At 42.6% G+C, this 288,358-nt stretch overlaps 8 protein-coding genes across 8 annotated transcripts; 6 read left to right on the forward strand and 2 right to left on the reverse strand.

Annotated features, from left to right (window-relative positions):
- Window positions 1–21,443: 21,443 nt before the first annotated feature.
- Window positions 21,444–30,762, forward strand: pdk2a (pyruvate dehydrogenase kinase 2a). The gene is made up of 11 exons (XM_071910061.2): window positions 21,444–21,626; window positions 22,531–22,672; window positions 23,328–23,399; window positions 24,050–24,234; window positions 25,183–25,272; window positions 25,594–25,671; window positions 26,099–26,175; window positions 26,309–26,407; window positions 27,777–27,887; window positions 28,307–28,420; window positions 28,638–30,762. Exons 1-11 carry the CDS (start codon window positions 21,509–21,511, stop codon window positions 28,779–28,781), a joined length of 1,230 nt encoding a protein of 409 aa, XP_071766162.1. The 5' UTR covers window positions 21,444–21,508; the 3' UTR covers window positions 28,782–30,762.
- Window positions 30,763–33,363: 2,601 nt separating this feature from the next.
- Window positions 33,364–37,534, forward strand: LOC139920139 (uncharacterized). Its single transcript, XM_071910070.2, has 10 exons — window positions 33,364–33,430; window positions 33,591–33,655; window positions 34,033–34,107; window positions 34,360–34,425; window positions 34,807–34,869; window positions 34,966–35,008; window positions 35,182–35,361; window positions 35,488–35,757; window positions 36,357–36,449; window positions 36,814–37,534. Exons 3-10 carry the CDS (start codon window positions 34,033–34,035, stop codon window positions 37,218–37,220), a joined length of 1,197 nt encoding a protein of 398 aa, XP_071766171.2. The 5' UTR covers window positions 33,364–33,430; window positions 33,591–33,655; the 3' UTR covers window positions 37,221–37,534.
- Window positions 37,535–38,477: 943 nt separating this feature from the next.
- myo1d (myosin 1D) lies at window positions 38,478–124,049 on the forward strand. The gene is made up of 22 exons (XM_071910064.1): window positions 38,478–38,913; window positions 55,911–56,119; window positions 56,929–57,022; window positions 59,269–59,434; window positions 59,815–59,868; window positions 60,848–60,943; window positions 62,053–62,169; window positions 62,579–62,782; window positions 63,851–63,996; window positions 64,282–64,396; window positions 64,732–64,902; window positions 77,406–77,476; window positions 78,928–79,002; window positions 79,723–79,855; window positions 80,465–80,631; window positions 83,890–84,097; window positions 95,421–95,644; window positions 96,515–96,653; window positions 97,030–97,134; window positions 97,345–97,458; window positions 103,876–104,030; window positions 122,779–124,049. The coding sequence occupies exons 1-22, from the start codon at window positions 38,819–38,821 to the stop codon at window positions 122,933–122,935; spliced, it is 3,015 nt and encodes a 1,004-aa protein (XP_071766165.1). The 5' UTR covers window positions 38,478–38,818; the 3' UTR covers window positions 122,936–124,049.
- Window positions 124,050–131,474: 7,425 nt separating this feature from the next.
- On the reverse strand, window positions 131,475–132,383 carry cdk5r1b (cyclin dependent kinase 5, regulatory subunit 1b (p35)). Its single transcript, XM_071910067.1, has one exon. The coding sequence runs from the start codon at window positions 132,381–132,383 to the stop codon at window positions 131,475–131,477; it is 909 nt and encodes a 302-aa protein (XP_071766168.1).
- Window positions 132,384–135,339: 2,956 nt separating this feature from the next.
- On the forward strand, window positions 135,340–144,702 carry psmd11b (proteasome 26S subunit, non-ATPase 11b). The gene is made up of 13 exons (XM_071910060.2): window positions 135,340–135,438; window positions 136,466–136,567; window positions 136,803–136,999; window positions 137,705–137,762; window positions 138,245–138,439; window positions 139,402–139,546; window positions 139,857–139,917; window positions 140,453–140,515; window positions 140,786–140,911; window positions 142,169–142,204; window positions 142,319–142,370; window positions 142,508–142,650; window positions 143,296–144,702. The coding sequence occupies exons 1-12, from the start codon at window positions 135,348–135,350 to the stop codon at window positions 142,648–142,650; spliced, it is 1,269 nt and encodes a 422-aa protein (XP_071766161.1). The 5' UTR covers window positions 135,340–135,347; the 3' UTR covers window positions 143,296–144,702.
- A 1,267-nt stretch (window positions 144,703–145,969) lies between these two features.
- LOC139920130 (vesicle-fusing ATPase-like) lies at window positions 145,970–174,991 on the forward strand. The gene is made up of 22 exons (XM_071910059.2): window positions 145,970–146,065; window positions 149,881–149,966; window positions 151,044–151,140; window positions 152,199–152,238; window positions 154,989–155,155; window positions 155,296–155,400; window positions 155,970–156,045; window positions 156,948–157,103; window positions 159,798–159,997; window positions 162,143–162,308; window positions 162,476–162,550; window positions 163,201–163,388; window positions 164,429–164,524; window positions 165,010–165,166; window positions 165,275–165,408; window positions 165,892–165,958; window positions 166,203–166,282; window positions 167,495–167,629; window positions 168,137–168,250; window positions 172,438–172,493; window positions 172,742–172,810; window positions 174,172–174,991. Exons 1-21 carry the CDS (start codon window positions 146,054–146,056, stop codon window positions 172,770–172,772), a joined length of 2,238 nt encoding a protein of 745 aa, XP_071766160.1. The 5' UTR covers window positions 145,970–146,053; the 3' UTR covers window positions 172,773–172,810; window positions 174,172–174,991.
- Window positions 174,992–179,307: 4,316 nt separating this feature from the next.
- On the reverse strand, window positions 179,308–197,786 carry wnt3 (wingless-type MMTV integration site family, member 3). Its single transcript, XM_071910063.2, has 4 exons — window positions 197,707–197,786; window positions 184,852–185,093; window positions 181,697–181,962; window positions 179,308–179,787 (listed from the first exon to the last, which is right to left on the reverse strand). The coding sequence occupies exons 1-4, from the start codon at window positions 197,784–197,786 to the stop codon at window positions 179,308–179,310; spliced, it is 1,068 nt and encodes a 355-aa protein (XP_071766164.1).
- Window positions 197,787–207,731: 9,945 nt separating this feature from the next.
- On the forward strand, window positions 207,732–213,850 carry LOC139920138 (ORM1-like protein 3). The gene is made up of 4 exons (XM_071910069.2): window positions 207,732–207,962; window positions 208,735–208,943; window positions 209,842–209,993; window positions 211,257–213,850. The coding sequence occupies exons 2-4, from the start codon at window positions 208,770–208,772 to the stop codon at window positions 211,390–211,392; spliced, it is 462 nt and encodes a 153-aa protein (XP_071766170.1). The 5' UTR covers window positions 207,732–207,962; window positions 208,735–208,769; the 3' UTR covers window positions 211,393–213,850.
- The last annotated feature ends 74,508 nt before the right edge of the window (window positions 213,851–288,358 follow it).

Here is a 288,358-nt window from a genome sequence, read left to right on the forward strand (position 1 = left end):
GCCACACAAGACATCTTTGTCCAGATGGTCCGCTTGTCAGGCAGCTCACAATTCTGACATTAAAAGAATTCACAAGTTCTTTTTCCCACTCCATGAAGCCACTGTGTGTGTGTGTGTGTGTGTGTGTATCTGTGTCTGTGTTTTTATCCTGGGGCATAAATATGTGAGAGCAGCAGAAATCACGCCAGCCGGGTCAAGGCGAGGTTTTCCAGTAGCAACAGAACCAGGATCAAAGAGGAAACTGGCGAGTCTCCCCCAGAGTGTGATTTTAATGTGCTTGTTCGAAGTCGGACCTTGTACGAAGGAGATGCAACCACTTTACTCCTTTCTGTCTCTCTCCCCCCTCCCCTCCTCCCTCTGGCTGTCTCTCTCTCTGTATTCCACTCTCACTCAATCACTCAACCCCATTTCTCTCTCTCTTCCTCCCACTCTCTCTCTCTACTCTGCTCCCTCTTTCCCACCCAGCCTCTTTCTCTGAATCTCACTCTCACTGTGTTGTCTCCGTACCTGAGCCTCACCCCTCTCTTTTCATCCCACCCTTTTTCTTTCCCCCCCTCCCTCCCTCCTCCATTTTTCTCTCTCTCTCCTCTCTCTCTGGCAGTGTGACACAGTCCAGCTCCTCTCAGTGCCACTCTGTGATCCCGGCAGGCCAGACGTTTGGCACCTCTGACTCAGACAGTATGTCTGGGTGAATGGCGAGTCCGGTGCACAGAGGCAGTGTGCCGTTCTGCCCCATGCCCATCCGCCAAATGCTCCCATAATGCCTAGCTGCGGTCTGCTGCACCTGTTCCCTCTGTTAAAGTGTCCTTTCACAGTGAACAAGGCCAGAGCTGGACTGTACAACACACACTGAGAAGCTATTAACATGCCAGTAGGGTGTGTGTGTGCGTGCGTGTGCGGGCGTGCATGCATATCAGTGTGTCTGAGTGTATATAAATGTATGCAAGGAGAGTGTGAGTACAAGTGTGTCTGTGTGTATATGTGTGCCAGTACAAGGAAAAAGCAGCAGTACTGTAGGCAGCCGTGTGTGTCTGTGTGTGTGTGTGTGTGTGTGTGTGTGTGTGTGTGTATAAGTGAGACAGAAAGGAGACAGGTAAAGATTAGAGCTCCCATGTCACTATGGCCATATGCTGACAGTATAACCCACTTAGCTGTCCATCATTGTCGATGAGACTCTCCTTGGGATATAGTGTTGGAGTGGGTAAGTGATATTACTGATGCCTCTCATACTTGGGTCAAATGATAATAATAGTTTGTTTTAACCTACTTGAAGTACCAGACGGGCGGGGGTTGCTACATAAGACGATACAATTTTATTTGAACTCTGGTGCGTTGACTCCTTTGGTTTGTCTGGGCAGGTGAGAAAAATGCCATTCAAACTCAGGTGTGCATCAAATAACTGCACTGACACCGCCAGAAAAAAGTCTCACTCCTCCTCCAAGCGAACTGTGGTACGGACTGCTTGGAGTGAGAACGCAATCCTAACCAGCTACAAAATACAAGGTTTTGTGGGTATAAGGAGGAGGATTCTGACATCTGATTGCCAGCAGTTCCTCATGCTTGGAAAGCCAAGTATAACAAAATGAACCTTGGGCAAACTCTCAGTCTGGAATGATGCTTGTTTCTCACTCTATAGGTCACGGGGTAGCTCCGTGACAATGCTCATATTCAGCTATTTCTTCTTGTGTTCTTAACTGGTATGAAGACCAGAGATGGTAAATTATGACAAGGAGTGCAGACAAGTACATCAAGCATGGGTAGAGTTATAGGAACTGGAATTGGATTTGCTTGGAGTCCCTCGGCCGCCAAAAATCTCTAACCTCTAAACTCTGTCTAATAAACAAGCTACTTGTGAGTCCACATGACTTCTGTTTACAAGCCCCGGTTTGCTTGCAATTGGGCAGTGTGAACCTACAGTAAATGAACCAAATACAAAATTGCACAAAAATAAACTTTTCCTTATGGTTCAGACAAAAGAAAGTGAACTGTAGGTGTAATCACACCCACTGAGTGGTAGAAAGTTTAGACAATCACAGAAAGCCAATTCTGGCATTCTTTTTTTGGAACTTACAACTTTCTTGAACTTTCTAAATTAGCCTGATGCAATAAACCCCAACCGTCTGGTACTGATTCGCTGGTTAAATCAAATGCTATGAATTACATGCAAATACTGTGTGACTCAGGTATCCTGTGAGAGTGTCATTGTATGCCTACACGAGTCAAATATATTGAGTACAATCCCTGTTATCAATGTGCCCTGCAGCCATTTTTGTTGGCTATTATCAGAGATACACCACATTAATGTTGTTTATCACACCAGTAACAGCTCAAGTATCCCATATAAATCCCCATCCCAATAAATGACTAAAATACCTATGACCACAACAATCGGAATACTTAACACCACTCACCCAGAAGAACTTGGTTTTGTTTTGTTTTTCTCCTCATTAAAATCCATTGAAGGTATTTATAATGGTAAGGAGCTAAAATGAGCAGCGTTACAAGGTTTTGCAGACTGTTGACAGTGGCGACTGCACAAAAAATACATGGCTAAAAATATATGGCTTGACATGGATGAGAATCTACAAGTGGAGGCTTTACTGTACATACTTTTCCTGCTTAGCCCTGCCTCCTTACACCAAAGGACAGCATGTACAAATTAAATGACTATGTTTCATCACCTATAGTCTTTGTGCCCATTCTATTCTGTTTAATGAAGTTGCTGTGTGTGATTCTACAGGCTGGTTAGCTAGGAGAGACCGGGCTTCAGTGCTGTCGACTCATAATACACACATGTATACTCTCCGCACAGCACAGCACTGGGCCCACGTCACTATTGCACATATCCACAATATAAACACACACACACACACACACACACACACAGTACAAAGCACTTCAGCATGTCAGTGCAATACAGAACACAGCCTCTAACAAATGCCATGTTGTGCCGTGCCATACCGTGCCATGATTCATTCCTCCGCAGCAGTGTAGGCAGCCGGGCAGAGCGCTGTGCTGTATGTGTGTGTGTGTGTGAGTATGCAAGTGTGTGAGAAGGGGCGGCTGCCACTTGGGAGATTGATGGCAGGGGCAGGATGGAGACAATGAGCTGCGTTGCTGTATTTTTCTCTCAGCTCTCTGTTTTCTGCTTTTCTGTTTTTCAGCTCTTCTGTCTGTCTGCTTCATCTCTCTCTCTCCTTAACTCCCATCATCTTTCTTTCTGCTGGAGCAGTGGGGGGGGACCTTCCATTTTTTCTCCTCATTTTCCCGACCACCCCTTCTTCTCCCTCCCTCTCTCTCTCTCTCTCTCTCTCTGTCTCTCTTCCTCTCTTATTCATCCATCTTGGTATTCAGCAGCAAAGTTCACCAGCCCCCCTGAGCAGAGGAAAAAACTCTCAGCGTTAACTTTGAATGAGAACTTTCCCCACAAAAGACATTAATCTCTTCATTAATAGTACAACCAATCCAATACTTGGATCCCCTCCCTCTGAAATCTGAATCAAAGTCAGCTAAGCTGCAGCCCATAAGCAAGGGACAGAGAGACAGAGAGAGAGAGACAGAGAGAGCAAGATAAGAATGGCTTCAACAGTCGTTTTCCTAATGCAATTAAAGCCCACCCTCCTCCACCCACTTGCTTAGCCACCTCAATGAATCATGGCCACACACACACACTCTCACACATATACACACACACACGCACACATACATGCTTACACACAAAGACAGGAAAAGGAAAACAGGGAGAGAGAAAGAGGGAGTTAGATGACTCACAACCACTATTGTGTTTCCCAGTGAAACAAAGCCCATAATTTGGTCTCAGCTGTTACAAAGCACAGCAAGAAAACGAGCACAATGCTTACTCTCCGTGCACAGGAGGCACGCCGGCAGGCTGGAGTGAAAGATTGCTGCTCAGGATAGATGAGATGCAGAGAGCGGTGACAAGAGGGAGCGAGAGAGAGAGAGAGAGAGAGAGAGAGAGAGAGAGAGAGAGAAAGGGAACCAAAGATGATAGTCAGAGAGAGCAAGAGAGGAGACAGAGAGAGAGTGACTGAAAAAAAAAAGCAGAAAATGAGGGAAAAAAGGAAAAAAAATGGGAGAGGGAGGATCAGGTGATGAGGAAGAGGTTGTAATGCAGAACAGTAGAGTCTCGACGTCACAGCCTGACACAGGAAAGCGATATCAGTCAGAACGCCGCCCCCCCCTTCCCCTCCCCTCCCCTCCCTCCCCTCCCCCCACCCCCCACCCCGACTCTGTGAGCCTCTGCCTCATGGTAAATTCATACATTAACGCCAGCCAGAGACCTTGACAGCTGGAGCAACTAGAATCATTCCACCGCCAATGGCCCTGACACGTACTTGGCTCTCACTCTTGTCTTGTTCCCCCGGCAAGACATCTAAAGGCTTGTGTGCTTCACAGAACATCACATCCTCTTCCAATGTGTCTGTTCTGCTGTCATGCGCTGACTAAAAGATGCAGACAGAGAGACGGATAGACAGATCGACAGTCAGACACACACACATGCACGCACGCACACACAGCCTGCACGCGCACATACACACACACGCGCTAAAAATGCACCGAAATGAAAAAGGGAAATGAAAGTATGACATGTAGGAAAACTTCTTATGCTAAAATGTTAGATTTCAGCCACATTCAATTCAACTTAATTGTCCTCGTGGAAATTTCTTTGGCATGGAAAATGTACAAAACACCCAAAGATCACATAATGCATCATAAATAAAATATTTTTTCACACAGACATCCCAGTTTTCTATCCTAAAGTTGAGATATTTTTATGGAGATCTGCATTAATATAACAAATTCTAATCCAAGCCTATTTTGCAAAACTACTGCAGAAAAGCATTCCTTAGGCTGAAATAAGAATAATGCTAATAATTCAATAGAGTCTAATGGCTTAAAACCGAGTCTTAATTCCTACACTCATCTGAGCTCCATAATGTGGAGAAATAAAGATATATGAGAGCCTGTTTATCAGAGAAAATATAACCAAGTGTTAAATTGGCTTTCAGTGCTAATATGACAATCTGTAACTGCTGATTAATTAATAGTGCATGCTGCTGCTTGTTGGCTGAATCCAGACACAAGATGATGTGTGTGGGAATAGAACGCGCTGGCTTGGATCAGAAAGAATATTTGATAAACATGAGCAATGCATGGTGGGAGGGGAGGGTGTGTGCACATGTCTGTGTGTGTGCGTGACACCATCTATACGCAAAAGCCCTGTGCTTATCCAAGTGTCAGAAAAAAAACAACTCCATGTGTGTGTGCACGTGCTTCTGCATGGGTTGTGTACGTGTGTGTGTGTGTGTGTGTCTGCATGTATGCTTATCTGTACGCCTCCAAGTTGCATGTGTGCCTCTTTGCCGAGGCGTGAGTCCATTACTTTAATGAAAGCCCTCTACTGTCCTTGGCAAAGGACATTAACTGCTCAGCTACTGAAGGCCCCCCTCCTACTCCCTACTCCTGCACACACACACAGACACACACACACACACACACCAGCCCCTCCAACCCCTCCTACCCTCCGCCCTCGGCTGCCCTGCGATGCTCAGCTCATCTTCTCACAGAGACTGGAGGGAGAGAGGGATGAAGAAGAGTGTGTGTGTGTGTGTGTGTGTGTGTGGGGGGGGGGGCAATCAAAAGACAGTGAGGGGGTGGAGGGAGGGGTATGGGGCATAGGAAATGAGGTTGGAAGAGCAGGGCACAGTCGCTCTGGGAGGGAGACTGGGGTGAGTCTGAATGTCACATCGGCACAGTGGTGCGTCTGACAGCTATTAAGAGACAGACTCTCATATACATAACGCACACAAAAATAATGCACACATGGACTCTCGTCCGCCCACACACACACACACACACAAATAAACACTGAGACAGTGGTGCGCCGAAAAGCGTATTAAGACATAAAGACATCCCACATGCACATATGCACACACGTTCACATGCACAAACACATGCACACACATTGACACGGTGCCAAGCTCAAATGCAGACAAGCTTATACCCACACACACACAGAGACACACACACACACACACACACACACACACACACACAGTAGTTAATGTAAGAGGGAGGCATGCACCAGCAGACACCACACACTATGTTTCTATTTGCTCAGAACAGGGATATGCAGCTGCCAACTGACAGAGTGACAGAAGGAGAGAGAGAGAGAGAGAGAGAGAGAGAGAGAGAGAGAAAGAGAGAGAGAGGGGGACCTAAGGGAGTTGGGGACACGCAACACTTGCAGAGGATAAAAAAAGACAAACTACAGTACAGTACAGTACAGCTGGCACCATAAACGGAGAAAGAGCAGGAAAAGGAGGGAAGAATGAGGGAATGAGAGTGAACAAGAGATGAATGGAAGCCGACTAAAGAGGTTTGCAGGCCGCGCTGCGCTTCCTCGCCTCCTGTTTAGAGAGACAGGTAGATGGGCCGTGTACGACCGCCAATTATTACACACAGACACAGAAACAAACACAGGCTTGTTAGGGCATTGAGCCCATATGTTCCAGTTCACTTCCCTCCGCACACTGTGCACACACACAGACCCACTCTGCCCGCACTCAGAACGGCACACTTATCGCTAATTGAAGAAGCACCACTTCCATGTACTCTTGCTCCCATACAGAGAAAGGGTCTGGTTCTAGCTCGTCGTGCGTCTGTATCAAATAAGCTCCTGCACACACTCCTAACACCTCTGCATCTTTTATTGTCTGGCTTGATAATAAACGATGCAGAGGAAGGTCTTGAGAAAGGTCTTTGACTGAAACATCAACCACACAGTGAAAAGAAGGTGATAAACGAGTGCAGGAATCTTCTTTTTTTAATACAGATCGGGGTCTGATTCCCTTTGCCCTGACGGATAACAAGGCCCTGTGTGAGCTATTCTTCTCATTTCAGCTCATTCTCCCTCTTCTCATTTCTAACCTGCATGGTTAGCAATATATTATAGTATCTACTATCCTGCTACAGTACAAGCCATGGGGCTGTGAACTGAAAAAAAATGGAGAGAAAACATTGTTTGTGGAGGAGTGTTATGCAAGACATTATATTCCAGTGCAGGCAAATGATGAGGAGAATATGGAGACAGATCCTCTTGACTCATCGGTATCATCATATAGATTCACGCTAGGAAGCTTACATTCATTGTCTCGCTCCTTTGTGTGCGGTTATTGGCTTTCAGCACCATGGACAGCAGCCCACACAAGCAGCAGCACTAGCGAGGCCCTTTCCAACCCCTCTCCTCCCTCTGGAAACACAAGAGTGCTTGTAAGACTTCTTGGCCCTTGACAAGATGTGATGCCGGGTAGATAAGACCAAAAGAAAAGTCTATTAAGGGCTCCCAGGTGAATTATCATCACCTGCCCTCCACAAGCAACACCTATAAAAAACAAAACTGAATCTGGTGCTAGCCTAACTTCAAGCCTATTGTGGTTCAGCCACCAAAACAGACCAAGGACTAAGCGGTTATAAATACAAAGCAGCTGGGTCCTCTCTTACAAAGTCACAGAGGCCTACATAAAGGCTGCCCCCTCTGTTCTGCAAAACAAAATGATGCAACAAATAGAGTTCAAAGAGACACTGAGTGTTCCCTCTCAATCTGGACTCCTGCTGCTCAGTAGCTCGCATGTCACTCTCTCTGATGCCAGCTCCACTTCAGACGAGTATTTATAGGAAATCTATGGACTCTGCCCCAGCCCTGTTGTGACCACAAAGATTATCTTGCAGATGAAATTCTTCTGCGGCTCCTTTTTTAGTCAATTTGACGACGGTTTGTTAGTTAGGTCTAATTCCACAGCGAGGCAGGCTTCTTTGTTCTGGGGAATTTGACAGTGTTGTCAAACTGTCTGTGTCTTTCTTCATGTGTTTATTTCGTCTAAGAGCAGAGGAATAATGCCGCCGTGGCAGCAGAATTAAAACGGCTAGCAATTTCAGAGACGTCAACAGCTGCGAGACGATTTCTTACAAAACACTGCTGGGGCATTCTCAGAGCATTAGTTGATATTTTTAGGGGCACCTCGGGGAATTTAGGCAGTCCGGCAGCGAGTGACAAGCAAGTGGGTAACCTGGTTTTTCTGAGACACAAAAAGAACCATGTGAATCCCCAGTGTGGATGAAGACTCCAGGCCTAAAACTGACTCTCTCTCTCTCTCTCTCTCTCTCTTTCTCACACCAGGACATCTCTAGTGTGTGTCTCTCTCTCCTTCTCCCTCTCTCTCTCTCACACACACACTAGGCTCTTTCTAGTGTCTCTGTCTATTTCTCTCTCTCTTTCTACTGTAAGTCTCTCTGCAGGCTCTTTAGAACCTCTCTCTCTCTCTCTCTCTCTCTCTCACACACACACTTTCAGCTACTCTGCCCGCAGCCTGTTCACACACACACACACACACACACACACTGCTCCACTCTCCTTTTCTATTGCCTCGTGCAGATTACAGTACATTATGCCTCCGCGGTCGGCACAGTGCCTTGAGTGGGTAGAAAGAGTCAGCCGTCACATTACAGCGCAGTTACATCACATTCCCACAGTCTCCCAAGCAACCAGGTGTCCTCCAACAACAAAAGCAACACAACTGTGACCCTGATCTGTCATCCCCCGGTTGTCACACAATGTCCCAGGTACCATAACAAACAAAACTGCATTTCACGTTACCGCAAGCCGCCCAGGACGCTGTGTACAAGCTAAAGTGCGGTGTAGTCAGCGGGGTTTGCTGTTGGACAATGAAAGCAGCTCGGACAGGGCAGTGGGCGGTGTGAGTTTACTGTTCCTGAGAGCAGCAAAACACAGTTTGGAAAGAGGTGAGGCCTTTCTTCCCTGAAGGAATAAGACAAAGTGACTCATCTGATGCCAGAACTCTGATAGAGGAGAGTCTGCAGCATGTTGTCCATTGCTGCAGGTGGGCCGGCCGCGGCTTGTTCAGAGCCGGCGGAAAATTGGTAATCAGGGGTCACTGCCTTGGCCTACAGATATTATACCACTCTTATGTAAAAGAAAAGAGTTGAGAAAAGGTAAAGTGGAGAGGCAGGGGAAGCAGAGGCAAGCACAGATAATGATACTGAAGTGGGTGATTTGGGATTTAAACTATAAGAGAAGGAAGAGTGAGGATGAAAGCGGAGGATGTTGCTACTCAGATGATAGTCTGTATCTCTAAAGATAAAGTTTTTTAGGATGTAAGTAAAACAGCTTTATTTTCAGATTGACACCCGTGGATTCTGAAAAATTTCGCAGTGGTTTTTGATCAGGTTTCCTGGGGTTATGAAACTTTCACATAAAGCTTCAGTTCAACCAAAACTCCCCAAAACTGGAGCTACGGGGTTCACACTGAATGACAGCAACATCACAGAGTATGAAGATATGGTAAGAACAAGGAAGAGTAGAAAGAGAGTGAAGGGAGGAGGCAGTGTGTGATGTGCAAGGTGTGTGTGTGTGTGTGTGTGTGTGTGTGTGTGTGTTTGTGTGTGTGTGTGTGTGTGTTTGTGTGTGTGTTCTTCAGCCTCCAGGCTTTTGGACCTTGTTATCTCCTGAAGGTAATGGAAGAGGATCCCTCGGGGGCTTTGTTCCATGAAATTATCAAAGCTTTGAATTGACACAGAAATGTCCTCCAGGTGTAACCGATAGCGTAGCATTTTGCACTGTGCCATAAAGCTGATTAGTGAAATCTGGCTAGTGCTGGCTAGACAACCCCTAAGGCTCATGGGAGCTGACTGTCTATCACTGGCTGGACATTGGCTGCTGTTTGCTTTTCCCAGATTAAATATGAAAGGAGCCTGACACACTGTGTGCTCTGGAGCCAAATACTCTTATCAGTCGTACTTCAAAAAGAGCACCTCATTTCCATTTTATGCCGGTGCACCTGAGGACATATTATGGTTAATTGGATTTCGGTACTTGTTTTATGGGGAATGACTGACGTTTAGCCAATAGACGTGCTAGAAGGCAGGTTTAGACTGGTTAGCATCCTCTGGAAGTGGAGACAGACTAGTGATTGTGTTTGCAAAATTCTCATTTTGCAGACAACGTGAGAGAGAACGCCTCTGACATGACACAGAAAACTGCTGCATTTCTCAACATTTGATGTTTAAGACTTGTTATGAAACAAAACATCTGACACAATCTAGCGTTGCACTTTTTTTGACTTATGCAAGAGCCTGAAAACTCCCCAGACCTGGAGCAGATCAAACAAACTGCGTAACTGCAGCTGCTTGGTCAACATATGTTGAATTTAAAAGCTATAAAAAACAGTCTAAGCCTTAAATAGAGAAATCTGATGTACAATACATTTGAAAGAAGGGGAAAACAGCAGTACATCATTCCTTCTTTTTTCTCTCTGTCGATCTCTCTCATGCCTGCCTTCACCCCTTGTAACCTTAAAAGCTGCCTATGAATATTCCATCAAGCAGCACGGCCTCTGCTCTCTCTCTTCATTTACTAATTCTGTCAGTCTGTAAGTAGCTTACATAAACGTTCACATTTATGTATATGAACATAATTGTGCTGAAAGTGTCTTAGACTCTCACAGAAATCAAACCCAAATGGCAGGAAAAGCAGAAAATGAGTAAGAAGTAGAAACAAAGGCATCGGAGGAATAATTTTTGTGTACATCTGCTAGCCGTGAGTTATATTAGCACTGTTTCTAGGCAGGAATCTCCCTTAATGTGCGTGGGTATTTGGTCTGATGTATGCTGCTCACCGGTGATGACACCGCAGAGTGAGATAAATGACCTCAATATTCTCGTGTGTGTGTGTGTGTGGGGGGTATTAATGCAGCCTCAGGGTGCATCATTTATATAACATTACCCTTATCCTTGTTGTGACACGATTACATCAGGGATATATATATTTTTGGAAAATATAATTACTTTGATCTGGCCCCTTTGGACTGTATTGGTGAGCAGCGCTCCCTGCAAACTGAGAGGTATGTAGCTCTGCAAAGAGGTAATTGATGAAATTTTGATCAGAATCGATTGACATGATGGCAAAAACTAAAAAATAACTGGAATTATCTTTTAGGTGTTCACTAGGCTCACAAACTATTCCTTTAATCTCTACTTGCAGGCCTCTCAACTCCGGCATATTCCCCTTTTAGATCAATTTCACTGAAATATTCTGACTTTATAGGGAATCTAATACTGAATCTAATACAGATCTTTTCCATTGACACTGAAGAGTATAGGGAAGACCTCGTGATGCACGTGATGAAGATCATTACCAACAAAGAAGAAGCCACCAGAGCATCTGATCCAGACTTTGCAACCATCATGATCAAGGGAACAGAGGTCCTGGAGGGGGTTGATGTGCCTTGCTAATGGGCCTGATACACAGTATGCTCTCAGTCTGAGCTACTCCAAGGAACTGAAGCATAATCATTTGAGGTATTAAAGTTATTCCTTGAGCGGGATGGTCTGAAAGCCATGCATGTCTCTTAAACACAAGGTGCTCTCCACTCAGATCAGAGGTGTGAAACTGCAGCTGAAAATCCAAGGCAGTTTTGCTGCTTATTTAGTTCCAATGGAATTTAGTGGCATATTTGCCTTAGTTGAACATTATGCTCTTGCAGACCCTGAGTAATGCACTCCATATTAAGCAATGCACTTGTGTTTCTCTTTCCCAAGCTATTTTTAGTGGAGACAAACATTCCCAACTTATTCATTTTGGTGCAATACTTACATTCTATGCTTTATCTTGTTCACACAACAGTTATTTGTGGACCAAAGTTTGTTCAGTGTGCTAATGTGCCCTCACTGGTGCAGTCCTCATTGACATTATTGGCATCTTTCTCGCGATTCTTTATAAGGCTGGGGATGTGAAAATATTTGAGTATAATACTGTGCTAGAGCCACTTCTAAAAGACGTGCATGAGAGCTAAGAAGAGGAAGGCGTTCCTAGGCAAACAAATCAAAGGCGCTGTGTTTAGTGTTGCTGCATCGTGTTGTTCTCAATTTGTTGAGTGCTTCTCCAGGTCTCAAGTCTGCAGGTTCTGTCTTGCAGAACAGTCAGTTCGAGGTGAGGAAAGTTAGAACAGAGGATGAAACAACAGCGTGGAGTGCATGTCCAGACTGTAGAGGAGAATACAAGTTTGACTCATAGCTATGGAGAGCCGACCTTACAGACTGTCATCTGTCCTGAGATATGACAGGTTGGACAGATAACAGTCTATAGCCTGCTTTGACACCGTTTTACACCCTCCAAAACACTCAGCCTTGTGCACAACAAAGGGGTTTGGGGTTTTCCTGAAAGTCTTAATAGTCCAAAACTGTCTTGAGGCCAGTAATAATTGATTGTATAAAGATGAAAATGTGTGACCTGCACCCTGAGGTTTTATGTAAGGCCGTTATTCCACAACTCAGCGAGTGATTTTCAGACACATTGAGTAGTATTATCCAGAACATTGAACGACAAGTCATGCTTACAGCAGCTGATTCAAGCGTTCTCCCAATTTGCTTCAGCAGGCAGAGAAAAACACTTCCTCTGTTCAGCAACTCTAAGGTGCCAATGTGATCTCACTCTATAATCTGTTTCCGTCAGTAACCCCCCCAACCCCCCACCCCAAACACACACGCACGCACACCCACAAGCACATACACACAAACCACTTTATCCACCACAATCTCATTTTGCACATTGCAGGAGTCCCTCAGACTAAAACAGCCCCCTGAAGGTCAGCTGGCACAATGCAGCTCCAAAAAACACTTCTAATTAACTCCACAGGATGAATCAACCACTTTATGGGTGTGCCTCTCATTATGAATCATGATTGACAAGGACCTGGACTGAACCTGTTGAACTGTGTTACATGCTCTGGTAGTGTGTCCTGATGAACATACTGTAGGTCAAACCAAATAACATCCATCTATGGCAAGAAGTAGTCATTGGTAATGTATGTCGGTATTGGATCAGGACACTGCTGCCCTTTTTGGGATAAAGTTTGCAGGTTGTGGTAGAAATTTAGTTATTTCCCAAATGAGAACAGAGTATACACACAGACTCAACTATTTCCTCTGGAGAGTGAAATCATTGGCATACTCTAACCTCACTTCACTGTGCATGTTGAACAGCATCAACAACACTCATCAGCACATAACACAGTGTTTTATACAAGCACTTCAAGCATGGGGGCTAGCTTGCTACGATCCAATTTAGAAGTGTGAAAACACAAAAAAACAACATTGTTAACGAGGGTGGAAAAACAAGCCCAGACCCATGAGAGACTATACAGACGCACAGTGGCTATATGATTGGTGATTAGCAGGTAGGCTAATGCCATGATTCACTCCCTTAAATTAGCTCCCTCAGACAGGCCCCAGTGGGCATTGACAAGAAGGATGGGCTGAATACTTCAAATGAAGTGGATGGTAATCAACTCAGGTCTGAAACCGGCAATAAGAGCAGGGCCTGCAAATGAAACAGAAATGGACAGACAGACGGATGGACAGATGGAGGGATAGAGGGATGGAGGGATGGATGGACGGGGATGAAAGGGCATGAGGAAGGAAGAACGTGCGTTGCCCAGTGCAGCCTGCTGACCCCCGGTGTCACGGGCGATCAGGTTGAGTCGCTTCACTTCACTAGAATGTGATCATCCATTGCAGAGACACTGACAGTGGCTGGCAGGTTGGCATGGAGGGAATTATCAGACCTGTCTAAACGTATGAGATGCTGACTGTGACTTGGATCAGAGTACTTTCACTTTTAACCATTTACATCTGTGGAGGGATACAGTTTACTAATGCCAGCCAAAATTAAATTGTGTGAAGAAGCGGCTTTTTTAGTGTGACAGCTGTAAACTATTCAAGATTTGTTCCATTATTCATGATAGAGTGGGTGCTCCTCTTTCATTCAGCCTTGCTCTCTAGTTAAAAGGTTAAAAACTAGTATTAAAAGCTAAGTAAGATACCTCAAACCCTAATCTAACCTCCATCTACAGTCAGTCAGGATAAACCCTATAGGGTTTCAGCACATTGTCCAATTTCAGCTGCTTTTCAGCACCACATCGCTGTCCACTCTTAAATCCACTCCAGTCATTCCTACAGGATAATCTGTGGTCCCCTGAAAGCCTCGCTTCATACAAAACTGCATGTGTGTTTACCAAGGAAGGTGCTTCCAGACTACCTCAATGACTTACTGCTGCCATAACCTAATCAAAGCATTTCTGAAAGATATGACAAGACATGACACTGCTACATACATAACACAAGCATTTCCAATATTCGGGAAAAGGGCAAACGATGTCTTACATTCTCATCTCGTCCAGGCTGATGTGTGCTGTGTTGTGTTTGACTATATTTCCAAGCCATGAATAGGCAACAAAATGTTCCAAAAGGCTCTATGAGCTCCCCCCTCCCCTTATACTATCCTTGTTTTCATAAGAGCAGAGAAGAGAAATAGTCGATGTTCGTCTCTTTTTTTGTGCGCAAACTAACGTTAATTGATCACTATCTAACGAAAGAACATTATAGGGCTAAAAAATTCCAATATTCCTATAGGGACTTATAGTATGTCTGTGGTATACTCAATAGTGAGTTTTCAGTGACCTTATCATACTTTTGCTGCTTTTGTATCTGCTATGGTATCACTGAAACATTCATATAATATTCCTATGGGATACAGTTCATAGCTTAGCTGTGATATTTTTTATAGTATTCTACAACGTGTTGTAGGATTCGAGCTGTTTTTCGTAAGGGCTGTTTCGGATAACTGACTTGTATACATTGCCTGTCTAATATGACCAGTGATCAAGCAGGCCTGCGTCGACTCACTGTCAGAAAATAATTACCCAGTAGATGTAGGCTACTTTTACTGGCTAAAGAACGAGGGCTTTTCCAGCCAGCACTGGGCAGAAGTTGAATCTTTCCTGTGGTCAGGATAACGCACTGTGCGATGTGATGCTGATGTTGCCACACGCGTCTCCTTTAAGGAGATGTAGCCTATGCATCAGCTGTGTTCACTGCAAATAAATTGCGCGTACAACAAATAAACACAACAGATGATTTCTAACATTTTATTCTCGTGTGACTCGTTCGGCCCATTTCGCAATGTAGCTGTCATTTGTAGCGCGATGACTACAACATGGCTGTGATGCGCTATAGCCTCCTGCTGCCACATCCAGTTTGCTCTGTCTCTTCAACACGCTTTGTAGGTTTATCCTGCTCTCGCTTACGATGAACTTGAAAGACATTGCATGGATTGAATAAATAAGAGGATAACTCACGCGCTCCCTTTGATCGATCCATAGATGCCATCGCTCGGGAGGGAGGGAGGGGGGGCACAGCACCCCAAAAGCGCTCTCTTTCACGGTGTGTCCAATGCCCGGTAATAGTGGCCGCTGCTCCGTTCCTCTGTTCCTAGCAGGGACCAGCACGCCTCCTGCAGCTGCTACTGTGTACGACTGAGCATCACATCACACACTGTGGAGCTCCGCTGGTGTGGGGTGATGTTGTCGCGGGAATAGGAGCGTCACTCTCTCCTTAACGTGAACATCTACAGCACGTCTCCTGCCTGAGTCACCCTATAATAGAAGGATAGGCTACTATACAAAATCAGAGCAAAACTGAAAGTCTATGTTATTAGGAATATTATAGTGATACCATAGGAAATAAAACAAAATATTATGAAGTAAGGCAATGTCACTGTAAAATCACTACTGAGTACCACAGACACTATAAGTACCTATAGGAGTATTATAAGAATATTATAGTGTTTTTGCCTCAGGTGCAGAGCGCGCAAACATCACATTCTCCGAGGGCGCCCTCTGAGTACTTCATCAAATAAATAACATACTTGTGGGTGTTTCTTATATAACAAGCTAAACAGACATAGGCTATATGTTCAAAATAAAAAGAAAATACATTGATTCATTCATTTTATTCACCCTATTCTATCCCAGCATACATTGGGCGAAAAAAAACAACTGCTTTTGGATCTACATTTATGTAATTTAGCAAAGAACCAGCCAATCAATAAAGGACATCATTCAACAAGTGACAACAAGCTACTGGTCACATGCTTGCCAGCTGTGAGCGCTTTGTCAAATGAAAAATCGAATTAAATCACCAATAATAGCTCAGTACTGTAACTTCAATCCTCAACAAAGAATTAAACCCGTTTATAAAGAAGTCTAACAAACAATGTCCACCTACATATCCCTTATTTCATTCAAAGGTCAGTGAAACATAATTAAATGATAGAGGATTTAATTTGGAGAAAAAAAAGCATTGACATTTCTATCATGTATAGCTAAAAAAAACTTAGCATATGCAAGCAAAATGGTGCAATTAATTACATTTGTGTCTGTAACAAAGGTAATTTGTACTGGTAATTATCATGCTACACTGTAATACCTCAAAAGCTAATGTCTGAGAGTAACCTAAGTATATAAACCAATATCTCTTTTCAGCTTTTCAACCTGTTTTCCAATAATACATGGACAATCTGTCCACTGACAACAAATGAAAAAATATGAACAACAAATACTACTATTCAGGAATGCATAACCCTGAATAGTACATTTGTTTAGGTCAGCACAAAAATATTTCAATCACATTGTTAACAATTGACATTGTTGACATTATTGACATTATTGACATGGTTGGCGAGTTCACCTCAGCTGACTGTCTGAGAAACAAGACAGTCCAGATAGATCACAGATACAACACAAGTTGCAGTGGCAACTTTGAAAAGAAAAACTCATTTTGGCCAGTTGAAATGATTGTTATCAGAAAAGTCTAACAGGTTTCTGAGGACTTACACTCTAGCTGCCTACCGCTCTAGGAATACAATCTCAGTCTCTAATTCTGGCTATTACTTTCACTGGCACTGGGATATACAGTATCTTTTCTAGCTGATATCTGCAGAACACAAGACAAACCAGTGGCTAAATATATATGTTTATACAGTGAAAACAAGTTTCAAATTTCATGTAAGCATAACCTGAAGGTGATCCGCTTGCAGATGTGTGTCTGTTTGCTTTACATTGCCACAGGAGGAAAAAAAATTAGGTTACTAGCACAAGCATTTCAGACATGTGCACGTCAACAAGGACCTCTGAAAAAGTAGTACTTGACATCAGCACACGTGCAAGTTCAAGTTTGTTTATTTATATAGCGCTTTATCACATGCATGTCTCAAAGGACTGTACAGAGAATGAGCCTAACTAGATCTAACTGATCAACAATCAACAATAGAACAGAATGATATATGACAAACAACAGGAAAAGCACAAGACACACAAAAGCAGATTTTAGCCAGACATAATAGCATCTATTAACATAACATCTATTCTACATAGCCTAGATGCTTATCCTTATTCACACAGCAAATAAGCCAAATAAAAAATCATCTCTGCTCTCTGCATGCTTTCAGATGTTCTTTTACCTTTGACAAATTATTGATCATAAAGCTCAACATCATTAATCATCTAACTCAGAAGCAGAGGCTGGGCAGTTGACTAATGGCATGAATAAAACTACATCAAAACAAGGGTTCTAGGCTACATAATGTGTGAAAGATTTTCCCCAAATTGTTCTGTTCGTTTTAGGCCTCTTCTAAAGTTTGATCTCTTTCTCCATGTTTTACCTCGCCCTGCACTTTTAGACATTATTCACTGCCATTCTTTTCAAAAGCCGTGAATACGTAATGATTATCGTGACTATGGTTATGATTAATTAATTCCCTTATTCAGATGCTTGATTAGTGGAACTTCTTCTCTAATCTGTATTCACGTAACACTTGCCATTATCTGTTGTTTCATGAATAGGAACAAAATACAATGTGAATGTTGTAATGATTACTCTGGCCAGAGCAATCATAAAAATGAAATGGAGCCTGATTGATGATTAAGTGTTTTTGTCCTTTTGGAGCAGAGGGAGAGGTGCGGGGTTAGGTTCAGTTCAATCAATTCAGGAAGTGGACTTTCTTCAAAATTTAAACAATGAAAAACTTTTGGTATGAAGAAGTTATCACATGCAGCCTACCAAGAAATTACTGACAGTGAAAGCGCTATCACTGTCATTTAATTGTAGTCTCTATTTACAACTGACTGAATTGGAAGTGAACTGACCCTAACAGGCCACCAACAGCTCCCACTGGCCTGCAGGGAGAGGAATTTTCCACTGGACTTGTTGTTCAGTTAATGTCCACTGTTCAATCACTAAGCACAGACAGAATGCCCCAGCATTTATACTTGATACTGCCCGGCTGTTTGTTGACAGTGGGCAATGGGAGCTGGCTAGTGGCTGGAATGTAGGCTGGTGGAGAATGGAAAAGTACTGGGGACAGCCACTACCCCCCCCAAACACACCCAACCCACCCAACTCCTGACCCCCTCCCCCCTCCCCTGACCCCCCACCAGTCAGTCAGGAGCTCTCTCTACTGGATGTGTCTCCAGAGCCAGTTTTAGACTCAGGACTGTCTGCTGTGGTAGAGCAGAATAGAACATTGTTAGACTAGAACAGAACTGTAGCCTTTATAGTCTTGTTAATGTTGTTATGTAACAATCTGTTATATCAGTCAGCGATAGATTGATATAACACACCAATGATTCAACCCATATCCAGTGCATGAAAGCTCTTACATTTGCTACATTTGCTGTTCTAAACAGTCGGTGCTGGGTAGATCTTTCCTGGGAAAAAATCCCCTGCTGCACAGGGAGTGATGCGTTGTACGTTTCTGGCAGAACCAACAGCGGTTTCTTTGGAATAAATAGAAGAAGAACTGGGTAGTTGGCATGAGCTGCGATAGCCACCATGGCTGATCAGACAAAGAAAAGAGCGCCACCTACAGAAACTAAAAAAAAAAAAAATACGTCACAGAACTGAACACACTGTTTGATTGACAGGTCATCTCTGGGAAGTGGGGTGCAAGGACTTTGGAGAAATGTGTGCTCCAAATGACACATAATAAGGATGTAATAAGGATGATATAATGTTGCTTATAAACATTAGTTGACTAACATTCAGTCATTGGAAATCCTGCTTGCTTTGCTTGCTGCTTGTTGATGCACTGTTGCTCCCCAAGAGGAACTGTTTGGAAAAATAAAGCTTTACTGATGCAAAGTAGTTGCAGGCTGGCAGGATTTCTACAATGACTACCACAGTCTTTTTATTTCAGCCCTGACTGAGGAACAATTCCCCTGGCAGATTATGATAAATAAGGTGATTTTTAGATTATAGGACCTAGACATTCATCAGTATATCAGCTACTTCTACTCAAAGATGCTAAATAAGTATTGAGCTGCAGTGGTTTGACGGAGGAGGGTGGCATTCCGCTGACCTTGTTAGCAATTGTGAAATGAATTGCCCTCAATAACTATAAATTTAAAGTTAGAAAACCCATGATTTTTTTTACTGCCCTCCATTCCCCTTGTTAAATGTGAATAAATCACCATGGGTATAGTACATCTACTGCTACAGAGTCCAAGTTGCCTTAGACCTTTTTAAGCCCAGAAACTTTTACCAGTAGGAGCTCCTTTGGGTGACTGGTAGCCTAGATTTTTATCTTCTCTCTAATAGGGTATTTCTACACATCTATGTACCTAGGTGAGGAACAATGCATTTTGTTGCCTCTACCACATTGTGTGAAAGATGATAATTCTTTATAGGACTTACATGAGAGACCGCTACACGAGAGACTGCAAAACATAAAAACACCTAGTTTGGATAAAAAGATGGTTAGTGCCAGTATGTCATTGGGATTATCAAGATCAGGTGATTTGTTGAATTAAGCCCACAACACCTTGAGGAGCACATGATGTAGCTGTGTAGCACAACTGCATGATTGCCACTTGAAAACAATGTAACTCATAGATATTGTTTTGATAATATCTTTCAGCTTATTGTCATCCGCTGTGAACCAGAAAGCAGCTGCTGAAATGAATGCTGTGATTTTCTTCGGTGTAGATTTCTGGCAAGTGTTTATGTTTTCCAGATAAAGATCTCATTTTAATATTACTTTCACACTTTTTAATTCCCATGCAGAGATGCCTGACTTGTTTTCCTTTATTACTTGTTACATCACTTATTGCTTGCTACTTCAAAATGTATGAACTGATATGCTGATGAAGAGGCAGGGACTGGTTCTGTAAGGACAACCCGCTCTTACTGACACAGCCACCGGTTATGCAATGGAACATTTGACCAGGACACAGTGTTCCCTGACAAAGGCATTTCTATTCAGAACCATGGGTGGCCCGTTTCCAACACATCATGCATGGAGGGAGAACCTCTGTCCATTAGCAAAAGAGGAGAAAACAAGCAGCAGAGGGTGTCTGACTGGGTTATTATTGGTGTTGCAAAGTGATGATTTGGGACAGAAGAGGAGGAGGATGGAGGTGGATGGCATTCTCCTAAGAAACTGTGAAATGCATCATTCTCTTTAACTACAATTTTTTGAGAAAAAATAGATTTTCCTTACTGTCCTTCCTTACTATAATGTTGGAGTACAGCTCTGCCCAAGGCCTTATGAACCCAGATGCCTTCCTTGTCCATTAGGAGCTCCTTTGGTTGACTGGTGGCCTGGATTGGCTTCCTGCATGCATTTTACTAGGTTAATAATATAATAATATATAATATCATGCTTTATATTATAACTTGTTTTGTGCTTTTCTACACATCTATGTATCCGCTACAGGACAACACATTATGTTACGACTAACACATCTTTCACAATCTTTAACTTTAACTTTATGAATGGAAAAATATGACAAACCAGGGATTGAAGCCAGGCTTTTGTACAAACAATAGAAAAAAAAAAAAGAAAACATTGTGAGAGATGACAGGTAAGTATGTCCTATGTCTTGAAAAAGTTGGCATACTGATATACAAACATATCAGGGAGACGGATGATGAAAACAAATCACTGTAGTGGTTCAGAAGTGGTTTCGAAGGTCAAAAGATCAAAAATATATGCTTTTCTCATTACATAATTAATTGATTACATAATTATAATTTTTCATACTGTTTTGATAGTTGTTTGATGATGATCACTGGAGGTCAAACTTTACTCACCTTTTTATTTACCAGCCCATCACTGGTCATACCTAGCTTGGTTTTTACAAACTCAGAGATTAGAGGCAGACATCTCATTGTCTGAGACACATAAACAACTCCAGAAAATAAAGCTATTAATGTTCTGTATTGTTTTCTCCTGATGAGGATTATAAATGTGCCTTGTCAGTGTTATGAACATCACCACTGGATCCTGCTTCTGAGGGAGATTCCTGCCTTCTCTGTAACTGAATACATTCCTGCCGCAGCCAAACGCCTGGTCTAATAGTCCCTCCCCCAACAATTTCTATTGGCTAAAAATGGTTGTAAATCAACAATCTCGTCTTTCTATTGGCTACACCACGCAAGTTTCCCTCTGCTGGCTGACTCTCCCCTCCGGTCACTCTCCAACATGATAACAGGTTCAAGAGTCTAGCCTTGCAGTCGGACGTTGCTGTAAAAACATTTGAGAATACTAAACCCGCCACGACCCAGAACAGCAACAATGAAGTTCGTAAGATTCATCATGAAAAACGCCTCTTTGGCCAGTGTGCCTAAACACATCGAACATTTTTCTAAATTTTCGCCTTCTCCACTCTCTATGAAACAATTTCTCGATTTTGGTGAGTAGCATTGATCTCCTTTTAGAGAGATGTGGGCAGTTTGAAATGTCACAAACGTGCAAAAATGGCTTGTCTCGTCTAAAACTGGTCAGAATTGTGCAGCAATTCATTGACCAAATATTTGATTGTAATGCATATTGATTATCCTTGTTTGATAAAATGTGTAGAATGTCATTAGCGTGCTACATTAACATGTATTGGAGGGGGAGTTTTGTTATGAGAGAAGTCCTCGCCTCAGTGTCTGTCCTGTCAGTCTGTAGCCACAGTACTTCATAGTGCGGGATATTGCGTCAGATCTGTAGCAAGCTCACGCGCGATGCAAATGAAGCTGCAAGAGAAACAGCTGAGGCTGTGCATCCACTGCCCCGTGGATCTGTGGGGATTTAACAAAACAGACACACTGTATGACTGCAGGGCTTCTAATGTATAGCAATAATAAGAAAAGTCGTTCAGCAATCTGTACAGTATCTTTACATACATGGGACATTATGCAGGCTATTCCAGTGAAAGTAAACAGTAGTAAACAGTGATAGTGAACGGTTTGGTTGCAAGGGTTGTAACTATATTCAAATGGTTGAAAAAGATGTTTCATTCCAAAATGAGATATTTACCATTTGAGAAAAAAACAACACCTTACAAAATGATAGCTGGCATGAAATTAAAGCACATTTTTAGTTATAAAGTAGCTGTGTTTTCGAGAATAGAATCATCCGGGCATTTGAAATATTGACTGAGTTGAATGTTTACTCAATTTCAGTTAATAAAACTTTTCCAGAACGAATATATGACATTTTGGATTGTAACCCTTCATAAATAATATTGCCTTTTTATCAGTAGGCCTACATACCACTTCACAAACAATACAAAGATCCAATTAATTTAATTATTTTTTGTGTTGTTTCAGGTTCCATCAATGCATGTGAGAAGACGTCCTTTGTCTTTTTGAGGCAGGAGCTCCCTGTGAGACTGTCAAACATTATGAAGGAAATTAACCTCCTGCCTGACAAACTGCTCACAACCCCGTCTGTGCAAATAGTACAGAGCTGGTAAGCCAAACCGTATAATTCATTAGAGCCTTCAGGACAAAACTGATTGATTTGTTTATTATTACGACCCATGGTACAGGACAAACAAACAAAAACAAAAGAAAGAAAGGTGAGAGTGAATTTGTATCTACTCTGGCTGTATCTATTCATTATACTGTAATTACAACTCTATTCAGTGCCAGAATTCACCCCCTTCCTCCTGAAAAGTGAGCAGTCACAGCTGTTGACTTGTTTATTGCCATGCAGTAGGCCAGACAGACGTTGTTTATTTCTCACAGGCAGAACCTCACATTCAGAATCCAAATGAACACCCTTTGACCAACTTGTACTCTGTCCAAATAGCAGTGTGCAGGGGGAGGGGCTCTCAGCTGTGAACTTCACCCTAGTTTCTCATCACATGACCTTGTTTTCACGGTGGACTTCTCTTTCTGTTGTGGGGAATCATGCGTCTCTTCAAATGCAGAAATTTGTTTTGACCAACATGTCCTTGCCAGGAATTAAAAGACTTCACCTTTTGATATCATGTATTCTATCAAAGGCTTAGTTCATAAACAGGATTATTACAGGGTGTGCTTTCAACAGTCTGTCTTGCATGTAACAACATGCATGTGTGTGTGTGTGTGTGTGTGTCTGCGTGTGTGATTGTTTGTCTCAGGTACATCCAGAGTTTAATGGAGATCCTTGAGTTCCTAGACAAGAATCCTGATGATCACAAAGTCCTGGGAGAGTAAGTTCCTAATCATCCTGTTCATTCTTCTGTTCATTCATGCAATTGACTGACGGAGTTTGTCATTCTAGTCCTTTCACAAACATACACAAAAACAAATGGCACAGCAGTCATTGATTAGGTTTAAATCATGCCAGATGAAGCTAGCTGCTAGACAACATCTCACACCTTGACAAAATATGTGTTATCCCAACTTTACTGTGTCCATTTGAAGTTAAAATATTTCAATTCAGTTCAAAAACTTTATTGCCAGTCATCAATCAAGAGCAATAATGTAATACTTTTGTCTATCTTTAATGTTTGTTTATGTTTAAGCACAGTCTCAAGGTGCAGCTGAATTCACACAGCCACCAGTGTGGTTGAAAATCACTGTTGTAGACTTTGTGTTTAAGCTGGTGTTTTGGAAAGAGGAGGAGTGCTACTCTAGTTTGACTTGGATATTTATGGAAATTATTATTTCTGTTTTGGCTTTGGTGTAGGTCCCAGACATGAAATGCTCTTGCTTTTTTGGACACACTACTCTTGTTCATGATTTCCTGCTCATTTCCCTCTTTACTGTGTTGTCCTGATAATCCCTAATTATCCCATTGACAGTGATATCACCCCAGTCCTGTTAGTTAGACGTCTGTCTTTCTTTCTTCCCTCCCTAGGTTTGTTGATGCCTTAGTGACCATCAGGAACAGGCATAACGACGTGGTGCCGACCATGGCCCAGGGCATCATAGAGTACAAAGAGGTTTTCCCCCAGGACCCAGTAACCAACCAGAACATCCAGTACTTTCTGGACCGCTTCTACATGAGCCGCATATCTATCCGCATGCTCATCAACCAGCACAGTGAGTTCCACTCGGCATGAGAGTCATCTTCAGTCATTGAAGAGTATATGAAAAGTTCTATTTCACAACTCAATATGCACAATAAGTCTTTACCGATGTTCATCATTGCCCCTCTCTTTTACATTGTTCCTGGTGTCTGTACACAATCAGCATAGTTGGAGATATTAGGGCTTGTTTTCCTCCCTTCAAAGTTTCTGTTTTATTGTTATTTCATTTTGCCCCAGTTGAGTGTTTTCATATCACTGCTGCATTACATTACACTCTGCTTACTGTCAATCACCTGACACCCACAGGAAGAAATTGAAATGGAAATAATCCCTCAAAACCTGCATATCCATATCTTGTCATTTAGGGCATCTTTGTTAACTGGGACAGCAGTTAAAGGACTACACCGAGTTTTTGGGAGTTTGGATTTTGGAACAAAACTCTTCACATACTGTTGATGGATTATTGTCATTGATTTTCTTTATTGCCTATAGTGTTTCAAAGACTAGTGCTGAATAGAATAAAAGACTTGAACAGGGTCATCTTCCTGGCTCTAGGCTCATCTTGTGCCATTCAGTTCCCATATGTTATTGACAACTTGTCAAGGTAGTAACATGGAACAAAGATTGTGAGTGTATAGCACTGAAGAGGTACTTCAGAGAGTGCTGCTGCATGGAGGAAAATGTTTAACCTGAAGGTGAATAATGACAGTCAGCTTCCTCATAGCAGCAGCATTCTGCATCTCAGTCTTATCTTCCCCCACAGACTGCAAACTCGTCTCTACAGGCTACAGCTCACCTCCTCCCTCCTACCTTCCTCCTCTACTTGCACCAAAGCTTTCACCAATACACTCTATATTTTCACTCCCAGCACATCTTTCTTATTACTTTACTTGATGTGTTGATGATCCACTAATTGCAGATAACGCACTATTAGCTTGACAGATTATTTATTTCTCTGCAGCTCTCATTTTTGATGGAGCAACCAACCCAGTTCATCCCAACACCATCGGGAGCATCGACCCTCACTGTCAAGTCACTGAGGTGGTCCAAGGTAAATATGGATCCTGTCTTAAGTTACAGGGGTTAGACGGATTATGTTTCATCAAAGCTGGATTCCGATGGTGTGGACCACAATAGTTTTGATGACATGTTTTGTAACTTTGGAAGGATTTTCTCTCCTTTCAAAATCCTTGCATTTAATTTAAAGTTCTTATTGTCTTACTCCTTGCATTCACCAAAAGCTGCTCTCATTAATTCCTGTTGCAAAACCAACACTGTACAGTACTTTGGCCTACTCATGTTATCATGTGTTGATAAAAGCAATTCTGTTCTTTCTGCATTATAATAACATTAATATTATTATTTTTGTCAGATGCCTTCCACAGTGCCAAGATGCTGTGCGACCAGTACTATCTCAGCTCCCCTGATCTGCTTCTGCAAGAGATGAACAGTAAGATTGCCTTCATTTAATCTGGCAGATTAAATACAAACACATATTTACTCTTAATGCCGAAATGCCAAAGGGCCAAAGTCCTCTTGGAGGTTTAAAGAGATTAAAATAATGGACAAATAGAGCAGAGCCCTCTGTGTGTGTGTGTGTGTGTGTGTGTGTATGTAGATTGTCGCTCAGCCAGATGGACCTGAGGGGCTTCTAATTATAGCATTGAAGCTGAAGTAATGGCTAAGTGGGGCCGGCTGACTGCATCAGACAATATTGACACACATACTCGTTCCTCTCCATTCCCCCAAACGATATAACCAGAGCAGGACAGAATAATTGCCATTGATGGAAAATGTCCATGAGTGCCGACGGTAATGAATTTTGAATGAGGTGGATGGAACTGTGAAACACACTTTTTTTTCTTCCCCCCATGCAGGCAATAAGAAGAACCTGCCCATAAGCATTGTGTATGTGCCCTCTCATCTTTATCACATGCTGTTTGAGCTCTTCAAGGTATGGCTCAACCTATAGTTTGTTATAATATACTAATGAATGATAATTACTATACACCCTATTACACTCATATAGATTCATAGACTTTTAAAATAGGTTTTATCAATATATTTTGTCTTTTTCATCCTTGCAGAATGCTATGAGGGCCACCATTGAGCAACATGACAGCAGCAACAACCTCCCACCCATTCAAGTCATGGTATCTCTTGGAGGAGAGGACATGTCAATTAAGGTAGGTTGCAAACTAGGGCAATTATTTTGGTAAATACTGAAATTGCAGTGGGTGGCTCAGTAGTTAGCACTGGCACCTCACAGCAAGGTCTCCTGGGTTTGATTCCTGGCCGCAGTCCTTTCTGTGTGGAGTTTGCATGTTCTCCCTGTGTTTGTGTGGGTTTCCTCTGGGTGCTCCGGTTTCATCCCATGCCCAAAGACATGCAAGTCAGGTGGATTGGAGACTCTAAATTGCCCATAGGTATGAATGGGAGTGTGAGTGTGTTTGTCTGTCTATCTGTGTTAGCCCTATGATGGATTGCCGACCTGTCCAGGGTGTCTCCCTGCCTTCCACCCTGTGCATGCTGGGATAGGCTCCAGCCCTTGTGACCCTGAGAGTCGAAACCTCATATTTCCTCATGACAAGGGCAGAGAGCTTCAGTGATGAACGGCGGTACTGTAAATCTATACCTGCCAACATTAACTTCTGAATGTAAGAAAGATTTTCTCACACAGTAGTGAGCCCTAAATCCACACAAGTATGCCGGCATGTACATGTATCCACATACCAACTCGGTATAGCCATTGGCTTTCTGAATATCTGCTCTCCAGCGGACATGCATCTGTTTGCTGAGTTTAATGATGCCTGTAAAAGACTGTTGAAAAAAGAAAGAAAGAAAATTGTTTTTAATAAATCACATCATCCTCTGCGGTGTAGATATCGCATCTGTTCCAATCAGTTTCAATTTTAAATCAATTAATTATGCAGCCTTATTGCAAACTAGATTTTGCATGTCTGTGCTTTCAGAGCTAAAAATACCCCTGTCATTCACCACTGAATATTGCATAAACAAACACTGAGAAACACAAAAACGCTGTCATGATGAATTGTTTCTTTCCCATCCCCACCCAAATCCTTCCTCAAACCTGTTATGTAATGACTTGCCCCTCATTACGTCAGTGCTTAATGGTAAGCAAAGCCACTAAGCTCAGATAAGATTAACCAGACGGGTTGTGTGCCAATCTCCATATTCAAGAGCCTGTTAACCTCGTCTCACTGTAACTTGATCACCGAGACTCCTTGTTCTCGCTGTGCTCTAAGCATTACACCTGGCCGCCGGTTACATAACACATGACACGGAGAGAATTCACTGGTCCTGCTGCGCCATTACCATGACGATATGCAAAACAGACAAACGGAGCCACTTGGCTTCTACCCTTGAGTGGAGCCCAAGTGTTCATGACATGCACCCACTTGTCTGCCTGGCACCGTCTGCACCTTTCTACGGCTGAGCGCTGTTCCAGCTCCTCACTTCATTGTCTCTCACTCTCTCTCTCTCCCACGTTTCTCCCTGCACTGTCCAACCACTCTGTTTCTGTCCCTGTCCCAGGTGAGTGACAAGGGTGGCGGTGTCCCCTTCCGCAGGATCGAGAACCTCTTCAGCTACATGTTCTCCACAGCCCCTGCTCCACAGATAGGAGATCACGCACGGACTCCACTGGTGAGTAGAGATGCACACAGTGGGGTGGCAGGATTTACAAAACCACACTCGTGTGAAAGCTACATTTCTTACCCCAGTTGCACTCCTAGCCGGTTCGCATATTTTTAGATTGTTGATGCACCTAAAATAAGCATTCTTGTTCTTTTTGCCTGCTGTCTGTATTACTAGCAGGCATAAAGACACAGTAAATTGTACCACATGCCATTCATCTGGTGTAGCCCACAAGTTTCTATGTCCTCAGTTAGCCTTTGCTATTTAAAGATTTAAAAAAAATGGTATCCCTTTTTCTCAATAAGAACAGCCTAAAATACACAAAGCAGACTTGACAAAAGCTCTGTTTGCCCCATGGAAGAGCACCGCTACTTCCTATGCAGCAGAGAACAAAGCCTCAGTAAAGCCTTGATCTCCTCTCTGTGCAGGCGGGCTTTGGCTACGGTCTGCCCATCTCTCGTCTCTACGCCAAGTACTTCCAGGGGGACATGCAGCTCTACTCCATGGAGGGCTATGGCACAGACGCCGTCCTCTACTTGAAGGTGAGCCAGACACAGTGATCATACATGAGAGTGTGACAAGAGGCCAAGCATTTCAAAGTCAGTACAGCACATGACAAGAGCGATTAAATTCTCTAATGACATGTTGCGGGTGAACACAAGCCTGTTTCAGAAAGGTGCTGCGATGTACTGCAGAGCTGTGGAGCCAGTGAAAACAACGCTGGTCCATTATAATTACATGTCTGACTCTGTCCTCCAGGCGCTGTCTACAGACTCCATAGAGAGGCTGCCGGTGTACAACAAGACGGCTCTGAAGAACTACAAAGTGAGCCAGGAGGCCGACGACTGGTGTGTACCCAGTAAAGAACCACTGGACCTTGCTAACTTTAAGATGGCCAAGTGAAGATGCCCTGCTGGCCTGGTGCTTCAGGCCGATATCCCATGAAGCCTCCATGCCTGCCTGTCAGTCTATCTGTCTTCATATTCCCAGACGCACCTAACCTCTTTCTACTGAGAGGGTCATCTCCAGACTAGAGGGGACAAAGTGTTTTTATATTTCATTCTGGTTTTAGCAGTAGCATGTTCATGTTGTTTGCAATGCCTCTGTTCAACGCCTGTTGTCCTTTTGGGTTCTTCATGAGAAAATAGACAAATAGAAAATGGGTACTAACAGAGAATACCTGCAAGTTTGACTGAAGACTTATTTTTGTTACTTTGTTACTTTGTCTTCTTCTTGTCAGCTTCAGTGTTGTAGAAATACACCCAGCATCAGCAGGGAGTGTGCAGACAGGCAGCCCAGAGTCATGGCTCTCTTGTGAGATGGGAGAGTAGGTGGGGAGACACAGAGGTGACGCCCAGCATGTAACAGAGATGGGTGTAGTGGTGTGTGACTGAATAAGTGCCAGTAGGAATATGAGCGGACCAACGGAGAATACAGAGGAAGGTCTAAGTATTCCAGTTCAAGACACTTTACATACAGTAAAGTAAACAACAGCTTTTTAGGGAGGGGCATAGGAATGTATTCGATTCAGTTTAACAGGGGAATCTGTTGCTGAATAATTGAAAGTCATGACAAGCAGATCCTATCTTCTTTGAGACAGAAAATATCACCCCTGCCTTAAAGTAGCAAGACACCCAAAGGGCCATTTAATTGAATTACTTGAACTATTTAAAATACTATTGATGGTGCAAACCTTGTTAGATTTAAGTACTGTAACACTGTGGGGTCTGATGGTTCGAGCAAATGTATGGCTTTGCGGTTGAGTGGTGCTGTCTGCATGAATATTTGTTCAGACCATGGACATTTCAGCCTTTAAAGTTTAATCACATTATTCACACCGACTGGTAAGATACTGTGTTCTCTTACGTCAGTTCCATGGACCAGGTTCAACTTGATCCACTCGTTTTTATGTATTATCATGATAGTATTATATGGTTGAAACTACCACAGATCCCTAAGTTCTCTCTGATACCATATTGTATAGCTAGCCTTGGTCTGGAACTGCACCGGAACATTTCACTGCCTCTCAGTTGGAGGTTTTAATGCTTGTAGCAGAGTTCAGTGGAAGTTTGTGTTATTACTACAGATCCCAGAAGGCAGTGCATGTCATGTTTATGTTCTCTAGCAGTCTGTGATCCCATAAGGCAAGGCCAGTCTCAGACAATGCGTCGCACTGTGCCATATGAGGAAAAAAAAAAAGATGCCCTGGGTCCATATGTGTTGGAATGAACAGTTTGCTTTTGTATTAAATTTATCTTAATCATATTTGAAAAGTTATTTTTATAGCTAAATTTTATGCCACGAAATGTTAATGTTAATTGTAAATACTGTAAATAGAATCCCATCAATAAAACACCCATAAAACAATTTCAGTGCAAAATGCCTGCCTTGTCTTATTTTATACTACATACTGTGTTTTGGGAATACAGTTGGTTTAGGTGCACAGAGATGATGGAGTACATTCATATCAGTCAGTAAATATATGAAGGTGAGTTTACACAGACAGACAGACGGGTCCCTGTGCTGCAGCCCTTTCTGTACTTTCAATGTGTATTGCGGTGTGGGAAGTAAAGGGAAATGATGAGAGGGAGAGACAATGAAGCATGAAGAGGTTTGCCCTGCTGCTATAGGATCTATTCTAAGGCTAGTGATGAGATCAAGTTTAGCAACTCTACCCTGCAGCCATCGCAGCACCAGACCCTCAGGCACATTAAGTCCTACTGGGCACGTGGGCCTGTCAGTAGAAGTTCCCAATCCCGATCCGCCTCTGGGTATAAAGAGTGACACCGTTTTTAGCTTTAAAGAGTGAATGACAACGATGATAGAACTTGCCCAGTCTGGCCCAGTGCCAAGTGAGGCAGAGGTCACTAGGGGGGAATAGAAGTTACTGTCATGAGGTTTGTTTGGGTTCAGGGGGATATGAGAGTTTGGCAGTGAAAGAGGAAGAGCCTGAAGGGAGAACTAATAATAGATGGCTTCTGTTGGCTTTTTTGTGTCACATATTTGCCCTGTGTGAAATTCATTCCCTTAGAGAAGCAGCAGTGGTGATCTGTTTCCCTCTCCTGTGTCTCTTATACTGCTGGTCTGTTAAACACAGTACATCAAATTTCAAAAATGTCAAATTTCTGCTGCATGTAAATACAATAAATTTGATTTTCATTCTGATGTGTGGGCATAGTATTTATCAACTGATGACTACTTGAAGCATACATGCTTTGCATTTCAGTCAGTATTGGTATGATTGTGTACTGTGGACTGAAACAGGTCCATGGTGGAAAGCAATACATCTAAATGATCAACAAAATAGCTTTAAAGAGTATATTGCTTTACATTTGTGGCAGCAGGGTGGTGTAGTGAATAGGGAGACATCTGCACTTTCCTGTCTCTTTTCTACCGTCTCCCTCTACTTTCCCACTGTGTAACAAAAAAAGTAGAAATACTAAATTAAGTAGACTGCCCTCTCTTCTTTAAAATATAGAGAATTTTATATTTTAGTCATTTTTTCATCAGTACGTGCAGGTTTTATCTTTACATGCAAGTTATTCTTTCCGGGGATGCCCTTCTATTTTTGCTGGTGAGTGAAAGATCCTGAAGGTGGCATATGTCAAGCGAGGCTCACTTTACAGTCAGTGTCATGTTCATATGGCTCTATGGCTCATAGGCCAACGGCAGCAGATCCATATAAGGCCAGCCAGCCAGAGTGTTCACCCCCAGTGGGCAATGTGGACCAACACAGTTATGATGAGAGGTGGAAGGAATCCCATAGTGCCCTCTTCCTTATCTCAGATAAACAACAGGCTGATAAACTATCCATAGCAATGAGAACAACTGCTACAGTACAGTGACATACACACCATGTCCAATGGTCTGTGTGTTAGAATGTATCAGGATTGACACCATTGTCAAGGTACCACACATTGGGAAAAAAAAAAAAAAAAAAAAAGAATGTATCAGGATTCAGACAAATTAGTACAACCTCTTTGTTAGAGGAAGAATAAGAATGGAACAAAAGGAAGCCAGGTTTAAATCCAGTCATTTGGATGTATTTAAATATCCTACACACAAGATAATCAAATATGCACGTACATTTGTGTTTATCCATCAGATCTCTTTTGCATTAGCCCAAACAGGCTCAACAGAGTCAAATCCCACACTGACGTAGCTATTGATACCGAGCATCACATCACCACTGCAAATGGCCAAGCCTGTGTGTGATAGTGGCCTGTCAACACAGTAGCTGCCAACAGAGACCGCGCTGCCATGCCAAGTGTTTTTCATGAAGGGATGGTTGTCATTTCAGCAAAGCAGCCAGAGCGCTCTGGCAGCTTAGTGTTGTCGAGTCTTTTTCTGTGAGTGCCATCATGTGCAGCAAGTGCCTGAGTTGGAGCACATGTGCTGTCGCAATTTCCCTCTACTCTATTTCCTGTCAATCATCCTGTCATGAAAACCACTGCATCACTGGAGCACTACCCACTTTCTTTTCAAGTCAAAAATACTGGGACGTTGGGGGACTGCTGCCAGATGCTGTAGTCAAGTGGAATAGCTGCTGCTGCCCCCTACTGGTCTGTGTGGGAGAAGCATCCACTTATAATGGGTGGATTGGTTCACATAGTGTTATCATTCAAATCCTCAAATGAACAGAATTTGCTGTATATGATTCGTTTTGGTTCATATGACCAAAAAGAAAGAGCAAAGAAAAAAAAGAGTAGGCTATTTGCATTCATAATATACAGTATGTTGCTGCTCTTATTGTGTGCTGATAAAAGAAATTTGGCCTTCACCATGCATTTGGCCTATAATATCTCTATCTATATTGTGTTATACATTCTGATCTCTGAGTTCCCAGAACAGCTCATTAAAGCAAAATGTCTCAAACATTAATGATCAAATATGGATTCTATTCCTAAATGAATGATGAGTTTTAATGTGAATTATTTGCCCTTATTTAACTTGGTACGTGCAAGGCCATGTTGTGGTGGCTTCATCACCTGCCTCCAACTTGATCATTTGTAATGTTCCAGATCCCAATTCCACTCCAATCTTCAAGGATAAGGCTGTCTCAGTGTGTATACATGTTCTTATCCATAGCAGTGGAGGTTAATAATAAGGACACAGTAAAAAAGATGTAGAAAAAAAATCTTAATCAGCTGAATCAGCTTAAACTTGAACTGATTTACTCAACTAGCTGACAGTGTTATTTTGATAAGTGATTCTGTTTCAGACAAGTTTTAGCCCTGAATTGAACTCTGGTTTGGCCATTTTCATGCTATTCATCCATCAGACTATGTACAGTAGCTTACTGAGAAAAGAGCAACTTTTACCCTGGACTCTGCTGACCATACTGACTTAAAAACTGCCAACACTGTAATTATTTCATGCCTACGTCTGCATCTAGTCTGTGAAAAGTAACACCTTAAATGAGTGGGAAAGATGCTGTTAAACTGAAGTCCATAACTTCCCCTTAGCTTTTGCGTTACTGTGTCACCTATTGATGAGTATATAAGGTCATCTTCTGACAGCGGTTGAGCTTCTCATCATGCGTACATGAAGAGGTAGGGGAAACTTTGAAATACTTTGACATACTTTTATGTGAAATATACTTACACTTTTTATACATCCTAACACATTTGAAAGAGCTTCATTATCTGAAAAGGCTGGTGCAGGCATGTTAACTGTGTTTCAAGATGCTTATGATATATTATTCTGTTTCAGCATTCACATGGCCTCTCTCTGGTGAACTGCTCTGTAACAGCAAGCTGGTGATTGCATAGTTCAAGGTACATTTACTTTTAGCACATACTTTATCTCCATAACACAGCCAGGTATTGTCTGTTTCCAGCAAAAAATAATGTACCATGCCTTAATTCTCACCATAATTATCATCTAAAATTGTTCTCCATATCTGTAAAATGTTTCATTCCTGAGAGACAGTGAATATATGAAAATGTTTCATTTTTTACTTTTTACCACGGGAATTCAAATCATATGCTCTATAATGGTAAAATGGCATTAATAATTCCAAGGCATCTGGAAATAAATTATGTTTCTCCAAAAAAATACACAAATGCAAACATACATTTGATTAATATTAGGGTTATCAGAGAAGCCATATAAATGTCCTCTTACATAACGGTTGTGCAACTGTTGTCCCCAGATGGTCGTCTTAGCTGTCGCTGTGTTTGTGATGTTGTCATCTTGTGCATTTGGCTGTTCTGGGAACACAAATTCTGTGAGTATCAGCTTCGCTTATTGATGTTGAAAAGCTAGAAGGCAGATGGAACATAACATAAAACTCATACATTATGCATCAAAAATATTCTTGTTTTCCCAGATGTTTTTAACGCGAAAAGACAGCACTGTGCGTGCTGAACTTTTGTCACACTAAACTTATAAAGAGAATAGAACATTACATTATATTAAGCACGAGAAAGTTGTGTGATAAACTCAAGTTTTGTCTGACATATAGTTCATTTTTTCCTAGTCTGAGCTGAAGCTTTGGAACATAGACGATCAACCTTTGGCTGTGCAACTTGCTGCTGTGTATAAGGTGATATAATATACAGCATACATTACATGTAAAATTGAATGTTGAATATATAGTCTATTATAGAATCAATGAAAGTACAGTCTATTGTCTATCATATGCTTTACAATATCCTGGTGCACTTATTTGGGGGTTATGCTGGATTTATAGAGGATTTTGTGGATTTCTGAACTTATCTGCAAATTGCCACATTTAATCAGAGACCTCAGACCTTAGCAGCACCTCTGTCTGTTTTAGATATGAAATGAAATATCAGAATAAGATATCAGATACCTCAAGTATCATAAATGTACAGGGACTTGCTTGGTTGGTTGGTTGATTTTTACATAGTCGACCATGTATCAGTCTGTAATCAAAAAATACTCAGCATGCTGTCATTTGCAGGAGCTGGAGAGTCTAAGGTGTGAACAAACAACAGCTCAGCAGCAGCAGAATGCTCTGAATCAGGTAGCATCTATACAGCTTTCCTAGAATTAAATAGCTCCTGTAGACAGTTCTCTCCATATATCAACCGCTGAATATGCAACATTTCTTTATGCACAGATGCTGATAACAAGCCACGAGAAGAAAATGACGAAGGAAGTAGGTTGGTAGATAAAATATGAGCAACTTTCTTTACATCAAATAGAATGATTTACATGAGTTCATTCTCAATGCTCTATGTGCCACGCTCCGCTGTACCCTATAGAGCCAATTCTGACATACAGTCAGACCTCACTGAAATCTGAACTCAGAGGTGGAAATTCACTTGCCTTGCAGAAACCACTATGCTTGACTACCGTACAAATCACGAGGAGGAACACAACCTGTGGTCCTCTGAGGAAGACTCCAAGCCACTTGTCGACCCCTGCTACCACTACACAGTCCTGGACCAAGCCTGGCGCGCCACCAACACCACCACCAAGTACAAGATGTGTGACCGCCATGCCAAATGGAAAGGTAACTTAACAACCTTAAGGAAACCTAAAGAGAACCTAAAATAAACTGAAAATCTAAAGAAACCTTGAGAAACCTAAAGAAAGTGCTATGATGATGATAATGATGATGATGGTGATTTTACCAAAGGCTGGTACCGCCTCTTCTACAACGGCAAGAGTCTGCAGATGCCTGAGAGGTGTGTGGCTGTGAACAAATGTGGCACCCACGCCCCGCTGTGGCTGGCGGGGCCGCACCCTAAGAGGAGGCAAGGCGTTGTCACCCGCAGGGTGTGCGGCCACTGGAAGAAGAACTGCTGTGCCTTCAAATCCACCCCCATCAAGGTCAAGAAGTGTCGTGGCAACTATTTTGTCTACAAGTTCGCCAAGCCCACATCCTGCTATTTGGCTTACTGCGCAGGTATTAAATAAATACTCTGTATGTCCTTAGTGGAAAATATACCTGAAATTCATCAGCCAGTATTTCAAAAACATGATTGATGGTGATTCTATCCTCAAGAGCATTAGCTCTTAAGATGGTTCATAACTTTAATAGTAACCCATAATGCTTTATTTTCATGAAAGCAATCTTTTATAAGAGCAGGTGTCATTTTTTCAAATGGTTGAGACCTTATTTTGGGAATGGGATGAAATTTATAATATTTTGGGATGAAATTCTGCTTATGATTATGGCAGATATTATGGGGGGACAGGAGCTCAAAAAAAAAAACAATAAGAAAGAAAATGACACTCCTTCACCTACAATTGATTTAATTGCACTAACTTTGGGGGAGAGACAGATGTGGACATGCTGTTACCAAACTATTTATTTAAAAATACAGAAAGGAGAGCACTTGCAGGTCAGGAACTTGAGCCCCACTGGACCGCATGTCTGAATTGCAGTGCTTCTGTAGAGATCTTGATGCTTTAGTCTGGAAGCTTCAAGTATTGCTTTTCTTCATGCAGGTTTAGTATGATCTGTAGGTGCAGCACTGTATGACACCGTATGTCTATTCTCAGATATCAACACCCTTGTATGTGGGAGGTGCAGAAGAAATCAGTCCTGTGTGAGCAGAGACAAGATTAATTGGAGGTGTAAGAGGAAGAGAAGACGTAAGTCCCTGTCATCATGTTATTGGTTAGAATTGTGATTATTACTTAGTTTTTGTAATGTCCAACCTGGCATTGGTTTTTCCTCTAAACCCTGGTTTCTTAAACTAGTAGTTGGGACTCCAGACGGGTCTTGGGCCTGTTGCCCCTCACCTCACCTCTCCATAGTGAGAGATTACGTTTCTGATTAGAGTCTTAAACACTCATCGTTACTTTGAAAACATAAAGGCACAAAGATATTCTTAATGTTAAGTTTCTTTTGGTGAAATCTGCTCCCTTGCTTTCTGTGAAATCAAATGATGATGATGATGATTACTACAACTACTACTACTGATAATAATAATAATAACATCTCACCTTCTTTCAGTTCTATCCAGAAAGATCCACTTCTTTGCCTCCTACCCTGGCAAACTCTCAGGCAAGGTGAACAAGATCAGGTACAGCAAGGTGCTGGTGAACGTGGGCCGAGCGTTCAACAGGAGAACCGGGGTGTTCAAGGCTCCGGTCAAAGGAGTCTACCAGTTCTTCTTCTCCACCCAAACGGGTCAGAACGGTCGTAAGACAGATCTGTGGCTGGTGATCAACGGTTACTGGGTCGCTGTCTCTCACACCCACGTCTCCAGTCCCTCCACTGTCGGCAGCCTGTCGACCTACATGACCTTCCTGCGCAGAGGGGCTTTAGTGTTCGTCACCCACAACTGCGGCAGCTCTTGGGCCAACGCAGCTTCCATGACCATTACATTTGGGGGCTCACTGCTTGCACAGTGGAAATAATGCAGCTATAAAAAAAAATATGATATTGTAAAACATTTAAATACAGTATATTTTGATTTTTAACTTGCGTATAATCTAGATGTTGCCTTGAATAGAATGTATTGGAATGTGTATTTCTCTGAAGGATGTGTCTAGAAAAAGTCTCTATTGGTTTTGTTGGACTAAAACATGCTTTCATTCAAGTTGTTTCCCACGAGTTTTTGTTGCTTGTAATGTTACTGATACAGGAATTGAAGCTTATTCTAGCACTCACTGTCTGTTGCTCTGGATAAGTCTGTCAGCTAAATGCCTAAAATGTAAATGTTATCATTATAAAAAAACCTAAGTATGTTTGTCATTTCTAATTCCATTATGACTGTAATGAGGTGTTCTGATAAATTGTATTTAAGGGGGTGAATTGATTCAATAATTTACTTTTAGGCTATTGATATTAAATGTATTTGTTTATTAGTATTGGTGTCTAATCTTGGCCAGCAGTTGTCTATCAATAGAATATAGTGTAATAGAATAGAATAGAATAGAATAGAATAGAATATCAATACATGCATTTACCTTTGTCTTACACAAGGTGGCACACTAGCATCGATGCAACCATGGTGAAGTGATGTCTGGTAGCAGCCTGTTCCTGGTTTTCAGTAACAACCTCCGAGCAGAGGAGTCTTCTGCTGTAGCACACAGGAGGGAGCAGTCCGCTCCAACAAGGCTGAGCACAAGCACTGATGTATATTCAGACTTGTACAGTTAATATTCAACTTAACAATAGCTCAAATCCAGTACATTTATTAGAGAATGCCATAGCCTCTGCTTAATGTTTCTCAACATTTTTGAATCCCCTAAATATAGCTCAAATCAAATCCCATACTTCAAATCCCATTGACCAAATGCTGATGAGCTCTAATTTTCCCTTATATGGTAATAGAGGGCATCATAAGAGTGAAGGCCAAACATTATGGTTTCCTCCGAGTGTTTTACAGCTTAGAGGTGACCCGTCATCACTGAAATATGTATAAGGAACAGTAGAACAGTGGTCTGCAGAAATATTTGTAATAGTTTTGAAGTTACACACAGGCCAGTTCTGACCAACACCTCAACAGGGCGGAGGGCGGGGCTTGGAAGAGGCGGCTGGAATCCTATTGGTCGGCAGACAGCCGGGACGAGACGAGAGAAACTCAAGGAAAAAGAAGCCGTGTAAGGAGGGTTGGCTCCTGGTGTAACGGGACAAGGATACATTTCGGCGAAAAGCAGCAGCAACTTTGTATGGATATGAAGATATTTTGGGATAGTTTGCCATTTCTAACTAAAACGCTGGAACTTTGACAAAAAGATAGCGATTGCCAGACAAAATTACACAAAATTTGCTTTCACTGTATATTTTTTGTACCGTTTTGCAACCTTAATGTAAAATGAGTGAAAATACAATTTGACTTCTACTACTACTACATGAGTAAAAAATGCGATTCGACCATACATCTCGCAACTGAGAAGGTGCTCAGTGCGGCTCGCCATTGTTTACCTTTGCTGTCGTGGGCACTTCAAAGCAGTAACAAGTTGTTGGAGAACATATTTTCCTCGAGCTCGAATAAGAAGAAGATACAAGTATGGCAGAACACGAGAGTCTGGAGTTTGGGAAAGCTGACTTTGTGCTTTTGGACAACGTGTCTTTGGAAGAATTCATGGCTAACCTAAAACTCAGGTAAGCAGCGACTGCGGTCGTTCACCTTTGCGGTTCAATGGGATGCCAAAGCTACTACAGCTACTCGCCTAGGAGGAGAGACAATGTGCTGTCTCAGGTCTAGGGAATCAATTTGCTTACTTTCTTTCAACACTGTAGTTTGAATTAGAATAGTTACAACAGTTCATCCTGATATGCAGCTACTGCACCACAACAGGTGCTACACTCACACAGACTGGAATTGTTACACTGAATACCATCAATGAAGGTGTGTCAAAATGTTGCTTCCTGCTATACTGTTCACTATTGTCATCATTGAAAAATAGACATGAATGAACAGAACGGGCCAAACAGCTCAACATGGTCTTGTGTTTATTTTGTCACTGCCACCTGACTGGGGAGTTTGAATTTTGAGTTGGCTCACTCTCACATGTGAAATCCCTGTTTTGTTTGAGTAGCTCTTGTGGTTATTACATATTTGCAAAGTTATGCAGTGACAACAATAGCCATTTATCTTTTACTGGAGTGAGCCACTGACTGGTGACATTCCTTATGATGCTGTCTTTCCGTCAGACCGGTAGTTCACTGTGAAATAGACTGTGTTTGAACCAGACTCCACCCAAGGAATCACAGACTCCCACATACTGCACCATTTGAACAAACAGATTCTCACGCAGGCTGGTTTGCATCAGCTGTGTTTTCAGTGGCTCAGTGTCAAGCATGATGTCAAGCATGCCATGCTTGTGAATGAAGGGAGTGGAGGTAAGTGGAGTGGGCTTTGGCTAGGAATCAGCTTCCCCATCTCCTTTCCTCACCTCAGCCATCAGTGGGGAGAGTGCAAACTGATGCCAGAACAGCGTGAGTGTGGGATGGTGTTTAGTGCTCAGCAGCATGTGCCCAAACTTTTGCACAGTCTCACTTGATATCAAAGGCACATCATCAATGCAGATTTCTCCTAATGCAGCGAGGTGTGACATTTCCACCACAAGGGCTTTTTAAAGGCTTGTGTCTGAACCGCTGTCACAAACGATTGAACTCTTTCTGTGTTTACCTTAGATGCTCTTTTTCATTTCACTAGTCCCTGATTTTATCTGACATGAGCATGACATGAAGAAGTTGCCTTTCCAGCGGGTCTTCGGCAACACAATGGCAATTGATGGAACAGTTAGCATCATTTTCTTAATGCTGTACGCCGCTGGCACTGTAGCCTCAGTGCTTGAGTTATTTCCCGAGATTTATAGGCTGATCCATCCAATCTAGACACCCCAGGTAACTAATATTTACATTCACAGCAATGGCTCGTAAATATTTGGATGATCTTAAGGATGCAGTTTTGATGGCTCAGTCTCCTGTAGATCAGTAGTCTGGTTTCCCCTACATGGCCAAACAGAGCTAGCTAGAACTTTCTTGTTATAGCACAGAATGTCCTATAAACCAAAGCATTTGTGATTTTTGTTGCATTTTTTGCCCACACAGATTTGCCAGCTGGCCTATAAATAGAGAAAATCAGCCTGATGTTATAAACAAGTGTAATGCGCCCTGGTATTTTGAAGAGCCACTTACTCCTACTGTGCAAGAGTAGCTGTTGATACCAAAAGGTCTTTTCTAGAAGTAGTCTAGTGGTTTTCTAGTGTCTTGCTTCTGCCTCTACAATGTTTGTTTCAGCATCAGCAAACATTAATTTCAAGCATGTCTGTCATGATCTGTTTACTAATGTTTTGAGGTTTAATCTGCGTTTGGAAATGTAAAACATTCTGTTATGGCGTGCATGTATAAACATATACACATCTTGAAGAGGCTCATAATGATCATCATAATATATCATAATGATCATCATAATATGTGCTTCTGTCAACCCATCCTGAAACAGGAAAACAATACTGTAAAGTCAGCTGTTAGGAGTTTGAATCTTGAGTTATCATAACTATTAGTGCTTTGTCTAGTGTTATTCTTGTACTTCACAATCCCTGGATATTCATCAAATTGGTGTGCAGCACCTTTCACAAACAGTTTCAAAGTTTTCCTTCCAGTTTTCCTGAGTAGGGAAAGTGAGTGATGCTTTCCCCTTCCTAAACGAAGGCTGCGTTGCCCTTGAGCAAAGTGCTTAACCCCCAGCTGCTCCAGAGGAGCGGCTCAGCAATCAGCAGTAGATGACTTGGTTTTAGTGGGCAACTCTGCGGTGTACATCTGTGTAACTGTATGAGTGTGAAGCAGGGTGGTGCTGAAAAAAAAGTGCAAGTGCTCAGCTAATCTTCCCTGGGTAAATAAAGGTTGGTCGTTTCATCATGGACATGACAGCGCGGATGAACAGTATTTTTATAGCCTTAGCTCTTAAATGTGATAAGCTGTGGTGTGTACAGTAGCCTTGGCAGCCAAGCAAGAGGACCTGAGAGCACCAGGCTTCGTTTTCCCGGCTCTCCCCCTTTTTCTGTCTGTTTGTTTTCCCTCCAGCTGGACAGCTCGGTCCGGAGATGGCGTGTGCAGATTGTTATTTGCAGAGGGTGTGACCAGCCAGGAGCACTTCCTCTTTACTCCTTTCCCCTCAGTCTCCGGGTGTGTTTCCGTGTGTGTGTGTGCATACATCCACACACACATGCATGCCTGAGTGTGTCCATGTCTCCAGCAGTCAAGCAGGAGTAGGAGTGGGAGCGGAACCACTTGAGGAAGGGATACCGAGGACATGAGGCGACTAATGGCCTCTTTGTGTCCTGGTGTAGTTACCAACAGAAGTACGGTTGGTACACATCTCCACATCTCTCCTGGGCGCAGTTCACCCGGTACGTGGGAACCGAGCCTCGGAGTTAACTGCCTGCCATGTTGCATTGGTAATCAAGTCCCCCAGTGACTGCATGTGAAGAGCAATTTGGAGAAGATTGTTCGTTTCCCCTCCATTTAGCCAGACTCGCTTGTCCAAGTTGACATTTACTTTGTTTGACTTGAGGTTGAACAGTCTGGCCTGTTGGAGAGTGTTGTTCCACAGAGCCTCCCTAAATAGAACACAGCAGATGCCCAGTCTTTTTGTGGAGACGTTTGGTAGGAAAACAGTCAGGCTACATTCTTGTAGAGGTCTTGGGAATTCTGCCTGAATTGACCAGTCAGCAGATAAGGCTTCTTTGATCAAACTTGTGTGGCGCAGCCCATTGGGCCACAGTGAGTACAGAGGCTGTCCGATAATTGGAAGGTCACAGGTTCAGTCCCCAAAACAGCCAGTGTGTGTTTATGTCCAATGGAAAACCAATTGATATGGCCTTACGTGTGACTCCTGGCAGGAGGATAATGGGTTAGAGTGAGGGGAATTACAGTGTCACAAGTTTCCATTTTCATACTGCAATCCCTCTATGTCCAGAAACTCTCTAAACTCACTCTAAATTGATATTTTATTGAGTCCAATAGGGAGATAGTCTTTTTGCTTGCCGCCTCCCCAGGCAGGTCAGAGGGGTTCAGTGACTTGCTCAAGGACACTTCAGCAGGGTGGATGCTTGAATGCTGCCCTCTACTCCCACCCTGTCTAAATACAGATAAAATACAGACAAAAGAAGGTAAGACTGCTTGAAGCCAGGAAGCTTTTCCAAACTAACAATAGTGAGTAAAGGTCCTCTGCATAAATCTGACTATCCTGCAAGCTTATCTATACATGTACGTATGTATACGACTTGTCTTTGTAGCCCACTAGCCTGGCACAATGTTATCGCTGCTAAGTGCTTGTCTTTATAAGGCAGTGTTGTTTTGTCTGTCCCTTGGAGTCCAGGAAAGGTTTCTGGCAACCCGCCATGTGTTTCCAAAACAATTATGGTAGCATTTTTTAAATTCTTCTTCCAAATGGGTGTCTGATATTCAGATGAAATAGCTAACAAGCAGTACACCATGTAAGCTGTTAGGCTTGTTTTGCTGACAGTGATGCCCCAGTCTACATTTCTTTATGAATGACTTTTTTATTTTATCCATTTTTGAGCAGATGAGTGAAAAACAGTTGAGAGGGACTTGACAGGCTCTCAGCCTACCAGACCTGGGTCAAAAAGTATTTTCAAATAATTCTTAGTGTTTGTTTTAACCTGGTTGGAGTACATGAAGGGTAGAGCTTATCACATAGCACAACACAATGAGTGCCAGAATATTTAAACTATTTGCAAGTCAGTTTAGTATCTGACACTATCTGAATTGCTCTGATGTGGTAAGCCCCAACATCTGGTTCGACATATTAAACCAGAGGCTAAGATTTATTTGTAACTACTGTTTACCCAAGACTGCAGCTTACTTGCATTTTTCTCGTGGGTTAGAGATGGTTAGCATGCTAAATGATATTACGAGATTCAACTAATCATTACACCAATGGAATATTGTGCGAAAATGATTCTCAAAACTCCCGTTTGTCTGACTGTGTGTGAGTTGCTCCAAGTGATTTGACCTTTGAACCCATCTATGGGGAGTTAGACAAGATTTGAACCGGAAGGCTCCAATAATATGGAGGAGGGTAAGGAAGCAGGAAAGCTGGCCTCCTCTTCCCATTGGCATTTCCTTGCCTTTGGTCCTCACATTTCATTATTTCCTGTAGCTCCTGTTCCAGCTTAGCTGGGAATCTTATGTGCAGACAGGCTAAATCGTGGCGATGCTATTCTTAGTAAACATAAGCACATGTTTGTAGAATTACACAATTCACAATTCTAGCTTTTCCATATTGAAGTGACTCTGTTTCCGGTGTGTCTTGGATTTGATCATAAAAGTACTTGGCAAATTACTTTCATCTGCTGTCAAAGGAACAATGGCTCTCCTGTTTCAAGTGTTTAAATGCTTATTTATTGCTCTAACTGCAGATAGCCTGGAAGAGGTGCGGTGCAGAACACGGCAACCCGACTCTCTCCCTCTGTCTTTTCCCCTGCAGAATAAACACAGGGATCAAAGTACCCTCATGGCTCAGGTGGAAAAACCCACGCCAGTGAAAGAAACCCAAGGGTCAAGGGTCACGCTTTGTATTTCCTCTTCCCGTGAGACATGGTCCAGTAAATAATTGCCTGTATCGCTTTTCGTTTACAGCACAGGTGATACTGAAAAGTTTTTATGAACCAGACAGTGTTTGTTTTTATTTATGCTTCATTGGAATTAATGCACTGGAGTTTTTTTGCCCAGCGTCTTTTCCTGTTCGCTTTGTTATGCCTTAGTTCGTCCTTCTATGATAAAATACAGTCCATGTGCAGAACACACAGTCCTGACAGACGGCTCTGAACCCTGCAGCAAAGATGAAAGAGGACGATAACACGCCACAGACTTCTCTAAGAATATTTAATCCCAACCCGCCTATTAAATTTTTTTTCTTCTTAGCGGTGGTCAGTAACTGGAAGAGAAATATTTATAGATCAACTCGGATAGAGACTGTTCTCCTGTTTTGCTTTCTTCTTCTCATTTTGCCCAATAGCTCTTTCCCCTGCCAAGACTAGCAGGGAGGGAGAGCAGATGTTAATTTTTCTGATAGGCTTAAAGGTATCTGATGCAGATGATAGACCCATAGGAAGCAATGTGCTGATAAACGTAATTTAATAAAATGTCTGTCTTTTTGCATGTAGTAGTCAAAATTCATGCTACTCCCTTTGTAAGGAAACTTTCTCCACCCTGTGGCCTTAAGTGTTGCTTCAGTGCCTCAGGCTTGGCTTCAGCCTGGCACAAGCCTGCAGCCTTGCCAGGAGATTTCTTCCTAATGATGAGGAAAGTCTCCCCAGGAACGGTCGACTCATAGATGGCTTTTTGAGAAACGCCTCGTAGGCCCTCTCTCCCGCTCTCCTGCTCTCCAGCAATGAAAAGTCCAGTCTCGCCACAAGAATTTCCATACAACCCTCTGTAATCTGAAACACATTACCATCCTTACATAAACAGGGGCTGTGCTTGTGGAGCTTTATTCCCTCCTAAAATAAGTTCACCAGCTCTCACAGACGTCTCATTTGTGGACTGCCTGCGTTGGCAGGCGGGGTCGGCAGCAGGCCGTTCAGCACAAGTTTACTCTCCTCCCAAAGCCTGTTTCTCTCTGTCTCTCTTGCTCTCTTTCAGCGTCTTTCGGTCATACTTTCTTTCTTGCTGTTTTATCTGACCACTAACTAAATCTTTAACCGTTTTCCCTTTGTTACTTTTATACTGTGTGTGTCTACAGTATATTGCAGCATTTTGTAGTAAGAATGAAATGTGTGGTTTGCTCGTGCAGAGGTCTGAGGTGGCTTCTGTAATGCTCTCTCTCTCTCTCTCTCTTTCTCTCTCTCTCTTTCTCTCTCTCTATGAGAAAAACATTCATTCATCATTCAAGTATAATCTTGCAGTAGCCTACACTGAAAAACACTGACCGTGGACAGAATAATTTGCAACCTTGCCATTGCAACTGGTCTTGATAGAGGTTTGATGTTGTTAGGCTTCCCATTAAAGTCGTCTGGCTCATGATTTAACAAGCATCTGCATCCTCTGTCTGCAACATTACCTTCAGACACAACCTCCCAGAAGGCCTGTTCTCTCACTTACAGACATGAGACATGATGCATTCATGCGAGACTCTTATCTACTATCTGAGCCTCATTTACTGAATTAATGAGGGTGCTTAGTTTTTCAGGAATCAGCTTGCGTGGCATGTGCGGGAATCCCAAATGATGCGTGTGAGTCAGATGGCTAATGTACAGTATGTGTGTTTGTGGGTATGTGCATGTTGGTGTTTTCTTTGTGTGTGTGTGTGTGTGTGTGTGTGTGTGTCAGGCTGTGATGTCATTCTCCGGTTCCCTCTGTGTTGTATTGTTCTCTTGTCCACCTGTTGGAGCCATGCCCTGAGGCTCGGTGGGGGTAGAACGGCTTACTCACTTTCACAGCCAGGGCCTCACATCACTTCACATCCTCTGTGTGAGACACACATACACACACACACACACACACATACATACACACCAACACAACTCCTGCCACTAGTCCCTATCACTGCTGGATTATTCACTGCCACCTTTCATATATTCACATTATTTTCTCTTTTACGATCTTGAGAGCCTGTGCCCTTTACAATAAATGATCCCATTTTAACTATGCCCATCCTTTTCTCCCTCTCCCCTCCCATCCTCATGCTGTTCCTCTTTGTCCATCTGTCTGTTTTTGTGCTCTTCCCTGCCCTCCTTTTAGCCCTGACCGAAATCAGAGTGCTTTCCTGAAATAGCATGTTGAGTAATGTCTGGTTCCCTTGGATAGCCTCCTCTCTCTTTTTTAAGGTCTCTTTTTCTGCCATCATCCAGTCATCCCATTTATTAACTGAGCCCACTGTGACTTTACATCAGCCACTGCTGGCCACTGTGTTAAAGTGCAAACGGGTTCTGCATCAGGCCAGCAGCCAGGTCCAAAATCCCCTACCCCTCCCTCCCTTTCTCCTGCTTTCACCAGTAGGCACTGTTATTGAATTTGGGAAATTTAATCTGAGTGAAATGCTACTTTCTTCTTATTCTCCAACTATGTGTTTCAGTTACAGCTCAGGTCTTGGGGGCGGTTGAGTGGTGGTGTGTGTGTGATGGTAGCTCTGATCTCAGCCAGACAATAAAAGAGGGCCTGGGCTCAGAAGAATAACTGTCAGCCATCCAATCCTTAGCCAGGCTGTTTACACCTGGCTCCCATTTCCCTAAGTATTCAGACCTGCCAGCCCCATGGGAACAGACTGTAGTGTGGATGGGAGGAACACATGCTAGGTTAATGTTCAAGCATGACGACTTGGAGTGATGTCTGCCTTATTGCATTGTCTTTGTGTATACTTGTTGCACTGTTGCTCCACCCCCAGAGGGATTTTTGGGGGAAATCCTGCAGCATTAATGCAGAATAGTTGCAGGTGGCGGAGGAATGGGAAGACTTCCACAATGTTTGCCGTTGTAGGCTAATGCTTAAGCATGATATTCCTGTTCATTGCTATGATTACTGAGATATTGCATTACTCCCTTTGTGTGTTTGTGTGGTGAGGAGGGGTAACATGGAGCTGTGTACTGAGGTAGTAGGAGTTGCCTAGATGGACAATGCTGACGATGCCCTCCTCTTTCTGTCTCTGTCTCTCTCTCTCTCGCTCTCTCTCACTCACCCCTCTGGGTGTGTCTGTATCATGTCCTGCACATCCTCATGTGTCCAATCATTGTGATGATAGATTAGAGGTCTGTTGTAGTCTCTCTCTCTTGCTCTCATTTGATCATTTCTGTTTCATTCACCAGCAGACAGACATGCCGTCATAAGAGGGGGAAACACAGGACTTCGTTAATGTGTTTGAACCATAGCCACAGATAAGACAGAGGATTTAGCCAAAACTGGGGCACACAAACTCAGGACAAATATTCAGGTTGCCGTCATTGTCATGTAATAAATTCTGACATGATTTATGTTCACATAAATCATGTGAACATAAAAATGTGAAATGGGATCCATGAAAAATATTTAATATTTCAAAAAGTACAGAATATATTGTAGGTCATTCCATCCCTAGGGTGCAACACTTTTTTAAATTGATCAAAATCTTGTTTTGGAGCAAAACACTTTAAACGCACAGTTTATGATTTTAGACCTCGGGTGTGAACATTGCACTCTGTCTGCCAAAGTCTTATATAATCTCTGTCTCTGCTCCAACCCTGATGCGGGCCAGCTGCGCTCCAGTAGAAGGGAAACTACCTCTACTGTCTTTAGTAGAAGATTGATTCGTCTGTAGGCCAAGGGGGTGGGTGGGAGTGTTAAGTGTTGAAGGGTCGCGTCTTCTACAGACAGTCTGGGAGCTGCTGTTTAGCACTAAGCAGGCTTTACAAAGCAGCGGAAAATCCCCTAATGCAGAGCCCAGATGTCTGATGGCTGCAGACTGTGAAAGAGGCCTGTGTCACACTGTGTGTAAGAGAGTAGAGTAGAATAGAGTGCAGTGAGGTGGGGTTTTGACTTGGGGTCGGGACCCCAAATAAAAAGTTTACTGATATTGGTTAGACCAGGACCCAGGGTGATGCTAAATTGACTCAGTTTAGGACCCTGGCTGAAAAAGCCCAACTGTAAAGTAGAGCAGAGTAGATAATTAATAGCCAATAAGGGGCAATATGTCTCATAGACAATTGAGAAAAAGACAGCTACATCATACAATACACAATGACATAGCTTATGTGATTTAATTTACATGACACACATGGTTTATGTCATTGTATCAAAATAAATAGTAAAAGATAGTACTGAATATATGGTTTTCCCAGTAGTTGCAGTAGTTACAGTTCAACAGTATTGAATCAGCCCACATTTATCAACTACTGTATAGACTAATAGATGGTTAACATCCATTCCCTTGCCACTGCAGCAATGATATGATATGATGTAGGTCTGAGGTATTTAATAACCACCTCAGAGAGGGCATAATGATATAACATCAGTTTTGCCTGTCAGGCCACAATGAATGATATGATTATGGGGATTGTCAGTGATCCTAGATCAGTGTTGTTGTTTTCCTCTTGTTTTCCCATTCAGAGCCTAATCCTATAGATTATAACTCTTAAACTCTCCTTAGTTTTCTTTGCTGTCTGTGACCATGGCCCCTTTTGACCTCTTGACCTTTTTCTAGAATAGAGGGCGAAGAGTATTTCAATTACTCTCCAGACAGGACAGTCAAAACAAATGAAACAATTGTGAAAGAATTGTGACAGCATGGTATGAGCCAGCTTTGAACCTATATAATCATATAGTCTTCATAGAAAGAGTTTTAATGCATGCCCAGCATGCAACAGTGAATTATTGCTGCTAATTTAAAGGACACAGGTTTTGTACTACATTATGTGCTAAATCTGTCATGTGCTCTACATCAACACTTGAGAAAGAATAGACTCCAGCCATTGCAGTGCTGATGTAGGCAAGATGAATGATGGCAGTGGCTGCCTGCCACTCTAGTTTTTCAGAGACGAGGTGGTCTCTATCATGCAGCCATGGAGTTAAGCTCTAAACCATACTGCTGTCACTCTAAACAAGAACAGTGGTGGCAATAAACTCAGCCTCGGAGATAAAAGTGGAACGGCTACAGATTATCTCTGACCCTTCATAATTCCTAGAATGAGTCACACAGATAATGACGACAACACGTGTCGGCTTGGCTCAGGCCAAAATAGGACACAGTACAGTATACCAATGTAGGACACAATACAGACATGCTCCTGGGTATCAGATTCCTTCGGCACGGATTAAAACAGTCTTTCAATCTAACAAGAAGGCTTCAACTTTTATGATATAATGTTCACATAAAACTAAACATACAGGTTTATCCAAGTCTGGAAGAATCTCGGACATGAGAATGGCAAATCTACTTGACCCTCCAAATGCGTTTTAGGACACATTTGCACCTGCTTGAGCTGAAATTTATTAGCACAAGCTAATAGGGTGATAAAATTTCGCTCTCCGGATCCTAAAATGCCTTTCATTTTGAATTGCTAGGAGTATGTGCCTATATATCTTTTGCTGTGGCTCATATTGGATCTTGCTAGAAGATAGTGATTTTGTGACAGGCTGTTATTTGAGTGTTGAGTAGAGATAGACACTTGTCTGAAATGTCATTACGCCAGTGTGTCCAGCCAAATGGTTGGATGCTAAAGGGCAATGTCACATTCTCAAACATGCGTCATTATTATAGTCACATTAGGCTCTCTATTCTTTTCTGAAGTTTTTTTTTTTTTAGTTTAGTGAGAAAAAGTCATAAATTGCTCGCTCCCCTCCCTAGTTAACCACTGACAAAATGACCATAAAAAGACCCGCCCAAACAAGATTGGAGACAGCGGTTGTGCTCAGTTTTGCTCTGTAATTCACATCTGAAGGGAGTGTGTCTGTGTGTGGGTGCGTGCGTATGTGTATATATGCGTTTGTGTATCGGTGTGTGTGTGGCATTGGGGTTCCTCTGGTATTTTTGGGGCAGATGACGTTACTTGGTAGACAAATGGACAAAACATTGGTCAGTGGTGTAGCTCAAATGTAGCGGTTCTTTCCTGTTTGTATAAGAATGAGCCTTTGAAATACTGAAATCAAGTGATGTTGTGGTGAAGTCACTTCTTAACAACTTCACACAGTTGTGTGTATGTGTGTTTGTGTATGTGTGAGTGAGCTATGGTGAAAGGTATATATAATAGCTACTTGCAATTAATGCTCTCTCTTTCTCCCTGTCTTTCACTTCCAGTGTTGATTACACCCCCTGCCTGGTCTCTCTTTTCTGTGTCTCCTCTCTCTCTCCCTTCTCTGTATCTCTCTCCCTCTGTCCTTTTCCTGGCAGCTTTAGGGAGGGGTCCTGTTGGAATGAGATCAAGGCAGTGGGTCAGACCAGTTAGACACATTTCCCCTCACAGCTGGACAGAGAGGAAGATGGAGAGAGAAAAGTAAAGGGAGGGGGGGGGGAAAGAAGAAGGCGTGGTAGAGGGAGTCGCACTATTAAATCTACTACCTAGACTTTTTCATGTACCATAAACCCTCCCTTCCAGCTTTACTAGCACACTTTTACTACCAGATACCCAGACCCACATCTCAGCCTGTCTTTAACCTCTGGTTTCTATGGGCAGGGACCCAAGTGGGTCACTGTTACTGGTGGGTAAGGACGAGAACAGTAATCTGCAACATTTTCAGGTAAATAAATGTCAGGTTTGCCGCAACACAATAATGATTGAACTTGTACCCAGTTCATGAAAACTTTTGCCGCTCTAAATAGTCGGTGTCACGTAGGTCTTTCTTGGGAATAATCCACTGCCGCACATGAAGTGATGAGTTTTATGTTTCCATCAGCAGCAACAGTAGTTGTGTTGGATAAATAGAAGAACTGGGTAGTTAGCATGAGCAGCGATAGCCACCGTGGCTGAAAAGACAAAGAAAAGAACGTCACCTGTAGAAACTCAAACTGCATTAACAGAAAATTCAAGGAAAAAGACGTAGTAGAAGTATTGACCAAACTATTTGATTATGAAGCGATCACTGGGAAATGCAGTGCAAAAACACCACAGCAATGAGTGCTTAGCCCCAAACATGTTGCCAAAATTGAAAATCAAAACACGGATCTTGCGGCTTACCACTTTAATTGACCTAGGTACTGAGGGTGAACATTTAAATCTGATTTGGTTCCTGATCTGAAACAGTGTTAGAACTGCTGCACCTATGAATAGCATTTCTGGGAGAGTGATATTCTCTAATCTCCTCTCTGTGTGTCATTCAAATCCCCCTAAATGAGAGTGGAACAGATGGATGAGTCAACACAGTGTGTCATTGACACGCTCCGACTGATTGGTTTCTCTTCTCTTCTCTTCTCTTCTCTTCTCTTCTCTTCTCTTCTCTTCTCTTCTCTTCTCTTCTCTTCTCTTCTCTTCTCTTCTCTTCTCTTCTCTTCTCTTCTCTTCTCTCCTCTCCTCTCCTCTCTATTTGAACCCATTCCCCATGGAGAGATGATGGACATAGACATGAATCATAGATCTATTTATAAACCCAAGGGTGGGGGAAAACACCAGGGCACCTCTGGGTCTTTCACTGTTTAGACACTGTCTGTATTGTTCCAAACTGTGCGGCTTCACAAAGAAGCACAATGATGTTGGATGGTCTGGGTTTACAATGATGCGGTTTCCTTGTCCAGCATTTGGTGTTTTGGCATTGCTTGTATCATAGTGTGTATGGGGTTGAGTGGGGAAATCCACAATGAAAACCACAATGCCAAAATGACACTCCCAATATAATATTTACATAAATATCCCCATACTTATTTGCGAATGAAGTAATAGTTCTGTCTGGATCTCATTATTCAACTCTACTGTATTACAGACCACGGCAAAATTGTTGTCAAATGCATTTCTACAGTTTGAACAGGAGCTAGTCATTCAGCTCATCTTACAACTAAGTTATATCTCTGTAATAGAGTTGAAAAAGTCAGTCAAACTCAATTCCTCCCCATATAAGCCTCTACCCTATTGCCTTATTCATCAGTGTGTTTTGAATTAGCTCCAGTGGTGACGGGCCGTCACTTTGACAGGCAGAGGTCTCATGGGTTCAAGACTGAGCTGTGTTTATTGCTACTGTATGACTGCATGAATGACACCTGTAACCTTTTGCGGCTGTTCAGATATCAGTCAAGTTAGGCGTTCACCTAAATTGAGTCAGATATTTATAAAACCATTTAAAATTTTTACCCATTGTCTTTTTTAACAGTATGTTAATGGTTCATCAGACAGTATGCAGTGGAGAGGGACAGGAAAATGGGAAAGGGAGGGAAAAGCATGCAGCAGACATTGTAAGCAAGATTGTGAGTACTTGGTATACTCCTTTGCCTGTTGAGCCACCACAGATGCTTTTGCCTAGGTCTGCTGTATGTGGCCAACTTAACCTTCTTTATTTTTTTACAAGGACAGATACAACTACGGTGGCAGACTATTACCTAGTGTGCAGTACCCACCTTTAAATCAGGCGGGTACCATAGACCGTAATGGGGGATTGGTGTTCTTGCTCAGGGGAACTTGAGCAGTATTGGACCGTGTCCATCGGGGGGTTTGAACCAGCAAACCTCCAACAACAAGATGGCTTTCCTAACCAACCTGCCAACCTGCAACTTTCTGTTACTTAGGTGGCAGGGTGGTGTGGAGAGACAGATCATCCCATAAACAAAATGGTACAGGTTCAAATCCTGGAACAGCCAGTGCATCCATCAATAATCATCTGTCCTTGAGAAAGACACTGAATCCCAACTTGTAAATCACTCCTGATAAGAGAATCAGCTTAATGCCTAATCTGTAAAATGCTTCTTCTCATGTCAGATGGCAGATCTCGACCCCTTCTTCCCATACATCATCTCAGACTCAGCTGAGATCTCAGAGACAGATACACCCCTCCCATCTTGTAAGGCATTGTTGACATTCCCCCCAGAAGCCATGGTACACATGCATTAAGTGGGCAGCTCGCTGTGTCGGCCCATGTACGGGAGAAGGAGGGCCAGGCTCAGACAAAGACCCCCGATTGACGTCTGAACAATGGAGCGGGCACACAGCAGCCTCCTGACTGTGAGGGGAGGGAGGGCACAATGCGTCTTTCTCTAGCACCAGAGGGTTAAGAGGCAGCATGTTGGTCTATCAGTGCCACCGCCACTGAGAGAAGTGATGCCAGCCAGCCTGCTTATTTTGCATTAGCTTGCAAGGTGTGCCCAACATGACAGATGGTTCACATAATGTTTTCATGTTCATGTTTTCGTTTTGGATTTGCTCTCATATACTCAACCTGGTTAAAAATGTAATTCATGCACATTGTTGAGAATGTACTTTGTAAAAGGAGCAGGGATGCAACTTAAGGACTTGGAACACCAGCTTGGCGAAGCTATTTGGCTTCTATCTTAATCCTTCAATCTTCATTAATCGCTGTTTAAATTCTGGCAAGTTAGGATGATTTTCCCCTAGGTCACTCTAAAAAATACTGGCCACCAGCTATCAGACTAGTATGATTTCCCTCCATGAATAGAAGTTATCCCATCCTGTCTAAGGCACATATGCGTCCCATGTCTGTATCACCCATTGGTGCCCGCTAGAGCATGGCGTGACATATGAACACTCACACACAAGGCTGAACACACAAGGATGAGCTCATCCTTGCATGTGCTGTTTTGTTAAGTAATAAGCATAGTGGATGCAGTTGTGGTAGAGATTTGTTGTTTCTACTCACTGTACAAATAACCTGTTGTATAGTGTATGTGACCATTGTACTGTGGTTTGCTAGCGTTACTCACTATTCACTCACTCACACCCTCATCTTTATTCTTATCTGACTCTCTCTCTCTCTTTCCCTCTCTCACACATGCACGTACACACCATGGATGTATGGTACACACACACACACACACTCCCCCTCTCAATTAGCTGTTTACCAAGGCCTACGCTGCCCTTTCGCTCCTTGTTTGTCTGTGGGTGTGGAGAAATGACCATACATCATTATTCAAGTCTTATTGCCATGTGAAGGTGAACCCAACTGTCCCTGAGCCAACACTGTATGTGGTTTCTGTAAATGGTTTCCCTCAACTGTTTTGACAATTTCATCTAGTCTAATGTCTAATTATACCATTTTCTCTGTACTTTACTTTGTAACATTTATTTTATCACCAGTATGAACCCAAATGCATTACCTCAATCCTCTCTGAAAGATCATTTCACAGGTTAGAGAAGATTAGTAGGATTAGAAAGGCCAAGGCCCACATCCATTTAAAATTTCAAGGTCTCAGGGCATAATGATAATCGACAAAGATGTGACAGGGTTAGTTTTTCATGGGCAGCTGTCAACAGCCTCATCCTTAATGTTTTGGTAGAGTCTCCTCCACCCCAGGTTGAGGCCCAAGACCCTGTGGGCTGACACATGGTTTATTTTCATTGCACCAACATCGGAGCATAGAGGACTGTGCAACTATCTTTCCTCAGTTTTTTATTTGTACTTTTACAAGCGAGTCAGCACCTCATAAACCTCTCATTGATGTGTCTGCAGAGTGTTACTATCGTCTACACTCAGCCAGACCTTTGGAGCATAGTGCCACTAGAGTTCAGGGGTCAATCCCAGGCAAGAGACTTGGGTAAAAAACGATAGCTCAATATCAGGTATTTGAACAATACAAGTGCTTGATTGAGCTTATCTAAGTGCTGCTTCCATTTTTTGGACTGTTCACATGCCAGATGTGAAAATCCGAGCTCTCAATCACAAATAATTCACATAGGCCTATTCAGAACCGTTTTGGAATAATATGCCTTTGGCCAAGCCAGGGCAGCAGCAGCGGTTTGGCAGCTGTGAAGAAAGAGACCATTCTTCTGTGAAGAGAAACGGGGATCCTGGTCCTCTGTGGAGAGGAAGGAAGTCAGGCAGGCAGCCTGGGGCAGAGAGAGACATGGAGAGGGAGAGATGGAGGGATAGACACAGAGAGAGAGAGAGAGAGGGTATATGTTTGTGTGTGTAAGGGAGAGAGGAAGAAAACAAGAGACAAAGTGTTTGTATGAGAGAGAGACACGGACAGACAGAGATAGACAGACTGTGTTTCTGAGAAACAGAGAAGGTGAGAGTGAGAGAAAGCGTGACAGAGTGTGTGAGAGAAAGCAAGAGACACTGTGTGTGTGAAAGAGTGACATTGAGAGAGGGAGACTGTGTGTGTGAGGCAGAGACTTGGAGAGAGACCTGTTTTGGGTCAGGAGGCCTTCAGAGGGGTTTCCAGTACCATGGCAGAAACGCTACCACCCATTACTCATACCTTCTTGGGGAGAAACGGATCTGATACAGACATGTGTCATGAGCGTACACACACACACACACACACACACACACACACATTGGACCAGACCGATGCCCGTGAAAGGCGCCAGTGTTGACACGGTCCAAATACTGAGGAGAGGAGCTGAAGTGGGATGTAACCCTGGATGCATTAATTGTGTCCCATAGTGACCGCTTTGTTTATTGTGTTAATTAATCTGACATAGAGAGGGCAAGGCTGAGTTTCTATAGGATTGTAACATGCAAAATTGTGCAACTCTGGACAGATGGGCAGTCTGGATTAGATGCCATAATGTTTGTCATATATACATGACAGGAATTCAGCTGACACTCTTATCCAGAACGACAGATAGCTTGTCATAAAGTACAATCAGGGGTTGTGATGAAAACGGAAACATTCCTTCGTTATCAAAACATGCGCTCACTTTTGCTTTTTTCTGAGTACAAATTAACATTTTATGCTGGTTAATATTTACTTTATGCTTGCAAATCAAGTACATTTTCATAATTTACCATTTCCTGCATGTCGAATGTCCCTGAATGATCCACAGAATATTGCTTTGCATCCAGGCACACATACACCTGCAATTTTGGGGTTTGTGAGAGCTTCCAAATGCTTTAAAGACTACAGTACTTTTTTTTTAGTGATAAATAACAATGTGAGATTGGTGCCCTCAAAAGACACAGACTTTGTTTTTTTTATTTGTCTAATCTATCTTGATAACATAATTTAGTTTGACTGATCATAGTCCTAAATGCCCATTTTGCTTGTGTGTGTTCAGGTTTGAGAAGGGGAGGATCTACACCTACATCGGAGAGGTGGTGGTGTCTGTCAACCCTTACCGTGCCATGAACATCTACGGCCGTGACACCATAGAGCAATACAAGGGCCGCGAGCTGTACGAGAGGCCGCCCCACCTCTTCGCCATCGCTGACGCTGCCTACAAAGCCATGAAGAGGAGGAACAAAGACACTTGTATCGTCATCTCAGGTGACACAGGACGCCCCCCTGCACGAGCCAGACCAAAATACCCCACAGCTGTTTTACTCGACGTATAATTTACATGTAACCACAAGTTGAATTGTGCTCATATTTTGTCTGTGCACCTTTTTTTATTTTGATTGAATGAAAATGTCCTGTTGTAATGTTATTCCAGCGTTTCACTCATACCCAGATGTTTTCTGTCTGGAGGGATGTGAGATTTGTAATTTTGGGGGAAAAGGCTTCTGGGGGAAAATTGATATAACCTCTATTCAGTTGAAAATAAGCGAACCAATTTCACCTCCTCTTTTTCTAAGAAAACATCAGAAGTGGCCACAAGCTGTGTGACAGCATGGAGAAACTATGTGGTTGATGAAGCACCACTCAGTGGTCAGAGGGGGAACTGAGCCCCTCTGAACCCTGATGACAATGCCAGAAATCCATACCAAGGCAGACAAATACTGCAGCACTTTACTCAAAAGATTATTGGTATGATGAACTGAAGTATTTTGGTGTTGACAACGTAGTATGGATTTCAAATTAAAATGATTATGACACAGCAGAACAGTCAATCAGGCTTTGATTACAGGTGTTGACCCACATTAGACGATCTTCAAACAATGACAAGAGCATGAAAAAGACCAACTTCACCTCATTATCCCAATTTTTACAATTTTGACTGCAGTTGAAAAAAGTATTTTAACCACTAGAGGTTTGCATGTTTTAATTAGTGAGACAAGTAAACAGCCCCAGAATTAGAGACATCAAAATATTCATTGTTGTTCTTAAATGCTCCTTACACTGTGTTTTTGTTGCAGGGGAAAGCGGAGCAGGAAAGACAGAAGCCAGCAAGTATATAATGCAATATATTGCTGCTATCACCAATCCTAATCAGAGGGCTGAGGTCGAAAGGTGAGCTGCTCTTATTGCCACCATTAGTTACATGAACATGAATCTGTACACACTGTAGAGGTAGGGGTACATCAGATTTGGTAACTGAAAGGGCAAATAGTTACATATAGTAAGCGTTTTCTGTGTGCGTGATTTTGATATCATTCTGTGAATTGTATCTTTCCACCCATGGTAGAAAATTCAGTGAAAATTTTGTCACAAAAATACACCATAGAAACTACAGTGGCTCAAAATATTATACTCTTTTCCAAATCAGAAATTAAGTTTCTTGTCCTGAGAACCAAGCTCATATAAAACAGGACCCACAGTAAAGAAAGAGCAACTCGTTTTGGTGCCTGACCCAGTTTAATAAATCCAGGTTTAGATGACTCATTCTTGAGTGGGAGTATTAGATTTAATATCAAACAATGCAGTGAACGTTTACTAATTTCCACATGGCAATGACTGCAGTATCAGGACTGACACAGTGCTAAAACAGGCACATACTGGAACAAACTCATTCACTTGTAGAGTATTATAGGTCACTGTTACTATCTTATCATAGCTGGTTAAAAGTAAACCACTGTCATAATTCATGACCTAATACTGCCAGTAGACAATGGCTCTTACATGCTAGTCAGATATGGTTACAGGTCAGCCAGGTTTTAGTCAGTATCACTGGTATCACTGGGTGTGACCTTGTTAGATAGAGGGGAAATTGCACCATAATATTACAGACTGGTTCTATTTCGAGTCACTCTTGCTTAGGAATGTGTTGAGCGTGATTAGATAAATATTGAATGAGAATGACTTGTGCTAACGGCAGAAAGTGAGAAAATGGCTTTGATGTAGGCGAAATGTAGGGCAGAGATAGATGTAGAGAGTTAGTGCAGGGAAAAGGTCTAAAGGTTCAACTTTACAGATTAAATGGTGGTAAAGTACAAAGTGCTGACGGTACATTTGACCATATAGAATGCACTGCCGCAGGAAATCACCCCATTACTGCCTACTGCCACTGTGAAGCCCTTATCTGCAAAGGTACACACACTCAACACAAATATTACACAGGAGAGGATAGAATAGGGTACGATATGGTTTCATAAAATATGGGTCATGGCTCAAAAAGAATAGCTTTATTTTATTTTTTTTTTTTTGGGGGGGGGGGCAAGAGACCGGAGTCAGGTGCAATCATGTTACTAACCTCATCCAGGTGTTTCTTATTAGGCAAAATCAAATTTAGAAACCCAACAGCTGTCTCTTAAACATCTGCCCAAGCAATACTAGTATGTTGCCTTGCTGCACCTTGGAGTTATGCTGTTGTAAGGCATTCACAATACTCAAGGTTCAGTTTGGAAAGCTGCAGTGGAGGATGGCAAAAAGTTGAAATGTTTGGTTTGAACTTTTACCCCAGCTCTTTCTGCCATTGCAGTCAGCCTTAGCAGACTCAGATTTCACTGCCATATCTCTATGAAAAGGAAGGATATTCTGCTTCGGTTTGAAAGCAGCTTAAGGCTCCACATTTCATGACCTTGCACACAGCCATGTGCTGTCAGAATGTGCTGTTGGTCGTTTCTAACCCCTTATGGGTTCAGAGAGCCAGAACAGCAATGGAGTCCATAAAGACATTGAATAGCACAGTGAGTGAGGCAGACCAATGCCAGTCCTTCCAACTCAATACTGCAGTGATATCCAGTCCTTTCAGCTTCCAGCATTGTTGGTTATCTCTCTCTCTGTCAATGGGCATCAGGGGAGCGGTTAGTAGCAACAGTTAATGCAAACCATGCTGCTGAACTCCAACTGTTTAACTGTCTGGGCAGGATTTGTATATCTGATCATTTATTCTGTCCCTGGTACTTTGTATCTACTCATTTGTTAGATTTATAAAATGATGGCTGCCAGCCAGGGAAAAACTCAAACGGATCAGCAACCTTGCAGCTTTTAGTCATTTTCTTTTTTCATTTGTTAATTCTCAAGACCATAATGCCTTCCCTCAGGATGAAAAAACATTCTCAACAGACCATAGGTGTGACTTTTTGGCTTCTTGCCACATTTTCTTCTCTTGTATAAAAAACTGAGATGGCAGGAAGTATGTATGGGATAGGAAGCAAGGCTGTAGATGACAGAATTTGATCTTAGTCCAGTACAGGTGTAAGTGGATCCAGAGATGGGGGGGGGGGGGCTCCTTCACCACCACTTCATCATATAACTCACTCTGTTAACCTGGGTGCAGTAGTCGGCTGCTTTAATACCATCCTGCCTTCCCACAGGGTGAAAAACATGCTGCTGAAATCCAACTGTGTCCTGGAGGCCTTTGGGAACGCCAAGACCAACCGCAACGACAACTCCAGCCGATTTGGAAAGTACATGGACATTAACTTTGACTTCAAGGGAGACCCCATCGGGGGCCACATCAACAACTACCTGCTGGAGAAGGTAGGGGGCAGCAGACTGACTCAGCTGGCATCGGAGGTGAAGAGGCAGGGCATTCATCACAGGAACCAGGCGATGGAGTATAACATCCAGACATGGCTTTTCTCACTCATTTAGTACAAGAAGCATTGACCAGACTGTTAAATTCTAAATGTATTCAAGTATGTATTGTACCTGTATTATACCTCCAATCAATTGGTTGTAATACAACCGTTGTATCCCGATATACACAGAATACTGTGATGTCAACCAACTTTCTTTTGCTCAGAGAGGTGGCCCAAAGACAGCTGCTAAATTATACTGTACATGTGTGTGTAATTGTGTCTACATGAGTTACTTTAAATTCCAATTCTGTCTTAAATGTTGCTTTTTTTTTCCATCAGTCCAGGGTCATTTTCCAACAGGAAGGGGAGAGGAGTTTTCACTCGTTCTACCAGGTCAGTGTGTGTGCGCGTACATGTGTGTGCGTATGTGTGTCTGAGTGCGTGCTATTGTTTGTTTTTGTTTGTTAAGTGTGCAAACACCCCCAGACTGAACTTGCCAGTAGGAATATGAATCAATGTTCAGTACTTTTGAGTCATCAACAGATCTTTTGTTCCAACATGTAGGAGTATAGCGGGTAGGAAAATGAGTTAACAATATGAACAATATTAGGTGGTCCACTCTTAAAGATCCAGTGCAATGATTTGAACGATGATTTAAACAGTGATTAAAAGTTTGATGTTGATTTCTAACACAAGCATCATTTTTTCTCAGTTTTTGATGGTTAGATGGTACAAAGCTTGTAGGACTGAGTGAGAGCCAAACCTTCTCTATGATTGTGCCTCCACTGCATGCCAGTTTTTCTATCTTTGGGGATCAAATATCCAGTGTTGCAACTTCGGCACCCAGCAACAATGCAGGCACAGAGATTTTGGCTAGTTAGCAAGTAGCTGGCTGGCTGTTGTCTGACAGACTATGGGACACCTGATTAACTACAGTATGTATAGTATGATTTTATTGACAACCAGAGGGAGAGTTTTTCAAAAGGTTGTTTGTTGGTCAGATTTCCACAGTGCTGACAGTTATAATAACTTGGGTAACTTTACATTATAAGGTCCTTTGTTAAATTATATTAATTTAATTATATTATTAAATGCAATTCTCATTGCACTGGACCTTTAAGAGCGGGGAGGTCTTGAATAATCGTCAAAATGTTTGCATTCCATAGATGGTAACATGTGTGGGCATGCTGGTGGCTCAGGCTACAGTACAGTATGTACAGTATATATGATGCAAATTGTCAAAAATTGCAATTATGAAATTTGACAGAAGCAACATGAATAGTGTACTATAAGAGCCTAACTGTCTAATAAAGAAAAGTACTGTAAAGCTGTATAAAGTGTTAAAAGTAATATGTGGTTGTTCCTCCACCAGCTGCTCAGAGGAGGGCCTGAGTCCCTGCTACGCTCTCTTCACATCCAGAAGGACCCAACAGTCTACAACTACATCAAAGTGGGAGGCCAAGTCAAGGTAGTCTATAGCTCACAAATTCACTTACTTAAAAAAACAACATTGTGGTTGTTCTGTGCTCAGATGCGAAGCCGTATGCACAATTCATTCACAAAAAAATAGTGAAATTGTTTATTGCAGTGGCAGAGCATGAAAAGTCAAATCAAGCCTTAGGTTCTTGTGAATGTCTGAAAGAGTGTCATTGTGACATTAAGTTTGTTTGCAGGGGGATAAACACAAGCAAACACATGCTTTACAGATGTGTTTTGTTTGTTTGATTGTCACCTCACCACAGTTTACAACTGACTGCTTTCTGTAACTAGTAACATAACACACATGACATTATTTGGGCCAAGCGTCTACAGTACAGCGTTGTGTAAGAAAATATCAGTAGGACGAAAACTTGATAGTTTCAAAGATCACCATCTTTGAGTTACATAAGAGGGCTCCAGCTTTGGAGAGGTGGTTTAATCTCAGCCACTACATCCCCTGTCAAATTAAGGCATCTGCTGCTGCTGTGTGCTGCAGTCTCTGCATGGGAGCTTAATGAGTAGGAACCAAACCACTTTACAGCAACAAACAACGTGACGTCATGGAACACAATGCAACCAAACAGCTGAGGTGGCGGTTTGTACATTGTGTGCCACAGCGGCTCCCGTTTTTATAGGCAGACGCCTCAGTTCAACCCCAGTCTGTTATTTAATAAACTGTGGGAATTTGATATTCCAGCTGTATGAATTGGAAAAGAAAGGGAGGAAGAAAGTGTGAGGAATATGTTGTCAGTGTCTTGCAGAAACCTTGTAATTTTGTTCTTTTTTTTTGTAATTGCCAGCTGAAGTTGTCCCGAATTAGGAAAATGTTTCAAAAATCAGAAGCACTTTTGTCATCAAGTACAATAAATGTATGTTTTTCTTGGTGAAATTGGTGATATTGGACATATTGACAACTGACAGTCCATATACAATACATAGACAAGCACAACAGGACCTCACATGCAGTGCAACATGCTGTGACAACATGCATGTTCTTCTGAATTTTTGAAAAGTTGATTACACTCTGTGTGTCTCCCTCTCTCCCGCTCGCTCTCTCTCTCTCTCTCTCTCTCTCTCTCTCTCTCTCCGTCTCTCTAGTCTTGCATTAATGATGGTGCTGATTTCAAAGCCGTGGCCGATGCCATGAAAGTGATCGGTTTCACAGGGGACGAGATTCAGACTGTTTACAAGATCCTGGCCACCATCCTACATCTGGTAATACCCGATAATACCAACTCCCAGCTCTGTGCCAGTTGCCAATTCTATACAAGGATTGAATTAGTGCCATAACATCAAAGTGGACCAGTTGTCTTCGCCTGGGAAACTGTCCATGTACTGTGACTCTACGGATTTGAAACTTCGCTCAGGCTCATATTTAGTCTGAAAATAAGTAAAAAGCATGCAGAGGATGAACTGCTCTCCTGATATCCTGGTTGCTCAGTGGCTTTGTTTCTTATCCCATCACCCCTGCCACGTTTCATCTCCTCTTTCGCTCTCTCCCACCTTTCATGTCTTTTTTCTTTTCACTATATGCTATCCAATGCAAAAACGCCCCACAAATAGTCTGGAAGAAAAACAAATCTTTCAGTATGCATTAAGCCATCTTCTCTGGCCTCTCTCCCAGGGAAACCTGACATTTGGGGTGGACGGTGACGTGATCCTGATAGAGAACTCCAAGGTGGTGTCTGTGATCGGAGACCTGCTGTCCACCAAGGAGGAGAACGTGGAGAAGGCCCTGCTGTACCGCACCGTGGCCACGGGGCGGGACGTCATCGACAAACAGCACACAGCGCAGGAGGCCAACTACGGACGGGACGCTCTCGCCAAGGTTATTGTTGTTTCATTTATTTACTTTATTTAAAGTTCATGCTGTTCATTCATATCATTCAATTCAAGAATAGCCACTCCACTTTCACTGCAGTGGGCTTCGCAACGAAAAAGAAAAAACTTTTGGCCACTCGCAGCCAGAGGGCTCGATGTTGTGACATTCTGCTTAGTACTTGGTGATATTTTTACTGCGATTCACACTGATTCACACAAGCATGAGTCACAATGTTGTGACTCCAGACAGAGGCTGAAGACTATATAGGAAGCAATGTGTGTAGGCAGACAGTTTCAGGACCAGCTCAGTGAGTTGCGCACAAATGTGTGACTCACTGTTTTTCACCCTCAGCTACCCATCTGTACTTGTTGTTTGTTTGCCACACTGTTGCTTCCGTGCCCTTGAGCAAGGCGCTTTAGCCTGACCAGCTGGCCAGTGTTCCCTGCTTTCAGGCTAAACTGGTTCCAATCTGTTATGCCTTCAATATGTATAGGAGTTTGGTAATGTTTCTTTGCAGCATCAATAGATACACAATGGTTTATCCAGTAGACACCAGTTTCTAAAACTATGGGTTGAGAGCCAAAATTGAAGGTGGACCCACTTCTGATGAGTCTCCACTCCCTGCATGACAAGGGTAGTGATATTTTTTCATTTCATTTCGTTTCATGATTGCTCCACCCTCTGACATCAGCCCTTCAGCATGGCTCATTACTCCAGTATGACTGGTGCAGAGCTTCTATCTACTCAAGTTTTGCACCAAGCTCATGCCCTTTCATCATCCAGGCCTCCACTGAACAGAGATTTCTTGTGTCAATAGCACTGACCCGGTTAGAGAAATACATGAAATTTATTCAAAAACATCATTTTACAGAATATAAAGATCAGGGGGAAAATGTTATCTCACATTCATTGCTCAATATTTCAAAAATAAGCACTGTAAAATGGTAGTTTTTTAGCAAAAGTTTCAAGATGGCTAACAACTGCCATATCATCTCATGAGTTCTACTTTCATTTCAGCAATCATTTTGTAAGAGTCAGTTTTTTCTCAATTGCTGGATATGTTGTCATCCTCAGGCCATGTATGAGCGTCTGTTCTGCTGGATCGTGGGCCGCATCAATGACATCATCGAGGTGAAAAACTACGATGCCAGAGTCCATGGGAAGAACACAGTCATCGGGGTGCTGGACATCTACGGCTTTGAGATTTTCCAGAACAACAGGTTAGGACTAGATTCTGCCACTACTGCCAGTCCTGGTTTCCATGCAATACCCTGTAGAGATTTTAGGTATATGCAGGATTAATATCAACAAATATGCATCTTCATATCAAATCTTTCACTCAGTGGCTGTATCCATTCACACATTCCCTTTTGTCTCCCTAGTTATTGTTTTATCCTTTCATTTTGTTGGTTGTAACAGAGCAAGGAGTATAGCTGTCATTTTAGAAATATGAACATATTCATCCATTAACGCACATTCTGTCTCTCCCGTTTCTTGTACTGTAGCTTCGAGCAGTTCTGTATCAACTACTGTAATGAAAAGCTGCAGCAGCTGTTCATCCAGCTGGTGCTGAAGCAGGAACAGGAAGAGTACCAGAGAGAAGGCATCCCCTGGAAACATGTACGGAGGAAACGTTTTGTCCTACTCTGTTTACTGTCTTGTCTATATGAGTGGGGAACAATTTTACCCATTCATTTACATTTCCTATGCCATCCTTGGGGCCAATTCTTCATTTTTTCAATATATACAGTATGTTTTTATAGTTTTGGCAAATAGTTAAAATCAAATGATCTTCCATCACTTTACCCTTTTTAGATTCACAAGACTTTCAGAGGAGGACTTGTTTCATTAAAGATCCTCTTATCCATGTGTTTGTCAGAAATATAACCTGTTGTATACATGTGTTGCCCCTAACTTGACTCCCCCCCCCCCCCCCCCCTGTCCTATGTGATCAGATTGACTACTTCAACAACCAGATCATTGTGGACCTGGTGGAGCAGCAGCATAAGGGCATCTTCTCCGTGCTGGACGAAGCCTGTATGAATGTGGGCAAAGTCACTGATGAGGTTTTCCTACAGGGACTCAACGGCAAGCTGGCCAAGCACGCCCACTACACCAGCCGCAAGGTAGGACACACTAAACGAGTGTGTGTGTGTGTGTGTGTGTGTGGGGGGGGGGGTGGGGGGGGGGGGGGGGTGGGGGGGTGGGGTGGGGTGGGGATGCTATTGGGGGGATGGTGGCTCCCTTGTTCGCAATAGGCGTGTGATATGTGCTTATGCATGTAATGTAAGCTGTATTTAGGCTAAAATGTAAAGTAAAGCATATTTAACTCTCCAGCATTCCACTTGTGAAGGTTGTGAGTGACGTTTGGCTTACTAATCTAGTCTGACTCTTTTCATCGTTCTGGCTAGAACCAACTTCCATGGCTTTGAAGTCAGACAAACTGAGCTACTCAAATTCCTCCCCTTTAGCTGACTAATCTAGAGTCTAGAGGTGTTGTAGCTGCTCAGCAGGCTTTGGCACACACCATGTGTGGTGTCTTGGTGTACTTGTGGTGTCGTGGGTTTGAATCTGACTTGTGACCTTTGTCGCATGTTATACTCTCGCCCATGTTTACTGTCACTCTCCAATGAGTACACTAATAGTGGTTATATTAAAGCAGAAATGCAATAACAACAATTATAATACTGAAGATGAACGAAATAGAACCTCAGTATCTCAATCCCTATTGAGTGCATACAGAATATATTTAACATAATATGAGAACAGGCTGGATCTGTCTTGTACTCAGTCTGGATTACAGTGGGTTTTACTACACAATATCTGGCATACCTGCAAATATGATTAAACAAACAAGCCCTAAACTAGAAAGTCAAGCAGTGAATGAGACGTGCTTGTGGTAACCTGAGAACACCAGAGGGCAGGTTACACCATAAGTAACCATTAGCACCAGAGGAAGAGAGTGAGCACAATCCTGTTAGTATTAATTATCAGCTCAGTCTAGGAAGGCTTACATCCTAATTCACTCTAATGGTCTGTGTGCGGCTAGACTAATATAAGCCAATTTACTTTCTTCACATCTGAGCTTCCTGTTTGGGATCAGATGACTGAGATAGGAGTAGGGTGAAGTCACCCATCCACACTGATCTGGGGTCAGTGTCTCCACTAATGCTCAAGATGTGCAAGGGCGTTGGGAAAGCTGATTTGAAGTCAGCGCTCAAGGAATACTTTATTCTCCAGCAGCGCCTTTTAAAGGGTGCGGTTCGTTCCGTGAACACAAGGGGGCAACAGCTGTCAGAGAAAGAGCGTAGAGGCGTCTGACTCGACACTTTGCCCCAAGTGATGTCACTGGCAGCCAATGGGAGTCTATGGAGCTGGTGTTTTGCTGTGTTAGAATGGGTGTTGGGGAGAGAGAGAGAGGGAGAGAGAGAGGGGCAGTGAGGGGGAGAGAGAGAGAGAGAAACCAAGAGAAGGGTTGGTGGGGGGAGGTATTTATTTACGAAGGGACCCAGTGACAGAGATGGAGAACTGAGAAGTAGAGAGAGAGTGAGGTGGCGATGCAGTGAAAATGAATGATGAGAAGTGGTATTTTGTAGGATGTGGTCTTTAAGTATTTCTGGGCAGTGTAGATGGGAAACACTCCCAGCAACAGGCTACAACGTGAGGCACTGTGTCAGAAACCTATTCAAATGTTTCCTGGCAACTAAATGTTCCCATGTGATGTAAAGCAACAATGTTGAGGCAACTCCTTTTTGCCCATCAAAGTTGCCCTGCATATCATTGCTTTGAAAGTGACTAAAAACATACATACATAGGTGAATAAAGCAAGGTAGATTCAAGGTGAGCTAAAGATTATACTGTGCTGTGGGGTGTATTGATTTGTGGAGCTTTCCTTCCTCCTGCATCATGGGTCAATAAGTCCGCTGCCATCTCCCTTCTGTTGCTCTGTGACCTGTTCCTCTGGCAGCAGAGCCCTGGATTAAAAAAATATATCAAATAAAGGATTGAAACTTACGGTGATCCAACTGTTACTTTCTGGAACCAATATTGTTGTGAAGCAACAGTAGCCAAAGTTCTTTTTTACTGTCTGGAAATGTGTTGCCAGGCAGCATTAACATATTGGACTTTCTATCAGGAAGCATTGTGAACTGTTGGAGGCTTTGGCGGATATAGCATATTTTAGAATAGACTGTGTGCATTCCCATTCAAATTAACATTCTTGGATGGCCATTTGGGCATTTAAGATGTCTGCTACATCACTTTTGATAATGTTATGGAAATGAGCATTTGTACAGCGTTTGAGTCACAGAAAGCTGATGTGTTGCCATAGCAAAGGGATCAGCTGGTTCAGCATTCAAGTGGCCGTTCTCCTAAACGTTCTGATTTGACTAGGGAGTAGTCAATGCATGAAACAATGCTCATTCTCATGAAAGTGTCAACAAATTCTTCAGCTGCCGTCTTTGTTTATGCCACTATATATCAGGACATACCCTGTCTATCCATTTTCTATGGCTGCATCACATGCCATTGTTTGTCCGCTGGCTTCCTCTGCTCTGTGTTGAATAAGCTGAGCGTAGTATAATAATAGTATTCAAACTGACACTAGACTGGCCAAGTCTTTGTTACACATTAGGTATCCTACAAGGTCTGTAGATATGGAAGGAAAAGCAACCTTATTATTACAGTGGCTTTGATTACGTATATGTGTCTGTGTTAGTGTGTGTGTGTGTGTGTGTGTGTGTGTGTGTGTGTGTGTGTGTCAGCTGATTTTTCTCAGAGTCTGCATGTCTGCACATGGCATATTTGGAGAAGGCAGTGTTTTCTTAATGAATAAACACTGAATAGCTGTTTGTACATATTTCTATTTATTTTGTATATGCAAATGATATATGTACAAAAAGCCCACATTGCGTTACTATTGATGGAATTCTTACAGGCTGTTTAATCCTCTGCATATTCGCTATTATTAGCCTTTTTTAAAAGAGTAGATATGATATGTATATATATATATATATATATATATATATATATATAGTTGGATATAAACAGAACTTGTACAATATGTATGTCTGCACATTTATGTACATGTGTAGGCGCAGGTGTGCACTGCTAATCTGTATACGTGTGTGTGTGTGTACTGCAGAGCTGCTCCAGTAATCACAGCTAAGCCTCTGTGGGTGTAAGGATAATGTGCTGGCAGCCTGGGCCTCTCATTTGTGATTCAGCTCAGCGTCTCTCAGTGTTGAAGTATCTGTATCCACACCGCCTGAGGAGACCTGTTCACCGTGTGAGAGGTGGCCTTCGCAGAATTTGTCATCCTCCTGCTGCGTCTGTTTGGGATAGCATACCAAGCACAAAGCTAATAGACCACTGTTTTAGAAAAAACTCAAAAATACAGCTCACATTGCCCCAGATTTGTAAGATATGTTTCAAGATCCTTGGACCAATTCGACCTGTTGACAATGCCTTGCAATGTATAACAAATCAAATGCAGGACCAATAATGAGCCAGTTCTTCCTTGATCTGTGAAACATCCAGTTTAGAGACACCGGGCTTTTGCAGGACATTGACAATAAGCTAATTCTGCCCACAGCTCACTGCAGTCTCTGGAGGACCCAGTGAGTAATGCAGAAACATAATTGCAGAAGAGAATGGAAACACACTTCTGTCAAATATATATAATTATATGCATGCAGATGTCTGTGCCTAATGCAAAATATATATGTATCTCAGGCCTCACTGAACCATTTCCCATTTGTCACATTTGTCATAGTAATATTATTCTACTTTTCCTACAGTACATTACATGTTCTCATTAGATATTGAGATATTGAGATATGCATAGGCCTTTTTTCTAAAGATGAAGGAGAGGATGCAGAGGTACATATCATTGGTATATTTAAAAGCATACTATTTAGATCCATATTGCCGTTGTCAGGTGTACACCTTGTAAAATGTCAGCTTTTCCAGAAGTAAGAGAGATGGCCTTATTTTGTAGATTGACAACCATGCAATTTTTGGATATTTTACAAAAGATTTTGAGAGGGATTCGTAAAATTTTCTCACCCCATAGAGGACACCATGCAATACTTCAATTCACCTAAAAAAAAACCCTGAAAATGACCAAAAATTGGAGTTGCGAGGATTTCACCTGACTGCAGCAATACTTTCTCTGCACATTTGTGGAACCCAAAATAGACACTCCAATTTAACGCCCCGCACTCGACATGCAAATGAGCTCTTCGGAAAGTTCTGAAATTTTCACGGCTTTGAGTTCAAAGTGTGCACGAGCTCTGCAGACTTGAAAGACCCACGGTGGCTCTCTAGCATCGCAGCTCGACATGGAAATCTTCTCAGCAAGTCTGTCTGCCAGGATAGAAGTGTGATGGTTGGAAAAAGATGAAGTGTGAGAGAGAGACAGACAGAGGGGAGAGAGCGACTGGGACTTAAATGTGAGAGAGAGAGTGAGATATGCAGATGAAGGGAGAGAAAGTAGAGGCATGAAGACAGGGAATGTGAAAATCAGGGCCAGATATATACTGCATGTTGGAGCACCAATATTAGTGGCCAATGTTGATGTTTTTTTTTTTTCTTCTAATCTTCACATTCACATAAGACCTTTGAAGAAAAAGAGCAATTCTATATAAACCGCCTGTATGTAGAAGCAGGATTTAGTATTTGCATCTCCAGAGGAAAACATACAGAATGTCAAGTAACCGTCAACTTCAGGGATATACAGTATTAGCCTTAAATGAAGAGCTTTATTACAAAATGAGACATCCACCAGTTGGGGAACAGTGAGACCTACTCTTACAAAATGATTCAGCACACAATGAAAACAAATTATGGTACTTAGATGTTAGATAACCTTTGTTGAATCCTCTATATTTTAGAGACATTGAATAATGAGCTTTGAGAAAGTATTTTGTTTCCGTAAAAAGGATTATGCGTCAAACCAACTGCAAAGAGCTATATATCATGCCCCCCCACACACACATACATCACCAAAACAACCCCCCAAAAAGCTATCAAATATCATTAATTTCTACCCCACAGTTATCAGCATTGGTATGAGACCCCTATTGACCAGAACCAGGGAGAGATAGAGGAAATAAAGGAGAGAGACAGATAGGAAGGCAGGGAGCCAGGGAGCTATTACAGGAGACGAGCCTGTAACAAGATCTGTGCTGTGTGTGTGTGTGCCGTTATGTTCTCACCCTCGTCTCCGGTACTGGGTGATGCTAGACAGAAGGGCTGCACACACACTCCTGACTACCTGTCAGCACACACACACACACACACTGAACACGTGTGTATGGGGAGGAACCTGTTAAAGCGTTGTTATTCAACACTTTCATGTTCGCTAATGCTCGCTCACTAAATACCATATGTATACAATAAATTGACACACTCAAAACACATAAACATGGCTGTCACAATGCACAGAAGAGCACACACACACACACACACACACAAACATGCTTGCTACACTCCTGCCAAGACCTAATAACAGATCAAAGAGAAAAGGGGAAAGGAGGTAAGAAGGGAGAACATTCAGATCAATAGCAGATGCACTCTGCCATGGCTTCCAAACAGCACTTTCACATCTCAACATGTCGTGTTGCTTTGCTGCAGTCTAATGATGAGAAATTCTTTTTATTGGCTCCCAGGCTTCTCCCAGCCTTGTTATGAATTAATCAAGGGCTTCTGATGCACGGGGGCCACGGGCTTGTTTACACAGACCTCCTACCTAAAGGGAAAATCATGAATCTGATGTGCTGCGGATGATGTTTTGGTTCGATTTTTTCTGTCGGTGCCGTGGTGCGGTTAAGATCCGACTGTCTCCGGTCTGTCTCGGTTTCCTTGTGTTTGCCAGACTCTGCGGATTCGTCACGCTGGAACTCTTTCTTTGCCGCTCAGCTAGTTTCATGAATGTTTCACTGTTTTTAACCTGCAACCAGCAGGAAACTAATTTCCTTGTTTACTTGACTCGTAAGTGGTCCTTGGAAATACCATTCACAGCAGACCGTGCTGCTTCTGCTCTGAATTGAAGAGCTTCCTTTTCATACTTGCTATTTTTAGGTCGTTGCGCCACAACCGAACTTAATTGAAACTTAGCTGCAGCGCCCGTGTTTCCTTTGGCTGCTTGAACCCAAAGCTTACAGTTCCTCTCCCTGCCAGTGGACGGATGGGCAGACTGGTTCTAGAGCATAGATGCCTCTTTCCCTCCCTAATCCTAACACTCGTCCTCCTCTGCTCCCTCTCTCCTCAGGTTACTTTGATCTTCCCAGCTGTTTTTTTTTTACTCCTTTAATTATTTGCTGACACAGTAGTTGCTGCTAGGAGCGGATGCCACGGCAGCTTCCTTCCCAGCCCCCTCCTCATTCTTTGTCTTTCTCTCTTCCCTTGTTCTTTCTCTCTTTCACACTCATTCCCTTTCTCTCTGGCTCTCTGTCTATCTGCTGCCCTTCTCTATCTCTTTCTTTTCTGCCACTTTCTCTCTCCTTTTCTGCCACTTTTACCGTGTGATTCCACAGTTTTGTGATTTTTTTTCCCCCCTCTCAGCACGTGCCATGTACAGGTGCGGCATGCTAATAGGATGTGACGTTTGGTGTGTGTGTGTGTGTGTGTGTGTGTGTCATCCACCTGCTGCCACATGTATGAATGCATGCAGGGGTGGGGGGTGGTGGGGGGGGGGGTTGCTGCTAAGTGCTGAAGCTTTCATGGGCCATGTGTTGGTGATGCTAATCGCCGGGACACTCTGTTCATTATTTCCAGCGGAGGCACAAGAGATTCAGGGAGAGCCCGCGCTGTGTTCTTTTTAAATTTTTTTACATACATATAAATGCAGCGTACATTCCTTATCTGGTTGCAGCTCTTCCGGGAGGCCGGCCCTCTCCATTGGTTAGATTCAGAGAATAGCCTGTGCCTGTGTAAGTCTGTCTAGAGAGGTGATGTAGCTCGCTGCGCTTTAATACCCCGACAGCTGCGGCTCAGTGCATTGGCCATGAAACGCAAAATCCATCCCCTCATCCGGCGCCTGGATTGGCTCCCGTGGCACGGTGGCACCCGCCGCGAGTTATCGACAGGTCTGGAGCCAGTCAGACGCCGCTCGCCGGGGGGGCCCTGGCTCGTGCCCTCGCAGGTGCCAGCTTAGTCCAGGGGCTGGGGCGCGAGGCACAGGTGGCGGACAGGATTTCTGGGGAGGTGACTGGAGGAGGTGCCGGAGGGAGGGAACTGGACAGGAGGTGTGTTAGGGAGGGTCAGGTTGGGGTGGGGGTTCTCTTTTACTGACGCTGCCAATAAAAATCTATGGATAGGAAAGAAGATACAACAATCAATAAAAACATATCAGTCAAATCAAACAGCAGCAGATTAGAACAGTTCGTATATGTCTTAATGTTTAAAGATGTCTAGGAGTCAACTTTGTTTATTTATCTCTGTACAAAAAGATGGCTGCAGTGTGAGAGGCAGCGGGTGTTGGGATCACCGCAGGGGGCTTGTTGTAAAGCTGTCCACACATTTGTGTGACCACAAATACACTGGTGTTGTCTCTCATATCAACAATTAAACATTACAGGTTTGCCAAACCCTAGTTCAATGACTAAGGATGGAAATTTTACTAAGTATTTTGTGTTTCGGTGCAAAATGATCTTCCCTAGCCAGAATTTAAATAGAATGTAAAGAAGAGGGTATGGAGGTGTGGCCAAAATCCCTCATTTTCATTCATGTAAAATATTATTTATGCATTAATTGAAGAGTCACACATGTTCAGATCATAGATTTTCATTTTCACAGTTCAAGAATTATATATGATTTTAAAGACATTTATTTGTTATTAAGCGTGGATGTATATCAGTAGTAGTAGTACTACTTTGTTACTACTTTGTCCTTTATTACTGAAACACCACAGCTAATAAAATGCACAGAACGAAGAAAAATCACGACACTATTCACATAGACTGAACACAATACATTGCTAACATACAGAAACATAGTTAATTGCCAGTGGCTATTCTACTTGACATTCAGTATAGTGTTTTTGTATCTCCCTTGAGAAATGCTTATATCTCTGAGGCTTTCAGATGAACCACACAGCAGCCTAATACATGACTTCCACATGGTGCTTCCTATTGTCACTGCCTTTGTTGCCCCATGGCCACAAGTGGCTTGAATACACTACATTTCCCACAATAGAGTGAATATGAGTCTTAGAAAACCCTGTGCTTCCATTTCCCCAGTTTCAATGCAACACTATTGTGATACTGATGTGTCTTTGTTTATGCACACAAAATCTCTAGACACAGTAATAACAATAGGTTGAAACTGGAAATTGTGTCAAAGAGTCTTTTGATGTGGCAGCATCTTCTCACATGTACCTGTTGTGACGCTGAGACAGACAGTTCACTGTGTTCCTGTTACTTTCTCGCTCTTTCTCTCTCTCTCTCTTTACCTGTGCTCTCTCTCTCTCTCTCTCTCTCTAGTCCTCTCTCCTCTTTCTCTTTCACTGTCACAGTCGCTCCTCATGTTTGGATTTGTATTTCTGTGATTGTTCTTTCTGTGTTCTCTCTCTCTCTCTCTCTCTTTCTCACCTCTTCTTCTCACTCTCTCTGGTCCCAGTTTTCGTACCTGTCTTTCTCTGCAGCTTTCTCTCTCTTTTTTTTTTTTTTTTTTTTTTTTTACATCTTTCTCTCTCCCCCTCCCTGCTCTGTGTTGCCTTTGTCCTCATTGTACCTATGAACACAATATCCCCTCATCCCTGTCACTCCTCAGCTCTCAGAAATCTGCCTCTGTTCTCCTGTTCTACTCATTTCCTTTCCAATAAAAGAGGAATTTAGAGCTCCAATCTCCCCCCTCTAATTATTTTTTCTTTATCTCTCACATCTCTTTTTTTCTCTAGCTCAGTCTGATATAGTGTATGTGTATATTTATTTGACAAGAATGCATCAAAACATAAAAACATAAACAACATAATCTCATTCTAAATGTATCTCTCAGTCTAGTTGTCTAGCTGTCTATCTACTGTAGCTATCTAGCTATCTATCAGCAATATTTACAATACAGGCAGTTGATAGTCAAATTGGGGAAGTGGATGATAGGAAAAATAAGCTGTAGAGGTTTCAGTCCTGATTTTGCAGTTGAGACTGTAGCCGAAGCGATTGCTCTAATGCTTTGTAGCTCTAGACACAAAACACCTGCCGCTGTCTCTCCCTCTCTTTCTTTTGTTTTGTTTTGTAACCTTTATTTATCCGGGGAAAGTTTGCTGAGTTTGCTCTTTTTCAGCACCACCCTGCTTTACATTCATGCAGTTGCACGCCTGGAGCTCCTCTGCATAATCACAGTCTTTTACTGCTAGCCGCTTAGCATTTCAACTGGAGCAAATTGGGGGTTAGGTGCGTTGCTCAAGTGCACCTCAACAAGTGTCGAGGGGAAAGCAATTTTCATCGATTTTCACCGCCCAGATTTTACCAGCCGGTCTAGGGATTTGAACCAGCCACCATCAAGTCTCAAGCCTGCCTGTCTGAACTTTACGCCACCATCCATTTCTGCTTCTTAATTGGCCATGCTCCTTTATTTATCTCTCTCTCTCTTTCCATCTCTCTCTCTCTCTCTCTCTCTCGTCATTCATGCTCCTACTTCCTCCTCTCATTATTCTGACCTTGTTCCATTTCTATTATGTTGTCTCGCGTCCCCTGTTGTTCCTCCTGCTAACTGCCACCCCCCCCACCCCCACCGCCATCACACCAAACAGTCTGACATTAGGCTGAGTCCCAAACACAGAGAGGTGGTAATAGTAAAGCTGCCAAGGTGCGTGTCTGTGTGCGTGCACGTGTTTATGTGTGTGTATGTGCGCGTGCACGTGTGTATGCATGCGTGCATGTGTGTGTGTCAGAGTGTGAATGATTGTGATGGATGAGGGGAGTGTGGCTTCCAGCGGATGCAGCCTGTCTGTCTGACAGTGCATCTGTTTTTCTGTCTGTCTGTCTGTGTGTGTGTTTTTCCTGCAAGTGGTCACAGTATTACTGTCTGAATGTGTGTTTGTGTGTGTGTGTGTGTGTGTGTGTGTGTGTGTGTGTTCTGGGTTGGGATCCAAATAGATTGGACCCTAGACTTGAGACAGGAGGAGATTTTGGCTTTGCGGCCCTGAAGTGTTGCCCATAGGGAGTGTCCGTACAGGTTTGGGACATCTGTTTGAAAAGGGGGAATAGTTTTAAGACCTACTTGGATTTAGTGCTGGAACCACTTCATTATGCTGTACACTAATTTCATTACTGATTACTCCATAATGGTCTATTATCACATTTTCTTTCCTTTCTTTTGCTGAGCAGATTACCGTTGCTGTTGGCAAGAAAGAGTTCAGAGGATATTATTGGAATTACTTCAATGCATCAGTAGATTTCTAAATGCCAGGGAGGTAAATAGTTGTGTGATTTCACTATGGAATTTCTCCTGGATCTGTCAGGGATTTATTGAGGGGCCCACTGTGTTTTCGATTTGGGCTGTGAGTTTGGACTTGAATCAAGGCTGACAGTGATTCATTCACTTCTGTCTTGTAAGTGTTTCTGAGTCTGTGAGGCTTTCTCTTGTTAACAATATCCTCGCGCCGCTCATATGGGACTACTCCTTCTTTCAGTGTCTCTCTCTCTCTCTCTCTCTGTGTGTGTGTGTGTGTGTGTGTGTGTGTGTGTGAGAACACTGTGAGCTCGGATGAGTCATCCAGCCTCTTCACTAAGACCCCAAAGTAAGAGAACACACGGTATTGGCTTGGGTGACAGAAATAGTATCAAGGTAGAAGGCTGTGCCGCTGTAAAAGTCTGCCAGGCTTTGTTTCTTCCTCTCTTGCTTGCTTTCCCTCTGTTCCTTCGTACCCCTGTCCCCCTTTTTATGTCTCTCTGTTTATCTCTCGCTCTCTGTGTATGCCTATTTTATAAGTCTCAACGCGTTTCCTTTACAAGCCTCCCTATTTGTCAATCTCTCTTTGTATGTCTATTTTCGAAGTCTCTCTGTGCCTGTCTGTGTGTATTTCTGTTTGTGTAACTGTCCCAGCGGTTTACAGGGTTTTCTCTGTTCAGTGTTTTCATCCGTAGCTTTAATCTCGTCGCTTCCCATAGCCTCCGCTTTCTGCTCTTATATGCTAATCACTTCTGTCTCCTTGGGATTGTGATGAGAGCAAAGGATACCTCCCCCCCCCCCCGTCTCTCTCTGATGTCAGCATAATACTTTTTCATGAATGAGACACACACGCAGATTTACCCTGCCTTGCAAAGTGCATCTCAAACTTACTTGTCGCTTTGCAATCGCAGATGAAACATGCCACATGCTCATTAGGAGATGTTGGAGGGCTGCAGCAGACTTCTGCATTTCCCGTCACGCCTCTCTCCTCCCTGCACTCTAGCTAACTGGCCTACATACAGGCATCAATATGAGACACACACACACACACACACACATGCACGCACACACACACACACCTCATTCATATTTCACAAACTGATTTCATTTTGCTCCCTCTCTGTCTCTTTCTCTCATACTTTTCTCTTTGCTTTTGCTGGCCCCATCGCTCTCATCGCTGCCTTTCACATTCACTTCTCTTCCTCTGTCTTTTTCACTTTCTTTTCTCACCAACTCTCTCTCGCCCCCCATTCCTCTATTTCTCTCATCGCTGTCTTGCACATTTCTCTCTCTCTCTCTCTCACACTCACACTCACACACACACACACACACACACACACACACACTCCCTCTCCATCCCTCTTCTTCTCTCTAAGCCTTTATCCCACCTGACAGTGTTAGTGTTTTCTGCACCACTGCCTCTGCTATTGCAGCAGCTCCCTAATGGGCAACAGTCCGGCAAACCTGGGTCAAATAATTCTAAGTGTTTGGTTTAACCTGTATGGAGCACAGCGGGCACTTGAAAGTTTAGACAGTTGATTTGAAATTCAATTTTGTATACATTTACGTGACTGACAATTTATCTGAACTATCCTGATGTGGGAGCACCACCCATCTGGTACTGCAGGGAGGTTAAAACAAACAGTAAGAGTATTAGGAGAGGCAAAAGAGGGGTGAAGACTGTCCAGTAAAGACAAACACAACAACACACAGGAAAAACAGGCAGCTGTTTTATTTGCCCTTGCAGTGTTAGCATTAGATTAGACTCTGCTACCTACTATTTATCCCATAGTCATTCCAAATTGCTCTATTACAAAAAATAAAAGTTACCTGATGTTCTTTACTCAATATTTAGAGAACACAGATGACTACATCCTCTAAAATTGTTTTATTTTGTAAGTAAAGGGCTCGAGTTAGCTGTACAGCTCAGTAATATTTTCATTAAAGTAAGACTTAAAGTACTACTAAAGTAAACATTAAAACAATACTAATGCCTGCAATCATTTTGTCAGAGTAGGTAAATGGATATCTCTTTTTTGACTAAAAGTTTTCATTTTTTTAAGACCTTGTCCTGAAGTACCCTGTCTTATTGCTCATTCTCTGCCCCTTCTCTCTCTCTCTCTCTCTCTCTCTCTCTCTCTCTCTCTCTCTCTCTCTCTCTCTCTCTCTCTCTCTCTCTCTCTCTCTCTCTCTCTCTCTCTTTCCCTCTCTCCCTCTTTCTCTCTCTCTCTCACAGCTCTCACCGACTGACAAGAGTTTAGAGTTTGACAGAGACTTCCGCATCAGGCACTATGCGGGAGATGTGATGTAAGTATCTGTCATTTAAACATTTTTATTTATTCAGGAAAAGGGTATTACTGAAGATACATGCTGTTTTTCCACATTCATGCAGTTCCACACACACTGACGCCTCAGAGTTCTGCCGTCGGCCTCAGAGCCTCTTCCTACAGCAGTTTGGGTTTAAGGGTTTTGCTCAAAAGAACTTTGACAGGAGTTGTGGAGGGAAGAGTGAGCATTACTCATTCGCTTTCCCTGCCTGGATTGTTGCCATAAGCCAAATAACAGTTTTTTCATAGCCCTCTTCTGATAATGTATCCCTCCTTTTTCCCATCCCCAGATGGGTTGTTTCTTTCAGGTCCTCACATGAGAAGAGTTACTTATAGACTTCTTGTTATAATGGAGGCCAGTTACACACACATGGATCAAGCCTAATTATTAGACACATACATGTTTCCAATGGTGAGCTCTAGTGGAAAAACAGAATTTAGTCCATGACTTGGCTTTATTAATTCTACACACTGAAACTAGACCTGAAGCCAGACCTTGTCAGTCATCACCCCACTTCTTACATCCTTCCTGCTCTGCTGCAACACTGCTGCTCCTCCAACTAGGGGATTTATTTTCCTGAAAATTCTGCAGGATGGATGCTGGGTAGCGGGTCTAGGGCATTGTATTCTACAGTAGTGACAAAGTCAAAGATCACACAATTATAAAATACCATTTAAAAAGAACCCTAATGTGGAACAGCAAGATTGTGTCCCCGCAAAACAGTCCAAAAAAAGAAAACACATACACACACACACACACACTCACACACACACATGTACACGCACACGCACATTTGAATGATGTCTTCACTGCATGGCAGCCCCTAAAAATGACAACAGTAATTCCCAATCCCTAAAGTACTTGGAGACCATTCAAATGAATAAATAACACACGCTAAGCCCCCAAAAAGTGCTGTTAGGGCAACGTGTTGAGACCATCTGTGAGGGCTAAGTGTCTGCGACCCAGGGGAGGGCTGGGGCAGAATTACAGGCCCTGACTCACAGGCTTGATTGATCCCTGAGCCACTTAGACCAGGCAGGAGGCAGAGTGCACCTCACAACTCACAGCCTGGCTTGTAACAGCTCGCCTATTTATAGCAGGTTCATCACTAAAAGCATACATTAACTTTAAGCGTATATTAAACACGGGGCTGTAAGACAGGACTGAGGGAATTACAGGAACAGTGCAGCTCTGAGGCTGAACGGATGAACCCATATCCAAATTGTGGTTTGGGATTAGTGTTTAAGGTTAGATTAAGGTAAGGGTAAAGGTATTAGCTATGTAGTTCTGAGGGTTGAGGTTACGGGATAGGGAATGAATTTAAGTCAGGAGTATGTCCTCATGAGCATAACAAAAGTGTGTGTGTGTGTGTGTGTGTGTGTGTGTGTGTGTGTGCGTGCATCTACCTGCCTGCCTCTTTCTTCCCTCAGGTACTCAGTGGTTGGGTTCATTGATAAGAACAAAGACACTCTCTTCCAGGATTTCAAGAGACTGCTGTACAACAGGTGAAAGTCAGCAGACACACACACGCACACAGTCGCTCACACACACACACACACACACACTCACTCACGTACACACATGCCGCTTCAATCCCCTCCACACACTCTTCACTGCCTTCCTTGCAGCTCTTTGATTACATGACAGCCCTCAAGAAAGAACAACATAGGACAAGTACAACTAATCTCCTCTCTGCTTACTCTTATCCTTCTCCTCCTCTTCCCCAATCCTCTGGTGTTTTTCTCTGTTGCTCTGTCTCATTCTACAAATGTGAGTGCAACGTATTCCTGTCTTATGTGCTTTCGTTTATGATATTCTTTACTACAATCAAGTGACAAATGTTATAGTTGTAACATGGTGGCTAATGTTGAATACATATTATACACTGTAGATGAGTCAAAAGCACCAAAAACTAACTTAAACTCACTATCCCACACTTCACAGTCTACATTAATATATGAATTTTGCCAAGGCTGGAGTCATTAAAATAAATGAGCAGAGCTCTTGCTGACCAAAATGTTAAGCCTTGAAATCTGGAGCAATGGGAGAAAATGTTTGATAAACAAAGTGAAAAGAATCCCACACACTGAGGTTATGCACTTTTCTGGTTTAATGGCTGATGAATGTTTAACTTTTTATCAGTTATTATGATATGATATAAAAAAGTACCACAGCTATTACTGTTCTACCTGTTTTACTTGTTCCTGTTCCTTTTGTGTGTACAGTTCTAACCCGGTGCTGAAGGGGATGTGGCCCGAGGGCAAACTGAGCATCACTGAGGTCACCAAACGCCCTCTGACCGCCGCAACCCTCTTCAAGAACTCCATGATCTCATTGGTGGAGAACCTGGCCTGCAAGGTGAGGGGGGGAGGGGAGGGGAGGGGAGGGGAGGGGAGGGGAGGGGCGGGCCGGAGCGGGGGCTGAAAAACCATTTAATCAACTAATTAATCTGTCAGGCGAATGGTGACATCCGATTTCCAGATTGTGGCTGCAGATTAAGCCACACGATGAGTCGTTCTATAAAAATAGCACCTAATGAAGATTTAAATGAATTAATGACTAAATTTGACATTCATTCTTAGTCACTCATACATATACTCATACATGGAGGCCTGAAGGTTAAAGAGGCAGGCTTGTGTTCTCATAAGTAGCACATTTGAATACCTGGGCAGGCCGGGAAAACTTGGCTGGGGTAATTGAATAACACTCTTCTCCCGTGTGAAACAACCACCCAACCACTGTGAAAGTGCCCTTCAGCACTGGAGCCTCTCAGTGGTCAACAGTGAGGACTGTGTTAGTCCTGGGCAGCTCCATGCTGCGAATGAGAGTCACTCTCCCTCCCTCCTGCTCACTCTCCCCCAGGTGTCACTGTGAATTAGAATATTTTGTTAGTCTACTTGCCAGGTTGCATACGGATTAAATGCTTATAGTTGTCATCTCACTGTCGTCCTGTGTTTCCCTGTGTAGGAGCCCTACTACGTGCGCTGCATCAAGCCCAACGACGTCAAGTCCCCGCTACTCTTTGAGCATGAGCGCTGCCGCCACCAGGTGGAGTACCTGGGGCTGCTGGAGAACGTCAGAGTGCGCCGCGCCGGCTTCGCCTACCGACAGACATACCCCCGCTTCCTACAGAGGTACGTACTATATAATGATCTTCCCAAGGACCATGGTCGCTTGAGCAACTCCAATGTGACAATCATAACCTTGTTTTGTAAAACCTTTCAAAAACAGCATCATAGCACTTTACAACAAAACAACAGCAGGCCAAGCCATTAAATTAGAGATGAAGCTGCTAATCAAAATGTTGCTTATGCATTAGAGACTGAAGGCTGAAGTAAACAGTAGAGTCTGTGTACTCCGACACTGTAAATGTATTGACATCATTAACACTGGGGCGTGTTAAACTGGGTTTTTTCTCATCAGTTTAGTTGACTGGCTCAGGACTTTTGGTGAGATGAACAAAACCTAGATCCCTTATTAGATTCCTCATCGAATCATGGCAAACGTATACAGTGCATAAGCATTATTTAGCATTATTTACCTCACTTAACAACTACAGTCAAAGTGCCCTGGAGAAACATGCTGAAGCCCCAGCTGCTCCACTGAAGCTGCTCATTGATTGCTGTAGTACATGACAGATCCCAGCTGTGAGGGTGTGAATGTGTGTTGTGTAACCCTAATCAACTTGCCTTGGTTAAGTAAGGGTTAAAAACATTTACAGTGATTTGTTGCTTAAAATGATCATAAGTTGAAATACTTCAGTTTATATGTAAATCTAATTAGGTTTTAATAGATTTGCTTTAGTATTAGCAGCACCTCCAGCAGCCATCACCGAATCACCCCCCCCTTTCTTTCCACCCTGTCCTGTCGGGGAGCGAGGACTTGTTTAAGCAACTACAACACAGTAGCTTTGTTAGTTCTCCCACGAGCGCAATGTTCTTGTCCTCTGACCTTGGCTAAAAGCAGCCTTGTAACACATAGACTGCATTGTAATGAATTGCTATTGCGAGGAGTTGATGCAATACATTTCAATGTGGAGGAAAAAAGTACTTTACTTGTGCTTGCTTAGTGTGGTGAAGTAACAAACAACTACAGTACGTACTGTAGTGCAGTGACCCCCTCAAAGACACATGTTTTATTCATAGCCTCAAACAGCTGACATCACAAATCTGCATCTATCCCAATTTGCTTTGATCTGCTCGCAAGCGGAGTTCATCTGTGATTGAAAATCTTGACTGTGCAAAGTCTCGCGCACAAGAACTGTCACAAGAATGTTCTGTCTTAGCCCAAACGCGTAACCAAACTGGACAACAAAGTCAGCATGAGACTTGAAGAAAGGGCTAGAGCTGATAGATCCAGTCAGAGCAGGGCCGGACCTGGGAGACTAGCGATGCACAGAGGAGGATCCTCGGAGTCGCACACGTCACCTTGTGTTTCCCCGCTGAGGACGAGCGGGAGCGATGCGACAGCACTGATGTCACTGCACCAAGTCGCTCACATCAGATAAGACCCAGCAAGGTTCCCTCGCACACTCAATACACGTTATGCCTATTGCATGAAAGATGAGCTCGTAGATTTTGACTGTGTATTAATGTTTTATAGTTCTGGGAAGCATTATGGGATATTAAAGCCTAACAGGATGATTTTGATATGATTTCTATGGGACTTTTGGCACTGAGCTCTCAGATCAAATGGCCAAATGTCTCATCAGGATTTAATCCAAATTACAGAGGCTGTCTGTCTAAGCTCTCCCTAATATAATCAGGAACGTATACAAGGTGCATGCAAGGTGTGTGCCCACACACACACACACACACACACACACTCATACCAACATATACACATTCATATTAACATGCATACTCGCCACATAAACACACACAAATATATTATAGTGTGCAGTGTGAAAAAGACATTGAGATGCTTGCACACACATATGCAAACACGCATGTACACACAGTACACCAACACTCACAAATAGTACACACACACACACACTTGCATACACACACACACACAAACTTTTGGCCCTGCCCTTATTCCCCAGCTGTCTCATGTTCCCACTGCCCTCAGACACCATCAGGGTGGATGGAGGATTAGGTAATGAGTGTTTTGCGTAACACGCTAACAACTCATCTAACTCCATCACTTCAATCCCCCTCACTGATGTATTTGGACTTGGTATTACATCACAGCCTTGGCAGTGGGTCGGCTGTGAAGTGAGTGCTGGAGTCTGTTGACGGGCCGGGGACGGGGCGGTCTTCATCTTGGCAGCCAGAGAATCTCGCAGCTCTCCTGGAATACCCTCAGAAACTCCATCATTTCATATTTTTACTTTAATTGAAGGGTTTTCTGTGGTCCTTCATAAGTACAAGTTTCATGACCACAGGGCCTGTGAAACACATTCAAAAACGCAATAAATTATGTGAATGCATGGTCATCAATCTGAAAATAAGGCTCTTTTTTGCAGTTTTCTGAAAAGTAAACTTTTTGAACACACAAGGTTTTGATCCAGCAGCAGTGATATCCTGTCAGTGTCCATTTTACTGCCTCCCTCCCTCCCCTGGGGTGTTTCTCAATGTGTCAAAACAACCCAAACAAATCACTTGCACATTATTTTTGTTGACACATGTACCAATACAGCAAGGACTCTTACTGCATGACAACACCAGGAGGTGTTTTTGAAACAAACTAAGCTCTTATGACCATCCATCAAGTCTTGAATAAACCTTCTTCACGATTCAGGATTCTTAAGTTCTTTCAGTTTAGGACCCAAAGTGAGTAAATTCAGTCTCACCTTGGGACCCAACCTCATTAAGACATGCTAACAGGGTTCCCACAGGCTTTAGAAAATCCTTGAAAGTTGGTGGATTTGAGAAAAAATATGGACATGGCCTTAGAAGTTTTTGAAAATAAATAGACTGCCTTGAAAGCACTTGTTTTTTTTTAACTAAAATATAGCACCCAAACAAGAATCAAAGTCCTCATTTGACCACTTACTCCCTCTCTTGGGCTAAAAAAACAAAACAATATGTTAACAGGGTATACACTTTTATTTTTCATATATCTATATGTATCTGTATGTATGTTTGTTTATATTATTGTAATATGGTAGGAATTAATAACTAAGTGTAATTCTAATACACATGAAGAGACTGGTAGCATCACTAGCGAATTAGCTGCACCCAGCAAGTTGTTGTGTGTATCAATACAGTTATCCAGATCCTATTTTGACCAATTACTTTCTCCTCTTGGTAAAACATGGCTTCCATTTATCTATACAGTAATCTAGATCCTTATTTGACCATTTATTCCTCCCAAGACACAAAACAACCGTCACTGAACTGTACAGTAATGCGCATCCTGATACGACCACTTCTTCCCTCCTCCAGATACAAGATGATCTCAGAGTTCACTTGGCCAAACCACGACCTGCCGTCGGACAAGGACGCAGTGAGGAGGCTGCTGCAGGGCTGTGGCTTCGACCACGATGTGGCCTACGGCAAAACCAAGGTCTTCATCCGCACGCCGCGCACCCTCTTCAGCCTGGAGGAGCAGCGGGCCGACATGGTCCAGAGAATCGTCCTCTTCCTGCAGAAGGTGAGAGGAATTGTTTGGAAAATATTCTAATTCCAATCAGTAGGTGCGGTTAATGATCAGGCAAGTGACTGATTCAGAAAATGGAAGTTTTTTGTCACAGCATAAGTTGTAAATTACAGCATCTGAGAAACTAGTACTGGGAACTAGTGTTTGAGATGCTCTTTGAGTTTCCTCCTCTGGATCAAATGGCTACATGGGCAGAAGTATTCTAACTAAACTTCCCATTCATTTTTCTCATAGGGAATTTGATTATCAGACATAACAGTTTAATGGTGTAAGGTTACCACAGAAACGTTACCCACTCCAAAATTGTGCATGGTTGGCAGTTAGACCAGAGTGAAGTAATGTTAGTCAACTAGCAACCTGTATGTTCACCATGGTTTTGCTGTCAGACATGATGTCTGTTTTTTTAAGGATGAAGAGATGAGTGTGTCCAGGGGTGACAATCATTACAAATCAGTAATCATCATTAAATTATTATATTGTTTATTATCACTGTTGAAAATGACGGAAAGAGAATTGATGACATCACTCGCATTGCTGTATGGAATGAGCAGTTCCATCTTGCCTTTTTGCTGTATATACTATATATATATGTTTTTTTGTCTGAATCAATTGCTATAAGCTCATCATTTATCTCATAGCTAGTCGGTTCAGTTCAAAGCTTGAAGCTCAAAGTTCAAAGCTTTGAATTGTGATTTCTGAATTGTCTATGGAGAAAATGAATGGGAAATTTACTCCCAGAACTAGGGTCACTGAAAAAAGAGGGCAAGCACATTTCAGCTCTACTATGTTGTTTTTATTTTTTTTAACCTTGCTGACCCTGACCTGGTGTCCATGGCGACCTCACTTAGAAACCACTTATTCTTTTTCTTTCATGTTCCTACTTTAATCAATTACTGTTTTTTTCCCCCGTTATCCATTTGTCCTTTCCGATCCACCGCGACAATGAATTTGATGAAATAAAGTGATTGTTATTCTTGGATGATAATGAAAGAGCGCTTGGTCACGAAAAGCATCGTGTCAGTGCAACTGATTGCCAGTCAGACACAACTATTATCTGGTGACCTCATTATCTCGTTGCATGGCCCTGATCGTGTTCTCATTGAAATTCACCAGCCCTTGTTCTGCATATGAATAACACTCGAGACTGGAAAAACTCAGCGAAAAATTAAAATAAAGTCTCTCTTGTTATTCGAGCACTGAGGTATTTTTGGAGCTGATATAATGTTGTGTTATTAGCGTTACTCTCTGTCTCTCAGTGAGAATGTTTCTCTCTGCCTTCCCTCTCTCTCTGTCTCTCCCTGAGTACTTCCACCCACACAACTCCTGTTAGATACGAGCTGAGTGGTCTTCATCTGCACTGCAGATTTCTCAAAGGTTTGGGCAGAGGCACAAACATTCTTTGTCACTTTCTGGTTTAAAAAAAAAAACACTAGTGGTGGGAACACACTTGTCCAGACAGCATATTTTTACACTGTCAGTAAACCAAATCTGTTTTGTTTTGTTGTTTTTGGTTAGCTGGTCTTGATGGTAGCCATATCGACTTTATAATACTTGGCTGTCTTCACTGTCAATATAGACTGTAAAATGGTAGGAATAAATAACTTTGAAATGTTAACAGACATTAAAGGAATAGTTCGGTATTTTGAACATGTTTTCCGTCTTGATCCCTATTAGTAGAAACCAGAACTTCGGCAGGCGGCTAGCGAAGTTCTGGTTTCTGCTAATAGGGATCATGACGGAAAACATGTTATTTGGGCCCAGGGTTCAAAATACTGAACTATTTCTTTAAGAGTAACTGGTAGTACGGCTAGTAAGTTAGCTGTACCTGGATCTACAGCATGACATTTTTATCCTGATTTTCTGTATTATGTGCTTCAGCCTAACTGAGGCCTTAGTACGTTCAAATCAAGATTTTAACTCATTTAGCCCTTATAAACTGTCCAAAAAATGTTAATTGTTTGATTGGAATATCACAGTGAATATACTGTATCAGTGTTTATCTCAGCATCTTTCTCTGCAACTAATCTAGAGGTGTCTGTCCACTTAAGGCTTTAGGGTATGTAGCTGGAACATCCTGTGTGTGGGGAAAACAACAGTGAGATGTTGAAAATGGTCAGTGTTCAGAAGCAGACAGGGCACTGAGTGAATTGTGGATCTTGAAGAAAATTGAAAATTATGTCCAAAAATGATGTACAAAATTCATACCAAAAGTAATGCTGGTCTAGATTTGTTTCAGCTTTTTATATATGTGAGAAAATCAGATAAAATCAATGTCCAATCAACTGGTTTTGAAATTAAGATCTAAATCCTGTTTTGGCTTAGATGTGGATGTAAGTGCAAAACCAAGAGCCTTTTCTAAATGAGGCTCTATATCTGCCAGGAACTAGCCTGCAGACATAGAGTATGACCCCTGACCTTTTATATGAACCATTCTATCATATTGACAGTTTGGTGATATCCAAGTACAGAGCAGAATGTATTGTCATGTTATTGCCCTGCGATCAATATATCTACTACTCCTTAGGCTGGAAATGTTTTGAAATATCTGAAATGAATATTGAGCTCGCTGTGGCTCTCTGAATTCATCAGTTGGTAAACCCATCACGCTTCACTGATTCGGTGACACCTTGGGCGAGGATGCTAGCGTCGAGGTGTGATTACGGTGCATGCGCTGTGACACGTGTCGGATGAGCCCGCAGAGCAAAACTGAGGTACTTTGATAGATGGGAAGATGGGTTTGTAAGTGTGGAGTACAGCTCTGTCATTCTGGTTGTCAAATTAGGACACGCTATGCAAATCTGCTGGATGCTTCCAAATGCCGTCCGTGACTGACAGGCAGGGAGATCAAAAATGTCAATCTGTCAGCAGTGTGTGTATGTGTGTGTGTGTGTGTGTGTGCGTGTGCAGGTGTGAGTGCACGCTCTTCATACAAAATCTGGGCACTTGAAGCGCTATAGCTCATACACCTGGGAGCCATATGAGCTTTTATAGAATAAAGATTGACACTTATACATTTTCCCCAACCTGTTATTCCATTAAATTTATATGAGCAGATTCCTTCACACCACCTTGCATTCGGTCTTCTCTCCCTCGAGGAGTAGCTGCAGCTCTCAGACATGAAAGGGTTACCCAGCCAGATTAACTTCTATAGGGGATTGATTGGTTGACCTCTATTGATCTACATGACCCTCTGTGGGCTGCCCCAGCAGACAGGCCAGACTCGTGTTCCTTCCACTTCTCCCTTAGGAAAACCTATCTAACGCTTGTATCTCAATGGATAGGCCGGCTTTGATAACCAAGCAGAAAGCCCAGAGGGAGTCGCAGCTTTTCCACCAAAACAAGCATCGCAGCAGAACAGAGGTGTTGGAGCAAGCTTATTAAATCTTGACCTCTGTCAATGTCAAGGCTAGGAAAGGCACACATGCAACAAATGGGAATGAGCATATGCTTGGAAACTTGTACACAGACACATGCATACTCACATATTTATGCTAGCTTGCAGAGACATGCACACATTGACACACACACACACACACACACACAAAATCAAATAGAGTGGTGTGGCAATAGCATTGACTCCTGTATTTATCTCCCTGTTTCTCACACAAACATCCCAGACTGAGCAACCCAGACGTGCCAAGCAATCCCCTTATCAGCACCTGGCACACCACCCTGCCTTATGCCAGTCAGGACCACATTGCCAGGGTTGTAAGCCTACGCCAGTGGTTCAGGCACACTTTCCGTCCCTCTGTTTACATCGCGGATTTATAATAATATCGCTTTGCCACATCAAACAACCAGAAGACAGCATCTGTGAATCTCAACACTTCCGCAGTAGAGGGTGAGTGGTTCCTCACAGCGACGCCGCATGAGAGGCTTCCTCCCGCCACGTCTGGGAGAAGGGAACACAATGTTCTTCTCTAGCTGCACCCTCCTTTTACCCCCCCTTAAATTACCGTAACCTCTCTTCCTTTGAGGAGGGGGAGCAGTTGGAGAAGATGATTTGGGGGGGCGGGGGCGGGGGGGGGGGGGGGGGGGAGTCCCATTTCATGCTGCCTTTCTCTCCATCCTTCCTTGCTTTCTTCTCGTTGTCTCGATCACCTCTTAGTCGTTCCACTCCAGTTCTGCTATGTTTCCGAACACCAATGAGCCACTGAATCCACCCAGCCTCACGTTCACAGCAATCAGGCCTGATTACCGATGGTTACTGATGATTGCACGACATCCTCATATGTGTCATCCTTCACTGGCAACACTAAACTCTACACAGTACAGAGCTACAACCATTCTTCAGTCATCACAACCTTAAGAAATGCCAGGTTCCTTGATGGAAGGAAAAACGGTCAAAATAGCACACAATCCAACATGAATACAGTTGCTATAAATTATACATAGAGCATCCCCCACCCTCCTCCGGTGTTAAAATGAATATTTCATAAATTTAAGCCCAGCCATCCACATCACAGTGACTGTCAGCGCTTGTCAGAGCAGCGACAATGACGAGAAGAGAAAGTCCCCTGTGTATTATGAGCCGCAGCCTTAATTGCTTCCCAAAGCTTTACATAGTCCCTATGTAGCTGTAGGTTTATCAGGCGTGGAGAGTGTTATGTTAGTCTCGCTTTAGCTAGTCTCTTTTCCACAGCAGGGCCTAGGGGGGGCTTGTCAGGACTACAGCTAAATGCAAGTGTTTATAAAGGATGAAAAGCACTATTTGAGTATTTTGCGCTGAGCAAGTCATCTCTTGGGGCAATAAAATGTACAGCAATAACTGAAATCTTGTTTTGGGAGAAGCTGACTGACATGAAAAATGAGTAATCCCGGGCTCGCTCTGTTTGGCCCTCCTGTGAATCGCAGGCTACTTAGTGCTAGGCTAGTACTGTGTAGCCTCCTGTCTGCTTAACTGTCCAGAACTGATCTGTCTCCTGCTAGACCTCAGCAGAAACATGATCCCTAAGCCTATGATCTCTACTGAACCTGCAAAGGGTTTTTACTTACGATCCAAAACTATATCACCTGCAAAACACTTCAGTGAGTGCGCACTGTAGCAGATCAAATCAAAGGAGAATATTATTTAATTTCATTTCTTTGTAATAATCACACGGCTGGCTTTTAAATTATGCTTCCGCTTTACTCAGAGAAGGCTTTGATGAGGAACACCTTTATTTTTCTTATCTTCTTTCAGTCTTCACTCCCCTTTGTTATCTTGTGTTATCCGTGATTCTGTTTGTTGACTTCAGTGCATTCAATTTGTATTTAAGTTAAATGAATATTCTCTTTTTCTTTCAGCTTCACCTCATGCAACAACTTTCTACTGTTAGAAATGAAACCCAATTTGCAAACAATCCTAATTTCAGCACTTGTCATAGCCTGTTTAATACATATTGTCCTGTCTTCACAACTTTAATTAGCCATGTAATTGATTTTCAACAACAAGAGGACAAAACGGTTATTGGAGGCTATATTTTGACAGAATTCATGCACTTACACAGAAACTGTGCTTTCTGTCTTTCTTTTGGTTTCAAACAATGCAGTAGCCTAAGAATATCTTACACAACATCTTCAGCAGGTACAAAAGACCGTAACCATGGGCCTCTCTCCATGGCAACCAAGGTTTGGCTCAGAGCCAAGATGCACTGATTTACTCCGATTTGACCTTCACTTGCCATTCTCCAACTCCTCACAGAATCACTCTCTCTTTTTTGATTCTGTTATATTATGGTTTCATCGGGTAGATAGCACAGTATATTCATTTAAGTAGTTACCTCCGCCAAGGAGGTTATGTATTTGGTGCCGTTTGTTTTTTTGTTTGTTTGTCTGTTTGTCAGCAGGATTACGGAAAAACTACTGGCCTGATTTTCATGAAACTTCGTGGAAGGGTGTAGCATGGGCGAAGGAAGAACCCATTAAATTTTGGAGTGGATCCGTATATTGGTTGCGCTTGCACATTTGCATATAAAGACTGGACTATTGGCCTTGGCGGAGGTCTACGCTCTCCAAGTGCCCTTCTAGTTCCTCATTGGGTTATTATTTTATTGTTTGAATAATGTACATGATAGTGTTTTCTTTAACCTTGAATTTTTGCTGAAGTTTTCTTTCTCTTTCATGCTTGTGTGTCTGAATGTATCCACTATTCTGGCCCTATATAGAGCCGGGGAGGGTCCTGCTTCGCCATTTTAAGCTTAAATTGCTGACCAATGGCAATACTCTCCCAATCTATTTTCCCCATCCCATCTAATTGATGGATGGGCCATTCAATTTCATCTTCAATACTGTCCCTACATTTGTTTCACATCATTAAAGTACATTACTCCCGAGCAAAGAAATTTAAATAACATAATGCTGGGAGTCATGGGTGGAGGAAGAGGGAGTCAGGATGAGCTTCAGCAGTCACATCCATTCAGTATCGTAGTGTTAGTAGTGGTGGTGGTGGTGTGCTGCTCACCCGAGCACTATATTGATTTATGCTAATGACTGCTGGCCTGTGCCTCGGCCCACTGTCCCCTGTGAGAGGCTGTGGTCAGAGCACATTGCACCCTCACTAAATTGTGTCACACACTCGGCTTGATTCAGCCTCCCTCCGCCCACTGTGTGTATCGAGCATGTCACTGGAAAACCAGCCCAACATCCCCAGAGGACGTGGAAACGCAGCCATTCAGCATTGGATTGCAGTCAAGTGTGTCACTTGTGCAGACCGGCCTATCTGTCTTTCCATGTCGGAATTCTGGTCATGCATTTTTCTATTCCTGGGTGACAAGGTGAAGGTTTTGTTTGAGTGTTTCCGTGTGGACCTTTTAAATTTTCAACTATGCAGCCATTCACTCAGTCTGTGCTAGCTTAACGATTACATTAATGGGCTCTTATTAGAGCTGCAGTCCTAACACTTTTACATAACGGCATTCAGTAGCCAGTAATGAGCCCTGTCTGTGGCTTCTGCTTTGTTGCTGAGCATCTCAACTGAAACACTCCAACTCCACTCCATCCCCACCATCCGCCCATTGTCCTGGCATGTGTGATTTGTGAAGGCTTTTACCCAGCATGCATTTCAAACCAGCCAGCCCCCCCAATAAAAACCCCAGCAATCTGTCCCACTTTGTTGAAACGAAAGATCCCCAATCTGGCTTTGATGAGCTCGTAAATCCTGAGCCCGGAGCGCGGTGAGAACAGGCTCCATGATGGCAGAGTCTCTAAAAGGATCATCAGATGGCTTTATTGGCCAGGAGAGTGAGGGCGGGCCGACGGGAGGCTTGTTATTGGCCTGATTTATCCACCATCCCCTGAGTGTCGTCTTCCTCAGCTCGCCACCATCATCGCAGGCTGTCTGCCTCTCTGTTTAAGCAGCGGAACATGTGTTTGCGCTGTGTGTATGTGTGTGTGTGTGTGTGTGTATGTGTGTGTTTGTGTGTGTGTGTTTTCATGCACACGTGTCCCCATCATAATTCCAACCTCTCCCCACTTTCCACCTGTCATACATCTTAATGAGGCTCAAAAGACAATGGAGTCAGATTGACTGTCTGCACTTATCAGATTCATTGTTGCTTCATGCTCTCCTTCCTCCTGCATTCCAGTTCACCTCTGACCCCAGTCATTTAAATGCTAATTAATGATTTGTGGCATAGATAAACAAAGCTGTTGATTTGACAATGACTCTTGCCATGAGCTGTCATTGAAAATCTCCTTTGGCCACTGTGCTTTGTCACTTAGGAACTATATCTTATATCTTATGTGAGCACATATGGACTCATCAGTTCAGGTCTAACTAGATACATGTTCAGTAGGTACGGTTTGTCACTAGATTTGCAAAGATCAGATGTGCAAAGCAGACCTTGGTGAGATGGTGTTTGATTTAACCTGCATTTACCGCATCAGCACATTTGACACACAGTATTGTCAGGTAAGTTGTCAGTCACAAAAAAGTATAGTAAATTGACCTCATGACCAAGTAAATGACCAAAAAACCGAACTTATTGTCTAAACTTTCTGTCCTGTGTGGCCTATCTGGCACTAAGCAGAATAAAACAAATTAAATTACAAAATCAAACAAAAATAAAATAATTATTTGAAAATTATATTTGTCATGTAAGTCGCATTAACTTCTGCTGCTTCAGTTTGAGACTCAGTTTGCATCATCAACATCAAACATTACACTGACAGGCGTCTTCATCAACCCAAAGCCATAATCCATAATTGAAGGGTTTAATTCCAAAATGCTATTTATCTGTTTTTTGAGCACAGAATCATTTATGTTTTTCAAATATTGCCTGATGAATTTCAGGAAGTAGTTTCTTCCAAAACAAACTATTTTATAAGCAGATGTCTTAAGATAACTCCTAACTTCAATACTGACCCATAATGTGCTTAACTTCCATGCCAGCAGTCAGTATGAGAGAGTGGGTGTTTTTATAAATGGTGGATATCTCATTTTGGAGCAAAACTCTTCAATTGTAAATTTAGCATTGTTGTTCTTTTCAGGCCATAACTGACACTAGCATGTCTCAACAAGCCAATACTCATTAGCATTTTTCCAACCCATGACCTAAACAGGAAATTATGTTTCCAAGTATGTAAATAAAAGGAACCTTGCCACAACAAAGCCATACAGTGGAAAATTAGTTATGAATCATGTAAAATAGAGGTACGATTATGAGAGTTTTACTTTAATTACCATACATCTCCACTCTAAATATTTGTACCAGATGAAAATTATGAAGACAACTGGATAGCCCTGTGTAATTACATTTAAATTTAAATCTCAAATCACAGCCTGATTGCACTCACATTCAGTAATCATCACAGCTCCATTTTGATGCATTGTCACACAGTAATCCCTGACCCGATGGCTGCTTTTAAAACTCCACTTAATTTCCCATAACACTCTGAATCAAGTCTGAATTTGAATGAATGCAGCTCTTAAGCTTGTTACCAGAGGCAACTAAGACCGCTACAGTACAGTGAGGGCAGTCAGTGATTCCCATTCATTCCTCCCATCGTCATCACCCTAACCGTGTGGGAGAGTTATCTCGGGGGTCGATTAGAGTGATGAATATGTATTTGCTCCTCTCTTCTCATTCTCATTCATTATGGATGAGGCACACAGTGCAGCATGGAGGAAACGGAGGAGAGCGTGAGGTCGTCAATAGCCGTTTTCCCAAAGTAGGGCCAAGTGAGGCGCGCGGTAACACAGGATGGAAGCGCTATTGTTGTCCTTGAATAGCTAATGACAGCTTTGGTAGCAAAAAGATTTAAAATAAATCGCAGAGAGATTATCTTTGGACATAAATAATATGTCTGCCCTTTCTGACCTGCTCTCGTTTTTGTCTCTGGACCAGTGTGAAGGTTCTCCTGTATTGGTTCCCAAAAAACCTCTGAAGAACCGGGCTAGTAGAGTACAGGGCCTGTCAGTTGAGATCAGACAGATTTATGACTTTATCTCCGAATAGTATGGCTGATCTAGGATTACTGGACATACTACATGATTATTTACACGTAATGGCTTAGGAGGTCCAAATGAAGCATTCCTATTCTGAGCTGTAATGTGCTATGGCCAGGCTGACTTGGTGATTAGGTGGCTTGCTGGCTGACTGGCAGTCCCTCATCGATCTTCATGTGACTCAGCCTCTGGAGAAGGCCACCGCTGGGTCAGTGCAGCTGTAATGCTGTGGCCGGGGCTATGCTTTGACCTGGATCATTTAATTATAATGGGACTCTAGTGGAGGTGGCTCCACACTGCATTCCTGTGGTTCAGAAGTGAAATAATGTCAAAGTGCAACAGAAATACATATTTTTGCAGCTGATATAGCTTATTTTGAAATGACATGAATTAATCTGCTGCTCCCATATTCAGATGTTGCATGTCTTCTCCTCTGTTCTGCCAATTATTACACCACCATCTCTTCAGGTGAACTGCCTCCTCCACAGTTAATATGCAAATGTCAGAAATCCTTTTTTTCCCGTCAGCCACCCCCACACTTTGAAAGATTAAATATTCATGATCTCCATGATTACTGTGCATTACAGTTTTAGCTCTCCAGGAGTAAACAGCGAGTGCAGTATTGTCTTCAATCTGTGACTGTCCTGTGAAATGCACTTTATACTGATTTTGTATCGGCGGTCATTATTTGGTTTACAATTAAGTTAAATATACTTGTCGGATTGTGTGTGTGTGTGTGTGTGTGTGTGTGTGTGTATGTGTGTGAATGAGAGTAAAGTGCAAGGGGAGCATATGGTGGTGATTTTAGTGAGGGCGGACCAGGAGTTATGGCTCCCTAGGGTCTCACTAACATCTATTATTCATGTTTTAGAGGGTCTGATAACCACTCAACTTATGTTTGGGTACAGGCAGGATTGGGGTCCTTATTTTTGTCTACATGCTTGCTGTTCAAACATTACAAGCACTGAGATGTGTGAAGTTGAGTCCCTTTCCATTTTAGTTATATGAAAAATCTACAACAATAATGTGTAATATCAAAAGCCATAATTATACTTTATTTTCAGTGAAAATGAGAAAATGTGTTATATGACACAAACTGTAATTCAAGTAGCAGTGATATTATCTTCTACAGCAATATTCCACTGTATTTTCTAGAGTATATATCTTAATAACGGACAAGTACTGAATTTAATAATGTTTAATTTAATTATTGTTTTTGTTATGAGTTTCACTCCTCACATTTGCAGTTCTCTTGAAAAGAGATGTTTTGAGATGATCTCAAGCCTGGCCAAGATAAATAAAGGCTCAATAAATAAAATAGCTCTGTCTCAAAATCTGAAAGTTGCATCAATTTTAGTGCAGATGTTGTACCTCTACATGGTCTGCTTTTTACCACCAGTACCTAAGCCTAAAAATAGCCAGGCGAGTGGTGGATATTCTACTGAATAAATAAAATCTGGTGATAGTGGTTCTAGAGGTCCCTCTACTACATTTCTACTGCATCAGTACTGCAGCATTTTTCAGCAGTTCCCCTAATTTTTATGTCCATTTTGTTTCATTATGTTTGTTTGTTGTTTTGTGTTTTTTGTTTGTTTTAACACATTTTGTTTGTGTTTGTATTTTTTGCATTTTCATTAGGTTACCCTCTCTAAAGCTTCATCGTTGTTTTTATGTCCATCTTGTTCTAACCTGTCTGTTTTACCTTGATTTAAATTGTTTTTGTATCCTCTACCACTTTTCTGCTATGTGAAGCACTTTGTAACTGTGTGTTTTAAAAAGTGCCATATAAATAAAGCTTTACTTACTTACCTACACCAAGTGCACCAAGCAAATGAGTGATTTCTATACAAAAATATGCTGTATGTTCAGTGTGTGGTCTTGTATCTCCAGGTGTGGAGAGGCACCATAGCCAGGATGCGATACCGGCGGATGCGAGCGGCCCTCGTCATCCTGCAGGCCTACCGCCGCTACAAGGTCAAGTCCTACATCCGTGAGGTCAACCGCCGCTTCAAAAACGTGGGTTCGATGAAGGACTACGGCAGGCACGTCAAGTGGCCCACGCCCCCCAAAGTCCTGCGCAAATTTGAAGAGGCACTCAGGAGCATCTACAACAGGTAGTCAGACAGACGGGATGATATTTGTTGTTCTGTTATCCAGGATCTGTTATCCTGTTTTGTTGTCTCTTTGTGGAATACACACATTATCTAACATGTGACCCATATACTATATCTGGTCCCTTTTAAACGTTCAGACAAAGGTTCCTGCTCTTCAGATAAACACAATAAGTCCTTATCTGTGTAAAGACAGTCCTGGGAGAGAACAGGATCGGGGTCAATTCATTTAGAGTTCAAGCAGTTCAAATATAAACTGAAACTGCTGTTAAATGTTTAATGGCATGTGTCCATTCTCAGTTATTCCATTCAACACAAGACAGAAGATGAACCTTTTTTAAGTTTTGCAATTTTTTGGATTTTAAAGAAAATCCATTTCCTCAATTGGTCGCATTGAGAGTGAATCTGACGCCGGCCCTGGCAGAGCGGGAGCAGGAGAGAGACCGTGGCCCAGGGTGTTGTTTTACATCCAGCTGAGTCCGTTTGAAGGTCCTTACACATGTTTCCTTCAGCCTTGGGCCCACACTGGGTATTGATTTTTCTCCCTCCATCAAAGACTCATCACCGCCTTTCATCCTGAGGTTTTTTTTTTATTATTTGAAACTGGGCACAGTTTGATGCTTGGAAAATCGCCTTCCTAGAAAACGATGTTAGTTGTCAGGATCACTGAATCAAAGTACAGTAGAACTGGGGTGTGCTACAGTCCTGCTGTATTGCCCTACTGACACGTAAGATGCAACTATCAAGACCTTGTGCAGTATCCTCGATGGAGAAAGTCGATTTCCCTTTGTTCACCTTTGTTTTTGTGTGTGTGTGTGTGTGTGTGTGTGTGTGTGTGTGTGTGTGTGTGTGTTTGTATGCGTCTACCTCAAGGTGGTGGGCATGGACACTAATCAAAGGCCTTTCTCCAGAAGAGGCCCTGCAGGTGCGGGCCAAGGTAGCCAGCCTGGAGGCCTTGAAGGGCCAGAGGGCCGACCTGGGGCTGCAGAGGGCCTGGGAGGGAAACTACCTGGTGAGTACTGGGTGGAGGAGAGGAATATGTGTGTGTGTGTGTGTGTGTACAGTATATGTTGGAGACGGAGAAAACTAAAGACAACAACAGAGAGAAAAGAGGCAGACAGAATGAAATAAATTGAATTGTTTATGTGTATGTTCAGTGCATTTCTATCTCTTTGTGTGTGTGTGTTCTGTTTCTGTGTGTATGTGTGTGTGTGTGTCGCTGTTACACGATGGTAACGTGTATCTGCGAGCGTGTTTAAGCATGTGAGCTCTCTTTAACCAGCCTTATCTGAACTCTGTGAATACCAAAGCTGTCTTTGAAAGAGAATTTCTTTTGAATGGAGCCGGAGTGTCATAACAGGTTTTCTGTGCTTTCCGGGGGCCGACAGAAGCGAGACAGCCCTGAAACGGCCTCGTCATTCATGTTGGTCTCCAGCGAGCTGCAGCGGAAGGACAAGTTCATGAGGGTCCTGTTCTCCTGCCATGTGCGCAAGGTAGGAGGCTTTTATAACATCTATTCCCTACCTGCTGATAGTGCTCCACATACGCACACATGCATGTCCAGCCACACACACACACATATATAACTCTCTCCCCTACAAACACCCAACTGCTCCTGGTTTCTGCCATCTCCCTGTGGTGTGTGTTGGATGTGTGTGTGTGCATCCTGTTGGGTGACTAATGAGGTGCTTTGTGTTTCCCAGATCAACCGTTTCCACAAGGCAGAGGACCGGGCTGTTCTGATCACCGACCGCCACCTGTACAAGATGGACCCCCTCAAGCAGTACAAACCCATGAAGAGCATCCCCCTCTATAATGTATGGCTCTTCCTCTTATAGCATCCTTTCCTCTGCTATGAACACAGGCTGGGAAACTGCATGGGAGGGCTCATTAGCTACTGGTGGAAAAGTATTAGTCATGCTAGTGCAGATCTTCATATAGAGGTTTCAGATTACAGAATACATCAGCACAATACATCATTTTCTAGATTCAAACCCACTGTTTCATATAGTTAATCCATGCAGGTAGTTTTTGAAAATCAGGATCATAGCTTAGAGAGTTTATTTTGATTCATATTGAATTAAGCACTCAAACAGCCTCAAAACAAACACGTCACTTGCAAGATAATATACTGTCAAAAGTTTTTTTGCTGTTGACTCATCTACAGAGTAATGTGGATTTCACATCAAAAGATGACTAAGATGAGGTGAATGAACAAACTGTTCTTCGCCTCCATATTAAATCGTGGTCAAACAATGACGCAAACAGAAAAGTCCAACTTATTGTACCAATACTTACACTTTTGACTGTATTTTATCAGATGGTAATTAACTAGTTGATATGGACACTACTACTTTTGCCCAAGTCCGATTACAGTGACCACCTCGTTATACTGAGAATATCAGAAAATGATGAAAGCCCTCAAAGTCTACTACAACGGGAAAAAATGGATGAATTGCCTAGTTTGATTATTGAAGAGCTGTAATAATAATAAATTAATAAAAATAATGGGATTATGTTTAAGATTCTGAATAATTGCTTTTCACCATTTCATTTAGTAGTTTCTTCAAGTACAACATTTTTAATTATCATATATTTACACCTATTATGGGAGTGTTGGAGAGTGACTTTTAAAAGAAGCAGACCATGGCTCAAATGTTAGATTGCAGAACACAGATTCATATTTTTCAGCTCAGTGATTTCATGAAAGCGGCTCCAAATGGTTGAACACTTTCAATTAGTTTTAAAGATCTACTTGTCGACACAGAATCTCATCTCATTTTTATGCTGCAAAAAATTAGCATTAATTAAAAGAAGTTTAGGACACAAGCCTTTCCATTAGTAATATTTGTTTCATACAACAGTAAGAAGTTAGCTTTACGATATTCTTGATCTTCTAGTCGACTTTTAGGCTTCTTTAATATCTGGAACCACTTGGAACCGCCCTGTATGAAATATCTAAGCAATTTGAATCACAGAGTCGCTTCCTGAAGCTATTTTGGGGGCGAGAACTCTGTACTTTACACAAACAGAATAATTTCCTATTCGCCAAGAGTCTGTGTGATTCTGTGGCAACATGTCAACATGCAAAAATCTCTCCCAACTCTACAATTGGCTGCATTTAATTTATATTCACACTCTGATAGGTCCATTAAGGCTGCCACACACACAGCACGAGGTTGTTTCCATGGCAAAAATATCCTCTGTCTGTGTGTGTGTGTGTGTGTGTGTGTGTGTGTGCCTGTTAGTTTTGCATTTAGAGCTCATCCAAAACACCTATTCCTCAGAAACTCATATTTTATCTATATGCCAACATTCAAACCTTTTCTTTTCTTTTCTGTTCTATTCTTTTCTATTCTTTGCTTTGCTTTGCTTTTCCCACAGCTGCTGTTCATTTCTAATAGGAGACCGCTGTTGTCCCACTTTTTATTTAACCTTTATTTAAGACCTGAGATAGTCAAGTGGTTGCGTTCCCCTCCTCTGGAAACACACATGTTCCTCCACTGGCCTCGGACGTAATCCCACCAGAGCTTTCTCTCCTGTGTCTCCCTCTCTACTTCCCCACTGTCTAAATAAAGAATAAAATAGCTGAAGGGGAGTGAGCGGACTGCCCACTCTCTTCAAAAAGAAAGAAGGCAGCATTGTGACAAACATGCAAACAAACAACTGACCACATTCCTGATTACATTCCTGATTTAACCCTCTCTGCTAATCTGCTATTCCGCTCTGCTATAAGAGAGAAAATTGCTTACAGTGTATTTGGAGCTTTGACCTTGGAGGTGAGACAGAAGTGAGAGAGGCGGGGAGGGGTGTAGCGCATTAATCTCTGGGGCGGATACATCCCCGTCGCCTGTTGAAATGAGTGAGATATGAGGCCGGTGTGCAGTGACAACTGTGACAAGACACCCCAGTGTTCAATCTGACAAAGTGACAGGAGGGAATTAGAGAGCTTGGAGATGGACACCCCGGTCTGTATCACTGCATCTGGAATTGAAATGGAGAGATGGTGCTGAGACAGAGGGTGGGCAAGAGAGAGAGAGAGAGAGAGAGAGAGAGAGAAGAGAGAAAGAGAGAGAACGGGATAGGCTGAAGGAGATTTTTATTTATTGTTCATTCAAAGACATACGCACATGTGTGCGTACACAAACACTCAATCCCATACACAAGGCACATGGAGAGTCATCAGTGCTGTAGGAGGCTGAGGGGGAAGATATGAATGGTACTTTACACAAGCAGTGACACAATAAGATTCTCACAATAAGATTCATACAGTACACACAGCACATTGCACATACAGTATATTATAGCCAGACATGTAGCGAAGCTATAAGTTAAACAAACCTTTTTCTGGCAGTATGTTCTTATCTAGACAATAAAACACGCATTAACTATTGTATACTATTCTCAGTATATCAGTTTTTAATTGGGGTTGTTTGCCATATGGTGATCATGGCCTGGAGGTCATAGTTTATCCATCTTTTTATTTACCACTACATCGCTGATTATAGCTGCCTCTCCACCTTGCCCATAACACTAGACCTTTTTTGCACATTAAATGTCAAGCTGCAAGGGTGAGTGAATTGGTCAAGGTGAAAGGGCGAGAAAGAAGAAGTGGAAAGAGGGAGGGGTGAGGAAGAGGAGGAGATGAAGATGGAGATGTAGGCTGGGAGTCACGGAAGCGTGACGTGGAGCGATCGATTGGAGAAGGTCAAACGGAGGGGAAAGCAGTTAGCTCGTTGTTGATTAGCACTGATAGGCTAACGCCCTGCTAACCCCTCGGCTGCCCTGTGCTGTGTATTTACTGCTGCAGGGCAACAAAAGAGAGTAGCCGAGCTGATGGATGGCTAGAGCTAGTGAGGAGCCAATGGCTGTCTACCAAGGATTTATATGCCAATTAACGCCTGCGCTGCAAAACCGGGATCATTACAATGTTAAACGTATTGTTTCAGCCACGCTGCCCGCTTCCTTGTTGAATAACACAAACACTGTTAAAGAAATGGGAAAATATCCACCCCTCATCACTGACTCATCTCACTGACTGTCACTTTCTCTGTCTTTCGTATCCTGTTTTCCATCCTTTCACCCCCGACACATTCTATTCCTGCCTCCTTCACCCACCCCCACCTCACCCCCCTCTCTCTATCCACCCCTATCCAGTGCTCTCTTTCCCTCTCTCTGCCTCTTCTCTCTTTTCCGCCGTTGTCATGCCAACTTCCCTGGAGACAGTGTTGTCATGGATACGGAGCGGCAGGGCAGATCAGCTGATGTCTGGTGTCGTTCAGGCATGTGCACAAATCGCCCTCCTATATGTGCGCCGTTTCCCTCCGCTTTCCCAGCGGGGCTTATTTGTGATCCCCTCCAGCTCACATTCTCCTCACACTCTTTCTCTCCTCTGTCTTTTTTTTCCATCCATCGTTCAGTTCAGTCTGTTCTATCCCCCCCCCCCCCCCCTCCCCCCCACTTTTCTTCTCAGACTCCCACAACTCATGCCCACAGCCACAGTGTGACCACATAGACCCGTGGTTATACACTGAAAATGAACTGTGTGCATTGGTAGTTGTGTCATGTAATTATTGCTGGTCACCTAATGGGACTGAGGAGAGAAAAAACACGGCCATCTCAATCTTAACCAGGTGCCGGAAAGAATACAAAGCATAGAACAAAACTAGAGTCCGCCCACTGCAGGTTGCTCCCAAGGTATACAAATTTATTAATGCCTATGCATGTAATCATGAGGCGGAGCTGATGAAGTGCAAAGAGTTTGAAACATCACATGTATAGGTGTTAATAAATTCACAAATCTTGGGAGCAACGTGCAAGGTGCCGACTCTACTTTTGTTTTTTTCAGTGAACATCAATAGCAGGCTGACTGGTGCCCTCACAGCAAGAGAGGCTTCAAGAGAGGCTCCATTTAGTCATGGAGCACAACCCCCCCCCCCTCTTCCCCCCGCCCAAGTGACCGCTGGGATATGTTACATAACCAACAAGTTGTTCCCATAAGAATAGAATGGGAGGAGCCCTCTGCTCCATCCATATCCTCGTGACAACCGTGGCACAGAGTGGACCGGACCAGAATGCTCTTGTCAGCGAGCGGCGAGTTCCTGACTGCACATTCGCAACGTGTCCACATCACACGGCCGCTTGCTCACTCACTCACCCTCTCGCCACAATACACCCGCTGCTGCCGATTTAGCAGCATGACATTTATAAAAGTGAAGAAGGCATCAGTAAACACGTTGTCCTCCACAAATGCTGCTCTAACCCTCTGGACCAATCAGTAACAAATATGTCACCTTGTTTGGACCTGTAATTGGGCCAATCAGTGTAATTTTGAAAATGCTGGAACAGAGTTGTGAGATGCATCATTTCCATCATCAAGTTTACTCAAAATCCAATCAGTGGTGTCTGAGATATCACCCATGACACATGGACAAGTGAACAAGCGATCCAGTGAATGATGTAGCACCACTCTTGGCCTAGTCAGTGTCATTTTGGAAATACTGGCATGCAGTGGTGAGATGCATCATCATCCCCAAGTTTCGTCAAAATCCAATCAGTGGTGTTTGAGATATTATGTGTGTTGGACGGACGAAGAAGGGAATAGATGGACGGTGACCGATCCATAGTCCTCACTGATTTCATTGCGGGGATCAAACATGTCCTGGTGAATGAAGAAAAAAAATGAGACAAGGAAACAAATCACAATGTATCATTACCCAACTCATTAGAACAATGACTCTCGTTCCAATCAATTAAGCCTTTAATATAAATGTAAATGTAACCGACGCCATGTAATTAACTGTGGGTGGATCGCTACAGACAGAGGCGCGGCTTCGGGCTTTAATTCACTGTGATTACGGAAGTGTTTGTCGCCGACGGGGAGAGAAGTCACGGGCGTCATGTCGTAGGTAAATAAGCTAGCTGGTTGTTTAGCCCTGGGTAGCAGCCTGTCTCTCCCTGTCCTCTTCTGATGGAGATGGAGTAAGGATTTGTCTCTGCGCTGCGCTCTGCTGAGTGGGTATTAATGTACCTGACTGCCTGCCCTCTGGCTGTTTCCTCAGCATACACTGCATGCGCTCTGGCTTAGAGAGACAGATTAAGGGAGAAACAAATGGATAGAACAGTGGAGAAACCTGAGGGAGGGAATGATGATGAAGGAGAGAGAGTAGAGAGGTAGGCTAAAAGCAAGAGAGATAACTGTAAAAAATGGGGACAGGGAAAAAAGAGAGAGAGAGGGAAATGGAGAGCTAATGAAACATAAGGCAGAGTTCCAACTCCTAAGCTGTATTTATCTGTGATGTTATTGGTGTCTTCCTGTTGTGCGCACTTTGAAGCCCTGTAAAGCTGAACAATCCAACCGCAATATTGGGATTCTTCATTCAGTCCAGCTGCTCTCCAGTGGTATGTGGGTTGGGGGCTTTGATTAAAAACCTTCGATTAGTCCTTTGGGATGCTGATCAATAACTCCTCGCTGCAACCGCGGATTTCAATCTTGGAGGGGAGAAATTCCATATCCCAATAGATACCAGATATTGTCCTTTTTTTAACAAAGCTTTTCTGACCAGTACAGTACAGTAACAAATTCCCTTAGAGATTTTGTTAATTCTTTTGAATCATACTTTCACACAGATTTATATATATATACGCTATGTGATGTTTATATCTAAACCTACAAATACCACAAGTGATTACAATTTTTAGTATGGGTGTCCGTAGTATGAGCCCCAACACTACCCATTAAGCTACACAGTACTATCATGAATTGTAGTATTCACAGCATTAGATGTCCAATTATTTGTGGGAAAGTTCAACATGAGCAGTGTCTTGTATCATCAAGGTTTTGCCCTCCCCACTAAAAGGAGAGATCCGCTGAATATGCCAAATTCCCCTGGTTCCCCCCTCTGTACTTCCTAGTTAAATGAGGGATGATGGATTGTAGTCGGGTGTGAGACCCCAGTGAATTCATGTCCTTTGGGTTGTGCCAACTCAAATGTCCTGGTGTGCGCGTGTGTGTGTGTCTGTATATGTGTTATATTTGTGCGAAGTTGCTTGTATCTATAGCTATATCATGCGATTGTGTCAATATGTAATATGCTTCTGTCCACACATGCTTGCCCTTGCATCTCTGTGTTTGCGTCTGCATCGATACTTATGTTAGTGCGCCTACGTATACTTTGTGTGTACGTGTCTCTGTGTTTATGTGTGTGGGTCCTCTCTCTCTCTCCCTGTCCCAGGTGACGGGGGTGAGTGTGTCTCCTGGGAAGGACCAGCTGGTTGTGTTCCACACCAAGGACAGCAGGGACCTGGTGGTGTGCCTGCAGGGCATGGTGCCCGCCACCGAGAGCCGCATCGGGGAGCTGGTTGGCACCCTGCTTAGCCACTTCAAAAGGTAAGGAGAGAGGGAGCAGCAGGCAACAAGTGGTGGGCTGGATGGGTTTGACAGAAAGCATTTAATCAATTACTAATTTATCTGCCTTAATGTTGCCCTCTGTTTGTGTTCTATATTTGCTTTTAAGTTTAGGCTGTTAATGACATCTTGCCAGAGACTACAGATGAAAACTAGACTTTTAGGAAAACTCTGGCATATTTAAATACATTTTTATTGCTATTATTGTCCCTGTCAAATAAACCAGTAGAATAAATATAGTGAAAAGGAGACCTGGAGGTAGATAGAGAGATGATTGGCTTGTCCTTGTGGGCAGGCAGTGTTTTGTGGGTGTATGTGTGTCTGTGTATCATTGTGTGGGTTTTTTTTAGTAGAGAGACAATATAAAGATATTATTACTCTGGGCCTCCCCATCATTGTGAGACTATCCTGTACTAGTAGTGCAGGTCCAGATTTGTTGGTTTGACTCAGATGACCTTGATTAAGATGGAGGCCACTTCCGTTTGTCTCCTCAGCAAAAATCAGCACTTGTATTAATCAGCCATTTGTCCCCAGTTGAAACCCAAAGTCATAATTTGAGTTACTGTCATTAAATCCAACATTAGCCTTCTACTATTGGACCAGATATATGCTATTGACTTAAATGGGGATTATTGTAAAGTTTACTACCTTGTGTCTCTTTCTTTATCAGTAGATAATCCACACTGATGATTATCGCCCATTGTACCTTCTGTGGTCCAGATGTACTTGACTTTTTTACATTTTCTTATCCAGAGTAAATAAGATGGTATGGGGATTCAGTGCCTTGCTCAAGGACACTTGACAGCATGTCAGTCTCTCTAACTACAAGGAGAAGCCCATCACACAGTGTCATCTCTTTTTTCATTCTCAAATTTATTTTTCGATTCTCTTCCATACGAGGGAGGACAGTGATGGTTAAACATGGGTTTGAAATGTAGTTTGAAGGTATGAGAGATCTGTGAATGCTGGTTTTATTTCTTCAACTTTAGGAGTGGAAAAGCTCTTTATCATTCCTTCCTTCAACTAAGTTCAGTTCCGTGATTTACCAGAATACTGTGACAAATCCAGCTGTGGTACACTCACAGCAACCTCCATCGTCTCATGTTCATTTCATTTGAGCTCATGGCTGTCTTTATTATATTCTAAAGGCTATGTAAAGAATGTCAAACTTGTAAATTAAATCCCTGGACCGTGCAGTCGCTTGCTCTAACCCTTCAATTCATCGAGGTTCATTTCAGGACAGCCCACAATATAATGTAAAGCTAGTATCGCTTTCCTCTCCTGTCTTCTGTGTAAGAGAATCCTAGAATCTATAACTAGAATAGATAAATAAAACATTTAAGACACTGGAGACACATTAAGGATACTCAAGCATTCTATTTATAAGTTGGTAATGACCATATCCAGCTGAATATTCAGTTAATATTCAGGATATTCTGTTTTGTTCTGTTGTTCAGTACACAGTAATATTTCTGATTAGGATATTAATGTGCGTATTAGTATGACTATAACTAGGACATGAGCTAGTGTTGAGAATACGCTGTTCCTGTAAATGCGCTCAGTATCTCTTCCTTCAACTCTATTCATTTAATTCGGTACAGTTCACATCAGTTCAGTTCAGTTGAGGTGACTCTTCTGAGTATTTACTGCAGAGGCTGGTTCTGCTTGTCTTTCCTCCTTCCTATGAGGAGAATGCACACTGATGGCAACCACCCACCGTCCCACGCAGCAGATCAGAAGTTCAGTTCTCCTCAGTTCACTCTTACCTGTTTTAGCACAATGACATTCTGTTGCAAGCAGCTGGTTATTGTGTTGTATCACTCTATTTAGCTAATGTTAACTAGTATTCATTACCCATCCTTAGGAGCAGTTCCTACAGGGTTAGCTGCTCCTGCACAGTGGCAGGAATGGACATTGTTGAACTGAGGACTCAACCAGGAACCTTTTGACTCCGAGGCGCTAACTGCCTGTCCACCTACTGCCCAATCAGTGGGAGATTTGCACAGTGTTGGCAAGAGGAATTGTGAGGGGGGAAATTGTTGTTTCCTCCATAAAATCTATCGTTAATAAGGGGAGTGCATGCCAAAACTTGTGCAAACAAAAGTGATACATCAACTTTCATTCCCCTTTCCTCCTGTGTTTTAATCCCAGGAGAGGACAGCACATTTTGTTGCATTGTCACCTTATCTAACAGTGCAGCGCACACACATACAGTATGACACTGTCTCCAAAACTGCATACTGTGTCCACTGTAGATCAGGGTCAGAAATTAACTAGGGCACGGTGCAACAATGCTCTTGAAAGTTCCTAAAATGTCCATGAACTGAAAAAGCAGGGGACAAAAAATGCCCCTGATAATAAGAGTACCCTGTTTTAGCATTTCACCTTGTTCATATTATATGTGTTGATTTGTCAAAACTTCATGAGTGAATACGCCTACTGTCCCCCATGGGCCACCGTAGATGATTTGTCATTTTGCCAATATGCACAACATTATTTCATAGTTGAATAAAATTTCCCTGATAAGGATCAAAATTCCCCTAAAATCAGATCAAGAGGGCAAAAAATACCTTCTGGAAAAAAAGTAGTTGATTTCTTACCCTGCTGTATATAACTTTATACACTTAATACAGTGATAGCCACTTTTGCATTAAAATTATATCATTCATGTTATGGTTGGCCTTTTCAGTCATTTTGATAAGTTTATATTTCTGTTGCTATGATTGCTGCTTTGATAAAGCATGTTTTTAGATTACTACAGATACCCATTTCTCTTGTGATTGAAACAACTCATCCACAGCATAGTGTGGCACAGGTATTGATTTGTGTGTCTGTGTTTGTCTCTCTTTCTGTTTGTGTTTGTGTGTGTGAGAGGGAGACAGATACAGAGAGAGAGTGAGAATGTGAGTGTGCGCATGTGCACAGATGTGGCTGCATCTGCTTATTGGGGTGTGCTTGCGTGTGTACGTGTGTGTGTGTGTGTGTGTGTGTGTGTGTGTGTGTGTGCGACTTTGCCTGTGTGTGAGGGAGGTGTGCACGTACTTGATCATTGCCATTCTATGATGCTATCTCGTTCCATTGTGGAGCCCATTGCTCTGTGGGTGTCAGGCTGAGAAAGGCCTCCACTGGGCCTCGCTTAATGACTCTCCATGTGCTCCCCATGCCGACCCATCCATCACTGTGCAACATTGACAGAACAAAGGACACACCGGCACGGGCAATGGCGCGTGCACGTGTGTGTACGCTTGACTGCATGAAAATGTACGTGTGTATTGCAACCATTGTGTGTATGTCTGTGTCTGTGTGTGCATACATGCCTATGTACTGTATATCTGTACACATTTGAGAATATGTGCACTTGACTGCATGACAATGTGTATGTGCAGACACACATGCATTCCTGAAATGCATGTGTGTGCATGTGCATGTGATCTTTTGCATGCTGCGTCCCCCTCTGCAGCTCCCTGTAGATGTGGCTTTAACCTTTATCTCTCCTTCAGCACGCTGCACAGTGCACAACACACACAATAGTGAGCAGAGAGAGGGGCAGCTTACAGCCGCACACACAGGGAGCCTGTGTCAAAGCAACACTCTTTATCCTCCTCAAAGTGACAGCAAGGCCAAAACAGAATGACACTGCCTCCGAGACTAAACCCTCTTCCCCCCAGTGCCTGTGTCTAGACTCGACTTTCAATAGGCGCTGTTTGTTTTTGACAGAGTTTCCAAATCTGCTTGGCTTTAAGCTTTTATGTCATTATGATTTTTGATTTTGCTGAAGACTGAAGTGCTTTTTATTTTGAGATAGTGTCAACGCTGGCATATTCCAGAGAGGAGATAGCAGAAACTTCTTGATACCGCACCAAGTTGCCTCAAATAGAAGTGATTCCGAGAATTCGGCAACACATACTTAAGAAGATAACCCTCTTATCTGCTATGACGCACCAGTTGTCTAGAGAAATTCACAAATACTCCCGTCCTCGTTTTGCATAAAAAGGAAACGGATTAGATTCCCATGCCTTCAACCTCCCTCCTCCCTCCCTCCTTCCTTTGCCCCTCTCTCCCTCTCATCCCTTTTTTCCTGGTTCCTATTTTTGACTACATCCCCTTTGTACTGATCTCAGTCTCTCACCGCAACCCCCCTTCTCTCCATTTCCTCATCTCTCTCTCTCTCTCTCTCTCTCTCTCTCTCTCTCTCTCTCTCTCTCTCTCTCTCTCTCTCTCTCTCTCTCCCCCTCCCTCCCTCCCCTTTTCTCCCTTGGCTCCCCCTCCTCCATTTCAGGAGAGGAGGCAATGAAATATTTAAGGCTGTGCTGCTGTTGAGGCCTATATTTAGATGGGCCAGACCTCTCTCTCTCTCTCTCTCTCCCCCCCTCCCCTCTCTTTTTCTCTCTCTCTCTCTCTCTCTCTCTCATGTGTTGACATGCTCCCCACGCAGCAGCTACTGCAGCACTCTCACCCTCGAATGCCAGGGTAGGAGAGCAGAGACACCCCACATCTGTCACACATAAACACTCTGCAAAGTCAACGATGAAATCAGCCGATCCAAGCGGTTGCACGGCTCTAGATTGCACCCCACACTTTCTGTACCTCGATGTGCTTCACCATACACCTGCCTGTATTGATTAGTTCTCCTCTCCTCCTTTCTTTTTGTTGTTCCCTTTCTCTCCTTCCTTTTTTCCTTTCGCTTTGTGTCTCTCTGTCTTTCTCTCTCCACAAATCAGATTCCTGCACTCATTTGATTGCCTAGTCACATACCCATATGCAGGCTTATGTGCTTTTTTTGAGCAATATGCATATGAACATTCACACAGTGCACTTTTACATATACACACCATCATTTCTCACACACACACACACGTATAATATACATATACATTTCTAACGTACCCACCTCCCTCCCCCCAGTGCTAATCACCTTCTCTGTTGCTGGTCAGCTTGGCATGGTAAATAGAGCTATATATGGATTATTATCAGCACTCTGGACCCAAACATTCTGCTAAGTACCCACTCAGGCTCACAGTAGGCATTTCTTTCTAACAATTTCCCATAATTCTTTGTGGTTTATGCTCAAGTCTCCCTCTACATGTTTGGACTGAAAGGGAGGAGTCAAAAAACATGATTCAAAGACATCTACAGCCACTTTGATAGTTTTCCAACCAAATGCTGATCTCCTATATCGCATGCTGCCACTGATTCCATGAATTTCTTTACATTGGGAATGTCTGCAGTCTTGACATTGCGCCTCCCTCGTTTCTTTGTGATCGCTGTTGTGTGAGCTGTTGGGAACTGGTTCTTGGAAATGCGCTGTGGTAGAAGGGTGTATTTGAAGAGGCACTGTCAACAGCATCCCACAATTTTCAAGCATTTAGAAGTGTCTACAGTGGTGATGCTGCTCAACTCCTCCTTGGTCTTTAGTCCTAGACTGTATAGGCAGAAAATATTGGGCCTTGCACTGGCAGATGTACACATCATACACATCTTTGTTCTATACGACGGTTAAATAGGATAAGATGGTTAAATAGTAAACAAACTGAAAAAAACCTGGTCATCCTTTGAATATTGTAAGTCAAGGAACAACGGCAGGTAAGGCAGGTAATTACAGGACAGCGTTATCCTAAACGTATGACAAGTAGCCATCTGACCAGAAGGTTGCCAGTTTTAAAATGACTAGGTGTGATTGGGGCTTCATAGATAAAATACCAATTCATATGAATGTGCAGCTATCAGACCCCAGTGTTTTTGGGTTTTTGAAATTAACAAGTCCCAATATCTCCAAATACCATAGCTTACATGGCCACTTACAATTTTGCTAGAATTTTTTTTCCTCTAGCATTATAGTATTGTTTCCGACAGTATTATAGCATTGTCAGCAGCTCATAAGTAGACATTTTATTCCTTATTGGTACAAAAATTAAAATGTCCTTTTGCAACAAACAACACTTGTCACCAAAATTGTTCCCGTTTTAATGTTGAGCGTTAGTTTTGCAATCTAATTGCTTATATAATTTGCATATGCTAATGTGAGATTAATTATTCATGATTTAGTAAATAAAAATGCTATTTTCCCAATTATTTACGGTACATCTCAGATGAATATGATATTTTAATAGTATAACAGTTAACAACCTACCCCCATCCCCCACCCCGCAAAAAATTACTTCAACTATGATTTCTGATTTTGTACAAATCCTCCACTGACGCTGCATCATTATGGACTTACTGTGCCTCAAGCGCCACCTCTGGCCAGTCTGTGAGTGGTTTCCCTTCTGCTACAGCCTCTTTGAAGACGCTTAGAGGAAGACTCAGGTTGTACTGGGTAGATCTCAGGTGTAACACCCAATGCATATAAATGACTTGTGACTTCAATTTGAACCTGCATATGTTTTTTTGTTTGCTTTTTTAAATTTTCCTACATTTCTGCGTGATTGTTTCTCACTCATTGCCGCATCATGCCATCCCCTCTGGTTCACACCATCGCTGCTGAGTTCTTATAAAAATAGCTCGGTGTTGAATAATTCATCCAGAACCTCAATTCTCACAAGTGGTAAACTGCAGTTTAAGGAAAATTGAACTCCACTGAACGCAACACAACTCATCATACTTCTGCAAAAATGCTTACTTACTACTTACAAGCAAATACCTGGAATATTTTTGACAGGTATTTGCTTAATCTGTATCAGATCTGTTTAGACCTCGTTAGGGTTGTGCAACAGTATATCATTTACATCCAGATTGCACATCCTCTCTCTCTCTCTGTCTCTGTCTCTGTCTTTGTGTGTGTGTGTGTGTCATGACTCATGACCTAATGACAACGTTCCTTTGTGACGGATACTTGTAAGTCCCCAGTACACATAATCTCTCTCTTCCTGTCATTGTAGTAGCTGTGTTGTGTAAGCAGTTAGAATTGGTTTCTTGGAAAAGCAGGAGGGTTTCTGTGGCAACAGCTTGCCTTGGCTGCACCGGCTGCTACCGCCGCTGCCGATGTCCACAGTGACTAATGAAAAACCTGCACAGTAGATTGATAATGGGGAGTGTGGGGGCTTGGGAGGGGGAGTGAGGGTTGTTGGGGGGGGAGAGGGGTTGGAGGGAGATGCTTGTGTAAAGGGCTCAAGGATGGCTCTCTATCTCTCTCCATCTCCCTCTCACTTCTTCCTACTCTCTACTCTCTTTCTTTCTTTCTTTCCTTTGTTCTCTCCCCCATCTCTCCTTCTCCCACCGTCTGTCTCTCCCTCCGCAGCAGTTATTGACAGGAGTTTGTTAACCCCTGCCTGCAGTCCTCTCTCCTGTGTGTCGGCGCTTGGAGGGGATTGATGGTTTTATTCCGGGGCTTTAAGCCTATAATGAGAAGGAAGGCATCATTCTCTTTCTTTGTCTCTCTCTCTCTCTGTCTCTTGAATTCAAATACGCTTTATTGGCAGGACGAGGCAATTTGTATTGCAAGAGTATAATCAGCAACAATAAACAAACAATAATCACATTAGGAAATCAAATCAATTATTTCAACAGTGGATACTGTGCACCAGCAATTATATGTTCATGTTAATTCAGATAAATATATACAGTCAATTGTTGATAATTAGAAAAGTCTAGAGTAGCAGAGTCCAACAGTTTGGTCTGTTTTCCCTCTGTCTCTGTGACAGCTGTTTGTGGATTTACCTGCCCCATGTCTGTCTTCAAGCGTGGTTCTTTTCATTCATACTTTCTCTCTCTTACCTTCGCTCTTCTCTAACCTCTACCATCTCTCTCTCTCTCTCTCTCTCTCTCTCTCTCTCTCTCTGCCCCCCCACCCACCCCCTCCGATCTCTCATCCCTCCCCTACCATATGAGTCAGCAGTAGCATGGCAGTCCATCGCCCTCCATTGATCTGATAGAGTGATGCGGTCACATTGTGTTGCTGCCCTTGCTCCTGCCCCTGGCCTGAAGTGAGAGAGTCAGGAACAGTGGAAGGAGGAGAAGGAGGGAGGGAGGTGAGGTAGTTTGAATGTGAGAGAGGGAGAAGAGGATAAAGGGAAGGAGCAGAAAGAGAGACGGGGACCTTGGGGATCTCTAGGACAGAGGTGCAGCCAGAGACTGCAAACCATGCAAAGGGGATCAAGTGAAAAATAATGAGGAAAAGGAAGGAGGAGAAAGAGAGAGAGATGTAGAGAGGATGTTGAGTGTGAAAAAGAAGCGCAGTCGTATTGATCTGCCAGTGTCATGTCTTATTTACTGGTGTGGTCCTCTCGCACGTCGATCAGGTAACCAATCAGGGATCGCATTAGTGTGCAATGCAAGCCATCGTCATCAGACTCTTACTTCAGCATGTTGGCGTCAAAATGCTTTGTTCATTATTTTCCACTCCTTTAACAGTTGTTGACTAATATGGATTTTTTCAACCAAGGTTTTTTATGAGCAGCATTATCTTTCTGTTCCATGCTGAAATTTCACTCATTCTGTTTGGAGGAAATTACAATTTTAAGTTAAGTGTTTTTTTGAGAAATCAGATCTGTTGCTATGTGTGTTTTAGTTGCACCTATACAGCGAGTCATGAATATAAAAAAAAAAAAAAAAAAAAATGCTGTTGGTGAATAAATGTGCCATACTGCACTTTCTGCTATATCTGGAGATGGCATTATCATCATTACTGATAGCAAGAAAGAGAAAGGGAGGAAGAGAGAGGGTGGCAGAGAGAATGAGAAAGAAAGAGAGAGGGAGGAAACGAGAGAGAGAAAGCCAAGCTGCCTTTGTCTCCCCCATCAAGGTCACCCTTTCTGCTGAATCAAATATTTCAGACTGAAAGAAGTGGGCTTCGCTCCTTCCCTCCTTCTCTCCATCCCTCCCTCTTGCTCTCTCCCTCTCCGTCTATCACCCTCCCACTTCTGCTCCTCCCCCTCCCCCTCTTGTTTTTCAGCTCACATTCCACCTCTCCTCCTCCCCCTCCTCTCCCTCCCTCCTTTCTGGGGCGCTGCGGATGCAGTTCCCATGGCAACCATTGGATCCATGTTTGTCTGATACGTGATCCATTAATAACCCTGCTGGCTGAAAATAATAACGGCACATCTCCTCTCGGACCACAGACAGAGGGATGGAGCGGGGGACAGAGAGAGAGAGAGAAGGGCCATGCTAACAGAATCATATAGATGGGATTTACAGCATAGGACAGGAATCCATAAAGAGTGAGATATAAAGATGTGAAAGTGAGTGATATTACAGAGGATGGAGTGTGTCAGTGTCAGAGAAAAGGAGTTTAATCAGCCCAAGCCTTTATTTTAACACACATCTCTCTGCTTTCCTGTACGGACAATAGTCATTTTCCTCAATGGAAAAATTTGCAGCCAAAGTCATCAAAGTGTCTTCAAGGAAGAGAATGTATCTGCATAGTCGTTATATAACTTCCAGTTCCCAAAGTGGAATTTCAAGCATGTGAGTGCATTCATTCTCTTTCACACATATAGGACACGTGAGCTGCAGTCAGTACACACACACACACACACACACAGACATACTGTACATATATATATATATATATATATATATATATATTTCCAATGTTTTCTATGGACACAGATGGTCAAGGAGACATACAAAAACAAACATTCTCTCTCTCTCTCTCTGTCTCTCTCTCTCTCTCTCTCTCTCTGTCTCTCTCTCTCTCTCTCTCTCTCTCTCTCTCTCTCTCTCTCGCTCTCTCTCTCTCTCATATACACACACACACACACACACAGCCAGAGTCATTGTTATGTGGGCCAGTGGGGAGTCCTGCTCATCTCATTGGCACAGTGCTGCAGCCTGGGGGAAGGCTGGGTAGACGGATGGATGGGGAGGGGCCGGGCAAGCAAGTGTGTGTTTGTGCATTCGAGAGAGTGTATGAGTGACCGAATGTATATGTATGAGAGAGAATACTTACGAGTGACAAAATGTATGTGTGTTTGAGTGAAAGGAATGTGTATGTGTGAATGTGAGCGTTGATGTGACCTACTTTTCCGCCGCGCCCGGCCTCACATCACTGCAGAGCTGTGAGCAGCCTGCCAGCCCACTGCCAGACAGCTTCTCTCACACACTCTCTCACACACACAAACACAGGGAAGTGTGGGTCACTTGGGTGTCACCCCAACAATAGTGCCATATTGTGTGTTTACCATGTATCAATGCCCGACTCATTAATTCCCCACAGTGGGCTGCAAAGGATGGCACCCCCCCTTTACACAGGTCTGTCAATTAGGTCAAATTTTAAAAATTCAACTTTATCAGAAAATTGTTGCTAGCTATACTGTATCATCTTCCAGGGGAATAATATATGCAATTGAATATCCTTAATTCCATTACACAGATCATCAAGTTGTGATGATGCATGCAATCTGATGACACATGCAAGCAACCAAGTTGCAACAAGTTGCACAATCGTGATTAGCTTTGTCCTTTTGAGAGAAACAGTTACTTTTGTATTAGTGTAGTCATATTTTTTAGATCATTTTTATGTAATTTAAATATAGTAATATAGTATAGTATGTATTATTATGTATCAGTATAGTAGTCAAAATGGGAAGTGCTATATATAGATAGATACTGTATATCGGGCTACATACATATATACATACTCTGTCCACTTCATTTAATCTGCTCTGTTGCCTCTCACTACCAGGGTGGCTATGCTATTCCTGTGTAACTCAGTGGGTAAGAGTGTAGCTGAAGCAATGCCAAGGGCAGGGCTCTGAATCCCCACAGGAGCTTTATTCTCATACTGAACTGTATGCACTTACCGTAGCCCAGCGTCTTACTGTCACTTTGGATAAAAGCATTGGTTAAGTGCTATACAGTTAAGATGATGTAGGGGTCTAGATTTTATATATTCTCCTCTCTCTGTTCTCTCCCTAGTGACCTCTATATATACCCTATCACAATCCAGACCCCCCCACACACACACGCACACACACACGCAACACACACACACACACACACACACACACACACACACACAACCTCTCGTTCCACCCAGCAACAGCACCATATCGTCTCCCACTGTCAGTGCAATTATGATTAACCTCAACACATTCTTTGCTCCCTCCTTGGCCCCCTTCACCTCCAACCTTCCCCCTTTCCCTCTTTTCCTTCCATTCTTCTCTCTCCCTCCCTTCTTCTATCCCTCCTTCCATCTCTCCCTCTTTTTTCCCTCCTTCTTTTTTTCCAGCTTCTGTCCCTGCCTCCTTTCTCCGCTCCCACCTGTAATTAATCTCCCCTGCTACCATCTTTTCATCATGCCTCTTTTTCTCCTTCTCACCCTCCCTCCTTTGCTCCCTCTACCCCTCCGTCTCCCTCATTTCCGTCTGTTCATCTCCTTCACGCCACTCATTCATTATACCTCCTTCTCTCCCTCTGTGTCTCCCTCCCTCCTTCCATTTATTCCATTAATGTCTCCATCTCATCCTACCTGATGTAACATCCAGTTCTGCGCAGATCAACTCTACTGACCTGATAGTGTTTCATTCTCTCTCTCTTCTCCCCTCACCAACATATGCCTACCACCCAATAGAAAACAGTGCCAATAGATGAAAATAGATGCACTCTTCATTGATGTATTGACTGCCTTTAATGAGCAAAACTGGCAGGGAAGTGACTTCAGAAGTGAGCAGTCTCCCATCAATAATGAGCAACTAATTGAGGCTGCCCGTCTTGCTTTTCTATTCCGTCTCACTCTGCGCCAGCGTATTGATTCTTGTAATGTGTCTTTAAGCCAGCTCCATTCACCCTTGTGATTGTGGAGAGTCCTTATGAAAGACCAAAGGCACTGCTGATCATTGAGTAAAGGCTGGGCCGCTGGTATAGAGAAGAGAAGAATGAGGATGAATAGAGCCAGTGAAGAATTGACTCCCCCCCCCCCCCCCCTCCCATCACAGTTGTTTAAGACGGAGAAAACACTCCTGCTGCGTGGCTATTGTGGCTCTGCAGTGTAGGAGAGCCTCCACCATCTGTGTAGCAGCCTCAGTGTCCCCCAGAGAGACGGGGTCTTTGCTTTGTACACTTCCGGTCTCGCTACGTCTCCCACTGATCCCCCAAGCAGGGAGATGCGGATGTGAGAAGTGTGCCCTTTTGTTTGACCAGGGCATCTGTGAGCACCGGACTCTCTAAACACCAGAGGAACAGCTTGGAGGAGTAGCTGTTATTGATAGCTATCATTCATCACCTCCCTGTGGGAATAGGAGTATCTCCGGTTACCATGTGGAGAACCTGCCGGTGATCAGCCCACGTGTTGCCATCCACTCACGTTATCTATCCCACTCAGGGGCGTTGCTAGGAATTATGGGGCCTATGTACAGGAGGCGACTCTGGGCCCTCCTACACTTTCCTCTCATCTCGACACCACCTTTATTCCATCTATGACAAACATCTGTCTACCCATTCACAACTCAAACACAAAGCCACACATTAATTTACTGAGCAATTATCGGACACATTTCTAATTTAAATTATGGGTTTTGTGCGTTACCCTGATGGTGCTAATTGGCTATCATGACCAACTTTCACCAGTAGTCTCCTGTTAAAAATCTGTCTAGGGAGGACAACTTTGTTTTAGTCCGCACAGGAATAACAGCCAAATTTTATTCCCACTTGTTCCAGTTTGAGTCAGATAACAGAAGACAACAGTTGCTGCATCATAAGTTATATTATTATATTTTCAGTTTGATAGATTTCAGCCAAACCCTGTTTCAAAACCAGAGCAATGTCAAATAAAAGTATAAAATATTTATGAATATACACTTGAGGACCACAAAAGGCATTTTGGTCCAGACACTTTAGGGGATCTCTTCCAGCTTGGGGCCCTTGGTAGTTAGTACCCCTGTTCCCCCTAGTACGGCACCCCAGATCCCACTTACTGTGCATACGGAAGCCAAAAGGCGTCCTTTAAGCTTGTGTTTACTGTATGCTGCAGTTTTAAATGGAAGCCCATGGGAGTTATGGAGATTAGTTCTCACAATATAGTAAACTCTGATGTGTCATATGGGGCAATAATAATGCATTCGTACAACAGGCTAATACGATGGCACCTCACGTGTCGGAGAATGTGACAAACGAGTGGATTTACAGTATAATCCAGTGGCCCTTACTCCACAGCTCTTGACCTTTCTCTTCTTTGTCTGTGTGGTTCTCATGGTTCAGAGGCTCAGAGCAGGACAGGACTGCAGGGCTGCAGGGCCGCTGGATAGGCCTCTTTGATGTAAGCCTCTCTTTGGCAGCTTCACCGCTGGACCCCTGCTCTCCTTCTGCCCCAAAGATTGATTTTTCTCTTTTCTTTTATTTTCTCTTTTCTCTTTCTCTTTCTCTCTCTTCTCTTTTTCCTTTCCTTCTTTCTTTCATCCTATAACCTCAACTTGTTCGTTTTCATCAATACCATTTCTTGCTGTTAATGCATTTTCACCCATTTTTTTTTTTTTTAAATGACCTACTTAGTAATCTCTCCTGTTATGAGTATAGCTCTTTTTCTTCAGAGAAAAAAAAAATTGAAGATAAAAAAGTGGAAAGACAAGGCAGAAGGGGGAGGAAGGCAAAAAATGAGATAAAAGGAGATATCCATACCCGGATTTGCTGCACTTTCTCAGCTTAGTAAATACTGCAAGCAAAGGCTGTCTTCTGTTATAATTTGATGAATAATATCTTGGGTTGTTGCCGGCGGTTTTCAGTGGGTAGATGCTGCGTTTGATCAGGTCTTTGGGTTTTTTTCCTTGCCTCAAAGTGTTTTATTCTCTGTAGTTTGCAGTGGACTAGTCAAGCGCTTTAACGCTGAATAAAACGCCTCTTGGCAACCAAGAGGAGAAATAGGAAATAAGAAGATGCGGAGCGAATCATTTTAAAGAAAGGTAAATAGATAGCCAAAGACATAGAGAATAAGCATCTTGAGAACTGAAGAGGACTACTGTGGCCATTTGCTGATGCAGGTTTATAGGCATTAGAGGGAATTGTCTCTGTCTTTCAGTACCTTGCCTTTCGACTGATATAATGTCTGTTCTCTTGAGATAGCCTAGCTAGTTCTGTGTGAATTAATTCACATAGAAATAGCGAGACCTAAAGTTTCATATTGCAACTATCTTAGTCTCGTCAACGCTCACCATACCAACAGAACTGCTTGATTTCTGCATCTGCCTCTGCATCTCTCTATAATTCATACGTCTCATCTGCAGATGCAGTGCTAGCAAAACTGTCTAACTTGGGCACAGTGATGCTAATTAAAGAACCTTACTCAGAAAGCCTCTCAGGCAGTTTTCACACTTTCAACCAAGCCTGTAAACCGAGCCAGATGAGGCCATTACCTTCGCATCTCCGCTCCATCCATCTAGACTGGTGGGCTTCATATTGCTCCTCCTATTTGTGACGATCACCCCACACCCACACATACACACACACACACCCCGCCCTACCCCATCCCACCTCATTAATTGCCTGGTCGGAATTATTTGCAACCCGATGCAGGTGTGTGTTTTGTGTGTGTGTGTGTGTGTATGTGCGTGTCTGCATGTTTTGTGCATATTTCCGTTTCCTCTCCAGTGGGAATGTGTGTATATGTGTGAACATACTGTGGAGCACGTGAGACGTGTGATCCAGCCATGTGAGAGACAGAGACATGGAGAGAGAGAGAGAGAGAGAGAGATGTTGCTGGGTTAAGTCTGGTGTTCAATTCAGATCCATGTGGTTGCGAGGATTGAGTGGGCGGCTACAGAAGAAAGAAAAGAGGAAAAATATAGAGGCAGGCAAAAAGAAAGAACAGGGTACATGAATAGGGACTTAAAAAACTGCTCCTCTCCCCACTCTCTCCCTTTTTTATGTCCTGTTTTATCCTTTAGGTCATAAGGATTGTGTCTTAAAGTAGAGACGGGAAGCTAGAATGTGACCTGACATTTTAAAATTTGAAAAGTATGATATCGGGGTTTGAGTTTCCTAAAATGCCTATTCCTATTAATGCTCACTATCTTGTTTATTTGCTGCACATCTGCCTCTAAATGACTTGTCTATATACTGTATAGCTCATAGAGTGAGGCTTTATCATCTGCACCTGGTGTTGGTTAAATAAGTAAATAAATACATACATAAATCAGCCAATAAATAACTGATATTGGAGAGCCAAGTATGTGTTGTTTTCCAAGGATTGTGTGTGTTCCTGCTGTGGCTGAAGAGATGGGGGTGTTGCTGTAATGTGCATGCTGAGTCTGGAGAGAAGCCTGGCTATCTATCAAACATGAAGGCAGCATGGCTCTGTCTGCAGTCTGCGCCCCCCTCCCCCTTGTCCCATAGACCCTGACCTGCACACAACATACAAACACACACACACACAGGTACACACACACACAGTCAGGAGCACACATATAGTACATTTGTGCATGCTTTCTCCTCTCTCCCTGCATTTTCTCTCTTGATCTCAGTGTGGTCTCACAAATACACACACAGACACACACACACACACACACACACACACACAGATACAGAATGGGATATTGATGTGAGAAGGCTATGGTTTTTAATGGAGCAACATCATTTGGCCCAGGCTGTGTGAGAGGAGGAGATCAGTACCGAGGCTCTGACAGATAAACAGTATGGGTTCATCTCCTGCTCCCATCCACATGAACCTGCTGAGATACTGGTGTGTGTGTGTGTGTGTGTGTGTGTGTGTAGTCCATAAATGTCTTCCTTCAAACTATGTATCTATGTTTGGCTGTGCCCCCATGCCATGTTCTTGGCACAGAATCTGCTTTCTTGTTAATCATCGGTCTCATATTTCCACAGTCTGTCTCTGTCTCTTAACTCTAACTTTATCCTTATTCTTGCCTTGTAGCAAACTATCTGCAACTCCCACAGTTTCCAATTATCGTCAGAAATTTGCACCGCACATTGTTGTCTCCTTGTTAATCTGTTACTGTAGATAGGATTGCGCCAAGAATAGAAATTACATCTCTAGTTAGGAGAGAGCTTCATGCAGAAGTGAAGTATGGAAAATGTTACCTAATGTTCTTTCTTCAATATTTTGGACATACGGGTAATTATATTCTCTTCTCATCAGCACTAGGATGTACATTTTGATTTAGACATCTTCAGGCAGCGACTAGTTCACTGATATCACACAGTGATTTTGCTGATTCTGTAAGAGCAGGAATCAATTTCTTTAATATCTCATTTTAGAACGGAACTCTTCATCGTCAACGTTTTCGTTCCTACACTTCAGGAGTGATGCGCTGTGCGTTTTCACCTCAAAGTAGCACTGTCATCATCGCTAGCAGGGAAGAGAGATCTAACCTGGATCTCACCTCCCCAAAGTCCTGAGTGTTCGGCAAGTCGCAGCTTTGCGGAGCGTCCCTCCCGTCCTCCCCACCTGCAGCACTCATATATTTTTCAGCAGGCAGGAGGGCTTGGTGGAGAGCCAGGTACACTGTTAAAAAGGATGACTCAGAGGTGGGACTGGATGGCTCCACAGACTGGAGGCTATCCTGGTTGCTCAGCCTGAAAATAGCCTGGATAGCTTTCTCCCTCTTCCTCCTCCCCTGTTATTTCTTAATGCTCTTTCTCAACCACTTCTTGTTCTTCACTCTGGTACCTCACAAAAACCCCTGCTCCTAAGCTCCATACTTTCTGTGTATTCTTTCTCCTAATTCCTTTTGTACACACACTCCTCTTCCCCTTTCTCCTCACCCTCCTCCTCCTCCTCCTCAACTTTCTCCTGATCCTCACCACTCCTGTCACTCTTAAACTCCTCTTTCTGTTCGCCCTCTTCCTCCTCCACCCCTCCTACTCCCTCCCTCCCTCCCTTACAGAAGTGGGGGTATTTGGGGCACAAGTGAGCCTGGACTCACATGGCATGAAGGGCAGAGGCAGACACAGAGGATGGGGGTAGGGAGAAGGCAAGAATTGATTTTCCAGTCGGAGAGGCCATCCAGTGCAGGACTAAGTCTGCCCCCGGGGCCTTGGCTGGCTCAGGCCAGCTCCTGATGGAAAAGGCCAGCCAGTGACCTTAAGATTCAACTGATCATGTTTTTCTATTCAGCGATGAAAAGCTCTATTGCTTTTTATTGGATTGCCAAAGCACTTATTTAGTGGCGAGGTTTGCTGCTGACACACCATAAAGATGTCAAATGCCCCCTTGGTGTGTCCAATGGAAGCCTTGTGGGAATGTATTATATATATTGTATGTGTGTGTGTGTGTGTGTGTGTGTGTGTGTGTGTGTGTACATGCGTGGGCACATTTTTGTGTTTGTGAGCCTAACCCTGCATGCCCTTCAAGAGACGAGTAGCATAGCAAACCCCTCTGGCTATCCAGCGAGACAGTGAGATGGAGAAGTAATGGGATGAGAGAAAGAGACATATCAGAACACACACACACACACACACACACACAAACACACACAATCCCATTGGCTGGCAGCGGCGGCCATGACAGATGGAGGAGTTCAGTTCAGGGGGGTTTCCATGGAAACCAGCGGCAGTGCTACCCTGTGCTTCTCCCCACTGCGTAAGGCGAGATAGAAAGATAGATACATACATACATACACTCTGCAGAGGAGTGCAGCGTGGGTAGCAGAAGTCCTTGTTGTTGTTTACGACTCGCTGTTGTTGCGCAATGGGCTGCTGTTATGGGGTTCACATGACTCATTTCCTAACTATAGATTTGACGGAGGGAGGCGGACGGCTTTGTGCTGCGGTAATGAATCCAACGATAAATTAACGCAAATACATTTGTTTACAAATGGCACAGACAGCACTCGTCAGTAATTGTGCCAGCGAGAAACTGTGTCACGACGAGCACTTGACTGTGCGCTAAACAGGAAGAGAGGTATTTCGTTCAATGTATCACACTCTGGATTGCCGTCACCCCCTTCCCCCCTTTTACACCTACATTAGAGCTCATCTTTCTCCCCCTCTCTCCCAACCAGAAAAGAATTATCACACCATCATTCTGTCTTTCCCCTTCACACTTACATTACATTACATCATTCTCTCTCAGAACCACAGTCTCAACCTCACAATTTATGCCTTTTTCCCCTCACTCTTTGATTCCCCTCATCGATCCTGTTTAAGAGCAAACGAGGCAAAACGCCCGTTCACCCAGAAAAGGCCTAACTAGATGTGACAGGCACTAAAAGCCAATCCGCTGCTGCGCTACAGGCCCAGCACCGCCATATGGATCATTCCTCCAACAGCACCCTGGCCTGGTTGCTTCTCTGTTATTTATCCTAATGGCCTCTCTGCAAATTCTATCTATGGAAACACTCACGTGCCCACACACACACACACACACAAAATCTCTCTTGCTCGCTCTATCTCATTTTCTCTATCTTGCTCTTTCTCACTCTCTCTCTCTCTCTCTCTCTCTCTCTCTCTCTCTCTCTCCCCCTCGCACACACACACACAGATCACTAATGGTTCTGCATATTTTATTTCTGTGTATCAAGCTATGACTAAATGAGTTTCCTATATGCTAGGGTTGCAGTAAGCACTCATGTTCTTGTCTGCTTATGTTCATGTTTGGTCAGTAACCTTCAAACAACATCTGGCTTGAACTGTACAGTATCTACAAGGATGACAGTATCAGTGAATCAAGTGATTGTATGAATAAACCTTGTATCCCAACTTCCTCGATGTGCCTGCTTTACCGAATGTGCAACTTCTCACCTGCCAGTATTGATGAACTTTCCTCTCCTCTCCCCCTTTCCCTCTCTCTGTCTTTCTCTTTCTCTTTTCTTTCTACTTTGCCCCCTCCGTCATCTTTCCGCAGTGAGAAGAGGAAGCTGCAGGTGAACATCTCCAGTCCCATTCAGTGCAGCATGAACGGCAGGAAGTGCACGGTCATGGTCGAGCCCAAGATCAACCAATCACAGCCGGACTTCACCAAGAGCCGAAATGGTTACATACTGGCCGTTCCCGGAAACTAAGAAGGGCCAACAAACACAGTGACAACAGATTTCAGACCAGGCTGGGATGATGATTCACTTCTGATTCACTTCTCGTGTTTTGCCGAGCTGCCGATTATGTGGCTCTGCGGTGTACTATGTAGATAGCGGCTCTGGAGGAGGAACGGGATAATTGAATCCTCAGAGTGCAAAGCCATGCCAAATTTGACTTGTTCCATAGGTTTCTATGCAATGTTCTGAACAGCAAATGTACAATATGCCTACATGCAAAATGTTACTAGCTAAACAGGTTTAAATACATGCACTACAAGATAATCTACCAAAGAGGTGATTTTTTTTGTTTTTTTATCCAAATTTCAAACGGTTTGCATTGTACAATATCTATTTTTGTTTTGTGGATGGAATATTGTGTGGTGAGAGAAAACGAGGGTAGTCAAGGTGAGAGGAGATTATGAGGGAACTGTTCTCAGAGCCACTGATGTTGCATAATGAAAAAAAATCCACAAGCTGTGCAGGGTTTATAATCCCTGCTGCAGTGTAGGAGCCATATCAAAAGAGAAACCTTGAAAAATAGAAAGTGATATGATATGTATGAATGACTCGGATATTTCACAGATATTCAGCCAGCTTTAATTATTTGCTTTGAGTCAGAAGACAACACTTTGTATTATTGGTTATATTCTAAGGAATAATAATGATGACCTTCTTTGATGACGTACCTACCTAGATGGTAAATGAATGGAACTTCAACTTCCAATTTCAACTCCTTATATTTTACGTTTCCTGTTTGTGATATAATACATGTTTTCAATCACATATGAACAGCAAGGGAGAGAGTGTGATTCAGCGGTGTGTCAGTGTCAGGCACAAATGTCAGATCTAATTCATTGTTAGTTTGTTAGTCACAGGATGTTGAGTAGGATGTGTTGAGCATATCCTGAGCGTCGCAAACTGCTTCAAGCGAAGCGTTAAAATCTTTTAATTTAAATCCTGCATCTTATACTCTCTGCTACAACGTCTGTACATTTATAATACTCTGATAGTGCTTATATATTATAAGTTAGAATATATGTGAACAGCATAAGATTATAGTTCCAAATATGTTTTATGCACAGCACTTACACCACATTTGGTGGACAAACTAAAACTAAAGAACAGAAGGGAAATATAGTTCATTTCCAAAAAATTACTTTTTTTCAAGTAGTGGATTTTTCATTTAAGAAACACTTAATATTCTTTTAAGATTTAAGACTTAAAGCTCTAACTAAGCAGGCAGGGTGTCACTGTACTGTAGAATCCCATGTGAACTCCAGGCCCTGAAGCATTATTTGTTGTCTTTGTGTTGAGTCAATAGCCTGATGACTTGTAGAGGCCCTCAGTCCTTTTCAATGGGCTGGCTCTTGACAAATACCCCCTAATCAGAGAGAGAGAGAGTGTGCACGTGCACGTGTGTGGCAGTGTGTGTGTGCATGTGGGCATGCGCATAAGTGTGTGTTGATTAGCTCTTTGACGCGTTGCCCTCTCCTCTCCTTGGCGGTGTGACAGGGAGCCAGGCTGGTGGCCGTGGTGAAGGGAGTGGAGACAGACCCTGCAGGTCAGAGGGTGTGAAGTCTCTAACTCGCTAAAGATGGCTAGTCCAGCTCTGTAAGAGACCACCGTCCTACTGCACCTCCCAGTCCAGAGCTCAGACACAGGAGTACAGCTTTTGCTTAAGGATGGAATAGACTATACATTTTTTTTGTATGAATGATGAATGAATTGGAGACGTCAGCTGATTCCGGGCTGATCATGCAAAATTCCCTTCACTTTTATCAATAAGGAAAGCCAAATCACACTAGCCAAGTCACCATGAGCACTAGACTCTTCAAAGGTTAGATGTCTGCTCTCCAGCTGTGAGCTGTGCTGAAACATTTCACTGTAGTTTCATTGTTACTAGATATAAATTAGTATATTTACACTATGTCGTTCTTCCAACCATCCAAAGCTCAGTGGGATGTCTCGCTTTATACAGCATATATAATATTAATATCCCTCCACAGATACAGCATATAAGCCATAAATGTCTTTTGACATTGTATAAAAATATATTTGCTGCTTGCTAACCAACTCTATTATTTTTGCCTCTGTGCATATGTAGATTTTACATTCCCATCGCTGAATATGGAAGGACCGCTACTGTACTTGTCCATATAATGCTAAACTTTCAGTTATTAATCCTCTGGCAGGAATCAAGTTTTTCCTATACTTTATCCTGTAAAATATGGGATCTTGGTATAAAGGTTGTCATGGTGACATTTATGTGATGGTAAATGGCACAGCACACATCTTTAGGACGAGAGACAACACCTTAACAGCTCTCTACCCATAGACAGTTAGCAGTATTGGCATCGTGTGTGTGTGTGTTTGTCTGTGTGTGTGTGTGTGTGTGTGACTGAGTGAGGAGTATTGACAGTAATCTGGGGAACAATAGCCCAGTATTATGCATTGGAGCTCCCTGGATGCTTGGCCTAGTTACAGTGGCAGCAGACTGGTCTGCATTACTTTAACAGGCAGAAAAACTTGTTACCAATCAGTATCACAAGTACCACAGTCTGCTAATTGTACCCGAGTGTTGTCTGAACCAGTCGTTTATCTTAATTAGTTCATAAGTGCCCCTGTCTTTTGAAGAAGCAAATCTCCCTTTTACCTCGCAGCTCTGTGGTGAATGACCTTGTCCTATTGCTTGATAAGGCACTTTAAAGCCGAAAAGAGTTGTTTGGGGAAAATGGTGTATTTATAGTGTGGATTAGCCAAGTGACATTGGAGGCGCTAATAGAAGGTTTTCATTGGCACTTAGGCCTGGGGGCTGCCTGTGAGGAATGTGTGTGTGTGTGTGTGTGTGCTGTATGTGTGCAGATGAGACTCCATAGCTCCTCATATCCTCCAGCATGATATCTCCCACATGACTTCTCCTCTCCTCTCTGCTCCGCTATTCACTGCTCATCATTAGAATGGACCCACTGTCACTTCTCACTTCAGCAGCTCTCTCTCTCCTCTCTGGGGTGTGTGTGTGTGTGTGTGTGTGTGGATGGGGGGGTTGTCGGTGAACAAAGCCTCGCTTGGCCTCGTCTCCTTCTCTACTCCCTCTGCTTTCTTTTTCCTTCCCTCCCTCCTTCCTCATTTCCACTTTCCTTCCTCTATCAAATCACTTGGCTCCCTGCCCAGGTGGGCTGACTGTACCATCCTGCAGGGCAGTGAAGGCTTTCTTTTCTTTTTTTTTTATTCTCTACTTCGACCCTCCTGTGCCCGGGAGTAGTGTTAGACAGAGAGATACAAGAGAGACTACACCAACAACAAACTATTTCAAACAATAAGCTTCCAATACACAGGGACAAAAAAATGAAAATCCCATACAAAGCTATATTAACCCAAAATGTAAATACAGTTGATCAAAAATCTGTTAAGGTGCTTGATTTCTTTTTGGTGTGCAACCTTAATCACCAATGATTAATTTTCCACAATAATGATTTTCTTTGCTGTGGGATGGGGGATCTAATTGGGACTCCCTTGGGTAGTAACACAGCAAGTGTACAAAAAAACAGGCTTTTCCTGAGTAATCCACTACAAATGGGGAAAAAAGGTTGTCAAAGATAAAGGTAAAAAGTAGGTTACCTGTGCCATTGTGTTCTTCCCCTCACTGTTCTCTCCAGTGAGATCTTAACAAGTACTTCTCTGCAGTTTCCTCACCGTTGTTTCAGTTCTCCCCAAACGTTTGACACAAGACTTTGTGATCAAGGTCATCCATACTTGGGTTACTATCACTATCTTTCCCCTAATGTATTCCATACTCTCTGGCTTTACACAAAATATGGAAAAAGCTACATTTATACATCATTCATTTACTGATCCAATATGTGCCTAATTTTATATTTTGCATATTTGTGTAATATATCAATATTACATATCCATAAATAAAAGAAAACATCCAAATCTAAAAGGAACTTTACTGTTGTATGAACTATTATGTACAACTGTGTTCTGTGTAAATGCAGGTTATGCATTCCATGATTTTCCACGATGAAAGTTATTTCATTAATCGTTTTATTAATAAATTTATTTGCTCCAATGGCTCCTTCTCTTGCTCAGTTATTCTTTAAGTTTGTTGTTGTTTGTTTGTTTTGTTGTTTATCTGTGTTGCAAAGGAGGAGGTGGGGGGTTCCGGATAGACCTCCAGATAAATCCGTTTGAAGCTTTAGTCTGGACAGCAGGAAAGGAGTTAGTGTGTTGACTCAAATGTTTTCTAATGCCAGCTGTTGTCTTCTGTGTGTGATGTGGTAATAGCTGGGTAGAGCTAAACGTTAATCCGCCCACTAACAGCTGTTTGCCTGGGTGACGTTGAGACGGCTAAAACCCCTGCAGTCGGCATGACGACACCGCTTCCCACCATCCACTGTGTCAGCCATCAGCAGCTACCTCAGCAGGGTTTGCTAATCCACTGACTGATGGATGACTATCTAGTGGGAAGAGTGGGATGATTCTTCCCACCAGGGCCGTGACTAAATACTGGCTGACCAGGTGATTAAATGGATGGAAAGTGGGTGATACATACGGAATTTAAATGACCTGACCCAAGCAGATGTAGGTCTGCCTAACTACATATATACTTGGTGTAGTACTTGCTTAGATACATACTTTGTGTAGCCGACCAACAACACTTGGATGGAGGACAGCGGTCTCCAACCCTGAGCCATCGTGAGCCATGTGTATGGAGTTTTTTATTCCAACCAAACACTATAGCAGCTGATTTCAATGATTAACTCACCATCAACCAGAGAGGAGGAACAAATCAATGAAATCAACTGCTGTAGTGTTTCTGGAGTTGGAATGAAAATCTGAATACACATGATATAGGAGAAAACGGGAAATCTCAGTTCTCAGATGTCATCTCCTAAGTCTCAATAAGAATGGGTCTCGACACTCCTTGACACCGTTAATAATCTCTAGAATAACATTTGCTGGGAGTGAAATCCAAACACCCAGAGTATGAAATGAGGTGTCGACCATTGTATTTTGTGGTGTTTAAGTGTATCAGACAACAGCGTCTAAGTCCACAGCTGGAGGCACAATGAACACAAGCGGGCATCTTGAACGATCAGTGCATTTTATTTTCCATCACAGTACAAAAATAAATTAAAGTAAGCAGAAACCAACTGAAAAAGTTTCAATTACAGCAACGGCTTTTTTGTCTTTTTCAAAAAGAACATTTTATTGAACAGCGTCAACGCCCCTCCCTCCCCCACCAACGAAAAAACCAAGTCTAGTACCGGTGTGGTGTATTTTCCACTTCTTCTCCATAAGAAAACAAAGGTTCACACATTCTTCTGTACAAATAAAACTCTCCCAGTCACGCTCACATATGTTCACACATTCGCGCACACATGCAGCCATCGAATGCCTCTTTTTGAAGTTCTTAACCACTGTTTCTTTTTTTTTTTTTTTGTTCTACAAAGTACGCAACAAGATACAGAAAAGAATTTGACAGAAATCTTAAACTATCACTTGAGTCTTTTTTCATATTTTTATAAGCTTTTGAAAGTATTTTCTCAAACAACTACTCAATGATGCAAGTGAAAAAAATGGCACATTTCAGTGAGTTGGGGCAAGTGGACAGACAGAAGATCCAGATTCTCTTCTTTAGACCCTTGACCCCAATGCCCTGCTTTTTCTGCCAGAGCAGAAGCCCATCCAAAGTGCGTGTCCCTCTACTGCGCTAGTACATGACAACACTCCAATTGAACTCTCTCTCATCGCTCTCACATACCCATATGGCAGTTATTACGCCATGGTAGAGAAACCCACAGGTCACGACCATTTCAACTGCTCATTTTCACCGATTCACACTAATACAGCAGAGGAGAGGCAGGTATTCCTTCCAATCATTCTCTAGGAACAACTTTCATCACATGACAAGCCTTTTGTTGGCAATGAAATGTGATAGAAATTAAAGTCCTTGCTGCACATGGCTGCCACCATTATGCTTTTCTAACCAGGCTATTTTGGGTAACACTGCTACTGAAAGAAAGCATGCACAGTTTGTCAATATCGAGATGAGATGTGAAAACCATAAATACATTTCTCTTACTGTTATTTATACTAGGTTGTTTCTTTGTTTAATTTTAACAGTGAAGTCATTTACCCCTGTGCCTACATGTTTGGAGAAGCTTAGAGGATGAAAACAGCTTCTCCAGTGATTGGAACCATTATGGAGATTGCGTGGAGCTGCAGTGGGCAGTAGCTTCAACTACTCTCCTATGCAAATGAAAAGCCATGCACCTCAACTGTTCTGTACGCTCTCCATTTTGGTTGTCATGGTGTTCCCATTGCCCTCTGCAGGCTGTCATTTAGTCTAGTGGTTTTCCTGATTGAAAATGTGATTATCTCCATGGAGGTCAAAGGGAATCTAACCCATTGCCTCATCTCATCTCCTGCAGCCCCCAGATGAATGTGGTGTCGCTTCACATTTGATTTACACAGAAACGATACTGATGGGTTATCCTCAAGGTAAAGCGGCGATACTGAAAAACTTATTCCCCTAGAAAATGTCTATGTTTTCTCTTACTGATATGTGGAAGAGCAGGTTAGCTACTCATGCAGGTCAGTGTTGGATAAATGTGTGTGTATGGGGAGGGGATGTTTCAGGGCCTTTTCTCATGTATGAGGTCAGTGATGTGTTGTTCTGTCATGGTCTCCTTGATGGTGTCACTTTGGCGATGGTCAGATTTAACATTGGTTTTAATCTAAGGGCTTCAATTTGATATTCATTTCTAAATCCCTGCAACATTCATTTGCATAAACCATAATCAATCTTCATTCCCACCAAAGATAAGCTCACCAGCTATCCCAGCAAAACCCCTTCCTCATATCCTGTCCCTTCCAAAGTCTTTTGACATGATCTTTCATTTACATTGGATGTGCCAAGAGAATAAATAAATGGCAATAAATTAAGTGTCAGTAAGTAGTCATTAGTAGATGAAAATCCATCCCATCATTCAACAGCCAGACATCTCCCAAAGTTTTCTCAGACCTACGGGATTTTCATCGAAGATATGGCACTGTTTTAACATTTTCTATGCTGAATCATAAGCACAAAATGAACCATCATTCCAAAGTGGTTTCAACACAACCTATTGACAAAAGTACAAAAAGAATTCCTTGGTAAACAAATAGCCTATTTTAGCAAGCATAGCTAAATAAACTAGATTCACTTTGTTCACAGCATTCTCTAATGCAGATGCAGTTGGTTTACAAATCAAGTAGAAAGAAGAAAAGTAATTGCTCCTGCCCCCCAAAACTCTGTAAAATTGCATGGCACACGTGCATTAGATTACATTTCTAAGTAAAAAAAAAAAAAAAAAGAACTTTTCAGAAAATCAATAAATAAGCCTCCATAGGTATAAGCCTTTGGGGAGTAAAACATCCATTAACTTGTTTGTTTTATTTTTTTCTCAGATGAAAATAAAGTAGGTCTTTCTCAACACACAGAGTATGACCACTCATCATTGGCCATACGTCCTCTTCCTATTGTCTTTTGATCAAAAGTCCCACAATGCAATGCTGGCTTGCTGTCAAGTCCATCCAATCATCCCTCCAATATGTCCTGTTGCACCGCCACAAACAGAAACCCACAAAAACATGGATCTAGTGGCCCCTCCACCTGCTCTTTGCTAGATGGCCAGATATGCATTGCTGCAGCAGAAATGTCCGGTCGTATCCTTTTAATGGAGGGGATGTGGGTGTTGGCATTCCAAAGAGCCAGGGTGTGCAGCCGGGGATGCCTGTTCATCCATGATGCATGAAGAAAGCCAGTCACGCGATGGCCCTCACCCTCCTGCAGTACAGTAGGCAGTGCACATCACAAACAGTCAGAAGGTCACTGCTAGGCTGCAGCAGCCTCAGTCCTCTCCACATTCATTGCTGTAGATTTATGCTTCCTTTTGTAATGTTTTTTTTTTTTTTGTCTTTTCTTCTGAATTGTTTTTGGAGATTTTTCAGTGTTTTATATAGATATATATCTGTATGTTAGCAAAGGATGTACCCGAGTCTGGCATTTTTTGTTTAAGTATCACTGTCAAAAAAGCTTTCATTCTCAGGTTTACAGAAAATCCATTCCTTGCTCATTTGAAAATATAATTTGGCCTTTTAAGTACACGTCCTCTAGAGGCAAAAAAGGGTGCTGTGTTGCTCTTTGCTGAACTAAATCCCCACACCGCCTTTTTGGTGACCATTGCAGCTGTTATCTCTCCAACACAGTGAAAACATTTTGGATATATATCAGTTAAAATAACCCTCATACAACCTTCAGAATTCACCCCCCCTCCCCTCCAACACAACATTTTACTATCTTATCACTCTTATTACACTCAAAGCACAGTTGTTGTAAATCTCAAGTACGTCAGAATGGGCCTACTCCTTCCGCAATTTGGACAATAATAAATAAATAGTGTCAGAAATCAGCTTTGAAACTTTGAAATGCCAGACTGGAGTATGCCCCGCCTCCCCTCTCCTCCCCCCCAGCGTCCCCTCACCGGTCCAGGCCGATGAGCAGGCGGCTCCTCTCCTCCTCCTTCTGGCTCTCGTTCTTCAGGTCGGCGAAGACCTGGGTGAAGTAGTGCGGGTCGGAGTTGATCTGGAGCATCTTGGCGCTCATCAGGTTGATAATGGACAGGCAGCGGTCCCAGAAGGTCTCCTTGGAGCTCTCCACCAAGAAGGGCTTGAGCGGGTAGGAGATCTCGTTGCCCATGTAGGAGTAGGACAGGTAGAGGCAGGTGAGCAGCACGGCCTGCAGCTCATGCTCCGTGGCCACCTCGGAGGAGACCACGTCGCGGCACAGCATGTAGACGAAGACCACGTTGGCGGGCGTGATGAAGCCCTGGTCCTGCCAGCCCTGGAGCAGCAGAGAGCGGTCCACGCTGCGCAGCCACAGCACCGGGTCGGTGGGTGACAGGTTTTTCAGCCGGTAGCAACGCCGGCACAGAAACTCCCCCAGGCAGCGCAGCAGCTCGCTAGTGGAGGCCTGCACGATCACCCTCTTGGGGGTCCCGGGGGCCACATTGGAGTTGGTCAGGGGGGCCTTCTTGACGGACGACACGGTGTTGTTGGAGTTCTTGGTGAGGGCCGGAGTGCTCTGATCCTGGGCGAAGGTGGACAGGTTAGCGCAGGACTGCGACTTCTTCAGGTTCTCGTTGTTGAGGTGGGTGACATTGTTCTGGTAGGTGCCGTTGGGCTGCACCTTCTTGGAGCCTTTCTTCTTGGCCGACACCGCCACGATCCGTTTCCATGGCAGCACGTTGATGAGCGAGTGGCGCTTCAGGTTCTTGTCTTTGGCGTTCTTGCTGTTCTGGACAGCCGTGTAGTGGCCCACGGTGGCCGGTCCATCTTCAAAGAGAGCCGCCTTTCGGTAGCTAGGCGACAAAGACAGCACGGTTCCCATGGTGACTGTGGGGAGGCTTCCAGGGGCTTTAGCCGCGCTGGGTCAGAGGAGCGTCTGCCAGGGGAGATCCTGAGGGTCTCAATGCCTCAATGCCTTCTGGGAGCTGGGGGACCTGGGCTACAGGCTGCCGCTGGTCTCAGACATCTAAAGCCGGGCCGGGGGGCGGCTGTCGTCCGTAAACTGGTCTCTGAGGAGATACGGATCACCTTGACTGGAAGAGTCTCTGTTGTATATCAGCTCTCCGTCTCTGCCTCTGGATGGCCAGTAGTGACTGCTGGAAACAGAACAGATCAATGATCAGAATGGTGGAGGATCCCTTGCTTTTACTTAATTCTCAGCTATGTGCAAATGGTACAAATAGAATTAATTTGATCTCATATTAGAGCTGTAATTATTCAGACTACATAATATAATGTCATGTTTATATATTCAGTAATAGTTTCATTAATGTGTGCAAAAGCAGGCTGTCTGTATCTCAGGCTTATTAGCAGTATTGATTTGACTCAGTAAGTGAATGGATCAGCATATAGCTTATACTAATTAAATGCAAACAGTATAGATCCCTCCTTTCTGCAAATGATCAATGTAATCAGAAGGCCAAACATCCAAACATTTGAGACATTTTCATATAAAAGTGTAGCCTACTACAGCCTACATTAATTTACAAAAGATCTAGAGAATGCAGAAGAAAAATATTATGATGAATTATTGTCCATTAACTATTTAGAGCAGTTACTGGCCACATGTGATTGAAACGGGGCCACATGTTAATTCATCAACATCTTATAATGAGCGATCCAGGTTTTATGGCCAATGGCCGACTAGTCAGTGTGAACGGCACGCCAGCACACCCCTCTCGCTAAAATGGAAGCCTGAAACGTAAACACCATAATAATAAGTGAAGGTCGCGGTTGCTGCCTGTAGGACTGAGCCTATTGATGCATATAGCCAAGGCCATGTAGTCTAGCGTCGTTGAAATTAGACTAGCCAACAGAAATCTGAATCTTTTTCCACAACACCATTTTCTTCCTCACTGCAGTAGCCTACTTATGCATAGCTGAAAGACAAACAGTGAATGAATCGACTATGCACACTTGCGCAGGATTCAAGGAGGCTCATTCCTTCATTCCATCACCCTCTATCAATCTGATGATTTTCCAATATAGGAAATAAATCCAAAACATCCAATTCGAATGTGACTTTATTGGACTCTGATATTTAAAGGACAAATCGTATTTGCTTGGCAGCTTGCTGTGATAACGGGCTGTGTGCATCGGTGCTCTCCATGGTCCTGAAACTGAGCGTCTGCGTCGAAATGAGGATGCTGGCCATAATAGGCGGTGGCTTCATAATGAAGAAATTCTTCATGTTTTTGACTCTCTTACAATAGCTCGTGATGAATATGGCTGTAGTCCATAAAATTCACATCCTCATTTTTTCCAGTTTATCCTCAAATTTCCCCTAATTGACATAGCTACGCATCTCAGAAACGTTGGCTCTAAAAACCTCTACAATCCAAAACGACAATTTCAGTGCGAATAGGTACCAAAATGAAACAACCCTAAGCAGCTTACCAGATGTTTATCTTCTGCTCAGTGGGAAAATAATTGCGCTGCAGCGATGCTCCTCGTCTCAAGCAGTAGGCTATAGCTTTTCTTTCCTTGTAAGACGCGATTCAAGGTAAAACCATCCCGGGTCATGCGAATGAAAAATACAAAACAATCCGATCCGAGGAAAAAGAAAAACAGGGGATCAACGCGCCTGGTGGGCTATCGGTGGTGTGCAGACGATGGTAGGCAACTGTGGAATGGATGCTGAGATGAAGATGTGCTGCTGGTCCTCCTGGCCGTGAGATGCGGATGCTGCGAGGGGTGCTGTGTGTTGTCATTGACTGGGTGAGGATGGTTGACGCAAAGGCGGTGGAGGGGCGCCGCTCTGCGCTCTGTCCGCGCTGCTGTTTCAACAACTCCGCCCAATCACAACAGGCACTCCAGCAAACAACCCAATGAACCCACAGCATCCATGTCTTGACAACAACATTCACATTAACCTAACCAAAAATCATCTTAATATTCAAATAATATTACCATAAAGACTAGTATTTCTGTGGCACTCAGTAGTGACTGAGGTATTGTTTTTAATCTTCTATGGTATCACTATGATATTCGTGTAACATTCGTATAGGGACTTCGAGTATGCCTGTGGTACTAAATAATGACTTTATAGGGACTTTGTCGTATTTTATGGCATTTTTATCTTTATTTTTATGGTATCATATAATATTCCTATAGGGGAACTGCATTTCTGTAGCACTCAATAGTGACTTTATACTGACCTTGTCATATAATTTTATAGGTATCAGTACAGTATTCCTATAATATTCTTGTTGGGACTTGTTATGACCTTATCATATTTTATGATTTTATTTTTCTTTTACGGTATCACCTAATATTCATATAGGAGTACAGTAGGGACTTATGCCTATACCTACTCAATAGTGAGTTAATAGTAGGATTAGACTAATATAGCTATAAATTTGACAATATATCGGGCAGATATTGAGCTTTCATTATATATTGGATATATGCCAATCATGTGAACCGCTGGCAATATGATGGAGGGTTGTTCCTGATCACAACTACTGTAGCCTATATCAAAACAGTCTGTAAAACCTGCAATGAAATATTATTTTTTTCACATCATATTCTTTCATTTAATTGTTCAATAATGTTTTTTGTGCTATGGCCAGCTTCAATACAAAAATATCGGTGTCAGCCGTCAAAAACCTATGTAGGTCGAACCTTATTACGCACCTGGACTGACCTGGACGAGCTCCGTTTGATATAACTACATTTCCCAAATGTCTGTAAATCCCGACATGCAAGTAGTGTGGTGACGTAATGTACGCTACGTAACGTCGCCCTCGCACGTAGTTTTCATACAAGCAGCATTTGAATAAGGAAGATGGCGGCTGCAGCAGTGGTTGAATTTCAGAGAGCTCAGTCTCTCATTAGCACGGATCGCAACGCCTCTATCGATATCCTCCACTCAATAGGTAAGTGCTAAAAGGGGCTTTTGATGAACACTATTCTTCTGACATTTCTCAAACAGTGATAGGTTGCTAGGTTAGCTTGCTAGCCTGTGCTGTTCATTGGCAAGAGCCGGTCCGTGTGCCGTGCTGACTCACTGTTGAATGGTGGGATAACAGTAACAGCTAGTGGTAGTTAGTTAGCTAGTTAGCATTTTTGCTAACATTAGGCCTGTCGTGATTAACAAGCAAATATGTAACGTTTCTCAGTAATGTTATGTTTTAGGCAAGCTAAATAGGTCTCATGTTGTTGTGTTGTTTATAGCAGTTCCCAAGCTAACTAACTAGCAAATGTGAACGTGCTAGCTAGCCAGGTTAGCTTGATAACTGTTGTAGCTAACGTCGTTAGCTTGTTGTCAAAAGCTTCTGACCCATCCCAGCCAGCACAGTAATAGACTGCTGTCAGGCAAAGTGAAAGGAGATTTAATGCTAACCTGTTTAGCTAGCCAATGAGAGAAATGGAATAATTAGCTAAGGAACGTATGCATGTTTGTGATCACACACAATGACAAGCCAATGGAAATGACTAACAATCAGCTGTAAGGAGCAAGCTAACATTCCCCATTGGCGTGTCCTCAAATTGCCTTGTCACATTAGCCTACTAGCTGACAAGCTGGCCTGCTACAATCTTTGTTCCTCTGACAGTTTGAAACATTTTGACACACAACAAATGGCTGTCAGATTGTAGTGAGGGCTTATTATGGATTAATACGAGTTAAGCTATATCAGATTCTGCCACACCATAAACCCTGTAGTGGGACTAACCCAACATAGGATTTCCAAAGCTTTAAAAGTCCCTAACAGTGACAGGATGCCCTCTGAGTAAATAAAATTAATCTCTCACTTTGACATCCAGACTATTTAAAACACACTTGTTGTTGTGTCGTGGGGATTCAAAGGAAAGAAACCCACAACCCATAGTTTTAGAAACACTGTATCACCACACTAGTTTTTTTTTCAGACCCAATATTAACTTGTTGCCTTGCCCCATCAGTGAGGAGAGATGTTCAAGAGAATGATGAGGAAGCTGTCAGGGTTAAAGAACAGAGCATCCTGGAGCTGGGGACACTCCTGGCCAAGACGGGACAGGCTGCAGGTAAGCTGTCGCTCTCTCAAGCAGGTTTTGATTGACAAGTTGTTGTTTTTAGCAGAGTTTCCAACTCCCTCACATTTCAATCATTTACCACAGTTGCTTGATTTTCTTTAACTTGTTAATTAAGCCCAATTAATAATAATTAAACAGAGCTCATGCCCGCTTGCTGATGTTATGGTATGTACTTTTTCACTTTCTGAGATAATCTCATCATATTTCCTGTCATGGTGGTCTCCAGAACTAGGGGGTCTGCTGAAATTTGTGAGGCCTTTCCTGATCTCTATCAGCAAGGCCAAGGCGGCCCGGCTGGTCCGTTCTCTGCTGGACCTCTTTCTTGATATGGAGGCAGCAACAGGACAAGAGGTGGAGCTGTGTCTTGAATGCATTGAGTGGGCCAAGGCCGAGAAGAGGACCTTCCTACGACAGGCTTTGGAGGTAAGCAGGTTTAGAGAGGCAAATTTTTACCACAGGTGGAGAGGGAGGAGGACATTGGTGCAACAATGCCAGTACAGGACTAGACCAAGAACTATTAACAGAGAAATGTCTATGCAGAAGTACACTTTATCAGTTGTTGCAAAATTGGATGGGACAATGACATTTCGTTAGACTGATAAGTTTTAAAAATGTACAGATTGTTGTTTTTTACTGATGAACAATTTCCCAATTGTTGAATGTTGAATAAAATAGCATGACTAAAATGGGTAAGATCAACAAAAACCTTCATATTACTACTCTGTACTTAAAGTATAGCAATCCACTTGGACGTCACCAAAAGAAAAATAAACGAAACAAGGCTTTCTTTATGATCTTTCAAGTTTTCCTTTCAAGCAAATGAGGTAATAGCCTACATGAGCTGCTGGGTCAAAGTTCAAGAAATTTTCATGTTGTCAAACTGTTGACAATTTGAGCTTGACAAAGTCACAGTTCACTTGGAATTTCCATGGATTTTTTGTATAATTTGAACACCATCTCACCTGGCACATTGGAGCACACTCCCAAATGCACAGCTGTGTGCTTCTGCCACACTGGTTGGGTACCTGCTGATAGACTGTGCGATAATGTATTGACATATGCCTATCTGGAGGTAAGCTTAAGCTTACGGCACACCTGTCTAACAGCAATCTCCCCTGTCTCTCCTAGGCGCGACTGATCTCACTCTATTTTGACACCAAAAGATACCAGGAGGCCTTGGCGCTTGGTGAGTGACTACTCTGGTTGTATGGACAGACCGGAATTTTTTCTTTTTGGGGGATGGCAGCATCTGTCTTCTGCTGCAAAGGCCTTACTAAGAATGTGGACATTGTTATGTGGCCTGACTTATTTATCATCAAACATACATACCTCACAGAACATGATGTACAACCAAGTAACACTTATTTCAATAAAAAGTCAACTTTGATAAGTTGCCTATTATTCCTACAATCTTCCTCCACCTAAATACACCATGAGAGAGACGTGTTACTAGGTGGAACATACGTGTGCCGAATTTACTAATGTATATTATTCAGTTGACTTGACATTCTCTAACTTACAAAGAGAGAACAGTACAGATCAGAACTAGAAGGTATTGTGCATTTACCCCGTAGCTGTTCACTGAGCTGCCGTGAGAGTTTCGTACAAAGTTATTACAACAGTTAATGCGCATGACATTAATTCTCCCTCTCTCTTTCTTTTCTTCAGGCTCCCAGTTGCTCCAGGAGCTGAAGAAGATGGATGACAAAGCTCTGCTGGTGGAGGTTCAGCTGCTGGAGAGTAAGACATACCACGCCCTCAGTAACTTGCCCAAGGCCCGCGCAGCCCTCACCTCAGCCAGGACCACCGCCAATGCCATCTACTGTCCCCCAAAGCTCCAGGCAGCGCTGGACATGCAGTCAGGTCAGATGTCTTCCCCAGCCTCCTTTCCAAAGCACACATGGGTCAAACAGTGGTTGCAATTCCTAGTGTTTGTGTGGAGTACCAGGACCATTTCAAGATACACTTATGCTGTCTCCATGGGGCACAGGTTGAGAAACATTACCCTAAAAGAATATTTGATGTCATTTAAACACTGGATAAACATGTTCAATTTTTTTCTCACATATAAAAATGGTGTGATTGTGTAAATCTTAGTCACAGTGTGTTGCATAATGGTACACTTGAGCTGTTCTTGAGCTGTTGAATTGTGATTGCGCAATGTTGTGCGCCACTAGGAGGTATCATCCTTAAACAAAAAACAATAATTATGAATGTCAAAAATATAATAAATTGGCCTATACAGTAAAGTTTTAACTCAAAACTTCCAACAAGTGACTTATTCCCTCATCAGTGACTCTGCTCATCTTACATTAGCAGTCATCTCACAAGTCAGACAGTATGTGTTTACCAGTCTGAAGGAGGAAGAGCTGTGCTATGAAGCATGATGGTACCATGTTTATTCAGGACATTACAGCACAATAGTGGATTGAAAAAGATATTGGCTCATGGCTAACGCTGCTTTAATGTGCAACATTATGATTAAGAGGTCTTAGGCAATTAAAGTCAGTACATGGCCCACATTTCTAAACACATTTTGCAGAAATCCTCCCCCGCTAGAAGAGACACGAACGGCATTCTATAATGCTAACTCTCCTTTTAAATCTCATTTACTGTTTCTTGCTTGTGAAACACAGAGGTAACAGAGAAACATTGCAGAGTTTTAAACTTTTTTAGCATGTTACGGCCCCCAAATTGCCTAATTTAATGTTGATGTTTCCAGCTCAGCAAGTGTCTCCAATTTTTGTTGACATTACAAAAGTGACTGATGCACTTTAATTAGTTCTTCAAGTTCACTTTTAACTTTAAACCCTCTGTTGTTGCAGGGATCATCCATGCGGCAGAGGAGAAGGACTGGAAGACGGCCTACTCCTACTTCTTCGAGGCCTTCGAGGGCTACGACTCCATCGACAGCCCCAGAGCCATCACAGCACTCAAATACATGCTTCTCTGCAAGATTGTGCTCAACTTGTGAGTGACGCTAAAAACTCAATGGACCATGTTTTATTATTTGAAATTCAATTAGCTTTCTGTGTTTGATTTGTCTTGCCTGGTACACCGTTTGGATTGCTCCAAAAGTGAATGGCCTGATACTGTATATCACTATGTTATTCTGCATTAATTTTTAAGCCACTTGCCTATACCTGTCGATGCTGCTGGCAATATTTACATCTATCATGCATCAGCATGTTGCCTTTGTGTCATGACCTTTCATTTGATATGAGTTTTGGGATGTAGCTGTCTTCTGATTTGTTTGTTTTCTGTTACCTTTCTGTTTCAGACCAGAGGAGGTGCAATCCCTGATCAGCGGTAAACTGGCCCTGCGGTACGCCGGACGCCAGGCAAGAACTTCTCATTCTTTACTCATAGTAGACCAGGGCAAAATAGCAGTTGAATTTGTTTCAAACACACATTGAGGTGCATGACATGGACAAAAAATAATTGGATTTTTTTTCTTGAATATTTTTATACACCGCTTTTTTCTTTTAAACTTTTGAAAGGAAAAAAAAAAGCAAAATTAACGATGAAGTTGAAATGGTGATGCACAGTGTTTGCCCTGTTTTAATAGAATAAAACACGTGCAACTTTATTTGTAAGGCAGGAATTCTGCACAAAAACCCTTGCCTTGTTTTAAAGACTATCTGAAACGCATGATTAAAAGAAAAAATACTGCTTCTTGCACTTTTGAAACTGCATTTGTCAATATTGCAGTTTTCCTATTTTTGGTTGGATTGTTCTGTCCAGATCATTCTCAAAGCAGATGTCCTTTCCTGCACTTAGTAGACATCTTTCAGCTCTGTACGGGTAAACAAGATCACTTAGCTTTTCTCTCTAGAGTGACGCCTCCATTTCCTCATTCTGTCTTTCTCACTCCAGACAGATGCACTGAAATGTGTTGCCCAGGCCAGCAAGAACAGATCATTAGCAGACTTTGAAAAGGTAAGAACCTTTTTAGTCAGATCAAATCTATGTTAATGGATTTTCATGCTGATGTGGCAAGCTCCATTCAGCCTTACATGGTCTCATTTTCTCTTCTGGCTCTGCCCTCCTCCTTAGCTGGGTGATATGTGCAATACAGACAGAAATTACCTTTTGTTAGCCGCTATTTTTAACAAGTCGTATGTAGTATGCTTCAGCACAAATTGCCTCTCTGTGAGGGCATTTTAAGTTGTTTTTTTTTTTTTTAAGTGAAAGTTGTGCGTCTTCCAGGCTCTAACAGAGTACAGAGCAGAGTTGAGGGACGACCCCATTATCAGCACTCACCTGGCCAAGCTGTATGACAACCTGCTGGAACAGAATCTCATCCGAGTCATCGAGCCCTTCTCCAGAGTACAGGTGAGGACCAGCTTGGCCTAGCTTTACAAAGGAATCTCGCCACTATGACACTGGACAACGGAGCAGTCATGATGGGTTTTAGTCCATGAATGTTAGGATTTTCGTATACCTCAACATTGTCTCAATTGGCTTACATCTTAGCACAAAGGCTGTCTTTGGACTGCATTAGTCTTACCAGGGGAGGTCTGGTGATGGTCTGGGAGGTCTGGTGTTACTATTACCAGGGGAGGTCTGGCGATAGGTAATTTTACCTCGGGACCATGGGAATTTTATCCTGTCTGGAATGAACATGTCAGTTATTTTCTCCTGCTACCCTGGTAAAAATTCCAACTGAAATTATTTATTATATTTTGAGTTAACTGTGACGTCCTGGGAATCCTGTCCGGATCATCATCTAGTGTTTTTACCGATTTGCACACCTGGATTCAAGAGCCATATAAGTAGCATCACTTAGCATGTAGCATCGCTCTTCAGGGTAGGTTAGCTGATTAATGATCCCCGTGGGGAAATTGTCATTGCAGCAGCAGCAAAAATAATAGGATTCAGCAGGGGAAAAGACAAATGGAACATAAGCACACAAAAGGAAAATAAAATGAGCAATACATGGAAGAGAGTGCATTTAAACACAGTTTGGTGCCAAGAAAATAGTGGAAAAGAGTGCAGGAGCTGCTGCATCTAGCAGTACAATGACTTCTAAAGTAACTAAAGTGACTAATAAAGGAACTAAAGTGATCTTGGTGCTAAGACGCCTTTAGGAAACTGGTCTGGCCCAGAATCATCCTGTAAAGGGAAGATTGGTGTGCCAGTCACTGGATGTTGTATCTTGAATAATGGGGGATCTATGGCTTTAACTTTAAACATCAGTTCAAACATGGGTATTTCAGTAACTGCAATCAGTGGAAATTCAGTAACTTTTTCAGACATGTAGGTGATATTTGAGGGGGAGGGACATGTTGGCCTTGAGGTAGAGAGGCTGACCAATACCAGAAGGTTCCTGCTTTAATCCCTGAGCCAGAGGTGCTTTAGTTCCCTTGACCAAGTCACTGAACCCCAAACAGCTCCAGGGGTGCTGCACTGCAGGCAGCCCTGCACTCTGACCTCTGATGAAAAACACATTTGAAGATGGCTATGTTTATATCTAAAAGGGATATGTGGAAATAAATGCCAGTTACCTCTTGTAAATGATATTCATAATCACTATACAGAGCCACAATAGATTATACTCTGTGTTTAATTTCCTTTTCTGTCTGTTTTCAGATAGAACACATATCAGGCCTCATCAAACTGTCAAAGGTATGGATGTTTCTGTTGTTCCAAGTGTTTTTTGTTTATTGTTGAAATCAACATTACTTTTATCGCTTCAAATGTATGTGTATAATGTTTTTTATTTTATTTATGTAATTTTAGGGGGATGTTGAGAGGAAATTATCACAGATGATCCTGGATAAGAAGTTTCACGGTAAGTGAAATTGTCTGCTCCATAACGGACTAAATGTCTGTTCCTGTAAAAATTAGCAACATGTACAGTATGTCTGTAGGGAGAGAGTCAATGGTGTACTGTAATATTTCTAAGTACCTTTCATGACACTACTGCAGGAATCCTTGACCAAGGTGAAGGTGTCTTGATCATATTTGAGGAGCCCCCAGTGGACAAAACCTACGAAGCAGCCCTGGAAACCATTCAGAATATGAGCAAAGTCGTGGATTCACTCTACAACAAAGCCAAGAAGCTAACATAGGTAAGGATATTGCATGAGGTGCATTTACATGTTACTGTTTTAATGTAAACTTTTATGCCAGGACCAGTGGGTGAAATGTGGTTTGTAACAAAATGCCTTTGTTTTCTTCAAAATGTTCCAAAGAGTGATAAAATATTCCTTTTGGCCTAGTGGCATATATTAAGTATACTTTGATTATATTTCCAAAGTTATATTGAGATGTCTTGCTCATTGACAAGCCATATTAACAAACCCCATAAGACTTAAGGAGCTATTGCCTACTCAAGACATTCCTACTTAATCAATGCTACCATTGCTTGCTTGCTACCATTCTTGCATATTACATTTCAGTTTTGGGCCACAAGTCACAAAGTGTAGTCACCCCTGATCCAGGGCTTTTGTATAGTCTGTTTCAATTAAAAAGGGACACTGAATCAACCAAATATTGCCAAATACTATAGTACAAGGTGAATCAAGGTGTGTCATAATGCTTTTTTAAAAAACCTTTATTCCTGACATATGAAAGCTCAATTTGTTTTAACCCCATGGCTTTCATTAGAGTGGATAAAGGTAATTGATTTTGGACAACAAAACTCTTTTCATCCAAAGATCATGGCAGCTTCCTGTCTCCCTTCTCTGCTCATTACATGTTTTTCCTATCCTCAGAACAAATGGTGACCACAGCAGTGCAGTGGAAGAACTGTGTGTGTGTGACCAGCGTGTGTAACATTTTAAGAAGGGGACAAGGGAGAGCGACAAAAGTCCCACAAACTGCAACAAACAGGATTCCCCCATCAAAGTTCCCCCTCTCCCTCAATGGACAATTTCATCACTTCTCTTCTTGTCTTTTTTTTTTTCCTCTTTCATTTTGATATCCATTCAGGATTCTGTATAACACTCAGCGGCCAGAGCAGGCCATCAGGGAATATTGTACAACCACAATAAAAAGATTAACAAGTTAAAGTATACATATATGTTTATATCTCCTATAGAATAGATGTTGGGCTTTCAAAGCCTTAAACTGACTCCACTGCAACCTCAAAGGTGCAACATCGACCTCGGGAGCCTCCGGCCCTGCTACTAACTGTACATGCAGGGACCAGGCTTTCTCTTTCTTCTGGTTCATATCTTTCAGAAGCACATTGTTCAGTTTTTGGAAGGTTAGGATTCTCCTTGGGATACTCTGGCAATTGAATTTTGGTCAAAGAGCTCCCTCTAGCTCTTAGGTTTTTGCTCACCATATCAATGCCAACAGTCAGTCTTCATTGTATTTCAAATAGCCGTTAAATTCAGTTTATTTGGTTTGCATTTTTTGTTTGTAAGTCTAAAAAAAGAAAATCTAATTGATTGCCCCATTTCTGCCCCCCTACTCACATAAGTACATAGAGCAGATAGGATGCCATTTCACCACAGGTGCCCCTTTTTTGCCCTTCTGTTTGCCTCAACGTTTGGGTGCAATATAAATTAGGGGTGCAGAAGTGGAGATATATTCATTGCCTCTGAGCTTCTATGTCTTATCCCCGAGTGAGCAATTCTCCATTGTTAGTTTCTAGCACTAGTGTGGTATGCTAGTAACCAAACAATTTGTATGGTTTTGATTTTTTGTTTTGTTTTCATTTATAAAGTCATTTTCAAAATAAATATTTTGTATTTTAAGAATTTTGTCTTGCCTTTTGCAAAAAAAAAAAAAAAATCACTGATTTGTGGTGATTTGACCTGGTAACTGTTTGATTGGCTACTTACCTATGGTGTTTTGATGGTAAGAAGACTTTGGGGTTCTGTGTTGAAAAGGTGTCTTCTTTTGAAATGGACCTTAGGATGGGAGTGTGACCTTAAATGTGTACAACACTGGGGAGGAAATGTGCCTCTAGTTTCATATCTATGGAAAATCAAAGGGAAGATATGTAGGCAGTAAGAAAGAATCCTTACTAAAATCAGCCCACAGGAATTGAGATGTTAACACTGTATGAAATGTGGAATTCACTTCAGATTCTCTTCCTCCTGTTGGTAAATTGGTCACCTGATTGAAAAAGCCACATCACATCAAAGGGCATTAAATCACAGTTTAAATGACAGCTTTGGATTGTCTTTTATTTTGATTTTTACACAAAGCAATGTAAATTTGTTGTTTACCTAGCCCAAAATTGTCAGACTTGGGGAAAAGGGCATGGATTTTACTGTATAGCACCATGTTTATCAAGGCTGGCTTCCTCAGAGCTGGGTTTCAGCGAGAAGAGCATCTGTGGACCGTTGTAGCCCAATGTGCATCGATGGCATTAACGCCTCGATGCTTTTTGAGAACCAGGCCCTGTTTTCCATTTCTCAGTTCAGATGATGTTTTATTGCAGGATCAGTTTGTGTTTCTCTTCTTTGTACCACAGTGCTCAGACAAGTGCCATAAATTGCAGAAAAGGTTTCTTTTTTTTTTCTTTGTTTCCCTCAGAGCCATGACAAGAAGCACAGTCACGTCATTATAACACTTTCATTTCACAACTCGGAGGTGTTCATAGCTGTGTTCTGCCTATTTTAGGACAAGGAAGTTTTAGGGAAGATCAGTTCCCTAAATTGCAATTACAAGCCTCAAATATTCTGCCATCAAGAGAAGCCTGTTGGATTTGATGCCCTTCTGTATTTGTGTATACAAAGGTACAGCTTCTTTTCACCGTGTCCCATGTTATCCAAAATAAAGACATCCCTTCGCTTCTCTAATTCAAATTAAATGTTTTACTATGATTCACATTCTACAAATTTGTAATATAGCCCGTTAGCCATTCACTGCTTCATTTTTGTTTTACAAACCAAAAATAAAGTATTGTTGCTTGTTTTGGATTTCTATACACATCAGTATCAAATGTGCAAGCGGTTCTTGCTGACCAACAATTACCAAGTCTAGCTATCTGATGTTCAGATGAGTTCAAATAAAATCTTTTTTTTTTTTGTCAAATGTCTTGTCATTTAAATGCGCTTGGAAAGTATTAGCCTACAAGTTTTTTTTAAGGCTTCAGTAATTACAGATGATATCGATATATTATTTGAATAATTGTAAATAAAAGACCTGAGCCAACTGTACTGACAGCACCTAATTGTCATGTATTTCCAGAGGGGAGCAGGGTGCAGTAAGCATTAATGTATATGTATGTATTTATATGAGGGTGGAGACATTGAATGGATATTTGAATTTGAAGTTGCACGCTCATGTCATGTATGATTTTTAAAATGATCAGTCCCATGAAATAAATGAAGATTGGCTCCAGAGAGGCGTTTCTCCTTTCCTCCCTCCCGCGCGTCATGTGCGTGATGACATCACCACAGGAGATCCCGCCCCCCCCACAACGTCCCATCCGAGTTCAGCTCTGCGGTTGTTCTGTCAGCACAACGTTTATGCTGAATTGCACTTGAACGTTCAGGGGGAAAAAACATAAAGATGGCCGGTCGGGTGAGTTTACTTTAAACAAATATCATAATTGAGACACAAGTACGAACCAAAACAGTGAATTTAAAACGTAACGCATACTTGAAGGACTAGAAGCTTTTTTTTTTTTTTTTTTTTTTTTTTTAATACCTAGCGTAAGCCAGCACAGCACTAGCCTGTGTGGCAGAATGGGACGTCATTCAAAACTCAGCCCGGAAGACGAATGGAGTATCTTATGACTGCTCAGACTTCTGTTGTAATGTTAGTACTGTTGCTCCAGCGGCAAATGAGTACACGTACTAGCATATGTGGGCAACTGAGCAGTCAAAAAGTCAATAAATTGTGTTGCAGATTGTGTTGTTGTTGCTGCAAAGGGCTGAAAAATTAGCCCGAGCTAAAGCTAAAACAATGATGACACTGAAAGCTGAAATGAGGGAAGCATAGTATTAAATGGGTCTAGTGAAAGAAAGGAGTTGAGCAGTTTAACAAAGTGAATAAATGTTGAATGCACCATTCAGTCGTACATCAGTGGTCTTTTCAATGTAGCTGCGGTGTTCAGTGTTGACCATGACAGTGTAAACAAAGTGTGTGTGTGTGTGTGTGTGTGTGTGTGTGTGAGAGAGTGTGTGTGTTTTTTGTACGTCCCTTAATGCACTCTGCAGCTGTCCCCGAATGTAATTATGAGTGTCATCTTCAGTATGATCTAACATACATTCATTAAATTAAATCAAGGCCAGGCTTTTCTTAGCAGCATGCTGTGATGATACAGAGCATTGTCCAGATCATGGTCACCATGAGCAGTGCAGAGGCCTTTCTGCAGCTCATCCAGGCTATACTGTCCGTTTGAGCTGATTGCACCAGAACAAGGAATGCCCTTTACACAATCTCTGCCACATAGAACAACTTCCTTAAACAGTGTCATTCGTTTGTCAGTGCTATTAGAAAGATTTTGGCTTAAGGGGAATACAGGCCACAATTCATGGGTAACATTTTGAGGCAAAGTAGACAAGCAGTTTTGCCAGCAGTTTTTGACAAACAAATTTGTATCCCTATTTGCCAATCCCCTTTCCTACTACTATCTTCCTACTATCTCCACTAGCTCTAAAAAAATTACCTCTCAAGAGATCTGACCCTGCCAGGCCAGCAGTCCAGCGTCTTTGTGAAAGGCAACAGGCTGAGAATTATTGTGGCTTCTGGGAGGTCCCGGCTAGCCTAGATGTTGAAATGCTGGAACTAGGCTAGCTTTGATGTTTGGGAAATATAGGCCAGTAGTGATTCTCTCTTGGTTTGCTGTGGTCTAATTAGCATATTGGAATGAGACCATATGAGGATTGATTTTGTGTGGCAGTTTCTTAGAAAGGATTAATTAGACAGTGCTTTTCTTCTAATGTTAAATGATTGGGTTGGCACAGCAGTCACATAGGCCTCAGCCTATCTGATGCCGTAGGGTTAGGGTAGTGAAACACCTGCTGTGTGATTTTTATTTTTCTTCTATATGATGATGCTACGTGGGCTAATTGGGATTCTAAAATATGACGTAGATGTAGACCTAACCCAAAAAGGACTTGTTTCTATAACTATTTATTATTATTACTTGATTACAAAGCTATTTATTAAGCCCTCTTAATACTTTTCAGCTATACAAGGTTAAATTTAACCCACAGGACCAGCTAAGCTTATACCTATTGCTGCATTGATATTTTTTTGTAAATAGAAAGCAGGTTGGCACTGAATAGCCATGGTGACTGGAGTGCTTTTGCCATAATTAATTCATGTTGGCTTCATCCAAAACAGCATACTATGGAGTTTTCTACCTCACAGCCATTAGCCAGTGGTCTTGCGATCAATATTCAGAAGATAGACGGGAGGTCACCATGTTTGCTCAGTATAGCTTATGGAAGACTAGACATATGGATTTAAAGTAGGCGTTCATTCATCATTTGGCCTGCATTGTGAGCTCGGCTTCACTCTGCCCTCAGTTGATATTTGTATCTCATTGCAATGAATCATGATGCTGCCTGCTTCAACATAGCTATTGTGACACTGATTCACATAGCTATTAGCTAATATCCCTAATTGTCACTAATCAATAATGCAACACTCCCATAAGGATTTGCTGCTATCTGCTAGTAGTAGCGCAAGTTAGGCCCTTCAGTATTTAATTCAGTGAATTGAACTTTTCTTTTAGTGTGGGTACAGCAGGATCAGTCCTGCTGTAAGTAAGAGTGGGAAGAAGCAATTCAGTGGCAACAGAGGCAGCAGAGTGGAACAGCTTCCCTCCGAGTATGAATGAGGTTACAATATAGGATCTTGTTAAGCCTTATCGTATTCTTCCTAAGGCGCTACTGGCTTAAAACACTAAGGAATCGTTTTCATAAGTCAGTAAGGCTAAGCAGAGTAATGCATTAACTTTGGGAAATTCAATAAGTCCAGTGTCTACAGCACATAATGGTGTCCCCGCAGATTACCAGCAGTGTTGATTGCTAAATCACCACTATTTCCCCTATCACTGTTATCCATCACATTCTGTGGAGAAGTGAGCCAGCAGCTCTGCAATACTGCTATGTGTGTGTGTGTGTGTGTGTATTTCAAGGGAACTATGAGGGAGGTTATCCTCTTTTTTTGACAGTACTAATCAGGTTTCTTAGATTAAGACTATCTTAATGATTGTTTTAGAGAGCAGAAGCTTACCTTACATTTAATCCTAAGTGACTGCCTGTAAAGAATTCCTTTTTAAAGACAGTGAGCCCTAAAGTTGCCCCAAAGTTGGTCAAGGCTATGCAATTTGGAAGTGGACCATCATTTGGTCATTTTGACCATTAAACCTTGTCTGAAGACGAGATATACTGGTAGAGCTTAGTATACAATAGCGCTAAAGGTCTAATGAATCCTCTATAGACGCTTTAGCAGTGTGGAAAGAGATCACCATGGCAACCTTCAGAATCTGCTTTTCTCTAAAGCCGGACTACTGTTTGGAAATCTATAGGGAGAGACTGCATACATTGTGAATCATTATCCAGTAGGTTGTAACCAATGGCAATATTCAGGAGTAGTAGGTCATGAACTATACTAGCAAATTTTCTTTGCCCCCTTTCCATCACTTTTCCAAACATAACGTTTCTCATAAGTTGCAAGGAAATAGATTTTAGAGGCCTAAGCAAGGACTATAAATTGTCGGCTATGTGTGTGTGAATAATTATTCCATGCACCATGCTTAGCTTACTTGAATTTCGACTAGCCAGAATTGAAGCTGACAACCACATCTGTTACATTAGTATTAGTTTAACAGCTTTATCCTTGACTGTCGTTGCCTCACAACTTTTGTTTGATTTAAAGCAACAATCTCAGCAACCCAGGAACAATTAATCAATGCCTCTAATTCCTTCAGTCTGGTGAAGGTGCATCTCTCTGTCTCCCATCTGTCTCCCTCCCTCCCTTCCTCTCTCCCTCCCAGGGATTCGTATTAGGCAAATGCCTGTTCCTGTAAACACTTTTATGTCCAAACAAATAAGCTAGAGTGGCAGGATGAAGCTGCAAATGCCCACTGTCATTGAACTTGTTTATCTGTGGGCAGCGCTCTGGAAAAGGCATTTAATTTTTCAAGCACATATTGGTTCTTATAGTGAGGTTGAATTGGTCAAGTCAAAGCAGGTTTATTTATCCCTTCATCAGTTAAAGCTATTGAATAATGGGCAGAATATCGGGTATCAGCAGCTTCAATACAAATATAGATCGGTATCAATTTTTAAAACCCATATCAGTCAAAGCCTAATATTGTCTATAGGAATCCGTACCTCAGTTGAGTTATTGCCTGTTTTTTCTGTCTCTCATGTTTCCAGACTATGCAAGCGGCTCGCTGCCCGACAGACGAACTGTCACTGACCAACTGTGCCGTCATCAGTGAGAAGGAGCAGCAGTTTGACCAGTGAGTGGGATTTCCTCTGAATGTGTGTGTTGTTGACACGTGTGACTGTGTGACTTTTCACCTTGTTGGCTAATTCTCCCTATCATAACATATGCAAAGTATTTATTGTCTAATTTTTATATCAACATCCCATTACGTTTACTTCCTGGAAAACAGTGTATTTTTAGTTGTTACTTCATGGTGTAGCAGTAGGCATACTTAAAAATTCCTAGCAATAATAAAACCCTGTTTCCTTTTCCTCATGGTTGCATCCTGGCAACTGCAATTGATTCATTTTGAAGAATTCAGGCTTTTTGACAGCTCAAGATTATGCGCAAAGCATTTCACAGTGGATTGCTTCACCAACTACACCCCCACCCCCCCCAACCACCCCCCCAACTACCCCCCCGTGTTATGTCCCGCCCCAACATCCTGTTTCAACCAGAAATACGTCAAATTACAGAAGCAAGTCACCGTTGGAATGCTGTTTCTTGTGACTTTAACCTGTCCTTTGTGATTGTGTGTGCATATGAGTGCATGCAGGTTGTATGTGTGTGTTTGTGATGGTTTGAGACGGCGGCAGATTAAGCTGCAGGTAGCACTAGCAATGTCATTTCACGGCTGGTTGGCTCACAGAGGAGGCACTGAGATGAGATGCTCCCTGCTCTGACAATAGTCTTGACATTATTTCAAAGCTCCGCTGGGCAATGATGTGAAAAGAAAGCAAATAGAGGCTCTGTCAGCGCCTAGCTAGACCCTCCAAAGTGTTGGAATCTTTCAAGGGAAATTTTTGTAGTGAAAAGGTTAGAAAAATGGAGTTGAGGCTGGAAGAAAAAGCCTGACTGACTGCAAAAAGTCTGCAAAAGTTGAAGGGGGAAGTGACTGACTAATGCTCACCTCCCTCAACAACTACTGTCAAGGCAAGAAGACAAAGACAGTGGTCTATGTATGCTGGGTTGACTGAGCATAGACTACTTGTTCACAAATGTGCTCATATATAAAATTGACTTGTCCTTTTGCTAATCAAAATTGGTGCATAGACATCTAAACATCATCTTTTCCTCTCTCTCTCTCTCTCTCTTATTCATCTCAATGCAGACATGTGACCGTGCGCAATCTAACCCACAAGTATGTGTTCACCGTGAAGACCCACCCCAGTGTTGTCCCAGGGACCATCGCCTTCAGCCTACCACAGGTAGGCTTCCCGCCTTGTTTAACCACAGCAGAATGTCCCCCGCCACATGTTCCCAACAATATATGTCTTCTGGCACCTGTTGGTAGCTGTGTATCGTCACCAAACGGTTCTTTTTTCTCTGCAGACAACATCAAGATTATTTTGCTAGACAGAATTAATGAAAATGTATTGTTTTTAGGCATATGTATCTACAACCTGAACTCATTGCTCCCACTATATTGAAATACCACTACATCTCATAAGTCTTTCAAAGTGATATATTTAGTTACTAGGTGATATTCACAGTTCTCCTTTACGAAACACCTATGAACACTTGTACATTGTGTTGAAGGCAGCCAGCTGTTGACAACCCATCTGTTTTTCTAGGAGCGCTGCACTGTCTGTTTTTAACCTTGATATCGATATGTGAACTGATGTTCTCTAAGCCAAGTTCTTAGCTGTCCGGCCTTGTTTTCTGTGGGCTCTTTGCATGCACCTTTCTCTCTCTGTTTGTCTCAATCTGTCTGTTACTGCTTTTTCCTCTTTCACCTTGCCTGTCTCTGCCTGCTTCCTCCGTCTATAAACTTGGCAGCCGCAACGGCACACAGGTACTACTGTAACCTCCTCACAGTGGTCTTATTTTATGACAAGAGTTTATATTTCCCATTGATTGATCCGGTGTTTGACATGGCAGGCACCAGTGATGACCATCTCTCATGCACAATTAGTTCATGAAAGCAGTAAACTGAACATTAAAGATGTTGAAATATGGATTTGAGTTATACTTTTCAACCTACAGGATAAGAAATGTTGTGAAATAAGACCATGTCAGAGAGGAATGTTACACTACTGTCTCTGTCAGAAACGCCTATTGGTGTTAATTGTGAATGTAGCTGTCCTGTGTCTATTAGCTTTGTACAGTTTCTGGGAGATCTGTCAACGCCTTGTTGCTGGGTCACCAGATGACACAAATAGTAACCCTGTTGTCCCTCTAGTTATTTGTTCCATTGCTTTAACTCAATACAAGGGAAATGGTGACCTGTGGAACTGAATCCATCACTTCTTTTTTCTCTTTTCAGAGAAAATGGGCAGGCCTGTCCATTGGTCAAGAGGTGGAAGGTAAGACTGATGATTTAAGTTGTGTAATTATCAATCCATTATACCGGAGGCGCTTACGGTCAGCGTGGCAGGTCAGGCACTTTAACTGTCAAATGGCAGTAAAGGACGCCTACAGATTTTCTTGTGAATCAACCCTGTAGCATGCAGTATAGATCCACATGGAGAGGCAAGCTAAGCGGGCAAATCTGCATGCCATCTGACCCAGGCATATTTAGACTGGCAGTGAACCAAACCACAGCAACTGTTTTGTGTTTCTGTTAGCCTGTCACAGTGTTGGCATTATCAACCTCGCTGTCATATTTGGCTGCCTCTGCTGTTGACAGACTGTAAAATGGTAGGAATTCATAAATATTTATTACAAACAGGCATAAAAAGAGAGTGCAAGCTAGACTGCAAGATAGCAAGGTCTGAAATTAACACCTGCCAAGTGGTGATAAAAATGTATCTTTGGCAGATAAATTAACAAGGGTCACCTGCCATATTGGCTGGTAACTTTTTAAGATGATACCATAATGCTTTAAAATGCTCTCCTAATTTGAATTCTGTTGCACTTCACAATGACATATCCGAGTAAACAAAGTATCTGATTCTATACTGTACATAAAAATAGCATTGAAAACAGATAGGTTGACATATTTCTGTGAAACATGTACAATGAATGATTATTTTGGCCGTAAAAATCATTCTTGGTGTTTACCAGCCCTTGGCAGGTGAGCCAAAAAGTAAATTTTGCGCACAAGGTAGTATCGCCGGCGAGTTAGTTGTTGAGTTAGGTTACCTTGAAGTATCCAGATGGCGCATGTGTATCTACTGGAGGACACCTTTGATTGTTCCAGGAATCTGACGGCCTTTCAGCCCTTCACCATGACTGCTGTTGATTATCACCTCTATTGATCGTCGGTGCTTGTCGGCGCTTCTCTCTTATCACCGGGGACCAGATCGCACGCTGAGCCGCCGGTTCCTGGCCACAGTAAAAACACAAGAGCTCAGACATCAAATCAAACCTCCAGACATGCAACTGAAACATGGCTGACTTTAAAGGCTACAGGCTTTCTCTCTGCCAGAAAAACACCAATTAAATGGAGCCCTGCAATCTCTCTCACTATAATGTTGACTTCAGAAGCCCATATATTGCAGATTATTAATGATAGAGGGAGGTGGGGGGTTTAGCTATTATTTAGATGTCTCAGAGGGTGGAGGAGACATGATTTATCCAGCACAGGGAGAGACGGTATAATAATATCGGTGGGTGGTGACACTGCACATCTGTCTCAAAGGTTGGCCAGCCGCCAGAGGAAGAGAAAGCCTATTCTTTGATATAACACATAGCTCAGTCCCCTTAGGCCAAATGCCCACAATGATGGGCCCCCATTATGGCAGTGCCTGCATATCAGGAGTGAAAAGGAGGAATGAAAATATGATCCACTGGGTATGAAAACGAACAGGCTTCATGATACCTTTATCATTCTTGACAGGCTCTTTTTCATCCGCTCTGAAAAGCCACCTGTTAAGCCTGAGTGAAACAGTGAAAGATGGTTCTTTTTATCATTTCATCAAAGGAATGATCTCTCCTTACTGTCTGTTTAAAGGAATGGGACTGCACTCGACAAAGAAAACACATTTAAATATTTAATTCATTTTCATGATGGATAGAATGTTTTTGGCACTGACCTTCATCACTGTCTCCTTGCTGTTTTCAAGCAGCTAGCTAAGCGTGTATAATGATTTGTGTGTCGGTGTCACGGGTGTAATTTTCATCATTTTCCGGCACCCATGCAAATGTCGACGCAACCTGGAAATGAGCTGCTAATGCCTCATTTCCATAATAGACGCTGTGCCTAACACAAAGTGCAGTGTGAAGATATGCAGACTGTTAGCAGAGCAAGTAACATTCAGTGCGTCGCTGAGCTTTCTGCCACGAAAAAAACCTGTGCACCATGTCTGCAGCTCTGTTAGATAAGCCAATTAGACCTCTATTTTAGTAATCACACTGCTACTTGAAATCTTTTCTGTATTCCTCTCAAGCCACACACTGTGCGATTATAGCAGCCTGCTAATGAGGCATTTATTCTTTTGGTAACCATTCCAAATGTACTAATGAGCTCAGAACACGCTGTTCAATTTGTGTCTGATTGAACATAATTGGACCATAGATGTTGTAGATATTGGTAGTTATGCCATAGCAATGAACTTGAAAGCTTGAGACTGTACTGCATTAGACTGCATTCAAATTGTTCCTCGAAATGGCTGCTGCACGTACAAGCTGAACAATTCGACTATAGCTATTGGTGAAGCTAATGTAATAAGCGCTAAAACAACGGTAATAAGTTACGTAAAAGAGTGGGATGAAGTCAAGATCTGACTGATGCCATACAATGTTGCATCCCCAAACCCCTCTTCACTTTGTTTCACTTTATTTTAGAGCTGTACTATATACAGTATGTCATATTCAAGAGGACCCACAGGAACAAGTCCAATAAGAGTGGACACCGTGTGACTCAGACGATTTATTATTAATTAGGCCACCACACACAAATGTACAAGACACGGGTTGAAATCCTTTGCCTTGGTTTTCCTCAGAGGCTTTCTCTTAGCTACCCAATCCCGTAAAATTTGGTTTAGGACAACAATTTGGTGCTTCATAACTTCAACATACTGTACCTTGTAGTGCCCACTTCAAGTCCAAGTTGAGGAGAGGAGCTGTTGTGTTAACTCAAAATCTCCCCATCCTTTGTCTCTTCTCCCTGTAGTAACCAACTACAAGTTTGACAAGTCCAAACAGTGTGTCAGTGCCATGACGGTGGAAATTGACTTTCTGCAGAAGAAGAACGTGGACAGCAACCCCTATGACTCCGACAAGATGGCCGCCGAGTTCGTCCAGCACTTCAACAACCAGGCCTTCAGTGTTGGCCAGCAGGTGCTTGGGGCGGCGAGGGACAGTGAGGCTCGTTGGAAGCCTCACTAGTCTCCCATTCACTGTCATTGGATAGTGTTTTGTTTTGAGATACAGCATCCTCATCTCCTAACTTGTGTTTTGCTCCCTGTGGTTCATTCTAGCTGGTGTTTAATTTCTGTGATAAGCTGTTTGGCTTGCTGATAAAGGATATTGAGGCCATGGACCCCAGCATCCTTAAGGGGGATCATGCTGGCAAGAAACCGAAGGTACCTGGAGAATATGTATTATTGTCCCATGATGCTCACGCACACCATGTCACCACACCATTAGAAGCCTCTATTTATAGCACGGAAGTCATTAGGATTAATGAACAAAATGTGTTTGCTCCCTCCCCAGGTAATTAGTTAAGAATACTCATAGTGTTACCTTTCCATAGATTCTCATATCCTTCTTTTTTTCTATTTTCTTCCGTTCCAGTTGGATGTCACCATACAATTTCTAGTACATTACCTATAAAAGAGCAGTAGTCATTGTGGTTAAGCCTCCCTAGCTTTTGTTAGGTCACTTATATAAAACATTGCGCTCAATAAATATCTCCAATGCACAAGCTCCTTTCTTTGTTATTCTACACTCTCAGAGCACTAGTGATTTAACTGTGTATATTTTAATGGTATGTATTGTGTATATTGTCTAATATCAGATCTTTCTTGCATATCATTGTTCCATTGATCTTATGTTTGTCAACTCACTAAGGCAAGTTCTTTGTACATGAAACATGTAATTGTTAATTGAACTGGGTCCTGATTCCGATCTTTTTTTGTTTGTCTTTCATTAGATTGAGATTGCTTTGTTGCTGGGCAACAGCCAGGTGATTTTCGAGAAGGCTGAGAGCTCATCGCTAACTCTGGTTGGTGAGTGTCAACAGCAGACCTGGCTGTAATAGCAGTTAACTATTTTTCACCTGTTGAGGAAAAAAAAATCAGGAGCATTTCATCTCAAGTAGTTGTGAATATTTGAATGCTTGAAATAGTTTTTAGCCCTGGTCTACTCAGAAAAGATTCCACCACTTGACAGCTTATGTCTAAATGACTATTTCTTCTTATATCCGCAGACTAATGTATTTAATTGCACTCCATTGCTGAATGTTAATTAGAGCTGCTGAAGCTGACAGGATGATCATCTTTACAGCCTGACAAATCCACAGGATAGAGAGCTGTTATAAACACTTCAGGCCTGGCACTGATTTAATGAAGCAAAATAAATGTGTTTACAAGGCAAAGCGAGTAACATGCAGCTGCTGCTGACCGTTTCATTGGCTGACAGTGTTTTCTCACTATAAAACCACAAGGGGGCAGCCAGCGCACATTTTTGCATGGCTTCTTTTCCCTCTCACATTTTTATTAGGAGTAGTATAAACGTTTTACTGTGCAATGACCGCTTCACATGCAGTTTATCTTTTATAACAAGGGATTATTTAGATTTGAGGATACATTCTGATCATATGAATATTGCAATTTTTTATTCCATGAATGATTGGTACAATGAAACATTTTAAGTTCATTGCTGTAATTGCTATTCATTTAGGGACTCAAAATGTCTCTCATGAAAGCCTCCCATAACTGTTTAATAGTAGAAAGAAATTGCAGAAAAAAAAACAGAGCACCACTGGGATACACATATCAGTAGGTGGAAGCGCTTTAGTAGTCAGGTTTTCAACTGAATCAAAAACAACAGGACCAGGGTTCTCATTTTTAAATAGAAAATGGCATTGACATTTGAGTAATTTAAAAATATTTTTGTATTCTCCCTACAGGGAAGGCTAAGACCAGGGAGTCTCGCCAGTCCATCATCAGCCCAGACTGGAACTTTGAGAGGATGGGCATCGGCGGCCTGGACAAGGAGTTTTCTGACATCTTCCGCAGAGCCTTCGCCTCCCGAGTCTTCCCTCCGGACATAGTAGAGCAAATGGGTGAGTTCCACTTTCGTTTGCTCTTATCCTTCCACTTTCTCTATAGTCTCGCAAGTCAGGTGATCATCTCACAAGATTGCCTGGATGGCAAGGAAATTCTCTCTGTACATTGCAGATAGTTTCTCTTTGCCAATCATTTCCATCTCCCATTCATCATCTACGGCTTTACTTGAAGACGTGCTTAATTTTTTTTTTTTGCTCCGTTTCCTTCTAATGTTTTTTTCATAACCCACAATTTATGACCATACCTTTCATCACATCCTTTCCATTAACCATGATTTATCATTCAGATATTTGATACAGGGGCACAGAGCCGTTCCTCAGCATACTAAATGTCAACAGCATGAACCACAGCACAAGGGGCTGCAATTAGTAGAAAACAGATGATTTTTTCTGAGGATCACTGTTGGCAACATTCAAGCTGAGCATAAAGTTGTCTCTCTCCAAACTGGGAACCTGTGTTTCAGCATGCATCGGGTTGTCTTATAAGTTAGTGTTAGATGGGATTAGTAATGCCTGCCAAAACTAATCACTGTTTTCAGTTATTAAGTTCAGCTTGTGTTGAATCCCTAAATCAATATTATTGGACACACAGCTTTGAGTAATTCCTTTGAGAAATGCATCATTATCTAAATCAGCGAAACCCGCAATCCGCAGCGAACAGGCAAGGCAGTGTCCTCCTTGGATGCTTCTCCAGGTTGTCAGCCGTCATCGGATGAGTCAAGACACCGGCATCTCCTGACAGCATGATCCCTACACACACTCATAAATAGCTGTTTGACAGCTCCCAGATTACCATGCTGATTCACTTTGCCAAAGGACAGCAGCTCATTCTAGGAAAAAAAAAAATGTCTATTTAGTGACTCATACACGTAACCCCCCCACCTCCCACATACACACACACACACACACACACACACACACACACACACACACACACACACACACATACTCATACATCAGTACTAATCTTAACTCCTACTTTAACCCCTAACCCTAAAATATTTTTTCCCCTCATGAAGACCAATAAAGAATTCATTTTCTGGTCATCATACTATACTTAATTGTACTTAGAAAACATTTTTTAAATTATTTTTATATCATATATATGTTCTATAACTTCTATAAATTCTATAACTTATTACTTTTCTCTCTTTGTAAAGCACATTGTGATGCTCTCTTATGAAATGCGCTATATATACAAAGTTTGACTTGACTAAGGACTTCTGAACATGGCAAATGATCACATACACATTACTTACATCTGGTAAACACACACACACACACACACACACACACACACACACACACACACACACACACACACACAGCTCAGGGCCTGTGGTGGTGTCCAGCAGTGTGTGAGCTGACCTTTAGCCGGGTGGCTGTGTGCGGGAGTCGGCCTTTGGCTGTGGCCAGCTGGCTGCTGTAATGAGATGGCGAGTCCTGATAGACGAGCCAGCTAAAGGTAAAGCTGTAATTGGCAGGCGTGGGGAGCAGGGAGCACAGGTGCTGACAGAGAGGTCGTGTGCGTGCGTGCATTACAGTATTTGTGTGCGTGCATTATTGTGCATGGGAGCAAAAGTTAGACCAAGGGAGACAGAGTGTCTGTATGTGCGTGGGGGGGCTTTCACTCTCACCCTGTCTCCCCTTTGCTCTCAGAAAGGTGAAGCAGACAGAGGCTTCAGCCCCTCCCCTCCCCACCCCAACACAAGCCCATAACTTCTGCCTGCCTTGCTAGAAGCCGTCCCTTCTTCCCCGCGCCCCCACCTGTCGTCCTGGCTGCTTCTCCTTCAGCAGGCCCAAATGGCAGCTCAGATGGTTATCTGGGGCCTCTCAATTAGTCTGGGCTAAATGTCATTAAGCAGGTGCAATAAGCCATTAAAGGACCCACACTGTATGGACTTGGCGGACTGGAGGGCTCACAGTCTGTCAGTCTCCACACTTGATCTTTATGGAAAAGGAATACGACAAGGAAGTCAGTGCTGCTGTAATGAGAGCTGTTAACTCTATTGACTTTTCTTTGTATGTGGAGAGCGGGACTAACTGTCTAGTTGACGTTAGGATCTTGCCCTGGGCTTCTCTTACAAGTGATCATTTTTCCATTTAAAATAAGTTCATGGTAACAAAGTCAAGTGGTCCTCAACCTTTTTGATGTGGAGGCATACTTGCATAAATCCTGAGGCAAAGCAAGTTATTGATTGCTTAAAAATGACATAAAAATCCTTATAAGTCATATAAAAGGGCCCAAATTGTATTGACTTTGAGGAAAAGAAAAAAGTCACTTAATTTGGTTTCAATGAAGTAAATGACATTGTTTTACATTGATTTTCTTTACATTTCAGCAAAATCTCAAAGCTCACATGACTTCACTGCATGATCCACTATTGCACCATGCCTCACTGGTTAAATACCTACTGACACAGCCTATATTCGACCAATGGACCTTATGTTTTTATTTTATTTATTTTATTGTTAAAAACAAGGAAAAGGGGAAATTGTTTTTTTTACATTTTTAAAATGTGGCCTTTCTCTGTTGGGTCCCTCCATAACAAAGGTACATTGTATGTTTCAATGAGCCCTGGATCCCAGGTTGAAACCCAGGCTCTGTTTGAGTTCCATGCTGAAAAGTTGAACAGCCCTTGCTCAGTTTAAAATCAATTCTTCTCTCCCTGCTTGTGTATCCATCTCCAGGCTGTAAGCATGTGAAGGGAATCCTGCTGTTTGGACCCCCGGGCTGCGGTAAGACCTTGATGGCACGACAGATAGGCAAGATGCTCAAGGCCCGGGAGCCAAAGATTGTCAACGGCCCCGAGATCCTCAACAAGTACGTAGGAGAGTCTGAGGCCAACATCAGGAAACTGTTTGCAGACGCAGAGGACGAGCAGAAGAGGGTGAGACGGAGACACATTTGCATCCGCACATACACATCAGTGAATCCTCTGTACTGTTGCAATGCAATGTTTTCCTCACAAAATTGCCACCACTGCTATTACTTTTGACATAATAAAATAAAAACTGTGATGTTTAATTGCTACAACATACCCTACAACCGAAACGGGGCCAGAATTAGAAGCAAAATCAAAATTCCCAACCACCACAGCGGGTAAAGCAAAATACACACACACACACACACACACACACACACAAACACACACACTGATATTGATAAATGAGTCTGTTTTCATTACGGTGCAGCTTTCAGATACATTACTTATAGTCCTACAACTTTGCTGAACTTTAGCAATTATGTACATATCAGATAAAAAGTCACACAGAGTTTGTTCGGAGCCTGTTCCAGACGAGGTTCAATATTCTCCTATTCTCCCCACGAAACACAGATAAGCATCTCATCTATCCAAACAGAAAAGCTCATTTCTCCAGGAGTGGAGAGATCTGCCCTTTAGCCAGACATAGTTACAATAACTTTGGTAAAGTTCTGTGTGTGTGTCTGTGTGTGTGTGTGTGTGTGTGTGTGTGTGTGTGTGTGTGCGCAGAGAGAGGGGGACAGTTGTGCATTGAGACCCAGCAATGACGGTTGGTTGGGATGGTGGGACACTAGCGTCGAGCCTCACTCTTCACCACCTAATGAGGGGCTGGGTTATCTTTGACCTCCCCTTAGACCCCCTGCACACAAACACACACACACACACACACACACACACACACACACACACACACACACACACACCAGCCAGTGCGTAATAAGGACAGCTCCACACCTGCTTTAAATGCTAGGTCTGAGGACTGACAGGGCCATAGATGGAGGGATAACCCCCCACCCTGCTACTCTCTCACTGTTTCCATCTGTCTCTTGAGGGTGAATACTGTTTTTCAAGCCAGGAGGAAAGAAAAGCAGTGGCAAAATGAAGGAAAACCTTGTCATGATATTATGTATAAAACTGAACAAATTTGAGTTTGAGAATATTTCCATTTCCAGAGCAACTGCTTTTGTCAGTCATAGTAATAGTGGTAGCATCCAGGCATGTAGTAACATGTTGCAAGAAAACTTCTTTTTACTGTAGTTGACAGTTGTCATTGTCTTAAACATTCCATGACCTATGGACCAAGCCAAATTATTGTAAAGGAATTCTCAAAAATGAAAATCATTTCAATTCCTGAAAAATGCACTGTTGGGAGAACTAGTACAAGGTTCCAATGACAGTGTCCCCCACCCATTTCCGCTCTTCCTTCTCTATCCTGCATCATCTGCCAACATGATAACTGAACATGTCAAATACTATCATGTCAAAGCCAAGAGAATAAGTTTCAGATGAATGAACTCTCTGCTCCTTCTCCACCTTTCATCGCGTTTCCCACAGACCTTGAAAATACTTTTAAGGGTTGTGGCTTTGAGAAAAATTATAATAATTCAGTGTTTTTGAAAATGAATGAATGCCATTTTATAGCACCCAAATTCATCAACATGCCTCAGCTCTCTGGACCTGTCTCCGTCCTAGCATCTAACACTTCATATCCTGAGGAAAATCCAATGATGGATATTTGTGTTGATATAGCGGCAGTGTTCAGTTTCAAAATGAATGATTTCACCATGATTTCTTGACTTCACAAGACCATTAGTAAAAACTGCCATGTAAAAAACATCTTACCCCAAAACATGCAAATTTAGAGTCCTTGAATATCACCAAACAAGACCTTGAAAATCATTGAAAAGTCTTTGAATTTGATGTCTGACTGTGGGAAACCTGTTTCATGACTTTACCATATGGCTAGGAGGAAGAACATGGGAAAACCACATACTCTGGATTTTTAAAGTAAAGAGTATAGGAAATACACATTCATTTTGTGGTTTTAAGTTAATAATTTGAATACCACCTCCAGTGCAGAATCAGTCACTTCAGTAAGCACAATAAATGTACAGGGATTTGTCTTGATGAACACTGGCATGGTGAAAGGCAGCAGCACCTCACTTCCAGTGCAAGACATACAGTAGACAGTGCATATCACTTTATATACACATTCACCATTCTATCTTTCCATCACTCATCCATTTTCTTCCTCCCCTCTTTGCTGTACAGCTCGGTGCCAACAGCGGCCTTCACATCATCATCTTTGATGAGATCGACGCCATCTGTAAGCAGCGTGGCAGCATGGCTGGCAGCACAGGAGTCCATGACACCGTGGTCAACCAGCTGCTGTCCAAGATAGACGGAGTGGAGCAGCTCAACAACATCCTGGTCATAGGTACACACACTTTCTCTCCCTCAGTACACACACACAAACACAGAGGCTCTCAATTTGTGGAAGAAGATATCACGGTTGAACATCTGTGCTATGTCTTTCTCATTCATCGTTTTCCTTATCTTTCCCTCCCTACCTCCCCGCTATCTTTCCATCCATCTCTCCCTCAGGAATGACCAACAGGCCTGACCTGATAGACGAGGCCTTGATGAGGCCGGGCAGGCTGGAGGTGAAGATGGAGATTGGTAAGAAGTGAAGCACAGAGAAGGTTACATACCAGTGTTGCCTCCAGACAGTTCCAGAAAGGCCATTGAAATTTATTGTATTTAGAACATTCAACTCTAAACTACTGTTATTTAAAATTGAAAAGGTAGTTCCTCTAAGTGGAGTGGGATGGAAACACTGGTCCACATCCATACCAGTGTAAAGCTGTGGATCAGATCTTTCTCTTTTTACTTTACATGAGTTGGTCATATCAGAAGGAAAAACACCAGATGAAATATAGAAATACACTTAGTTACAGAAGCGGGCTTGTGAATGAAAGGTCATAGTTCAAATCCCTGGTGCTTCTGGGTTAAATCTGGACAGGGCAAGTGAATAAGTAATGCTCTCCTCTTCATCAGAAACTACCATTAAAGTGCCCTTAAGCAATGCACTTAAGCTCCAGCTTCCCTCATGGGGCAGTTCAGTGGCCACCAGTAGAAGACTGTGGTAGTACTGGGCCGTCCCAGCTGTGAGTGTGTGACTGTATGAATGTGAAATGGAGCAGTGCAGAAGCAGCAGACCTTTTTAATATTCAACAGACCTTCCCTGGGTAAATATAGGTTTGAACAAAATGCACAAAAGCTATTTTTGTTAAAGCTTTAAATCCCTTCTTCTCCCTCCCCTCTTTCAGGTCTACCGGACGAGAAGGGCCGTGTTCAGATCCTCAACATCCACACGGCCAAGATGCGTCAGTTCAACCTGCTGGCCGGCGATGTGGACGTGAAGGAGCTGGCCGTGGAGACCAAGAACTACAGCGGCGCCGAGCTGGAGGGCCTGGTCCGGGCCGCCCAGTCCACCGCCATGAACAGACACATCAAGGTCAGAGTCCTCATGGGACGTTCGACACGCTCCTGCTCACATTCACACTCTGTATTTATACATTTATTTCCGACGGCGCATTGTGATTGGACGAGAGGCGTTCTGTGAGTGCTTATAACCATAATATTTAGTTTTTCTCGTTTTTTTTGTACCTTATAACTCAAACGGTATCACTCTCCTTGTGATTTTATTTATTTACTCTGGGGAACTCATCTTTTGTTGGCAGAGGGCCAAAATAACATTATTACATGAAAACCCAAAGCTTGTATCTTTGTTTAATGTTTGATGCTATTGTAAAAATGATATAAATTTTGTTCAAAAGCAATAACAGGAATAGTGGCTTCTGTTGCTGAGTTTAAAGGTGTAGACCACACACTGGGTTGTTTAGTGCCAGTTTAATTAGCCTCCCAAGACTCTGGTCTGGTCTGTAGGCTGGATTAATCCCTGTGCTTGTTAGTGTAGCACTCAGTTTCAGTTGCTGTGTGTGTGTCAGTGTGTGTGTGAGAGAGGCACAGGGAGAGAGGCAGAGAGGATGGATTACAGAGCCCAGGTGTGTATGTGTGTGTGTGCATCTGCTTAAGTGTTTTATCAGGTGTGCAGGCTCAAATCCCCACGCTCAGCTCACTGGGACACACGGATAAGGCGAGGTGCGCGTCTGTTAAGTGTTCTGCCCCCACACACATACACACAGACGCAGTCAGAGCGGCGCATATTGGAGGGTGATGATATGTGACGGACAAGGGCTTTACACATGTCTGATGGCTGTGGCGCTTTCCCTCTCTCCTCTCAGCACCCCTCCTTGCCCTCCCTCCCTCCCTCCCTCTCCCTGACCTTTCTGCTCTGAGGGAGCACATTGTCTCCTGACAGACTGCGCAATCTGTTTGATTTACAATACAGCATGTAACGGATTTCGGTGGCTGGTCATGGAGTTCATTCATGCAATAACTAAAGCTAAAACTGATTATTTGCAGCCTCTCCGTTATACTAAATCAGCTTGTATTATATTTGTGTGTGTGTGTGTGTGTGTGTGTGTGTTGCAGGCCAGTGCCACAGTGGAGGTGGATATGGAGACAGCAGAGAAGCTGCAGGTCCACAGACATGACTTCCTGGCCTCGCTGAATAACGACATCAAACCTGTGAGTCACATTGTTCTCTTTCTCTGTCTCCTTTTCTTCCTGATCAGCCTACAGCACTCAACTTAATATACTGTATGTACATCATTGTAACTGATAACGTTTTACAGGCTATTTGGAGTGCATTGTTAATAATCATGCAGTTGATACTATTCTAGTTCTTGTGTCAAAGTTTTTCCAAGGCTTTTACAGAGACTGAGTTGTCAACATAACCCGCCAGTGGATGTCACATGGGGATGGGGAGTGTGAAGACTCGCATTGACCACACAACACATTTGAAAGCCAAAAATATGCAGTGTCAGAGGTCATTCAGAAGATTTATGCAGGGGAAAGATCCCAAATACAGTGAATGTTTCAAATTCCTAGTTAGTTCAGAGAAAGCACTTCCATGGGCCACGCACGAGTTTGACAGGCAGGGAAACTACTCACACTTCTGTCTCTCTGTCCCTCTCTCTCTATTTCTCTCTCTCTCCCTCTCTCCTCCCCAGGCGTTTGGCACCAACCAAGAGGACTATGCCAGCTACATCATGAATGGCATCATCCGGTGGGGCGACCCGGTGTCTGCAGCCTTGGAGGACGGGGAGCTGCTGGTGCAGCAGACTAAAAACAGCGATCGCACACCGCTGGTCTCTGTGCTGCTGGAAGGTAGGACACACACACACACTCATATGTGACCCTCATCAAGCGAGCGTGCACAAACATGGACAGCTTGGCCAAACATCTGGCTGGTTTGTGATTGTTGGTCTCCCCCAGGTCCTCCTAACAGTGGGAAGACAGCGCTGGCAGCTAAGATCTCTGAAGACTCCCAGTTCCCCTTCATCAAGATCTGCTCCCCTGACAAGATGATCGGACACTCCGAGATCGCCAAATGCCAGGCCATCAAAAAGGTGACACTCACCAGTTAATTAAAAAAAAAACATCCTTTACAGTCAGTCTAGCAAGTATGAAAAATACATGTAATCATTTCAAGTTCTAGAAAAGTCTGGGAATCGTACAAAAAGTCTGTAAAGGTGTGGAAAATGTTTCTCCAGCACTGATACATGTGACATGTATGTATGTATGACAACACATTTTATGTGGTTGTAGACACGCTGTTATTTCTCATGTTGTGAAGAATAATCTCCACTTGACAGTTACATTGCATATGTCATATTGAACACAGACCAATGTATTCAAGAAATTATGGAAGAAATTATAAAAAAAGTGTGAAATTTTGAAATAGAAAATATGCATGTTTACTAGGACTATCATCAGAGAACAATGCTTTTAGTACTTTGTGACTATGCAGAACACCGAGTGTTTAGCATAGGCATTCCCCAAAGTTTTTCTTTGATCCAGACCCGTATTTACGTTTTCTCTGCCTGTGACAGATATTTGAAGATGCCTACAAGTCCCAGCTGAGCTGTGTGGTAGTGGATGACATTGAACGCTTGTTAGGTAAGACCCCAGTTTTCTTTCAGTGAGCCACACGACAAGGAAGCTAAAATCTATCTGTTGGAATCTAGTGCTGTGGTTTGGTTTAAGGTATGCTGAATGTTATACTTACAAGTTTTTTCATTTGAATGGAAATTTAATATGAAAATCTTAATGTGAAACGAGTTGCTTGGTGATGCTAATTGAATTTCAGACAAAATTAATAATAGAATATCATCTTTATCCCACTTGTGTGTCTCGTGTTCAGACTACGTCCCGATTGGCCCTCGTTTCTCTAACCTGGTCCTGCAAGCTCTCCTGGTCCTGCTGAAGAAACCTCCTCCAAAGGTAAACCAAACACACTGTCCTGGTATTCATCACTAGCTATTCCTTTGGTGGCAGAAAGAGGGCAGCAGATCGTATGAATACGCCAATGCAAACTATTCCCAGGAATTGCTGGAGGTCTTCGGCGACTGGCATGTGTGTGTGACTGTGTGTGAGTGTATGGTTATTAGCGAGTGTTTTGGTCCAGGGCCGTTGTGTTCTGAGTGAATGGTGGTGGTAGAGACCCATTTCTCTTAGTTTCTTTGGTTGTAGCCTGTGTGTGTGTGCGTGCGTGCGCGCTTGTGTACGTCCGAGAGACTGTTTTTAACCCAGCTCTGTTGTTGATGGGTTTGTGAATGAGAGTATAGCCTACTATATGGCTGTATGTGCATGAGAAGTGGCGCGGGGCCTGGTGCTGAATGCCTGGCTGCAGCGCTCCTCCGGGGTTGTAAAGCGCTGGGCCCAGCGGGGTGCCCGGGGCCGGGGGAGGCCAGGGGGACACGGAGGAGAATGGGCTCTGTGAGAGAGCCGGGACCTGGCAGCGCCGCCGCCTGTGTGGCACCTCATCTGCATGCAGCGTCACAACCCCCCGCGCCATGGGGGGGCAGCCGGCAGCCATAATCCCCCTCTTTCCTCGCCACTCCTCTGCTTCTCCTCCTCCTCCTCCTTCTTCCTCTTCTTCTCCTTTTCCTCCTCCAGCTCCTTGGCTTAGTGGAGCTACTATTCTTTCGCCTCTTTCCTCTCGGCTTGCCTCCCCTCCGCTCCTCTCCTCTCCTCTCCTCTCCACACCTCACCTAAACATCAAGATGCAGTGGCGAACATATGAACAGTTGTTAATTAGATCAGATTTATAATTTAGCCATTTAGCTGATGCTATTGTCCAGTGTGACTTATGAGTAAAATAGAAAGGATCCACAGCACCCTCTCTGCTCAAACCTCCTACACTTGTATATGCCTGAAGCTCTCAATTACTGTCTCTCTGTTCTGTTCATTGTCAATCAATAGATAAGTAAAAATGGTTAAATCACATGGTGACTCTAAATTGCCCATAGGTATGACTGTGATAATGAGTGATTGTCTATCTGTTTCCGCCCTATGATGGACTGGTGACGTGTCCAGGGTGTATTCCCTGCCTTCTGCCCAATGCATGCTGGGATAGGCTCCAGCCCCCCGTCACCCTGAAAAGGAACACGCGGGTAAAGAACATGAATGAATGAATGTATGCTTCCGCTTCAGGGTCGTAAGCTGCTGATCATCGGCACCACCAGCCGCAAGGACGTCCTCCAGGAAATGGAGATGCTAGATGCCTTCAGCACCACTATCCACATCCCCAACATCTCCAGGGGAGAGCAGCTGGTCGAGGCCCTGGAGGTAATGCACACACACACACACACACACACACACACACTCACATTTTCACCAACACACAGGTATTAACGCAAACATATGGAAGCACACACATGCACACGTATACACTGATTGCATGCAGCCACACTTTGTCCTGAAACAATTGAATACACTTGGTCATACACCAGACCCGCCCTCTCTCTCTCTCTCTCTCTCTCTCTCTCTCTCTCTCTCTCTCTTTCTCTCTCTCTCTCTCTCTCTCTCTCTCTCTCTCTCTCTCTCTCACAAACACACACACACACCTGTCCGAACGTTACGACACGTGCACACTACATGCGTACCTATGAACGGTTTAATTCCAAAATACTATATTTCCATTTCCTAAACACTACCATAGTGTAGCATTCTTACTTACACACATAATTCATGAATGTCTTTCCCAATTTAAATAAGGAATTTGCCTAATTTAACCCCATGCTGAGTTTATTCATCCCTCCAACATGCTCCCCTCTCTCTGCCTGCTCCCCACAGCTGCTGGGCAGTTTCCAGGAGAAAGAGCGGGCCAGCATAGCCAAGGCTGTGAAGGGCCAGAACCTGTGGATCGGCATAAAGAAGTTGCTCATGCTCATTGAAATGGCTGTGCAGGTGAGAGAGAGAAAGAAAAAAGATACAGCTACGGCGGCATTTTTTTAAAACAGGGCTGATGGGCAATGTTGCCAGCAACTAGCAACAAAATGACCCACATCAACAAAAATCTATTCAAATGTGTCCAGGCCATAAGATTTTCCTCCTTGGGTACTGCTGACCTGTGCATCACTGGCTTTATATGATACAAAAGTCAGGCAAACCTGGCTGTAGGACACCATAGTCATCCCATAGACTGTGAATAGTAAGATGGTCTTATCTCTTTGTAAATGGATGTAAGTGGACCTGATCAAAAATGTATGTCCAAAGGATTTACGGTGTTTGAACAGCTTGTGCTTGGTGTCATTTTCTGACCTTTTAAGCAGCATCAAAATTGGATGTATCAGCTGCAGCATAAGCTACACACACACACACACACACACACACACACACACACACACACAGCAGGGTCGGGGTCAATCCATGTTCATTCAGTTCAGGAGGTTGATTTTTAGATTCATCAAAATTCATATATCCTATCTTTTTTTTAAAAAAAACAAATACTATATCATTAAACATTCAATCACAGTTGCACTTCACTTAACTAACCCAGCCGCCTGCCCTTCCTCTTCCTTGACATCTGGTCAGCATTCTCACCAGTCAACAGAATCTGTCTCAGTCACAACAAACTGTCATCAATTAGCCGGAATGAAAAACAGTGTGGCTTTGGCGATGATTTGTCGAGTTGAGGGATCCAGTACATTCATAGTTCACAAACCATTCTCTACATGGTTGGGATCCAATACATTCATAGTTCTCAAACCATTTTCTGCATGGCTCTCCAAGTTGCATTCACATGCTCTGAATCAGAGGGAAGCTACTCATAAGAATATTCTTATACACTCCCATGGCTTGGAATATGTACAATTCAGTACAAATTCAGTAACTTTTATACATTCGGGGGCCAACACATAGGGAAAGCTTAAAAATAGAGACATGCACATAAAAATTATCCAACAGTGGTGACAGAAATATCACAAGACCACCAAGAGTATAACAGCCTCTTGGCTTCTCATCACCATACTAGTTTGCAAATTTTAGTTGTTTTTTTTTAGTTTGCAAGTTTTGTTTTGTTCTTGTTTTTTTTAGAGTAGGCAGTCCACTCACCTTTTTAAGCTTGAAATATAATAGCGATAGGTTTTGTGGTTTGGCCCAGGAGTTGTGCTTGTTGCCCCTGTTGAAATGTGCATGTCAAACTGCCAGCCTCTAACTAACTGCCTTGTCTGCGGCTATTTTTCAGCACGGTTGTTTGGAATACTTTTTCCATTTTTTATTTTAATTTGTCACGGAGCTAGCAGATTTATACCAAGTCCCTGGATTCTTGAGAAGATAAATTAATTGATTGAACAACATTTGTTTTTTTGATGATTGTCATAATTTGATGTATTTCTTTGTTAAAAAAGTGGCAGATTTAACTGATATTGTTGTTGAGGGTCTTTGTTGAAAGGGGGATTGTTGAAGCGGTTATACTGCCATGGAGAAAGAAATGCAGGCGTTGCTTAGTGAAGTTAGCTAAGCTTGATAATGAAGCGCCTGTTTTGTGTGATGTGGCTTTTTGGTCACCAGTAACTCTTCACCGTATCAGTTGGTATCACAGAAAGGCTTGGTAGTTTTGAGATACCAGTAGTTGAGATGACATTTTTACTGCAAGGCTTAGAAGGAGACGTATTTGCTTTGTTGTTCGCCATTTCACCAAATGACTTTTGTGACCAACAAGCTGCTCTTTTTAGAGGTGCTGAACTAACCTCACCCATAGCGGTTGCCCAGTGTTGCCAACTTTGTTCCAAGGAAAATAGCTATTGGATGCTTAAAATGTTGCTGGAAGTCGCCAGATGATGTCATATGCTAATTTGAACATCAGTATATTTGCTGCAGTCCTCTGCTCTCAGCAGAGGGAGGGGCTACGCTGTGTGCAGGAAACACTGTGATCATCAGACAAGAAAGTATCGTAAATGTATGTACATCTGCATCAGGCTCAAACGATGTTGACTGAGCCGGAGGTGTGGCTACGCAAGATTAGGTCATACCTGACAGAGCAGTTGAACATTATATGGGTTAAGTGCCTCTTCTACAAGTGGATGCTGCATTCACAAAAGTTAAAGCTACCAGTAGAATTTAAAAGTTGATGACTTTGGCCCCTTCAGTCCCTTAGTGGTAATGTTTTACATCGCTGTTCTGAAGCCGATCGGTCATTTGTCCCACCCCCCTCTGCAGTCTGCAGTCAGAAGACAAATAGCCTATATATACAGTGAAATATAACGTGAAATTGTCATAATACAAATTGATTAATGGAAGTGGAATAAACTTGTGTAAGAAGTTATTTTACCCATGGCACAAGGCATTCATCAGGAGCCAAATTCATGTCGATCAGTCAGTCAAATGACGCTCTCTCACCTCATACTGAGTGAGGTCAATATTATTTACGTAGGGGCTTTAACTAATAGGGTAAATGTAAATGTAAGTTTTTTCCTGTTGCAAAAGAACATATGCTGAGCCAAATGTTTGAAAGTTGTCTAAAACCTGCCCTTTAGAAAGGTTGGTTGGCTTGTATGCAGACGATAAATATCATGTTTGTATCCAGTTCATGTAATTTCATAAATTTCCATGTAATTTTTCCTTTTTAACTCTACTTCATCTCTGTAATTTAATATTGTTTGCCTACTAATTTTCCATCAAATTGAGGTTTCCTTTTGCTTGAAGTAAAAGTGTCACACCTTTGTTTTGCTTTAACCGTAACAACAAATTAAATAAAAACTAGTTTATATGTTTATTCACCCATATGTTCCCATGTGGCAAGCTTGTAACATGTCTGCTGGTTTTCACTTGTTTAAATTCAGTGAGTAGACTGTTGGACAGTAGAGAGGGAGACAGGAGAGAAACTGTGGTGGGATTCAGTTGTTCTCCAGTGGAGGAACGCATGTGGTTCCAGAGGCGGGGGACTTAACCGCTAGACAATCTCTGGGCATGCTGTGTAGTTTTAGACCTTGACCTTTGTAACCAGAAGGGTTTGGGTCAGATTAGGGTGAATTTCTCACTTAATTGCCTGGGTTTGGCTTGGCTCAGGCACAAACACACTGTTATTTTCAATTTATCATTAGCACATTATTATTAGTTTTTGGCTTTAGTCAGGTTTGGACTCACAAAAAGCTCAACCCGCTGGACTTGGTTCAGGTCCCAAGAGAAATTTTTCAGGCAGGTTCAGGCTCAAATTTCCAGGCCTGAGTCAAGCTCTGACAGTCTGGTTCCGTATGATCCAGAGACGCTTTGGTTTACAGCTGCTTCTCTTTCACTGCACTCAGGACAGGGTAGTACTTTTTCTGTCTGCAGGCCACAGTGGCTACTAGTCAATCCTGAAATTTGGCTGCTACCTGCACCATTGTACCAGCCAGCTAGACCTTTACAGTAGAAAATGACCTCCAAACAATGATTGGTTACTTGACAAAAGTGGCTAGTAGAGTAGACAAACCAGCCACAGCGAAAATTGACCTGAATTTGACTGGTGGCTGGTGTTAATTTGTCCCCCTGACTGTGTGTCTGTGGTATGTTGATGATGTGTATGGCCTGTTTGTTGAGGCTGGATGCTATGTAATTGCTGTGGTATGCACTAATGCAGCCATGTTCAGCACCCCCACCCCGCCATCCCCAGCCCGAAGAAGTATGAACCCGTGTTTGCCGAGACATGCTGCAAACAGCCGCACAGTGCTGGCTACACACACACACACACACACACACACACACACACACACACACACAGAATCTCTCTTCAGTCTCCTCTTTATCTTTTTTCCTCTCATTCCAATGGTTCTGACTGCTCTCATGTCTTAACTCCAATGGCTACAGGCGATTCCAGACATAAGTTATTGCATAGGCTGCCATTAATTTTACTTCCCCACCCCCTCCCCTTCCCTGCAAATCCTGTTTCTACAGACTGAAGCGTGAACTCCAGGACCTGATTGCCACTATTTCAAATTGCAAATTGCTCGGATGTTTAAACACTTTTCCTCTGATTTTCAATGGGAATGCCCTGTAACAGGATTTAACACTCATTTGTTTATTCCAAAGAGGAAATGTGGCTTATTAGAATATTTAAGGTAATATGCATGTATACACAATGCAGTGTATTAAACAAATGTGTCTTTGTCTTTTAGATGGATCCTGACTACAGAGTTACCAAGTTCCTGAGTCTACTGAGAGATGAGGGAGCGTAAGTATTCAACCCTTCTTTCTACCATGACTCCTTTGATCAAGACCGGGTCATCAGTGACGCTCAGCTCCATACACACCCTGCAGCATCACACCATGCACATGTCTATCATTTTAACTTCAAACAAAACTCCATTTGCAGTGCAGTGCATTGCAGGTCTGTAACAGAAAAGGACAAAAGTAGTCAGAAGACTTAAATTTAATGTGCATTGTGTCAAACGATTAATATTCTTTCATCTTTCCCTACAGACTGGGTTCTGATAAGGTTATGTCAATCTAGACTCACAGCGGAGCCACAAGCAGAGGCATCCTCTCACGGTAAGACTGCATCATGCTACACTGTCACATTTCTCTCCTCTCCATTTCCTGTCTGACTTCATTATCCACCACCTCCTACAGAGCCCCGGGGGGCCAGTTGGTGGAAAAACATAAAAGTCAGTGTGGAAATCCGTACTCTCGGCTTTACAATCCACGCTACAGTTTAACAATCTGTGCTCTCAGTTTTGAAAACCGTGAGTTTGTTTTAGTAGTCTGTGCCCTCAAAGTAATTGTTCTTGCACCAAGTGGACATTGATATACGAGCTGCGTCAAGCTAGCCAGAGATAACTAGAATAATACTGGAAGTTAGGCTAGTTAGCCTTCAAAATAAAGGCACAGAATTTGCCACTTTTGAAAAAAGAAACAAATTTTGGTACATAGAACAATAGAAATTCTATTAAAACAGTAGAATAGAAGTGAAAATCTAGCTGTAAAATAGATGCAAAAACAATTATGTTATGGTGCTTTGTGTTCCTTGATGAATGGGTTGGTAACCATATATGTTCACAAATACTTACATCACCAAACTCATATCAGACAACTCCGAGCACTAAGTAATAGAGCTCCTATTCTATAGCCTTTAGGAATAATTGTGCCACTGCTCTTTGTTGAAATGGATTTCTCCAAGATAGTAGGCATGCATCTAAACTCTCTGCTGTGTGTGTTGTTGTTTTGTTGTTGTTTTTTTGTGTTTTTTTTTGTGTTTAACCATCCTCAATTTATGTATCCTTAAATTTACCTGGCCATAAGACATCCTTTCATCAGAGAGTTCAATGCATCATTACATAATCTTTTGCATGTATTTTACAGATAGCTTCATTTCAATTTAATGTAAAGATGATGATGATGATGCCACTGAGTATGTTGTTTTGTGTTACGTACATCCTAATAGTTTTTCTTTTTTCCAAAACAAATCCTACGCTTTCGAACGCCAAATTGCCAAACTTCCGTTATTATCATGGATGTCTCTGGCTGTCTATGGCCTCTGTGCTGCAGGAAAGGTTTTTTAAGGGCACGGATTGCTAAACCGTGGGCATGGGTTACAAAACCGAGGATATGAATTTCCACACTGACTTTTTATTTTCCACCCAGTGGCCCCCCGGCTCCGTAATCACATAAAACAATAAAGAAAAAACACAGTCGGGAGGACGGGCTGCCCAATCTGATGAAAAAACACCAAACTTCAACAACTTCTCAACTTGCAGCGAGAGCTTTGTCGCTCATCGCGGCCCGAGAGACTTATGGTATAGTTAGCACACCGCGCGCCTCAAAATAGGTCGGCTAGACAGGTGCTCTCTCGTGGCAGCGTGTCTCCTTTGCCTGCCTGTCTCTTCTCACTTTTATTTGTCTTCTTTACTCAGTTGCTGAGGAGCGGAAGCCATGAAAGCGGCTGGCAGGAGAAAGCAAGCGAGAGATAGTTTCCATCTCTCTTTACATCCCATCCATCCTCGAAGCTGTCGGTGTGCCTCCCTCTGTACCGCAGGCTTCTGCGGCAGTGCCCAACCAAACAACCTCCTCCTCCTCTTCAGCACTATGTGGACAAGTGTAAAATAAGAGAAATAAGCACTGATTATGGTCTCTGTGTATATTGTAATTTCTGGATCCAGGTGTTGTAATCTACGTATAATGTGCTGCTGCAAGCACTCCATAGGTTTTTATGTATAAAAGCAGAGTTGAGGCAAAAGATGCATTTCCAGGTGGAGATGAAACATGACAGGTAGACGCGCACGCAGGAACATTTATTATAATGCTGTTCGTATGTTTATATATTTGCGTGCACGGATTCTAAATATGATCATTCCATGACTTAAAGATCTACTCACTTTGGTCTTACTATGTTTGTGTGCTTGCCCGTGTTTGACCTTTTATTTTACGGATAAATTAATTGTGTTACTAATAAGAAAAAATGTAGTATCTTGAATAAGTGATCAAATGAATGACCACCAAAATTTTTAGAAGGGAAGCCACCTCACACACCTGCTGTTGAAATTGATTCTGTACAAGGTTGCATTGTTTTCTATGAAGAATATGTGCAGCTCCCTGTTGTGCCTTTGCATGCTGGTGAAAGGGCGTCCTGTGTATTTGCAGAAAGGAGGAGCAGAGGTGTTCATTAGACACTACAGCCACTCATATCATCCCAAGTCCTCCTCTGTACTCGCTTGTGAAGATCTGTCCAGAAAGTATCAAAAAAAAAAAAAAAAAAAGTGCTGATCTGATTCCAGACCAGTTTCCATCTGAATTACCACATAGGATAACACAGGGATTTCCAGAAAGTTTAAACAATCACAGGGAAGTATTTGAAAGTCACTTTAGTCTACTTTTCTGTGATGGAAAACTTACCTGACACTGAATTGTCCTGTTGTGGTAAACCCCACCCATCTGGTACTCCAAGCAGGTTAAAACAAACACTAAGAATTATTTTGACCCAGGTTGATCCGGTACCAGTTTGTGTCTTACGTCGTACTGAAATTCATGTTATGACACCTAATCGACACTAGATCAATGTGTGTTTTTAGAAGCTTTATGCACACCCTGACAGAAGAGGTAAAAATAATGTAGGTGACATGGCGAAGAAGTCCCTGATTCCTTGCCAATCCTACCCATAGCAAATAGGAGCTTATGGAATTTAGTATGGGTTTACCTTTCAATATAAGCATATCCCTGTTACTTTGCGGTTACTGGTGAATCCTCCCTCTGTATTTCTGTGTTGAGCAATCATTGTGCAGCTCAACAGGAAAACATTGTATGCCAAACCTTTACCAAGCAGCTACTGTACCAGCTTGCTATCTGTGTCTGTGTAAATGATCCCTTCTTGGATGCAGATCTGTTGATCCAGTCCTGCAAGGTTCTGAACTCGATACCCAAAGCACAAGGGATGTTGACGTTCTCTTTATATCCGCAGCACCTCTCTCCCAGCATGCCAGCATGCTTTAACACTGCCGATTCTGTCGCCAACAGTACAGTAGGTGGTCTCTGTTTCACATGAATGAACCGACACTGGTGTCAATGTACAGAGTGGATATGTATCTCAAAGTGAGGGTCAACTCAAATTTAGTTCAATCAATTTAGAACATTAGTTAGAAAATTCAAAATTGACATATTTCAGCGTTTAAATAATGAAACTTCAGAAATTGTATTTTCACTGAGTGACCTCTGACGATGATATATGTATTTACCAGCAGCTTTATGTTGTATTCTGTACATTATTTGCAGTGACCATTGCACTTTTTTTGGTCACAGATCTACTATTTGTAATGATGAAGAGTCATGGTTGCTGTTAACTTTTTTCGTTAAACAAATTGCACGTATATTGTTGCAATAAAAGTGGACAAGTGAAAAGTATGTATCCTGTTTCCTTTGTTTTCTGATGAGTGTGAGACTTCAGTCTTGAGCTGCATGCATGGACTTTGAAGGCAAAGCTATACATTCACCTGATCTTGAAGGAAGAGCGTCCATTTGTGTCACACATGGCAATTACATAACTGGTTTCATTACCTCATGTTCATTGTTTAATATTTTAAAAGTGTAAATGATTACATCCTCTAAAATGTAACTATTTTGCAAGCAATTGTCTTAGGATAGTCAAAGCTTCAGTAAAGAGCCTTCGTATCATGCCAGCAATTGTTTTGCTTGAGTAGGTGTCACTTTTCAAAATGGTAAATGTCTTGTTTTGGAATGAAAGTTCATATAGATGGACTGTGTGTGTATGTGACTTAACTATGGATGTGATTAATGTATCTAGGGACGATGGAGACATTTTAATAAGGTTGTATGGAATCATACTATTTATTATGCAAGGAGCACTTTCTATCACAGTTTGGAACACCATAATTTCAGAATTTTAGAAGTGAGCTCATTAGTGCTATGTGCAATGTCTATATTATACATGGGCTGGTAAAGAGTAGGTCTTAGAGAATTGGGCAACTGATGTCCCAGCAACCGCAGTGACTTTCTAAGTACCTCTGTCTAAGAAGCAAAAGCATGAGACAGTCATTTTGTTCTTCAAATATATAATCTTAGTTCAGTCATACAGATATATACATTGTATAATAAATAATATTTATAAAAACATAACATTTCAGATTATAAAATAAAAAGGGAATTATTCACTTTAAAACATTTGTACAAAACTTTGGATATAGCGGGGGTGGGGGGAGCGGGGGTGGGGGGAGCGGGGGTGGGGGGCAGGGGGGCGGGAACAGGAACTGAACACAAAGGTAGGCCCAGGTAGGGAGGGCATTTTAGAAGGTGACGCAGATGCTAAGCTATGTCACAAAGAGAGGAGAGCCTACACACTACTGGGTAACTTGTATTTTTGTTGTTGAATATAATTAATAGGAAGCAGGTGGGACTGTCAGAACATGTTGTGTGGAAACCTCTCCGAGTTTGTTCCGCCATTGTGAAGAGCCAGCCAGCTTGCCATCCATCCATCCATCCATCCATCCATCCATCCATCCATCCATCCATTTTTCCATCCTCCCTCCTCTCTCTCTCTCTCAACCACACACTTCTGTTTGTCACTGGCAGCCGTCATAAGCACACACAAATCACATCTTGCGCACATAAATCATGGCCCGGGCCCAATGAAGTTTCCCAACCTTCTTTCACTTCATGTTCTCAGACGTTCTCAGAATCAGGATTCAGGGACAGGTTCCAGGTTTTTAAGAAGTCGATGTGATTTATCATGAACTGGGGGTGCTTTCTGTCCATCCAAAAAAGCACATATCCGACTGTTTTTCTTAGACATATTAGAGCTATTTGCCTTTGTTAACAATGCTGGTGAGAGTCAGTTGGGCTCACATCCATGTCGTTGAGAAATCATTTTGAGTAAAGTATATAGTAGCTATATTTTGCCTCCAGGATCTCAAAAACCAAAACAGCGAGGCACGTGTTTTGGGGGGTGTATTGACAGGACTACAAGTTCATAAATCAGGCTTCTTAAAAACCTCAACCGTCCTTTTTGAAGGAAATAGGGAGGGAAGGAAAGAAGGATGTGAGAGCCTATTGGAACCCACTCTGCCCTCTGGTCCCTCTGGTCTCCACATGTCGTCACATGTCCCGCTTCCTCTTCTTTTTTTATATAGTGATAAAAGAAAGGTTTGCCTTAGACAAGGGTCTCACAGCGCTAAGATGAACCTGATGAATGCATTGAGTGTTAGATAAATACGTCTCCCAATAATCACTGTGTTTTTAAGACCAGAATTAATATTAAGCATGCTGAAGTTTGACTTAAGTGTGATGCATACATTCAGAAATGATACATCCATAAATCTTCTATTCACTCATATAATTTGAACCTTGGTGCTTGTTGTGAATATATTCTTCTCTGGGGGTTTTCATCAAAAGACTCCCTGGTTGAATAATGCAAAACTGTAATGCATCACACTCGTGGAAATCATGAGCAATTCAATTTACAGGTTGATCACGTCTGAATGCAGCAAACAGGAACAAAGTCCTCATTCATAAGACCTGCTAGGTTGCAACGAAGAAGAATTTGCTCTCATAAACAATGCACAAATTTTTACCACCTGGAGCTCTGTATAACTGAGTAGTGCATACATACATGTGTAGGGTAGTTAGTTGGTGGAACGAGCGTGCTTGTTCGCACACATGCCCCCTCCTGCATACCTCAAGTCCCAGCCCAATGGTAATATTTCAGAAATGCGGGGCTATAAAATCAGGCTCTAGCATATATCTTCCAGGCAGTTGACTGGTGCAGTTTATTCAGTACAGTCAGTGAGCAGGGGAATAGTAGAACCGGGGATTTCATCAGCTCAGTAGTTTACGAAGACAGGACTGTGGCACTTCTAATGCCTGCCTGCTCTTTTGAGTTCAGTTCAGTAGTTACAAGTGATCGCTTCCTGGGGCTGCCGACATGTGTTCAGTATCGCTTTCGACTACGTGACGTTCGGTAGAGGTTGGTTTAGTTTTCAAAAAGGTCAACCGGCCAGACCGGCCGGAGATGTGAGGTGTTAGTTAAAAGATGCTTTTCATTCAAAAGCAGTGAAAGTCTGAAAGTCATCTATTTTACTGCATTAATCTCACAGGTAAAAGTGTTAGGTGCCACAGCCGTTGTGTTGGCATGGAGGGGGAAATAAATAAAGAGGGGGGTCATGGCCCAATGCTGCAGGGGGAGAGGAACAGGGGAAAATGGCACAAGACAAGTCTAGCTTCTTCCCATGAGAATGGACCGTCAGGTCAACACGGGACACTTTCTAGTCAAACTTAAATGGGTGCAGGGTTTGGAAGACAGATTGTAGGGCTGGGTTTTCCCAACAAGGGTGTGAAGTACAGAGTTCCATTACTGATGTGCCATTGCCCATTGGGGCCTAATTGTGTGTGTTTGTCTGTGTGTGTGTGTGTCTATGTAATGCAGAGTGTGTCTGTATCTGTGAACGGGAGAAGTAGGGTAGCCATGGGGAGGTGGGGGGTGGGGGGGCAGCACTTGTAGTCCAGCAGTCTGTCTGTCTGTCCATCTGTCTGAAAGCACAGGCCCCTCACTTGCATGTGTGAACGTCGTAGACGCGCACACACTCCTGACAGCTGACGTAGCAGCACCAGTGGAAGATGCAATGGCACTTCTCCTTGCGCTTCTCAGTCCGGGTGTTGTGGCCGCGGCCGCAGCACAGCAGGTCGCAGCCCTCGATGCCGTGCGACGACACGTTGCAGACGCGGTCGCGCGTCCCGAACGAGCCCGTCTCCGGGTTGGGCTCGCAGAAGTTGGGCGAGCCCTCGTAGTAGACCAGGTCGCGCTCGGTGGGGTGCTTGAAGAAGGCGTACTTGGCGCGCAGCGTCTCCACCCAGCCGCGCGACTCGCGGTGCTTCTCCACCACCATCTCTGAGGCGCTGTCGTACTTGTCCTTCAGGTAGTCGCCCAGCATGCGGAAGTCGGGCTGCGCCCACCAGCAGGTCTTCACCTCGCAGCTCCCGGACAGGCCGTGACATTTACAGCGCAGGTGCATGTGGTCCAGGATGGTCTGAAACACAGAATAGATATAGATGTTTATGTGTTCATTGTGTAGCACAGTTTGGAACCAATACCAGTTCTAAACTATGCCTTTTTTCAATACCTTTCTGTGTTGAATGAAAGCATTCAGCATTTCATTATGCAATAAAGTAAATGATTTTCTATTAACCATTTGCACATGGAATCTGCTTTCCTACTCAGAATCAGACCATACTCAATTGACTTCCTCAATAAAAATGTCCATAAGCTAGAAGATAGCTATAAATCTACATGGTAAGCATCCAGCACTTTGAAGATTTTAATACCTCTTAATATTATGTTATTATATATTATGTCTGAAAGTATGCTTAACTGAAAATGTGCTGGTCTGAGAGCAGTTATGATGTGATCTTCTAGATCTAGACTTCTTTTCAGTTTCATGAATCCAGCCTCAGCTACATGTCCTAAAAAAAAGCGGTCTGGGCTGGCACTGTAAACCAGCCATTTACTGTAGTTGTGTTGCTTTGATTTGGTTACCGGTTGGTTCAGTGCTACAGGGCAGTCAAGTCAATCACCACTGAGCAAGATCTGTTAGAATTTTATGGTCAGCAATTTACAGGAAATTCAGTAATGCGGACTAACAAAACCACTAAAACTCGTACAGTAGGCCAAGAAAAACAACATGCCATTGGCTGCAATTTACAAGTGTCATGCAGCTGTGAAGTACAGAGGCGCTGTGCTGCTGCTAATTCCTTCTGAAGTCACTGGCTCACATCATGAGTGTGCCGCCGGCGGCTATATTTTACCTTTGTGTTTTGATTTTGTTCTGCTTTAATTCGCCGGCTATATTTAGCTGCAGAATTCCCCCAGCTGGGGCGGAAGGCAGGTGGTTGTGGCACCTCTGGGTGAGGGGGGGTGATTGGAGGGAGGGGGAGTGATCTTAGGGAGGGGGGGGGTGGGGGGTGGGATGACATCACGTCCTGAGCTCGTCATGCCAATGGCAAGTCACATCTCCCAGAAGCCCCGGGGGCAAAATAATGGAGTGTGAGAGGGCCAGGTGGGGCAGCTGAGATCAGGCTGGGGAGAGAGGAGAGGAGAGGAGAGGAGAGGAGAGGACAGGAGGACAGGAGGACAGGAGAAGAGAGGAGAAGAGAGAGGGGTCCTGACTGTACTGCTGCTCAGTTAGTTGTGCAGCTCCTGTGGTCTCTCTTGCTGCTCCTGTCTGCTCAGATCAAAGGACTGTCTTGTTGCCGTGTGGTCCCTCCATTTGCCCCTCAGCGAGCTGCCGGGGAGCCTGTTTTCTCCCACCGGTGACAGCAGCCAGTGATGGTTTAAGTCTGCACTGATTCCCTTCTTTTCCCCCTCAACTCACTCGGGTTATTTGTCTGTCAGGGAATTTTTCATTGGGATGCAAGGCATGAAAGGCGAGGTGTGGGGGCAAAACGGGAGGGCGGGTGTTGCTTAGATCAGTAATTACCCAGTCATTCAAAGTCAAGTGCTACTTTTCAGGTGGAAACTCACAGAAATGTGTGCACAAGTCAAATACCGAAATCCCTGTCTGTCATACGTACAATTAGTAATCCCAAACAGTAATGTTTACTGGATAAATCCACTCCTTTTGCAAGACAGTCAGGTTATTGTTCATTGTATTATCTCCTGTATTGGGGCTACATTAATTGGGTTAACATTAATTTGTTGTGTAGTATGTGCTGAGGTTGTCTAAATAATGTGATGTATTATAGTGCTGTGAACTACCTACATCCTAAAAAATGTGCAAAGCAATGGAACTTGTATCCACCTTGCATAGTCACTCATGCAGGTATTCAGTGCAACTTTTAGCCATTAAGCCCTATATAGGAAGCACAGAGGGCCTTGTGATAATGAATAAGTAACTCATAAGTCATCCCTGCTCAGCTTTCTCATATGTGACCATTCTTTACCGTGCGTCCTGCCTCGTTGTTGTGCCGGTTCATTGCCGAGCGAGCGTCCGGACGGTTCTCTCTGGCATCAGCAAACTCCCTGGACACCAGCACCCCAAACTCAGCGTCCTCACTGCAGCCGCCCCACTTCCAGCCCTCCCCAGGAGGGCCCTTGTGGTGGGAGTCACAGCCGCACATGGTGGATGTGCCCTCAGCGCAGGACCGCGTCACTGCAAACGCCACCCCTGCCGAAGCTATAGCGTGGACAAATGCTGACTCTCTGGTTGCTGAGAAAGACAGAGAGAGAAGGAGAGACAGACAGAGAGAGAGAGAGAGAGAGAGGGAGAGAGACAGAGAGAGAGAGAATGTGTCAATCTTTAGTTGGACAACAGCAATCTTCACTGCTGCCAACATCCAGACGGGGGTATTGAAAGGGATACCCTCGGGCAAAAACCTTTTAACGCATCATTTAATCTTTAAGAAGGCACATACCTAAACATTATGTATTTACCACTGTAAAAAAACCAGACTTAGGAAAAGTACCATTAGATTCCATTTAAATTGGATCAACGCAAACATTAGAAGAAAAAAAAAAAACACCTCCGCCTCACTTATTTCACAATATGTAAGCACCTTTCACAGCATTTCCCATATGATCATCATCTATGAGGAGGCACAATACTACAGGACATATGAAGGAGCCTAAAAGCAGAGTCCCTGCAGTGACATCAGCCCATTGTGGTCGTGTCAGGAGGGCCTAACGCTCAGTGGGATCTCAGTGACCTCCTGTCATCCCTGAGGTGTGCTGCTTTGCATCTGGATAGTGTTTCAGGAATGTTACCCCCCCCCCCCACTCCCTGTTCAGAGCCCAAGGCCTTCTGGTGAAACCTAGCAGTACGTCGGCCGGTTTCTTTTTTGCACTGAGGGATGGAGTTACGCCTCCTTTGAAGGCAACAGCTTATTATGTAACCAGACACCATTGTTTCACAATCGCAGCACACTTACCGTGGCTCACCCATTTCACTCTACCACCTCTGTTATACACATACAAAAAACATGCACGCACACACACACACACACACACACACACACACACACCCAGAGGGTATGGGGAGGGGTCCCATGTGCAATGGCTCAACAGTTCAAGAGCATCTAGAGTGGCTCATCTGAGGTCTCCAAATTTCTATAAGACCAGAGAGAAACTTTTTTTCACTGCAGGTCACAATGGCGAGTAAAGCCAAAAATTCACCAGCCAACAAGACTTTTAGAATACAATCGGACCGCCAAACTAGCCACAACCAAAATTTACCAATATTTATCTGGTGTTATTTTCCACCCTGAATGTGACTGGAAGTAAAGTTCCAAAAATTAAGAACATTTTTTAAATGAAATTAACTTTGCCACTGTAGGGGTAATATTATGCATGGGTCAATATGTGTGTACAAATTGAAGACATCCATATATTAACCATATGATGTTTTTTATCATAGGGATACAGCCCATTATATCTAAACTAACTAGACTCTCATGTGTCTATCAATGTATTTCCACTGTTAATCCCTAGTAAAAGGATACAATTTTGGTCTAAAATCCCCAGTGAATGCTTGTTTGATTGGATGACACACACACCTCAGGTTGGGCATCCCTGCTCACCCTGGCAAGCCTCTCTGGGCCCTCCACAACAGGGGCCTGTGAGCCCTGGGCCCCTGGAGCTCTGGCTGTTAGCCAAGGCTAGTGCTGCTCCTGCTACCTGCTGGGCCCATCAATCCGCCTTTGTTTCCCTTGTGTCACACTGTATTACCCGCACAAAGGACCCAGCGACTCGCGCCCCCGCAGCCCCGCTCTGCCCGGAGCTGGCATTCCCTAAACTCCCCAACTCCCCCCCTCTAGCCACCCCTCCGCCAACACCCTGAGCTGAAATCCCATCCTCCACCACCACCGCAGGACCTCAACCCCCCACTTTCTCCAGGCATCCACCGCCGCCACCGACAGCACCGCCATGGCCAACATGCGGCTTAAGGTGGCTGGGACTGGTGGATGGCGGCCCTCCCTTCCCTCGTCAAACGCTTCCATTTATCACTCCCCACGTCAGACGCTCTCCCTTCCTTCCTTCCTTCTTTCCTTCCTCCCTTCCTTCGTTCCTTCCCTATCCCAACGCGCACACCCGGGCTAGGTTGGGAGAGATCCCCTTTCAGCCTGTTTTCATGACAGAGTCAAAAGGGCGTGTGAATGGGGCGTCCGTGGGAGCTGGACTGTGTGAGGCGCGCACTGGTCTTCATGCACAGTAGGGGTTGAGCGGAGCCCCCCGGCCCTTTTCTATTGCCTGTAATCTCATTTGGCCTCCCCTCTCCCTTTTATTTGACTGAGGAGCCAGGGAGGCTCACGCTGCCCATTTCTGCCCAGATTCCTTCCCCTCTGACACACAGGCTAATTCATTTCCAATCAGCAGCCTCACTCGCAACACACAAACTCCCATCTTTATAATCAGGGATTGCAGGGCCTTGAGCGGGACACCTCTGGCCACTGTTTCCTTTGTGCATTTTGTGGTTCACTATCAGGTTTATTGGGATTGTTTAAAAGACACAGCTAACGTGGAGACATCTGAGCGTTAGTAATCCGCGTGTGAAGCGTCTGATAGATGTCTCCAGTATATCAGCTGTACTTGTCAGGTTTTGTTGATAGATTTACTGCGCTGACCCTCTTTCATGTACATGAGCGTAAACACGGTTGGGAAAACCGAAAGGAAGACGCTGACGCCGAAGACAAATGTGACGTTGAAGGTAAAGATAGATGGAAGTGGAATAATGTGTCAGTGCTTGTACCGACACTCATTTCTCACTGCAGCCAGGAAAGGTGTATATTATTGTAATTGCCCTAGTAGTCGTTTGTCAGCAAAAGCCCTGAGAACAGGCAGTGCTAAGCTTCAGGGTGGAAACGCTGTTGCCTCTACACTTAAGACTCTCTGTAACAGCTTGCAGTAGTCTTGCTTATATGGCTTTTCTATTTTTTGTACAGTGGAGTGCTGTTTGGTAGAGATGATTTATACCATACTTTATTTCATACAGTCAGCCTCAGATATAAATGTACATCATTACAATACACAGCAATAAAGATTCATGCCATGCAAAGCAGTCTTTTTTTTTTACTGTCTTACTAAGCGCTTGCAAACAACCTACCTTTATCCAGCACAGGGCCGAAGATGGCCAGGTTGTCCTTGATGGTGGTACAGTTCCATCGGCGGCCCCGAAACTGGTGCTGGCATTCTTGGATGCCCAGCTTGACGCCTTCGGCCACGCTGGGCATGATCTCGATGTAGTTGCGACAGAAGCGCAGCTGCTTGGGCACCAGGCCGGGGATGGAGCCGCACAGGATGGGTTGGGAGCCCAGAGACGAGTACTGCTGCCCCAGGGCCAGGGACCTGTGACGCACAGGGAGGGGGACAGCGGAGGAGCGTGGTTTAGATAGATCAGATGGACACAGGATGTTGGGGCGGGACATAATGCAGTGAGGGATCATTCAAAAGTCTAAACAAATGGAATATGAGTCAGGGAGAGAAAGGCACTTTTATTTGATGGGAGGGGTGCGGAGGGGCGGGATTGTTAAAAAATCTGATGGTTTTATTGGTTAGAAATGTATATTTACGCCTACTAGTGCAGCATGAGGTCACTATTAAAGGTACTGTCTTTTCCAGTAAGTAAAAGTAATGGGAGTTCATTTCATAGGGACTTGCAACATGGCAAAGTAGGAATGGGGGCAGTGCCGTCATTTATCAACACAATAAAACACCACCATCTAACACTACGAATAAAAAATAAAGGTAAAGGTACAGTAAAGGTTAGACTGAACAAAACCGTCTCCCTCTCCCTCCCTCTTACTGTGCTTTGAGAAGTGTATAGGATGGGGGATTGAGAGTCTGTGCCCTCCCTGAACTCGGCCCCACAATGGCGATGGTGGTGACATGCCAGGGAGGCCCCTCTGAAAGGCAACCTGCTCTAGGAGAGGAGGCCGCCGCTTTATTCATTAATCTCAGGTTTTACCACTTCGATTTAGACATTTTCTCTTCGCATTTGCTTTCATGTTGCTGGTTACTCATTCAGTCATTTCTTGTTACTGGTGAGATCTGTGAGCGTTCCTCCGTGCCAGTACGGTGACTCACTTGAGTGTTTTATTGACTTATCTGCTTAATGCAGTTTATACAGTGCTCCTGTTTATTTGCTTTCTTTTTTCCACGAGGAAGGGAAGCTAATAGGCCCACTTCAGGGCAAGGATACAACCTATTAGTATTGACTTTTCAAAGTGTTCCTTCTTGTAAGCATACACAGAGCCTGCTGATCTAAAAGATAGCACACAAGAACCTGTCTGCTTACCCTCTGGGAAAAGCCCCGACATACAATTTAGAACATATGAAAACACGTGCCCCTGCAGTTCTATCATTAATTTGCGGTTTTCCTCTGGATCTGATCTATGTGTTTTAAGAATGACGGTGTGTGCAGCTGGGGTTGCTGGTAATGGACAAAAATGGCATACCTGAAGCTATGTGCCTCACCAGAGGGCTGGTGTAGATGTGCCTAAACAGGGATTAATCACCACAACGAGACAGCCAAGATCAGCCTGTGATGCCAGAAACCATTATAATTTCATTGAGGTAATTAATTTTAATTGCCTTCTATTTCTCATGAAATAAAGGAGAGAGAAAAAAGATGTTTGCCATGCCCGTGTTTTAACATGCTTTTTGTGATGACAGGCTCAAACAAAACTGCGCAGTGTCTTCCAGAAGCTGATACACTTACGCTAGGTCAAATTATTGTTTATTTATTCCTGACCATATGTCAGTTGTAAAAACAAACAAACATGTTTTTGTACAGGCCTGCATTCTTGAGTGATGAGTGCTCTCTGATAGATTTATGTGTTTAATGTGCTTACAAGGTATTACATGACTCCACTGATTTGGGTGTATGAGCCAAAGCTATTCTATATTTGTATGTGTGTGTGTGTGTTAGAGGGAGGGAGGGAGGGGAGGGGCTGTCAATCTTTAGTTCTAAGGCAGGGGCTTTGCCAGCGTTGAACAGACTCTCCGACACTCGGCGGAGTCTGGGCGGACAACGTGGCGCTGGAGGCCATGAGAGGATCACGGGGGAACAATCGACGCTGATCAGATCAGAGCGCCACTCAGGATGACCTCAGGACCCCCGCAGGGCGCAACCCTATCACAGCAGCCACTGACTCTGACAGATGAGTGCGGCGCTGCGCCCCACCCCAACACAAAAGTCAAACCATTGAAGTCACAGGGAAAAAATCCCCCCTCAGATAGGTTCACAGCTCATGTGCGCTTTTGCTTTCTACATGGCCCCCACCAGCCCCCGCCAACGCCCCAAAACACCCCCTCCCCTCTCCTACAATCATGGTTTTTGATCTCTTCAGAGTACAGGTGAGCATTGTTACAGCAGGCTCCCAGGTATCAAGACTTGCCAACCGAGCTTACGCACTGAGACATGAGGCTGAGCAGTTTCGCTGTTGCAGCTGGCCTAATGGAATATATGATGATCACATAAACAGCCACGAGCCACTTGTGCTGTTGGCATGAGTTTCCTGACTGACAAAATGTCAGCAATGCGAGGGTGCTCTGCTCTAAAGTGAATATCGGACTGATGCACAAGCAACAACTCCCTATCTCAGTAAGAAAACTTGTCTGAGCACAGTGCGTCAAGGACAGCACCTTTACATAAACTCTTATGTATACTCTTACATAAACTTTTCAAGTACCACCATGAAAAATGATATCTCCTCTAGTCCAAATCCAAGTTAATAATCCAAACTTAAGATGCTGTTTTGCCCAATTTGACATTCCCATGCAGAGAGTGAGTAATTTGATAGTGCTCATCAATCTCCATTCGTGTCCTTGTCTTGCGTTTACCCAAGCGAAGGCAGCCATGTTAGCTCATCTTCTAGTCCCAAACCCACGAACGCCACTGAGTTCAAGTGTTGCTGACTTCACTCTGTCTGGTGACTGAGTGACTAAGGAGCATAATTACACTGTCTGCTAGCCAGGTTACTGCCCATTAATCTCTCAGTCACGGGAGGACCAGAGAGGATGATGCCCCGCACGAACACCGGCCTCCCATGCTCACTCACGACATCACCCAATTAAGTCAAAGGAAAATCTCCCCTGCCCAAAGGAGATATCAACACTGCAGGGAAGGCCGCTCTGCCAACCTCTGCTACATTTGGGGTCCAATTAAGGACAGTTAAACAGCTTGCCCATCTCTCTAATGTGCTTGCTGACGTACTGGCTTAGGTGGCGACTTCGGGATTTCTGATGGAATCAATTAGCTAACCGCATGGGGCTTTGTGGTGGACATAGCGTGTTTAGACTACAGGCTGGGGATCTGCCTGCCTCTTTGACTCTGTTTGCAAAGGATGTGCCTCACTTGATCCGTACGGACAGACGAGATGAAAGGGATATCTTTTTGGCTAGGTGCTAATGAGAGTCTTAACCCTGAGGGGAAAGCCTCTGGGTAGGAGGCGTATCGTGCAAACAGACACACACACAGCCACACACACACACACACACACACACACACACACACACGCATGCAGACCACATGTGTGCCATGCTGATCCTGCCTGCTTTGCCTCACTTCTCGGAAGCCACGAGCGACGTGTCTCAACCGAGCGAGGGAGCAGCACAGACGCACAGACCTCCGCAGAGGCAGAATGCCGGGGGAATCTGCTGCAGGGGAAGAGACTAGGAGCGGAGCAGCAGCGAACTGCGGGGCTTGGCAGGTGCATGCCTAGGCAGGTCCGTATGGGGCCTCCTCTGGCCTGGGGGGGTTTACTGCTTGGTTGGGGGTTTTCTCAGTATCTAAACCGGGCTGACGTGAATGTATGATGGGCCACTGGAAACCACAGAAATGAAGGAGAGGAAACAAAGGGATTCCACCACACACCTCGCTGAAGAGTGGAAATTCAGGCAAACAAACTATGACACTCTCAACAAAAACGTTTGACTCCTCAACAGGGTGCCAACCACTCCCAGCACAATAAAATCACCAGCTCAATCCCTCTCAGTGGGTTAGGGACTGAACACAAAGATACACACAGCAAGATTTTGATCAGATTTGTGCCTAACTGTGCCCTTCCACACATATTCAAACCACTGCATCTCTGTTTTTATGTTTCTCTTAGCAAGCCCAACTTGCCAGGTGTACCAACTTTGGGTCAAGGAATCTTGTAGTGTATTCTCAAAAATATGCTGCAGCTGTTTTTGTGGGAGGTCCACATTACAGGGGTCAGTGTGTAGCACCTGTCTGTGCACAGACAGATGAGCTTTCTCTGTGTGACAGCCTCTTATGTCCAGAGGCACAAAAAGTACCAGGTGACCCTCTGAACCTGTTGAGCAGAACATGACATCTGACCTCACTGCCTTAAGCTCGATGGCCTATAGAAACAGTTTGAAGTTCATGACCAGGGTCCATACGCAACTATCTAAGAACAGGAGTGCTGATCTCCAGTTTCTTAAATCAGTATGAACTTTACAACATAAATTATGATCATGTGACCTGACCAATGCATACATACTCCACACTCCTATTAAGATACGTATGAAGAACCCAGACTGAATTATCTCTTAATCTTGCAGATGGCAGGAACAAATATCACTATCCAGGGTTTTAAAAAAAAAAAGTAAACCAGCCAAATTGAGTGAATATACCATGGGTTTAAAATATAGGGTCTACTGTTGTTAGGCCTGTATGGGGCACCCCAGAGGCCCTTGACCTGTTTTGGGTCCTGGCTGGCCCTAATCATGATCTAATAGATGTTGAATACCGCACAAATAGCTTAAATTATTTGAGTATGACATGTCAAAGGCCAGAGACACAGATCTTACCCTGAAAAAACCCCACTATAATATTTCTATAGGGACATTTAGGGACTCATTTCATTTATGATACCATTACTTTAGTTCATTTTCATAAGGGTGAAAGTGTAGACCTAATACCTTCACCATAGCCACAGTTTATCCACAGTCAATTACTGAGCCATGCAGGGTTTAGCACGTCCCCACCAAATCTAAGTCTGACTTCTGGCAACGGCAATGCATTGGTTTGAAAATAGTCAAATTGCATGGTTTTCAGGCTGTGTGAAGAAAGACTGGCTGCCATACCCTCGTTCCTTCAGCCTCCAGTAGCTTTGCCTTCCCATGCAGAGTAGGGCTGGCCTGGTCTAGTTTTACAGGAAGGGCCTTGTCGAGGTGTATTTTTTCCTTTCGTTTACAGCCTATATTGTTTGTTACTTTGCCAGTGTTTCATAGTGCTGTAGTCTTCTAAGCTCGTGCTCACCAAACGTCGAGAACCCGACCACCTGTTTCGGTAGGCTAATTAACATAATTATATTACAACGCAATTATGTAAAAACTACGCCCGTGCCTCCACGTTTCGCCTCCCATCGCCTATTAACCGACATATTGATCAGCATATTTCACTTTGTCTACCGAAAAGACGTGTAAACGTCTTTTGTCATTTGTGGTTTTGAGCTGAAAATTATCTAGCTCTAGCACCTGCCAAGATGAAACATATAAAATGTAATTAAGAAACACGCGCCAAGTATCATACCTCCTAACAACAGCCATTCATATCGTGAAAAACCTACAAGCCATTTTGAAGATTTCAGGCTTTTTTTTGTAGTGTTATATCCCTAACATTGGTCATTGCCAGCCACCTGCTATTTACAGTCACTTGACATTTACCCATATCGAGATGTGGTCATGTAACGGAATGCTATGCTGTATTATGTTCAAGTTTTCTGGTTTGACTGACTGAATTCAACTTCTGCTAAATGTAGCCTGTTGTATCTAAACAGAGCAAATTGGGACCTTGAAGTGGCACACAGAGAAAGCATGAGACTGAGAGTGGAGGAGAAAGAGGGAGAGAGAGGGATTAGAGAGAACCAGCCTGTCACAATCCATCCCTCTATGCATTATTCCTCAGGCACTGTTCAAAGACTCATGGAAACCTCTGTGTGTGTGTGTGTGTGTGTGTGTGTGTGTGTGTGAAGGCAGAGTGAACTAGATGGTTCTGTTGCTACTTGTACTCAAAGGCCCTACTTCCAGCAGGCTTTGCACTTAGATCCATGCATGGCGAGAGGCGGGATACCCTGTTTGTAATGCCCATTTTGTGCAAGTGTTGTTGCTCAGTTGTGTGGCATGATACTTGGACATGCAGCTTGCTTTTATCAATAGATAATACACACAATCAACACAGCTTGCATCTGTGTTGCAGCTTATGCTGAAAACAGCTCACAGATGATGATATGACAAGTGATGATTTAGCTGACCAGGTGACTGACAGCCCCTTTGTTTGCATTAAAATCTGTGAGGCGCTGTGATATGAGTCACTTTCCAAGTGGTAGCTGTGAGGTCAGGAGTAGAAGTAGGGCTTATGAAATATTCATCTACCTCTCATCTGCAGAGACCCGCAACTAATTTTCATATAGTGATTGTTGACGATGAATGCCAATCGTTCTTACTCATGTCTGAACAAGTTAACTTATTTCATTAAAGAGAAATTAATAATGTTAGCTTATGCTGGTTTGTGCCTGAAGCGTCGGGTCCCGAGTGTGTTCTGTCACTGCTTCTGTGAGCGCCAGGCTCCTGAAAGGCCTCTGCAGTAACAGACTGTGAGAATATTGTTTGCATTGAACTCCTATCTACCTCTAATTTCCCTCTATATGTTGATACCGCAGCTCAACTTGTCAGATTTGCCCGGAGGACATCGTGTTGCTAAATGAGGCCCTAGCAGAGCACTCAGAGACGTGCACCGAAAACATTGCCATCGGAATCTCATTTATAAATCCCACAACAGAGTCCGCAGAGAGACAAAGACACTCGGAAGAGAGTAAGTGGGCCACGGAAAGTTGCCGGCTTCGCCTGAGGATGGGACTTTTCCTGGCGGAGGCTGGAATGCACAGCTCCTGTCTGTGTTTTGTTGTCTTCTCTTTTTCTTTGGCACACTTTTGATTTGTAGTCCAACAGCTCCTGGCTGATCAGATAAAAAATGACAGGACCCCTGAAAAATGTTCCAACCTGTTCTTTTTTTTTTCTTTCTTTCTCCCTCCTTTGCCTCCCGTCCTCTCTCCCTCTCTCGCTCATTCTTTCTCTCCCCCTCTCTGCCGACTGTTGTAGAGAGTGAGGAGTTGGGACAAGGAGCCCCTGCAGTCAGAAGTACGGAGAAGTGAACAGGGAAACTGAACAGGGTGTAAACTTGTGAACCTGCCTGTCAGGAAGTGAATGAGAGCTGCAGCAGCACTCCACAGTAGTGCACTGGGGAGCGAGACTCACTGACAATGTCTGTCAGACTGGAAGCGCTCTGTCTTGCCTCTGTATGTCTGTCTGTAGGCGGACAAAACGGAGTCTGCCCAGTCGTCTTGAAAGGACAGGGCTTGTTTGAACGAGAGTCTCAAGAGACTGTCTGAATGAACCCAAACTCAAACAGTGCATTGTTCCCTGCCACTGCTCATTAGGGACAGCGTGTTGGCACTGCTGCTTGAATTGCCGGTGGTAATGCATCCTATGCAAATCATAACTTGTATTGGATTGTCTGGAATCTTCCATTGGATTGTCTGGAATCCCATTGTGGAATTTCAAACACCACATGAGTCTTTAAAACTAATTAAGCACCAGATTTCTGTTTCTGATTTTACCACATTGGTTGCTCTGAAAAAGCCTCTGAGAAAAAGCATGACTGTGGAACTGCATCACTGGGGATGAACTTGGTCCAGATCTTGCCCTGCTAACCCAGCCAGAGGTTTTGCAATTAAAATGACTTGACACCTTCTGTTACAAGTGATTTACAGCACTATAATGTCTGTTCTGAAAAAATGGTAACACTTACAGACTGGATCCTTATCCTGTATTTTAGAGATACTGAATGGTGAATCCTCTCTTTCTCTCTCCACCTCTCCCACTAGTCATTTGGTTGACCTGGTCAGTAACCTGAGGGGGGGTTTGACAGTATTTAGGGTGCACAGGTGTGACCAGCACATCTTTGTTGCTGAACACTGTGTGACAGAGAAATTGTCTTCTTGTCTCACTGCTAATAATTAGCTTCTGAGTAACAGGCCTACAAGGTGAGATCAGGCAGGTAATGAAGACCTCAAATATCAGGTGCTTGTGTGTGTGTGTGTGTGTGTGTGTGTGTGTGTGTGTGTGTCCACACGTGTCCCCTAATGACCTCTTTGCCCCTGGCCGTTGCAGCCCCCTGTTTTCCCTTTGAGGAACTGTCCTGGCCTGTGTTTTAGTGCAGGTAATAGCTGTGCACTGGGGGGGACTTTGTCATTTCCTACAAGAACGCATTGCATGTCCTTTGATGGTGGGTTGAGATTAGGAATCTCCTTTGCTGTTTTGAAATACCACTCTCCTTTGAACCTCTCTCACCTAGCTTGGGTTTGACTGGATAACGTCATCCCATGTGCTTGTTTATTAAAGATGGGCCAACAAGGCGCCTCATCTTACTGAAGTAACAGATGTGTTGGATCAATACGTGAAGCTAACTCTCACTGTGATTGAATAATTCCCTCTAGAGGCTAGTAAACTTTTAGTCAGTGTGATAGCCAACATTTGTAGCAACAAGACATGAAAGTGAGACATAGGGCAGAATTTACAATAGAATTCAGTGTAAGAATGTTGAGTCAACTCCTTGAGCAATATTGCCTTACAGCCTTGGCCCAAAAGTTGCCCAGAGTGACATAGCAGGAGCAATGCACCTGCTTAGGGCTAAGGTCTGAGTAGCCAAGATACATTAGGTTACATGGAACATGTTGCTGAGGCACTCATTTCTGCTCAGGCTCTGTGGCAACATTTCTCAGAGGCTTTAGCCTAAAGTTGTCTTTGACCCTGGCCCGATGGCAGCCTTCAGCCATTGATATGGAACCCTATAGTTTCTTTAAGAATAACATTCTTTTGGACTTTACTTTTTTTCCCCGCTGCCTTCCATTGCACTGTTCGGAATAATGCCTGAACATCCTTGATCTTTTCACACAGGATTGCAGACGGAGGATTTTCTCGCAGTAAGAATCATTTAAGTGATCCCTTTGCCAAAGGTGGGGGTTTGGGGGTTGAGGATTGGAGGTGGGGGGTGTCGCAGTCAGATAATGACATTCCTGAGACCCGGAGATGGACCCTAGAGCCCCTTTTAAGCCACTGGGGTTGAACTGTGCACAGAGGGCTGGTACCGTCTGGGTATAGACAGAGTTTGGCAAACCTAGATAGCTTTGCCTATGCTATCTAGAGAGAGACATGCCACTGAAATGAGCGAGGCCCCAGTGGTTCACAAAACTTCCACGAGGTAATGCTTCTCAACAACAAATACAATTTTAACCAGGAAGCTGCATCTAAGCTCATACTGCTTAGCACTGAAATTTTGTTCAAGGAAGTATAAATGGAATCACTTAAAGCTTTAAAAATGTCCAGAGCCCTTAGTGTTGTAATTTTTTACATACAAGGCTCTGGCACTAGGGATGGCACCTAAATTATATGATAGCTAAATTATAGAATAGTAGAATTTTCATTTATGATGCCTTTAAATCTATTATTCTACACTGTTATTAATATGGCATCATTTACTGTTTGTCCTGATGATGCCGGTTTGCTTAACTATGCCTGTGTCTGCATTTACAGCGGTGACTGATTGAGAATTAACCAACCATGACTGCTTTATATTCCTCATGCTTCCTGGCCAGATTGCTTATCTCTCAGTGATGTTTCTACTAAATGTCTGGGAAGTTAAACAAAGCACAAAAAAAACAATTCAAAACCATTGTGAAATATAGGTTCCCCAGGACTGCATTCAACGCTCACCAAAAGGAATAAAAGCTAGCTCTAAGAGTCAGTCATTCTGGGCACATTTCTTTCATACGCTGTCATTTTTTGGTCACCCAAACTTGTTCTCATCCATTTATGTATCTCTCTTTTTTTCTGATTAACATATTACCAGTACTAATAATTTAATTGCAACGATTGACTCGGACCATTCAATAAGATGTGCCTCATATCCTGTGAGCTCAGTGATCTCTGGCTTTCATAGTACCGGTTGGACATTACAAATGTAGCAAATTCAAAAACTGTGGTGACCCTGACCAGCAACTATCTAAGGCATTTTCAATAAAGATTTGTTGTGTTGAACAAATACCATACAGCAATTACTATCCCCACCCTCTCTTTATCTGTCTCTCTTTCTCTCCCAGTCTCCTTCTCTTCCTACCCATTGTTCTTTCTCTTTGACTTCAACTTTCAGAACAGCGATATACTGTAAATCTTGTGTCGAATAGGATTTTGCTGTGTTTAGTGACAGCCACAACAACTTATACATTGAAGCGATCCCAATTTAGAATAACAAAATTAGTTTACATTAGTGTACAATGTCTCTACTTTCTCCTGCAGACTGAACAGCAGTGATGATAACAGAGGATTAAGAGAATAACAGTTATTGGATTTAAACATGTAGTGGCTGTGTTGTGTGATGTGACAGAGTTAAACCAGTAATCACTGTTGTAGCTTGATGGCTCGTATTGAAGGAAATTCAGCTGCGGTAATTCCTTGCTGAAAGTGACTGTCATCATTCATTTACCAGCACTGTTTACGCTAGGAACACAAACACAGATAGTATAGAACTGGCTGACAGGTTAGCTTAAGCTGTTCTGATTATAGATGAGTTTAGGCACACAGGCTTAATATACTAATAGCCGTGTTTTTTATTGTCGCAAATATGATCATAAATAGTGTCATAGTGCACAGCTTCAAGTTATATCTATCCAAACATTGATATTTTTAGACTATTATACACGGGTGACAAGGTGAAAGCAGAACACAGTAGTAAATCAAACAACAGATATTTTTATGTTTCAATTTCAAGCCGCACATAAAGGACGGGTTTGCCGGATGACTGGACTGAGACCTTGTGGGACCTGTGGATTGTGTGGGTCTACAGTATCTTTAATCTGGTGTGAATTCTCTCAACACTTTATTTAGCCTCTGTTACACAAAGCTGCTGTTTCCCCAAACATTCTTGCATTTCAAGGGGGCAATTTTAACGTTCAGCCTTGCCTATCCAAACCCACCTCATTAGTCTGCTATGCCTTTCTACTACACCACCTATTCCTCCATGCATATGTGCATATCACCAGAGTTATTTATGCCCTGTTTTGTTTTCAACACCCCATCTTGTGACGGTGTGGCTGCCAGGCATAAAGCAGTCAAAACTCCTTTTCCCTCCAACCCGTCCCTCCTTGGCTGGAGAATTTATGGCCAAGTCATCGCCCCTAAGACAGAAGCTGAGAGGAGCCTGCCTGGGCCTTCTCTGAAACCCGGCACCCTCTTGTTTGACGCACCACCTCATTTTGTCCCTTTTTGGACGTGTTCGACACCGCGGGGTGATGCCACTGACAGCGCTGTTTGACACCCATTCCTCAGCACCTGCCCAGTCACCTGGAGCTACGGCGAGGCTTTTCATCTTTACACCCTCCCAGTGACTACTCCTCCCCATCTACACTTCAAAATTTGTTACCCAAATCAAAGGTGCTGCGCATTGTTAGGGTTCGAAAATTATACCGGTGTCATGTAAGCTCCTTGAACAGAACAGCTGCAGGTAATTCACTGAGAGAGAATCCCAGGCTCTTTGTCACTGTTGTCTGACGGTGCTTGCTGAAGCCAGGAGTGGGTGTAAAGTCCTCTTTGCCATTAACACTTCAGCCCTGTGGCCTGTGTGCTTGGCAGCTCCCTGCTCTGTAAATGAAACCAGAAGATGCTCGCGGTTTGGACAGCACTATGGTGGGACCACATGCTAGTTGGGCTACTAAAAGTGCAGTAGCTCTGACAAGTATTGTGTCGAGCCAAAAGAGCTTTGTCATACGCCTACACAAATATCTCCAAAATAAAAGCTTTATGTTACAAAAGAAGACTAGGGGCTATGAGGTCAGCTGCGTGTAGCTGAATTTGTAATGAGGTGAACCTCTAAATTTCAGTTGCTGGTGCCAAAAGCGATCTGGGATAATTTCACAAAGACAATAAAACCCTGCGGCACCTAAACATATTGTCTCTTCACAAATCTCTCAGGGGGGCGTGAAAAAACTGTAGTACGACTGAAAAGCAAAATGATATGCTTAACTGTTTAAAAAAATAATAATTGATTTAGATTACATCGGATACCCCATAATAGACAGCAAATTTGTCGAATTTGTAAAAACAGTCGCAAAATTCTGAATATCATGCAGAACTTTGTCAGGATCAAATTAGAGCCTAGTGCACACCATATATCCATCCAAACAAAAAAGAGGAAAAACATTCTTTCAACAATGAAGAGATGCACGGCATGTTTGGGGGCCGGCGGCCTGAATGTAGAACACTGAAGCACAATAGCAAACTAAACAAAATGACGCTGATCTAATAGGTCATGATTGCTGTACTCCCTAAGGCAGTCCTCAAATTATATAGCTGTATTTCAAGAAAGAAAATAATGATTTAGAAGCAGGATGGTCTGAGCCATAGTTTCTGAGGCTTTGTTGAGTTTTCATGAATAAGATCAGTGTTGTCATTGTCCTTGAGGGATAGACACACAATTTATCCAATAATGAATGATATTAATGACTTGAACTATTATCTAGAAAAGCCCAGAAAGTCCTTGGAGTGCTGTTGACAATTCACATCAACATGGCATCCATGCGCAAAGTGTTTTTTTCAAAAACAACTCTACCTATTTAATAACTTAAATGTTTCGAAACTACAAATTCATCCCCCTTTGCATCACAACATATTCTAATATGATAAATGGACCTGAGTGTAGAGGGGAAAAGAACGGCGAGCCTTTTCCGTTACACTAGTATTTGAGGTTAAGATTCTTTGGACTGGGCCGGAGAACATTTTTCCACGCAGTCAACTGAAAGTGCACATTCTGCCCTCTCAAAAATGATCATTTGACCAAAAAAGTCTCTCTCTTTATGCAACTATAGGCTCTGATGCTGAAACTCTGGATTGTACTCACCACCAGATGGGATAGCCTCCAAGCACCCGTGAGCTGGACAACCACACACACATCACATATCCAATCAGATACAAATCCATGAGGTAAGCCTTGTAGTGGGTACGAGTGTAAATGGATCAATACATAGAATTTCCAGTAGGCAATGAAGAAGAGTTTCCAGGAAGAGAAGCTTTAGGGCAGCTTGATTGTTGAATGAGGGGAAAATTAAAATGATATTGAAAAAAAAAAATCTTCCTCCTGTTTTCCCCCCTTCTTTGAGTCGGGCCAGGAAAGTGTGTCTGTCTCCTAGTAGTTAAGAGAGTAAGTGTCTCTCTCACACATGCACACACGCTCCTACCCGTCCTCTCCTTCCCTCCCTCTCTCTGAGGTTCTTCCCTAAGGTAGATATCTTTTTCTCTCTCTCTCTCTACTTTTTTTCTCCCTCAGGATGCCTCATCCACAGGCCCAATATTAAAGGGGGGGTGGTGGTGGTGGAGGGGAGGGGGGGAGGGGGGGGGGGGGGAGCGAGGTTTGGAGATGTCAGCTGGCAAGCCAATCACAGAGGATGGCCTTAGGTTACGAAAAAAAATTATTATTCGTTCCCATCTGTCAATCACACGCCACCCCCTGGTAATGTGGAAAAGAAAGGAAAGAGTGAAAAGAGGGAGGGAGAGAGGGAGGGAAACGAGAGAGGGAGGTATAGGGAGGGACAGAGGGAAAAGGTAGAGTTCTTAGTCAACCTATTTCATCCATGATAATTCAAAGAAAGGACTCCCCCAAAGTGGCTGGGGATAGGTGAAGGGATGTGGGCCAGCCTCCCCTCAGGAGACTCTGCGATTGGTGTTGGAGGGCATACAGGGAGGAGGGGGGGGGGGGGGGGGGGGGGGCGGGGGGGGCACTTGACACATTGATTTTTAGGGGTTGTGCCCTGACTAATTGATCCGGATATATGTGCATACAGTGCATACACACACGCACGCACACACACACGTCAACACACACACATACACCCTCTCCCACTCACGCACTCAGAGGGACATTTACAGTGAATTTTCTAAATTGTTGTCCGCCCACCCCAACAGGGGAGGACATAAAAGGGGACACAATAAAGCCATAAAGCGTGGTGGTGGCTGGGCCAGGCATGCAGGGGTTATATGCTTCAGCGGCCCAAAGGCGACACATTTTACATCAATACCATTGTCATTCTGATGGGCTGTGGGGCAGGCAGCCGTGGGACAGAGGGAGGAGGGAGAGGAGAGAGAGAGAGAGAGAGATAGAGAGAGAGTGGAGGAGGAGGGTGGGACACTTGTGATGGGCATAGAATTAGCCTGAAGTAACCAAGCGTTTTATTCACATGCGAGGAAACTGATCAGGGTAAATACAAACAAGATACCCGACAGAGATCAAACAAAGCCAGTTGTACTGATAACACTATCTAGTTTTGTTTCAAAGGATTATCAGTTGGTCATACTGGAAAGGGTGACCACCAAAGACTTCAAAACCGCTGCAACAAACCAATAAAAAAAAGGGGTTCCTCAGTATAAATTTCATACTTTCATACTTCACTTTCATATTCACATGATAGAACACGTTTCACTCTTTATGAAAGCTGAGGTTCTGAAGTTTCTTTTAACATTGAACGAAACTCCTCAGGATTATTTTAATTCACCGGCCAGTTTGCAGCTGGATTTTTGCTGGTGCATTTGCCTCATGCCTTTTAGAGAGTGATGTCTCATGCTGTTAGTGGTTCCTCTACCATGTTATTATGGTACTCTGCGTTCAGATGGTGTTTTCTTTGTAGTTAAAGTTCAGGACAATGCAGTTTTGCGTGACATGATTCATACTCTTTAAATAAGTATAAGTCTAAACAAGAACAAGAAGGACTTGTATAGCCATTTGACATTCTCACCAGATTCTCAGCAATGTAGATTTGAATGCATCTTGGGTCACACAGCTTTAAAATGTGAACAGTTAACACTTTAACTTTTCCACAGTACTGTAAGTTCTTCTCTTTTCTAATAACACCATCATTGTCTCACATTGCCTCAATGAGGGCTTTTACGTTTTTCTAATCTAATCTAATCAGTACTTGAGTAATGCTTATACATTGATCTGCTTTGTGGCTGACTTTTGAGTGCCTTATTGCTGATTTAGTGTATATCTGTTAGCGTACACAGCCATGCACCTTTTGACTTTGTTTGCATTATTTATCTAATTATTAAAAATGCTGTTGTTTGGCCATTTGGATCACCTGGTAGATTTCACAACAGATTGATTGTGTGGATATGGAAGCCAGCCTTGGTGAGATGATGTTTCTCAGTAACAAATGTCAAAACACTTCTGCAACGTTCAGTGATATAGTAAGGGGCGGACAACTGAGTGTTTTCTACTTTATTAGTTCGCCTATTGATTTAAACCTGATTTTAATATTGTAATTGCACCAGTAGAAAAATGAATTAAACGGATTTCAGTGGACTTCCCTTTTTAAGTTGAACTGTGGCCCATACATACTTACAAAAATGTGACTCTATATACATCTGTATACATCTGATAACTTTGATTGTGCTGTTAGGTTTTCATCATGCTCATTAGTGTTCATGATACTATTACAATGACAGGTGCTTCAAATAAAACATGTTCACCGCTGATTCTCAGATTCAAGAATCGTGATCATATCACACAAACACAATCAACTTTGTAGGTCACCAGCACAGCTTGTGATCGTTACATTTAGAACCACATAGAACCGTCTGATTTTGATGTAATTTTGAAGTTTTGGTAGAGGTGGAAAGGAAATATCTGAATATATATTATATATTCATATTATATATATAATATATATTATATATATATTATATATCTGAATCACTGTATTTGTTTCCAAATACAAGGAATTTGCAGTAAAATAGACATTCTTGATTTAACACGAGCTAACAACAAACCTTCCCCAAACCTTGCATGTAATTCCCTACCAATCCATTTGCAAAGGCAACACCTAACTGGGTAGGCTAATGCATTCATTTTTGGGAGGAAGATTTTGGAACATGCACAAAATGTTTTTTGCTTGGAGGTAACTAATTACCCAAATACTGTTACAAATACTGTTACCCTAAAGTGAAATTTAGCTGAAGTAGCAGTACTTCTACTTGAGTAAATTATTTCACTTCTCTTTCCTCCTGGGGGACAGTGGTTTACCGTCAAGGACCTGCAGGGCATGAGTGAGCTGGGCAGGCTGAGGGGGCTGGAAGGTCGCACAGCAGGGGCTGGGAGTGTGCACTCTGGAGTGGAGAGGCTGAGTGCCCACCGCAGGGAGAGAGCCCAGTGACCACAGTCTGGAGGTCAGCTATGGAGTGGGCCCCCTTCACCCGCCCCTTCTGTGTTTTATTCCTCCAGAACAAAGAAGATGGGGAAACAGGCTGTGACTGAGCGCTCAACGACCTACCGCCCTGTTTGGGGGGTGGGGGGGGGGGATCCTCTGAGTCTCTAAATGTGACAATAATTGATAGATATCTTTGTGAAACTTGTGTGAAGCCTGCTCTCCAGCCAGTCGTGGTGGGGAGTCTTCTACATAATTCCTATCGAGATGATTTTTGGATGCTTCCAGTCAAGATGCGGTATGTCTCAGCGACGCTCGCAACAAGGCAGGTCTGTTTTCGATCACGGACTTTGTCGCGTGTTACGGCACTGACAGAAATGTGCAGAGCTCAGCTCTTGGATTTGGACGACAGTTGCTCCGTAGGAGTGATAGACGGTTAGTGGGGCCAGGGATGGATGGGGGGAATGTGACAGTGGTCTAATTTATGAGTGCAGGCGAAGGAATGGGTCTGCGGTCTGCATCTGAACAACATTGAAACCACGTTTCCCAGGTTGAGGCCACAAGTGCAATGTGAACTGTCTGGAAAGGCAGCAGCAATTAAGGTCAAGAACATTGGGAGCCTGATCTTGCATTGAACTGTGACTCAACAACACTTGGTGGTGTTTTGTAGAAATGTGTACTGAGGAAGGACTTGGGCTCCGTGTCTGCATCAGTAGGTGCACAGGAGGGGGAGGCACACAGCGGTCCCCTACCGTGCCGGTTTCTACGGTGACCTGAGAAAGGCCGTAACCAGGTCCGGCTCTTTCTCAGGCCTGATCAGCGTATTACCACAAAGGAGGACATGTGTTCGGCCCCCCCACCTCCCGCCCCTCCCCACTCAATCCGACCAGCATGGCCGGACACAGGCAGCCAATAAAACCAGGATTAGGAGGGTATCTACACACACACTGGGTTGTAGCGAAAAAGTTTCTGAACACGCCCAATCCCGCCCTCCTCCCTTCACACACTTCTTTTCATTACTCTTTTCTGTCTCTCATTCCTACCATCTTTCTCTTTGTTTATTTCATTCGCTCCCATTTTTATATCCTTCCTTTGCCTCTTCCTTTCAGAGCCTTCGCCCTGTAAGCTCTTGACACAATGGGGCTTCCAGAAATTACTCATTTTGCCGGGGCAGTTCAGCAAATTCTCAATGCCTCTTGCCCACCTCCCCCTCATACTTGGAGTCCTGTGTCTTTCGCTGTTATGATAATGAAATGTGCTCCATCACAATGACAAAGCTATGTGTGTGTGTGTGTGTGTTTGGCTGTGTATGTGGTTGAGTGTGTCTGAATTTATGTGAATTCACGCTCCTTTACATATTTTTACATGAATTCTACATAATTTTGCAAGACGGAAACCTCCCGTTCTAATTTCACGACCACAAAGCAGTTTCTCGCCATCGCCTCCATCTGCGTAGTGATTGCCTAAGTATTTCACTCCCCACAATAATGCAGCGATCTGGTGTGCAACGTGTCCTGGCTGCACAGGAAATACATGATGTTTACTGTTGTGATTCGTCCGGATAATATTGGCAGTGTGTATGCCTCTTGGTGGCCGAGAGACTGCAGCCTCACCCATCTGCTGCGGCTAACGTCCCCGCCAATGTGTCCTGGAAATGGGAGAGCGTTAAAGATAATATCGATGCCTTTGTCAGGACTTTGTAAGACAGGGGACAAAGACGACAAGAACTCTTCCCCCAAACAAACCTTTTTCATTAGAGCAGCAAACACTTCATCCCTCGGCTGTGTGAGGGAAGCCCTATTGGTGTGTGTGAGCCGCTCAGCAAGGTCCCACAGGGAAGAGCCTAAACCCTCAGCGGTCTTCAGCCGGACACTGAGGCGGCCTAATTAAAGGGCACTTAAGCCCCACAATGTGCGGTGGTGCAGGTTGGAGGTGGCGGGGGTCCCCGAGTAGAGGGGCAGTATTCATGGCACTCGTAAACAAGGGGGTCCGGGACAGAGGGAGAGAAGAGGGCTATGTGCCAGAGACTTTGTTCACACAAGATGAAGAGTCAACAGCCTCCCCACCCCTCACCCCTCCTTAGCCATCCCCCCTAATAACCACCTTCTTCAGAGGGGCTGCAAACACAATGCCCTCCCACTCCCCTCCTCTTGCTCTCAATCACTGTTGGGACAATGAGGGAGCCCCCCCATCACCCCCCCTCCCACCCTTCTGCCCCTCCCCGCCCCCCAAACAGACACTTCTTTTATTGAAATTCTTTGGTGTTCTAATCCTCAGCTTCCTCCAGGGGCAATAATGGACTCCCTGCGTCAGCCTTTTCCAGCGAGGCTATCATCCAAGCCTGCCTGGGTCACAAGTCCACCTCTCCTATTGGAGAAAACTGCTCTAGCAGTGTCCTTCCTCTCACATACTGCAGCACAGACGAGCTCCATGCCATTAACCTCTAGAACGTGTTCATATTAACAGCCCTGTATATCTTGCTATATTCAGTTAATATATTCTCCACAGCACTGCTCTGTTACAGCTTGGGATGAAGGGCATTAAGCCTGTTAACAGAAATAATCACATGCATTCCCTATAGTAGCTCTAGAATTTAAAGAAAAAGTGGGAATAAGTGATATTTTGACTATCTACTGCCTGTGCTGAATTTCACAACGCTGATGATGGCTTATTGCTGAAACGCGTCCGTCGTTTGTGCTCTATAGCTGCCCATTCAAATATATGATATAAGGACATTAAGAGTGCTGGCTTTTCTTTCTTCATGTGCTGAATTTGAACAATTCACCCATTGGCTACAGTGCATGCTAGTGCTACTGTACATTATTCAGATTTAGAACACAATGAGTTCACTGGGTTCACAGTTGGCCAAAAGTGATGCCTAAATCTGAATAATTAGTTCAAATAAATTGTTTGTGTGCAAGTTTCATATGTGAAATGACAAGACGCACATATCTTAATCCATTGATGATCAAGACAACTTGAATGCTGAATGCAGACTATATAGTTGGTGTGTAGTAGGATATATTCTATTATCTGTAGTATTGTATTGTCCCTTTGCATTGTATTTTGTGGTCCTCTTGTTCTTGCATAATGTGAGTTAGTATGTACTCTGCCACTATACATTCTGTAAATGGTAAATGTATCTCTGCACTAATGCCACGGAAACAAATTCCTGTACTTTTTTGTACTTGGCAAATTAAGTGATGCTGATTCTAATTTTGATAGATTTGAACCAACAACCTTTTGATTTCCTCCACCACATAGACACTCATGAGGATATAATTATTCAAACTAAAATTAAACCTTTCCATTTTCCTGAGAGAATCTGCTGGAGTATGAATACGTGGCCAAAGGACCTAGCAGGGTAGGCTAAGATGTATCATAGACATGCGTTTGTCATTATCCTTGGTGAAAATTATATTTGGGGTTCTCAGATGATGTATTATGTGGAGAATGAAAGGGTTACAGTTGTTTGAGAGATGAGAAGGACTATCACAACATTAACATTGACCTGATGCAGTGGCTTAAAAGGTGCACTTCTGAAGGGGAGTGGGTTTACTGGATTGCACCCCTCTATGTATTTCAGTGGTAGCAAGGCTGATTAATGGGTAAACTCTAAATACCCAGGGAAAGAGATGGGCATAATGTGTAGAAACCTGTGTGAACGCTTGGCTATACTACTGTGCATGTGTCAGAGGTTCATCACTCTAAGTGTATCACTGTACAGGCTCCGGGGGTGATGGCAACCAGTTGGAAATGTGTTGATGGTGACATCTGCTGGTTACATATCAAAATCAGAAGCTCCTTATTGTCAAGTACATACAAGAATGTCTTGCAAGCATGGTGCCATGAGTCTGTGACATGACAACCAGTAACATGATGAATCAGTTCTACTTATTGACACACATGCTACAAGGCCTACATACAGGACCTTGTGTATACTGTAGCGGGGGCTACAGGGGCCTTCTGTATGATTGTGCCAATAGTTGTGGTGAGTGTCCAGTTAGTGCAGTGATCCAGTGTACTATTGAGATAGTAATACTTTTCTATTGTTTCTTAAAATGACACACTCGTAATATAGACAATCTTCCTGCATATTTCAGTCCATCTCTTTCACTCTGAAAGCAAGATCCCCAAATCATGTCAAAATACTTTGAAAATAGAGTAGATGGGCAATTACACTGTGTCTGAATACGTTGTACGTTGAATACATTGTACGTACTGAGACGTTGTTAAAAACCACTAAAGGACAACAACATGATGCATCTGCTGTAGCAAAAGATGAGCAACTTGGGAATTATATATGAAGTTTATTTATCTTGCTTCACAGCAGGAGTTTTGCAGCTGTGACATTTCAGATCACATCAGCAACAATAGATGTAATGCTCTCTCTATTAAAAACATGTTTAATGTAATTTAGCTGAGTTGCTAAATGACTGTATCCTTTGGTACACCAAAGGAAGTATCGTCTGTTACAAACACCAACTTCCTTTGCTAAGAACTCTACCTTATTACATCCTCTGCGACAACAAAGGATGAACAGCTTGAGATTTGTTTCCGAATCTTCCTTTTATAGAAGACTATTGTGGTTGAATGACTCACGTAAGCTGCATTCGCTCAAGAATGAAGGGCATAATAACTGCTCAAATACAATGCAAACTATACAAGCTTTAAACAATCATTAATTAACAAGCCGTCAGCTGTAATATAGGGAAAGCTTCCACTGCTGGCTCCATTAAGGAATGCTCAACTGAACAGAAATGGTACAAGACAAAGTAATATTATCACAATACAAATTTTCATAAAGAATAGTAACACTATAGTTTTGAGACAGTTCAACAGTTCAGTGACTTCTAAGTACACCATTAAATTGAAACTGATATTGTCAACTGATTAAATACAAGTTTATAAAAATGAATTTTCTGTTGAGCCTTAAAAACAGATACTTTGTCACTTGTATTCCCACATGAGATGTAATGAATTTACCCGTCTTTATGGACAAAGGGGTTTATATTACCAAACAAAGACCCGGCGGCAAAAGACAGCCTGTGATGCCAGAAAAGAATATAACATGAAATGCATCAAATGCATTAAAAGCTTTCATTACAGGCATGAGTCCTATTAACGGAATCACATTACTTGCGAAAGTCTAAGTCAGATGGCCTGGAGGCATTAGTCAAAGTGTATAGAAATGTAGTCTAATGAGGAACATATCTAAACATCTATTAAATGTGTGGCTGTGAAGAAATGGGGAAGACCGCAGGACTTTGAAGCTTTGATTTTATCATCATCAGAGGTAGCCAAAGTTGTCTCAGGGCAGAGATCAGATATCCACCCCCACTTGGCTAAGTGCAGAAGTGTTTCAGACGGGTGCTATGCAATAAAACATGAAAGCAATACCCTGTGGACTGAGGAACTGATATGGTTTCATCCAAAAAACAACAAAAAAAAACATATGGATTAATAAGTATACTACTTAGGCTTACAATATTTAGCGGCATTCCCCTTTAAAATAATGGCATCTGCCTCAGAAGTGTTAGGCACAGCATGCTAATGGTTTAATTACCTAGAAATAAGATCTCAACACCATCATTTGCCCCAAAGCCACTTGAAGAAGTGTGTTTAAGTTTCTAAATGATTGAAAAACTAATAATTATAGCTGTGATCCCCTTTTAAAACTGACATCTTTCTCAGAAGTGTTAAACATAGTCTAAGAACTTGATTTTGTTGACTTTGACATTGCATCTGATCATCATCTTTTGCCTCTTTTTTGTATTTTATCAATGTCATGTATTTGGTTATTGTTCCAGTGCCAGCAGTGATCTCACAGCATTGTCCTGCATACTCTCATGTGAAGAGAGCTCTAGGTTTACATCGCTAACACGGCTATAGCACCCAAGGCTACGAGCATGAGAGAAGCCACTGTCAGCCGGCCCGGCCCGTTTGATGCCACTCATCACAGGGGCACCCTTAGAAACAGTGGGTATCACGTAACGTTGGATGTAAATAGAACGCAGTTGACCCCCTTGGCCTAGGGCTACTGCGGACCTAAATTAGTATTCGGACTTATCTTGGGATCTGGAACATGACACTGTTGATCTTCTTTGATTTTGGGACTGGAGTATCGACCCTGTCAGTCATTTTCACTGCCTCTAGCAAGGCCTCCTCTCTCACCTTGGCTACATAAGAGTCAAGGGCCCCCTTTTGTACACAGATATCAAGTGATATAACCAAAGTGGCGTCAGAGCCAGTGACTGTTTTGATGAAACGGGAATTACTAACAACACTTGCAGCAAGAAAGTGAATTTAAATTTGGTCAGGATACTTAGCTCTACTGATAATCTGATGGCTGAGCAGCCATGACAGATTATCTCAAGTAGCTTTCCCCTTTCTGTGTAATGATAGCCTATAAGATTTATTTTTTATAACGCAATTATGTTTATTTTTTTTATATTTTCTTGTTTTTTTTCTGTTATCAGCTAAATCCTTCACTATGACAATCATGCTCATTCCCTCTGCTCCCTCCCATCGCCGTGACGTCAAAAGGGGGCGTAGTCAACGCGTTTTCAACGCATTAGGCTGTGATTGGTTAATTTCGGCCATGTGACGGAAAGTAACCAATCGCAACGAAATGCGACGAGTAAAAACTCACCCGAAATGTGTGGCTCCGAAAACGATGACGTTCTATCATGAACTGTGCTGTGTTGTCACCAGCTGTTGGCAAGAAGACGAAGGAAAAGTGGATATGTCTTGCTTGATTGTTTGTCTATGAACAGACGGATGCAGTTATCACCTCGCTGGGAGCGAAAAGATGGTACTGGGGGACTAATCGACACACTGGAGCCTCGCCAGCTCACCCAGTGATACTATCAGTTATATAACTGAAGGCATCGATAAGAGGAAAACTGTGATAACGGACTAGTGTCAATACAGGTCGGAGTTGAAGCCATTTTTTTCTCATGTGAGTATAATGGTTTATTTACTTATTGACACAGACTCTGATACTAGCTAGTGTAGCTGCAACTTTGATGCTAATGCATAATCCACTTGTAGATAGGGTTCTGATAATGGTCTTGCATTTAGCTCTATTTTGAGGTTTGAAAACAGCATGTTGAAATGGCCAAGTGCTTGCTACATTGTTTACTCTCGTCAATCAATTACTGTTGACTTGGCAGCTACAGACTTGCTCAGCTGTGTGTCTTTATGTCAAAGGTCACTTGTAAAACTTAACCCACTTTTAATATAGTTTTGGTTTTACTTTTATTTCATTTTCTTGTGACTGTGCTTTATTGCTCAGTATTAAGTGGATTACCATTGGAGTACATTGGTATAAACAATTATTATAAGTTTGCATCAAGTGATCATTATGTGGATATACTGTATAGCCTACATCGTTTGCTCTTATTTTTCATCAGGCTTATGACCAAGTGGTATTTGACCAGTGGTATTTTACAATAACAACTATATATGAATGGTAATATTGTAATATGAATGGATAAAGATGAACAGATTCTACTCTTTCATACTCAGTTCATATCATTGATAGAAATGTTAATAAATTAACAAGATTATAGCACATCAGATAGCCATTCACATATGCATTTATTCAGGTGAAGAGTTTCTATTCATCTTGCTGTAGAGAGATCAGGAGTTAAGGTAGCTGGGTATACGCAGACTCATTCAGATCGTTCTGTGCATCAGCCCTTTCATGACAGTTTCTTTCCATCCTACAGTAGACAGAGGCCTTGGAAGTGGCGCCATCACCATCATGAATGTGGGCACGGCGCACAGCGAGGTGAACCCCAACACCCGGGTGATGAACAGCAGGGGGATCTGGCTCTCCTACATCCTGGGCATCGGCCTCCTGCATGTCATCCTGCTCAGCATTCCCTTCGCCAGCGTACCAGTCGTCTGGACCCTCACCAACCTCATCCACAACCTGGTCAGTGGAGCAGAGTGCCCATAGGCCCCAGAACCTCCCTGCTTCCCTTAACTTTTATTGAACCAGTCAGGTCAATTAAGGACAAATGCATTGCAATTTGGGACGTGGGGAATAAACGTAGCACTTAACATAGACAGGCATGACAAGGACAACCGGAACACACAAACAAGCAGCAGATAAGTCAACAAAGGGTAACAAAAGGCTAAAATTACAGCAGCACAATAGACACACATGTGGGAATAGCAGAGTAGCTCAAAGCCAAGTAGGGGACGGTACAAGACTGGAGGTACTAACTCATGGCACAGGTTCTGTAGAGAGGGCTGCTCTGAGGTGTTGTAGGAAAAAGGAAAGACCTGCTTACTGCTCCTCTGCTCCTATAGTCATATCCTTCGTTAATGAATTGGTGCCAGTAATGTTTCAACCAACGCTATGATCATCAGACCTTAGGTGTTGCTCAGTCTTGCATCACAAACCCTTTGATTACCAAGTGCTGGCTGTCTGCCCTCAGAGATCAGTACAATATTAGCTTACAGTTGATGCTGTTACAAAAATATGTTTTTATACCTCTCTTTTATACCTCTCTCTATATAAAGAGGGTTTGGCTGTATACCAACAAATACTATCCTACAATTCAACTGAGCACTTTTAACATTGGGAACCTTGAGATAACATTCACTTTCTTCACTTGGTCTCCCGGTTCTGGGCTCAGGTAGTCAAAATGACATGAAGTGTGTCCAAGACCAAGCCCTCAACTTCTTTTAATACTCTCAAATAACATCCTGGGCAATTGTGTTTCCAAGCAAGTTCAGCTATAATATTCTCATTTCAATCTTACACCAGAATGTCAGAAGAGAACGGTGCCATCTCTGACTGTCTAAATGTCTTTTCTCTGTTGCAGTGCATGTACCTCCTACTCCACACGGTGAAAGGGACTCCCTTTGAGACCCCAGATCAGGGCAAGGCGCGCCTCCTCACACACTGGGAGCAGATGGACTACGGCGTGCAGTTCACTGCCTCGCGCAAGTTCCTCACCATCACACCCATCGTCCTGTAAGTGGCCCTCTAAAGCTTATGCTCTGCCTTCAGTTGGGTAGCAGGTGGAGAGGGAACAGCTGATCGTTCAGGATGGGTCTAAGCTTGGGCAGTCACAAAAAAGTCTGGATTGATTAGCATTCCTTGTGGTCCCAGGCCTTGTTGGCCAACATCACAACTCGTCAGGGGGCTTAAAATTCTCGGCAACACCCCTCGCTGCTTTCATGCCCTTTTCTGTCCTTATTAACCAGCAGGGTTCTGTTTACAGGAAGCAAACTCTGGTTCCCTGGGGTTGATATGCCGCCTCAGCCTGAACATTGTGGTGATAGCATTTCTGCACGTGTACATTTTTGTTCTCACTTGTTTCAAAGGCCCCTTAATTATTTTATTTTGCAACCAGCGGCAGCAGGAAGAGACAAGTCGTCAATCTATAGGTTAAGACTCCGGCTGGGAAAGCTACACATCTGCTAAGGTCTTTTTTAGAGACATGGCCTCATGAACAGGATGTACAAGGCCTCATTTTTAGCTCACAACAATCCCCTACTGATCTAAAAATGCTTTTGATGTTGAATCAGCATTGTTAGTTCCCTCTTCCCCTATTGGCTCTGGTAGTATTTCACCAGAATCTCACATCTCAGCCACATCCAGTGCCGTCATGTAGCCAGCAGGTTGTCAGGACTCCTGCACTTAGTGCTGGCAGAGAGGGGAACTCAATTTACAAGCATTAACTGACTGTCTGATGCTTGGTCACTCTCTCTCACTGGGTCTGTTTACTGAGTTGTTTTCCAATAAAGATGTTATGAATTATAGTTAAGGCATTTAGCGTTACTGCATCATATTTGCGATTTTTAGTTTTTTAGTCAATGACTGATGTTGCAATCCTGCTAGTAGGCGAGTTGGAACAGTCTTGCAGATGCAAGTGTTGCCACATTCTGATAGTGTTTGTGAGTTAGGAAACATCTCGCTGCAGTGACCCTAACAGCGATGGTTATCAGAGGCAAAATAAGTGAAAAAGTTTGAGATTGCTTAATATACTTAAAGGGATGCTTTGACAGTTTGGATTTTAGTAAGCAAAGAATACTATCAATGCTAACAAGCCTGCACTGCTACAAGTTGTTTTTCTTTCTTATATGGTAATATAAGAGAGGTAATATGGAAACTTGAGGGGAAACCCAAAGATTAATAAAGTTTATTCAGAGTTTAAATAGTTAATTGGTTTGCTCATTCCCACCCCTCTAACCATTCCCTTTTCTTCTCGACCTTCTCTTTTCTCTGACCCAGGTATATCCTAACCAGCTTCTACACCAAATACGACCGGGCCCATTTTGTGGTCAATACTGTCTCCTTACTCACTGTTCTCATCCCCAAGCTGCCCCAGCTGCACGGTGTGAGGATCTTTGGGATTAATAAGTACTGACGGGGCGGAAGAGGACACCTCCTTCCCCCCAAGTCCCTATGGACTGCTGTGAGCACACAGAGTATCAGGCCTCTGATTTGGCCGCAGGCCCATAAGGATCCATGGCTCTCTGGCTCCCAACTCTGCTGAGCAGCACTCTAAATGAAGCCTTTTGGGGATACTGCCATGGTACCAAACCCCAGGAAACGGACACAATACACTATACAGAGAGCACAAACGGAAAGTGTACTGTTGTGATTATTTGTGGTCTATCTCGTTTGAGTTGCACGTTTTCCAACGACACTTCAAAAGAAAGTGTTTGTAAATGGGGTGTAATGTCGAAATTGCTGTAGAAATGAGAATTTTCTGGTGTGATGAGTGTCAGGAGGAGAGAATGACATGGTAGCACAACTATTGTTAGGCTATTTTACACCCATTGACACACTTAAACAGACAGTCATGGAGGTTATTTTGTTTGTAATTATATTTATTCAGCTTCACTCCTCCTCCATCAGGCCTCCTCTGTCCTGAGGTTTTCCTCTGCTTAGAGAAGGAGAGTAGCAGCAGTTTGATGAGATGTTAAGGGACCTGCCGGCCGCTGCAGAGGCGAGACATGAGGAACCGCAGGGTTTTATATTTAGCCCTCACCGCTCTGCTCAGGGTCCAAGATCGGAGTTAAGGAACTCTTATTTTTATCTGACCGTTTCCATATTTGGACTCCTCTTGTCCTGATTTGTGCCACAGCAAGCTTCCTGTCTGCAGCATAGTCTGGCCTGTGTGTAGAAACTCCGTGTAAGTAGCATTGTACTGATCCAAGACCACAGGCCAAGCAACATGACCAGAAGTCCTTCACTATGACTTAAGAGGCAAACTGGCATCTGATCAGTATTTCTGTTCTTAGATACTTTATGCATAGCTACACTATGTGCATATTCAACCACATGCTCGCAAATACACTATAAAAATACTCAGTCCCCTCCAAGATCATTACAGCGCATCAGCATGAGCCGATTATGTCTACATTTCACTTTGGAACCTGGAGGCAAATGAACAAGTTGGAAGTTATAGACTTACTCTTCAATGAAGATTTTTGCTTACAAATTTTACATACTGCTAGTCCAATGCATGTATATAGTCTGTTTCATCATCATTATTATTTTTTTAACTCCTGATTCAACCAGGCAGTTTGACTAACAATATGTTCTTATACTGCAAGGGCCATGGGGGAGCATTTGCTGATGGAAGAGTCTATTTGCTGATGGAAGAGTCTATGAACTGTTTCACAATAGAAGTTCTCATCTCAAATTAGTTTGTCATTGTAAAGTAATGTACAGTATATATGGTTGTGTGACTTAAGCAGTGACACGAAATTGACTTCTATATTTTCTTTCACTTGATGCCACATGTCGCTTCTGTGGCCGTTTTGCATCCTCAGATTAGTTCATGTGGAGATGCAAAATTGCACAAGTGAATGCAAATGAATCCAGAAAGAGCTTAATGAGCATGGACCAAAGAATTAAGGGTTTGTATGTTAAATAGTAGTCGATCTGCTTCAGCTTTTATTTCCTCATCATGATGTTTTTGAATATTGACATCTTGACCAATCAAAAAGGGCTTTGGGCAAAGGAGAAGCTATATGTAAGATTTCATAGCACAAAGTGACCATGCATTGTAAATGTCACACACCCAGTTTTTTTTGAAGGGTTAAGGACATGAAAGATACTGCACATTGAATGTTGATTAAATTTGAAGCAATGTGCTCATGGCTTTTGTTTGGTAGTCATTGTTCTTGCTTTTTAAGGGAAATGTCATCATGATCTGCTGTCAGACTGCTTAAGAGACAAAATACAATATTCTGTATGTATGGTATTGTAATGTAGTTGAGTTGTAGAGACCAGCCTTTAATTAAAATGGAAAAGATATGTTGAATTTATTAAGACAGTAGCAATGTGAAGAATTGTATCTGGTACCTGATATAGGACTTTTTCAACTTCATTGTGTAATTTTATGGTAAAGGAAAATTGTTGGTACTACATGATGTGAGCCTAATGAGGGCTTTGAAAACTGTAATATCCTCCTGCCTTTTGGTGGCTTTATTTAACTCTTGTCTGTACATGTCAGAAATAAGGTCAATAAGTAAGAGTATTAAATCTAAAAATAGATTTAAAGAGCAAATGGATCTCTCCAGTGATTGTAGTGTTAATCTAAACTTCCTGGCTTTATTAAGGACACAGAAACAATGTTTTCTCTTCTTATCGAATAAATGATTCCATGTCTCTAGGTGAAGACATGTCCGGACTTGTAGAGTGAGCCTTTGTTTATAAAGTTCAGTTCATAGATTTACAGATATACTTTACACCAAGATGACTTTTTTATATTTCGTCTCAGAACAGTCATGCCTTTAATGAAGCAAGGGTCTAGTACTTACAGTGCTGTTTGTGCACAAAGTTTATTACAAAGATATTTTACTTGAGTGAAAGTAGTCTCCTCTTTTGCAAAGTTGGAATTAAAATTGTGAATTGCTTGATGATCTACTGTATGTGTGTTTGTAGAAGCTTTACCTTGCATGAACACATCCCTGTCCAGCATGGTGGAGCTACGGTGTGTACAAGAATCTGCTCTATCATGGATATTTCTGACAGCCTTGACCTTGGGATTTTGTTTTAGGAGTTAATTTCTTGTTCCTTGGTGGTACCAGTATTTATATGTTTAGGATTATTTCACAGAAGTACACACAAAACATACTGTATGCAATGCAGTAGCATTATTTGTGTTGGTGCAGTATTCCAACATAAAATGTAAACATCATTGTTTCCATAAACCATGCAGGATCAAAGGATAACGGTTAAGCTTGAATCTTTTTCTCTTTCATCTCCTGCTCGGTAGCAAAGCAGCCCTACAAATCTAAAAGGTAATTCATGATCTTTATTTGGATATTGCAACCTGATACAGGTACAGTGCGGGTTCCCATGTTACCCAAAGCCAGAAGCTTGTTAAACATTGATTAAGTGAGAGTGATGGTGAGGTATTAGAGTGAAGAGCTGGGTATCACATGATGCAGCACAGGTACGAAATACAAAGAGTTGGCACTCTGACATAAAAGAGCGTTGTTTGTGGAGATAATTCCTAAGTCTCTTCATTTTGTATGATAAAGCACAGGAGTGTAACAGTATGCTTGGCTCATGATACAATTCAATATACAATGAATGGATTCATGATAGAGGAATGTGACTGTTCATAAGTTCTCAGGATTTCAGGAAAGCACTCGAGTGTTTTGTGGAAACCGCTCTAATTCATCTCTAATGGGAGATTATGCTTTCCTGCTTTTCTATGTCCGTGATCACATCCCTGGATATTCCCATGATATCAGAAATAAAGCTGAAATTAACTCAAGGTTGCCTATATGGAACAAAGCTCAGGTTGTTTTTTCATCAATATGCAGGCACAAGGAAAAGAACAGATGGATGAAAGGAATAAGGAGGACAATTTGGCACGAAATTGTTGTATTTGTTGTTGTGATATCATATGATATTCAGCACCACAATCCATTCTGTAGATCAAACTGAATGAATCTGTTGTCTTATTCTCATTTTATGTTCAATATTGCAACACAGAGAATCTTGTAACATACTGTCTGCAGTGCATGTTTTTTTAAATAATTATTTTTGAAATGCTAATTAATCAGTTTCATTGTCATCTTTACACGTTCTTCCTCTTCAATCTACCTTAAGGCCTTACATTTCAGTGTTCTCACACAACATTAAGGTATCTCCAAGTGACTTGTTGGAACAGTGGGAAAAAGAAAGCACTTTATACAGTTCTGTATGTGTAGCGGTAGCCCTTTTATTCTCTGTATAGAGGTAATTACTGTATATCGCTGCTAATTGATGAACAGCAACTTCTCCAAAAAGTCAACTTTAGAGAAATGAAGAAAAAAGAGCCTTACCCCACTTTTATTTATATAATGGATTTTGAATGGATTTATTGGGCTCAACGAATAAAAAAGGTTATGTAAATCTTCAGGTCTTCAAGTAACCCCAAATAGGAGTTACAAGGTCACACAATAGCGGCGATATGAAGTGTCTCATCACTGTATTGAGGTAATTACTGAGCTGACATTTAGTGACTTTGTTCAGCAGCTGTTGTGGAGCCGATTAAGTCTGAATCCAGAATGTTACCTTATGAGTTTTTGTTGTTGTGGTCCTTGGCAACAGAATGTCTTTTTACTCAGCCAAGATGTATTACTGTGAGATTAGCTCGACTTAATGTTCATTTGTAAATATGGCCTATTAAAGTTCTATATTCCTCTAATATATTTGTTCATATTGATGGTTGAGCCGAGGGTTTGTGTGTTTAAATCTTACACTGGAGGCAGTAGAACCAGAAAGATGAAAATCCATGTTGAAAATGGACAGGGGAAGAGACCTTTGCCCAGCTGCATTTGTGTTGAGCTATTGTTGAATGATGTTTGGCGTTAGTAAAGCATTATTTTTTCTTGGCAGAGTGTCTTGGACCTCCTCTCCTCATTGAACAAATATTTGTAATACCAATTAATAAAACCTTTTTTTCTGTCTCTCTTATACACAACTGATAATTCCTTAGGTAAGCATGTAAAATGGAGGATATTCATAGTCCTAAAATCATTGTATGTACAATAACTCAACAAATACTCTGTGCCCTAACACCTGTAAAGTGCCCTCCTGAGGCACATCATGCCACTAGAGGCAACTTTAACTCTATCAATCAATGATTAACCCATGTAAGACTAGAAGCACTTTTTTTCTGCCCAAAAAATACCAAGTTTGTTCTTGTATGATAAGGGAAACTGGGTGAAATGTGGGTTTTGAAGATGAGTTCCCTAACCTTTTTTGTCATCAAAATCTAACCAAATGTTCCTCTAAGCCCTTCCAGGCCTCAAGGAGTATCAGCGCTACACGATACCTAAAGGACAAACAGTAGACGGTTTCAGAAATGGTGTGACTTGACTTTGTTAACACACATCAGGTAGACCTTTTGGGTCTATTACATTATAATCCATGTTTTACCAATTTTGTCAATGTTTTCTAGATTTTGCCACAAAACCTGCTACATTTCCTATAGCAGCTGTTGAAACACCTTTTAATTTGTAAAACATCCTCCGAGGAATCTCAAAGCTCTTTGAGGAGTCGGTCTTCATTTTAATGAATTTTAGCCATTTCCACTTCAACTGAAATGCAAAATACTGTAGGAAAGTTGTTTCTGGACTAACTTGGTATAACAACTACCAACACTGTGTGTGGTTAAAAAAGCATTTCCTTCTCCTATAAACTGCCTCAGTGTTATATACATTGCCACCCCTCAGTATACAACATTTTTACAAATAAAGACCAAGAAGGCAGCTAGACATGATCGTGTAATTGACTAGAAGATGTGAAGATGTGAATATGCCTTCTGTTTTTTTTTATGTTAGTGTTGTTAAGCCAACTAAGATATATTGTACCTTTATATGCTTTCCTTTCTCTAAAAATAGCTTTTTAAGCTTGATTTCCCTCCCCTCGTGATGTCTGTGCACTGCCCTGCACCCTAATATCCTTTTTATGTCATATGAGCATTAAGAGACAGCCGCCAAGGGCGAACTGGGGACATGAATGTGAAGTCATGATCCAATTAATTGCATTATATCGTCTGCTATCTGCATAACTCATCACACATACACTATACAGTTATGTGTATGTGATGTGCTGTGATGATATTTGCATCCTGAAAATTCACTGAACTGCTCAGCACCATATTATTCTCAATTAAAGTTAAACATGATGGATTGGGAGCACTTGCTATTTTTCTAAAAAATGCCGAAACAACTACTAACTGCTAACTGCTAAAACAGTGAAAGTCTCTCCTTCCAGCAGAGGGCAGCAAATGGCTGCTGTTGATTCTAATCTGAAGCGACATTTGCCCCCTATAAATAGGAATGCCGCAAGGGAAAGATTATTGGTCTGTTTGTCTTGTCTTTTTGCACAGTGTTTGAACTTGTCCAGGGGCCCCCTTCTCTGCTAATGCTGATCCACATTTACAGTTTACAGTCTTATGGAAATAATAAGGCAATAATAATGCAAATTTAGATTGACTTGAAATTTAGGTTTTGGTGAAATAGAGTCTTAAATTTTAAGTCTTAAACACATGACGCAAATAAAGACAGCACACACTCTTGGGGAGCTATATGAAAATATGACATTGTGTGTATAGGCATAGGGAGCAAGTGTCAAAACTAAAATCATGTTAAAGGAAGCTGACTTGGTGACGTTAGTGCAGACTTGTGTACAATTTGTTTTACAGCAGAAACTGACACAACTGACACAAAAACTTGACATCATCACACAGTGCACCAAGAGGCACAACAGACAGCAGCCTGTGCCCATCACTCTGAATATGTAGATTCTGTACTCTGTATCTAGGTGTATTGGAGCTGCAGCATGTGTGTGGCATACAGAACGGTTGCAGCTGTAGAGTTCACAGTCCTCCCACATCACTCCTTGTCTTGTTCTGTTCATCACTGCACCACTCTTCACTCCCGTATGCCTTCTATATCACATCTAATTACTGTACAGCCTGACATGGCGGATTCTGTTGGAACAGTAAATGCTCCATTCACAGTAATGTGTAACTTATCTCCCCTGGTGCTGGAGATGCAGGACCATGTGATTCCATAAATTAAATTAAAGTCGATCGCACACAAAGCGGCTAAAATAATAATCAAGTTTCATCAGGTTTGCTCTGTAGAACTTGGGTGCAGAATGCGTTATTCGCTTATGAATTATTGCACTGGTGAGAAGACCGGTTATTAAAAAAGTGAGCATTAATTGTGTTCGGCTGACCTCTATTTCTGGGTGATTCTGTGCTCACATGCCTCTTGTACCTGTCTGACTTGTCATCGCCTCAGTCTTCTCCCTGTCTCACTCTTATCACCTTCCACAGACATTAATATCTCACTGGCTTGTTCACTTGACTGTATTTACTCAGCTGGAAAAAATGTTGGAATTTCTAGGAATTTTAGAGCGCTCAGTGTTTAGTTTCTTGGCATATCCCTCTGAGACAAACACACATATACACTTTTCACCAGAGGGGTCAGAGGGCAGGGAGAGCCTGGAGCAGGTAGAGGTTCAGTGTCTTTGCTCAAGGACACTTTGAAAGGTTTGGATTCATTGGCAGTTGTGAATTGTGAATTGCATCTGTGACCTTCCACTTATTAGATCGTCTGTAACAGCCAGACCATCCTTCTGTCCCCGCTGCCACTGACAGTCAGCACTCATGCTTGACTGTATCACTCAGCTGGAAAAACTCAGGGAGCTATGAGGGAAATCATGAATTTCAGGGAGCCTAATTTTGATCACATATTCTATTTTATTTCTAGAGACTATCTAGAGTCATAACTTCATGAGAAGTTTTTGTGTGAGAGACTAAGCAGGCGGCATGTCGGCTTTCTTCTCGGAGGAAAACAAAGTCACATGGCTGCAACACGACCAACAACATCATCCAATATAGATGCCCACCCTGCCAGAAAGGGAGCACCCCCATCAAAAGCAGCCGAGAGAACACATGGCCATGCCATCTTCTCAAATTGAACATCTGAAATATGCATGCCCCATGTTGCTAGGTTCCCACTGCGTGTGCTCTGGCTTTTTGTGGATGTGACAGCGTCAGGGATTGGATAACTCCGAAAACACAACAAACCATAGATTCTTTGCTCTGCTGTGACATTGCCGCCGCTCGACCTGAACGCCCGATGCTTGATGCTGAATATCTTTTAAGCTTCAATTGGGAGCGCCAGGCAATTGCAGACAAAAAAGGGAACAGTTACAGTATGGATGAGGTTAGCTATAAATAGAACCAAACTAGAAAATGTATCAATTAATTATGAGACTTGGATCCCCCATGGGGCCTTTGAACTAACTGAGAAACCCAAGGGCAGGACCGACTAAAGGAGACGGCGTCCTCCTGAAACCGCTGTGCTGTCACTGAAATGCACTTTGGGGCTTTCAGAGAGTGGTAGAGATTCTCTTAAGGAGGAACCTACTATCTAATGGCTGTTCTGCCAAACAGAGTTAAATAAAATGTGCTATACAACATTCTTAACTCAGGGGATGGAGGTGGGATGTGGGAATGTGGTACGAAGCATTACAGTATATGGTGGCTTCAGAGTAGCCCAATCTTTTCTCTGCATGTCTCCAGACTTAATGAGAATATTAACATTAGCATTTAAATTTGTTTTTTCTATGGCTCAGCATAGCTCTTTATGTATTAGAGGACATTCCCTACCATTTCTCATTGACAAAAGCAAATTTGTCCCACCGGCTAATCTGTCATGTCATGCCAATGGACGACCACACTGCAAAGGAATTGCAATGTGACTGTGAGAGAAAGCAGGATGGCTTCCTGGGGATTAGACTGAGTCAATAAAGTTAGCTTCCTATTCATTGTCGGTGCAGCAGCTCCTGTTTGTACATCGATGTGACACCACAGATTAGAATCTTAATTTGCAGGTGTCTACTGTGGCTTTGAAAGCGAGTTGTTCAGTTTCCTAAATACTAATACAGATAGAATTAGGCCATAACAATAACATGTGATGTCTTAAATCAACTCGTATTTCCTTAAGAGAGGGCCTCTACTCAGCTTTAGCTTTAGTTTACCTTTATTAAAAGATACATTTTCACATTTTTCACAGTGTGTTCAGTAATCAAATTATCATAAAACAGAGCAAAAAAATGAAAACTTATAAAACTATGACAAACATGTCAGATACGGAGCAGTCAGCCTAACCCGTGTGACTCGAGACTGGAAACCACTTAATGCTTTCACAGATGAGACGGCGCATAATGACACCTTCAAATAATGAATAGCTTCTTAGAACAAGCCGTCTGCCAAGGGCGGAGATGTAAGCCAACTCATAAAGCCTTACCCAGATCTATCATAGGATATATGAATATTCATAAACTATTCTTGTTTTACATTATTAACATCCATGGGTGTCATTATAGTCTACTCATTTAATCCAATAATAAGATTTATGATTGTTCTGTGACATCCAGAGTTAAAAACCAGCGGTGTGAAATTTGCCGGTCACCATGGCACTGCAGCGCACATTGAGGAAACGCTCTGGAGATGGAGTCATAAATAAAACACATCACGGCTTAAGAGACAGGCCTAATTAGCTTTCACTTCTCTGCAATTTAGCACTGCACTGCTGGGTATTAAGCCATGACTAAATCTGAACATTCTTAATTAATTACCTAGGGCTTACTGAGCATTTTACACTCGCTTTGTGTTATTTTTTGTTTTATTTTCCCCGTTCAAGGACAGTCGGTTCTATTGTTTTCCAACAATGTTTGAGTGTGTGGGTGGTGTTAGCAGCTGGGGTATGTGCAGGGGCCTTTCTGGGTTTTCATTATCTCACTTTGTGTGTGTGTGTGTGTGTGTGTGTGTGTGTGTGTATGAGCAGAGGGGAGAGAAAGGAAACAAGAAGAAGAGAGTCAAATAAAGAGGGAGGAAGAAAGAGAGAGAGGAAGGGTGTGTGTGTGCACGTGAATGTGTGAATGAATCTGTCAGTCAAACTGCTGAACGCTCCTCTTGCCATCACCTTGCACTCTCGCCATTATTACCTGCTGGAGGATACAGTCATTTCATGTACCATAATTGCATTGATTTTCCAAAGCTTTTAGCCTGCTTACACTGAAAGGATTCTTTCAGACAGGGAGAGATGTCCATGCCTATAGGTGTTAGTAGCACATATGACACACAGGCTTGACATGGGTCTCGCTGGTTGCATTGCAGTATTATCAACCTGACCTTAGTTTCTCTTTCATCTTGGAAGTGGTCCAGGGTGAGCGGGGGAATCAAACCAACCAGGACCCTTTGTGGAGCCAGGTTCTGCTCAGATCTGACAAAGATTAAACACGCTGTCTACACATCTTAGTATGTACTGGATCATATATGTGATGCTTTAAGTCTGATTGATCATGTTGATCCATATTTTTTCAGATCGGCTCCCAAAATGTTTATCTAGCTAGTGTCAACAGTCACCTGCATAAAAATGGACCTGTATGTAGTTCAAAGGGGGGAGCAAACATAAAAGAGATGTTTTAAACTCAATCACTGCCTGTCATTAACATAAGGCCCTCTCCGTAATGATGATTAGCTTTAATTACTTATTAGCATTTTTATTATATATAACGGTGTGCCTCTTACTTTGATCACTGCACTGGATCTTGTTGTGCTTGAAAACCTTTACTGCAACTAACTATAGCCTCAGAATTTCAATACATGTGATCACTGCATTGGATTTCAGTACACTGCATGTGATCTGATGTTGGGTGGAAGTCATTCTCTGAACAGCAGAGTGGATAGTGATCTTGAATGTAGATAATTTTACTTAATATTCTACTTAAATTCTGTGCATTAACTTGGACTACATAAAAGCTTGATATGCGGAGTGCAGAGTGCAATATGCTTCAGATACTGGCAAAGTTTCACTGGCAGGAAGCCTGTCAAAGGTAGAATGGTTCATTATCTTGAATGTTAATAATTTCACTTTTACCACTGCCTAAGTGCTGTGCTTTTCAAACGGGCCGACTCGAGTTACCTCTCTGCATGTATCCTTACACCAGAGTTAGTGCTTCTTTTCTCTGCACTATAACCAAGTCTCATTGACAGCTACAGTATATTTTGCCTGAGGGCCTGCAAGAACTACAAAAATAATTAGGTGGTATGGTTCTGCTTTGAACTTTGGACAGCTCTTGCATATAAGGAATATTTTTTGGGGGGAAAAGAAGTGGTTCCAGGAGGGTTCTTAAGCTTTAAGCTTTGCTTTTTCAGGAGGATTGTGAAGTACAGGTGATAATCTCCTTGTTTGATCCCTGTATCATAACATACAAAGAAATATTATATTTTCTTTATTTTCCCCTCAATGCAGGATGCTGAGGGAACCATATATGGGCTTCGACTAAGACCCGCCGAACAAGGGTTCTACCTTGTATCTCTATAAGGATATTCCTGCAGGGATGTGCTGAAGGAACCTTATAGGTGCTTGTCTAACAGGGTAAGAAATGAGCTAGAGGACTTTTTTTTTGTAAGTCTTCAAGAGCCAAAGTCTGGTGAGTGAAAGAGAGACTGTTCACACCACTGTACTTGAGTGTTATCGAAGTGCAATGTAGCAAAAATAATTTTCTATAAATCAAGTCTGTTCTTAAAGCACTATCTAAATAAAAGGAAGCAAAAATTAATTATAAATCTTCACGTTTACTGTGTATGTGTACTGTACTGTGTGTACTATGTTTCACACAACTCTAATTCTCTTTTTGTATGCAAATTAATTTCTAGGAAGTCACATGATGAGAGAACTTACCTCTGGGTTCTTCTTAGTTTACATAGCCGCTATACAGTGATGTATGGCGATGTTAGTGTATTCTCCATAGAGAAACTCTGGTGGTATAAAATGCGCTGTACTACTTTTCCAAAATCTATTATTTTTTCACCAGAGACTATTTCAAAATTTTGAATCCCTATTTGGGATTTTATTAAACTTTCAGCTGCATTTTTGGCTGAAGTCCCAGCAAATCTTTCTCCACACACTGTGCTGCTGTCTTTGCTCAGGGTCTAGCTGTAGCTTCTGGTGGATGACCTCTGAGGCAATGTTTCCCTACAGGGAGCTCACCCCCATGCCTTCATGGATCATCAGACCCACAACTCATTGTTTCAATAATTCATAGGTGGATAGCATGTAAATGATGAGTGTTGTAAGTCACCCTGGACGAATCTTGGTGCTGCGATGAATAATGCAGAGTGGAGCAGGATCCCAGGACAACGTACACAGCACTCTCTCTCTGTGTATCCAACACCCCAACCCCCCCCCCCCCACCACCACCACCACCCCCCACCCCTTCACTTTCTTGTTCTGTCTTTCTTTCGTCCATTTCTCCTTTTCACCCTCACTCTATGTATCATCACGCTCCCGTTCTCTTCCTCTTTCTCTTTCTGTCTCTGACTCTCTGCTGCTCTCTCTCATCCATTTCAACTTTTCACTGTCTCTCACTCCCCTTCTCTCCCCCTGACCCCTTTCTTTCGCTTTCCCTCTCTCTCCCTCTGTGTAAGCATTAAGAAATTATTCAGAGTGATTCTCTCCCCTGCCTGGGTTTGAGCTGAGTGCTTGGTTGATTCGTGAGGAGCACCAAGGTCAGCCATGGTGGCTGCTGCCGCCGCTGCTGCTGCTGCTGCTGCTGCTCCGTCTCCTCCCCTCCGTCTCACCTTCCACATACATCCATGTTGGAAAATATAGTAATAGCTGCCTGCTGCCGTTGCTTGCAGCACAGGCATTGGGTGTGGCTGTTGAGTAGAACACATTGCTGTTGTTTGCTTGTTGTCGTTTGTATTCTGTCATGTTCTCAGTGGGAGTGCAGTGTTCAGCTCATCGTTCACCTCACACTAACCTTACCTCCCACTCCTCAGTGAAGATAGACGAGGTTGGCTTAGAAAGGCGAATGTCAGAGGCACAGTCTGTTGGAAAGGAAGACTGGAAACTGCTCTACATAATAGACCTGGGCAAACAAAGCTGAGTAAAAAAACAAACAAACAAAAAAAAAAACCAAAAAAAAAAAAACCTAAACATTTGTATTTTGGTTCGCCTGTCATGATGTGAGCATGTCAGCTTTTACATATTTAGCTGTCTCCAGCATTAACAGATTTTAAAATGAAATTAATTTATACCTTTGTAATGCTGGAGGGCATAGAGATACTGGCAGCACAGCACGCCTGTGAGTATAATATGTATCTATAATAGCACTGGGCAAACAAAGCAGTTTTGCCAACTCTCTTCCAAGGAAAGTAGCTATGGGCTGCTCAAAAAGTTGTTATACACTAACTTGGATATGAATTTGCATATGAATATTTTTGCTACACCGATTCTGCTCCCCCTCTCTTAGCAGAGGGAGGGGCTACAGTAGGCTGTGTATGGGAAACACTATGATCCGACCAATTACCTCTTTGGATTGGACAAGCAAGTAGCACAAATCAGCATCAGCTGTACCAATTTATTGCCAAATCCTTTAAGCCTTTAAGAGTCAACACATTAACATTTTTCCCAATGGTCTGATAAAGTAGCTAGATTTGTCGCTAGTCGTTTTTTTTTAGAAATAAAGTGGCCAGGGGATCTGAAAGGTTCCTAAATCTAGAGACAGAGTCTCCAAGTTGGCAACAATGATACAAAGGTCCTGTATGCATGATGTATGATGACATTTACATCTCAAAAAATCAATGTAATGAGTAAACATTTTCCTCCAAATTAATGCAATTTTATCTACATCTGGCAGGTCATCATGTTTATGGCCCCATTATATGAGCATGCAAGCAATCAATACTTGGGTGTGCTAAGGAATGATTGCTGTCTTGCCCTGGCACTAAAAATGTTGATGTATGCATTATTCATTTTCCTCACTTCTCCTAGCAGCTACGGGGCATTCAATGGACAGGGAGTCTCAAGTGAGTTTAGGATTACTTGTGCTTGTGTTTATACAGTAGGTGACACTATGCAAGCCAACAAGCATGAGTTCTAACCAGTCAACTGAAACATCAATAACTTCGCCACAGCCATGGTGAATGATAAATTGAAAGTATTGGGACAAGCCATTTAGCTGGATTAATGATGAAAAATTGCTTAAAGCTGCCTTTGTAAGCCTGCACTGCAAAAAATGTCCAGTGTTTTCTTATTTTTCTTAAAACAACAACTTATTTTATTAGTTATTTGCCTAATTTAAAAATATTTGTTTCAAGAAAATTCATTGAAACTGCAGTTGTAAACTGCAGATTTGGAAACTGAAAAGGTGAAATGATCTCACCTTGTTTGGCTTACCTAAGAGTAAATAAAAGATGTCTTAAGACAGACATTTTTTACAGTGCATTAGGCCACAGATAAAACCAGTCGACTGACTCCAAGCTAGCGGCGCAGCCACACATCACAGCATGTGTGATAATGACAGCATATGAAGACTCAGCTGGTCTCAAAAGAGAAGGGAGATCAGTGAGGTCACTCTGTCATGTTTAATTAAGATGAACGCTGACGACCCACAGAGACTATCACCCTGGATTCTTTCATGGGTCATGCACCTCTAGCCGCCCTTTCTCACTGTCTCTACGGTTACGTTACATTTACATTTGCATCACAGGCATTTTCTTACAATGAACACAGCAGTGTAATAAGCTTAATTTCCTCGATCTCCAGCTTTACAAGCAACCAATGCATGCACGAGTCTAAACCACAGTGGCCAGAGAAAATAGAGGTAACAAAATTATTGTGTAGAATGATTATATGAGGTAAAGAAATAAGAGCCAGGGAGAAAAGGTAGAAAAGTTTTGTTTCTGTTCTTAGTTTTTTTAATTAGTTAAAGCCCGTCAGTTTACTATGGTAACTCCACTTTAATACAGTCTCTGATGAGCCCACAAGATTAGCTCATGTTGCATTTGCGTCCTGGAGAAATATATTGCCCTTCAAAATGATTGATTGGTCTGATCTTATCAGCCACCTTTTCAATATTGTGGTATGATATCATCATTAGACACACTGGGCGGGGCTCCTCACTTTTATTACTTTTTATGTATTACTTCAAATGACTTGAATATTACCTTGACTATTAAAGTCAATAAATTGTGTGAGCCTGTCCAAATGCAGCTAATCTATAGTTGTGGGCAATGTGTGCCTGAATACAAAGTGTGGCACTGCAGGCCAAAGACGCTGGTGCCGTAAAGGGGCCATACGTCCAATAGTACATGTATGTGCATTTATCACCATTACTGTAACACCTTTCAAAAGCACTCCTCATGCCCCCTATGGGAAGGTGGATGGAGTGGGAAGGAGTGGAGTGGGGTGGGTGCATATGTCTGCGTGACATTGATCCGAAGCAGGATGGGGTTGGGTGTGAGAGGGGAAGACATGGCTTGCCGACTATTAGCCGTGGCCCGACCGAGACACGAGGCACGCCGGAGAGGCGATTAGCCGACAATGAGAAGACGAGTGGCCTGTCCATTTGCCTGGCATTCATCATGCGGACAGGCCCCGGGCCCACAGCTTGCATTTGCGGTCCCATTAGAGAATCAGCCCTCAGTCATATTTCTCAGATCCAGGCTGAGGGGATCAATGAAAGGAGATGGATTCGCTGACAGCGGGCCACTGGTGTCTGAGTGGGCCCCTCGCATCTCTCCTTGCCCGTTCTGAAGCGGACGCGGAGAGAGCCTCGCCTCAGCACTTTGCCTGAGGAGTGGAGAGGTTGAGCGAGTTAGCTCACTGGTGATGAGTCACTTCCACAAGTTGTTTATTGATCGGCCACGGGGGGGTTATATCTCAATGCTCGTTAAGTGGGCTGTCTGCACGTCTCCTCTGGTTATTTGCATGGGAATGATATTTGAAACAGAGTGTTTCTGCTGTTCCATCGGTTATTATGGTGTCAAGTGAAGGCGCTGGAGCGGATAACCAGGGATCAGAGGTTTTAGTGCTTGTCAAATGGGCAGGTACATCATTTATTCTATTCCAAATTGGTTTTGGTTCGCTGGAGATAACATTTTCTTCTGTATGATGTGGGAAAGTGAATTCATTTGAGGAAGAACACTAGATAGGGATTTTGTGCCAAGAAATAGCTGTGTGTCTGTGTGTGTGATTGTATATGTGTGTGTGTGTGTGTGTGTGTGGGTGGGTGTGTGTGAGGACGTACAAAATTGTGTGCTGCCCATTAAAATTCCACATGAATATGATGAACAGCCCCGCACTGCACCACTATCACAATCTGTTCACTTTCACTTTGAGCCATTTGCACATTTGCTCAGAGATTAGCCGTTTGTTTAAAAAAAAAAAAAAATGAATCAGCTCTGGGGGAGAGCGAGAGGAGACAGATAAGCAGAACCAAAAGCCTGTCCTTCCAAATCAGGTAACACCAATAGCAAATGATGAAAGGCGAACATGAGTCAGATAAGGCTTGTCAACCCAAGATGCTTTTTCATATTGTCTCTAATGCTGAAAAGACCTTTCTTTCTTCGTTGAGCCTGCGGTCTTTTTTGGCACAGTCTTTTATTCTGACAGATTCTGCAGTGGCTCCCCAAGCAGACCTTGTTCAGGTCATGGCAAGGCTAGCAGTGATGCTCGGTCATCTGCACCGGGGTAGATCATCTTAACACGTGGCCTCTTTTTAAGCTTCGCTTCCCACTGATTTTTGCCTTCAGTCATTTCTCTAGACATTGCATAACGCATGGGTATGTTTCCCCTGAGGAACGTATGCAACACCCAGAGCTAATGTAACTGAGGTGACAGGTGATTGGACTGTGATTTGACAGTGCACGTGTGGCTGAGAGATGGGAGGCCGTTGGGGTCCCTGCTGGCATCGTGGCAGACATAATTCACGAGACGTGTAGCTATTTCTCCACAACATAGGGCTGAAATACCACGGGAGTTGACACATTACGGAGTTGACACATGGGTTACAGCATAGATGGAAATGGCAAAGAGTATATTTAATGAAAAATACCAAAACGTCCGTCTGTCTTGTAAAAGCTTGAGAGACCTTAGATGCTCTTGGGGTTTGATTCAAAGCCAATTTTACTGTCATTTATGAGCATCTGCAGAAAAATGGAGGGCGATAACAACTGAATCTAGTGCTATACTGTAGGCTGTCAAGAAGTTTCTGCTTTGCCAAGTGTTACTATCTTTACCTCAGTACTCTAAATGTTTTATTGGCCCTATAGGGCAAGACAGTGTGCTCTTAGAAAGGGATGAATTCCTCAGTGTCCTCCTTTGCTGGCTCCATTTAGGAGGAGACATTTGAACTAATGCAATGCTATGGTCTATTTCCAGTTAAGACACTATGTGACACACAGTGTACCGATGCCTTTAGCAAATCAATTCCTGGGATTGCTGTGTTTCATTTCAATTCAATCCAGCATTAATGCAAATTCTGAATTGCAGTTAACTGAATAATTAATATGTGTTTGAACTCCAGGAAGCGGAGAGAACAAAATAAAGACAAGAGGCAAACAAGCCTGGGGCAAAACAGGGAGAAAAAGAGTGTGTGTGTGTGTGTGTGTGTGAGAGAGAGAGAGAGAGAGAGAGACAGACACAGAGAGACAGAGAGAGAGAGAAAAAGAAAGAGAAATTGTGATTGCATTTGAGCCACAGTATGTAACCTTTGGACAAAGTCAGCAAGTGAGATGTGATCTGTGACGAATGTCAACAAACATGGAGCCAGTGCTATCAGTGACCCTCTCCTCACTGTTAGAGTTAGCTATCAGGAATATCACCATCCCTTTATAACCCCAGTGTGCACCTGTGGGCTAGATGGAAGTTTAATGCATTTACAACAAAATACATCAACATGCATGAGATCTACAGTTTATTTTTTTCGGTAACACTTTATTTTACAGCCCGCTAATTACGGTGTAACTAGTTTATAATTATGGGGTACTAATAAAATAACAATGCTGTAGTTACAGGGTAACAAAACAAGAAGTCCGAGAATTAAGTGGTAGCAATTTTGTAATTACTGCATACTTAAAAATTAATTACAGGGTACAATAACGTAATTAGGGGGGACAAAACAAATGTTAACGGTGCTTGTTCACTGTAGTTATGGAGTAAGTACACGGTGTACTGTAATTACAAACTAGTTACACCGTAATTAGTGGGCTGTTTTTTTTTTTTTTTTTTTGCAGATAACAAGTGGTATATTACAAGCAAAAGTGACTCTCAGTGAAAAAACAGACACATTTAGAATAAATATTGATTATATTGTTAGTAATAGAGGTATAGAAAATGTTAATGGCCCACATATATTTACTAATTCCATTACACTTTCACTGCTTTAGGCTACAGGTTACCCATAACTGCAGGAATAAAGGTGTGTTTTGAAGAAATAACAGTAGTGTGCAAATAAATGTATTCAAATAAAATGATTCAGTGAAAAGTATCCACTGTATCCAAGAAGATGACAGAAGTTCAGAAGTGGACTGCAGATGAGAGGGAAGTCAAGCAGGGCTTTGGCTCATCTGCTTCTGTCTGGCAGGTCTGTTGGAGCGGCGTCTCTGCTGCTGCAGCCATGTTGTCTGCAGATTTCTTGTTCTTCCCCCGGAATATGTGGGATAGCCAAGAAAAGAAGCCACGCTTCTTATTCTTTGGTTTTGTCGACAGGCTGTCTTTGGCACTGGAGCTCTGAGGTCCTGTAGGTTTGACCAGTTGGACGGGTGAAAGTGTGTTTTCCAGGGTCAGACAGGACAGATCCTTGGTGTCCTTTACAGTTTCAACCACACGGCTTGGTGGAGCTTTGACCTCAACCTGGATGGCTGGAGCCTGGGACTCCTGAAGCAGGTTGGTTGATCCTTCCTTAAGCAGGTGAATCAGGATGTATTCAGCAAGAGAGACGGGGAGAACCTCCTCTGAGGTGGAGTTATTGTCAGGTCCAGCAGAGAGGACAGGGACTTTTGTTCCCTCGCAACATTCAGGTTCATGCAGGACGGTGACAGAGCTTTCAGCAGCGGCCTCAATCTGTGCACAGGAGTTGACCGTTTCCCTCTTGATGATCCTTATCCTCCTTCTCCAAGTCCTGGAGGAACAGCATCAGGTTAGAATCAGCTCTGACGACAACCTGTGCATCAACCCATGTAGCTAATAGGAACATGGCACTTTACAATGGCCCTTTTCCAGTGCATGAACCTTTAAACACTGATTTGATTAGTCCCTCCCTAATTATGTTATTGTACCCTGTAATTATTTTTTATGTATGCGGTAATTACGAAAACAATTACACCATAACTACTTAATAAATCTCTCATAATTACAAAATTTTTACCCCTTAATTCCTAGAGTTCTTGTTCTGTTACCCTTTAACTACAGTATTGTAATTTTATTAGTACCCCATAATTACAAACTAGTTACACCGTAACTAGCGGGCTGTAAAGTAAAGCGTTACCATTTCTTCTTATATCACCAAGACGTCCTTTGTAGCTCGGGCAGAGGTGTATACCTTGCATTGCGGGTTAAAATCCAGCTCATGATCTGCGTTGCTGTAGCTGATCTAATTAGAGTCGTCCTCCTGACTGGGGCATCTTGATTGGATCAGCGGGTCAAGGAACACACCATGCACTGCGGGTTCAAATCTTTCATTCCATGTTAACACCTTTCTCTCTTTAAAATATATATCCATGCACTGTAACGGATCTAATTAGAGTTGTCATGAAGGCAACCCCTGACACACAGCATGCTGCCAGAACCTCTGGCATGCTCAGAGAGAGAGATGGAGGGATAGAAAGAGAAAGATAGATAGATGGATAGATAGATAGATAGAGAGAGAGAGCTATACATATGGACCAGGGTTATTTTTCGATTCCTCCAAATCATTTTCTTTCTTTCTCTAGGCTATGTATCTCTGTCTGTCTGCGCAAAACCTTTTTTGTTATCTCTTTGTTATTTATCACTGCTGTCATGTGAAAACCTCGTAACTCCAATCTTGGTGATTTCCATGTTTTAACTTCAGTTGAAGGATTATATGCTCCTGTATAGGTTGACACAAATTCTATGACCTTTGGGCCGATGAAACCCTTTCAAAACCAACTGAATAAACCCAAAAATGCATGGTGCTCAAGCTCAAAATGGGGCTGTTTTTCTTAGTTCTTGAAAGTTGACATTTTGGAGATAAGAGGTTTTCACCTGACAGCCGCGATATGTCCCTTTATCTTTTTGTTATATGTCTCTTTGTTATCTCTGGGTACGTCAAATCAAGGTTTCCCAGCGTTCCCCTGTCACCTGTCACATTTGGGATATCACCTCAATTTTATGCAGAAACATCCATCTCTCCTTTCACCTTCTCCTCCACCTCCCCACCCCTCTGCCACCTGCACTCCCCCTCTCCTTACCCTTTCACTGGCTTCCTCTGTCCTTCTCCCTTCCTCCACACCCTCCCCTTCTCCCCACCAGTTCCTTTCCCCCTTTTCCCTTACTCTCCCCATCTCCTCCCCTCCTTTTCTCGCTCGCCTCTCTTCTGCCTCTTCCACTTTCTCAATTCTTTCCTTGCCCTCACTTTCTCTGTGGTCCTTTCTCCTTCCTCCATTCTCTCCTTCTTCCTCTTTCCCTCTCTTCCCATTTCCCCATCCTCCTAGGGCTGTCTCTTCCGTTCTCTCTCCTTATTTCTCCCCCCCATCTCCTCTCCTCCTTTTCTCACTGTCCTCTCTTCTGCGTCTCCACGTTACTCCTTTCATTACTCCTTTCCTTGTCCTCACCTCTTTCTCTGTGGTCCTTTTCCTTCCTCCATTCTTTCCTTCCTCTTTCCCTCTCTTCCCATTTCCCCATCCTCCTAGGGTTAGGACACCCCCCCCCCCCCCCCACCCCATCTCCCCTGCTCTCCATTCAACACATTCCTCTTTTCCTTTCTGACCTCTCTTCCCCTTTCTCCATCCTCTCTCTCGGACCTGTAACGTTATTTTCTCATGTGCCACTGTAGCCGCCATGATTCATATTAAAGGCTTTTAACCTAGAGCGTTGACGTTGACAGAGATGGGGCCTGGCAGCTTGGTGGCCACAGGCCCACAGACCTCTAAGCATGCTCCAAGCGGTGTGTGTGTGTGTGTGTGTGTGTGTGTGCACGTGTATGTTCTGAATGATTGACTTTGTGTTAGTGAGGGTACGTTTGAGTGTGCATCAATCTGCGTGTGTGTGTGAACTTATGGCCAATGCACGCATGCAGTGTGTCTGGATGAGGTAAATGTGTGCGAACATACTGTATAAGGGTGCGTCTGTGTTTATATGTGTCTGTTATCAAAGATTGTGTGTGTGGATGTGGGTTTGTGTAAATTTCCACAATACAATGACTCAAGAAGTGCTGAGCTTCAGACATTCAGGCATTGGAGGGCAGACGTGAAGAACTGTACTGTACGCTCCACTGCTCCATCCAGCTGTGTCACTCTGTAGCCTATGTCTGTGGTAGAGCTGCCATGGTTGAATGGCTAAAGCTCACACGCGGGGGAAACTAGCATAATCTATAGGTAGCTTTAGTCAGGTCAAGTGAAAGAAGTCAACTGGGGACTCTGCCTTGGGTTTTCTTTGGGCCAAAGAGGAGATAGCATTATTGGAGTCACACATGCATGCGTGCGTGGGTGTAATGTAACTGTCTTGTGCAGCATAAAAAAACATGTCAGTGGTGTACATAAAAGATCCATGTGCATGACTTTGAGTGTGTGCCCTCGCCTCGAGCAGAAGTGGCTGCCTCTGCAATGTGTAGCCTACACAGTTAAACAGTTTTTGACAGAATGCAAATGAAAACAAATGACACACAATATGACGCATTAAAGGGAATTAACACTAAATGGCAGTGTATGTTGGCTTTCACTTAAAACATTTTGGTCTGTATTTGTGAATATTCATAACTCGGCTACAACTTTCCACTGTAGCCAGTAACCAGAAAGGAGAATTGTCCATTCCCTGAATCTGTAATATCAAACTGAATTGTATCCATAGAATTGAAAGAGATGGAAAAAGTTAAAGTGACAGTGTCTATATGATTTGATGAGGATAAGCATATATTTAGTGGATCAGAACTAGGGCTGCAACAGTTTGTTGATGTCTTTCACTACATTGACTTAATAAGTTTAGTCAAGTAGATTTGCATATTCATAATGGATGCAACTGAAACTGCAAGCCCAAACCGCAAGAATTGCAGAAAACTGATCCAGAGCATCCAAAGTATGGGAACAATGCAAACAGAATCCAGTAATGTGGGGCTTTGCTCGCTGTGCAAAGCTGGAACAGCACACAATGGCATATGGCATAACTGCCGTCCACAAACAGCTAAACAAACAATCTGTCGCATTAATTAATGCATAAGGTGTAGTGTAACTAGTGATAATCAAGCTGGGTTAGCCCACTAGCCAGAGAGCTAACTAGCTTGCTTTCATCATATTCTGAAGAAACATTTGCTATTAATGCTATATTCTGGACAAATTGTTGTTTTCAGATACAAATTTAAAAAAAGTTGCATAATGTTAATAGTGAAGGTTTTTCAGAGTGTAAATTTGTATGCAGCTGCCTTGTGCTTCCCAGTTGGCCATTACAGGTGTGCAGCAATGTAGTCTGATTTATAATGACAGATTCTACATAAAAAGTATGCTAATAAACTTTGAAATTTAATTGCAAAGGTTTTTTAAGGTACATTTATGGCAGCTCTAATGAGAATCTATAGCACTGTCATATAAAGCCCATTTGGACATTAAATTTGTGACTCAAACATTAAGCAAAGTCACTCTTCCAGTTACTGTCATTGAAGCAGCTCCAGACTTTCGTCTTTTTTTTTCTTGTTTCTAGCTTTGGGAGTGAGTTGTTCATGTTCACAATGTTTGGATGGTCCAAGGCCATAGTAATAACACACTATATTTTGTGTTTTGAGTGTTATTCTCCGCTCCCATGGAATTGATCCAAACAGTTTATCTTAATACAGTACGTTGACACGGTATGCTTATGATAGAAATCATTTATTTACAATATAGCACCATATAATCTGATGCAGATAACGAAGTCAAGTCTTAAAATATGGAGTCCTCTCTCCCATGTTTAATATGAACTCTCTATTAGTTTAGGGCGGATTATCTTCCACAGGAAATTAATTCTGCAGCAGTAATAAATTGACTTAAGATGCACCACTGAGATACAGTCCAGAATGACCAAATTATTTACTCACAGACGGCATATTACATAATGTAGAAAGTTACTGGCTACAATAATGAGAACAATAAACAAAGAGGACAAGAAGAATAAGCAAAAACTAAAAAAAAAAAAAAAAAGAGGGAGAAACATACATCCCTTTTCAAAGCAAAATATTCAAGTTGAAGGAAACGGTTAGAGCAGAGCTAATGTGTGTTTTTTTTTTTCTTACATCTGGGAAGGCAAGGCTTTTAATAATCGAAACCCAAAGGGTCTACAGCAAGGCCAGAGAAAAAAGTAGCAGTTCAGGAGAAAAAAAGAAGTTTCAGCGAGAGCCAACTGGATCTTCATGTGGATGCAGAGCGTAGTGCTCTTTGATGGGGTTTGCATTTTTTAAGATGTTCTCAATCAGCGGGCCTCTGAATTCATCCCAAGGTTTTAGTTTGCTGCTGTATAAAAGATTAGTCCTGAAGAGTTATCCGAGTTTCACAAGGAAATTTCCCTCAAAGTTAAAGAGCCGGTGGGCAGGTGGTGGGCTGTGTGTGATCTGCATACACACAGGGAAATGCACACACACACAAACACACATGCAGATAGAGCTGCACGTATACAATTGCAATTTCAAACACACACACACACACACACACACACACACACACACACACACACACGTACACGTGTGCATGTGCACACAATCGTTGGTGTGCTCCTCCTCCATTACGGAGATTGCATTTCTCATTCCCTTTCTGCAGCTGTCCCGACATGTTCCTGCCTCTGCGTGGCCTTTTCCTCCAGCTGTTGCTTTGATATTAGCTTTATGAAATCTGTGTGAACACCATATTCGCAAGTAATCTGCCCCACTGCAAGGGCTCACTCAGATAGTCTCTCTCTTTCTCTCTCTCTCTCTTTCTCCACTTCTCATCTTCTCTCGTCTTCTCACAGGCTTTAATCCTCCCACCCTCAACAGAATACAGGAACTGTCACTCTTTGCTCTTTTTTTCCTCTCTTTTTTCATAACTTAGAGCAAGTTGGGTGAGAGGATGTAATGTTTCTCATCTCTCTGTCTTCCATGGATGTCTGACTGTGTAGCTTTGATAAGGTTTCCTCCAGGTGTCCTGGTAGCCAGGTTCAGCGTCTCTGTCCCCTGCTCAACTGTCTTTTACCTCAGGCAAACCGTCGGGCCTTTTCTTCTGTTTTGCAGAAGCTGGTGCACAGTGATTCTCAACCAGTATGTTGTGGAGTGAGCTCAAGTTTACCTTGAGATTTGGCTCGGTTGTAAAGCAAATCAGTTTTAAATAAAAACACTACATTAACATACATAGTATTTAAATAAGTCAGCCCACAGTCGTACTTTTTACCACTTACAGCTAATGCAATTTGCTCCCTGGCCTTAGTATTTTTCTATCCTCTCTTATACATGGCTTAATGTGACATTTCCAATCAATAATTAATTAGATGTGTCTGGGAATTTTGTGTCTCATGTATAGCTGTGATGCATAAGTGCTGTACTGCTTGAGTGTACTGTCACTTTTTGATACACAAATCTCTGCTTCTAGACTAATTCCTATTGCCAACCCCATTATTATATATATAATAATGGGGTTATTGTTCAAACCCCACTGACTGAATAAAGATATGATTGTCAAGCATTCACTTTCCAAATTTAGTTTAATACCAAATATATATTTTGAGTAATTGACATTCAGGAAAACAGTTGTTTTGAGTATTAGTCACAGTCAGAATCAAACCACAACTGTCTGTTTTAGAACAATTGAGAGTACTGGGACAAAATCAATTGTTGTCATTTACTGTTCCTATCTTAATGGTTGTCATTACGATGTTCACCCAAGCAACACATGTTGAAACAAGTGGTATTGATTTAATGGTAAACACCAGAAGCCTGCTCCTGAATGCTTCAGGAGCAGCTCAAGAGACCCATGAGAGCTGTGAGAAAGCTGTTGTTGCAAATAAGAAATTCCTCACCGGTCGTGGGGCTTTTCTGAGATGTGTCAGAATCGAAACATTGACCTTCTCTATTGATACCCTGCTGCATTTAGAGTTTCCATTTTGAGTGTTAAATGTGATAATGAATGGGATGCGCTAGGCCTCATTATGGTATTGAACATGGGGTGAGAGTCCATTGTTGAAGGAGAGAGCGTGAACCCCGAGCCCGTACACTCTTCACTCAATAAGCCGAGACAAATAGAGCATGTTAACTGTGTCTCCGAGGGCCAGGGCTCATTCAGACCACTGGCCTGTGTGTCATTGATTTGGTGTTGGTCTGCTGTAGAGACACTCGGGTTGGTGTCAATTCATTTTCAATTCACTCAACTCTAAGCATAAATGGAAACTACAATTCACATAATAAATAATCACTCTCAGTCACTTTTTGTGGATTGCATGTAAGAACCATTTCTGTGACCAAGATTTCCAGGTATTGCATTCTGAAGAATATCCACTTTCTGATCAAGTTGAAAGTGAATTGACCCAAATCCCGAGAGACACACTGTGACCATAAATTAGGTGAAAGTTTGCTAAAAGCTTTTACTGTATATAGTCCGAAGCCGCATGATTTTCCCCAATAACCCACATTTATATGGATTCATTGGATAGTCTGATTAGTTGATTCAGAGAAGGATGTGACATAATGAGATCCAGCCTTGAGATAAGATATAGATGCTGAAGAAGAAAAAAGTAGTCTGCACACAAATTAGAAGCAATATTCCTATACAGTGCTTCAGCCATGTTGACTGTCCTCAGGATATGATGGATGCCATCAAAAATTATCATCTAGCTCAGTTCTCAACCAGGGGGTTGGGACCCCCCAGGGGGTCGCGGGATAAGTTTTGGGGGTCGGGAGCCTCTAGGCCTAATTATTATATCTTAATTAATCAAATTAAACAACCTGAAAAAGGAAAATCATTGTTTGGTTGAACTGTTCACCACCTAGTAGTAGGTGTTGCTTTCAAATGAAGCTCTGTGTTAGTTCAGGCAATACACACAAGTCATGCGCTGTGTGTCATCAGCTGTGCGTCAGCTGATCCAAACAAACACCAATCACATGTGACACTAAAAACAAGGCGGTCCATTTAAGCTGTCAGCTCCTCATTCTTCCCTGCGGTTCCTACCTGCCACACACTGCTGCTGCTGGCTGGCTGTGCTGCTTCCTCCCTCCTGCTCCTGTCTGCTTCCTTATTAATCAAATATACTTGCGATGGCATGTTCTGCAGGCTTGTCTCTTTAAATTATGTATATTCCATCTCAGTGATATGTGTCTGCTGGGTTCCGCTCCATATTCCACCGCGCTTCCCGCTGAATCTTTAGCATGCGGCATGGATTCATACGGGAAGCACCCTAGGGAGCAGAACCTGTACCGCCAAATACAACTGTGCAACCATTTGTGCAATAATGGTTTCATGACTTCATGACGACAGTATCCCCGACTTAAAAATGATTACTTGCTGTCATCATCACAATCATAAAATTATAATTTAAGTTTTAATAGATCTGTTACAGCAAATTAATATCGTCCACAATTTCTTCTGTGCTCCTTCAAAAAAGATAGAAAACAGTTCTATCTAGCAGAACGCTGTCAAGAAGATACATGTGGGCTGGGAGTGGGACTAATGGAGTTGAAACAGTTGGATAAACGTCTTCCTCTGGTTGAAATACTATCGTTTGTCTATTTCAAAAGTATGGTTCCCATTACCAGTGTTTCGGCCCACAACACCTCCAGGAGACCAGATAATGAATTCCAGCATCTTAGATTCACCCGCCTCTGTACTGCCTCTAAGCACTGATTACACCTACAGCTTAGGCTTAAGCTGGGTGCACACTACATGACTTTAGCCGCGATTTAGTTGTCCCAGACGAGTTTTTGAGATCTGAGACAAAATCCTCATGTCGGAAGTGAGTGGGTGCGCGGTCGTCACGATAACTTGTGAAGTTTGAGCGAGACCTGACCCAACCTTTGTGCCATCTATGACATCCAGACATTTTCAAACATGTTTGATTTTGTCAGCATAAAATCTGCAACGGTCTTGTAATGTGAGATATGTAAAGACAAGTTTTGAGAACAGTGAGCAGCAATAACAAAGAGAGCTTGCGAGAAACCAGACAACACATTATTTGAGCTTCATGATTTACGTCCACGTCTCTGCAGAACAGACAACCCATGGAGCCCTTGCTTACACAACTTTCAATTTTCTCCTCCAAAATCGGCGTCTAGCCCTCGTCTTTTTTTTTCTTTTACAGCACAAATGAGTGCAAACACAATAACTGCTGAAAGCTGCTCTTCCTTTTCAAGCTCCATTTTAGCACAATCAGGTGAAAAACCTTTGGGGTTTGTTTTCGCAAGACAGCTGGGTATTGAGGTCCCTCACCACTAAACTAAAGAATCTTTTATGTGCCACTTCGTTTAGTGTACGCACCTCTACATCGGCGAGACAAGAAACTTCACAAAAAAGGTTGTTTAGTTTGAGCGGCACAGAGATCTTAGGTTTTTCACTGTCATGTAGTTTGCGCTCGGCATTACCTGCAAGTGTGGCAGGTGCTAGCAGTCATTAGCATCACTCTCATTGTCATCATTATCTTCCTCTTCCTCCTCCTCCTCATAAACATTATCTACATGATTATTTTAAACAAATGAACCAACAAACACACAGCCGGGCTCGTATAGATAATAATAAAGTGACTGCCTGTACTTCTTATGAAGCGTAGCGTAAGTTCAATCTACTTCTTTCACAAATCTATTACCTCTATCCTTTCATTCACTACTTCCCACCTAATCGGTTAAGGCTACGCCTCTTGGCTCTACTTCATTCAAATTATCCTTCTACCCTTTCATTTGCTACTTATTATCCAGTCAGTTTAAATCTCAAGAGACCAGACACCCCTTCGGTTTGCATCATCCAATCAGCTAGGCTTAAGTATTTCCACACCTCATCTCACACCCACTTGGGAACCAATCACAAATCAATGCACTCTTTATTACCTCAGTCAGCTGTCTCTGTATGTTGCTGTCATTCCAGTTGCAGCTGCAGATCTGTACCCCACCACCAGCATCAAAGCTAAATTTGGATATCCAGTGTGAAGACAAATCTACAGCCCCCGGGGTGAAGGGAGGGGGGGGGGGGGGGTGCTCATTATTTTTGGTCCTTCTCCCCATAATCAGCTCAATAGCTTCGAATGGAGTCTATGATAAAATTTTTATCAACATTTTGATTCAATAAAGCTTTTTGAATTTGTAATTCAATATAATGTTTGGTGGAATCAGTAAAGCACAAAACTAAAAGAAAAGACAAGAGGGTGTGAATGAACTTGAATCGACTTCAAAGTGAAATAATACTACCATCATATAATGTTATGGAACTATTATATACGGTATCATATTCATTCAAACATTTCCACCACTTAAGATAATTTAGTTCAAAGGTGCCCCATCAACATACCAGCGGTTTTGACATGCAAGTCCTATGTCTTTGTTGCCGTTATAACTGTCAATATATCAGTCTGGCTGTTCACTCTTGCCAAGGCATGAATGACATCGGGCCCACATGTCAAAAGCCCTGGTATTATCCTTTGAAGCTGCATGAGGAGCTTTCTCCTCGGTGCTTTCATCTTTCCCTTTTCACATGCTTTTGGTTATGCTTCTCCACTCTGCAAGTACTCTCATGTACTAATACACAGCATCTGATGTAGCCATTTCTTCTGATATATGAGGACTTGTGAAGCTCGGCTCATATTATAGGAGAGGGTGTATGTCATTAGGGTGAGCAGCTACTAACCCCCCCTCCCCTCGTTCAGTGGGCTAAAGTTATGACTTCAGAACACATCAATTTCACACCTAATGCGCATCCTTTCCTCTTCATTATGTTGCTGAACCACAAAATAGTTCTGTATTTCTTTGGTGTGACTAAAGAACAAAAGCAGCACAATCATTAGTGTCTTTGAGGCTTCCATATTTGTGGTATTTACGACCAAAACCACTTGAACGCATAGCAAGTCGTACGTTTGATTTCTGAACTCGTAAGTCCGTGAGAGGAAGGACACCGAGGCAGCCCTGTGATTCACCTGTGTATTTTTTATTCAGCATCACAAGGCACCACAGTGCTTTTCAGGCTGCTCCTTTCTTTCTATGTGCTTGGAAGGCTTTGTGTGCCTGTTGCTCAGTTCAGAGGCTCTTCCTCTGAGACAAGGATATGTGAAGGGTAACTGGGTGCAGGTAAAGCTTATTGCCCTGATAGGCCGCCTCTCTCCGCCTCTTCTCTGCTTGATCCTGCTCCCACTTGCCACACCTATAGCGCATGTCCTCATGTGTACTGTATGCATTGGCGTGTTAAAAGCCCATTATGTACACAGTGTCGACCTTGCCTTCATGTGCTGTACCGTGGCATGGCGCCAGGTTCTCATACATGCCCAGGAATCCAGCTACACTGGAAAGGAAACAGAATTCAGATGTAAGCCTTGGTACAAAAAGACGCTAAAATAAACACAAACCAATCTCACCGTCCCACTTTCTCAAGAGCCTGCCCTCCTTCTTCCTGAGCTGATTCAGAGAGCATGGTGGAAACATTCAATCTTGAAAGAGAGAAGGGCACATTCAGACGTTGGAGGACTGGGAAAGAGCAGTCTTTTATTCTATTTCTTTTCTACTCACCTCTGCCATTGTGGTTCTTTTGTCCTCAGTTCATCAGATGGTTTATGATTAATGGATAACACCGGTGTCATTTTTTGATTGGCATTACTGCCCATAAAATGTCTAAACCCACTAAGGTATTTTCCATAAGCTGCTGTCTGTTCTACTGCAGGTTTGCCCTCCCTCTCATGGTCATAGGCTCCCATTGTTTTAAAAAATACATTAATACAAAAATACATACAGCTCGCAGAGACCAACTGCTGCCTTGACTAATGTAATCCATCATGTTGAACAGCATGTGTGTTGCAGTGTTTCCTAACATGCCATTATCACACAGCTAATTGTCACATTTAATGGTGACTATTTTTACTGTTTCCATGACTTATGTCTTATTATGAAAACATTCACGTGACCTTAAATGATGACTGCTGACTAATTTAAGCTGTTGAAGAGAAGTAATGCATGTGTTACTCTATGCCAATATTACTTCATACACACAAACCCAAAAGTGCAAATAAGTTTGCTGCGCTGGTCCTTTTAAGCAGAGACATGAAAATGCTCAGTTTCTTGTACAGTTTCACAAAATGTCCTTTTAGAAAGCATGGAAACAGCTATCCTATTTTGTAACCTAAATTTGACTGCTGGTGACCAATGGCCTATAATGGTCCACACTACTTTCACTATTAGTCCAGAGCCATGGTCCTGGTAATGGTAATTTCATCATTATTAGGCATAGTATTTTCATTGTGATTGATGCTTATTAAAGCAAACAGTAATCAAATAATCAAATAGTAAGCACAAACCTTCACAAAGCACACCAAAGTGCAATACAAAAGACTTTAAATTGATACAGGCCTGAGCCCTGCAGTTTAAGTTGGCTAGCCTAACCTTGGTATAAATGTACCCTGGAGAAAATCCCATGTTTGCCGGGTCAGGGGATTGTAAAACTGGTTAAACTGGAGTTTAGCCTAAGCCTGAAAATTTGCCTGAGTGGGACCAGGCTGGTCTGGAAGCAAGTTTCCATGGTAACTTAACTTGAGCTTAATTAAACCTGCTGTCTTACCCGGTAGTCTCGCTTTGCCCTCAGGTAACCAAAAACTCTGCAACCTTGGGCTCTGTCATTGAAAACAGGCTAAACGCTAATGCTCTAGTTAATTAGGAGGCATGCATCAAATGGCCTTGTGTGTTGGGAAAATTTCCATCTAAATGAAAGTGGAGAGTGTATCTTGACAATGGTGATTCAAGAGGAAGAGACGTGCAGGGAATCCCATTTGCTCGGCGAATACAGGATTAAAGTGTTGTGTATTAGGCTACCCCCCCTACATTGGTCCATCCATTCCCCCCTCCATCTCTGATTACTGTATTCAGACAGTGGGTTCTGAGTCTGACTTGTGATTTCTCTGCTCATATCAGGGGACACTTGCTGCAGTACTCAAGCAGTACCATGTGGACCATTTTGCCTTATATAGTGTGAATAGAGCCTTCTGGAGCTATTTGATGGAGACAGAGGAGGAAAGTGTGATTATGGAGTGCGTAAAAGCAGTGACGTCTGAGGTAGCTGGTAATGAGCAGCTATGTCTTGAAATCAGCAAGCCTCCCTCAGAACTGAAATGATGGCTCGGGCCATCAAACAAAATAGTAGTTAGAAAAGGAATACATAAAGAGTAAAAAAATTTAAAAAAAAAAAGACAGGGAGACATTTTTTATGCCTTATTTATCCAGGAAAAGTCAACTGAAAAGTCAGCTTTGGCCCTGAAAACACCCTGCTTTACATTCGTACAGTTCCACACATTCACACCAGGGAGCTGCCCAGTACAGACACAGTTTTTTGCTGCTGGCCACTGAGCAGCTGCACTGGAGCAGCTGGGGGTTGAAGTGCCTTGCTCAAGGGCGCTTTGACAGTGGTTGTTATGGGAAGGGAGAGCATTAATCCTTCCCTTCCCCCACCCACAGTTTCCCAGCCCTTCTGGACACTTCTCTAACCTCTAGGCTGCTGCCGCCCCAAGATGTAACAGGGTTGGTACCACGTCACACAGCCCCTCGGTGCAAACTCCCTCATTAGTTGAAATATTTGTACTTCTCCAATTAAATGTGCTCCTTTTCAAGTGAAGATCACGTAAGACGATCTGTATTCAGCTTTAATGGTGGTGGTGATCAGAGCTGAGGGGATGTGACCATGGTGAGGAGAGGGGTTGCATTATAAGGCCAGGCCAAGGACAACTTCATAACACTTTTAATTGATGGTAAGCATTGGTTATGCTGGGAATACAAGATACAGAAGTATATGAGGACAAAAAAGACATAAACTGATGGAAAGCAAAAACAGGAGCACCATTTGAAGCTGCTACGTGTAGAATATTACCTCAATATATCAAATATCATTCTCAAATAAATTTTGATAGCTGTAGAAAAATGAGTCCATTGCAGAGCAAATTGTTTTTTTTCTTCTATTTGTTGCTTTCTGTGTTCATTCTGTGTGTCCCCAGGTATCAATTTCCTGCAAATTGTGCAGGATCGACTTACGGAATAAAGGAAGTGCCTCATCCTGCGTTTATGTCATTTTTGTCTGATTTACTGCAAATTTGACCAGCCAACTAGGGATAACCATGCCAGCCTCCTAATTGTAATTACAAGTAGGACATGTAGAATGTGGGCTCCACTATCTTTTCACAAAATTGCAGTAGTCGGTAAACACTGCAGTGAATCCACCGATGTCGGCAGATAATAAAAATCTAAATTATCAGTTATATTCACACTAATACAATCAACTCTACTTACAAAAAGTGAGTAATAGGCTATTTATGCTTGATTTTAAATTTATAAGTAAAAATAATTTTGGATGTGGATGTGAACACCGCTTCCAGGTTGTAGCAACGACATGTCTAATGTTCTAATACTCACGATATGACGTGAACGTGGCATCAACCGAAACAGGAAGAGGACTGCCTCACTTTGAATGAACAGCGTGAAGCTACTCAAAATGGCAGATGGTGCAACCATTGAAAAAACTCCACTCCCAACAGCTGTACCCTCTTCAGTAAAACGCAAAAAGAAGCCTTTGATGGAGGAGACAAACGGAGAGGAGAGTGACAGAGCCTGGGGGAAGACCAGAGGCGCTCACCCGTTGGAGAGAGCTGCGAGCTGAACGGATTCAACACCAACATCAAGCTGGCTTTCTTCTACTGGACAAGTTAATAATATAACAATAAGTCTGTCCAAATCTGTTACCAAAGCTTTTTAATCAACTCTTTCCAGAACATTGTGCCTGATCTCTGGGTTTCTAATCTGTGCACAACTAAAATAACCTATCTAATTTAGCTAATTATCTTAGTTATTTGGCACGTCACGGCAGGGAATGGGCCAGTCGCTAAGTTCTCACTTGCTAATGCTAATGTTAGCTGAAACAATTCCTATAATTGAGTGAAGATGCAACTAATATAAACATTGCCTAGTTAGCTAGCGTTAGCTTGGAGCTAGCGTTAGCTTATGAGCCAGCAGTAACATGTTCCTGCTCACTCAAATTCCCACAGTAACAAACTTTTATACAACAATAACAATGCTGTCAAATAAGAATATACAGAGACATGGACTGAAAGAATTGTTGCATGTGGTTAGGGGGTGGGGGGTGATCTTCGTCACAGTGATGCAAAACACTCCCACCAAGGTCGCCAAACTCATCAAATTTCAAATTCTAATGGTGGCAACTTTAAAAACACAGAGGGGAAACATGTTTTGCTCTGGAGGGAGGGCGGTGGTCTTTATCTCGAGGGAGGAAAAGAACTGAAGGAGGAGATGAAAATTGAAAACGGAAAATTGGCTGGTTTTAATTTAGACAATGCATTTTAAGCCCAGGGATAGAAGCCTTGATCTCACCGCAAGATCAGAATATATTTGAACCCAGTCGGCATTAGAATGATATACAACATGCATGCCATAGCTTTTTTTTTCATATGATCCACTCATGCTTGATGGTACACTTATATAACCTGATGGCTGATCATGGAAGATAATGGGGGTTTAGATCAGTGAAAACAGGCAGCTTGGATATGAAAAGGCCAATCTGGACAGAATGTGTTATTCCATTTACTGAACGTACAATACAGGATGCTCATCAGCTCCTCTTTTCAACCTTATCTGCCCGTTTGGATGTTGGAGAGAAAGAGAAGGGGGCGTGCCATACAGAAATGGAAGATGATTGAGGGAACATGAGAGAGAGAGAGAGAGAGAGATGGTGATAGGGAGAGACAAATGAGCCAATGGACTCTGAGGAAGGTACAGTAATTGAACCAGGAAACTTTGAAGCTAAACCAAGCCAGCAGCAAAGTGGCTCCTCAAATCCTGTAAAATGATGTATCATATTCACACAGAAAGGGTTTACCGTCTGAATGCCCCTGTCTCTTTCATCAGAGCACATCTCACATACCTTAATGGCCTGGCGCGCTATACATTTATCTGAGGGATTTATATAATTGTCACATTTTACTCATGTCAGCTTGAAGCCATTTAATATCTGGGGGGGAATGGGAGCCAGGATGTGTCTGGCATCTCTTCTCATCTTCGTTGTCTCGCTGCACATCTTTGTCTGCGCTGCTTGTTAGTCTCTGTCTCTATGTAGAAAACTTACAGAATGGCCTGTAACTATTAAGCCATTAATGATAATAAACTATGACCCCCTTTACACATTGTATTAGTGTATTACTTGCATCCTGGAGGATCTGATTGTAATTGGATAGTGCAAAGACACATAAAATTCACTTGTAAATGCACCCAAGATGCATTGAAGATCTGGTCTTCCAAAGCACATCCAGAAGTGGTTAGAAACGCATTTGGCCCCATTAACAACAAAGTGTAACTGCAGTGTGTTAGGATTAAGTGACAGGCACATTCTCCAGTAGCTCTCACATACATTAGCTGGGCTTGATGAGACGGGTGTGGTTTTACCTGAGAGTGGGAAGTGCTCTTTGTTTGAATGATGAGAACTCTATCTTGCCTGTGTGAGTTGGGATTTGGTTTTGGATCAACATGTGGAGAAGGCTGTTTGCTAACCCCTTTCCTTTGGGTTATGAACTTTTCTATTGGAACTTCCGGTAACACTTTCTATGAAGCCTGTGTCTATAATACATTATAATCATACTTATAACACATTATAATGCCATCATAATGCATTATAAGTATAGTTATAATCATGCATAGACATTTATAATGTTTTATAACATTACTCATAATCTGTTATAAAGCTTTTTCATTTAAGTGGTAATGAAAAAGCTTTATAACAGATTGTAAGTAATGTGTTTATAATGTTATAAAACATTCTAACTGTCTATGCATGATTATAACTATACTTATAATGCATTATGATGGCATTATAATGGGTTATAAGTATGATTATAATGTATTATAGACACTGGCTTCATAGAAAGTGTTACCGAACTTCCACCTGCTGAATAAACATCAAACAAAACAACAAATAAAAACCGAAACAAATAAACCTTGAACTTCAAGCCTGAGAGGTCGGGCCCTCATCCAAGCTCGGGCTCTCCGCTCACAGAGGAGCTACAGGTGGAAGCCTTGGGCGCCTATGGCTTGGCGAGACCCTTTCCCCCTTTTGTAAACACCTTGTCCAGTCAGCACACTCACACACACACACACACACACACACACACACACACACACAAGACTGCACTACATGTCAGGGCCTGTGGTTAGTATACCGGAGATACATTTTAATGCCAGGTGTCCAGCTACAACAGATCTAGACACAAGACACATGTTAATGCCAGGTGTAACGGGGGCCTGTATGAAACATTGGTCATTGGTCTTATTGTGTTTAATATGTAATATGGGATGTGGTGCATATTGTGCACTTGCCGTGTCGTGGGTTTGAGTCTGGCTTGTGGCCTTTGTCGTGCCCCCCTCTCTCCTCTCTCCGTTCCTGTCTCCCTCCACTGTAAACTGTCAAGGATGTCAGAGATGCCATTAACGAAATCGACTAAAAAATAATGTTTTCTTGAGTGAAACTTTTCCACATCAGCCTTCACCGCAACACTCATGTTACATTCAACAGAATCTGAATTCAGAATTGACCTTGTATGCTCTCTCTCTCTCTCTCTCCCTCTCACACACACTCACACACACACACACACACACACACACACACACACACACACACACACACACACACACCTCAATTTCCACATCTGTTCAAGTCTTTTTCACTCTAGATCATTCTGAGGAGATATCCCATGGCTCAAATGCAGGATGTGGGATAACAAAAGCCTGGCTAGAAAAAAAAAAAAAAATCACTTTAATGAATTCTCACTGGTATCACACAAACACACATATCCACACACACGCACACACACACACACCTGAATCGTGTCCTTGGAACCCACCCTCCATCCTCCCCCCATACAACCCTTATTCCAAGGGGGGTGCCCCATAGATCTCAGCCAAACTGTGACTCAAGGCCGTGAGTCATCGATGAGGAGGGCAGAGCACAAGAGCCCTTCCTACCAGACAATTATTTTGCTCAAGAACACAGCAGGTGGTTTCTGGTCCTTAATTTCAGTTGAAACCATTTTAAGTCAAAGCAGTGTTTCACATAACGTTTGTATATCATCTTCTTGTCACGCACCATATTTGTTCACCGATATTGACTGTCTCTGTTGCCCGTGGTGATGTAACTGCCTCGGTTTCCTGTTGTTTCCATTCATCTGGGGTCATTGTTGAAGCGTATATATATGAGCTAACCCAAAGCAACCCAGATAGTATTCACTGTTTCCGATGTTTTTTTGGGATGTGGTTTTGTCTGTTTGCAATTGTAGAAAAAGAGTGGTGGGCAGCGGGGGAAGGGGGGGGCGATGTTTGAGGGTGACTGTTCATAGAGTCATGTCAAGGTAAGCATGTTGAACAAAGATGTACCAACATGAAATATTACTTTTAATATTTTTATCCATCCTGTCTTGTTGAATATATAAATAAAAAAAAGAGCAGTCAACTGACATTGAAGATTTACCAGCATTGAGGGGAGCTGTTATTCAGAATGTCAGGATCTCAATAAATTTTGTACCGCCTAAGGAAAAACTAAACAATTGAAACATGCTGCATATTTTAATGTATTTTAGTGTCCTGAATTATTCAAGATCTGTATAGCCTCAGAAGATGCACGCTGTAAACCTGTTGAGCTGTTTGTACTTCATTTCATCTTTATGATTTACATGGAAGGATGTTCCTGTTTCCATCAAATATGTATAGCATATTTGTTAAAGTTTTAACATTTAGGTTACATGGGTCAACTATGTCTTTCGCCTCGTTTCCCCTGGCACTCAAACATGCACGTCAGACCTGCGACGCAGCAGAACTAAAATTGTAATCAATTTGTACAATAAATGTGTGGTGAATTTATATTGGTTGCTTTGTCATTGGTGCAGAGACATAACAGTATTTCACAGTGCACAAACCTAAGGGCGCACTAGAACCTCATGTACCTGACACGCAATAGATATAGTAGACTATAAATATGCATGCCTTTGATCTTAGGCAAATTTACAAGTATATATTATTAATCGTGCAGACCAGCAGGAAAGCTATGACCCTATATACCTCTCTCCCTCCATGCTCATTACTGCCTGATGAGAGCTGGAACGTCCCTTTAGGGCTCAGGCGATGGCGCACTAATAGCTGCTGTCTGGTGACCGAGGGTCTGCTGGGTAGAGCAGTCACCCACGGCACACCGAGCTCCAGACGCTCACTCATTCACCCAGAAACAGCCGACCCCACCAGTGGCAGCTACTGTCATCTGAAGTGGTTGTAGTACAGGAAATACAAAATGTAGAAATAATCATAAACACCCTGCAAAATGTAATGATAAGGAAGGTATTAATGCAGACTGGGGTGGTGTAGGCTGAAATTCAGCTTTTTGTTGTAATAGTGTTCAGTCAACTGAAAATAAACCCAAAAATATATAAATATTTGAATCCAAAAACACAGTTAAGAAGCAGTTCAGTTCAGCAAAGGCGTCTCAGTTTGGCAGCTGATTGATGCTTCAGCACTGCAGATCCGCCGTGGATCAATGCACACATCCACACAAACACACGCTAGGCTGCTCTATCTCCCCCTTATACTGGAATTTTGTAATAATAATAATAATAATAACAGTTTCTTTAGGTAGCTTTTTTCAAAACAATGCTACAAAGTGATTTACAGAGACAAGGAAATAAAACAGAGGTAATAAAATCAGACAAAAGCACAGGAGAGATAAATAAAAACAAAAGCCAAAAACAGTTTGAACAAAGCTGATAAAAGGAAATAAAAGTCAAAACAATTAGAAACAAAGGCAAATAAAACCAGAGCCAAAAACAGCAAAAAAGCTTTTCTGTGAAAGGTTTTAAGCAGGGATTTAAAAGATGAGACAGTAATTTTTCCTGTTGTAAAACTGCACCCGACGTGACGCTACAATGTGACAATAAATATTTTAACTCGGCAGTTGACAGTTTGTCGGAGGTCAGGATGGCCTTCAAACGTCTGCTGTCAGCTGTCGGGTGGGTGGAGCTTGTGTTCCCATTAGAAGCTGCTCTGTCTGAGATGTCAGGGTTGCTGGGTGGCGTCTAGCCGCTCTCTCTACTCCGTCAGATGCCTGTTGTCCTGTTGATTTTGTGAAACTCACCGACAGAACTTAAACTACAAAACTTAAAAACTGTTGCTCCTCTGTCATGGCAGTGGCGCTGGCTTTGTGGTTGGCTTTCAGTTGCTAGTTTTCCTCTGTCAAGCCGCGATGCTCTCTCTCTCTCTCTCTGCGTTGTATTGATTTTCTCACTCTCCAAGAAGTAGTGTGACACTGAAATAGAGTGGTGGATGGGTGTATGCATTTGCCTTCAATTCCGATCAACGTGGGTTAAATTCCCAGCTTCTACCAAGAACATTTCCACTGAGTGAAGTTTTAATTTTCAGCTCGTTGTTTTTCTTATTTATCCATGACCAAAGCCTTTCCCTAACCTTAACCAAGTTGTTTTACTTGCCTAAACTTAACCATAGGCTAACCTTTAGGTGAAAATGGCGTGTCCAATTCGTGTTTTTGTCACAGAATCCAATTTGTGTTGGAGGAACGTAATCTTCACATACTTGGTGCCCACAACATGTAGTCTGCGTTTCAGACTTTGTGCTCATTTCACATCATTTTATGAGATCACACTGCTGGGAAAACATGGTTTGGACACCAAGATGGCCCAACAGACCACGATGGTCACTAAGACGTGGAGTTTGCTTGAGCAGCTGCAGAGACATCTGGATGGCTCTTTCTGCTCACTTGCAACTTCACAGCGGGGCGCTTGGATACCGGCTGTCTGTCCACAAAGTGCTCTGCCAGGGGAGATTGTTTTCTAGATCAAAAAAAATTTCAATTTGCTCTTGCAGCTCAAACATCCTGGCCAGGGCCTTCCCTCTCGAGAGCCATTTAACTTCTGTGTGTAGAGGAAGTCATTTGTATTCTGCGCCCATCTCTTACTAACTGGCGTGTGTTGAATGGGTGTGCTTTGATATGATTTACAAATTTAATCACATCATTCAATACTGTGAACTCGAGGGACACATTTCAGCTGGCCAGCGTCTCTCTGTATATTCCTCACACAGAGGCAACTCTTACACCTGGCTGGGGAAACCAGACGGCCGCCCAGTCATTTCTCCGGCCCCATCTATACAGACTGGATACAGAATAACTGATGTTGTTTGCCTGTTGTTGACATTGACAGGACGCATAACACGATGGAAATCATCTTGAAAAATATTTTGCACGCACACAAACAGCATTACTTTATTATCCGCATCTGCTGACTCATCAACTTGCAATGCGCACCACAGAGAATCTCTCAGTTGCTGGAAAAACAGTTGCTCAACAATTTTCGGCTGTGTCATTTATTCTCCTGGGGATTTTTTTTTAATTTTGTTGCTGTCTGCCCCAACAGCTTGTGACATAATGTCTTCGGTGGCAGGAAGAACTAACTCCTTGCCAATAGTGAATGGTTTCTTGGGTTTAGCAATGCGGTTAGCCACAAGGAATGAAGCATAAAGTGCTGCTACATGTTGGCTCTGACCCCTGCTGCAGGGTGTCTGTTGATTTACCAGCTACAGCAGGGTGTTTGGTCTGTAGGTGCAGCAGTAGTTTGGATGGCATCGTGGCTTAATTTGAATGTTGTCCCACAGACCACACATGGGGCTGTGAGCAATGGAGTCACTTAAAAAAGCCACAGCCTGTATTTGATGTAGGAGTTATACATGTTTTCTCACATTCCTATTTTTGCTGGCCATGCAAGCTAGCCCCAACAACAGTAATGTGACTATTGACCACTTTGTTTACAGGACACGTCATTTTGAGGTTTAACTTTTTGCTGGGAAGGCATGAGTTGTGACAGATTCTGACTGTGCTGCTCTTTATTAGGTAAACTACAATTGGGTTCTCTTATATAGAATAGAAATCTTGTGTTGATCTGGTGTATGTAATTGTATAATTTTGGTTGTAAAACTCTGGGACACGGGCCAGCAGCCACATTAATAGTAGAATTGAAGTAGTTACTTATGCATCCATTGTTGTTGTGTTTTGCTGAGTCACATTAGTGCAATCTATCTTTCTCTTCCTGTGTCTGCTGGTGGGGTGTTGACAGCCTTGGCACAATAACTAATGATTCAGCGACTATTGTGCATGTATATGTGGGGGAGCTGGGTAGGCAGAATCATAGGAGCTGTTTTTTCCACCATCTGGAGAGATATAGACATAGTCAGGGAGAGAACACAGATCATGTGTATAATATGTTATGGCAAGATCAACGTATACTTTAGACATGTAATCTCATGTTAAGGTATGTTCAGAGCTTACTCTGTGTGTGAAATACTAATTTGTTCAGTTGAACTATTCCGTTGGTAAATATTTGTCTGGTAAAATGGCAGGATTATGGAGTTGGCCTTGCAGTCTTATTTATTTTTGGTTTCTCATTCTTGCTTTTTCTTATCATATTTATTCAGCCATACAATACACTGATACCAAAGAGAATGGTTGCCAAGTCCCCACAATGCCTGCTGCAGTATAGTCTAAGTTTTCCTGCTTTTGTTGACATGGCAAATAAATGGGTCTTATTTCCAAGTAATCATTTCCTGATATTTACTCTGCCTCTGTGAGAGGGCAGACAGCGTTAGATTTACAGCGGCCCTGTATTGCTCCACGCAATAGGGACACTGAGCTGAACTCTAACAGATACATATTGTTGGTGTCCAGAAAATAAAACAACCCTATCTCCAGTTTTGCCTTTACAGTTGTCATTGCGTCCCATATGCAGAAAATATTATGACCTAGGGCAGTGGGTCCAAACCAAGTTGTCGTGTCTTCGTATTTCTAAAATAAGAAACCAACAAATATACTCTCGAGTTCAACTTTATTGACTCAACCTTTGCAATAAATTCCTTTGTACAAAATTACAGTCACACAACTTCTCGTGGTTGGTGGCCATTATCTGAACACAGGTCAGCATGTACGCTGCACTTTTACACCTGGACACAGAAACCAATCAGCAGTCAAGCACAATGTCACTTAAAGGATAAGGCTGGTGTTTTTTAATGCATTACTTACCGTCAATAAAGCCTATGAAAATAACAAAATCAGCAATGATTTTGTTTTGCCAACAAGTCTCGTCCATGTAGCCGGTGCCCAATGAAGCCATGTCCCAGCAGCCATAGAACTCCATTGTATTAAAAAAAAAAAAGATTAAAAACACGTCACAGAGCCATGCCGTTGCTCTGGGCAACATATTTCATCATCACGATGCACCGGGCCAGCCGACTTTTTCCTCAAACAACTTAATAAGCCGGCTGTAAACACGTTGCGATCTCAGGAAAGTAGTTCCGTAGCACCGAAAATAGTCCCCGGCGTAATGAAGAATTTGTTCCCATTTGAATTTGATTTGGTAATTACTACAACAGTCTGACTTTTCGTGGTAACAGTTAGTGATTTTTAAAATTGAAACTATGTCTTTGTGAGCTGTATTTCAAGGTAAGGCAAACGCATTGTTGATTTTGTTATTTTCATAGGATTTGTTGACGGTAAACAATGCATTAAAAAACACCAGCCTTATCCTTTAACCTTAACGGCCAGCACAATTACAAATAACTTCATACACATGTATTACACATGGTCCATACAGGACAGAAGTAAGGTTGTTTACTTTTAAGAAATGCTGACAGTTTGAAAGAAAGTTACAGACTCTTTCTGTACAAAAGCGAACGTTGTTACACATGATTTTTCCCATGTAATGCTAAAAGGATGAGAGAATGTACAGCTTGAACTAGATTCTTTTGATTAAAAAAACCCTACAAAATAATGGCATCACAGTTGGCCAATTTACGACTGGCCAGTAGATGCCGATGTTTTGCTCAGTCAAAGCCTAGAACATCTGTACTTGTGTAATTCTTCAGTCAAAACCTACTTAAGTAAAAGCAAAATTACTGACTTCAAACAATTTCCAAATAGTACAAGTGCACAAAAAAAAACCTACTCAATTTAAGTAACCAGATTTGTTATCCACTCTTGCAAATTCCAAATTATAATATTCCAATTCAGGTGCTCTATATTCCTAAAAAAGTAGAAATGTTGGACGTGGGAGGTTTCCACTTGACCCTGACAATATGGGATGGGATGGAACACATGCTCAGTAGCTGATGCTCATACATTAGTATGCTTACTGGCTTACATTTGGAGTAGTTGCGTGGGAGGCTAAATAGATGATTCTGAGCTTGTTGAACGCTGTAAATATAATGTGATATACTCAGCGTGCACAATGTGTTCATTTGGCACAACAATCTACGCATATGGATGCTTGAACAAACACACACGCACATGCACAGATGTACACACAGATGAACACACACTCAACATGGTGAGATGCAAATCCCTTGATGGAAAAAAATTATACTGTCTTGACAAAACAATTAAACAGCAAAACACATACAGTCATAGGCGCCTGAGCAATGGAGCAAGTGGAGCAAATGCATCCCCATTATTCAATTAGGGGGAGCAAAGTTATGGTTTTGCTACCCCACTTTTTGTCTTTTTAAAAATAAACTTATCATCATACAGTCCCCGCAATCAGGTGATTATATTTAAGCAGCCTATATCAATGATCATTTTACTATTTTCAGCAACTGACAAGTAATTAAAAAATCACACATTTTTGGACCACCCTTTGAGTTGGTTCAGTCGAACCCGTCGCTGATCGTTTGCCACAGCATGCTTTGGCTGTCAATCACAGTCTGTCAATGAATCCACACAGGAGTCTGTTAAAAGGTAAGAAACATGCCATTTAGCTTAACTGCGATCATTGACTGAAAATAGAACATAGGAAAAGATAGGCTAGCGTATGTTGAATGAACCTGCTTGTGCTCTCTCCTGCGCCAAACAGGAAGCAGCAAACCGGGTAGTTACTTAGAAAAAACTTAATTCGGCGTGTATCTGATCCCCCAACCAGCACTTATTTCAGTGAGAAATCTAATTTTTGAAACGGTTCGCCTCCCATTCCCACGGTCTTCTCCCACTAAAATAGCAATGAATAACGGAGGCTGGTAGCAAGTTGAGGCGACAAAATCCAAAATGTAAAGTTTATACGGAAATACAGTTTATCTTTATGGATTATATTGATGCCGAATTGACAAGAAGACTGTCTACATATGACGCCTTTTATCTTGTGTTTCTAGAGTTATGTGTTTTTGCGGACACGTAAGGAATTGTTAATATGTCATATTTCTTAAAGGGAGTTTGGCGTAATATTTTCCCCGGAGAGCGCAGGGAGCTTCAGTTTAATTCAAACTGCTAATATGTATATTTTTTAACGTTTTGTCACCACTACAGAAACACTAGGTAACCGCTAAAGTATGATAAGGTTGTCTGACGTTGACTGCTGTTAGTTATTGGTTTGATTAATGGTTTAATAATGTGTGTTTGTATTGATTACTGACAGTGGCTGATCAGGCTAATTATCAGCTAATTATCAGCTAATTATCAGCTAATTGTAATTACTAATCTAGACTAGTGCAGGTGGCTGTTTCTTGACTTAATCCAAGAGGTTAGGTGGTGTAAAAAAAAAAAAAAGGATTGTTAGCAGGTAGGTGATAAAAGGTCTACTAGTATAATAAGAAAAATAAGCAGCACTATCACCACTATTATAAATACACCAACCACAGTACACAGAATTCAGAAGTTCATTCTCAAAACAGCAGACAGTCACTAATAATCTATCAGTGTACTACTTACTGTCAGTTCTCCATAAAATGCATAGGATCCCAACTGCAGAATAGTTAAATTCACATCAGCAATGAATCTTCTTCTCTGGAAGATTTCAGATATAGATTTAAGACCTGACTGATGAACCGTACTGCTCGAGGGATTTTACATCAATAACAACACAAACACACTTCTCTCTTTCACTCCTCTCTTTGAACCTACACATGCACGCGCGCACGTAGGCACACACACACACACACACACACACTCATTTTAGGTAATTTTTCCCCAACTTGTCATTTATGCATGTTGTTGCTATACCCTTTGATTCCTTGATGTGTCTTGCCATGTTTACTCATTACTTACTCATTTCAGTTGTGTCTTTGCTTATCATCTTGATTTGGTTTTGTTTGGTTGATTTATGTTTTTATTTTGAGGTGAGATGTTTTCATGAGCAGCTTCGATTTTTTTGAAATGTGATTTTTTGATGTTTTATTTTCTTTATTTTTGGATGTTTTTTTCACTTGTTTTATCACCTCTTTCAATACTTTCTAAGAGAAAGCCACCACCACCACCTTCAGCTTGAATTATAATCAGCCAGAGTCAGCCAGGTGTAAATACAATCTGTACAGTGTGTTCACTTTGTACAGAAAGTATCTGCCCACAAAGTAAAAACATCATCACTGTAGGTGGACAGTTTGTCTACATTCATTGTCTATGAGGAGCGAGTAACTGCGTGCAAACAGCATGATGGGATAGGTGGCGATGCGAACCAGGCCCGCAATGCGACTAGAACAGTTGAAAAGTTATAATTGATATTATGCAAATGTGCACAACAGTTGCGGCGTGAGAACCAATCACATTAGGACAGTTCCAGTTCTCAAATTCTCCTGGTTATTATGTTTTTGTTCCTAGTTCCACTTCTGCTTTCATTGGAAGATGCAAGAGAGAATTCTTGCATCAGGATTTCCTAAATTATATGACCCATCTCTGTCAGCTTATAAAGATCTTTCAATAAGATATAATGCATGGAGGAATGTGACAGAGATTGTTGCCCTGGTGTGTAACTTTACCTGAAGTAGCCTAAAGCATTTTAGCTAACTTTAGCTCTGGTACACTAAACAGTGTTACTGTTAGCTTGATAGCCTAACTATCCCATCACATCCAGTAGCTGTAGCCACTTAGCTAGCTAGCTTGCACGAGTAAAGCATAATTTCAATATTATGTTTTCAGACATATGGATTATATATGGGCAAAATAAAAAAAGATAAAATACAAATTATGTCTATATAAAATAATGTTAAACAAACTATGTGCTCGGATGCTTGACCGTAGAACACACCCAGTGAAACAGCCACAAGTGCAATTGTTCTGCATGTAGCCTACCGTGAGGGCAGCAGCATCATCACCATGCTTCCTACCACAGAATCATGGAGGACAACCTCCGCAGCAGCAAAGGAACAGGAAGTACAGGCTGTACAGTAGGCTAACATCTTGGTGACCCCACACACCTGCCATGTTTGTGTTTGTTGACAGCAGAGGGACTCGCCACCTCCGCATCTACGTGCCTGCTTTATGTTGAGCGTGAAAAATGAGATCTGATCACCATACGGAAAGAATGAAGCAACGAAAGTGCACATAAATACCAGGTGTAAATGCAAGGTTGTGATCCTATTGTTCATTATCAGGATAGCATATCCAGATGCAAATCACATTTTGATACAAGGTGTAAAGGAGGCCTAGGAGAAGCACAAGTTATCTTTAGTTTTCTTTCTTTCTACATGAGTCATGTGGAGGACATTCTCGGAGACGGCAAATAGTTCTGAGCCTCTGTTTTTCTAAGGTTTTTTCTAGGGTTATTAGCAACTTGCATTGCTGGTAATCAGCAGACAATGTAAAATGGTTGACAGTTAATTAGCTCAGCAAGCCAGACATCCACTCCACTGGCTAAACAAAGCTTCCATGAACTGGAGTTTATTCTGCATAAACATCCCAGCATATCTCAGCACTTCTCCATGCATTACCGCCACAGCATTGCACAACATATGGATGTGAACGATCCATAATTGGCATCTTTATCTGCTGCTTATGTGATGGGAATGCAGTTTGACTGTAAGAGTATATATTTGTTGGATATCTCCTGCATTTCAAATTTACCTTAATTGGCTCCTGTGTAATCTGTTACTGAATCCATGATTGCCTCCAGGAATCCATGCCTTTACCTACGTGATCTTTAGATGTTGAATCTCAGGTTTAGCAGGTGCATAAACAGTTTTTGCTCGATGGCCTCGCTTGCAAAACTCTTAAGGGATTTCCCTCGGTTAAATGTAAAATTAGATATTCATGAGAAATGGATGGATCTGATGCCACGATTAAATGGACGTCTACAAAACAGAAACATAAATTACTATTACTGAGGGTTCCCATGTGGCTATCCAACAGATAATTCAGAAACCGCGATGAGCGCCTGTAGTGTACACGTGTTTAATAATTCCTACAGGTAAACAGACATGATGCGTTCCCTGCTGTTATCGGCCCTGTTGACTAGATCAGATAAACACTCTCAAAGCAGGCTTGGGCACCTGCCAAGACTGCTTACGCCGCCACAATGCTCCATCTCTGTCACCTCACATCGGAATGATGGATTACATCGATCTGACGCAGGCCGTCCCATCTATTGTCCATTTCTGTGATTTGTTCCTCTCATTTTTGTCCCCCAGTTCACAATAGAGTGGATGGATTTTTAATATTTAATGTGCAGGACGGGGGTAATGTAGCCACTGGCACCCCGGAGCCGAACCACACCCCTTTCCTCTCAGTCACTTTCTGGCGCTGTTGCTGACTTGGCAGGATGTCCTGAGCCACTTAGCCAGTCGATTACCGCTAAAGAGCTCTCCAGCCCCGTTTTCTTCCACAACATACACTGTGTGTCTCACTCACACAAACACAGCAACACGGAGGTGAACGTCATACCCATGAATGCACATACACAGAGAGAAAGACACACACACACACAGGTCATCTACTCAACGGAGAGAGATCAAGAGATCACGTGTGATGTCTTTTCCTTGGATTTTCTGTCGATGCAGTTTGAGTTTCTGTAGGTGGCGCTCTTTTCTTTGTGCTGATCATGCTAACTATCCAGTTCTTCTATTTATCCTCCCCCAAAAATGTAAAGCGCATCACTTCCCACCCGACACCGAGTGTTTAGAACAGCAAATGTCAGAGCTTTCATGAACTGGGTACAGGTCGAATTATTATTGTGTTATATCAGAAGGCGATAGAGAGCAGCAAAACAGACATTTATTTATATGAAAATGTTGCATATTATCACTTAACATGCATCTTCATAGCATATGGATGCAAACAGGCACTGAGTCAGAAAACAGAATGATCACCTGCCCTCTCTCACTGTCTCTCTCTCTCTCTCTGTCTCTCTCTGAGTTTATTTCCCTCAATCATAACACTCTCTCTCTCTCACTCACACACACACACACACACACACAGAATACGTGTAGCTAGCTGACCCCCATATCTGACAAGGGTCACTTTGTGATATTGGGCAATAAAAACCGGGGGTCTTGTGTGGAGCTGCGGATCAGAGAAGCTTTGATTTTCTCACGTTCCTCTCTCTGGAACCGTCTGTGTACGGCCAGTAGTGCCAACAAAACCAATAAAAGACAGTTGGAAATATCAGTGTGGGCTTTGCTCAGAAGAAGAAGCGATATTGAAGAACAGGAGGATGGGGAGAGTGACACCGGTTTTAATGAATTGTAAGATTCCACCTTTCCGAGCGGCAGCAGTGAAGCTTAGGAGTGAAATGTCTTTGATTTGGGACCAGCTGGCATTCTCTATCGCCCTGTGTTAGTTATTGTGGCTGCTGGTCTCTGGAACATGTGGCGTGGTGTGTGAGGGGCTTTGACTTATGGCTCCAGCAGTGAGCATGTGTTCAAATGCCCAGGCAGAGGAATACAGCGACGCATTCTCATATACACATACATTATCTATGCAAACTGTAGCTCTGCCTTTGAATTCTTTAGTTCAGAGACATGTGTACACACACAAGCAAGCGACTCTCTCTGTTTGACCTTCTCTTTCTCTCTCTCTCTCTCTCTTTCTCTCTGTCTGTCTGTCTCTCTCCCTCCCTCCCTCCCTCTCTCTCCCAGGTCCCCAGCCAGGATGATTTACACTCGGACATTAGTCAACCGCAGGGATGCTCTCAGTCCCTCCTCTAATCACTAACTGGACCTGCTCCAGAGCAATGGGCCTGCATGCTAGAAGCCTTTTAAAATGCCTGCATTGCAGAAGAGAGAGAGAGTGGGTGAGAGGGAGAAAAAGAGAGATGATGGAGAGAAAAAGAGAGAGAGATGTGAAGCAGTGTGTGTGGGCATGTGTGTGTGTGAGTGAGTGAGAGAGAGAGATTGAGAGGCTTTTTTTTTGTAGTTGGCAGGCTGAGATTGCATTGGTGTGATTTGGAGAGAGATGCAAGCAGCAAGGGTCAGAGAACATGCCAAGAATGGAAGCTTAGACAATGTGTGATGGAGGCTCAAGTTGTGCCAAGAGTCTGCGGCAGTGCTGGGAAAGAGGCACAGCAGCAGCACATGCAATACATACCCCCTTCGCTATGGAAACAGAGAGAGGGGAAAAATCATTACCTGAGGTTTATCACTCAATATTTATAAAATATAGAGGGTGCAGTCCGTAAAAATGTAATTTCTCAACCACGAACTTGGGTTACCGACTTTAAAAATACCATGATTCACTTTAATGTGATGCTATCAGTTATGTTGGATGTGCAGGTGTTACTGATTTCAAACGATGGACATTTTGGAACACATTTTTTTCAGATGGAGAGACAGTACGGAGGGAGGAAATGAAAAGGCAGAGATAGGAGGCAAAGAAAGAAGAGTGGGGAAAGAAAAAAAAAAAGGGAAGTAATTGAGCTATTAAATTAGGATCAGTGGTAAGAGAAACAGTTTGACGGGGAGAAATAACACTCGAGTGAGCAGGAGGAGGTGAGATGTGCACAACAGGGTCTGATTGTGTCACATGCTGCATGGGCACGCCTATTAACACGCTGGGTTTTCTGTGTGCTCTGAATAGCTGATCCTCTGGTGCCTGTTGTAGCACACGACAAGGGCAAGCCTCAAAGGACAATTCAATGGCACCAAACTCCACAATGTCAGTGACGACAGACTATAATGTGGATTTCCCTAAATTTATACACATTACAGACAAATTGCAATTCCAGCATCCTAACTATGAGTTGTTGACTGCTAATTTACCCCCTGAAGGTTACTTTAATTACTGAAGCAAATCAGAATAGGAGAGAACTGTGTGCAAATATGGAAACAGTGAGATTAGGAGAAAACCAATGCATTATTATGCCAGCTGCTACATTGTCCCCTTCCAACCTGGGATGCTGAATGCTTCTTGTGTACATTCTGCCAGGCATAAAAACGAAAGCCATTGGAACATCCCAGTGAACATAGCATGCTGTTTATGCAATACAGTTCTTGCATTTGGCATTCACCTTATGTTTGTTTTTGCCCAAAGTGTTCATTGCCCGGTATATTTGCCGATAATAAATGAAATCTCAGCTGAAAAGGCTGAGAGATAAACAAGGGAACGCTTCCCGAGCACAAAGAGATTTGGTTTGGCAAGAGCACACGTGAGAAATTAGGGCTCGCGCCTTCCCCGCTCGCATACCTCTATAGCTTTCCCTCCTCTTCCTTCAAGCCCTTGTTTTCTCAGGCCCGTGTGGAATAACAGACATCTGGGGAGAAAGGTGTCTACAGCGAACGCGGCGAGGGAGCTGCGGATGTTTTGTTTTGGCTTCGGGTCATAGATGAGGGTTTATGACAGCTGGGCTTCCAGGCATGCTACGTGATATGCAAGGCATCTTATGAGATCTAGGAGGCTACACGAATGGCAGAGGAATTCAGTCAGGATGTCAAGGTCATGAAGGTGCAGCATTAAAGGTTGAGGCATGCAGGTGAGCAGGAGATGAGCAGGAAAATGTTGGCTGCCATACTGCGAGCTGCCGATGGTGTGAGTTTGAACCTGGATCACTGCCATTGTTGCATAGCATCTCTTCTTCTCACATATTTTTGTCACTCAACTATATACAGGTTCTTATATATATAGAAGAACCTTATACACTGCCAGTCAAATGTTTGGACATACCTGGTTGAATGTACTATGTTTTTCATTATCTTAAAGCCATTTTGATGTAAAGGTTTATGCTTAAATTCTTGAAATTAGTTTTTTAGACAAATATAAATAGTGAAGTTGATGCCAATGTATGAATTTCTTTCCAAAGCCTTTGCCTTTCCATCAAGGCAAAGGGCGGCTACTTTAAAGAATCTAAAATATAAGATAGTTTTGATTTATTGAACACTTTTTTGGTCAGTGCATAATTCCATTTGTGTTTTTTTTCATAGTTTTGATGTCTTTACTATTATTCTAAAATGTGAAAAATAGTAAAAATTAAGGAAAATGCATGTGTCCAAACGTTTGACTGGTAGTGTATATACTGTATATCAAACAGAGCAAAAATTACATACAAAATATGTCAAAAAGTTGGCAAGGGTCTAGCCTGTGAAGAAGTGTATACAGACACTTCTTAAAACAAACTTGAGTATGTTTATTTTTAGACATAAAAGTAGTGAGTGCAGCAATCTGAATGACTTAAAATAGTAATTCTGGACTTGACCAGCTGTTACTCATAGTATAGCTCTGCTGCCATGATCTAAAAAGAACCATCCCCAAACCTTGGATTGATAATGACCCTTAACAATATTTTCAAGGGTTGCGTAAAAATGTGTTACCCAATTAATTCTGAGGGTAAAACATATGCAAAATCTTAACGATTTTCAATCACAAATAACCATTTGAGTATTTTTACTTCAAAATTAACGAGCAATACTTCTAATATTTCAAGTTCTCTTTCTGCCTCTGCTCCAGTGAGATGTAGTCCATCTGATAAGAGTCTCCCACGTACAAGCTGATGAAACACGGCCCGACTGTCTGTCCTGAGAAGATCGATGGAACCCTCCTGAAATGTTGCCATGCAGGCGTGTCAACTGTCACCAGACAGATAGGTGCATTACACTTCTCCTGTAAACAGAATGCGGGATAATGCAGACCTTTCAGCCGCAGAAAACACACTCTTCAATCATGGCCACTCCAATATAAACTAACCCATCTCTCCCAGGGCTCTTTTATGTCCAACTCGATTTGAAAGAGCACAGGCTCACAATGATTCGTTCGGCAATCGCTACACCCCCAGATCTTGCCATTATACTCGGCACAAAGGGTTGTCGAGGCCTCGGGGAGGGAGTGAAGGTCGTTCTGTAATATGGCGGCGTGGCTTTTGGGCGGTCATGTAAGATGCTCCACTTAATTAGTTTGTTGAGAGCTCAGACTTGCTCCGAGAATCGACGCGGTGATTATGTTCCGCCGTTGTGCTCGTTATGGTGTGTGATTGTGGAGGGAGAGGTTAAAAGCAGTGTGATGTGATGCTGAGAGGTGATGGCAGATGTTTCCGATTTCTTTGCTTCACTCTAATCAGTTCAACTAAGTTCTTCCTTGCAGGTGAGTAGAACGGACCTCGGGCCTTGTCTGACCTCCAGCACTTTGACCATCATCAAACTAGGGCTGCAGCTATCGATTATTTTAGTAATCGAGTATTCTACCGATTATTCCATCGATTAATCGAGTAATCGGATAAGAAATACTTTTGCTTTATTAAAGAGCAATAGTAAATATACAAAAGAGAAAAGCTGTCCGCACGAAGCTGTCCATACAACACTGTGATTTACTGAAAACGAGGTGAAATAATAATTATTATTGATATTTATTACTAGGCCTAAATATCATACAAGTTCATAAGACTGGCTAATGTACATTTATTTGCTATGTTGAAGGGTTGCCCTACACCTGCTGACCCTACTCACTGCAATCAAACTAAACTGAATATACCTGCTGTATTGGACTGGTGCATTTTAGGCTCCAATTGCTACTTACACCATCTGATATTTTGCTTTCTGGGGTATTTTATGCATCACTGTGAGGGGAGTAGGTGTGTGTGTGTGTGTGTGTGTGTGTGTGTATGTGTGTGTGCCTATCATAATAATAACATGAATGAAGCTCAGGCTTTCACAAATTGACTGCAGTGTTTTATTTTCTGTGGTTATTTTCTTGAGCAAAACTTAGCTAACTTAGGGACATCATAACTAGCCACCATATTGATTTACGTTCTTAACTAGCCATTACATATAGCCATAATTAACGTGCATTCTTTACTAGCCTTCATCTCATCCCGTTTTAATATTAAGTGCTGACTCCGCCCACCCGGCCAGTTTCGGCGTACGCCGGTAGCAATTACAAGTGGACCCTATCCTACAGTCCCTGCTCTCAGCGGAGGGAGGGAGCTACGCTGTGTGTGGGAAGCGCTGTGACCGTCAGACCTCTCTGGATTAGACAAGCAAGTAGAGAAAACCGGCATCAGCCGAACCAATTTATTGCCAAATGCTTTGGGATTCAACACATTAACATTGCTTCCCATGGTCAGAAAAAGTCGGCAGATTTGTCGCTAGTCGCTTTTGAGAAATAAAGTCGCCAGGGGGGTCTGAAAAGTCGCTAAGACTAGCGACAAAGTCGCCAAGTTGGCAACACTGGATCCGAAACTTTGGACACTTTCTGTCGTTTTTTCTGGCCTGTCTCTTCTCTTCGCCCCTCGCTATTTTCTCTCTCTTTCTCCAGCGCGTTGTGCAACAGTAATAATCATCCGTGCGAAACACTGAGCGTGTATATAGTTATATGGATTAAACGAAGCTTCGATGCAAAGAATTTGCATCGATGATTTTTAGTAATCGAGTTACTCGAGTTTCTCGAGGAATCGTTTCAGCCCTACATCAAACGTCTCGGCCGTAACAAGTACAACTCAATTCACTAAACCACCTGTGAAGGTAGCTTGGAAAAAGACTGTTTCGACTCTTTGGTGTTGTATTTACACCTTCAGAGACTCTGCGTCTGCTCACCTTGTGGGATTTTAGAGTCAGACTTCTGTTCTGGGACCTAATACTCAGCTAAAAGCACGCATATTCAGGTTGGGGGCTGTCTGTCTGTCTCTCTGTAATATATCTCCTGCCCTGCTCTCCTTCTTTATATAAACCCTCATCCTTTGTTTCCAATCATTAAATTCCAATTATGGACTTAACATTTTGTGCATTTTGATGTATTGTTTTGATAGCTTGCGTGGGGCTGGCTTGGTTAATGGCCAGTTTTGTTCTCTATGAAAGCGGAGCCGAGAGAAATTGGATTCTTTATAACTCAACACAAGGAGACATTGGTTATTATTATTATTAGCGGATGGATTATTACCAAATCATGACAGTCTTATATGAAGACACATCTGTACCTGTCTATTTGCTGTGTAACACTCCAGGGGGATTTGAAAGGAGATTAATTAGGGAAGGCATTTCTTCTGACAGGGCTAGATTTTCACAGAAACATGAAAGAAACAATGTCTTACCTGCTTCCTGCTTATGTAGTCGGATCTTTCAAATGAAAAACCATATCAGTCCATCCTGATTTTCTTTTTTCAAGCAGCCCTCACACTAGCAGTTATATAGCCAATCCACATCATTTGGCATTGTCACTTGAAAGTACACAACCTCTAGTGTCTTTTACAGACTTTGCATAATGAGATTTTAACATCACTCATCTGAAAAGAAAAAAAACTTCATCTGAAGGCTTCAAATCCTAACCAAATTCCCCGCTGGAGAGAGCGTACTAGTGTTTCTTTGGGCCCTAGTGCATAAACATGAGGAATAAAAGCAACAGGGTGGCTTAGCACCAAAATGGGAGGATTTTTCTGATTCATTTCCCGACAGCTGTGAACATAGAGGCAGGAAGTCTTTTTGGAGGACATGTACTCATTTTGTTCTCCTTCGTCATGAATATCGAGCAGGACTTATCAGCCTCCTCGCTGTGGTAAATCCTCTACACCTGCAGCGCCGGTCCCGAAGAGACTCTGATGGAGGAACACTTTGATCCTCGGCGCCGTCAAATCACCGCAGCCGGCGACCTTGTTTTTAGGAGTGTTGGTGGGAATACGGTGTGTGTTGCACCTCCCCTGCATAAACATATACTGTGTGTGAGCGGGCATATTTGTCTGTCTGTGCGAGGCGTTTGCTGTGAACATGCAAACACCCACTGTGAAGAGCTGTTTAAACATGCATTATAGTGTATCGACCGCTTCCACAAACTTTTGCAGGAGAGAATATATGCATGGTGCTGTATTGAGTATTTGTGGATGTGTGTGTGTGTGTATGTGTGTGTGTGTGTGTGTGTGTGTGGGGGGGGGGGGGGTAGATATTTATATATATATATGATATATTTTCAGTTACATGTCATCAGGTTATCTCTTACAGCTACACAGGCCACAGTGTTTCCATAGAAATAAAGCATATTCTGATACAAAGTTTCCTATATTATAACAGTTTGGTGCATAGCTCATGTTAACTAAGCGATGCCTTGTTTAATTTATGATAGCAAGACGAATATAGCGTCAGAAGAATACACACCAGGCATGTAGCCGCCCTTACTGCCGAACATCTGAGTCGATTTAAGCTGTAAGAGTCCGTTTCTTTAGGCTTACGTTACGCTGGAACATTTTCACTTGGAGCTGCTAGCTGTGGCTGCAGATACGGACCATCTGGAAACCGCCACAGGAGTTCAGGTTCTTCCTCTCCTCCAGATACTACATCTCACTGCCAGGGATGTTTTGTGTGCTCCTCAAGCCTATACACATCAGGAAGATCCAACATGCCAACATTATACACCGAGAATCTCGGTGAGGCTCCTTCAAGCATGAATTATTCTCGTATTTTCTGCAGAACTGACAGCTGTGATATTGTCATTTCATTATTTAGGTCTGGAAGAATCGTGGCAACATTCACTGTGGTTACCATACTAACGAGCAAATAGAAGTGATGTGTCATCCCATGATTGGAGATTGTAACCATGTCGAAAGGTACCATCACCGTGTGAAAGACGTGGTATGGTGTCCCTCTTTCACTATTGAATAGCAAGAAAACAGGAGGGAAATGAAAGAACATAAAATGATTAATGAAAATAGTGTTTTAAGATTATTTTCAAGACATCTTGGGATGTTAAAATTTTAAATTTGTCTTAAAATGTCTTAAGATGTCTTCAGTGATTTGTCTGAAGACATCTCAAGATGTTAATGGCTGGGTATGTACCAGCACATCAGTGATCTCCCTTCAGTAAACCACTTCTGCCCCTCTCCACACACACACACACACACAGACCAAAAATACTCCAGATCCATGCCAGCTCTCAACTGTGGAACCACCAAAAAGGCAGCAAGGCGTGTATTTCAGGCACACTTTTGAGGGACTTGCAGGCCTTGTAACTGTGCTGCCAGAAGCCAGGCTTGTTTGAGGGATCCTGACGCATTGCAGAGGGAACGCGCGCGCGCGCGCGCGCGCGCACACACACACACACACACACATTACATAGACACACACATATGTTGCTCCTTGTTCTGACTCTCTCATCACATGCCACTCACACATGCACTCAGCCCATGTATTAGATGGCGCCCTGCTTGGCAGAGGAAGAAAGCCATGGCAGAAGGATTCTGGAGGCTGCAAGTTCTATCAAATAGCAACATTATTATGCAGCAGAGCCCCTGTATGCTCTGCTTCAGAGCATAATCACACATGCATTAGAAATATTTTATTTAAAATCCTTAATATAGATAATCATTTCAATAACATTTCACAATGTGTTTCCCTTTCGTGCCGACAATCATCAAGGCAGGTGTCACATTGTTCCAATGGGTGATATCTCATTTTGGAAGGAAAGTTTTGCTTTGGTGAAACGGGGAATATACAGTATTAAAATACTTGTAAAAGTACTTGTAAAGATGTGTGGGCTAGTAAAAGCCACTTTAGGGAATGATTGGAATTTTTATTTCACCCACCCATTTTGTTTTGGAGAGTCACTTGGGGGCGTATTGCCACTGACTGAGGAAGGCCACAAGTGTATATAATGGAAAATGAACATTGCAAGCAGAAACCAGATTTACATTTATTTTTTAAGGCATTATTTTAGGCATGTAGCTGCCACTCTTATCCGGAGCAACGTACAAGTGCAACAGCAGAATCTTAAATTTGATTGCCAACATTACATTCATCACACACACACGCTTAAACAGTGCTACATTTCCACATACTAGGGGAACAATACCAACAAAATCACAACTTTTTTCACTGAGGCAGGCAGCATTCAACGCTTTTCAGCATTCAGTTCCTACATTGCCAAAATTACAAGCAACCCGTAGTAAAGAGGGCAATGGTCAATGCCACAGTGCCCAGACAAGTGATGCATCAAGATTCAGTCCAGTTCTTCATTCAGTCAGTTACTCTAATACACAAAAAACACTCCATTCATAGTGTTTGGAATAGTTTCTCGTTCTGTTGCATGCAGGCACGAGCACTCACACACATCACGGATGCCTCCCATACTACATAGCTCTTGGTTGCCTACAGAGAGTGTGATTGTGGTGGGCTAGACTGTGAAATGTGTAGCACGGGGCACGGGGCAGCACCGGGGCATCAAAGTGCACCATATGCTGAGTTCACCATTGTTGGGTCACTTGATCTTCAGATTAAATGCTTTGCTTGAAAGAGGCTTTCGCATGGGTAAGTTGCAAAGACACTGGAGTGCACAAGGGTTTGCTGTTTTTCCTGTTTCACAGGTTTTAACAGAATTCAACTTGTTGGAAACGATTTACAAAGGTGAAGTGTTAAGGTATTTGGTATATTGCTCTTGGATTGCAACTTCAAACATTGTATGCCTCATGGCACATTTTCTGTTTTTCATATTTTTTGTAGTAAATAGGGCACCTCCACAGCCGCGGAGTACTCTTGGTGGGAAAACATATTACAAAGCACCTCCTAACTGTGTTTTTCAAACATATTTCCAGCCGAGATGGAACTAAACCGGGGAACACGCTGGGCGTCTCAGGAGCTGCCATGCTCAACAGAAGAGATATCATGTAGATTTCAACAAGGTGACGATGTATCAGAATACCTCCGCTGTGACTGTGTGTTGTGCGCCAACTCGTTCGACAACTTTTAAAACAAAGACCTTTACCTAACTGCTCCCTCTGTTCTAGAAATCTGCTGGTGTGGACCTTCTTACATGTGGTGCAGAAAAGTCCAGAAGTCTCCACATTTTTGTATTCTCTCCACTGTTGTGTAGAAGGATCCTGACCTTGCCAGCTGTTGTGCTGTGTTACATCCCAATGAAACTTTCTTATGGAAACTTCATGTATGTGTAGATACAGTTCTTCTCATAGGCATCACTGCAGTGAAAAAGAATGCCTTATAAATGCCTTCCACTCTTCCACAGATAGACTGGACATCTTCTTATTTCGGTCTAGCTTGGATTTACATGCAGCTAGGATTCAACCTCAACTTCAATAATGTTCTGTTCCAGAACCTTGAAATCTAGAATCAAACAATGGATTTTTTACAATAGTTTACAATAGAAATGTAGGATACTGGGGTCCAATGGGGTATTTTGGTCTGCGGCATGGAGTAATATATTGCATGTATTGCTTTTTGAATTCTCAAATAAAGTCAATCAAGCAATGGCAAAGTGGGGAGGTTTACAGGGAATGGAAGAATGGAATGGGACAGGGATGGGAAGACAGGAAGACAGCAGTTTTCAGGTGGAAATTGGACATGGATATAAGGGACAGGTATATAGGCAGTATACAGGCATGCTGTGGGTAGGTATAGATACAGAGGTCATATCAGTACAACTAACTATAACTCTCACTCACTAGTAGTGCTACCAGTCTCTCTTAAGGCCCATCAGCGTTACAAAGTTATTGATTTTTTCCGTTTTACAGTCTGTGGACATCAGAGACAACAACATATGTAAAAGTCTTTAGATTTGTCTCATAAATTATCTAAAAATACATTGTTTGGATGGGAGCATATTGTTTTTTTGTTTTTCCCTCACTTCTCTGTGTGTATATTTGTGTACCTCCACCATGGAATGTTGAATTGCTTTTTCAGTCTCTAATCGCACCGTATGGCAGCACAAAGAAAAGAGAAGAAAGAGGGTAAAAGTGTTTACTGAGACTCCAGCTCCCAACAATGGCTCCAAGTAATTAGACCTTTTCTTACTCCCCGAAGAACAGCAACATCTATACATCCTGCTGATGTGGAGAGTTATTACCCAGTGATGCATCCTCCAAAGAATTATGTGCTCAATGCTGTGTGTGTGTGTGTGTGTACGTGTGTGCTTTCTCCAGAGAGGGTGTAAACAATGCCATGTTATCTGTGCAGGACAAACAAGAGGGTGAATACATGGACGTCGGCGGACTTTCAACACGTTGAGTGACTGATGAGTATTCACTGCTTTAGCCTCGCCCCTCAATGGGTCAGGGAAAATGACGGCATATCTATTAGATTTGCTATTTGTATGCATAGCTTCACGTGACTGCATCAGTAAATAATGCTACAGAACTATGCGACATACAATATAGTGTACTTGATTACACAAATGGTCCTCCTAAGTTCTCGAATCTTCCAGTCCTGCAATCTGAGTTCCTGCTGTTCAGTCAAGGTGTTAATAATTCTCTCAGCTAGAGATCCTGATTGTAGACAGACACCAGCTGAGATATTGCCTCCAGAGCTGCAATTCACTTCTGCTTTTCCATTATGGTTCCATTACCAGCTCTGCGTCAACATGTGTATTACTGTAATTGCCCACTAAGACAGTCTATAATCATGTTAAAAAAAAAAAAAAAAAATCTACAGCAGGCTTTTCTTTCCTCCCTTTCCTCCCGATTGATATTTGTCTGTGCATTCTTTTGTTACAGCCTCCTCTATGGGATAAACAGCGTGCTATATCTGGCCAGCTGGCCGTAAAGATTTTGTTGTCACGTTTCAGGTGCCGTGGTTGCAAGCAGGGTTGTCACACTTATATTTAAAATGTAGCTGTAATAACAGTTTTGTCGAGAAGCTGTCATGCGTATGAACGTTTGCAATTAAATTATGCATGAACATACAATGTCAATAACTATTGCAAATATCAAATTACAAGCATATAAAATTCACTACTCAAAACTGTAATTATTAACCTTTCCTGCAACGCTTCCAGATATGACACTATTCATCCCACACACCTCTATTGTAAAAGGCAGTGGATAATAAGCAGCATGCACTTAGAGAGAATCATAACATGTTTATCCTCCAACAGGTTACTCGTTCTACTTTGCATAAAAGCCATGAAAGCAGCAAAGCTCATAACTGTTGAGGAATATCAACTAACAATGCGACAAAGAGAAATCTGTTCCGGTCCGTATCAATGGCACAGTAAAATAAAAGAAAGCATGTCTTTTGTAACGTGATTCTGTAGCAGATCCTCAGCTGTGCTGCTCTTAGCCACGAGTCTTTTCATTTCTTTGTTAATGCTGGTATTATTTTCCCACAAGCTTCTTTCACTTCAGTCTTTTCTCCACATCTACCTCTTTCCTTTCATTTCCTTTCCTCTCCTCTCTTGTTTGTCTCTCCATCTTCCCATCCTCTCCTGTATCCCCCACAGTGTGTGTGTGTTCTCACACAGTAAGTGCGTGGCCATGAGACCCTGGAACACGTGTAGACGCTGCTCGCTGCAGACCACCACAGCACAGCCATGAGAGCCTCCATGCAAATCATCCTCTCATTTATAATGAATAGGGCTGAGCACCACTGGGACTGTGTCCAGACTGGGATCTATCGTATGTAAGCTTTGTGTGTGTGTGTGTGTGTGTGTGTGTGTCGTGTGTCTCAGATTGCTTGCTGCACAGTAGAGGGAAAGAGGAGATATGATGCACGGCAAAACACTTACTCAGAGTCAGAGTATGTGTGTGTGTGTGTGTGTGTGAGAGAGAGAGAGAGAGGAAAGGGAGGGAGAGAGCGCACACAAATGGATATGTGTTCCTGCAACAGACTACAAATTGGAGAGAAATTGAGAGGGGAGTGGGAAAGAGTGGGTAAGAAAGCCATTATTTCCCAGCCATTAGAGCTCAGCTACACATTGGTTTCACCACAACACTGGATGAGACATGATGAGAAGGGAGACAGAATCCTGGAACAGACCTCTCCCATCAACCCTGAAATGTACCCTCAACATTGAAATGCCAGCGCTGAGTAAATGTTTGCTTTCAATGAGTCTCTGGGCACGCCGGGCCAAGAGGGGCTCAAGAAGCTATCTAGACTCCAGCTTGAGTCTTGTGGTTTCTTCGTATATATACACATCCACATGTCGCTCGTTGGAAGACGCCGATGTTCGCGCTCGATGGAGGTCCTCACACATGCGCTGAAGCCGGAGCAGGCTTTACATTGTGGTGGACATAAACAAACTCTGCAGCTGCAAACATTTGAACACAAACAGACTTCCATGCCAAGGTCAGATCTCACACTTGGCAGAGAGTCACATGTACGTCCCTGCAATCACAGTTTCTCCATCTGACACACACTGTGTAACTGGAGACCGCTGCCGTCAGACACAAGTCCATTGTTAGAGGACGGGGCACAGAGTGATTCATGGGGCTGATGAGTGGGGATTTAATGTATACACACTCAGTGGGAATATTGAGCATAATTCGAGGCGGTTCTTGCCACCCCGCCTTATTATGAATGGATTTAAGTGGAGAGAACATGTCAATTAATCACGGTCCCTATCTGTCTATCATCAATGTAGGCCTCCTACTATAGAAGATGGACGTAGTGAGTGTGACGTCACCCATAGGTTTCTGAAGGGCCGTTTTGAAGCCTAAAGATTGGGTTTACGATCGCCGCCATGTTGACATTTTTGGAGCCAGTGCAGCCGAAGCGAGGCTGAGGGTTGTTCGTAGAAGAAGTGAAACTAACTTCTGAGACCATAACGTCCTGTCTAAAAAATGTATTGACTTTATATTTTGAGCGAGAAGTGGTGTCATTGACTTGCAGTCAAGAGGAATTGCCGCCTGCCAACACTTCCTTATTGGCTTCAAAACTCACCCGTGGTTTTGGCCGCTTGCCTGCTACTAGGCTTCCATCTTTAAGGTGATGAGGTCCGGAGCTTTTTTGTCAAGGGTCACACCTCAAGCTCAAAATGGGATCTGTCTGTTGGGTTAGGAGTGACCAGTCACCTAGACCACAAAACAGAATATTAAACTCTGGAACTGTAATGGGTATTTTTTGTCGCACCACCTGTTTTCTTGTTAGGAACCAGGCTCAGTGTGTACGGATTATGCCTCTCTGTCTGTCTGTCTGTCTTTGTGTGTGTAGCGTAATTGACAGTAGGTAACTTTTTGCATCTCCGTGTCACGCTGGGGGTTGCTAATCACCGCTAAACAAGGTACGCCTCCATGTTGGAATGAAGCAGTTGGTGTTGTGCGTTTCAAAGGTTCCCTCTCACGGCTGGCCATATCCATTTGGATTCTGCTCTGCAGGGATTTTGCCTCCTTCATCTCCTTCTCGCCACTGCAAAACCAGAGGAAATCAGTCTTTGCCGGTGCTGAGCCCCAACTGTAATGAGATTTGAGGGACATCAAAGCGCCTCTCCTTTGAGAGGAAAAATAGATCGGGGGAAAAATAGGTTTGAAATGCAAATGTCCCACTGTGATGATGTACATGAGTTGTCTACCTCAGGAGCATGGCACAAAGGGACTAGACAAGTTTGGGCGACTGAGAACTTTGGGAAATTAGTTAACTGATATGTTTCAAAGACAGGCTGGTTTGTTCCTAAACCCAGATATGAGCCATGTTGTGATGAAAGGCTGTAGGAGGGAATTAAGTCTCCCAGCACAGAGAAAATGATGCTCACAGTAGGGATTATTGTCTTTGAGAACAACACATAGAGGCAAACACGCGTAAAGCCAAATCCATTAGACCAATACGGTATCCAGGGATGTATCACGTTGAGATGTAAACTTTTAATGTGTTTCATTGTCAGCTGGCATGACAAGCATTGTCATCCATGCAATGGAGATGGCCTCTGATTAATAGTTTGTAATTCCATTTGATTCTTTGAAGTACTGAAGATCACTGAGCGACAGTGACACTTGCAGAGTGATGATGCCTGGACAGGCCGAGAGGATGTGGGACCCATGAGATGTTTCTTTTGCAACAGTGGGTTAATAATGAAAAACAATGAGAACAGGCTGGCTGGTGCAGGGTTCATTTTGCTCTGTATGTATATCATTTGTTTTGGATAAAAAATGTGATACTGTCTTTTACGAAATGTGATCACAAGAAACTTTGGGATCCATTTCATTATGTATTTAACAGAGGTGGATTTGGGTCAGATGCAGAGTGAAGCTGGGCTGGTTGGGTTCAGGTTGACTCTCAAATAAGTCTGATGGGTGAAGGTCCAGAAAAAGCCAACCAGATATTCTGAATAAGTAAATATGTGCTGTTCAACACAAAATATCTACATATTTTAAAGTGTTTTTGTTAGATTATCATTGTCATAATTGCAAATATATCCAAAACTACTCTATCAGTGACTGAATGAATGACCTATCATAACATCATCAGTCTTACACTGCCTGTCTCTTCTGAGCAAAATCCAACATGATCAAACACCACAGATCACTCAAAGCAGACAGGCTCTATATTTGTCTCCATGAACCTCGCTGCACTTTTGTGTTGTTCCTCCTCGGTGGTTCAGGCTGTAAGACCAAAGCAGGCGGCAGTAGACCTGCTTCAGCATCGATCGGCTCGCCCCGCAGCTATCAGCACCATCACCAGGCGGCTGGGAGTCAGAGTTTCCTTTTAAACACCAAAGCCCACTTTCCCTGCTCCTGTCGACCCCTCAGCGCTGCTCCTATCGATTAATAAGTCAATGACTCGCCGCGGCATCTTCAAATCATCTGAAGCGACGCTCGAGATTTTCTGACTATCATAACGCACACATGCTCACACACACACACACTGCCTTAGTGTGTAAGACTAAGTGTTATGCGTTACAATAAGCCCGGTTATTATAGTTTGGGATTTTTCATCGTTTCAGCTTATTTAGTTTAGTTTTTATGTTTAGCTCTAATAATCCCAAACACGACTCTTTCTCCCAAATTGTTTAAATGTAAAAAAAAAAACATTATTATTATTAAGTATTACGCAATTTCAATCGGGAAGACTACCTATCATTCATTCATTCATGCTTTCTCTTTACCCAATCAGAGTTGGTGAACACTTTCCCTCTTTTTCCAGCGAACCAATCAGAGTTAGCCATCACTTCCCTCTCTTTTTCAAAGAGCCAACCGTCCAAGTGACGGGAGTATAAACACGTCACCTTCTATGCTATTGCCCTTCTCTCAGATCTATGCTGTATGCTGCTGTCATTCCAGTCGCTGTGCTGACCTTCGTCCCTCCACCACCCCATCACCACCAATGTCCAGGCTCCAGAGGAACTCCCCAGGGGGACATCCTAATTCCTACGTCCATCCCGGCTGTACTCCTAACTTCACGAATGGGAGGAGTTCACACCTAGTTTTTGTCTTAGTTTTAGTGTTAGTTACCTCCGCCAAGGAGGTTATGTTTTCGGTGCTGTTTGTTTGTTTGTCTGTTTGTTTGTCTGTTAGCAGGATTACGGAAAAACTGCTGGCCCGATTTTCATGAAACTTCGTGGAAGGGTGTAGCATGGGCCAAGGAAAAACCCGTTAAATTTTGGAGCGGATCCGGATCCGACTCACGAACAAGCAATAATAGCACGAACCTTGGCGGAGGTCTGCGCTCTCCGAGTGCCCTTCTAGTTTACTATAAAAACCCTGGCTCCAAGAGATGTCTCTTTCTCACACACTACACACATGCACACGCACACACACACACACACACACACACACACACACACACACACACATGCTACAGCTCTACTTGACGTATAACAGCCTAAGTGGAAAATATAGCACCCCGCGTGTGTGTGTGTGTGTGTGTGTGTGTGTGTGCGATGGGTCGATGCCTCAATGCAGTGTGGATGTACGGCTGCTCCCGCTGTCATTACGGGCAGAGTCACAGGAACATTAGAGGAAGAGCATTTGCGCTGTAGAGATTGGTGAAAAATGGATAGTAAGTAGGACAGTCTAAATGGAGAGTATCATCATAAATTATCTACATTCTATTATACAACAGTTAGCTTTGGCCGACCAAAATGATTGGCCAGAAGCTCTTTTGCTTGTGATATACAGAACTACAGTATAGGTAGGCTACTTCATCAGAAAGCATATTTCTGCACCATTTATATGCTGCCATTCAGTGTTTTATCTGCATTTTTGATACAAGCTGAATATTTTATTATTTTATATTTTATTGTGGTTTTAGCAATTGTTAAACAAACAAGTAGTGATGTAGAGTCGACCCCAGAAAGTCTCCTTGATTCCTGCATGATCCAAAGTAGGAGTTGACTCCTGCTTAGTGAATTCAGGGAAAAGCCAAATCCTTGACCCCAGAACCATTGCATATTACTGCAAATCCATAGCAAGCATAACAAAAACAATTAGGTATTGGTGTACAGTTTCCCAATAACAAACTTGTTGGGACATATGGAGATCTATATCCAAAAGGCAACAGATTATAGCAGAATTAACTACTTGAAATCAAGGTTTAATAATGTATTGTTGTGTAAAAGTGATCAAACATTCTAGTTCATTCTTTGTAGTGACTCAGTCCAGCTGTGATGATCTACAGGACCACTTTGCACTCTTTTAACATAATTAAATTATGATAATAGACTTGCCTTGAAAAAGCTGCTTCTAAATACCTGTCAGCCTCCTGCTGGTTTGTGTGTGTGTGAAAAGATTTAGTTTTAGTATATTACTAAGTGTCATTACAGCACTACTAACTGTCTGAATGTGGTTGAACTGAATCCCTTCCAGACCAGAGTTCCCCTTCTCCCAAACCCCAAACATATCAAAAGGCATTCAGCCCTAGCTGCCTTAATTCAACCAGCAGAAAGACACATAAACAATCCCCAACCTCCTCTCTTTCTTCTCAGACATCCAACGCTTAGAAGGCCTAGCTGTCAGAGCGCTGCATTATTCTACCCTGTAGTTCTTTATCTTTTTTTTGGTCTAAACTACTTGACACATTTATAACCTTTTATTGCACACAGCTGTCACATGCTGAAATGCTGAATGTACTGTGGATGGGAATCGGCCTTAAAGATTGAGCCGTCATCGATGACAGTATTCGCATCAGCCTTGGATTTGGATGAAGGCCTGGAAGGGGGCGGATAACATAAAGGTTTCATGGGATTTTTTTTTCTGTTTCTTCTCACAGGCTTCTTCTCCCTGTGGTGAAAAATATGTGTTGTATTAACAGTAGTTCACTCAAAGCTGTCATATGACTCGTAAAAGTTAGATTTTCAGATGTCTGCATAGGTCAGATTTTAAAAGCATTGTTAAGCATCGGTAAGCATGTTTTGTTTATCATCTAAACGGTTATAGTACACTTCCAACATTTATTAACATCTTTATCTATATCCACAGACTTAGAAAAGAGTTTTACTTGTTCAAAAAAGTGATTTTCAAGCTTTATGAGTGTGGCATTCTTCTTTGCTATATGCCCACAGGCTGATAACACCAACACACTGCACACGTAGAGGGAGACGAGAGGGCAGGCAGACGTGGAGCAAGAGATAAGCAGCGTGAACGTATACACCGCGATGGCACAGGTAGATAAGCAGGCAGACTTTCACCTGTGTTGATTTATGGACAAGACAGACAGCCACCCACTTATATATAAAGGAATGTCCTCTGGTGACACCATAAAGCACATATTTCTCAAGGTGTCATGTGTCCTTCCCACTATTAACACTGCAGGTTGTGCTGTCTGCTGCTGACAGCTTTACTGTCATTTCAAAAGACTTCTTATTGTTAAAATGCCCCCTTTGTCCTCTTCACAGTGATTCAGTTTAAGCTGGATATCACACCCGAGCCTGTGGGGTTACTGTCCATACCCTGTTTTCCAAAACAGTCCCAGCAGAGTGGGGAACTGACAGGACAAAACCACTGGCCTCGAGGCACACGGGAACAGAAGTGGGAGATAAACTTAGAGCTGAGTATTATATGAGGAAGCACAGGTCGGACGCCTCAAGGTGTGTGTCCGGGGTAAGTCCTTCGACCTCCCTCCTCACCGCCAGCCTCTATTTCGGCGCGCAATCTCCCTCTCTTCCTCTTGAAGCATGCGGTCTGTTGTTTACAACAGCGAGGTGAGGGTTAATGTTCGGAGTTTATCGGCACATATCAAAATGAGAAAACAAAGGAAGAGCACGGAAAAAAAATTTTTTATCAGGGAGATAAAAAGCCCAAGGGACTGATAAAACCATCTCGCCTCAAAACAATGAAAACAATGCAGATGACAAAGATATACAACTGAATTGTATAACAGAAGCTAAACATCAAGGCAGACACAGACAGATTTATTGTCTGATATTTATACGGTTATATAGAAACTAGTCTAAGAAGCAGATGAAGCCGGTACGCATGATTAAGATCTTTGGCCTACTTACATGAGAAAGATCTAGTCACTACTTATGCTCACTATGCATGAAGGCATTTGTTTTGGCTGTTTTAAGATTGATATGAATAAGAAGTAAGGACAGGTAAAGCAGCAGTACACACTGTGCAACATTTTGAGCCCAATGCTGTCTCCTACATGCATCACATTGCTAAAATCCACATGCTTTCATGGTCATCGCTTGCCCCACACTGTTTTGTTGCCATTGAATGTTCTGAAATTGTCCTTGGTGCAATATATATATATATATATATATAAATAACAGACTCTGAAAACAGTTGTACAACTTATTGAGTTTGTTTTTATATATATATATATATATTACACTATAGACTGTTAGTGTATGTGAATGCATTTAGCCTGTATTTCCTCAGTACTAAATATGATACAAACTTTTTTGGCTTCAGTGCTTTGCATTGTTAAATTAAAAGGGAATCTTCCTGCACTAGTCTGAAATGAACCGGCAGAATTATGTGTTGTTACTGAGAAGAGAATCAATTTGTGCATGAATTAGTACCACTTACACTTTCAGAGGCCAACGGTGTTTCATCCGAAGCCCTCACCTCACACACGATTTGCCATGTTGCTATGGTGATTAATAAATAAAAGTTAATACTGAGTGGTCCTCATCTCATGCATATTCTGTGCAGGTGAAGTATTGTGAGTCATATTTTCCATATGAAATGACCCACAGGGAGCGCAAGTAGAATTTGAGAAATGACAAACATAATTTGCTGCATCCTGTCAAAAACATTTGAAGAGTTTCATTTCAGAATGAGATATCCACCATTTAAACGCTGCCCTTTCCATCATAAATTGGCGATAGTAAAAATGTTCATATATAAATTAATAAATAATATTTTTTTTATTACCAATCTTAGCTCACGTATATTTTTAGATCAATTTCAGTGTTTTTGGTTTTTCACAAAATAGATATCAAGCATTTTGGAGTGAAAACCATTCATTTCAGTTGATGTAACTCATGAGGCTGACAACGTGCATGTGTCTGAATAAAAAACAACCTTGTATTGAGAAAGTGTTTGGTATAAAAACCTCAAAAGTGAGAAGACTTGGAATTCAGATTATCCTCCCAACTCAAAACCTATAGTTCTTAGAGAGGTATAAATATATGTATCAATCTGTAAGTCTGTCTGTCTAATTTATTACATAAATCTTTCCATGTCAACACACATGACAACATACTGTACATGCAGTGCACACACACTTTCACAATGTATTCAGAACCAAATCTCAGTTTTGACAGGTGGCCATCTTGTTTATGAGATTCTATGTAAAAAGGCAAAGTGGTCCTTAAAGGAGACCTATTGTTGTAAGGTGTAGGCCTAATTGTTATCAGTTATATCTTCAGCTGGTGTTTGTTTTATTTCCCTTCTTTTAATTGTCATATTTTGTAAATTTGTTCTTGTGTGACACAGCTTGGCCAAAATTATTCAGTGCTCCTGTCCATGGCCAGGTATACAGACAAATACATACATACACACATAGGCCTACATATGTACAGATATATAAAGGCAAAGAAATACTGAAAATATGTTTAAAAAGTACTGAAATGTAAGATTATATGTAAATGCTTTGGAATAACAGCAGATTACTGAAAGGTTATCTGGACAAATGGCAAAAAGAACAATTATCTAAGTCACAGTTAGTTTTGCAGTCTATTAATAATGAATTGCCACATAACCTTTAACACAGTGGTCTCTGTATAAACTAGAGAGCAACATGTTAACTCCAATCAACGGGGAACTTTATCATGGGCTAGATTAGGTAGTGCCGCCATTTAGGGAGAGGACAAGCTACAGATGGAGTGATCCATTATTCAGAGCAAAGCCTCTCCAATATCAGCCTCTGACAGCCATTTGTTAGATTAACTCTCATTTGTTTGCATTTGGACAAAGGGGGATTAATGCTGTAAAACGTATGGGCTAATTGGAAAGTGCTGTATCTCAACATATATACGCGCCTGGCCCTTTCAGAGATTTAGTTGAAAGGGTGGATGTTATTAAGGTTATACATCCATGTCCTAAAAGCTTTAGTCAACTCATTTGTTGCCATTTGCAGCTTCTCAATGGGAGGATCTGCTGGTAAATGTCACAGGTGCAGCTTGCCATACGGTCAGATTTCCCCTGTGTTGTTTTACCAACAAAGTAACACGTGATGAATGAATGGATCAAGCAGGAGCATGTCGGTGACGAGGGCTGGGAATTCAAAGTAAACTGAGGGCACAAACATGACCACTGTCACTGACCATGCTAAACCCCTCATTTACTCTCATTAGCTCCTCTTAGCGCCACTGTTTCAGTTTTCTCTCTGGTGGGCTTGTAAAAGGATGACTTGCAAAATTGCACATGAGCAGACATTTCTTTTCTGCCATACACAATGGATGCAATTTACACATCAGACCTCACTTCAGTGAGTCTTTGGTGACAAAACAGTGAATCTTGAGGTTTTATATTTGCATATAAACACTCACATGATCAGTCTTGTAATTACTTAAAAGCCCTTTAAATGATGAATAACAACGACTGAGAATTTTCTTGTATTTTGCTTTGGTCCATCAGTGTAAATTACATGCTTGCTTGCATGCATGATTAAAAGAATGCTGACATGACATATAGAAAGAAAATGAGTACAATCAATCTAAAGTAATGATGCTTGTTTAGAAGACCATTGTGGATAAAGAAGCTATAAAGGACTGAATTCCTTGACATTCCTTGGTAAATCAGTGTCAGCTGGTAAGGAAAATGAGGCAAAATGCTCCTAGAGCCTAGCAGTAGTCAGGACCCTGGGGGACTGTGATGGGTTGAACTCTAAGGGTTAATCCAGTTCATCACGGACACACAGATTGTGTTTTCACTGTGTTTTAAAATCCTGTTACTAAGTGGAAGCAAATCTCTTACAGCCTGCATGGTGTCAAATACAAACCTTGAAATACAGTGGAGAAGGAAGACGGTGTTAGCTGCCGTTGCCAAGCTTGCCCCTGTATCTAATGCCAGGAACGTTTTGGCTGTTTTGAGGATGTTTTGCAAATTAAGAATAAATCTAAAAGTGGACTTAGATGTGTAATAGGATTTTAGGATTTAAACTGCATACTCTGTGTGTGTGTTTGTGTGTGTGTGTTTGTGTCTGAGTGTACACATCTATGCTTGCCCATGAGTGCTTTGGCCCCTTTTTTAGTGATTTTTTTTTAGCATGTTTCCACAGCCCTACACAATGATTTACAACTCTAATTGGATTTGAGTTTACAAGACACATTCATTTGGATTAAGCATTACCATTAGCATAGCTGTTTTCACGTGCACTTGTCCACCAAATGTGCTGTAACACTGATTTGACTGAAGCTGACAGCGGATACTACCCCACAGAACAATCAGTCACACATCACATGAGCACTATGGTGTTAACCCCAGTCTGAGCCTGCAAACAGTTATTACCAAATGACAACCATTACAAAATGAGGGTGGCTGTAAATGGAAGGATTCCACGCAATTTCACACTTTATTTCAGAGATGCCTTAAAAAACACTGCAGATACAGATTTGACTGTGCCAACGCTGAAATCAGCCTTTTTACTGACAGATAAGAGTGAAATAATAGAAGCGACTTTGAAAGTGTAGGCACAATTCTTAATTCAGTCTTCATTTTTAACCCAGTTTTCTTGCTTTGAGAAGCCTTTTGCCTCTCCGCAAGTGAGTCATCATTGTCAGACTGCTTTGCTCTTAATTGGCCTGACTTGGTTAAGGTTAAATGAAAACATCATCAAACATCAGCCTTTTTTCACTGTTTTGCTGCTGCTTTGCTATGTGATGTTTGTGATGTTTGAGAATACTTTTGAATTAAAAATGAAAAACCAGACGATGTTCTACTTCAAAGGCAGACTCTCCATATAGGATATACATAGCAGGCTCTATGAATGTTTGATTCTCCCTCTTGTTCCCTGGTTGCTTTGCAGCTTTTTCAACCCTGTCTCGTATCACAAATTAGCTGAAGATCTTTAAAGTCAAACGTTTCTTCAATTCTTGCTCTTATTCCGCGCAGAAATGTAACAAGACGCCTCTGAACGGCCACGGGACGTATTTGTTTTCAGGTTCGCTCTCTGCAGTGGCTTAAGCTTTTATCCCACGATGCCCTAATGCTCTCGGTCCTCTCAGTTTTCTGGCTAGGACAACAGAGCATGATGGGAAGTCAGCACTGTAACATAAATCATAGTGTGGACATCTAAATCATGATTCCTACTGCAGACATACTGCAATGTCTGACTGAAACATAATGTTTGACTTAAGTCTGTTGGTATGTTTCATTTGGAGCCGACGTCAGAGAAAGTAATCTTTGTGTTGAAAGGCCATTTGAATATCAAAGCAGACAATCTGGCATTCTACCAGTTTTATGGAGTCCTGCTGAAATAGATTCATATTTAGGGTGTAGGACAGAGACTGGGGTAGGACGGTCCATACATTTATTCAACTTCCTCCAGCTCCTCCTGGGTGCTGCCAGGCATGCTGGGAGATGTAGTCCCCCCCCAGCGTGTTCACTGTACCTCCAAAGGGAGGCGGCCGGGTGGCATCCTCACCAGGCGCCTGAACCACTTCAGCCGGCTCCTCTCAGTGCCGAGGCTCGCTAATGTATGCATGTTATCCGAAAAGCAATGGGGAACCTGGAAATTGCTATCCTCGAGTGCTTTTGCCGGAGTATTCACCGGAACCGAAACAGAGGTCATTTGCACTCCAAAGCAAGTGCAACGCTGTCAGTCATGTATACACATACTACGGCCCCTTCACAGAGAGAGAGAGAGCAAGAGAAACAAACCAAAACAGAGAGACAGTTTTACGCAGCGTTCAGTCATTAGCAGGTTAATTTCTCTCAGAGTCCTTTGTTTCAACAAGGCTGTCAGAAGATGGAGCTTTCGGTCGATGATCTGCTTTGTTCCACTGAAGTGTCTCTTGCTCTGCTGAGACTGAAAGGAGATGAAGCTGGTTTACCATGAAAGACACTTGTAAAGAAACAAATGGCAACTACCTGCATTAAGACTCTCTCTCTCTCTCTCTCTCTCTCTCTCTCTCTCACACACACACATACACACACAGAAACAGACACCTTGATAATGGCTTTAGAGAGAAAAACAGGAATCCTTTAACTGAGCGCTGCAGTGGCATTTACACACAAGAAGCAACCTTTATTCTTTACCACAAGTTATTCCACCTCTGCAATTGAAACCCATCAAATGTAAATGTCACACGTGCGGGGCATTCGAGAGCAGGAAGGTGTCACTCCCACAACTTCAGAGAGCGTGATTCCTCTCTCTCGGCATATTTGTCCGCTAGATTAGATGGACAGAAATCTGTGTTTGACTGATTGGAGGCTGAAGCAAGTGAGCGTACATTTGTTCAGCACAGAGTTCGCTGCTGTTTGCGTGTGCAAGTCCGAAGATGGAGGAGAGAGAGGAAGGAGAATTCCTCTGGATGACAGCTGAGGCCTATGCGGCACAAATATCCATCAGAACATGATTTCATAAGCCCTGCCTGCACTACTTTAAGTTGGACTTCACCCTAACAAGGCTGTGAGGGCATGAATACAAATAAGCTCACACAATGTAAGCTTCTTCACACTGCCACAGACAGATTCATAGGCTATATTAACGTCAGGACCTGTAACTATTCATGATAGGAATGCCAGTGTGCTGCCTATTTGGGGCAACTATGGTAATTTTTCATAAGGAAGAAATGAGATTCAGTTTTTCCAGCTATTAATCAAAATGAGTAGAGGGTCCATCACTGCCGGGTCAAAATTAACTAGTATAAATGGAATCGTGATGCTGTGATGACAAGAGAAAGAATGTTATCCACTCCCATTTATTGCCACAAGAAAGCTTTTTCCACTATTATTAATACAATTTTTCTATTCACTGTTCTCTGAGGATTTAACGTTGCTTAAGTGATCAAAAAGTGCTCAATCCTGCTGCTTATCCCCACAAAGTTCAAGGGCAATATATTTTCTGCTTTGAGACATTCTTACTCTATCTATCTATCTATCTATCTATCTATCTATCTATCTATCTATATATCTTTTAACTACATAGGCTATTTCAGATGAATAACTAGGCTAATATTTTCTCATATAACCTTGTTTCTATGTCTTGCTTGATTGTGAAGCAGTTTCTAAACTTTGTTTTAAAATAGAGGTATACAAAGAATTATAAAGTATTATTATTATTTTTTTTTTTTGTAGTAGTAATATGAAATAGACCATCAGCCTGTATGAACTGATAACTACCCAAGTTACTATAGCTAAACTATATGCAAAACAACCTTTGTAGACTATGTTTTTGTTCTCAGTACTAAATAGTTGTGTCCCTTCTCCCCACCTACTGTATAACTGTTATTATCATTCATCTGCCTCACGCAAGGTTGACTTATTTGGCTTTCCCAAAGGGAGGAGGAGGCAGGGGGGCGGGCGAGCCTCAGCGCATAAATGAAGGGAATAAATAACGAAAGCAGAGGCGACATAACGCAGATGATGCTCCGCATTTCACATCAGTCTGTTATGTCCCCATATGCGTGTGTGTGTATGTGTGTGTGCTTTACAGTGGCGGTCCTGTAGAGAGCGGTAGATAGTTTTAATAAATGGTTATACGCCGTTCGCTCTCCTTACTGTACATAAGCGGAGGGAGGAGCGACCGTGTAGTATTTCTTCTTGATTCTTTCCCCCCCTGTCGTGGCAGCCCATCCAAACGCTACTGGAAGACAACACAAGGGAAAAAAGATCCTAAATTTCACATAGTAGCTGTGTATAAAGGAGGAAGAGTAGCTGTGTGAGGGAAACAATTTGACAGTACGAGGCGCAGCGCCTTGGCGGAGGAGTAGGCTCGGACGCGCGGTTGCCGTGCAGCGAGTGCCGCCGCTACACTTGTGCAGGAACCGGGGGGAGCCCTGCTGACTTTCTCCCTCTTAATTTCCGCCTAATATCCTGCTCGAAAGCTGCCCAAACTGGTGTCCAGGACGCGCGGGGAACCCAACGGTAAGTGTCTTTATCAGGCATTCACCACACGACGTTTACAGCATGGTATGCATGCAGTTATTTGTCCATGCTAGCTCCGGTAGCCTGTGCGGGTTTGACAGATCAGATCAGCAGCCAAGGTACATAGTGCTGTAGGTTGGGTCTAATGTTAGTGTTTTGTCTCTTCTGACTGTCCGCCACAACTATTGACGCGTCCCCGTGTTTTGTTGTTACTGTCAATAATACTGCAACACTGCTGTATATGACTATGCAATGATACTAATGCACTTTGGTGTATTATTCCTGTATGTGCTGCCCATAGGGCCCGAACTTGGATTTATGCCTGCTGCACTCTGGCGCGCGCACGGTCCACTCAAGCATGCACGCACGCGCACGCGTGCACCCACAGATAGATAGATAGATTGATGGAGAGATATCACAATAATATTCCTATAGGGACTTGTGTGTCTGTGGTACTCAATAGCGAGTTTATAGCTACCATATCCTAATTTATGGTATCTTTTTTTACTGTAGAATTATCATAGAATAATGTGGTAGACTTTTTTGACTTATAGGCTAGTAGCTGCCTGGTATTTTAAAGTTTTCAAAATGCCAGTCTGTTCTCTCACCCACCTCTGCCTCAGCAGTTTGAGTACTAGAACCAGGGATGTGCTGGTAAGCCCACCTGAACTCAGCTCACCTCATTTTTATTTGCAGAATAGCATTTACCCACATTTCTGACATGAAATGCATTGTTTACATCATGGTAAGTAGTACCAAATTGATATGAACATAAGACCTTTCAAGGGGGAAAAAAAGCATGAATTCATGTTTTTCTGAAAATACAATAGAGTTTTGTTTACAAACGTTGTCTGCCTTAAGACAGTCACTGACTGGAAGACATAGCTTACCCACCTTTTTATTTACCGTCATTGACTATAACATGACATATACATCAATGCACAGCGCAGCCTAAGTTTGATCAATTGTTGCTTATCAGAAATTGTGCATGCCAGAATTGACTGGTCTTGAGAGGCATAATGGACATTGCATTAAAACTGCAAGGCTTAGGGGTTCAATTCCCAGTGAAGCAATGAATCAATCAATACAACATATGTATGCACTCATTTGCTTACTATAAGGCATTTTAGATAAAAGCCCCCACCAAGTAGAATACAATGGGGTGTATTTGTTGGGCAACGCTCAAAGGCAGCATTGCCAAGGGAGTTGCTTTGACATAAATGCATTGATTATATAGGAACTTAATTACCAAATGTTGCAAAGAAATATTTAAATGTTTTAGAACCTGTCATTTTGTTTCATGTTGCTGAGAATATTCATCATCTGCCTTTCCCAAAAATTGCCTGATGTATTACAGCATTTACAGGTAGCACTGGCAGTTTGTTATTGACTCAGACTGTGTGAAAACCCCTGATGAAAATAACCTCAATGGATGGCGTATCACAACAGACATCGAGTATTGTGATGACAGTTTCCTTAGTGCCGTCGCAGCTGTTTCTGTTAAAACCTCCACAGCTACATTATAGTGCTGTAATAATTAAATCACTCAATTTACCCACCACTCTGCTCATAGCCTATTCAGGGTCTTGATTCTCCGTGGCATTCATTTCCAAAGGAGTTATCTTGTACTGTGCTGATAGAAAACGACAGCCTAAAAGCAGTATGCCCTTTCACTTTTATCAAGCTGGCAACAGAAGCATCTCCTCTGACTCAGGCACACTGAAGCTGTTTTCATGGCACAGTGTACAGACATTTTCCCATCAATAAGGTAACCAAATAAAAACCAGTTGGCACTCAAAAAGCAGCATTTAGACTTACCTCTTTGCAAACTTTTTTGTATTTGTATATATATGTTTTTTGCCAGTACAGTAAAGTAGGGACAGTTTGGTTGTCAGGTCTTCCTCAATGTAAAGTCTTGGAGAAATCAAACTGTGTGACATGAAGCAATCTTTTTTCTTTGATTATGACAAATTAGTCTTCTTACCCCAAAAACTGTGAGTGTGGTGGGTTTTTACATTTGGAAGCACCTTTGCATAAAGACATATTCACACCTCCAAATGAGCTTAAGGTGCAAGTGCGTTCCCTGTTGCGGAAGTTACCATCATATCACACTCAGTGAAGAAAATCCTAAATGGTGCTTTGATTTGCACCACATCAATTAATATAGTAATAAGTTGTGTAATGCCTATAATGCTTCTGTCTTTTCAGACACACTACAACATTAATATGTAAATGTATGTGGTGCTGAGCAAGTGCAGAGTCTCAGGATTTTCTTTATTAAGTGTGATATGTAAAACATAAAGCACGTTTGAGTCACATCAGCTGGTATGCCTCCAGATGCCCAGCTATGCATTAATCATTAGCCACTAGTTTAAAACGCAGTGTTCTCTCCCTGGGTTGATTATTAGCCTTGGACAAATCCGCCATTCAACTATAAACATTTTCCCCATGCATACAATTTTAAATAAACCCTGTGTGGGCTGTGAAGAGGGTGAAAGCCACTGTAATCAAAATCCTGCATTTGTGTAATTTGGCACCGGCACTCAAAGGAGGATTCCATCACAAATGAATCATCCTGCATTAACAATCAAACATTAAGGAGGTGTTTTTTCATACACGTGTATTTTTGTTTTTTTCCTGTATTGTTTTTTCATGCAGAGTGCGAGAAGGAAAAAAGGGCTGTGAATGTGAAACAGTGTCGTACATGAGAGAGAACAGGGAGGCGGTTGGGTCTGGGGCGTTAGTCTCACAGTAGCCCCGTGTGACCTGGTCTATATATTCCCTCCCCCCCTCTCTGTGTGTTTGAGATGCCTGTAAGCTGGGGCTCCTTTAGGGGGGCAGAGGTGACCTTCCTCAGCCTCTCCCAGCAGCCAGCACCCCAACGGGCCTCTCTTTTTGTGACCCTACTGTCTGTTTCTGTCTGTCTCCCTTCCTCTCTTTTCTTCCCTGCCTCCCTCTCTTTTTCCTCCTCTGTTGTCTGCCCCTATCCCCTCCTCTTCCCCATGGTGGGGCAGCAGCGCTGAATGCTGAGAAACAGGGAGAGAGTTCAGTTATATAACCCCGGCTGTGCAGCTGATGTCCTGGTCTGAATCCACTGTATGATGATGTCAGAGCCGCCTAGAGAGGGAGAGGGCATTCTGGGTAGTCCAACATGTCGGGAGCTATTCCTGAACAGTCTCCAGACTGAGAGGCCAGCCCAGAATCTGTCTCCCAGTTTCTCCTTTCTTTTCCCCCTTTTTGTCCCCCACAATGATTTCGGAGGGGCGGAGGGGTGGTGGAGGAGACAATTGATTGGTCCCTGTGTGTTTGTTTGTTTGCTCATTCGTTCGTCCATCACTGATGGACGAACGAACACTGAACTTGGGGGAATGATGCATCTCAATACTATGTTAATTTTCAAATTACACTGGCAGTGCTCGATATCTCAGACACCACTGATTTTAATTTTTGATTGTTCTGGCATTTTCAAAAGCATACTTATTGGGCCAAGGGAGGCACTACAATTACAGGTCAAAAAACGTGACAAATTTATGAGTGTTTGGCCCAGATTGCGTCACACGTTGGGGATGTTAAGTTGCCTTTTTTCCCATACGTGCACAGGCTAGACAATACAATGTAAAGACGTGCCTGTAGTTATTCTGTTGCATTTATTTTCTCTTTGACCTTAATTGACTGCTGCTCATCCTATAGAAGCTGGGCTGTGCCCCAAGGCAGCCGGCCATATTGTCTGTGTTTTCGCCTATGATTAATCAGATTATATCACCCATATGCCATAGGCTT

This window comes from Centroberyx gerrardi, chromosome 20, assembly GCF_048128805.1.
Source record: "Centroberyx gerrardi isolate f3 chromosome 20, fCenGer3.hap1.cur.20231027, whole genome shotgun sequence".
Classification (NCBI taxonomy): domain Eukaryota; kingdom Metazoa; phylum Chordata; class Actinopteri; order Beryciformes; family Berycidae; genus Centroberyx; species Centroberyx gerrardi.

Coding starts and splice junctions, on each gene's coding strand:
- pdk2a (XM_071910061.2), top strand. CDS start 21,509: ATGAAGTTCGTAAGATTCATCATGAAAAACGCCTCTTTGGCCAGTGTG. Junction 23,400..24,049: donor GATCACAAAGTCCTGGGAGA/GTAAGTTCCTAA, acceptor TTCCCTCCCTAG/GTTTGTTGATGCCTTAGTGA. Junction 26,176..26,308: donor TGCTGTTTGAGCTCTTCAAG/GTATGGCTCAAC, acceptor TCATCCTTGCAG/AATGCTATGAGGGCCACCAT.
- LOC139920139 (XM_071910070.2), top strand. CDS start 34,033: ATGGTCGTCTTAGCTGTCGCTGTGTTTGTGATGTTGTCATCTTGTGCA. Junction 34,426..34,806: donor AACTTGCTGCTGTGTATAAG/GTGATATAATAT, acceptor TGTCATTTGCAG/GAGCTGGAGAGTCTAAGGTG. Junction 35,362..35,487: donor CCGCCATGCCAAATGGAAAG/GTAACTTAACAA, acceptor ATTTTACCAAAG/GCTGGTACCGCCTCTTCTAC.
- myo1d (XM_071910064.1), top strand. CDS start 38,819: ATGGCAGAACACGAGAGTCTGGAGTTTGGGAAAGCTGACTTTGTGCTT. Junction 57,023..59,268: donor CAGAGGGCTGAGGTCGAAAG/GTGAGCTGCTCT, acceptor GCCTTCCCACAG/GGTGAAAAACATGCTGCTGA. Junction 79,856..80,464: donor TGGAGAACCTGGCCTGCAAG/GTGAGGGGGGGA, acceptor TTCCCTGTGTAG/GAGCCCTACTACGTGCGCTG.
- cdk5r1b (XM_071910067.1), bottom strand. CDS start 132,383: ATGGGAACCGTGCTGTCTTTGTCGCCTAGCTACCGAAAGGCGGCTCTC.
- psmd11b (XM_071910060.2), top strand. CDS start 135,348: ATGGCGGCTGCAGCAGTGGTTGAATTTCAGAGAGCTCAGTCTCTCATT. Junction 136,568..136,802: donor CAAGACGGGACAGGCTGCAG/GTAAGCTGTCGC, acceptor GGTGGTCTCCAG/AACTAGGGGGTCTGCTGAAA. Junction 142,371..142,507: donor CCTGGATAAGAAGTTTCACG/GTAAGTGAAATT, acceptor ACACTACTGCAG/GAATCCTTGACCAAGGTGAA.
- LOC139920130 (XM_071910059.2), top strand. Junction 162,551..163,200: donor GGAGGTGAAGATGGAGATTG/GTAAGAAGTGAA, acceptor CCCCTCTTTCAG/GTCTACCGGACGAGAAGGGC. Junction 165,409..165,891: donor AATGCCAGGCCATCAAAAAG/GTGACACTCACC, acceptor TGCCTGTGACAG/ATATTTGAAGATGCCTACAA.
- wnt3 (XM_071910063.2), bottom strand. CDS start 197,786: ATGGATTTGTATCTGATTGGATATGTGATGTGTGTGTGGTTGTCCAGC. Junction 185,094..197,706: donor GGAGGCTATCCCATCTGGTG/GTGAGTACAATC, acceptor TGTGCGTCACAG/GTCCCTGGCCCTGGGGCAGC. Junction 181,963..184,851: donor CGGCCCTGTGCTGGATAAAG/GTAGGTTGTTTG, acceptor TGTCTTTCTCAG/CAACCAGAGAGTCAGCATTT.
- LOC139920138 (XM_071910069.2), top strand. CDS start 208,770: ATGAATGTGGGCACGGCGCACAGCGAGGTGAACCCCAACACCCGGGTG. Junction 208,944..209,841: donor CCAACCTCATCCACAACCTG/GTCAGTGGAGCA, acceptor TCTCTGTTGCAG/TGCATGTACCTCCTACTCCA. Junction 209,994..211,256: donor ACCATCACACCCATCGTCCT/GTAAGTGGCCCT, acceptor TCTCTGACCCAG/GTATATCCTAACCAGCTTCT.